The sequence below is a fragment of the Nomascus leucogenys genome, chromosome 9, assembly GCF_006542625.1.
Source record: "Nomascus leucogenys isolate Asia chromosome 9, Asia_NLE_v1, whole genome shotgun sequence".
NCBI classification, from domain to species: domain Eukaryota; kingdom Metazoa; phylum Chordata; class Mammalia; order Primates; family Hylobatidae; genus Nomascus; species Nomascus leucogenys.
In genome coordinates this window covers 106,871,790-107,160,147 of record NC_044389.1, presented here as the reverse complement: position 1 = coordinate 107,160,147, position 288,358 = coordinate 106,871,790, and the positions used below count along the sequence as shown (strand labels likewise).

At 41.6% G+C, this 288,358-nt stretch overlaps 1 pseudogene; it reads left to right on the top strand.

Annotated features, from left to right (window-relative positions):
* Window positions 1-33,337: 33,337 nt before the first annotated feature.
* Window positions 33,338-34,310, top strand: LOC100606950 (annotated as a pseudogene).
* Window positions 34,311-288,358: the final 254,048 nt, after the last annotated feature.

The following is a 288,358-nucleotide window of genomic DNA, read 5'->3' as shown; positions in this document are numbered from 1 at the left end:
GGATGGGGGAATTGGCTAGCCATGTTTGTATGAGGCTGGGAAGCCTTTCTAGAGAAGTCCAGATTTTAGGAGCTTCTTGAATAAACATCCAGTGCACTTTATTTTGATTTCTGATCTGGCGACTGGTTTCCAAGAATTGGGTCAGGTTGTCCTGCCATGTGCTTCTCTCTTTGGACATATTCATTTCTGTTTCCTCACTGGGTTCTTCTGTTGATCAGATGTAAGTCCTCTGTTTTCACTCTAATCACACATCTTGGATTTCTGCTTTCCTTGCACCGTATCCTGTTTTCTGTTTCTACCTTATGATGACCAGTTCTTTATTGCCCAGTGGCCATTCAGGTTTCATGTGTGCCAACGTGTGGCAGTAACGTCGGCTGAAATTTACTTAGTACCCTATCTCAGAAAAGATCAAAGTAGTTTTACAAACGGTGTCTTGCTAATCTTCCATACACCATTGTAGAGTAAATAGGAAACAGCTATTATTATCCTTATTTTACACATGAGGAAATGGGAGCTCAAAATGATAAGATGGTTGGCTTTATGGTACAAGTACACAGCGGGCTAGATGTGGTGCCGTGTGTGTTCATTTGGTAGGTTCTTGTGACTTTCTAGGCAGATAGTCTTTCTTGATAAAGCTATACAGGGAGACAAGAACATCAGAGCTTGTTTTCCTTTTTTCCCATTAGATTCGTACCAATTTTTTTTTGTAGTCTTTGGCCTATTGCCTTAGGTGGTGTTTATTTTTCAGGGGAGCTGTTTACAGTATGAGCTTGGACTCGAATATTGCTGAGATGTAAGCAAGTTGCATGTCAGAATCAAATCCATGGCTAGGACTTATTTTTGGTTTGGGAGATCTCTGAGAAAAGAGTGGTTCTTCATCAGAAAGTGATTCTCTTGAGAGGCAGGAAAGGGAGAAATCGTCTCTCATGGTTCCCCGTATCTTTATGCTTTTTGGACTCGTAATAGCACTTTGGGGTGAATGTCAATGGGTGAATACCCTTGTGACAGAGATATTTAATGGGAAATTGTGATCCTGAGCTTTCTGTTGGCAATGGGCTGTAGCTTATCAAATCACTGGCTTGTTTGTTATGGTTGCTAAATTATGTTTTTGGAGAAATTCAGGACCTGCTTTGCCTGAGGACTTTTAAAACAGTGCTCAGAGTCGAAGGAGCTTTATCTTGAAATGTTTTATTGGATGTTCTGAAACACCCTTATGCAAGAATGATGAAGGCCAGGTATGTGTAGGGTAAGGTGTGGTCTTCGTACGGTTGCCAAGCGAGACTTGCTTTTTTCGTTTTTTAAGTTTTGTTGAGACTTGGGCAATCATGATTTGGTTTTCTTCCAGGTCAATCTGCAACATACTCCCTAAATAATCTTGCAGTCTCTCGGGGCTGTGGCACTTCACTTGGGCTATGTAGATCTGACAACACATTCAGACTGAGCTGTCATTCTCAAGTAAGAGGGCACAGTCACGTATCCCTAAAAGGTCTATGGGGATGTTACTCCACACTGGCTGCTCCAAGAATGGGGAATGCTGAATTTTCCAACTCTGCCATGAGCCATTTATAGGCTGCTTTTACAAATCTGGGATCATGTAAGCTGGATTTCAGATAACTGGATTGATTATCTAGTAAAATAGATAAAAACTGAACTGGGGAGAAAGTGAGTGTGTCAATTGGCTCTGTAGTTGGCTACGAAAGGCTAGCAACAGAATGGAAATACCACAGTGGCTTTAACACTCTCCTGGGCTAGCTGCTTAGGTTCCAAAACCTCAGTTTCTTCTTTCATAAGTGGATATTCCTGTCCTACTTATTGGGCAGGAAATGTGAGGATTAGGTGATACACTACATGTGAAAGTCCCTCGTACACTGATAAAGCCCTGTGGGGATCGCTGATGATATCTGTAAAATAGGAATAAAGATATCCAGTTGGTAGGATTGTTGCAGAGACTAAATGAGGTAACCTATATAACGCTCCTAGCGTATTGCTTTACACATGGCAATGAACAACATGTAGCGTCCCCCACAACTTCTTTTTTTTTTTTCTTTTCAAAACTCTGATGTTCATTACTTTTACCCTCACTTTGACTGTTTTTTGAGCTATAAGAGAAGCTAGAATTTGTAGTTTGGTCTTTGACTTGGGTTGCTCCTTCCATGGGTTCGTTTCCTTTGGTTTCCTGCTTTGGATCAGGCCTTGGTTCTCACATACGGATATTCAGGGCTTCAGTTCCTATGCTCCTGGATCTCCTGGCTCCAGAGTTTCCCGATCAGATACCAATGCCTCCTGGCAGAGCCCTCACTGCTGAGATCAATCACTTTTTCTTCTACGATCTCATGATGCATACAGAGGCTTTTAGAATTTAGCCCTTATTTTATCCTGTCTAATTTTTTTTTTTTGGAGACATGGTCTCACCGTCACCCAGGCTGGAGTTCAGTGGTACAGTCTCAGCTCACTGCAGCCTCGGCCTCCTGAGCTCAAGAAATCCTCCTACTTCAGCCTCCCGAGTAGGTGGGATTACAGATGCACACCGCCACGCTTGGCTAAATTTTTTTGTATTTTTTGTAGAGACAGAGTTTCACCATGTTGTCCAGGCTGGTCTCGAATTCCCGGGCTCCAGTGATCCTCCCACTCCAGCCTCCCAAAGTGCTGAGATTACAGGTGTGAGCCACTGTGCCTGGTCTATCCTGTCTAACTTGTATCTAATCTCTAATTTTCTATTGTAAACTCCATGATGGCAGGGACCATGCTTGTTTATTTTTGAATGCTACACAGCATCTAGCTTAGTTTCTGGCACACAATAGGCATGCAATGCAAAAGAATGGGCAAATGCAGGAGTGAATGAAACTAGCAACTATCAACCCCCTCAGTGTGGTTGCTTATAGATATCACTTTCTGGGATATTCTGCTAAAGCCAGTGACAGGCTCTATTTATGTTTTTCAGTCATGCAATCTGTTGGTGGCTAAGGGAGGGTCTTATCACAATGATCTTTTGACATGGTAATATTCTCATCACCTGCTATTTTGGATAGTGTCCCATAACTTGTGTTCTGGTGACTCATTATGACTTAGTCTCTATCCTGCCAGAAAAGTTAGTTTCATTTGTTGAAAAAAAAATGAGTCCAGTTGGTGACTCAGATCCGTCGGACTAGTTGTTCGGTTGCATGTAGGGTGAAACAAACTGGTCAACTGGGTTTTCCATTTTTCAACTGGTGGTTTTGATCTCGGCATAGGTAGACTCCATGTGACTCAAAGTGGCATTGGAAAGGATAATTCTGGCTGGTGGTCAGAAGACAGGATTAGAAAGAAGCAGGAGGACACTTGAATTACACATCCAACCCAGCCACCACCTGGCCTTAGGCAGGTTACGTAAATTTCCTTGTCAGATATTTCCTGAAATAGAAAGGGGAAGTAGTAGATGGGATAATAGCAATGCTTCTGAGAATCTGTGCCCCACTGTGGGTATAAGGTGTACCTGTTGCTCAGGGACGTGGTAAAATACTCTGAAGTGTGCAGTGCTGTGAAGGGAATGGGTCTCTGTTTCTTATCTCTTTACTTCTTAACTTGCACCTGCCTACTCCCCCTGCTTGCCACTTTCACTGGGTTCCAGGACCGCTAGGCTACTTAAAGTACTTAGAAACTTTATCTGAGGCTGGTCCGAGTGCAGGGTGTTTACAACCAATTGATCACAACCAGCTGCAGATCTCTTTTCTTTCTTTATTCTTTTATTTGGGTTTCAGACAGGATCTTGCTCTGTTGCCCAGGATGGAGTGCAGTGGCACCATCACAGGTCACTGTGGCCTCAAATTCCTGGGATCAAGCTATCCTCCTGTGTCAGCCTCCCGAGTAACTGAGACTACAGGCACATGCCACTATGCTCGGCTAATTTTTTAATTTTTAGTAGAGATGAGGTCTGACTGTGCAGCCCAGGCTGGTCTTGAACTCCTGAGATTAAGGGATCCTCCCACCTTGGCCTCCCCAAGTGCTAGGATTATAGGCTTGAGCCACCACACCCGGCCCATTACAGGTTTCTTTGTTCCTTCTTTAGGCCCACTGTATCACTTGACTAGCCAAAAAAACCCCAAAGAAATGAACTTTATTTGAAAAATAACATGTATGACAGAGTAATATTGTGTCCTTATTTAGGAAAAAAAAAATCTTTATTTGAAAGCTTTTTTTTCTTTTTCTTTTTTTCTTTTTTTGAGACAGAATCTCATTCTGTCGCCCAGGCTGGAGTACAGTGGTGCGATCTCGGCTCACTGCAACCTCTGCCTCCCAGGTTCAAGTGCCTCAGCTTCCCAAGTAGCTGGGACTACAGGAATGTGCCACTGCACCCAGCTAATTTTTGTATTTTTTGTAGAGATGAGGTTTCACCATGTTGGCCAGGCTGGTCTCAAATTCCTGACCTCAGATGATTTGCCTCCCTTGGTCTCCTGAAGTGCTGGGCTTATAGGAGGGAGCCACTGTGCCCAGCTGGAAGCTCTTATTGTCTAATATGCCACCATCATGACAAGTATGCCTGGGTGCTGTGCTTACAAAAGCATTGTTACACATAATGGATTGCTGAAGACCCTGTTTTGAATGCTCACAGATAACTGTCATTTAAAATTTCGTAGTTAGTAGATAGCTTGAGGAAAAAAGGGAGGAAGAGAAACAAAAACGAAAACAAAGATTCACCAGTGCTTCGGTTTTTTAGAGCCTTAAGCTCCGAGCTTTTGTCTCTGAGAATAATCCATTTTGGAGGTTCCCTCCAGCCTTCTTCTCTTCCCTTCCCCAATCTTTTCTTTTTTTCTTCTATTCTACTTCTTCCCTTCATCTTTTTCTTCTCCTGGTATCTTTCTTTTTCCTTCTCTTGGGGGTAATTGGAGAGGGAGGATGTGGTCAGAATTGATGAGGTGAGAACGATTCCAGTTCCCTTTTTCCTCCACCTCAAACCCTTAGCAGATGTGAAGCTTAATCACATCATCTCAGCCCAGACCACGAATGGAAACTCCAGAAACCTCAGTCTAGGGACATTATGGCCACAACCACACTCTCAGTGGTGGAATCATTCTAGAAAGCATTCTGACCATAGATGTCGGTCACATCGGTTAGAAATTCATCTACAGAGCAGTGAAGAAGGCACCACAAGAATTTGTTGGTGTTCCTTGATCACATCAACATGTGAATGAACCATCCTGAGTTGGTAGGGGAGCAGAGTCCTCAAAGCCAAGAATCTTAGCGTGCTGTTATTCACTACTGTTTCCGTCCACTCCTTGCCTTTCTCGTTTGAGTGCCATTGTTTGTGTGGTGACACCAAAAAGGGAAACTGTGTACTCGGGAAGGGACTGGTCTTAGAAATAATGATATTCCTTAGCTCAGCATAACTTGTGTGGTGACTTGGATCCTATAATCTTGAAGAAGATGATCATTGTGTGGTTTTCTAATTGACCAAAAGACAGGAAGACGATGAGGACAGAAGGCCGTGAGATGTGCCTGTGTAATACACCAGCTTATCACTGAGATTTGGGTTCATTTTCACCACTTTTATTCATACCAATTTCCAAGCTCGGGGAGCTCACGCTCATTTCCAAGAGAGAGCATTGCTTCTGCTGTGATCACGTCTAGAACCAAGAAACTGGTCTCATCAACATCCTCACAGGAGATCAGTGGTCTGACAGTGTATTTTGGTATCGGTTGATTTGGGCATTGAACACATGTAGATCTGGGTCAGAGAGCTGTAGTGTAATTCACTCTTGGAGAGACCTCAGGTGACAGATGGAGAAACAATGTCACCAAAGGATACTCTTTATGATGACTTGCTTTTCATTCCTGAAAGGAAGCTTGAGCTTGATGGTAAGGCTCCTAATTTTATAAAACAAGGAATTTGCAATAGATCAGGTCGTTTCCAACCATGATTGGGGAATTCAATTTAATGCAACTAGCATTAAAATACTGCAATAGGAAAGAATATAAAAATGTCAGAGTTCCTCAAATGTAAGAACGGTATATATGCTCTTGAGATTTTTCACTCAGTCACATATATACCCATATGTATGTATTAAATCAATATTAACTCTCTTATGATGGAAAAAGGTTGTGGGTCACCATGACAGGTGATTACTTCATTCTCTCTAGATCATTAGAGCCATGATGAAGACAATTTCAGTTAGAGGAGGATTCTTTGTCCTTGGTTGATTTAGTACAATATGCTCCTTTCTACAGAAGAAGAGAAACAGCACTTAAAAATAACATTCTTTTCTTTTTCTGAAATAAATATACGCCTGTTTTAGAAACCATAGAGAATATAGATAAGCATAAAGAAAAGTAAATTAAAATTTTATCTCGCTACTTGGAGATAACTATGTATAAGCGTGTTTTGATGTGCATCCTCTCACTTTTTTAGGATGTGTGTGTGTGTTAGATGGGATTATAGTACATATAATTTTGTAACCTGTGCTTTTCAAATAACCATGTATTATGAGCATATGAAGTATATGTTTCTAAAATGCCATTTAAAATGGTGGAATTGGCCGGGCACAGTGGCTCACGCCTGTAATCTCAGTACTTTGGGAGGCCGGGGCAGGCGGATCACCTGAGGTCAGGAGTTCAAGACCAGCCTGGCCAACATGGTGAAACCCCGTCTCTACTAAGAATACAAAAATTAGCCGGGCATGGTGGCAGTTGCCTGTAATCTCAGCTACTCGGGAGGCTGAGGCAGGAGAATTGCTTGAACCTGGGAGGTGGAGGTTGCAGTGAGGCGAGATCATGCCATTGCACTCCAGTCTGGGGGACAAGAGCGAGACTCCATCTCAAAAATAAATAAAAAATAAAATAAAATAAAAATAAAATGGGGGAATTGCACTCAGTTTAGGTAATTTTTAAAGGCAATCAATACATGGAGAAGTGAAGTGTGGATTTAGAGGACATTGCCTGCCATCGTGGCACTCGGTGCTTGTGAATGGAAAATGTCAAGATGGGTCCAAAGACAGAGAGAAGCAGCAACACGAGTGCTCTTAGGGAGAGGGAGGTGTTTTGAGAAAACTAAAATCTGAGATACTGTAACAGGAATAAAAGAGATGATACTTCCTATTCTCTCAGACTTTGATGTGGAGGAGCCCATAGATACCAAGAAGTGCCAAAAAGTGTATTTTCTACTTTATTTATCACCCAGGCTGGAGTGCAATCACAGCTCGTCATGGCCTCACACTCCTGGGCTCAAACAATCCTCCCACCTCAGCCTCCTGAGTAGCTGGGACTACAGGCCTGCACCACCACACCTGGCTCATATTTTCTATTATTATTATTATTTTTTGTAGAGATGGGGTCTCACTATGTTGCCCAGGCTGGTCTCAAACTTCTGGGCTCAAGCAATCTTCCTGCCTTGGCCTCCCGAAACGTTGGGATTACAGGCGTAAGACACCGTGTCTAGTCAAGAAATTTATTTTTCATTCAGGTGGACACAAAGTGAACTCCAAGGACATGAACAACTTACTTCAAATGGGGTAAAAGTTGTACCGGATTTTAGAAATTTCTTAGGCAAGTTCTTAGTCAAGAACTTTCTTGAATCATGCTGTGGCCATGAGTTAAGACAGCGCCAGCTGTGCCCACGTGGGAAATCGCCATTCCCCCAAGATTGGTTCACATCTGTGTCCCTGGATGATGCACACCTTTTTAGTTGAACCAGGGCTCTGTTGTAGTCCAATGACTCTGCTTGTCACAAGCACATGACCCATAAGGTTTCATAATTTTTCAAAGCTCTCTCTCTTTTTTTTTTTTGAGACAAAGTCTCATTCTATTACCCAGGCTGGAGTGCAGTGGTATGATCTCAGTTCACTGCAACCTCTGTCTCCCAGGTTCAAGCAAGTCTCCTGCCTCAGCCTCCTGAGTATCTGGGATCACAGGTATTCATCACTGTGCCCAGCTATTGTTTTTGTGTTTTTAGTAGAGACAGGGTTTCATTCACCATGTTGGCCAGGCTGGTCTCGAACTCCCTACTTCAAATGATCCACCCTCCTTGGCCTCCCAAAGTGCTGGGATTACATGTGTGAGCCACCACGCCCATCCAAAGCTCTTCTCAAGAAATGATCTCATTTGGACTTCGTGAGAGCCCTGTATGGAGAAGTAGGGTAGTCATTGTTATCTGTATTTTACAGACAACTGCACTGAGACTGGGCGAGATGAGGTATTGTTCTTCTGCCATCATCGAGATGTGGATAAAGTAATTGAATCTAGACTCCATGGCTTCTGGTTCCTGGTGTGGGTTTCACTGTGTGGCAACAACCATCAAGCCCATTTTCACCATCATCTGTGGATGCCATGTGGCTCTGCATTGGGATTTTTGGCTCTTCAAGGAAAACAATAAGACTTAGTTGAATGAGACCTTGACCTCTTATTTCTAGGATCTTCTAATCTGAGATAAAGAATTGTTGTGATTATCTAGAGAATGACAATAAAGAATTCTTAGACAGCATTTGAAATGGAGCTGAGGGTGAATAACACACGAGTGAAATTTCTTTATAAAACCATGGTGTTTGTGTGCTTTGGGGTTGATGTTTCCTTATAACAACAACGCTGAATGCCTCGTGCAATGCAATGCTCCCCTGATGGGAGGGATTAAGGCTGGGCAGATGTGAGGAGCGCTGCTTTCCAAAGAACAGAGGGCGTTTCCACTGGGGTAGTTTCATAGTTCCCATGAATAGAATCTTCTGCTCATTTAAGGACCTCCCTAACACATCTGTAGAAATGAACAGAATATTGAAACCCCACCAGAAGGGTAACTTCTGCCTTTCTCATGCTTTCAGTGTGCTGACTTGCTTTTTTTTGGGTTCTCAAATGACGCAATCTGATAGTGCAGCAGCTTCCTGTTTGAGGGTTAATTATTTCTTGTCTGTATTTAAGATGCTTAAATTTGTGATTCATTCTTTATAATTAGATCTAATGCTTAGAATATATCCACATATATCACATTAACACTTTTCCTTTAAGGGTGATTATTTTCCCCTCTGAGCCGTTGCCAGTGGACGTAGATCATGAAAACAGGTGGATAAATGCGGCCACCTCAGCGCAACCTGAAATTTGCAGTTGCTGTGGCCATGAGTCAAGACAGCGCCAGCTGTGTCCACGTGGGAAATCGCCATTCCCCCAAGGTCGGTTCACATCTATGTCCCTGGACGATGCACACCTTTTTAGTTGAACCAGGGCTCTGTTGTAGTCCAGTGACTCTGTTTTGGGTAATGTTCCAGCCCCCAAAAGCCCCACCTTTTTGGCTTCTTTGCCTCAAGAGTGAAACCAAGAAATGACTTATAGGGTGGGAGGGAGGAGAGTAGAAAATACAATCACCCCCATGTGAGGGAAGGGCGAGGAAGAGTTTGAAGTTCATTTGAGGTGGTGAAAAACCATCTTCCCCCTTTCTCCTTCCTTGGCTCTGTTCAAATAAGCAGAAGCGTTACCAAGTTCTCAGAACTGAGCCCGTTTCTATTTCGTCAGTGCCTATTGTTCTGGAATCAGCGCATCCTTGCAATGAAGAAAGTCGCACTTTCTATTCCCCAGCAGTGAGACCATGATGAGGGAAGGAAGAGAGTGAGAAGAAAAGGAGAGAAGCAGGAACTAGGAGGAGAAAAAATGAGGAAGTGGCCAGGAGTGGGGAGGAAGGAGGTGAAGAGGCTGAGAGAGGGATGGAGCCGCGTGCCTCGGAGGGAACACCTTGCCTTCTTGGCCTTGCCAGCAGCTTCATGGCTGTCCCTTTCATGCCTGGGACTTCCTCTTCTCCAGACACTGAGTTGCTATCTCACTGGTAACAATAAGTTAATTGAACAGCCTGTCTACAGATGGGCACACAGTGGCTCTCAGCTCTGGACTCTTTGTTATATTTGTAAGTGAGAAAGTCTGAAATAGCACCTGTCTCTTAAGAGAGCATGTGTACTTGCACACACATGTGCATGGACACACACACGTGCATGCACACGCTCATGCATGCAGACATACACAAGTGCACACACACACCACCACCACCACCACCTTTCTTTCTTTCTTTTTTTTTTTTTTAGATGGAGTCTCACTCTGTCACCCAGGCTGGAGTGCAGTGGTGTGGTCTTGGCTCACTGCAATCTCTGCCTCCCAGATTCAAGTGATTCTCCTGCGTCAGCCTCCTGAGTGGGTGGGATTACAGGTGTGCACCACCACACTTGGCTAATAGTTTGTGTTTTTAGTAGAGATGGGCTTTTGCTATGTTGTCCAGGCTGGTCTCGAACTCCTGACCTCGGGTGATCCACCTGCCTCTGCCTCCCAAAGTGCTGGGATTACAGGCCAGAGCCACCGCACCCAGCCTCTGCACCACCTTACACCAGGCCCCTTCTCTGTCCCCTGTGTGAGCCCAGGCTTTCCACAATTCAGCCTTTCTGATGCTTTCAGAATTCATGGTGTATTTCTAAGTAAGGAGTATTTCCATCTGAGCTGTTAGGCTACTTCATTAGGGATAAAGACTCAGAATTTGTGCCACCAAAAATCTGGTTATAAAGGAGGAATGGATGTACTCTACTGCAATGCTGAAATGAATTAATTATGTCCTGAGGCTCAAATCTATCTCTTTTCGTCTATTTTTGTGTATTTCACCCTCTGTACAGAGCTGAAGTATAAACCTGTCTCTCCCTGGACACATATTGCACCCTTACCACTTCTTTGCATTTGCATCACATAGCACCTCCCAGGCAAGTTCCACTATTTTGCAGTTGGACAGAGGATGAGGGCTTTCAGCCACGAGTGGCAGAGACCACTACGCTCGATCTTCATCTCTTTCTTTGTCCTGATGCCCTGTCACAAAGCTGGGCCTGGATGCATTACCTGTTTGACTGATTTGACTGAATGGATGGGTCAACTGCTCTGTGGTTTAAAAAATATAAGCCAAAGCAACTCTCCCAGAGAAAACATGACCATCGAATAGATTAAAATGGAACGAACTCTTCTGTGTCCTATAGTCTCCTTCTCCCTCCCTTTATCCTAACATAGAAGACTGGGGCTGGATGGCCCAGTACACCCCACCCTCCACACACCTGTGGAGCTTGTTTCACCTGGGCAAGGGTTGGGGACTCCACCATTGCCTCGCCCAGGCAAATAACGAGTGGGAGATGTACCAGGAATTGCTGGCCCCCTTGGCCCTGTGTGATCACCATAGGAAGGCTGAATTGACGATCAGGGAGGCCCGGAGGTTATGTGCGAAGAGCTCGGGGCAAGGGCATCTCACCTTAGCAGTTAGTAGGGGGCCATTTGTGTACACGATGTAGTTGCTAAGGGACTTGTAACCACTTCCATATTCCTCCTTCACTCAAAAGTCACCTCCCTTTTACCGAGAAAAGTCTCAAGGCAGTGAAAATAGAGTTGAATTAGTGGCTCAGTAAACGCTGATGCACAGGAGACTCATCTCGGAAGCTTGTTAAAGGATGTAGGTTGGGCCTGGTGGATGATGCCTGTAATCTCAGCACTGTGGGAAGCCAAAGCAGGAGGATTGCTTGGGTCCATGAGCTTGAGACCAGCCTGGGCAACATAGGAAGACTCCATCTCTCTACAAAGGGGGGGAAAAAAAGAAAAGAAAAATGAGCTGGGCATGGTGGGGTGTGCGTATAGTCCCAGCTACTTGGGAGGCTGAGGTGGGAGGATCGCTTGAACCTAGGAGGTTAAGGCTGCAGTGAGCTATGATTGTACCACTGCACTCCAGCCTGTGTAACAGAGCAATGCCCCATCTAAAAAAATAAAAAGTAGTTTTAGGATCTGCCTCACCCTGGTGTGTTCTGAGCCAGCACGTCTTGGGTTCGGCTGAAGAATCTGCATTTTGAGTAAGGGCTCTTGGACATTCTGACGCATGTGGACACAAGACCTCATTTTGGGAACCACTGGAAAGAAGTTTTTTGGCTCTTGGAGCCTGCATTTCCCAAATGCTTCCCTCAGAAGATCAGCAAGACCCCACACAATGAGCCCCAAGGAAGCACTGTACATCGTATTAGGTCCTGATGAGAGAGAGGCAGAGAAATGTGAACTCTGCTCTTTGCCCACTGGGAAGTAGCCCCTTTAAAGTGTCTGTGCAGCCCTCACAGGAGAGTGGAGGACAATGACTGGGTTGAAGGAAGCTCCTAAATCAAGGAGGGGAATGGTGGGAGGGAAGGAGCATGCTTCATTGATCCCATGCTATTGAGATCTGGAGTCGAATCCAGTGCTGACTAAGCCCTGACTTCTTGATACCACTCACACAGTGGAATAATGAGATGGTGGTTTGACTCATCAGCTGTCTAGAAAGCCTTATCACATCCTAAAGTAGAAACACCACTTAGTAAGGTGGGCTTCAAACAAACGGGATCTTCTGGCTTCAGGACACTCCTGGGGAAATGTAGGGTGAGGGAACAGGGCATGGGACCCAGTGCCCTCGGCATCAGTACAGGAATTCAGGGAAGGTGAAAGCCTCGTCCTGTGGGAACTGGTGTGGCCTGGGTTTTCTTCCAGTTGCTTCTGAAGGAAATGCTGGAGCCTCAGGGAAAAGGTCACCCAGGCAGTAGGTCAGTGCTCCCACCTGAGGGAAGACAGGAACTGGGGTGGGGACAGGGAAAGAGTTGTCAGTGGCATTGGAGTCTTTGCTTCTTGAGGCCAAGTTCTCCCTTGGAAGCCAGGGATGGGTGGAAAAGCAGTCACCATTGGCAAGGAGGTGTGGGAGGCCTGGGTGCGTCCCAGGAGGACAGGACACTGGGAGAGCTTGTCCTTGGAGGGGCGAGGCTGAGGCCACTGCCGCTCTTCAGGCTGATGCATGGTGGAGGAAGTCCCTGGAGGAGAAGAAACAAGGCCAAGGCCAGTGAAAGGCAGGCAGGAGCCAAGACCTGTCCTACCTACTTCAGGAAGCTTCCTGGGGAGGAGACTGGGTGCAAGAAGGGGAGACAGGGTACAAAAGTTTGAGCTCATTTCTGTTTCTTGCAACTTAAAAACAAGCTGTGTTTCTACCCACAGTGGAGTCTGGTGTTCCCTTCCCACGTCTGTGCCCATGAGAAGGGACAGAGAGACTGAGGGAGAATGGCCTCCCCTGGAGGGATCCAGGGGCGGGGTGGGGCTGACATCTGCTTCTGGGTCAGAAGTGATCCCAGGCCAGGTGAGAAAGGAATGCAGGTGGCTTCTGGGACTTGTGAGCCAATGTGGCTGGGGAGGTGCCCAGTCTCTCTTTGGGGCTCTGTGGGTCTTTGTAGAGCAATGACTGGCATTTTCCTCATCTCACCCAAAGCTGCCACCAGAGTGATAGAAAGAGTCCTAGCGAGGATCCAGGTATAGGTTCCCTCTCCTTGTACCTGGACAAGGTGAGGACCATCTTTGGAGCAAGAAGCACAATCTTAAAGAACCAGCCACAAACTAGGTCAGTTTCAGGGGTGGAGTGTTGCAATCCTTCCAGTGAGAGGCACATGGGTGTTGCCACCTGGGAGAGGCGAACGGGTTCTGGAAAAATGCCCCCCACCCCACCCCCATCCCCACCCCCACTCTGCTTAACTTTCTTGTTTCATATTAGAGCTAAGCAATGGTTCTATTTTTTATGTAGTTTTTTTTTTTTTTTTTTAATGAGTGAGACTGTTTTTCCCCTTGCACCTCTTTTGATTTGGTTCTCAGGAGTAGTTTGGAGTTCAGCAACAATGGCCTGTAAGCTCTGTGGACTCTGATGCCTGCGAGGCTCCTCAGATGGTGATTTAGAGTCAAGGGAACACGCAGTGTTGGGGCTGGAAAGGGCCTCGCAGATCACCCTTGACTGATGGCAGAGCTGAGACACTGAGGTTTGCCCACTGTCTGGGAACAAAGTCGCTGTCTCTATATTAAGCCGCTTCAGAGAAATGACTATAGACATCTTTCTGAAAACCCTTCAGAGAAGCAGCTCCATCATTTTCTGTGACAGGGTGCTTCAGCGTTAACCATTTCTGAAGCTTAGGAAGTGGTTTTTATTTTATTTTATTTTTCGAAGTGTGTCGGGGCCTGGGGAAGAGGGTTGTTCCAACTTGTTCCAATATAATTGTAGGAAGATTTGACATTGGTATCTTTTTGGCCAAGGAGCTGGGACCTGAGAAGTGTGACAAGGCTATGTTTTTCCAGAGCCTTCCTGTTCCTTTTGGATTTGAGTCTGGTGAGTTTCAGAGCTGGTTGTAAATCAAACTTATAAACAAAATGTCTAGGCATCTCTAGCTTGTAGACGTGTACCAGGCAACCTATCGTCTCTTCCTGATTTGAATGCCCATTACATTTTCCCTGTATCACTTTTGTAGTTTCTTTTTTTGAGATGGGGTCTCACTCTATCACCCCACCTGGAGTACAGTGGTACGATCACATCTCACTGCAGTCTTGACCTGCTGGGCTCAAGCCATCCTCTCACCTCAGCCTCCTGAGTATCTGGGATTGCAGGTTCATGCCACCATGCTGGGCTAGTTTTTGTAGAGGTGGGATTTTGCCAGGCTGCCCAGGCTGGTATTGAACTCCTGGCTCAAGTGATCCGCCCACCTCAGCCTCCCAAAGTGTGAGGATTAGAGGCATGAGCCACGGAGCCTGGCTCTTGTGGTATTTCTAATACTTGTTCCTGTGCTACAGTCATTCGTTTAATACATCATCGCTCCTGTACTGAATGTGAAGAGCTCTGAAGGCGTGAGCTGTGTCCGGTCAATGCCTTGCGCTTGGTAGGTTCTTGAAACACGACGTTGGGTCAATCACGTTCCCCTCTATGGCAGAGGCCATCGTTTGTAACCTGGCACCCACCAGCGATGGATGAACCTCATTTTGGAGGTCAGGATTCTCCATCATTGTTTAGTTTCTTTTATATCTCTCTGCACAGAAAATGCAATTAAAAATACAAATGAATGGGTCACATTTTTAAAAGATTTTTTTTTTGGAGGGAATATTGAAAAAAACATGTTAATAGGTTGGCAGTGTTGAGGTATCAAGATTCCAGCCTAAGAGGACACAGGGATTGACTTACAGAAAACTTGCCCTTACTCCATGCCCCCTGAAGGGGTCCTGAATGTGTGGGGCTGGGTGATGTGGGGACAGGAAGCCTGTCTCAGGTTCAGAGGGTTAATGATGTCATCCTCTAGGAGGCAAATTTCTGTGGGCGGTACTGCCCCGCATTTAGAGAACCTGCCCATGATAGGTTTGAAATCTATTTGGGCTTGGAGGGAGGTGTGACCTGTCAACATCTCCTTTCTATCGTTGTTCATGTGATTTTTTTTTTTTATTGTAAGCCATGAAAAAAGGATGCTTCAATGTTTCCTTTCAGGAAGAAGAACTGGAATTCGATTGTAGGAAGTGAGCCCTTTGAGCTTGCTGGCAGCCTCTGACCACGAGCTGCATTCACAAATGCTTCCCAGGTCTAGGTCTGCATTTTTTAATGACTAAGTGGCCTTTGTCTATTTCCTTCGAGATGGTGCCCAAAGGCTTGGGGGCTTTGAGCTGGGGAGTCAGCATTCCAGCAGACAGATTCCAGATGAGCTGAGCGTGCACACTGTACTGGCCACCTGGAAGGGACTTGAAGAGGACAAAACGTTCAGATGAATTCCCAAAGTTGTAGGTGCTTTTGGCTTCTGGGGTCTGGGTTGGTGCTTAAGGCCTGTCGCTGGCCACACCTGGCCTTACTGAGCCCATGGCTGGCCCCTCAGTGACATGGGCCCCAAGAGTGTATCTGTTTGCTCATTTGTTTGGGGAGAGGAGGTTTGGTATGAGGGGCAGTTGGCGGAAAAAACAGCAAGAAGACAATTTCCATTCAATTCCTCATGGAACAATGAATTATTTGGTAGTGAATTGATGTGGGGGAAATACCAAATATTTTTAACTCTTAAAGCAAAAGGGATTACTGAAAGATCATTAAATCTACCTTTATTCTGCTACACAGAAAAAGATTATGAAGAAATGCCTCTTTGTGGCCATTCACATTTGGAAGTTCCTTGAGGTTGCCTGGAGGTTATCACTGCAGCAAGTCACAGCTGCTATGAGCTTTTTCTGGGAGGTGCGCCTTTCTGCTGAGGCCCCAGCTCTGTATTTTTGAAAGTCCTCTGTTTGTAGACAGATGCTCCATTTGTTCTCTATGCTCCTGTTAAAACTCAGGAAAAACAAAGGGACCTAATTCTTTTTGTAACAAAACACGAGTCGTTCTGATTATGATTGCTTCTATTCCTGCAAACTCATGCTGATTCTTGATAAAATGCTGCAATCACAAGGTATGGTTCATTCTGCTTCTTGAAGGGCTTGCAAACGTCTACGCATGAAAGCCCACCGTGCTCTGGCGGGCTGGGTAGATGGGGAAAAGATCAGAAACAGAAGTTGTTCTGGTTTGTTGGCTGAAATGGAAAAGTCTGTGAAGTTGGATTCTCACATGCAAGATTGTAGAGTAACTTTTCCTTCTCATCAGGCGCCCTCATTATGCAAGACAGCATTTTCTGTAGCAGCGTCAACAAAGGGAACAACATCAGCAGATTATGCTGTTCTGCGATGTTTTCTCAATGCTTGAGCTGGATTTGCTCGTAAGCACCTCCAGCTCTCTCTCCTGCTACAGGAACTAGTAAATCCAACAAACGTTTGTCTGGTTCCAGATTGTACACAGCCAGTGCTGTATAAAGGCACGGGGAGAGACAAAGTGGATTAGATCTAGTCCAAGCCCCCTGGGTGCCTCTTGGGAAGTAAGATTCTCACACGAGAAGACTAAAATGGTCACAGAAAGGACAGAGTCACTATATACACTGAGGACCCAGTGGATGACACAGACAGATTGCTGTCAGAGTTCGGAGAAAGCAAAACCGCAACACTGTAAGGCTGATTGTCCCAGAAGACTTGGTTCCGGAGACAAGAAGCCCACCCTTTAGCTGGAGGTATAATCTTTTCTTTCACTTCTTTCTCTTCTCTGAGTTCATAAACATATGTTAGGATATGGGTTGTAACTTGCCTTTAACTTGCAGTGCGTGCTAGAAAATGGAAGTACTTACCTTGACCACTCTTGAGTAAATGCTGCCTTAGCTAGAAAATAGACGTTTTCTTAGCGATTGCTAGGGATATGTCCAAAATTGCACATGGAAAAAATCAGTGTTCTCAAACATCAAAGTCAGTCAGGAGGGTTATAAAGAAAGAGTATGGAGACTGCAGGCCTCTACTTCTGTCTCTGTCCCAGACTGGCAGTTTCATTTTAAGCAAATGGTCATCTTTGAACAACAAGAATGACAATGATGACAATAATGACAAAAGTCTAAATAAAAGAATATCTTGTCTATTGTTGTAAGGATGGGAAATAACTATGATCCTATTATCCTCAAAGAATTTCTAGGTTCTTTCCTGTTGGGTTCTCCAACTTTACCAGTCGTTTTTTTTCTGTCAATCATTTGTGCTTGTAAAAGGCAGAGGGCTTTGGAATGAGACAGTTTGGGTTTGTAATTTGGCTCTGTCACTTAGTAACTGTGGACTTGGGTGAGTCACTCACCGTCTGGGACCCTCAGTTTCCCCATCCAGACATGATGGTAATATGTCTACTTCTTTTTTTTTTTTTTTTTGAAATGGAATCTCGCTCTGTTGCCCAGGCTGGAGTGCAGTGGCACAATCTCAGCTCACTGCAAGCTCCGCCTCCCGGGTTCACGCCATTCTCCTGCCTCAGCCTGCCGAGTAGCTGGGATTACAGGTGTCCGCCACTGCACCCGGTTAATTTTTTTGGATTTTTAGTAGAGACAGGGTTTCACCGTGTTAGCCAGGATGGTCTCGATCTCCTGACCTCGTGATCCGCCCGCCTTGGCCTCCCAAAGTGCTGGGACTACAGGTGTGAGCCACCGCGCCCGGCCTGGTAATATGCCTACTTTTTAGGATTGCTGGAAAATTAACTGAGACTGATCCTTGTGAAATGCATAGCAGAGAACCGGCATGTGCTAAGGACACAATAATAGCATCTCTTGTTGTGCTTTAAGGATCTGTTTCATGGCTGTGACCAGCTTCACAAGATCCACACAGGTGGTCTGCTGTCCTGAAGAAAAGTGGGAGTGTGCTTCCTCACCTCTGCAAGGTTGGGGCAGCCCTGGCCTGCAAGAGCGGCTCGAGGGGTGCCAGTCCCATCTGCTTTAGATGCCCTCCTTGGTGGTGTTTGGATATTGGTCACACTGATTTCATGCTGCACCTGGGGTGCTTGGTTTATCCCATCTACCAGCTGATGTTTGGCTGCAGAAAGGACACAGCCAGAGCCAGGCACAGCAAAGAATCAGGAGTGATAAATCTGGACTATTGAAGGTGTTGGAATTGGGCAGTTGGGCCTCATCCCATGCTGTCCTACCTCCCTCTTCTTTGAGATATTTGGCTTAGTACTCCCAAGGAAGAAATGGGGAGTGAAGCCTTGCAACTAGGGGTGGAGATGAAATGCCTAAGTGCACACGGGCAATGCGGCTGGAACTTCTGTGCCCCTCCTGGCTCCATCGCTTCCCAGTTAGGCCATCCTGAGCCTGTTATCTCACCTCTTTGTGCCCTGGTTTGTCCATCTCTAAAATGAGAAGAATCATACCTACTTCATTAGGATGCTGTTGGATTAAAGGACTTAATATATACAAAGCAATAAACAGTTCCCGGCATATAATAAATAAATGTTAGCGCATTGATGCTCAATACATGTTAACTATTTTAATTCATTATCCAACTCACTTAGATTCGAGCGGAATTACACTCAGTTCCCCGAGGAAGGCAGGTTGTTTTCTGTCCCTGTGGCCCTTGGTTATTATAAATTTTAATAAGGATACTATTCCCTCCCCTTGTAGTAGATTTTCCTCTGTCATTACAGCTTCCCGTCACTGACATACCTTTGCTGTGATTAGTAGGTGTAGGAAAAATGCTGTGGTCTGGTCTATGTCATGAAAATATTTGCGGGAGGCCCATTTGATTAGCTTTGTTACTGCTTTTAATGCACAGCACATGGGCAGTCACACGTGTTTGGAAAGAGGCCATATTGCTTTTCAAGACAGATGATCAAAAACTAGCTTTCATTCAATTGTGGAGTCAAGGAATTCCAGCGAACGTTCCTAAGAACAGCCACCAGATATTTGCTGGTATTCTCCCTGTGACCACTAACGTTCTTTATAATTTTTCCCTGCTCTAAACATTCTACCCTGGGTCTCTCAAAGATGCAGATATAAAATAACATCTGAATTTTTATATTTTTGATTTTATTTTTATCAAAGTTGCACATGTACATAGTTTAGAGAGTCAGATTATGCAGCTTATTACGAAAAATGGCGACCCCTTGCCCAAAACCCTCCTACACTTTCCTAATCTCCAGAGAATATAACTTTTTTTTTTTTTTTTTTTTTTTAATGAAGTCTCACTATGTTGTCCAGGCTGATCTTGAACTCCGGGGCTCAAGGGAAACTCCTGCCTTAGCCTCCTGAGTAGCTGGGACTGCAGGCATCCTTTTCAACAATTTTAATTGTTCCTTTGGTATTAATCTCCGTTATCTCTAAGTAACATGTTTTGAGTGCTATTTCTTGAATTTCACCATTAGGCAGTTTCTATTTTCTTTCCACTGCTGGAGATGAAACTTTCTTTCTCTTTCACCAAATCTGCCCCTCAGCTACCTCTGATTACCTCTCAACATTCACTCCCTGCTCCCCATTCTCCCACTACAGTTATGTAGTAAATGTGGTCATGCTATTTTACATGAGTATTAATCACAACCAAGACTTTTAAAATACTATGATTACCCTGTTTTCTTACAAAATGTTTTCACTTTCTTGCAGTTAATAATTGTCTTATTTTTATTTAGTTTTAAAAAATAATGATCAGAGCCAGGTGCAGTGGCTCAAGCTTGTAATCCCAGCACTTTGGGAGGCTGGGGTGGGTGGATCACCTGAAGTCAGGAGTTCGAGACCAGCCTGGCCAACACGGTGAAGCCCTGTCTCTACTAAAAATACAAAGATTAGCCAGGCATGGTGGTGCACACCTGTAATCCCAGCTACTCAAGAGGCTGAGGCAGGAGAATTGCTTGAACCTGGGAGGGAGGTGGAGGTTGCGGTGAGCTGAGATAGTACCATTGCACTCCAACCTGGGCGACAGAGGGAAACTCTGTCTCAAAAAATAAATAAAATAAAATAAAGATAAATTAGCCCTGAAACATCTGCTTGTTTTAATCTTTGCTCCATGAGTTCAGATTCATCTGATGTGCAATAAATCTACGTTTTGGAAAGCTCTTTGCTTGTGATTGACAACCTGGTTATTGCTCTGTGGCCTTGACATTTCCCTTCCCTTCATCCTAAAGATACTCTTTGGCCCTTTAGGGGGTTGGAGCCCTGTTTCCTGGTTGCTGTGTCTTCATGTCTTCCCCCTCCTTTCCTCACTTCACTTGCTGGAGAACCTCCTCTGGCTTTCTGTTTTCTCTCCTCAGTATTTTAGTATCTTGTCTTTGTCTCCAGTGATTAAAGCTTCACAAAGCTCTACCGTGGTGTGGGTCTCTTTTCATTCATTCTCTGGGGGCATTCAAGCTTTTATAATCTGGAAACCCATGCACTTAAATTCTGGGAAAATTTCTTGAATAAGGTATTTGATAATCTCACTCCACTTTTCTTTTTTCTTTGTGTTGGAATTCTAAAACTGATCTCTAATTTTTTTTTTTCTGCCCAGGCTGGAGTACAGTGGTGCAATCATAGCTCACTGCAGCCTCGACCTCCTGGGCTCAAGGGAGGCTTTCGTGACCCTTGGGTGCTAAGTGTAGCTGCTATCTAAGCAATCTCTGCAAGCTGACTGGTCTTCAAGAGATGAACATTCCATGTAGTAGAGGGGTGGAAATGGTCCCTCTTCTCTTAACCTTTTGCCTAATTTATCAATTCAAGCTTCTGCTAATTCAACAAGCAGTTGGAGATGGTAGGAGATCCTAGACAATGTTTCTTTTTATAATACCCATATTGCCCAAATCTCTGAAACTTTCCAAAGATAGTACTTACTGAAAGCTGGTTTTCACCTTAAAATCTTAGATCTGGGAGTGTTTATAAAAATGGTTTAGTTCATGTTTATAGATGAATATACAAAGTCCAAAGCTGTGAACTGGCTTGCCCAAGGTCACACAGGCAATATGGGGGACAAGACCTTGATCCTAGCCACAAATGGAAAAGAAGCAGTTTTATCTATTTTTAAGGACAGTTTGGCCAATCATCGACTGTTTGGAATCTTTATGAGTGCACAGGTCCTTCTGTTTCTTTCTATGGCTAGAGAGGTGGAGAGCTGTTTATTTTTAGTTCAAAAAAGTGATGACGTAGGCCGGGCACAGTGGCTCATGCCTGTAATTCCAGCACTTTGGGAGGTCAAGGTGCCAAGGTGGGAGGATTGCTGGAGCCCAGGAGTTCGAGGCCAGCCTGGGCAACATAGTGAGACTCTGTCTCTACTAAAAATCAAAAAAATTAGTGTGGTATGGTGACACATGCCTGTGGTCCCAGCTACTTGGGAGGTTGAAGCAAGAAGATCACTTGAGCCCAGGAGTTTGAGGTTGCAGTGAGCTATGATCTTGCCGCTGCACTTCAGCATGGGTGACAGAGCAAGACCTTGTCTCAAAAAGGTGGAAATAAAAATAAGAAGAGCAAAGATGTGAATAGAATATAAAATCACACATAAAAGTTAAATCCAAGGCCAGGTACGGTGGCTCATACCTGTAATCTCAGCACTTGGGAGGCTGAGATGGGATGATTGCTTGAGCCTGGGAGTTTGAGACCAGCCTAGGCAACAGAGCAAGGCCTCATTTCAATTTTTTAAAAAATGAAAAAAATAAAAAAAATGAAATTTTGTAGCAAAGAAAAAATACATAGAAAATAATGAGAAGTTAATGAGCGAGGGAGAGAGAGAGAGAGAGGCTTTTCTAGCTGACTTTCAGCTTACATCCATATGATCAAGGCACATCTCCTTGGGAGCCAGGTTCAGAGGACAGCAGTTGTACTTAGTATCATGAGTAGCAGTCGCTCAAATGTGGAAACCATAAAGAAGATCCTTAGTTGGAAAACTGATTTTCAGATGAAAACCATCGCTGCCTTCCTTCTGCTTCAGCTAGGTGCCTTAGCGTGCCCGCTGATGTTGAGGAGGGGACAAAAGCTCTCCCTGGCCACCTTCTTAGGCAGCAGAGGTGCCTGCAAGATGGTAGCGTTCCTCTTATGGTTTACAGTCCCCCTTCTTCCTACCTGGGGCCAGCGAGCAGGCTAAAGAACGAAAATGAGCAGAATAGTCAGACGCACGTTGATCCGGCTTCTGAAGCAATCTGCAGCCTCAGAGACACGGCAAAATGCACAACCTTTGACTGAAGTACTTCGTGCAGTTGGTTGACCAAACAACCAACGTGGTTGGGAAAAGAAGCTAAGTTTGATGGACTTGCTCAATTCATAAAACTGTTCGAGCCTGTGGGGGCACAGCTCCCACCTCGCTGTTTCCGGCATCTCTAACTGCACTTATCAGCAGGGATGGCTTTGATTTGCATAATATAAGAAAAAAGCAGCTCAATAAAAATGCACTTGGTTCTGTGTCTTTACATGAGTGACTAACAAATTAGCACAAGGGAAGCTTTTGCAAATGAGAGATTAAATTTCCTTGTTGATGTTGGAAATCTCCCTCCGGCTCTGTCAGCAAATGTGCTCTAACATTCTTTCTGTGCTGGGCAGCTTTCAGTCCGTTTGTTATTTTTGTTTCTTTTGTTCTTGCTATTAGCCTTCAGAGTGACGGTCTCTCTGGGGTAGATAGAAACTCTTGTCTGGGCTTAGGGAAGGCTTCCTGGGGGGCAGAGGGTCGGGGTGGAGTGGAGAGAGGATTGGCAGACAACCTACAGGATGTTCAGTGCCATTTGAATTTCAAATAAACAAGTGGAGTTTATTTTTTTTTTAAGCATAAGTATGTCCCAAACATTGCATGGGATGTACTTATGCTAAAAAAAGTACCCTTGTTTATCTGAAATTCAAATGGGACTGAGTGCCCTGTGTTTTTGTTTGTTAAATTCAGGGAGACACAGAGCCTCTTTGGTGAGGGGAGGAAGGGCCTGTGGGGCTGAGACATTCCCAGGGCTGTAGGGAGGGAGCTGCTCTTCCCACTGTCTTTTTCTTTCCCTAGACAGAAAGAAGACTAGGATTTTTTTTTAAATTAAATTATTTTTTAAAATTTTTTGTGGGGACAGGGTCTTGCTGTTGCTCAGGCTGCTCCCAAACTCTTGGCTTCAGGAGATCCTCTCACCTTGGCCTCCCAAAATTTTAGGATTACAGGCATGAGCCACTGCACCTGGCCTTAGACTAGGTTTTAACTCAGAGCTGGCACTTACTTGTTTTAGAGACCATGGTGAGGACAGTGAGTCATTGCCTTGGGCACAAACCCAGTGACAGAGATAAATAATATTTGAATGCAACATAAGAAAAATTGGAAAATGAACGCTTCTGTCTTTATTTAAAAATTTCATAATTTGTTCATCATTAATCTTTGGTGTGGTGGCATGCACCTGTAATCCTAGCTATTTGTGAGTCTGAGGTGGGAAGATTGCTTGAGTCCAGGAGTTCAAGGTTGTAGTGAGCTATGATCATGCCACTGAACTCCAGACTGGGCAACAGAGTAAGACCTCGACTCAAAAAAAAAAAAAATGCTCCAATGTTACATTAGTCGATTGTTGTATGTGGATGAGGTAAACATTTTTTAGCAATACAAATACTTGGAATCTTTAGTGTGATAGTTTTGTTTGTATTTGTGTTCCATGATATTTAGAAATCCTGGATAGCTATGGTTTATGCATTCAACTCATGGTTGGTGCATGCAAACCCAGTGTTTTAGACTTGCCACATGGAATAAATGGAGCCAAATGTCAGCCAGTTACATCACCCATTTGGCTGAGAAAGACACGCACTGTTCACATAATAATCAGTATACACACACACACACACACACTCTCTCTCTCTCTCTTTCCCTCCAATACATAAAGATTTAAAAGCAGACATTAGGCTACTCTGGGCACTTATCCTAAAAAAGTATAAGTACCACCCTATGGGGTAGTCCTGCTCTGCGAGGACTAAAAAGAAACTTTATTTTTATAAAAAAGAAACCAATAAAAATAAATACAAAATAAAAGTAGGGATTAGAAGAGTAAAAATATGGGAGGGGAGCTTAAAAAAGTGGGCTCGGGATGCTTAAAAAATACAGAAGAAAGAAAGGTTGGGGCAGCACTGGCATTAGTTAAATGAATGAATGAATGAGGGAAGGAAGGAGGAAACAAAGACACCCCTGGGCTCCATGAAGCACATCGCAAGGAATACGACGTGGGGGTAGATCCCAGTGGGGCCAGGCAGTGATCACTCGATAGCCTCTCCTCTGTTGGGTGGTGGCTGAAGCTCTCCCAGCCCCTAGTCCAGTGCTCCGGTAGTGATGAATAACTCGCATTCTAGTTACTGCCTTTATTTTTGCATCAATTAATATCTCCGTGGTATTCTGAAGAAGAGTGATCAACTGCTCCATTTAGAAATTAGAGCTATCTCAAAAATAAATCCGATGTACAGTATTTTAGCAGATTATGTGCATTGAATTTTGGAGTTTGTAAATGAACAAGAGTAGGAGTCTCTTAATGAACAGTTTCACCTACATGAGTTTATCCTAAGAAAATCTTGAATTTGAGCAAAGAGTAACTGACATTGATGTTTTCTGCAGAGCTGTTTCCAACAGCAAAGACTGCACACTACCTGAACACTATGGATGAATTGTTAACTAAATTATGAAACAATTATATAGTGAAACTGTGTGCTGTCATTAAACAGTCACATTGTAAAACAATATTTAACAATGTGGGGAAATGTCCATTTTACACATTGTTAGATAAAGAGATTACACAAGAATGAATGAAGTATGATCATTATAAAACATTATCATGTATCTAATCTATGCATACCATCTATCTAATTATATATAATCTTTATATATGTCTAGTCTATATAGAATTATGTGAAAAGTAAAGGAAAGAAAAACCTAGGTTCTACAACAAAATGTTGACAGCAGCAGTTTCATTGGATGGTGAGATTTTAGATGATTTCATTTTCCTTCTTCACAGTTTTCACTGTTTTTGTTTTTTGTAATGAACATATTACTTTCACAGTTATAGATTAATTAAAACCATTCACTTTTAAAGGAAAAAATCGAGATTATAAGACATGTGGAAAATGGTCTTATCACATGTGTGGCTATGTATGTCTGTCATGCCTGAAAAAATGGATCATAAATAAATGCAACAAAATATATACAGTTTCCATAGGTGATAAAATTGCAGGTGATGAATACTTTTTTTGTATTTTACAATTTTTTTTTAGCCAAAAACATGTAATACTTTGGAAAGCAGAAAGAAAATACAATAAAAGGAATTGGCCAGGCACTGTGACTCATGCTATAATCCCAGCACTTTGGGAGGCCCAGGATGGGTGGATCACCTGAAGTCAGGAGTTTGAGACCAGCCTGACCAACATGGTGAAACCCCGTCTCTACTAAAAATACAAAAATTAACCAGGCTTGGTGGCGGGCGCCTATAATCCCAGTTACTGGGACCCACCCGCCTGGACCTCCCAAAGTGCTGGAATTGCAGGCGTGAGCCACTGTGCCCTGCCTTAAGATGCAATTTCAAAGGAAAGTTACCTATAAGAGATAATGCAAACTCTCAGAGTTATTCTTACACATGGATCACTGTAGACACTTCTGCTTACTGCCTTTCGGCCGGTGTTTCTCCATCTCATAGACAGTGGCGAGATAAATTTTCTGAAGCACACAGATAGAATCATGCCACATCCCTGTTCAAAAACCTATAAATTCCTGTTATGATCAGAATAAACTCCAGCCTTTTTTTGCCCATCATGAAGTTCCTTCACTGTCTTGGGGCAATCTGTTTTCCTGTCTATCCTTCCAGACTCCACAATATTCATGGATTCATCAACCCATATTTAATGAATTCTTATTACGTGTAGGACACCATGCGAGGTGCTGACATACATAGTTTGTTCTCGTCGAACTAGACAATTCAGCTTTCTCATCTGTGATTTGTGGTTAGTCATCTCTGTGTTTTCTCTTGGGCTGTTTTCTTTTTATGAATGTTCTTTCTTCCACTTCTGCTTTTCAAATTCCACCCTTTCTGCGAGTCCCATCCCAGGTGCCACCTACTAGTTCCAGGTGGTGATGACTCTATTTTTCTGAAGAACTCCTTCTTTGTACATTTCTTTTTTTTTTTTTTTTTTTTTCCCGAGACGGAGTCTCACTCTGTCCCCCAGGCTGGAGTGCAGTGGCGTGATCTCGGCTCACTGCAAGCTCCGCCTCCCAGGTTCACGCCATTCTCCTGTCTCAGCCTCCCGAGTAGCTGGGACTACAGGCGATCGCCACCACGCCCTGCTAATTTTTTGTATTTTTAGTAGAGACAGGGTTTCACCGTGTTAGCCAGGATGGTCTCGATCTGCTGACCTCGTGATCTGCCCACCTCGGCCTCCCAAAGTGCTGGGATTACAGGCGTGAACCACCGCGCCTGGCCCCTTCTTTGTACATTTCTTACAGCTCTCCCTCCTCACACACTGTATTTTACTCCAGCAGGCAGAGATTTTGAATCGCACAGGGACCAACCTGCTTGGGCCAGGGCAGGGCTGGGGGAGGGTTGGGTGGAGATGGGGAGCTCCCCAGAGAGGAGCGAATATCAGAGTCGTGGTGGGCAGGACCTGCAGTGGTTTAAAACAGACTATTAAAAATAACCATTACCAGGCCGGGCGTGATGGCTCACGTCTGTAATCCCACCACTTTGGGAGGCTGAGGTGGGTGGATTGCCTGAGGTCAGGAGTTCAAGATCAGCCTGACCAACATGGTGAAACCCCGTCTCTACTAAAAATACAAAAATTAGCCGGGCTTGGTGACAGGTGCCTGTAATCCCAGCTACTCAGGAGGCTGAGGCAGGAGAATTGCTTGAACCCTGGTGTGGAGGTTGCAGTGAGTCAAGATTGTGCCACCGCACTCCAACCTGGGTGGCAGAGCAAGACTCTGTCTCAAAAAAAAAAAAAAATTACGTCCTGTTTATTTTTTAGGTTAGTATGACATTTATTTGGACCCTTTAAATGACAGTATCAAAAGGGGCATGGATTAAAAATGGTGAGCCACACTGCTTGATGGGATTGTGTGAGTGCCTCTATAGCTGCTGGTTGAATGAATGAATATAAAAGAGTACATGAAAATTACTTTTTCCACCAGTCGCGGTGGCTCACGCCTGTAATCCCACCACTTTGGGAGGCCGAAACCAGCGGATCACAAGGTCAGGAGTTTGAGACCAGCCTGGCCAACATGGTAAAACCCTGTCTCTACTAAAAATACAAAAATTAGCCGGACATGGCGGTGTGCGCCTGTAATCCCAGCTACTTGGAAGGCTGAGGCAGGAGAATCGCTTGAACCCGGGAGGCAGAGGTTGCAGTGAGCCGAGATCACACCACTGCATTCCAGCCTGGGTGACAGAGTGAGACTCTGTCTCAAAAACAAACAAACAAACAAACAAGCAAACAACAACAAAAAAACCCCCAGTTCTTCCAGAGTTAACACGAGGCCTCACTCTTGGTGTTGTACATTCCATGGGTTTTTACAAATGCATAATGACATGCATGCATCCACCATCGTAGCATCATACAGAATGGTTTCATTAGCCTAAAAGTCCTGTGTGTGTAGATTATTCACCACTCCCTCTCCCCAAGCCCCTGGCAACCACTGATTTTTTTTTTTTTTTTTGAGACAGGGTCTCACTCTGTTGCCCAGGCTGGAATGCAATGGTGTGATCATAGCTCACTGCAGTCTTGAACTCCTGGGCTCAAGCAATCCTCCTGTTTTAGCTTTTTTGAGTTTCAGTAGAGACGAGGTCTTGCTATGTTGTGCAGGCTGTTCTCAAACTTCTACGCTCCAGCAGTCCTCCTGCCTCGGCCTCCCAAAGTGCTGGGATTACAGGCGTCAGCCACTGCAACTGACCTACCACTGATCATTTCACTGTCTCTACAGCTTTACATTTTCCAGAATGTCATATAATTGGTATCACATAATATGTAGCCTTTTAAAGACTGGCATCCTTCACTAAGTAATATGCATTTAAGTTTCCTCCACGACTTTTGGGGTTTGATAGCTCATTTCTTTTTCAAGCTGAATAACATTCCTTTGTTTGGATGTACCAGAGTATATTTATCCACTCACCTATTGCGGGACATCTTGGCTGCTTGCAGATTTTGGCAATCATGAATAAAGCTGCTGTAAACATCCATCTGTAGGTTTCTGGGTAGATGCCAGTTTTCAACTCCTTTGGACAAATACCAAGGAGCACAATTGCTGGGTCATATGGTAAGAGTAGGTTTAGTTTTGTAAGAGATCGCCAACTGTCTCCCAAAGGGGCTGCACCATTTTGCATTCCCACCAGCCATGGATGGAGAGCTCCTGTTGCTCCACATCGCCTCCTGCATTTCGTGTTATCAGTGTTCTGGATTTTGGCCATCCTAGTAGGTGTAATAGGTGTGCAGTGGGAACTCTCTGTTGTTTAATTTGCATATGCCTGATGATATTTGATGAGGAGTATCTTTCCATATGCTTATTTGACATCTGTAGCTCTTCTTCAGTGATGTGTCTATCCAGATTTTTTGCCCATTTAAAAATTGGACTTTTTGTTTTCTTATTGAAAAAGTATTTTTGACCACAGTTTGCCCATGTGTAATGGGAAGGGAGTTCCAACCAATGCTCCAGCGATCTAAAGATGACACAGTCCAACACCAACTCAGGTAGAGGTGACACTATCCAATGCCAGCTCAGCAATCCAAAGGTGACACAGTCCAACACCGACTCAGGTAGAGGTGACACTATCCAATGCCAGCTCAGCAATCCAAAGGTGACACAGTCCAACACCAACTCAGGTAGAGGTGACACTATCCAATGCCAGCTCAGCAATCCAAAGGTGACACAGTCCAACACCAACTCAGGGTAGAGGTGACAATATCCAATGCCAGCTCAGCAATCCAAAGGTGACACTGTTCAACACCAACTCAGGTAGAGGTGACACTGTCCAACACTGACTCAGGTAGAGGTGACACTATTTAACACAAACTCAGGTAGAGGTTACACTAGTTACACTATACAATACTGACCCTGGTAGAGGTGACACTGTCCAACACCAACCCAGGTAGAGGTGACTCTGTCCAACACTGACCCATGTAGAGGTGATACTGTCCAACACCAATCCAGAGAGAGGTTATACTGTCCAGTGCTGAACTGGTAGAGGTGACACCGTCCATCACGTTACTGAGCCACGTAGAAGTGACACTGTCTGACACTGACCCTGTAGAGGTGATGCTGTCTGTGACTGATTTGCTGAAAATGACACCTTCTTCCAAAGCAGCATTTTGAGAAGTTAATATTAATGATAATTTTTGATTTCCACCACAACTTGGCTCTTTTTTCACTCTCTGTCCTTGGTGTGACTGTGTAGCTGGGTGGAAACCCAAAGGCTGAATGCACCTTCCTCAGAGGTGGGTGTTGAATGATGCCCACATTGAATGACTGTGGTCACAGACTCTCTCTCTCACTGCTCCATTTGCCTGGGCTCCCCTGTACCCTTCTGTCTACCTCACTGGAAAGTCCTTGCAGACACTCTTCCCAACACCAGAATAGGGACCTTCTTCTGAACTTTCCATCCTGTCCTTCTGCTGTCAAAGTGCCTCTCACAGGGTCTTGGTGACTACTATCCTTCCCGTGAGACACAGGTTTAGTAGCCACCAAAAGCAGGTTAGATTCTGGGACTCTGTCTTGTTTACCTTTGTATCCTCAATGTCTAGTAGACATGAAATCAATCTAAATTAAATCTAAATTAAAAGAATATCTGCAACAGATATTTATTGCACATCTGTATGCTTGGAATTGTGCTATTAGGTTTGGAAAGCTTCACAAAAAACTCCAAAGACTCCCACCCACTAGGATTTTACATTCTTACAGGAAATGACTATTTGAACAAATGAGTGTGAATTAAAATTGCAGAGGGAGAAGACAGATTTTTATGTTAATTTATTCACAATATTACCATGAATTTGCAAGAATGAAAATGTACCTACATCTCTATATCTTTTTGTGGCTTGAGAACTCATTCCCTTTTAGCACAGATATATGTTATATATCTATCTAATATCTATATCTATCTATCCTATCTATCTATCTATCTATCTATCTATCTATCTATCTATCTATCATCATCTATCTATCTATCTCTCTATCTTCTATATCTGTCTATCTATCTTCTATATCTGTCTATCATGTCTGTCTGCTTAATTTTTTTGTACTTTCCCACACCATGATCTCTGCCTTGAGGTGGACAGGTGGAAAGAAGCCAGAAGATGCCCTCTCAGCTCCCTTTCCAGCTAGGATTTTATCAGCTGGACACGGCCACTTGTGAGGCTTGGATTTAGATGTGTCTCAGAGGCTGGAGATGGGCACAGATTCCGTTTTGCTGAGGAGGGTGGTAGAGACACGGAGCCTCTCTGGAAAGTGCTGTGGTGGACCCAAGCGTTCTGGGACTGTACCTTCAGCAGTTTGCAGAGGGAGGACAATTTGCGGACTGCTCTTGGCTGGATAGCTTTTGAGCCTAATTCCCTGGCTCTCCAGGAACTTCTCTGAGCTTCCTAATAGTCTTTAATAAATTTTCTGCTTAGGCTAGTTAGAGTGTGTGCAACACAGAGCCCTGGTGAATGCAGACCTCTCTCCTGGGTGTACCCTCAGCCCCGTTCTTTCCTCCAATTCCATGCTGTGTTTAGTCAGGAATGACAGGGCAGAGATGACCTCAGTCAGCCTTGAATCCTGCCAGGGCTGTCTCTCTAGTGGGAATTAGAGATCTCCCAGCCTTGGAAGGCAGCAGCTGCAATCAGAAGGGCAACTTACTGAGTTTGGGATGAAATCCAACTTTTTATATAGGTAATTATGCCAGAATTCAGGTCAACCTCTAGGCTGGGTTGACTCATATTCCGAGATATATAGGAAGTAAAACACAACTTGAGCTCCACTGTAGCATTTCCCGTGGAGCTTTAAAATGTCTTTTAATTATTTGTACATTTCTATTGAACTGCAAATGATTCTGCTCTTCTGAGTACCACGCTTTGCCTGCTTGAAAAATAAATACACCAAATGACTGCAGATGAAGGACTGTAGTTAAAGGATGGAATGTTGTCATGAACACTTTGAGAATGGTGACAGTTGGTATTTTCCCAAAGTAAACTCAAAGGTTCAAATTATTAAAAAGGCTGAGGTGGCCAAATCTGTCTACTGTACTACAAGATCTTCTAGCAAGATCACGACTAAATCCTGGCCAGGAAAACATTGACTTTAGTATTTGTGTTAGTTCGGGTTTTCAGCGTTGAAATCTTCCTTGCCCTGTTCCCTCTCTTTTCCCAATGCCTCTAGAACTATCTGAGATATGGGACTGGTGTGGTGAACACAATTATTTTGTTAGCCTTTGTCAGAAACATGAGGGGAAGACAATGTACATAAAATTAACGTAAAGTCAGGCAGTGGCACTTGGGAGCCAAAATCCCCTCTGTCATCAAATTCCCCCTTTTTGTTGGTGACCTCGCTCATGGTGAATGAAGCTGCTGGAAACTTCTTGGTTTAGCTTTTCTACTCTGGTTTCTTTCACAGGCAATTAAACTTCTGGGTCTCACTTTCCTGAGAGTTCACCTCTGCTGCTTTTACTTGCATTCTTTCCAAATCTGACAGTCAGTCATCCTATCTCTGGCACACCCTCAGTAACATCTAGGAATCCCTAAGTTGCTTTGAGCACACGAACGCACACTTTATAACTTAGTAGCGGGGAAAGAGGAGAAACATCACAGTCAATATTTTACCTTTTCCATGACACCATCTTGTACTCCCTTGTCTTTCTTTCCACGAATCCTTCCTCTCCCATCAATCAAGGGCACTTCCTGTGTCATCCAGATGGCACTTCCTGTGCCATACAGAAGCTCTTGCCAGGGATAAGTTTTCACTGAATTGTCAGCTTGTTGATTATAGCACAGCTTAATTATAGCTGTGTGACATTAGTCATAAAGGGCTCAAGGGCCAGAGAGTGGGCTTGTGTAAGCTTTGAGGGTCCACTTTACAAGTAGGTTTTGAAGAGTAAATACAAAGTAGAGTAAGTTTTGAAGAGTAAATATCAGATACCTCAGCTTTAAGAATAAGTACTTTAGACATGCTTCTGGCCCAGGATGAGGTCAGCTCTGTGGATGACTCAGAAACCTTTACCTTGTAAAGGGCCATGGTTGAGGCATAGAGGTTTGATATAAAATATAAAACTTTGGTGTATTAGTTCATTCTCCCATTGCTATAAAGAAATACCTGAGACTAGGTCATTTATAAAGAAAAAGGTTTTATTGGCTCCTGGCTCCATGGGCTGTACACGAAGCATGGCGGCTTCTGCCTCAGGAAAATTCCAATCATGGCAGAAGGTGAAGGGGGAGCAGGCACTTCTCATAGCCAGAAGAGCAAGAGAGAGACGAGGTGCCACACACTTCTAAACAACCAGGTCTCATGAGAATTCACTATCACGAGAACAATACCAGTGAGATGGTGCTAAACCATTTCTGACAAATCCCACCCCATGATCCAATTATCTCCCACCAGGCTCCATCTCCAACACCTCCAACACTGGGGATCACAATTTGAGATGAAATTTAGGTGGGGACACAGATTCAAACCATAGCATTTGGTAACTTCTGTGAGAACAGCCACTCTAACCTATACTCTTATCCCTGGACATCTGCAACTTCAGACCAATCAAACCATAAGCACATCCAATCAATCAGAACCCAGGAGAGCCCTGATGCCCACCACCGGGTCACTCAGAAGGTTGTTTATGCAACCATCAGAATGCAGTAAGCAGATTGTAGAGCACTGATGTGGCGCAATGTCAACAACACATCTTAGTGCTTATCAGCACTTTCAAGCATCTCCGGCTTTCTTTTGCTGTGTTATTAGTAGTCCATCTTTTCCCCATCTTTGTTACTGTTCCATTGCCTGGATTTTTTCCTACCATCTAAACTTCAGGACAGTGTGTCTAAGCCAAAAGGGCTATCCACATGGTAAAAATGATAGATCACCAGTTAATCGTAATAAAAATACTGTGCCTACTTAAAAAAAAGTAAGTGGAATTTATTTAAGAATTTGAGCGCTGCAGTGTTTCCAGTTTCAAGATGGTCTCCTAAGCTGTTTGATGAAACTTCTTCCACCTTTCTCCATCCCTCCAGGTGTTTTTTGTTTGTTTGTTCGTTTTTTGTTTTTTCTGAACCTGGATGTGACGCATTAAAGGACCCGACGGAAGTAGAATTGAAGGCATTCTAAAATGGCTAACCGTACACTGAAGGATGCGCACAGCGTCCGTGGCACCAACCCTCAATATCTGGTGGAGAAGATCATTCAAACGCTAATCTATGAGTCCAAGTACTGGAAAGAGGAGTGCTTTGGACTTATGGCTGAACTTGTAGTCGATAAAGCCTTGGAGTTATGTTTGTGGGTGGCGTCTATGGTGGCAACATAAAACCAACACCCTTTCTGTGTTTAATCTTAAAGATGCTTCAGATTCAATCCGAGAAAGGTATCATTGTAGAGTGTATTGAAAATGAAGTATGTCCGCGTATTGGGGGCACTTTACATGAGGCTGACGGGCACTGCAATTAATTGCTACAAGTACTTGGAGCCTTTGTACAATGACTATCGAAAAATCTAGAGCCAGAACCGAAATGGGGGTTTGAACTGATGCATGAGATGAGTTTATTGATGAACTAGTGCACAGTGAGAGAGTCTGTGATATCATTCTGCCCCAGCTACAGAAACGCTAGGTATGAGAGGAAGCTGAGCAACTGGAGCCTCGAGTTAGTGCTCTGGAAGAGGACATAGATGACGTGGAGTCCAGTGAAGAGGAAGAAGAGGAGGACAAGAAGTCGGAAAGAGTGCCATCATCTGATCACCGCCGGAGAAGCTACGGAGACTTGGTCAAGCCCCGCCCCTCTCCCACACTGCGCTACAGAAGGAGTAGGAGTCGGTCTCCCAGAAGGAGGAATCGATCTCCCAAAAGGAGAAGCCCCTTCTCCCGCCGAGAAAGGCATCCCAGCAAGAGTCCAAGACGTCACTGCAGCAGATCCCGAGACCGGCAGCACAGATCCCGTCCCAAGTCCCCAGGTCCTCACCGTAGTCACAGATACAGGAGCCACTCAAAGTCTCCCAAAAGGTCTAAGAAGAGCCACAAGAAGAGCTCGAGAGGGAATGAGTATTGGACTCGGTTTGGTTTTAGTCCACAAGGGCTCCTCTGGGTATGAGGATATCTGTCTATGTGGAAGGATTAAGATCTCCCCAGGCAGCTATAAGAATATTTTCGTTTTTTCTTATCAAGTTTCTCAACCTTTATTTTCAATGAAGGAGGTGCTGAGTTTTGTATCTCTTTTTAATCATAATCAACAACAGTTTCTGACCCAACTTACCTTGACTGTATTCAAACTTACGAGGGTAGAAAGGATCTAAAGGTTGGGGATATGAATGACAAGGATAGGATGTGGCCACCTGATGACCCTTTCCTTTTTTATTAAACCGGACACACCTGTAAAAAAAAAAAAAAGAATTTGAAAAGGGCAAAAACCTAATTAGGTCATGCACAAAGGGTAAAGACAGGCGACTTGAAGAATACAGTTTTTCTCCTGTAAGCTTTTGCCTGGAGCCTTACCACCTCTTGATCTGCTTCTGTGGCGTTTTCTTTCCTCCTTAATCTCCAAAGGATGCAGCTTCATTCTCTGGACAGGAGAGGGGCCAGCAATAGGGTGAATGTCAGAGAAAGCCAGAAAGGAGAAGGGGAGTTCTTTCAAGTCAACACATGATGGGCTTACACACGATGGAAATGAAGCTCCCCACTGCCACTAAAAAGATTATTTCTCATTGTGTTTAACCACCAAAGGCGTCTATGCAAAAGCTGGTATTGATGCAGTTCTGAGTGGGTTCTGATTTTATTGACATGACTTCCACGCTTTTCCAAATACTGCATCTTTCTTTTTCTTCCTGCATCCAGGGTTAGCCATCAGGATGCGACTGTGTGGGCAACCTTAATATTTCTCAAAGTGATAAGTTCTTTCTTTTTTTTTTGAGACGGAGTCTCGCTCTGTCACCCAGGCTGGAGCGCAGTGGCGTGATCTCGGCTCACTGCAAGCTCCACCTCCTGGGTTCACGCCATTCTCCTGCCTCAGCCTCTCCAAGTAGCTGGGACTACAGGCGCCCACCACCACGCCCGGCTAATTTTTTGTATTCTTTTTTTTTCTTTTTCTTTCTTTCTTTCTCTTTCTCTTTCCTTCTTTCTTTCTTTCTTTCTTTCTTTCTTTCTTTCTTTCTTTCTTTCTTTCTTTCTTTCTTTCTTCTTTTTCTTTCTTTGTTTCTCTCTCTCTCTCCTTCCTTCCTTCCTTCCTTCCTTCCTTCCTTCCTTCCTTCCTTCCTTTCTCTTTCTCTTTCTCTTTCTCTTTCCTTTTTTTTGAGAGGCAGAGTCTTGCTCTGTAGCTAGGTTACAGTGCAGTGGTGCAATGTCAGCTCACTGCAACCTCTGTCTCCCGGGTTCTGCCTCAGCTTACCAAGTAGCTGGGACTACAGGTGCGTGCCACCATGCCCAGCTAATTTTTGTATTTTTAGTAGAGAAGGGGTTTCACCATGTTGGCCAGGATGGTCTCCATCTCTTGAGCTCGTGATCTGCCTGCCTTGGCCTCCCAAAGAGCTGGGATTACAGGTGTAAGCCACCGCGCCCGGCCTCTGTTTTTGACATAGAAGCAGTGGGGTTGCTGGTGAGGAGAACACAAATGTAGATCGAAAACAGTTGACACTTGCCTATTGGTTTTTCAATACTACCCACCTTTTCTTTTTTGAAAAATCATGGACTTAGATGTTTTCTTGGGGGTCTCTATATCAGTTTTACCCTTTACAGATTCACCAACAAGAGCTTATGAACACACTCAAGTGTGTCCTGTTTTCTCCTACCATGTTATTAACAGTCCATCTCTTCCTCACCTCTGTTACTGTTTCATTGCCTTGATTTTTTTTGGTCCAACTTAAACTCCAGGACAAGCCAAAGGGGTTATCCAAAGGTCTCAGTTTTACTACCTTTTTTGTTTCTTTGTTTTTAAAAGGATTATCCTTGCAGTCAACCAACAAACCAATTGCCTGAACCAATGGGAGGTAAGTGACAAGTGGCACAAAGAGAGCAGAATATTCCAAAGGCTCCCATGCACCTGCAAGTCTGGTGGCCGGATATGACAAGTTAGTGCTTCTTTGTTTGTTAGCTTTCCAGAGAAAGCTGTCCCCACAGCAGTCATTGGGAGCTTACTTGAGAGGATTTTAAGTAAATACCACCATGAGGCCAATGTGTGCGAACTGTCAATTTGTATTTCTATGATGTGTGACTGTGCTGAAGCAGGCATCATGAATCATTCAGGATTGCCCTTATGGAGAGCCTCTAATTCTGCCTGAAGGATTAGGGAAGCAGGGTTCAAATGCCATTCATCAGCCCTGTCTTTCAGGGAGCACTAGTAAAGTCATCCTGTGCCTGACCTACAGTTGAAGCACTCAATTTCTGAGTATCAGAGAAAGGTCACTTAAAGGTAATGGAATATTTCTGTCAAGGTAGCATAGTCCTGCTCCCTAAGCTGGCTTGGGAAAATACTCTCTGGGACAGAAGATGGGGAGGAGGGGAGAAGAGAGACAATGGTTCATTGCTCTGGGCATTTCTGAAAAAGATCTTCCTGAATCATAGGTATTAATGCTGCTTTTAAGAGTATTCCTACTGAAATGCAATGTCAAAATCTTCTCAAAGGAGAGTACATTCACCATCAAGTGAATGCTAAACAGACGAATAGGAGACGTTTTTTCAACAAGTAGTTTGCAATTCCGTTTCTTTTGTGTTTTCTCGGTTCAGGCCTTTGGACAGTATCTGGATCTTTTTTGTGCTTGGCAACCTTAATTATTCTCTGTTAATCACTCTGGGTGTTTGATTGATTTGATTTATATTTAGATACTGAACCAACTTTTACAGAGCAGTGGACTTTATGGAATCATTAAGAATGAGAATAAGAAGTTCAATGTAAAGAATGTATATACCCAAAGGAATATAAATCATTCTATCATAAAGACACAATCACACGTATGTTCATTGCAGCATTATTCACAATAGCAAACTAGATGCCAATCAGTGATAGACTGGATTAAAAAATGTGGTACATATATACCATGGAATACTATGCAGCCACAAAAAAGAATGAGATTATGTCCTTTGCAGGAACATGGATGAAACTGGAGGCCATTATCCTTAGCAAACTAACACAGAAACAGGAAACCAAATACTGCATGTTCTCCCTTATAAGTGGGAGCTAAATGATGAGAACACATGGATGCATAGAGGGGAACAACACACACGGGGTCCTGTTGGAGAGTAGAAGGTGGGAGGAAGGAGAGGATCAGGAAAAATAACTAATGGGTACTAGGCTTAATACCTGGGTGATGAAATAATCTGTGCAACAACCCTCCGAGACACAAGTTTACCTAACAAACCTCTACTTGTACCCCTGAACTTAAACTAAAACTTAAAAAAATGAATGAAATAGCATAGGTTTGGGATTTTAATATTTGGTGTTGGCTTCAATGACTTGCACCAACTATTTTGTAACTGTTGTGAAGATATTTTCATCATGGCTGATAGCTTTTGGCACAGTGGATCACTCCTGGACATGCTTTTACTCTTGGCCTCCCACATGGTGTCCTACTCTGGCTCACCTCCTACCCCACCTCCCTGGCTTCTTCATGTTGGGATGCCCTAAGGCTCTTCTCTTGTGCCCCTTATGTTCTCTCTCTCTCTCTCTTTTTTTTTTTTTTTGAGGTAGAGTCTTGCTTTGTCACCCAGGCTGGGGTGCAACAGCATGATCTCGGCTCACTGAAACCTCCACTTCCCGAGTTCAAGAGATTTTATGCCTCAGCCTCCCGAGTAGCTGGGATTACAGGCACCCACCACCATGCCTGGCTAATTTTTGTATTTTTAGTAGAGAAGAGTTTCACCATGTTGGCCAGGCTGGTCTCGAACTCCTGACCTCAAGTGATTCACTCACCTCAGCCTCCCAAAGTGCTGGGATTACAGGTGTGAGCCACTGTGCCTGGCCCTTTATGTTCTCTATCCATACTTGTGCCTTAGTAATTCATCTTGCTTCATGCACTTAAGCATCATCTAGACACTGGTGACTCTAAAATTTACAACTCCAGACTGGACCTCTCTTTTGAACTCTAAACTCATATTTTGATCTGCTTCCTCAAGATTCCCATTTAGGTTTTCAAATTTAACCAGTCTAAAACTGACATCCAAATGGTCACCTCTCCAAACCTACTCCCACTACAGCCTTCCCCATCTTAGCTCATAGAAATGCTACTATTTTCATATCTTAGGCCAAAATTCATTTATACCCCTAGCACAGATCTGTCTCATGAACTCCAGACTCATATATTCAGTTGCCAACTCGACTTCTCTACCTGAGTGTCTCATGATCATCACAAAGTTCTATCCAAGGCTAACTCCTCCAAGCATACCCCAGCTGTGGCCCCACTCATGGCTCCTTGGTGGATGCTAATTCTACCTTTGCGTAGATCAAAAATCATGGAGTTGTCCTTGACTTTTTTCTTTCTCCCACATCCACATTCAAACTGTCAGCAGATACTGTTGGCTAAGCCTTCAGAGCTTATCTACACCTTCATTGCTTCTCACTCCTCCTCCCTGTTTCTAACCACATCACCTTTCTCATGGTAGTGCATATCACGTTTTTTTTTTCTTTTTTGAGAGAGAATATTTCAGGACACATGGAAATTATGTAAAATTTATTTATTTATTTTATTTATGGAGACAGGGTCTCGCTGTTGCCCAGGCTGGAGTGCAGTGGCATGATCTTGGCTCACTGCAACCTCTGCCTCCCAGGCACAAATTATTCTCCTGAGGAGCTGGGACTACAGGTGTGTACCACCACGCCTGGCTGATTTTTGTAATTTTTGTAGAGATGGGGTTTCATCATGTCGCCTAGGCTGGTCTCAAACACCTGGGCTCAAGTGATCTGCCAGCCTCAGCCTCCCAAAGTGTTGGGATTATAGGCATGAGCCACTGCACCCAGCTGATATTTCAAAGATCTTTATTCTTAGTCTTTTCACTCTTTATGGTGTCTTCTGATGAACTGAAGTTCTTCATTGCAGTGTGGTTGAATTTAACAACCATATTTTTTATGGTTTGTTTTTATATGTCATGTTTTAAAAAGTATTTTCTACCTTGAGGTCATTAAGATATTTGCCTATTTTTCCTTTTGTATAGTTTTGCCTTATAAATTTAGGTATTTTAATCAACCTGGAATTGCCATTTGTGTATAGTATATTCTTAATTTCCAAATACCCAAGAGTTTTCTAGTTAACTTTTCATTTTTGACTTGTAGCTTAATTACATTGTGGTGAGATAATGAGAATCTCTATGATAATCTTTGAAACTTGTTGAAACTTGCTTTATAGCTCAGCATATGGTCAATCTGTGCACAAGCTTGCAAAGAACATGTATTCCATGGTAACTGGGTGAAGCATCCTACATGTGTCTATCAGGTAAGACTTGTTGATTATGTTGTTCAAAACTTTCTTATTCTTTCTTATTTTTATGTGCTAGATATATCAGTTATTGAATGAATTGTGTGAAAAATCTTTCACTACGATTCTAGATTGTTTTTTCTTATAATTTTGTCAGTTTTTGCATTATGTATTTTAAGACTGTGCTATGAGATACAAACAGATATGCAATTGTTATATCTTCTTTGTGATTTTATTTTCTCATATTTATGAAGAGATCTTTTAAAAATTAAATAGTTGAGATTAATATATCTTATACCATATACTTTTCTTTTGGCCAATACTTAAATGCATATTCTTTTCCATCCTTTTATTTTTCACCTCTCTATATCTTGTTTTAGATGTGCTGTTTGCAAACAGCTTATGGTCAAATTTCTTTTCATTTTATCTGCTTGTATTAGTCTGTTCTTATGCTGCTAATAAAGACATATCAGAGACTGGGTAATTTATAAAGAAAGAGGTTTAATTGACTCACAGTTCCACATGGCTGGGAGGCCTCACAATCATGGCGGAAGGCAAAAGGGAAGAAAGACATGTCTTACATGGCAGCAGGCAAGACAGCTTGTGCAGGTGAACTCCCATTTATAAACCCATCAGATCCCATGAGACTTATTAAGTGCCATGGGAACAGTATGGGGCAAATTGGCTCCATGATTCAATTATCTCCACCCGGCCCTGCCCTTGACACGGGGGGATTATTACAATTCAAGGTGAGATTTGAGTGGGGACACAGAGCCAAACCATATCACTGGTATACCAATCTTTTCCTTTTAATGAGAAGCATTTAGTCTATGAATTATAAATGTAATTGCCCATGTATATGTGTTTAAATCTTTTATAGTACTTTTTATTTTCTATTTGTCCCTTCTTTCTCTTATTTCTTGCCTTTTTTCTCATTCTGTTTTTTCTTCTACTTGGAATTTGTATACATTATTTCCATTTTGTCACTAGCCTAGAAATTAAAAAATGCTTATTAGTTTAACAATGCCTAAGTTAAATGATATCTTCATTTTCCTTTCAAAGATACTTAGAACACAGCAACTGCAATTATATTTCTCCTAATTTATCTGATATCATTGTCTTGTATTTTATTTCTATTTTTAAAACCACCCAGGACATTTTAATTGCCTGATGCAGTCTTAGTTTTGATTTCCCACATTATAATATATTCCATCTTGAAGCTTAGAGATTCTTTCTTGCAGTCTGGAATTACTTTTCTTTTTCCTGAAGTACAACCTTTAGATTTTTTTTTTTGTAGGGTCTGTTGGTGGCAGACTCTGTGGTTTTGCATGTCTGAAAATGTCTTTGTTTTGTCCTCATTCTTGGATGATATTTTTGCTGGGTATAGAATTCTAAGTTAATAGTCTTTCCTTTTCCCCCAGCACATCAAGGATGTAATTTCAATGTCTTCTCTTGCTGCAGTTGAGAAGGTAGCTGTTAGTTTGTCACTCCCTTGAGGATTATCTGTCATTTCTTTTTGGCTACTTTAAAAATCTTTTTTCTTTGATATTTTGCATATTCACTATGATATGTCTAGCTGTGGATTTCTTTTTATGTATCTTGCTTTAGATTCACTTGTCTTCTTGAATTGGAGTGATGTCTTTTATCAGTTCTGTAAAGTTCTTCTCAATTATCTCTTTTAAATATTGTGTCTTCTACATTACTTTTCTTTCTTCCTCTAGAACTCCAATTAGACCCTAAAAATTGGGAGCATTGTTAGTCCTCTATCTTATCCCCATCTTTCTTATTCTCTCTTTCTTGTCTCCGTAACTTTATTTCTCTTGCTTCAGTCTGAATAATTTCTTCAGAATCATCCTTCAGTTCATTAATTCTTTCTTCACCTGTGTCTAATCTGTTCTTATACCTGCTTTTGTTTTAATTTTAATTATTCTTATTTTTATTTCTAACAGGTTTATTTAATTATTCAAATCTGTGTAATAATTCTTTATACATTTTTAGGCCCTCCAAATATTTTCAATTTTGTCCTTTGTTAATTAGAGATAGTAAACTTAATTATTTAATATTCTACTTCTGATAATTCCAATATCTGAAAACTTCCATGATCTTTTTCTTCTGACTGCTGTGTCTTCTGTTTCTCCATCAAGTGTTTAGTGACTGTTTCCCTCTGAGCTGCTCATGATCCATGGAATTTTATTTTTGGTAATTCTTTGATGTGGGGGGTGAAGGAGAGTCTCTTCAGAGAGTATTTATATATGCTTACTATACTTTATTGATCTTGGGGTTACTTTAAATACATTCTCAATATGAGGTATTTAAAAACAATTTATTCCTCTCTCTCTCTGTCTCAATATTTCGATACAATAAATTCAAGCTACAAATCCACATTGGGGCTAGCCTGTCATGAGAACTCAGGGTCTGGCATTCTCATTCTTCCTAGACCCTGCTCTGGGGCTGTAGATGAGGAGGTGCCCACCTTGGGCAGGTCCTGGCCTTCATCTCCTATACCCTTTACCCCATACAGATTTGCCAGCTCATTGATTCTTTTAAGGAGATGACATTTCTTTTCATGCAGAATTTTAGTTCTTTTCAGCAAGTGGGTCATTTTAGGAGACCAGCACACCACGTTTCCAGCATGTACCCATTTCATTTTTAAATAGTGGCAATTACAGGACAGAATACCTCTCCAAGAGCTTTTACTGTATTATTTCAAAAAATATTTATTAGCATATCTGTCCCACTCTATATGTATATATATATAACTTTATATATGTATATATAATATGTATATAGGTAACTTTATATATGTATATACTATGTGTGTGTGTGTGTGTGTGTAATTTTGCCCTGGATACAATGAGATGTGATTCTATAGATTTCAACACCTAGTGAGTACTGATGAAAAGTTCAGTTCTGAAAATATTTATTGATACTTAGTCCTTGCGAGTAAAGCACTGTACTTGTGACTGGGGTGTGCTGAAGAGAGATGAATAGCATCATTCCTGCCCTCCAGAAGCTCCAAATCTAGTATTGGAGATAGGCATTAAAACTAAGGCCTCAAACCAACAGCCAGAGAGGAACTTAAAGCCAATGTCATGTGGGGGAGCTTGGAAGACTCTGTTGAACTGTCACATGACTGCATCCTGGTTGATTGTTTGATTTCACCTTCATGAGTGACCCAGCTCAGCCACTCCTGGATTCTAGACCCACAGAGAACTTGTTCATTTAGAGAAAAATCTTTGCTGCTTCAAGCTGCTAAGTTTTGGTAATTCATTATGCATCAATGGATTGCTAGTAGAATGCCACTGGCATTCAGCAAATACCTGCAATCTTGGAATATGCGAGATGCAAGGAGGGAGCAGGGTCTTAGCACTTTATCCTTTTCCAGGTAGAGTTGGTGCATCACGGGGCACAAGTGAAAAGGGACTTCAGATAGGGTGGAGCTTATGAGAAGAGAAATCTGGAAAGAAAAAGAGGAGAGTTAGGGCATGAATATTCTCTGATGACCTTGAGAACATGTGTGTGTGATGCCTGAGACAAGGCTGAGGTAATAAGGCTGTGCCTTTGACACACTGCGAAGGAATGAAGTGGTGGGCTCACGTGCACAGTGCCCCTGGGCAGCACCCCCACCATGACATACATGCACACACACATGCATGCACACACATGCACGCACACACATGCATGCACACACATGCACACACACACACATGCATACACTTTTTTTTTTTTGGATGGAGTCTCGCTCTGTCACCCAGGCTGGAGTGCAGTACTGTGATCTCAGCTCACTGCAACAGCCGCCTCCCAGATTCAAGCGATTCTCCTACCTCAGCCTCCCAAGTAGCTGGGATTGTGGGCGTCCACCATCACGCCCGGCTAATTTTTTTGTAGTTTTATTAGAGACAAGGTTTCACCATGTTGGCCAGGCTGTTTTTGAACTCTGGAACTCAAGTGATCTGCCCGCCTCAGCCTCCAAAGTGTTAGGATTACAGGTGTGAGCCACCACACCTGGCCACATGCACACACTTTGAATGATCATCCCAGGCTTCCACTTGCCTATACTGAACCTGTGTGTGAACTAGAGCAAGGTTCTCCTCTGGACAGTCAATTTAGAACAAGGAGCCACCCCCAGGCATCCTCGGGCCTACAGGCACATGGTTTGGCAAGGAGACTACACCTTTGTATGGGGAAAAGGCAAAAAAGCATCTCTTCTTCCACATGGACAAATGCCAGTGCCAAGGCTCAGGGCTTGGCAAACAAAACACAGGCTGGATTTCAGACTGCACTTTCCCCTGTGTCAGCCGCCTTGTGCAATGCACAAACCGGACAAATGTACTACAGCTTGCAGCCACCTGAATGCTTCTGTAAAAAGCTGCTAGATATTTATATGGATTTGGTTCAGGGAAGGCAGGAGGGCTAGAGGTTTTTAGCATCAGAATTAGTGAAGAGTAATTCTGTTTTGCGGAGCAGTGGCTCATTATGGACTCTGGACGGTGAGGAGTGTCAATACCCTGATGATAACCTGTGTGGGACAACAATGATGATTCTCATGTTTTCCTGTCCCCTGAGGATGGCATGCAAGACACACTGTGGGGCTGCAGGAGGCCTGCCATCCGGGTACATGTAAATAGCAGCCAAGAGTTCACCCCACGCTGCTCCCTTGAAGAAATCCAAGGTGCCTTCCAATTTTTAAAATCAAAATGCCAACTTTCTGTTCTTACCTTTCCTGCAGATTCCTCGGTTATATATAAAGCTTAGACAAAGAAGCTCTTAGTGTCTTTATGGTTTTTGAACCAAACAAACAAACTCATAAATATAAGGGCCAAAGATCATTGTAGGATGCCACTGAGTTGCTCAAAGGTCAGGTATGTCGTTCATGGCTGGTCACATGACATTCAGTGGTGACAGAGCAGGGAATGTTGTTCATGCATCCACCATGGACTAAGGCCAATCACGTGTCATGACTAGTGGTAGAAATAGGTATATAAATAGATATTTCTAATACAAAATCCTCTTATTGAGAAGCTTTCTAATGTGTCTTGGCCACTAGAAAAACATGGTGGGACTAGAGAAAGAAAAATAATTTTCTTCTTTCAAAGGCAATGCATTAACCTCTTTTATATTTGTAATCATTTGGCAGCTGATTTATGTAATCTTACCCTCAGACTGGACAAAAACAACTCTTTCTTTCTCAGCTCTAAATTCTTATTCTGGAAATGGACAACAAATCTGAGATGGTAGCAAACCCAGTGCCCAAAGCCCCATTGGGATTTGTCTTCTGTTTCTAGTCATTCATCTGCCTCGGTCTCACATAGACTCTCCTTTGCTTTGGCTGTTCTATCTAGTTAAGAGACAAGCTTTAGTCGACTTGACTGTTAAGTATCTTCACCCAGGATAAAAATCTATCTTCTTTTGATCTTTTGGTGTCTTCTGTGAAGACGCATGTCAAGTGACAGGGCTCCTTTATATAGCAAGTGCTATATAAAGCCTATTTTGTACTCCTTCCTTCCTGCAGCATTTTTCTGAATTTTTTTTGCAATCAGAAAACTTCCAGCCAGATTTATTCTATACCACTTCACTTTTCTTTCCATGATAATCAATGGATTATAGAGAGAAAGATGTTGATTTAAAAATGGTGAAATCGGCCAGATACAGTGGCTCACACTTGTAATCATAGCATTTTGGGAGGTCAAGGCAGGTGGATCACTTGAGGTCAAGAGTTCAAGACCAGCCTCGCCAACATGACAAAACTCCATCTCTACTAAAAATACAAAAATTAGCCAGGTGTGGTGGTGCACACCTGCAATTCCAGCTACTCAAGAGGCTGAGATACGAGAATTGCTTGAACCGGGAGGCAGAAGCTGCTGTGAGCTGAGATTGCACTACTGTACTCCAACCTGGGCAACAGAGAGAGATTCTATCTCAAAAAAAAAAATGTGGAATTGTGGTATGGAGATGATAACTGAGATTTTTAACTTGTTTTCTGGCTCCTATTAGGGGGCATTTTAAGAAGAAAGAGGCTATAACTTGCTTCGTTTTATGTTCCCTTGAAAACATAACACATTAAACAAACTGTACATACTTTTAAAATATGGCATTCCCCAGACCAGTGTTTTTCAGCACTGACTATACAGAATTATTTGTCTAGGAAGCTTTAAAATACATTGATGCTCAAATCTTACCCCATAGCAATTAATTCATGTGTGGCTTTCTTTATATTTATCCTGCTTGGAATTTGTTGAACTGTTTGACTCTACAGACTGACATCTTTCATCAGTTTTAGAAAATTTTCAGTTGTGATTCTTTCAAATATTGTTTTTTACCCATTTTCTTCTGTTTCTGAGGTTGCAATTATACATTTGTTAGATCATTTGACTATGTTTCATGTGTCCTTTGTTTTCTGCTCTTTTTTTTCCCTCTGTGTACTTTTTAAAAAAATATTTTAAAGTTCACCTGTTTTTGAGTTTGCCAATCCTGGGTTCTAACTTGCCAGTCTGATGTTAAACCTAACCAATGAATTCTTACTTCCAGATATTTTAATTTTTAATTGTAGAGCATCCTTTGATGCTTTTTTATATGGAATAAACTATTATTTTATTTAACATATTAACAGCACATTTAAAATGCTAGTTCCAACATGTGTAACATCTCTGTTGCTTCAAATGGCTGTTTATTTTCTTCCTCTGATAATTAGCCATTTTCTGCTGCTTCTCATGTCGTGTAATTTTTTACTTTATGCTGGACACTGTGCGTAAAGGGACAGTAGAGAATAAAGTTTGTATTTCTTTGGCCCAGAAAGGATTTGCTCTTTGAGGATTTAGTCATGGATAAGGCATTAGTCAAACTGTTTATCTCTGGTTTAAAATGTTTTAGGTCAGATGCTGTGGCTCACACCTGTAATCCCAGCATTTTGGGATGCCAAGGCAGTAGGATCCCTTGAGTACGTGAGTTTGAGAACAGTCTGGGCAATGTAATAAAACCTCACCTCTACAAATAATAAAAAAATTAGCTGGGCATGGTGGTATGTGCCTATAGTCTCCATTACTCAGGAGGCTGAAGTGGGAGGATTGCTTGAGCATGGGAGGTTGAGGCTGCAGTGAGCTGTAATCGTGCCATTGCACTCCATCCTGGATGATAGAGAGAGACCCTGTCTCAAAATAAATAAATGAATAAAATTAAAAAATATAATTTTAAGGTGGAGAAGACCCTGTATGGATTTTGCTACTAGCCTAGCTGATCTTTCTTTGCCTTCCCCATTTCTGCCTGCCAGGACTACAGGGTAACTTGTCTTCCTTTCAGCAGTTTTGAATTTTGCTGTCTAGTCTCCAGCCCCCTGCTTCTCCCAACTTTGACAAATACCTATGAAAGAGACTGGCTGTGTTTTTGCAGCAGATGCTCTTCCTTGACAGCAACTTTGTCTTTCCATTACTGTGACACTACAGTTTGAAGGGACTTCAAATAGTTGATGGAAAAATTGAATGAAAAGGAAAAAATAAAAGCTATAAACTTCATTTCTCAATATAAGCTCCATCAAATTCAAGACATTTTTGTAAGTAATGATACCAGCCATTTAGTCCACCCCTAAAGGACCGAGGGTCCTGGGAATTTGACCAAGTCAATGCACCCTTTTTTTCACCTTATTAGTTGAAGAAAAATAAGTTCCATTTAAAGTTTTTTTAAGATTAAGAAACAAACAAACACACAAAAGTCACAAGGAGCCAAATCAGGACTGTAAGTTGGGTGCCTAATGCTTTTCATTGAAATTCTCACAAAATTCCCCTTGTTTGATGAGAGAAATGAGCAAGAGCATTATTGTGGTGGAGGACCCTCTGGTGGAGTTTTCCTGGGCATTTTTCTGGTTAAGCTTCAGCTAACTTTCTCAAAACACTCTCATAATAAGCAGGTGTTACAATCTTTGGCTCTCCAGAAAGTTAACAAGTGAAATACCTGGAGCATCTCAAAAAACTGTTCCATGATCTTTGGTCTTGGCTGGTCTGCTTTTGCTTTGACTCGGCCACTTCTACTTCTCAGTAGCTGTAGCTTTGGTTGTGCTTTGTCTTCAGGTTGGTACTGGGAAAGCTGTGTTTCACTTCTTGTTACAAATCTTCAAAATGCTTTAGAATCTTGATCCCACTTGTTTAAAATTTCCATTGAAAGCTCCTGCTCCTGTATGCAGGTGAGCTGGATGCAACAATTCTGGCACCCACTAAGTGGAAGTTTGCTCAGCTTTCATTTGTCAGTCAGAATTGTGTAAGCAGAATCAATTAAGAAGTATATGGTGTTGGCTATTGTTTCTGCTTTTAATTGTCAGTCCTCTTCAATGAGAGCACAAAGAAGATGCATTTTTTTCCCCTTGCAAATTGATGTGGATGATCTGATGCTGCTGGTTTCATCTTCAACATTGCTTCTTCCCTTCTTAAAAAATGTTATCCATTTGTGAACTGCTGATTTATTTGGGACACTGTATTCATAATCTGTTTTTAAAGCAGCGATTTCACCATTCTTTTTCCCAAGCTTCATCATCGGTTTGATGTTTGTTCTTGCTTTAATTTTTGCAGAATTCATTTGATAGGGGGTCTTTTCCAACTGATGTCTCATCCTTCTTAGGCCCTGAATCTAGATCCTATTAGATATGGCATAACAAGTTACTATGAGTATATTTTGTTGCAAAATTTTTTTGAAAGTCATGCATAGTTTTTTCATAATATGTGCCTTGCATGAACTTTTTGAGGACCCCTCATGTATTTCTGTCTCTTATTTTAAGGATTTCAAATATTCTATGTGCCCCTCAATCAGCAAGTGAAACACGGGGGAAAGTAGCCTTGTGCATTTAGGGCTTGTGAGGTTTCCAAATTGTCATTTCAGCCCCACACAACCTTCAACAGCTTTCCAGTTTTTCTTTCTCATAGTAACGTCCTTGTATTTAGGCCAAGTTGAGCCTCATCTTGCACTCAGAATTGACAACTATTCCCAGGGTAGAAAGCAGCCAGTGGCTGCCCACTGAACTTGGAAGGGCTCTTCTGTCTTGGGTTGGGTTCATTTAGTCCTCTTTGCTTTCATAGCTTTCTGATGTCTTGGACAATATGGTTTTAGTAATTTATCTGGCTTCTGAAAGTTGTTGCAGCTGGAACAGTGTTCTTTTGTTTCCTACTACATTTTACCTGGAACCACAGTCTAATTAAACCACACTCTCTCATTGCAAACATTAACTTTGTTAGGTAAATCTTATAAAAATAAGGAGGGATAGCATAGGAAAGAAATAAAAGATGTTATGATTTGGGAAATATAATACTTGAAAGAGTAAGCTCTTTTATTGTAAAGTCTTACCCTCTAAAGAAAGGTCTTACTCAGCTATATCCTTACTCTCTGTGGCTATTCATTAGTCCAGTAAAGGGGATGTCTTCGTTGCAAAGTAACTAATTATGCAGCTTAAAGAACTTAGAACCCATAGCTGAAAAGTCATTACTGAAAAGACTACAAGTGAGATCTGTGAAAACATACAACTATATTAAATATACAATAAAAAGTTTCCATGGCATGAACACACATCGTGTGATCTCTTTTCACATGCACTTATTCTTTTTCCCTTCTAAACTCTTGCACTCTGTGTCATAGGTGCATATCATTATGAATAGAATATGTATAATTAAAAAAGGTATTTTATTCCTATATCTTCAAATATATAATAAACCTGTTTGGATATGGACAAAACATGATAGTGCCCAGAGCAGCACTGACAAGATACTTTTTTGATTAATTGATTGGTTGATATTTTCCACTGGCATTTGGTTGATGCATTTAGGCAAAGAGAAAATCCGTATCTGATTTACAGAGCCTAAATACATGTTGTGAATTTAGAGCAATCACATACATAAAAATTAGTTATCTGCCATTCATGGGAAATAACTGTATAAAAGACTCAAATTTGGCAAGGGGTGGTGGCTCACACCTGTAATCCAAGCACTTTGGGAGGCCAAGTGGGGAGGACTGCTTGAGCCCAGGAGTTTAAGACCAGCCTGGGCAATATATTGAGATCCTGTCTCTACAAAAAGTAAAAATAATTTAGCCAGGTATGGTTGTGTGAGCCTGCAGTCCCAATTACTTTGGAGGCTCCCTTAAGCCAAAGAGTTTGAGGCTGTAGTGAGCTATGATTGTGCCACTGTACTCCAGCCTGGGCAACAGAGCAAGACCCTATCTCTAGTAACAACAACAAAGACTCAAATTTGCTACTTTGTCTTATATTATCAAAATTGTTTAAAATTGGACTATGTAGTAAAATATCTTTTCCAGGAGGTGTTTGGATAGTGTCTTAAATTATTTACTGTTCTGTTGGAAGGCTGTACTATCAACTGATTCTTTTTTTTTTTTTTTTTTTTGAGATGGAGTCTTGCTCTTGTCATCCAGGCTGGAGTGCAGTGGTGCTATCTTGGCTCACTGCAACCTCCGCCTCCCGGGTTTAAGCGATTTTCCTGCCTCAGCCACCTGAGTAGCTGTGATTACAGGTGCCTGGCACCATACCTGGCTAATTTTTGTATTTTTATTACAGACAGGGTTTCGCCATGGCCACACTGGTCTTGAACTCCTGACCTCTGGTGATCCACCTGCCTCGGCCTCCCAAAGTGCTGGGATTACAGGTATGAACCACTGCGCCCAGCCCAACTGATTCATTTTACAAAGATTTCTCTCTATCTCATGCCCTTACTTCATCTTCATTTAATGAGTTAAACCAAGGCTTTTTTTCCCCCCAGGCTAGAGTGCAGTGGTGCAATCATGACTCACTGCAGCCTTGACCTCCTGGACTCAAGTGATCTTTCCACCTCAGCCTCCTGAGTAGCTAGGACTACAGATGTGCACTATGATGACTGGCTAGATTGTCTTCATTTTGAGAGACAGAGTGTCACTATGTTACCCAGGCTGGTCTCAAACTCCTGGGCTCAAGCAATTCACCCACCTTGCTTTCCTGAAGTGCTGGGATTATAGGTGTGAACCACTGTGCCTGGCTCACAAAGGATAATGACAGCTAAGAACAGAGCCACACAGAAAATAGGCATGAGCATGGTTTACCCAGCCTTTGAATCAAATTCATACAATAATATACCAACATGAAGAAAAAATGATGGACAGAACTCTAGACCTGAAAAGACTAAGAATCCATAGATTAAGGTCCCCTTGAGTCATTTACATTAAATATATATATTATTACACAGAACATGCCTAAGATTTTGATTAATTCAAACTTAACCTAAGCCTAAAGAGCATAGTCTCTCTTGGGATTTTACACCTGAGTGGCGGATCACTTTTGTGTTGAACTCACAAAACACATCATTATCATTTGAATAAAAGGGTGACATTTTTATTCAGGGGTGAATGTATATAAAGATATGGAAAAGACCTACTGAGTAATTTGAGACTATCTAATTAATTTTTGATTTACTAGATAATCCATCATTTTTGGCTGGTATACTGCAAGGGGAATTTTCTGCTAAAAACGTGTGTATATTTCTTTGATTCTCACTTGCTTCCTATAATCTTAAGTAGTTATCTAATGTAGACAGACTGAACTGAGGAGTCTACATAAGACTATAGATAACTTGGGTGAAATTATGTACCTTGTTACAAATTATGTTAATACAAATTTTGTATTATGTACAGTGTACATAAATGAAAAATTTTACCCAAGGACAGAATATAATGAATCCCAGCATATCCGATTACATCGTGTAAATTAACATGTTAAAAGTGCAATTCCTTATGACTTAACATTCCATTTCATCTTTTGACCAGCATTTTTCTGGAGCCTATGATGTCATTAATTAAAAAAAGCAACTCTGGCCGGGTGCCGTGGTTCATGCCTGTAATCCCAGCACTTTGGGAGGCTGAGGCAGGTGGATCATGAGGTCAGGAGATTGAGACCATCCTGTCCAACATGGTGAAACCCCGTTTCTACTAAAAATGCAAAGATTAGCTGGGCATGGAGGTGTGTGCCTGTAATCCCAGCTACTTGGGAGGCTGAGGCGGGAGAATTACTTGAATTGGGGAGTCGGAGGTTGCAGTGAGCTGAGATCATGCCACTGCACCCCAGAGTCTGGCCACAGAGCAAGCAATTCCTTCTCAGGTGGCTTCACTCTAAGTTACGTCTTTGTGGATACTCTAGGTTTATGTCATTGCTTGGAGCTGTCCTCATGCTGATTCTTCTGCTGGGGGGAGGGGAGTGCTTCATTTTAGACTGTAACTGGCAGTTGGTAGGTGCCGTGCTGTCATCCGATAGTCTTAATGAATGTTACAGACACAGTCCTAGTGTTGATTTAATGGAGGTCCCTCTTTTCACAGATGGTAACACAGACACAGAGATGCAAAGCCACTTGCTCAATGTTTCACAGCTCGTTGGTGTCCAAGTCAAGCTTAGAATTAGGGTGTTGGTGTTCTGGCCATACTATGTTTCTGCAATTTTTCCCCTTCAGCGTCACAATTCTGGCCTAATCTTGTTTTGTAATGTTGAAGCAATTCTTTTTTAAACCAAAAGGTATTCTGTTTATTACTTAAAGTGACATTTGGGTCCCCAGCCTTTAAGAAAATTTTATTTTAAGTTCTGGGGTACATGTGTAGGATGTGCAAGTTTGTTACATAGGTAAACGTGTGCCATGGTGGTTTGCTGCACCTATCAACCCATCACCTAGGTATTAAGCCCGGCATGCATTAGCTACTTTTCCCAATGCTCTCCCTCCCACCACCCCAGACCCAGACAGGCCCCAGTGTATGTTTTTCCCCTCCCTGTGTCCATGTGTTCTCATTGTTCAGCTCCCACTTATAAGTGAGAACATGTGGTGTTTGGTTTTCTGCTCTTGCGTTAGTTTGCTGAGGATAATGGCTTCCAGCTTCATCCATGTCCCTATGAAGGATATGATCTTATTCCTTTTTATGGCTGCATAGTATTCCATGATGTATATGTACCACATTTTCTTTATCCAGTCTATTGTTGATGTCTTTGCTATAGTGAATATATGCATAGATACCTATGCATGCATATATCTTTGTAATAGAGTGATTTATATTCCTTTGGGCATATATCCAGTAAGGGGATTGCTGGATCAAATGGTATTTCTGGTTCTAGATCTTTGAGGAATCACCACATCATCTCCCACAATGGTTGAACTGATTTACATTCCCACCAACAGTGTAAAAGTGAAGCAATTATTAATGCCATTATATCTGAAAATTTTGTGCATGTACATGATAAAAATAAGCACCCTCCTTAAATAAAAAGATCACTTTTTACACAGAATCAGAACAGTTGGGACAGCAAGGCCTTCAATGATTCTCTTCTGTAGACCTTCCATAGGTAAATGACACTCTCCTCATTTTACTTGCTTTGAATTGTTCAGCCGAAATCTTGACCTACAAACATATTATATGTCAAGAGGCTAGAAAAACAGCAGGGGGGAAATCAGCTTTATTGCATTTTCTGTTAGGAGAATATCCTTAAATTATATCGAATTCTTGCCTTGTAAAGCACCATATGGCTCTTTTGCTTTCGTGGTGACTGCTTTACCACCCAGGCTCCTTGGAAAGTAATTAAATTGAACAGACACTGCCCTTGATTTAAAGTCAGAGGGAGAAGCAGTTAATTGAATAGAAATGACAGTTCTTCTTTTTTTTTTTTTTTTTAAAGGCTAGGCCAAGCTTAGAGAAAACAAAAATATCGAAAGGGAATTGCCCTAAACAGTCAAGATGAATGATTTGCTTGGTGAATACGATTTATTCTCTTTCACTCGAACGCTTTCTCTCCAGGCAGGCAACAGTGGGACTTTGCGATTCCTCGTCAGCTTGGTACAGAGGCTCTCAAACCTTTTCTCACTGGATTTTTCTGGTCCGTTTTCAGGTTGGAGGGTGAGGGTGACAGAAGCTGGGAAATGAAAGATGGGATTGTTTTCTTGTCATCCTGTATCCCTGCCACCTGGCGATGGTGTTTCTGGTGAGTGGAGATACATAATGGCTATCTCAATGCAACATGTTCCTTATTTCCTGGGGGTCAGCACCAGGAGGACCAGGAGGGCAGAAGATCTGTTGAAATGTGACCCTATGTGGAATAGGGATGAGAGTCCCTGAGCCTGTAGAGGGGTCTGAGGAAATGACTTCAAGGGAAAGTTCACAGAACTCTGAAATCAATAGCTAAAAGTAAAAATGCTCATTTTCAAGAACGAAGTATCATTTAAATGCTCCCAGGGGGGTGAATGAAGAGAAGGAGCTAATCCTTGTCAAGTGACGGATATAAAATAAAAACCCAAAGTGGAAAAAAAATCAAATTTCAATGCAAAAATCTACCGCCACATACACAGAGAGCTGTAAGCTCCTAGGACATTTGTATTGAATTCTTCATAGCTTTTGCTTTTAAATGACATCCTTTTCATCTCTAGCTAAATCCTTAACCTTATGCACATTGCAGGAGAGTTACCTGGAACTTGATGGATCTGTCCAGAGGAGAATGAGTTGGGGCATCGGCGAAGACAGTGTTTCTCCACGCTCCCGTTATTCTTCTAGAGCTGTCAGGAGTGGAAATCATTTCACCTTTGCACTTAGAATAAAGCAACTCAGCATTAACAGTAAATTGGCTTCTGCATACTTTTAGGTAAGCAAGTGCTTCTGCTGGCTGAGTCCAATTTTCCAGTCTGCAGGTCAGGGAGCAGGTTTGCGTAACTCTGGGGAAGGTGAATGTAGAGGAGAGGGGAGAGGCAGTCAGGAGAGATTCAGGTAAGTCTTGGCTTGGCTACGAATGAACTGTCTTTTAGGGGATGCCAACTTCCCTCTTGAAGCAACAGTTCCCTTATTGCTATAAAGTGAGGGCATCAGGGCTGATGATCCCTAAGCTCCTTTTAGCCTTGACGTGGCTGTGTGCCAGGCCTCTTCACACCTACCCAGTGTGTGTAAATGGCGGAATCACACGCAAGCTCACACAACCAGGCACTGGCTGATTGAAGGGGGTGATCTGAGATGGGCCTAGATTTAAGCTGGGATCACAGGCTTCCAATGTAGGTGAATTATTTTTAAGCAGCTCCTGTATTTTAGGGACAAGTGCACAAAATGAGAGACTTCTTCCCTGCAAAAGGGAATTGATCTGCAATTTTAAAGCATAAAAAAAGTTGATATTTTTGTTCGGGAAGGGTTGATAACTTTTCCATACAAAACGTTTGCAAGTTACAGTCTTTCTAAATTCCTGAACCATAAAATAAAGATATTGGCCTGGGGATTTAAGCACCATCTTCCAATGTGCATTTTGCGGTGAAATTTCAAGAACTAACAAAAAATGTCCGGGGGTGGGGGTGGGGGTGGGGGAAGGACTCTGCTTATAAACTAGGGTATGTGGGGGTCATTACTACTGGACTTCTGAAAAATTTTAATATGCTAATAGTACATTTCAAACTTTTAAAGTGGAAATATAGTATTTACTTAACTCATTTACTTATAATTCCTTTAATTATAGTTAATCTTTCCCCCACAAACTCACTATGATTATTATTTTTTGGGGGGCAGGTTAAAGGCAAAGTTTTATTAAATAGAATGCAAAGACATCAACCATAAAAGAAAATAACATCTTACTAAAATCAAAAATTTTTCGCCAAAAGACGTCTTTGAGAAAATGAAAAGATAAGCTACTGGCTGGGAAAACATATTTTATATAAATAGCATATTTCACTCTGTTCCTATCTTTACCTATCCCTCTGCTTTCTTTTTTTCTTTCCAAGTTTTATTCTGGGTTCAAGGGAATTCATTGTTATTATTATTATCTTAAGTCACTGGTGTTCTGAGGAGGATAGTTAGGGGAACATTGCTTCAGGGAGTCCGTGCTTTTAATCTTCACTTATTCTCTTGAAGGGCTGTCCCCTTGGTGTCTCAGCAAGGGAGTTTCAGCTTGACATATTGAAGAACTTTCCGTTGTGAAATTGTGTCACAGTTGAATGAGGAAGACTCTAGGATTTTTCCTTTCCCAGAATTTTTGTTCCTTTGTCCACGAACCATGGTTTCAGTTCTCATTCAATCAACTTTCCTAAGGTTCTTGTTAAACACTCTGATTTGTGAATGAAAAAAAGTGACCTTTGAAACAAAGAGCAAACAATTAGAAAAAGTGTCATCAACACTCACGTCAAACCAAGCATGGTTTTCTGCAACAATTGGGAGTAATATTTGGAGGTTTTGTTCTTTCCTTTTACTTCACATTGTGGCCAAGAAGTCAGTATTAGCATTTTCATGCAATCTGCGGGCGGTGTTGCTTATCTCTGCTGTTATGTAACCCTCATTACTCATTAGGATGTGGTGTTCTTATTGTGTGGCCTCAAACATTTTTCAGACAACAGAATTGGATGTAATATTTGGTAGTAGAGTGTTCAAGCTTACCAAAAACTTTTCACATTTGTGGATTTTAAAAAAAAAGGTATATGCTACTTTCGCTGGGTTTTGTTAAAATGTTTCTTCAGTTTTGGCAGGTTTTGGTTTGAAGACAATCTAATTGTTTGAAAAATATAGGTTAGCATACCACCTAGGAAAGTCCCTCCCTGAAGCACAGTAGACAGAACAGGAAGTCACAAGTGGCTGGCAGAGATTGCTGCTCCTAGCTTCTCAGTGTTCTCCCAGCATGCACATCTCTTCTGATTGGTGTGAAATCCACAGTGGATAATGAGCAGGGAGAGGCAGCACTGATTTGTTCTCCTTGGGTTTCTAGATTAGGGTAATTTTCATTGAGGCCATTGCTTGCCATTGTACATTTCTGGTAAGCAGAGTTTTGTATATTACCCCATGATTATGACTCTAGGCACTGGGGTGGTGGCCGTTATTTATTTTTGAATGAATGAATAAATGGATTGTACAAAGCTTGGTATCCCGAAAAGATGTGCACGTGAACTCCAGCTCCATCAATAACTAGCTGCCTGCCCCCGGAGAGCACAGCTTTTCTTGGCTGTAGTTTCTCCTCTGGCTTAGATTACAGTCCTCTCCCAGTAAAGTTGACTCCATTTCTCCTAGAATACAGCAGAGTCTTATGGCGGAGTTATGACTCAGTTTCTATACCATCCTTGTCCTTGGATTTGTCAGAATTCCCAGCAGAAAAAGGAACGGAACTCGATCTGGCACCTTCTTTCTGTACCAGTCTTTACTCCAGACTCCAATCTTTCTCTCTTTGGCTACCGTGTAACTCACCCCACCCTCTGCCGGCCATAAAAATATCCCAGAAAACAAAAATATTCCCCAAACATCTAAATACTAAAAAGAATATGTCATTTACTATTAGCTCTATTTCACTGAATCTACACAACAATTGTGTTGTAGTCGTGATTATTCCCATTAAATGACACAACGAGGCTAAAGGGGTTGTCCTGGACACAAAGCCACACAACTAGAAAGTATGGGAGCTAGGATTAGAACCCAAGGATCTACTTTGGAAGGCTGAGGTGTGTGGATTACCTGAGGTCAGGAGTTCGAGACCAGCCTGGCCAACATGGTGAAACCCTGTCTTTACTAAAAACACAAAAATTAGCCAGACGTGGTGGCGCATGCCTGTAATCCCAGCTACTCGGGAGGCTGAGGCAGTAGAATCACTTGAACCCGGGAGGTGGAGGTTGCAGTGAGCCGAAATTCTGCCTCTGCACTCTAGCCTGGGCGACAGAGCAAGACTCTGTCTCAAAAAAAAAAAAAAAAAAAAAAAAAGAACCCAAGACTTTTCCAAGGCTTTTTGTCTTCAAAGCCTGTGCTGTCTCCTTACAAGACAAGTGAGAGCCTTGGACCAGCCCCGAGGTTCCTTTTGGTTCTCTAATTCTCTGTGCCTATGTTGCCGTTGTCTTCCCTACTCTGTATCTTACTCTGTGTATTTCACCATCTCTGATTTCTTTTTAGCACCCCTAATTTTATAGCCCCAAAGCAACAGCAGTCACGTGTTCTGGTGCGGCAAATATTGAGAAATTTATTTGTTAAGTCTCGGTTTGAGCCAGATGTCACCGTGGTGTTTCTGCAGCATCCTGCAAGCTGGGGGCTGTGTTTTATCTTTTCATATCGTCAATAACCTGTGAGGTCAGTTTTATTATTACTGCTACTGTGCAGGCAAAGAAAATGAGGCAAAGAGAGGCCACACAACTACTAAATGACAAAGCCAGTCTTAAATCTAAGTCTTTTGTCTGGAAGTCAAGTGCTATTTTCATTCAATGCTGGCACAGAGTAGGCATTTAATAAATATCTACTGAATCAATAAATGAATGACAGGATCATGTCTTAATTTTTATTTATTTGTTTATTTATTTTTTCAGAGATCGAGGCTATCTCTGTTGCCAAGGCTGGAGTGCAGTGGTGCCATCTCAGCTCACTGCAACCTCTGTCTTGAGTTCAAGCGATTCTCCTGCCTCAGCTTTCTGTGTAAGTGGGACTACAAGTGTGCACGACCATGCCCTGCTAATTTTTGTATTTTTAGTAGAGACAGGGTTTCACCATGTTCGACAGGCTGATCTTGAAGTCCTGACCTCAGGTGATCTGCCTGCCTTAGCCTCCCAAAGTGCTGGGATTACAGGCATGAAATGCTGTGTTTGGCATGATGTCTTAATTCGTTTTCTGTGCTCTTAAAACACAAAATGTAATTCCTACACAAGGTGTAATCTCTTCATGCCTGTAATTTCAGCACTTTGGGAGGCTGACATGGGAGAATTGCTTGAGGTCAGGAGTTCAAGACCAGCCTGGACAACATAGAGAGACCTCTATCTCTACCAAAATTAAAAAAAAATTAGCTAGGCATGGTGGTGTGTGCCTGTAATCTCAGCTACTCGGGAGGCTGAGGTGGGAGGATCGCTCCAACCCAGGAGGTCAAGGCTCCAGTGAGCTGTGATTGTGCCACTGCACTCCAGCCTAGGTGACAGAGCGAGACCCTGTCTCACAAAAAACAAACAAACAAACAGAAAAACAAAGAAAGAAGGATTTGTTTAATCACAATAATGACATGCCTCCTTTCATATGCTTCTCCCAGTGTGGAACTTATTTCCCCATGATTATTCATTTGCCGATTTTTAAATGAGACATCTACTTAGTGATGGTTTTTCTTTTCCTACTGGTCTATACCAATATGAAAACATTGCTTTCTCTTCCTTCTTCAGGGCCTCTATGGAATGATGAGAGAGCTGCCTAATTCTTCTTTGCCTCAACATTCTTCCCCAGAAAACAGAGAAAATAAGAGTAGCTTTCATGTGAGATAATGTGTATAAACTCTAAAGCAAGCACAAATGTTTGTTATTATTTTTTATCCATTGTGCTTTCATAAGAAATGCCTCGAACAGCAGGATATGCATTTGGAGCCGTTTTTTTCCAGCAGAGGATAAAGGGGAAATGTCCTTGCTTCATCTCTCATCGTTGTCAGCATTATCATTACTATTATCAACGAACATTTATTGAGTACTTATCATCAGTGGGGCAAGGTATAAGATCTGCTGAGAAGCATAAGATGTCATCTTTGTAGCAGAGAGATTTATAATTTAATTAGGAAGACCACATATGCTAATGGATTAAATAACAATGTGGAGTATCCTAAGATAAACGCCAAGTGAATACTTTGTTTTATTTTGTTTTGTCTTTTGAGACAGAGTCTGTTGCCCAGGCTGGAGTGCAGTGGCACAATCGTGACTCACTACAGCCTCGACCTCCAAGTGATCCTCCCACTTCAGCCTTTCAAGTAGCTGGGACTACAGGTGTGCACCACCATGCTTGGCTAATTTATCTTATTTTATTTTTTGTAGAGACCCAGTCTCTCTTTGTGGCCCCATCTATTGTCCGATTCCTGGCTTCAAGTGATCCTTCCTCCTCGGCCTCTCAAATTGCTGGGATTACAGGCATCAGCCACTGTGCCCAGCCACCAAGTGAATACTATGGCTGCTAAAGCCTGCAAGAAGTCAGAGGGGAGACCACAGTGAACACAGTATAATGAGATGCTTGAGCTGACCTTGAAGGATGACCAAATAGCATTTGGTAGTCAGTGACCCAGTGGTGCGTCTGTTGGCCAACGATTAGGAAACAGTTAGCTATGTAAAAGAGATGCATTGCAAGGTCCGGGCCTTAGTCACACTGTACTCTGGCCATCTGAACTAGCCAGTGATAGCACTTTATCACTGTGGGTTTTCAATCCATCTGCTTTTTTTTTTTTTTTTTTTTTTTTGGATCCAGGAGACATTGATAGTATAAGGTCTAAGGAAAATTTGTTAAGTAATTGTTTGTCATAATATTTATTGTAGTTACTGAGATTAGGCTAGATACTTGAGATATGTACATCTTTGTATCAACAAGGGCTGAGGGAGAAAATTAGTTTGGGGTTTTGTAATCTTGAAAATGACAGCCAGTAAAAGAAGATTCACATATCATCTCTAGAATTGTTTATATCTGACTTTTATTTCACAATGTGTTCCACGCCCTGTATCTCAACCTACTGGCTCTTCCTCACAACAGACAACTCATTCATTTTACACTTCTGGCCAGTAGCTCTGCTGGCAGCTCTTCTCTAGGTTGCAAGCTGACCATTTGGCACAGATTCTATGGAATGCCACCCTGCCTTTGTAATTAATTAGCTTTGGTACTTGGTGCAAGTCACTTTCTGTTTGCAGGACTCAACCTCCCAATTTAGATCGTGAAATAGCTGGGCTAGACCAATGTATTTCAAATCCCTTTTAGTAGCTAAACCATTTCCTCCTGCATAATATTCTATGGAATCACAATTTATAATGGTAGAGTTTTCTTTTTCCTTTTTTTTTTTTTAAAAAAAAATTGAGCAGCCCCTGAACCAGAATAGGTACAGAGAGGCTCCCTATAACAGTAGAGTTTTCTGATGAAGACAGAGGTGAAACAGGGGTAAAGGAATGCAAAGTCCTGCCGTTGGGCCTTTTCCTTAGTGGCTTTAATCACCAGAGCACTGTGGAAACCAGGTGGGGTACAGTTGAACTGAAGGAACTTCAGGTCTGTTCCAGTGATAATATTTGGTTATTTGAACTCTCTTCATAGAAACAACATAATGGAATTACGTTGTTATCCTGGCATGTCATTGAAATTGAATCCCATGAAAGTTTCATTTCTTTGGAGAAACTCCATGTCACAGAGACTATGGGACTTGATTTAATCTGGGAGATCACATCGTAAAAGCCTTCCCTGAGGAAATATTTGAGCTGTTTTTTGATCTAATGTATTTTGTTTATTATCTGAAGGTCTCTGGTTGTTAGGAAAGGTCTTTGGGAGGGGTAACAGCATAGGTCAAGTCCTGAGGGGAAGCATGCACTTCACAATTAAGAACCCGGGGGAAGGTCAGCGGATGGAAGACAGAAGTTCAGGGCGAGAGTGGGAGGGAACGACATTGCAGGTGGATGTAGAGGCCTAATCCTGCAAACCTAATGGGCCATGCTGAAGATTTAGGTCTTTATTCTCAGAGCAAGGGGCAGACATTGGAGGGCTTTTAAGGGAGGCATATGTATTACAAGGTCAGGGTAGTGTTTTCTGAGTGGAGTGTGGATTGGAGTGGGGAGAGGGCTGGGCAAGAGTGTCAAAACCCCGTCTCTATGGTGGGTGGATAACCTGAGGTCAGGAGTTTGAGACCAGCCTGGCCAACATGGTGAAACCTGATCTCTACTAAAATACAAAAGTTAGCTGGGACGTGGTGGCAGGTACCTGTAATCCCAGCTACTTGGGAGGCTGAGACAGGAGACTCGCTTGAACCCAGGAGGCGGGGGTTGCAGTGAGCCGAGATTGTGCCATTGCACTCCAGCCTGGGCAACAAAGAGTGAAACTCCATCTCAAAAAACAAACAAACAAAAATACAAAAATTAGCTGGACGTGGTGGTGCACCTGCAATCCCAGCTACTTGGGAGGCTGAGGCATGAGACAACTTGAACCCAAGAGGCAGAGGTTGTAGTCAGCTGAGATGCCATCATACTCCAGCCTGGGAGACAGAGCAAGATTCCGTTTCAAAAAAAAAAAGGAGAAAGAGAGAAAGAAACAGTGAGTGTGGAGAGAAGAGTTAGGGTTTAAGGGAGGGGCGGAAAGGGATGTGGGCACACTGGAAGATTTTCAGAAAGTGATATTGATGGGGCTTTGTGAATGACTTGAAATGCATGGGAGTGGAGAGAGGGAACAAAGGCGATTCCCAGGTTTCTGGCTCCTGCAACTGGACAGATTGTCTTTCTGTTTCCTGAAACAAGAGAGGAAGACCATGTCCAGAGCGGAGAATCTGGCATTTTGGGGGAGGTTTCAGAAACAGGAAGGTTGAAGGGTGCCGTCATTGGATGGGTACTTTGATAGATGGATCCAGAACGCCCAGAAGAGTTCTGGGCTGGAGATGTAATTTGGGAAGTCTCTGATCTAATGATATTCATCTGGCAAACAGACCACGGGCATGGCTGAGATTGCCGAGGGAAAGAGTATAGGATGCGAAGAGAAGAGAGTCTTTTCAGGATCTCTACCATTTAATCACCTAGTCAAGCAGAATAAACTGGCAAGGCGGATGGGTCGGGTGGCCGCAGAGAGAAGGATGGCTGGAGATGGTGGGGTCACTGTGTGGAAGGCTTGACCATTAAAGTAACTACCAGGGGATTTTGTAACGTGAAATCCACGTAGCTCTGGTGGCTGTTGAGAACCCCTGCAGTTGGAGAGTGGGAATGGAGGCTGGGCTGGGCGGGAAACGGAGGCGGAAGGTCTGGAAGGGGTAAAGGGAAAAGCGGCAGTCTCTGGAGGATGTGTGTAATTGAAGGTCAGTTTCTTTAAAATCTCCAAATCCATGTGATCCCTAGAGATGATGTAGAGGCTTGAACATGTTAATGCTAATGGAAGGATCTGGAAGAAGAGGAACAGTTGACTTGAAAAGAGAGAGACGAACTAATCAAGAATAGATGCTTCCCAAGAAGGCAGGAGAGAGTGGGATCCAAGCCACAAATGGAGAATGGGCTGACGGGCGCGCCTTTGACTCCCGGAGGTTTTAGCAGAGCATCTTGCTCTGTACTTCATTAGGGCAGTCAGTTCAGTGGGCACTATATCTCAATTAGTCAACCATGGCCGGGTTCAGGGGCCCACGCCTGTAATCACAGCACTTCGGGAGGATTGCTTGAGCCTAGGAGTTCAAGACCAGCCAGGGCAACATGGAGAGACCCCATCTCTACAAAAAAAAAAAAAAAAAAAAAAAGCCAGGTGTGATGGCATGTACCTGCAGTTCCAGCTACTCAGGAGGCTGAGGTGGAAGGATTGCTTGAGCCCAGGAGGTCAAGGCTACAATGAGCCCAGATCATGCCACTGCACTCCAGCCTGGGTGACAGAGTAAGATTCTGTCTGAAAGAAAGAAAGAAAGGAAGGAAGAAAGCAAGCCAGCCCAAACAAATCAAAATCTGTCATCTTCTCAAAGAGACATAACTTTGGGTATATACATTTTCTGTGTGTGTGTACTGTATAACTCATGTAATATTCCCCAGAGAACTAGCATTTGAAATACTAGTCAATTTATGTAAAACTCCAGGCACATCACATAGCGCATGGTAGATTCTCAACAAACATCTTTCGACGGTAGGAGGATTGCTTGAGCCCAAGAGTTTTAAGCTGCAGTGAGCTATGATCGCACTACTGCACTCCAGCCTGGGTGACAGAGCCAGACACTATTTCTAAAAATAATTTTTAAAAAATCAATTATTCAACCACTGATTAAGCACCTACTGTGTACCCAGTATGTGTTAGCAACAGGGGCTGCAAAAATGAATTACAGTGGAAGTACAACCAAGCTAGTGGGAGAGGTGTGCCCCAGAGACGACCGTGACACAGGGGTGTCGGAGTACCACTGTGTTTAATGGCCTCGTGTGTCCAGTGCTTAGCTTGGTGAGATCTGCTGAAACTCAGGAGTTCTAGGCTCTTCTATGCAGTGACTCAACTCCTTACCTGAAACAAATTATTTAAATTTTCTGTGCCTCAGTTTCTTTGTTTACCAAGTTAGGATAATAATAGTGGCTTACCTTAGAGGAGTGCATTGAGAAAAGTCTAACTGATAGGGTTTGGCTTTCTGTCCCCACCTAAATCTCATCTTAAATTGTAATTCCCCCGTGTTGACCGAGGGAGGTGATTGGATCATGGAGATAGTTTCCCCATGCTGTTCTCTTGATAGGGAGTGCGTTCTCACGAGATTGGATGGTTTTATAAGACAGTTTTTCTCTGCTCTTGATCCTCTCTCTCTCTCCTGTTGCCATGGAAGACGTGACTGCTTCTCCTTCTGCCATGATTGTAAGGTTCCTGAGGCCTCGCCAGCCATGCAGAACTGTGAGCCAGTTAAACCTCTTTCCTTTATAAATTACCCAGTCTCGGGTAGTATCTTTAAAGCAGTGTGAAAATGGACTAATACACTAATAAAACAACTGAACAGTGAACGGTAAAGGGTTTATTAGCAATTAGTGCTACATGAATGCTGAATTATGAACTGAGATGACATCTTCATGAAAGGTAAAAGCCAGTTGGGCAATGTTCTAGTATCAAATCTCAGAACAATAACTTACTTTCACAAGTTACCTAGGATAAAAACTTGTCCCCTTAATAATAGGAACATGTATTGAAAAAGTGCACAGTAGAAAGTCCAAAAGGAAACGTCATTTAAGCCTTTTTAATTGTTTTATGTGGATAAAGATTTTTTTTCTTGAAGATATTGAGGAAAAGGAGGAGATTTCCTCATTCCCTCATTCACTCATTAAATCATCAAATATTATTTGTTGAACCTGACAACCTGACAGTGTTTAACAAATCTCTGATAATTCTTGGACCTCTCTGGCAATTGACACACTGGCTTTCAGTTTTCATAAGTGAGAAATAGGCCAGGGGCAGTGGCTCCTGCTGGTAATCCTAGCACTTTGGGAGTCTGAGGTAGAAGGATTTCTTGGGGCCAGGAGTTTGAGACCAGCCTGGGCAACATAGCGAGACCCCATCTCTAAAATAAAATATGAAAATTAGCCAAATGTGGTGGCATGCACCTGTAGTCTTAGCTTCTCAGGAGGCTGAGCTATGAGGATTGTTTGAGTCTGAGAGGTTGAGACTACAGCAAGCTATGATGGTGCCACTGTACTCCAGACTGGGTGACAGAGCAAGACCTTGTCTCTAAAAAATGAGTTAAAAGCAAGTAAACAAAAAACATAAGTGAGAATAGACCTTTTAGTTATTTTAAAGCATTGTGTGTACAACTCAGAGAACAATGAGCCTTAAAGTACATATCCAATTAGTTAATTAAAGCTAATAAATCTCGTCGAACAAATATTAGTAACTCAATCTTTCAAAAGTGTCTGAGAGAAAAAGAGCTGCTGTTTTTTGAATGTTGACTTGTGCTGGGCTCTGTATCCTTATGTATCTAATCTCACTTAGCCCTCCTAGTAGGTCTGCTAATAGGCATCATTATCTCCATTTTACAGATAAGCAAAGTGAGGCTTTGAGAGATTGAGAAATTTGCTTGTGTTTACACAGCTATTAACTCAACTCTGCTTCATTCGAGAATTCTTTCTCCTTCCATTCTCTACTCTCTTTCAATAAGTAAGAATCTAGGCCTCCTCCCCAGCCCTCCATGCAAATAAAACGTGTGGGTGTTTTTATAAATGCTAAGTATTTGCTTTTTTTTTTTTGAGATAGGGCCTCACTCTGTCACCCAGGCTGGAGTGCAGTGATATAATCACAGCCCACTGCAGCCTCCACCTCCCCTGGCTCAGACGATTCTCCCACCTTAGCCTCCCAAGTAGTTGGGACCAAAGGTGCGTGCCACCATGCCTGGTTAATTTTTGTATTTTTTTGGAGAGACAGGGTTTCACCACGTTGCTCAGGCTGATCTCAAACTCCTGAGCTCAAGTAATCCACTGGCCTTGACCTCCCAAAGTGCTGGGATTATAGGCCTGAACCACCGTGCCTGGCCACTATTTGTTGAATGAATAAAGCAGTGAAGCAGTATTTATCAAATTGTAGTAGTATGTCACAATTCTAAGGCCAAGGATAATTTATGTAAATTTAAGAAATCTATTTAAATTAAGGAGTTATTGTTAAATTTTTATGAGTGATAATGGTATTATGGTGATGCTTAAAAAAAGAATCCTTATCTTTTGGAGATAGACTCTGAAATGTTTACAGATGAAATGACAAGAATGTCTGATATCCACTTCAAAAATAATGAGATGGAGAGGAGAGTTTAGATTAAACAAGATTGGTCGTGGTTTGATAAGTGATGACCCTTGATGTGTACCCAAGGTCTCACTTGACCATTTTCTGTTATTGTATACATTTAAGATTTTTCATAATAAGACATTTAAAAATTAAGTTTCAGTGGGACAATAAATAAATAAAGGGAGTAAACATTCACTGTGGGGAAGTCTCCTAGTTTTTCGTTTTTAAATAATTGCTTTATTTTCACCAAATTATTAAACATAACTCTCTATGAAACCAATTTGGGGGAGGGGATTTTCGATATCATTTATCTTTTAAAAGTTCACGCTCTTGATGCAGAGAGAAGGATTGATTTCCTAATGTATTGTGTGAATTTGAGTCAGTCATAGCCTTTGTAGATGGGTTTCTTACCTGGAAATGACAGAATCAGTCTAGATAAATATCTGGAATTCTTTCCATTTCTAAAATTCTATAACTCCGACTAACCAGGAAAATACTACGCACGTCATTCCTTTGCTGTTTAGTCCTTAGCCCTTAGCACCCATATTCATGGACAAACAGCATAAGAATCACAACACACCTTGAATTCAGGGGATTAGGCCCCCTACATCACGCCTTGAATTCAGGGGATAAGCCCACATTTAAAGCCTACATTTAAAGTCTACATTTAAAACTGCCTTTAGGGCAGAGCGCATTCCTAGTAGTTCTCCCTAATTCTAGCTGACCGAGTAGGGTTTGTCACAGAGGGCAGGAGATTTAGGACGCAAACAATATTGGTTATCTTGAAGAAGACTCCTTATTTCCTGAGAGATAGAATTAATCCAGAATAGGGCCGGGCGCGGTGGCTCACGCTTGTAATCCCAGCACTTTGGGAGGCCGAGGCGGGCGGATCACGAGGTCAGGGGATCGAGACCACAGTGAAACCCCGTCTCTACTAAAAACACACACAAAAAAATTAGCCGGGCGTGGTGGCGGGCGCCTGTAGTCCCTGAGGTAGGAGAATGGCGTGAACCTGGGAGGCGGAGCTTGCAGTGAGCCGAGATCGCGCCACTGCACTCCAGCCTCGGTGACACAGCGAGACTCCGTCTCACAAAAAAAAAAAAAAAAAAAAAAAAAAAGAATTAATCCAGAATACGACAGAAATGAAAAGCCTTCTTTCAGAACACTCCAAGTAAATGTTGAGTAGATACATCTTTTACTTAGATACAATCCAATTAAAGCCAAACTGGTTTAAGGAAGACGCAAGGGTACAGGGTTGAGCAATGATGTTCTCATGTGAACTCAACAGGTAACAGACCCACCTAGGAGCTGATGTGAGTTGACAAGCGTCCTCAGGTGTACCGTATTTGCGCATGTAGCAACTATGTCTCCACCCACAGAGCAGTGCCAAGGGCCTGAAAAGACTCATCTAAGAAAATGGTAACAAATCAGAAACATGCTTAAGAGGCTGTCTTGTAGCACTGAAAAAATTTGTACCCAGAGCTTGTATTTGTAGAATCAGGATTTCCTATTTTCCTATACTTCAAATCTATCTGAGGGAGTGAGCTTTTACCATTATTATAATTTACCATATATTTAGTATTAAAAAACATATTATTAATATGTGGCTCATACCTGTAATCCCAGCACTTTGGGAAGTCAAGGCAGGCAGACTGCTTGAGCCCAGGAGTTTGAGACCAGCCTGGGTAACATCGCAAGATCCCATCTCTTTAAAAAAAAAAAAAAAAAAAGCTAGGCATGGTGGTGCACATCTGTAGTTCCAGCTACTTAGGAGGCTGAGGTAAGATAGCTTGAGCCCAGAAGTTCGAGGCTGCAGTGAGCTGAGATCGTGCCCACTGTACTCCAGCCTGAGAGACAGAGTGAGACTCTGTCTCAAAAAACAAAACAAAACAAAACAAAGCAAAAACCAAAAGCAATTTGGAACCCTCCTATGGAGACATAACCCTTGGGCATATATTTTGTGTATGTGTACTGTACAACTCATGTAATGTTCCCTGGAGAACCAGCATTTGAAATACTAGTCAATTTATGTAAAACCCCATATCCATTACATAGCACATGGTAGATTTTCAAGGAACTTCTTTTCTTTTTTACGTTTCAGATGTTCTCTCTCAGCCTTCACCTCACTGAGTTTTCTTACTCATCATCTCTAACTTCTGAGTCCACTGCTATGCCACATGTGATGGCTAATTTACTTCAAGAAAACTCATTGCTTACTTTTTTTGTGGCCCTATTTAAAAACTTACAAATAGAGAATGTTTCTATTGGATGTATGGTCAACCTCTGCTTCTTTTCTTTCTTTTTTTCTTTTTTTTTTTTTTGAGGCAGAGTCTCGCTTTGCAGCCCAGGCTGGAGTGCAGTGTCTGAATCTTGGCTCACTGCATCCTCTACCTCCTGGGCTCAGGCAATCCTCCCATCTTAGCCTCTTGAGTAGTTGGGACTACAGGTGTGTGTCACCATGCCTGGCTAATTTTTTTTTTTTTCTGAGACAGTGTCTTGCTCTGTCACCCAGGCTGGAGTGCAGTGGCGTGATCTCGGCACACTGCAACCTCTGCCTCCCAGGTTCAAGCGATTCTCTTCCTCAGCCTCCAGAATAGCTGGGATTACACGTGGGCACCACCATCCCCAGCTAATTTTTGTATTTTTAGTGGAGACGGGGTTTCACCATGTTGGCCAGGTTGGTCTCAAACTCCTGACCTCAGGTGATCCACCCATCTGGGTCTCCCAAAGTGCTGGGATTATAGGCATTCAACTTCTGTTTTTTATACTTATAGGCCAAAAAGTGAAAATAAAGGCATTAGTAAATCCTCAGGCAAATGGTCGTGGGAGCCCTCTTCACCCTAGAGAACATAAGGAGCTTCTTGGGATTAACTTGGATCACATTTACAAAGATACAAAGCTCTCATTTTTGAATTACGGTGGTAAAGTGCAGAAGAGAAGCAGAATGCAGATTTTAAGAAATGCAGTGTAAATCTCGAAGATTCTTTCCTTTTTTTTTTTTTTTTTTTTGAGACAGAGTCTCACTCTGTTGCCCAGCAGGCTGGAATGCAGTGGCACGATCTCGGCTGACTGTAACCTCCTTCCCCCGGGTTCAAGTGGTTCTCCTGCCTCAGCCTCCTGAGTAAGTGGGATTGCAGGCACATGCCACCATGCCCAGCTAATTTTGTATCTTATTTTTTAATTTTTAAAGTAGAGATGGGGTTTCACCATGTTGGCCAGGCTGGTCTTGAACTCCTGACCTCAAATGATCCGCCTGCCTTGACCTCCCAAAGTGCTGGGATTACAGGCATGAGCCACCGCCCTTAGCCAAAGATTCAGGTTTTAAACTTTCTCCCTCCCTCCCTCCCTCCCTCCTTCCCTCCTTCCCTCTCTCCCTCCCTCTCTCTCTCCTTCCCTCCTCTCTCTCTCTTTCTCTTTTTGTTTTTTTTTTTCTTTTTGTAGAGACAGTGTCTCACTATGTTACCCAGGCTGGTTTTGAACTCCTGGACTCAAGCGATCCTCCCACCTTGGCTTCCAAAGTGCTGCGATTAGAGGTGTGAGCCACTACACCCTGCAGGATTCACTTTTTAGCTGCACATAAAATGTAATCCTCCTGGAAAAGAATGAACAAATTGTAATGGTGCAAATTAGAGCTATCACTGTAATGACAGTGGTTTGAAGGCAAGGTTGCCATTATTGTTTATGATTAAATTCTTGCATCTGCCATGTTGCTCCTCTGATATTAGCATATGTTAGGGGTGTTTGTGAGACTAGCATGAAGATACCCATTAAAACACCAGCAAAGACCTAAGAAAATGGCCTTTAATTGAACTATAAAAGATCCGAAGGATGAAGTTGCATTTAATACAGATCTCTATCTCTATCTATATAATCTATATTCATGTTTACATACACATCCATAACATGAATTTAATTATTTACAATCTGTAGTTATACTATCTAAATTATTTCTCACTCTGTCGCTCAGGCTGGAGTGCAGTGGCACAGTCACAGTTCACTGTAGCCTCAACCTCCTGGGCTCAAGCAATCCTCCCACCTCAGCTTTCTAAGTAGTTGGGACTACAGGCGCATGCCACCTAGCCCAGCTATTTTTTTTTTTTTTTGTATTTTTTTGTAGAGACCAGGTTTTTTCATGTTGTCCAGGCTGGCCTCTAACACCTGGGCTCGTGTGATCAGCCTACCTTGGCCTCCCAATGTGTTGGGATTACAGGTGTGAGCCACAGCACCTGGCTCTGATTCTTTTAAAATTTATTTTTATTTATTACTTATTATCATTTTTTGTAGAGATGGGGTCTTGTTATGTTGCCCAGGCTGGTCTCAACATCCTGGGCTTAAGTGATCCTCCTGCCTTAGCTTCCCAAAGTGCTGGATTATAGGAGTAAGCCATCGCAGCTAGCCTTTCTGATCTTAATGATACCTATAATAAACATTATTTATATGCTTCTTTCTGATAAATGAAATGTTGATTTTCTTGTTTTAAGCTTTAAATAGTCTCCTTTGGAGGCTTATTAACTCTAAAATACTCTCAACAATTTACCTATATCAACTTCTACCATAATCAAATGAATGTAAATAGAAATAAAAATATGATAGCATTGCACCCCTACAAAATTGGCAAAGCCCAAAGAAATAATCACACTATATTGGGCAACAATGTGAGAAATCAAGGAGTTTCATTTACCGCTGGCAAGAGTGTAAATTTGTGCAACTTTCTGGTACAGCAGGTTGACTCTAAGATTTCAGTCTTAAAAGTGCTCATAACACAAACCTAACAATTCTGCTTCTCTTCTAATAATTTACTCTTAGGAAACAGAGACAGAAAAAGGATAAATATATGAAATATACATTTTAAATTGTGAAGCCCTAGAAGCAATCCAAATGTCTAGCAAAGAGTACTGATGAAATGAATTCTGATGTATCCATATGACAGCCTACTATGCAGCTAATAGAAATACTTCCGTGGGAGAATGTTTCCAAATAGCTAAAAGATTCAGGATATGTTGCTTAGTGAAGACAGCAGATTACAATGCATTATTTACTATATGATTATAATTCTATGCCAGAAATGTATAGAAAAATGGAAAATAGTAACTGTTAGTTTCCCATTAGGATATTACAAGTGATTTTTACTTTTTTTTGTTTTTTTTATTTTTTTCAAAATTCCCATAATTTCTCCAGTAAAAAATATGATTTTAGGCCAGGTGCGGAGGTACATGCCTGTAATCCCAGCACTTTGGGAGGCCAAGGTGGGAGGATCACTTGAGGTCAAGAGTTCGAGACCAGCCTGGCCAACATGGTAAAACCACCTCTCTACTAAAAATACAAAAATTAGCCGGGCATGGTAGTGCACATCTGTAATCCCAGCTACTCAAAGAGGCTGAGGCATGAGAATCACTGGAACCTGGGAGGCGGAGGTTGTAGTGAGCCAAGATAGTACCACTGCATTCCACCCTGGGCGACAGAGTGAGACTGTCTAAAAAAAAAGGTTTTAAAGGAAGGAGAATGCAATACAATTGTAACAATAAAAGTTTATCAGACATTGAAATTTATTACTATTTTTGAAGGCTGGGCACAGTGGCTCACGCCTGTAATCCCAGCACTTTGGGAGGCTGAGGCAGGCGGATCACCTGAGGTCAGGAGTTAGAGACCAGCCTGATCAACATGGAGAAACCCGGTCTCTACTAAAAATACAAAATTAGCCTGGCGTGGTGGTGCACACCTGTAATCCCAGCTACTTGGGAGGCTGAGGCAGGAGAATCGCTTGAACCTGGGAGGTGGAGGTTGCAGTGAGCCGAGATTGTGCCATTGCACTCCAGCCTGGGCAACAAGAGTGAAACTCCAACTCAAAAAAAAAAAAAAAAGAAAAAGAAAAAGAAATATGTTACTGTTTTTATAAACTTCATTAATTATATTGATCTTTGGGGATATGATTAATACGTGCCATGTAAATATTAACAGTAAGCAAACCTTAATATAATTATACATGCTTCTAATATTATGTATCGATTTTGTGTAACTATATACAATGTCTCTCTGTGTATGATACACTATATCACAGCTATCATATAGATATGACATGATGCCTTAATGCTTTGCAGCTTATAAAGTGCCTTTTCAGAGATGATCTTATTTAGCTCTTAGATAATGTGTAAAAGGTATTATCTCCATTTTACGGAAGCAATAAGAGAGGCTAAAAACTTTAAATACCTGCTCAAAAATCTCTCTACTGGTCAGGCAGACTCCCTGATGTCTGTACCTCCAGAGCTACTTCTGCATCACCCAGGTGGGTTTGCTCTATGAGGCTGTGTTCAGGAACATGACTTGGCTGGCAGGGTATCTGAGATGGCCACATGGCATGCCACATTGGAATTCTAGGATACCAGAATTGCTTCTTTTTCAGAAAGGACATGGAGTAGGACAGTCATTCTCTTTGGTTAAAGTTAACTGCAGGATAATCAGCTGCTCTGCAGATTTCACTGTGGTTTGTTTCCTATTCTTTCTTCCTTTTTAAGCCTTTGCTTTTCTTTGCATTTGGAAAAGTCTGAAAATCGTGGCTTGTGATAGCTAAACTAACGGGAATGAAGAATACACACCATCCTCCTTTGTTGATGGTCAGAGTTTTCAAGGAAAAGCCATGTGATGGCAGCAAGTGGGGTCAGAGTGACAGAATCCCAAGGACAAGATTAATGTCCAGGGAAAAGGGCTGAGAATCCTCGCATCAGCTGCATTTCCCCACCTGGGAAATTTTCTTTCACAGATAAAGCCCTGATTTTGGCATGCATTAGAATGATCTGGAGAGCTGATTACAACCCACCTTGCTGTCCCTTCCTCACTGTTCCCCAACCCCCACCAGAGTTTCTTTATTTTGAGACAGAGTCTCATTCTGTTGCACAGGCTGGAGTGCAATGGCACGATCTCGGCTCACTGCAACTTCCGCCTCCCAGGTTCCAGTGATTCCTGTGCCTCAGCCTCCTGAGCTGAGACTACAGGCATGCCACCATGCCCAGCTAATTTTTGTATTTTTAGTAGAGACGGGGTTTCACTATGCTGGCCAGGCTGGTCTCAAACTCCTGACCTCAGGTGATCAGCCCGCCTTGGCCTCCCAAGGTGCTGGGATTACAGGCTCACGCGTCAGGCCTCCCACCAGAGTTTCTGATTCAAGTAGTTTCAGGGTGGAGCCTGGAAATGTGCATTTATAATGCGTTCCCAGGTGATACAGAGAATCAGATGGTGCTGTTGGTCCCAGGACCACACTTGCAGAGCTGCTGCTTTAGGAGTTTCAGGGGATATTTCTCTTGCAGAGGAACTTAAGGATAGAAAGATGAGTAAGAGATCATAATTACAGAACTATGTGGTAAGGACTGCAGTGAATCTGTGTGCTCAGAGGAGTTTGTGCTTAGCACTGTCTTGGCGGAATCCAAGAATGCTTTATGGTAGTCATATTCAAAGGAGGAGGGGTCTCACTGGGCTTGAAAAAGAATTCCAAGCAGACAAAACAAGAAACCAAAGGCATAGGTAAAATAGATTATTGTGATATAAGCTCTGAAGCAGTCTTCAGAAGTAAATATTCTTTATGTAACCTATTTCTGTTGCTTTCTATAAATAGCATATTGGCACTTTATAATAATAATTAAATATGCAGTGACTTATCTCTTAAATGTTAAAATGACTTACTTACCTGAGTAAAAAAACTGATTTTAGTTGGTTTCTTGTGTAGTCAACTGATAGAAGATATGATGGCTTTCTGAGGAGTGACACTAGGTGGGAGTTGGAGATTTTGGCAGGGCACTGCTCGGAAAAGACGAGCTTGCTTCCAAGAAAATCCAATAGGAGTAATTCAATCTGTGCTTCCTGGCTAACGAGTTTATGTACAAATTTTAAAATATGAGATTCAAGGACTTAGAAACTCACTTGACAGATATTTCCATAGGTCAGTTATAATTGATTTTATAATTGCCAAATGGCCTTTATAAAAGTATAGTATTGTCATCTGTGAAAATCATTAGGTAATTTTACTGTGTTAAAAGAGTAGGTTGCATGACGTTTAACGTCCATTTCAACTCTAAGATTTTTATCACATTATGACGAATACATGATTTTGAATTTAAAGATTTATTTAAAAAAGAAGGTTTGGTGCGGTGGTTCACACTTGTCATCCCAGCACTTTGGGAGGCCGAGGCAAGCGGATCACCTGAGGTCAGGAGTTCGAGACCAGCCTGGCCAACATGGTGAAACTCCATCTCGACTAAAAATACAAAAATTAGCTGGGCGTGGTGGTGGTCGCCTGTAATCCCAGCTACGAGGGAGGCTGAGGCAGGAGAATTGCTTGAACCCAGGAGGCAGAGGTTGTAGTGAGCTGAGACTGCGCCATTGCACTCCAGCCTAGGTGACAAGAACAAAACTCCGTCTAAAAAAAAAAAAAAAAGGATGGTGATTTTAGCAAAGGAGCAATGAACTGTAGGCAAAGTTCTAAGCGTGTTCTATGCACCATTCTGTTTAATACCACGGACGACACATAATAGGTGTTTAAATATTTAAAGTGTGGTTGTTTGATACAGGATTTATTTTTTCACAGCATACTTGTGATATTGTTTCTGAAGACATAAACAACAAAAAATTTCAGAGATGTTCCTATATGAGCCAAAAAAAAAAAAAAAGTAAAAAATCGAATCCCTCATTTAAATCATTTGGAAAGTAAATGACTTTGGCACATTACGTCCAGATATTTCAGGTCTTAACATTATTTTCTTCCTGAACTCTTTAGAAAATTGCTTCAAATCTCCTTTTTGTGAAAAAGGTTCAAAAAACAAGTGTCAGCTATTACTTATAGAAAAGTTTTCTTTTGGAAGTGGTTGGAGTTCCAGGCTTGACTTAGTATGTCTGTGTCTCAGTGCATTGTATAAGCTGAAAGGGGGTCAATCTATTGCTTTTGACGTGACTTTTTTTAGATTTAATTCCGTGTTTCCATTGCCTCCATAGAGAGAGTTTAAAGAGCTCTGCCAATTCTGGCCTATGAAAGTGCATAGTGAATTATTTTATGTTTTATTGTGTAAATTTAAGGGGTATAAGTGTAGTTTTGTTACATGGACATATTGTGTGGTGGTGAAGCGTGGGCTTTTGGTGTATCCATCACCTGAATAATGTACATTATAGCCATTATGTAATTTCTCATCTCCCACCTCCTCTCACCCTCCCACCTTTCCTAGCCTACAGTGTCTGTCATTCCAGACTATTTCCATGTGTATACATTATTTAGCTCCAACTTATACATAAGAACATGCAGTTTTGTTTTGTTTTTTTTTTTTTGAGACAGGTCTTGCTCTGACACCCATGCTGGAGTATAGTGGCACGATCTCAGTTTACTGCAACCTCCGCCTCTGGGGTTCAAGCAATTCTCCTGCCTTAGCCTCCCAAGTAGCTGGGTTTACAGGCACGTGCCACCATGCTTGGCTAATTTTTTGTATTTTTAGTAGAGATGAGGTTTCACCAAGTTAGCCAGGATGGTCTTGATCTCCTGACCTCATGATCGGCCCGCCTCTGCCCCTCAGAGTGCTGGGATTACAGGCATAAGCCACCGCGCCCAGCCGAGAACATGCGATATTTATCTTTCTTTTTTCTGAGTTGCTTTACTTAAGAAAACAGCTTCCAGTTCCATCCACGTTGCTGCAAAAGACGTGATTTCATTCTTTTTCGTGGCTGAATAGTATTCCATGGTGTATATATACCACATTTTCTTCATCTAATCATCTGTTGATGGACCTACAGGTTGGTTCTATAGCTTTGCTTTTGTGACTAGTGCAGAAATAAGCATATTAGTGCAGGTATCTTTTTGATATCTTGATTTCTGTTCCTTTGGGTAGATATCCAGTAGTGGAGTTGCTGGATTGACTGGTGATTTCATTTTTAGTTTTTTAATTCTCCACACTGTTTTCCATAGAGGTTGTATAAATTTACATGCCCACCAACTGTGCATAAATATTCCTTTTTTTTTCTGCAACCTTGCCAACATCTGTTATTTTTTTGACTTTTTAATAATAGCCATTCTGGCTATAAAATGATATCTCAGGCCGGGCGCGGTGGCTCACGCTTGTAATCCCAGCACTTTGGGAGGCCGAGGCAGGCGGATCACGAGGTCAGGAGATCGAGACCATCTTGGCTAACACGGTGAAACCCCGTCTGTACTAAAAATACAAAAAATTAGCCGGGCGTGGTGGCGGGCGCCTGTAGTCCCAGCTACTCGGAGAGGCTGAGGCAGGAGAATGGCGTGAACCCGGGAGGCGGAGCTTGCAGTGAGCCGAGATTGCACCACTGCACTCCAGCCTGGGCGACAGAGCGAGACTCCGTCTCAAAAAAAAAAACAAAAAAACAAAAAAACAAAACAAAAAAACAAAACAAAAAAACAAAACAAAACAAAAAATGATATCTCATTCTGGTTGTAATTTGCATTTCCCTGATGATTAGTGATGTTGAGCATCACTGAGCTTTTAGAAACATGACAGAAATCCCAGTATTTTGAGATTTGAGGAGAAGCTCTCAAACAATGGAAAAGTTTGTGCTCTTCTGATCGGCTCAGCAGGTGTAATCTGGCCTTCTGCTGGTAGCATTCCAGAGCTGAAAAAATCATCTGACCTTAAGTCTTTGATGGCATTCGCCATCAATGGCATGAGATGTTTATGAGGTCCCACTAATTTCGAAGAGTTGCAAAAAAGTATAATTTGATACAAGAAGTGATTTTTGCTTATGTGCCAGTCTTTGGCCAAGATTTAGCCTAAGAGCTTATCTTCTCACTGCGAATGTGGCACAGGGACCAATTGCCAACCAGGTAAGCACATGGAATAGTTTCGAGGCTTTATAATGTGGCAAAGGGCACACATAAATATTATTTAATGATGAACTGAGAGAAGAGAAAAGGAGACATAGAAAAAGAGAAGTTGAAGGAAAGAGGGAGAGGAAGTTAAGGAAAAGAAGAGGAGGAAGAAGGAGATTTAACTGAATTTCATCCTATATTCCCAAGACTGATCATTATTTCCATGGAAAATCTCTTAAAATAACAAGAGTTACCTTGTTCAGAAGATATGAATGGGCTTATTGTCTGACTATAATTTCTTAACAATTGTGCCATTAAAATTTAGTTAATAAACAAGGAAGTTACCAGTACATTTTTACCACCAAGCCAAATATTGCACCCAATATGTGGAAAGCATTTATCACCTAATTGATTATGTTTATTAAACAGCTATATTTAATAAACAATAACTTATTTTTACTAAAAAATCAAGAGGCACAAGCTGCTTTTTCCTTAATTCTGTCCATACCAAATTATCTGAAATGATTTCAAATTGTATAATTATCCTAGAGTACTGTGAAGTTTCTAGAAATCATCCACAAATTGTTTCTTTAATAAAATAAAATACAAATCTGTAAAGAAGCATGGACAGGACTTATTCCTCTAACAATACAAAATAAAATGTAAGTTACAACTAACTGGTTAGAATTTACTAATTGCCCATAATTTGTTTGAAAAATGATTAACCGCCATGAGCAGTGCCTCATACCTATAATCCCAACATTTTGGGAGGCTGGGGCAGGAGGATCGCTTGAGCCCAGGAGTTCAAGATCAGTCTGGGCAACATAATGAGACTCTTGTCTCTGGAAAAACAAGACAAAAATTAGCCAGTTGAGGTGGCATGCACCTGTAGTCCCAGCTACTTGAGAGGCTGGGGCGAGAGGATGGCTTAAGCTTATGAGGTTGAGGTTGAAGTGAGCCAAGGTCATGGCACTGCACTCCAGCCTGGGGGACAGAAAAATACCCCATCTGTAAATAAAAAAGAAAAAAATTATTAACCATCTTTTACACATTTAAAGAAATTCATAGGACATATTTGCAAGGTGTGAGGCGTATAAAGGTTTTTTGGGTAGGTCACCTTTATGTAATATTTTTGCTGTCATGGTAATGAACGGGAAAGTGTAGACTATGTTTTAGGTGGATTTTGTGAAATCTCTCAAACTGGATTCAAGTGGGACATAATTCTATAGACATTTGACAACATGATTTGAAAGACCCCAGCAATGAAATTTTGTTCCCAGACTGTTATTCTTTGTATTTCCTGTTTGTTTTATGCATAGTTACTTTCTGATCTTCCAATACCCTTGAAGTAAGACAACTGGTCACTCCTTAAGCATCATGTGCAATAAGAGGTTACGTCACAGCCACTTGCAATGGGCGCATCTATGGGAAGTGTGCTGGTGTTATTTGAAATTAGGGATCTGTGTTTCGGCTTGTCCTTTTACGATTAAAAAGAGCATCCATCAACATGGTAGAGAAGAGCCACACACTTTACGAAGCCCTGGAAAGAAATAATCAGGTTCCTGTTTTAGGTGACAGAATTAATTGTTCTAAGAAATTCTGGCATTTCTCTTGGATGTGCTCAGACGTGAACCCTTCCACCTGGTTGATCTGAATCCAGGAAAATGTTGTATGGATTACATACTGTAAATTTACTACAGAGCAAACATCTCCAGGAAAGGACTTGGCACATAGATATCTGCCTTGGTCTTTGTGTACCTATGTAATACTTTGCACATAGTAGGCTCTCAACCCTGTTTATTTACTGTGACTTAATCTGCCGAATTGGTAAGATTCCTGTATTGGCTTACTATTTAGTGAACTGATGAAACATAAAATTAAGAAGAAATTAGAGTGGGAGGGACATGGTGGCTCACACCTGTAATCCCAGCACTTTGGGAGGCTGAGGTGTGTCAGCTTGAGGCTGGGAGTTCGAGAGCAGCCTGGCCAACATGGTGAAACACTGTCTCTACCGAAAATACAAAAAATTAGCGGGGTGTGGTGTCACGTGCCTGTAATCCCAGCTACTCAGGAGACTGAGGCATGAGAATCGCTTTAAGCCTGGAGGCAGAGGTTGCAGTGAGCCCGGATAACGCCACCCGCACTACAGCCTGGGCGACAGAGTGGGATCCTGTTTAAAAGAAGAAGAAGAAGAAGAAGAAGAAGAAGAAGAAGAAGAAGAAGAAGAAGAAGAAGAAGAGAAGAAGAAGAAGAAGAAGAAGAAGAAGAAGAAGAAGAAGAAGAAGAAGAAGAAAAAAAAAAGAAGAAAAAAAAAAAAAAAAAAAAAAAAAAAAAAAAAAAAAAAAAAAAAAAGAAGAAGAAGAAGAAGAAGGAAGAAGAAGAAGAAGAGGAGGAGGAGGAAGAGGAGGAAGAGGAGGAAGAAGAGGAAGAAGAGGAAGAAGAGGAAGAAGAAGAAGAAGAAATCAGAGCAGATGGTGATTCTGAAAACAAACATACAAGCAAAAAATAAATAAGAAAAAATTAAAGAATAAAGAAAATAGGCTTAAGAAAACAGGCTTGCCCCTTGTTCTCAAGAGCCACGTCTTTTCCATGAATGAAGATTAATTATGATAGGATGGAGATTTGCTATCTGTTTTGTTGCTGCTCCTGCTGCTTTTTATTCATGTTGAAGTGTGGAGGTTGCATCACCCTATGTTAACTTCCATTTTTTTGGGCTCATTTCTTATTTTGAGTACTTTTGCTGTTTCAAGGTTGTGTTTTCTTTATGGTGACCTGTGCTAATGGCTCTCTTACGCGTTTTGAAACTGGTAAGGCAGTATCTTTAAAGACATCAAAGGCCAGGTGCAGTGGCTCACACTTGTAATTCCAACACTTTACGAAGCTGAGCTTGGAGGATCGCTTGAGCCATTACACTGGAGTTCAAGAACAGCCTGGGCCATATAGCAAGACCCCATCTCTACTTAAAAAAAGAAAAAAGAAGAGACATCAAACTATTTGGAACAATACTGAAAAATTTAACTAGAATGTATATTTCAGTAGTTCTCAAGCTTCTTGATGTTAGGATCCTTTTACCCTCTTAGAAATTACTAAGGACCACAGTTGCTTTTGTTTATGTGTGTTATATCTATGCTTTTACTCTATCAGAGTTTTAAATAGAATGCTTTAAAAATGCTAATTTTAAAATTTATTTAAATGTCACTGTAATAAATTAAAACATATGAAGTAACATAAATAATATATTTTTTTGAGAAATAATTGTGTTTTCCAAAGTAAAACGAAATTAGTGAGAAGAGTGGCCTTGTTTTCCATTTTACACATCCCTTTACTGTCTGGATTAAGTGGAAACAGCTGGATTCTCGTGTCTGCATTCTGTCTGTGGGGGCCTCCCATGTCTGTGTAGTTGGAAAAGAGAGGCTTTTCATTCCCCTGAGCCTATTTTGGGGACCCATAGGGCTTATTCGACCACACTTTGGGAACTGCTGGCACATTTAACAACAGAATTACAACTATAAATTCTCTGTTGAGAAAACATTCAAAACTTGTTGTACTGGTCCACAGGAAAATAGGATTTTATACGAGTTTCCAGGACAGCTCCTGAGGGGTTTTGTTTTAGAGTTGCATTCATTTCGCTTGGGTTAATTTTGATAATCACGTGTCCTCTGGCTGAAGGAGCTAGTGATCTTTATAATCTATTACTATCTGTACTTACCATTGTGTTAATGGTCACCCTGCGATCACCAGAAATGTTTGTTAGTCTGTCATTTAAAAAAATGACACAACTATGGTCCCCATAGGGTTTTCCTCTCCTCTAAGACACCTTTGCCCTGATGAAATACTCCAGATCTGTGCCACTCTCACCCAGATGTAGTGATAGATAATGATGAGTGGGTTGATAAGCAGATGAATCTGGTTACATGAACAGCATAGTGAAATCCTGGAGATAACTATCTGGTTTTATGGACAGTTTTATGAAGATACTTTTCAGACTTCTGCTATTGCCCTGAAATGGCAGCAGTTAAAACATGCCAGTTGTACTTCATGGGCTAAAAATCTTAGGGCTCACCACAGACTTCACAGGTTGCAAACCTTATGGTGAGTTTTGTCAACTTTGGTGGATGCAAATTAACTTCCTTAATTTGCCTACTTCTAGACTTCTGATAATGCAAAATCAGAGAATAGCCACACACAGTTTTTACAGTGTTGAAAATTCTAAAAGAATTTGGAAGATCTAAAAGCATCAAAGAAAGAAAATAGAAGTATTGATCTGCATGTATCTCATTTTCTTTTTTCTTTTCTCTTTTTGAGATGGAGTCTCACTTTGTCACCAGGCTGGAGTGCAGTGGCACCATCTCAGCTCACTGCAACCTCTGCCTCCTGGGTTCAAGTGATTCTCCTGCTTCAGCCTCTCGAGTAGCTGGGACTACAGGCATGTACCACCACTCCTAGCTAATTTTTGTGTTTTTAGTAGAGACGGGGTGTTACCCTGTTAGCCAGGATGGTCTCGATCTCTTGACCTCATGATCTGCCCACCTTGGCATCCCAAAGTGCTGGGATTAGAGGCATGAGCCACCGTGCCCGGCCTGTATCCCATTTTGTAAACCTAGTTTCCTTCATCCAATGGCATGATGGAATAAGTTCAATTTTGGATGGCTGACATAAATAGTGACAATCTCACTTTTGAATTTATAGAGTTTAATATTGAGTATTCAATATATATATTTGTTGAGCAAATAGAAACATTAATTAAAAATTAGCTGTAAATCATATTTCCTTATTCTTACAGAGTCGACGGAGGTGGAAAGAAAATAGGTTCATAACTTTTATAGTTCACCAGGGAGATGTTTGTATTTAACCTATCATTTTAAAATCAGAAGATATTATTTAGTGGCAGTTCTATAGAGAGCTATTTCTTTGTCTGAATATCTCATATTGGCAAGTTCTTTGGCTTTCATTTAACAAACATTACTTGGTGGACTTCTACTGAATATCTGTTATGTGCCACGCACAGCTTTGGACCTAAGGATGTAAAAAGGAGGGTGAATCAGTCTTTCCAGAGGCTTATGGTTTAAAGGGAGAGACTGACCAGGAGAGAAGGGCTGGAAAGAGGCAGGCACAGGGCCTTCTGGGAAAATGGGAGAATATGCTTGTCTTTCCCTGGAAGGTCAAAGAAGGCTTTCTAGAGGAGGAAACATGGTAGGTGTGTCTTGGCTCAGAGAAGTTGAGCGGGTAGTATGCATATATCTGCCAGAGTAAGCCATAGGCTTAGAGTGGAGAAATATACAAGGACCCTCAAACAGAACTCATGTGATTGTAAGTGACAGAAACTCAACGCCACCTAGTTTAAGCCAAGAGGCAATATAGTGGCTCACACGTTGGCTGGGAAGTCTGGCTTTAGAAACAACTCCATTCAGAAACTCATGTAAGGTCATCAGCTTGCTCTTTCTTTCTTGGGTTTGTTTGTTACTTGGAGTTGCCCTCCTCCTCTTCTCCTTCAGAGAGACTTTTGGTTCAAATAGGGAAGAGAGCCACTATGGTTCCCTGTGCACATCCATCTGCCTCTTTACCCAAGAGGCTTCAGTTCAAACAATCTCAGTGACAGCCCCTGACTGCCATTGGTCCATTCCTCTGCTGGGGGCTTGAACATCTGATTAGTAGCTTGACCTAGGTTCAACTGGAGTGGAGAAGGAGCAGTTCCCCAAACAAATGGCTGGGCACATGTGGTGGTGGTGGCAGAATCCAGGTGGCTAAACACACAGAGAGAATGGTTGTCTGCAAGAGTAGACAAATTTGACACAATTGCCATGAATTTGACAAAGATCTTTCTTAGCATTAGGATTGATTTTTTTTCAAAGCTCATTTAGGTATTTACCTAAGTAGTTTTATACTTTCCTGGATTTTTTTAAAAGGGGATTTTGTTTTATTTCAGAAAATACAGCCTCCTCAAGGAGGGTAATAGCTAAGGGCTTTCTTTAGAACTTGCACATATCATAGCTTATCCTTTTTCTATCATAAACATTTTTATGTAGCCAAGTTCGGTCAAGCAAATATCAAGGGAGTAATGAAATCCTAGCAGGGCAGAATCTGTGGATGGAGGAGAGAGTAGTCTGACCTTGGCACCTTGGTGGCTATGGGAAGGTTACTATGGACCATTGACCATCAGTGACTCTCTGGTTTCATGCAAAGGCTAGAACAAGGACTTTACCCAAGTGGTAGGGACATTTAGAGAAAAGTAGAGAAAGAGAGAGATCAGGAGCAGGCCGGGCTGGATCCAACTAAAAGAGGAACTTGACAATCACTGGAAATGTGATAAGATGGAGAGAACTTTATTTTATGGAATTTACCTCAGGGATAATACTCTATTGGTTAGAAGCTGCTTGAGGCAAGGGCCAGGCTTAAGTGGTAGATAAACTACCTTCAAAGGGACAGGTCTGGTTAACCCTACAACTTTGCATTTGCTGAGTGGGTATGTGAGTTTGGCAGCAGAGGATTCCACAGCTCAGCTTCTTACCTGAATAAATACTGAACAAATGTTTACAGGATATTGGTTTGTGGCATCTGATCATGAAATTTTTGGAGCCAGTCAACATGGCTTATACAAACAGCATGCAATTCTTGTCCAGGGCCACTTCCTGTTTGGGTGCTATGTGTAAAACGGTTAGTACCAGGTTACTGGTGATGGAGTCCTGGCTTACGGGGCATTCATTCCCATGGTAAATTCTGGAAAAAAAATTAGGTCCACCATATCAGGCATTTTCATGAAACGTTCCTGACAGTGTTCTTTAACTCATGACTTTAGAAAACAACAGAAGTAATTACTTGCAAAGAGTAAAAACAACACAATGCAGTAACTGTTAATTTACAGATAGAAACACAACTAATTACCTAGGACTCCTGCAAGCACAGTCTTGTTTAACTGCTGATCTTTTCTCTCTAGGTAGCAACTCTCATAGATGGCTGGTTAGAATTGCAGTCTTCCTGCTTTTCTAAAGTCCTTTCAGACTGGTGTCTTTTTTCTTCTTGGATGCCATGGTTCCTTGTTCGGCATTGTCATATCTTCTCTTATTCACCATGAATGAAGATAAATTGTGATAGGATAAAGATTTGCCATCCTTTCTATTGCTATTCCTACTACTTTTTATTCGTGCTGAGGTGTGGAGGTTGCATTACCCTATGTTGACTTCCATTTTCTTGGGCTCATTTCTTGTTTTGAGTTTTTATACTGTTTTCAGAGCTGTGTTTTCTTTTTGGTGACCTGTGCTAATGGCTCTCTTACTTGTCCTGAAACTGCAAAGGCAGTGGCTTCTCTTTACTATTATTACTTCTTAGAGAGAGTCTTACTCTGTCACCCAGGCTGGAGTACAATGGTGAAATCATAGCTCACTGCAGCCTTGCATTCCTGGGCTTAAGTGATCCTCCCGCCTTGGCCTCCCAAAGTGCTGGGAATACAGAGGTGAGCCACCACACCCGGTCAGCAGTGGCTTTGCAAACATTTTTGACCATGGCTCACAGAAATACATTCATGTTACATGGTGCCCAGTACACACAGACATACATAATTGACATGGAATGTTCTTGGAGTGATACCATCCTTACTGCACATGATGGACTCCACTCTATTCTATTATTCTATTCAATTCTATTTCTTTTAAAAAATATTCATTTCACAATTCACATGAGTCAAGAGCCATGGTTTGAAAAACACTGCTCTAAGACTTGTCCCCCTTGCAAGGTTTTCAAAAAAATAGAAATCCCTCAAATCACATTCCTGGTCTTCTAAAGACATGCCTCATAGAGCCCCAGGATCAATGGCCAGAATGGCGACGTCATTTCCTCCTGGTAGGCTCAAAATATTTGTGGTATCTCAGTGATTCAACTGACACCATTCTAATCACCAGACTGGAAGGGACTATTTATATATTCCTTGGGGGCAAATGCTTAAACATTTGTTAGAGAGGCTGCTTGAAAGACAGGATTCCAAGAAAACTAGGACTCAACACGTTATTTTCCTTTAGTCTCTTCCCTCACGAATTGTTTTCTTGGCCATTAAACTCATAGATGCCCTTTTAGAATCCAATGCTATTTGTTCAATATTATTCTGATAATCATCAGATGAGCTCATTATTATTCAAATTTAGTCATACCAATTGTTCATAAAATCATCATTAAATCAACAAAAATCTGATTTCAAGTGCTTAGTCCCCAAATAGCTCTCAGGCTTATTTACCTCTCCCCAGATATATAAAGCTGATGGGTGCTTGGAAGTTTGTATACTTTTCTTCGTCCACGTTTTCATACTTGTCAGAGGTCAGTGTTATTAGATGTTTGAGGTTCACTGTGTCTAAGGTGATTGAATAAACTTTCCAGATCTTCCTGTGGCAGGAACTGCTATTGCCCACCCAAGAGCATCCTCCTCTTCCTTACCAGCTTGGGCAACATGGTGACACCTCATCTCTACAAAAATAAAACTACAAAAATTAGCCAGGTGTGGTGGCACATGCCTGCAGTCCCATCTACTAGGGAGGCTGAGGTGGGAGGATCGCTTGAGCTCAGGAATTCAAGCCTGCAGTGAGCTATGATCACACCACTGCACTCCAGCCTGGGGGACAGAGGCCAGCCCAGCAAAAAACACTTGTTTATTCAACCTCTCTTCCCTCAGGACAGGTCATGTGACATAGTTCTGACTAATGAATGCCCAGATAGTGGTATTTCCTGTTTCAGCAAAGCAAAAGCCCTCCCAGAAACCCTTAGCTCATGTCTGAGGGTTCCTGGGAGGGATTTTGCTTTCCTGAAACAGAAAATACCCCTATCTGGATATCCAGCAGCCATCTTACAACTACAAGGTAACAAGTGTGACAACGAGGATGTACTAGCTAAATGTCATTGAGCAGATATGTAGAAAGAGCCCAGGATGGGCGTGATGGCTCACTCCTGTGATCCTAGCACTTTGAGAGGCTGAGGTGGGAAAATTGCTTGAGCCCAGGAGTTTGAGACCAGCCTGAGCAACAGAGCAAGACCCCATCTCTACAAAAAATAAAAGAAAATTATCTGAACATGGTGGTGTGCTCCTGTAGTCCCACCTACTTGTAAGGCTGAGGTGGTAGGATTGCTTGAGCTCAGGAGATTGAGGGTGCAGTGAGCCATAACTATGCCACTGCACTTCAGCCTGGGCAACAGAGCAAGACTCCATTACAAAGCAAAAAAAGAGCCTGGATCCCTGATGGCAGCCCAGAGCAGCAACATCAGCTATGGATGGCCCACTTGCAGATCTCTGATTATGTGAAGAAAATATTAAGCCCTTAACTTCTTTTCTTCCTCCTCTTCCTCTTCCTCTTTCTCTTCCCTCTTCCTCCTCCTCCTCCTCTTCTTCTTCTTCTTCCTCCTCCTCCTCCTCCTTCTTTCTTCTTCTTCTTCTTCTTCTTCTTCTTCTTCTTCTTCTTCTTCTTCTTCTTCTTCTCTTCTTCTTCTTCTTCTTCATCTTCTTCTTCTTCTTCTTCATCTTCTCTTCTTCCCTTCTTCTTCTTCCTTCTTCTTCTTCCTTCTTCTTCTTCTTCTTCTTCTTCTTCTTCTTCTTCTTCTTCTTCTTCTTCTTCTTCTTCTTCTTCTTCTTCTTCTTCTTCTTCTTCTTCTTCTTCCTTCTCTCACTCTGTTGCCCAGGCTGGAGTACAGTGGTGCAATCTGGGTTCATTGCGACCTCTGCCTCCCTGGTTCAAGTGAGTCTCCTGCTTCAGCCTTCTGAGTAGCTGGGACTACAGGCACACACCACCTCACCCAGCTAATTTTTGTATTTTTAAGTAGAGGCAGTGTTTCACCATGTTGGCCAGGCTGGTCTCGAACTCCTGACCTCAAATGGTCTACCCGCTTTGGCCTCCCAAAGTGCTGGGATTACAAGTGTGAGTCACTGTGCCCAGCCATTAATACCAGATTTTTTTTGTGACCTATAATGAAACAAATGACAGAACTGATTCATTCCATTTTTAAAATTTCTGCATCTGTCTTACTCTTTGATGAAAATTTGATAACTACAGATTACTATGATGAGCACTTCAAGTGTCACTAATTAGACCCAAAGCTATTTTAGAGTAATTACTAATGAAAGTGCATTGATGTTCTTCCATATGGCGTCCAAGTGTGAGAAGCTCTTTCCCCAAACTATCTCAACAGGATTAAAATGCTTTGAGAATGACTGTTCTTTCATTTTTTCACATGGTCCAAGGTTTAAATACTCCTAGCCACATAAAGCATAGGGCTGAACCCTGATCTAGAAATGGCGTTTTCAAACTTTAATTGTTCATTTTAGATTGGCTCATCACCTTCAAGTTTAGATAGTTGTTGGAATGTTATGGTTCTAAGAAGGTAAGGCTCTCTAGAGTTGAGGTTTTCTTGATTTGGAGGCTCTTTCTGATCTTATTTAGGACACTGTAAAGGAAACTATTGTGACAACAGCTTTTCCTTTCTTTCTTTTTTTTTTTTTTTAAGACAGGGTCTTACTCTGTTGCCCAGGCTAGAGTGCAGTGGTGTGATCATAGCTCACTGCAGGCTTGAATTTCTGGGCTTAAGGGATCCTCCCACCTCAGCTTCCCTAGTAGTTGGGAATACAGGCATGCACCACCACACCTGGCTGATTATTTTTATTTTTGTAGAGATGGGGTCTTGCTATGTTGCCCAGGCTATCCTCGAACTGCTGGATTCATGTGATCCTCCTGCCTTGGCTTCCCAAAGTGCTGGGATTAAGGGCATGAGCCACCATGCCTGTCCCAATAATGCTCTTCTTAGAGCATTTAAGAGGCCATTTCCACTTGGGAGGAAGAGAAAGATTGGATGAGAGTGAAGGCAAGTCCCCTTAATCAAACCTTTGTTTCTTTCTTTTGCCCTTTGGGATCTCTCAGCCAAGACAGAATGCTTCAGAGTAATGTGTCTATTTTCTGATCCTCAGATGCGTTTGTTGTTTTAGATAGGGATAAAACAAGCTAGACAGTCAATAACAGTTCTGTCTGATAGAAATATAATGTGAGTCATGTATGTAATTTCAATTTTCTAATAGATTAAAAAGTGAAATGAAACAGGTGAGATTAATTCTAGTAATGTACTTTAGCACGAGATAACCAACATCTCATTTAAACTGTAATCTGGCGGTGGCTCATGCCTGTAATCCCAGCGCTTTTGGATGCCAAAGTGGGTGGATCATTTGAGGTCAGGAGTTTGAGGCCAGCCTGGCCAACATAGTGAAACCCTATCTCCACTAAAAATACAAAAATTAAACAGGCAGTAGTGGCGCACGCCTGTAATCCTCGCTACTTGGGAAACTGAGGCAGGAGGCTCACTTGAGCCTGGAAGGAGGAGGTTGCGGTGAGCTGAGATTGCGCCACTGCACTCCAGTCTGGGTGAGAGAGTGAGACCCTGTCTCAAAAACAAACAAACAAACAAACAAAAACATGTAATCAATACAAAATTTATTACAGAGATATTTGCATTCTTTGTTTTCTTTGAATATGAAATCTTGTGTATATTTTTTACTTACAGCACATCAACTTTGGATTAACCAAATTTTTTTATTTTTTATTTTTAGATGGAGCCTCGCTCTGTGGCCAGGCTGGAATGCAGTGGCACAATCTTGGCCCACTGCAACCTCCACCTCCCAGGTTCAAGTGATTCTCCTGTGTCAGCCTCCTGAGCAGCTGGGATTACAGGAGCACACCACCACACCCTGCTAATTTTTGTATTTTTAGTAGAGACGGGGTTTTGCCACGTTGGCCAGGCTGGTCATGAACTCCTAACCTCAAATGATCCACCCGCCTGGGCCTCCCAAAGTGCTGGGATTACAGGAATGAGTCAACAAGCCTGGCCGGATTAACCACATTTTGAATGCTCCACCTAGCCACATGTGGCAAGTGGCTGCCATATTGGACAGTGCTTAACTTTCCCTCTACCTCTTCACGTGGCAGTCACCATTCCACTGCAGCCTGGCTATTTTTGCGCTCCTTGCCCATTCCAACCTTGTAGCTACCCTCCAAAGAACAGTGCCCTTAGTAACTGTCTCTTCTGTTTTGATCTAGGCCTGGCTCCCATGGCAGGAGACATATCAACACAATATCAAGATGTTCTAAAGGTCTCTTTAGATGACATTTTACTGCATTGACTCCATTCTTTTGTTTTTATCTGTATCAGAGAAATTACAACGGAAACGAGAAATGTTATGAACCAGATGCTGAAAAAGTCCCGGTGGCAAGAATCAGAAGAGGGCACAAAGATACTCTTGTAAGAGTTCCCCCCTTACAAGTATAAGAGAAAATAAAGGCAACAAGAATGGCACAAAAAACACGTGCAAAACTGATGAGCGTGGCTTTTTCAAGAAGGATTTGCACATAATCATTAGGCTATGCAACTAATGCCATATCCTAGGCTGAGCATGCTTGGGAGTTCCTGAGTTATGAAAACAATTATTATATCTTAGAAATTCTTCTTATTTAGTGTGCTCCTGTGACTGATTGGCTTATAGAACACAGAGGTTTCTTTCCTGTTCATGTAATGCTATCTTTATTTTCCTTGCAGTACAATTAAGATGTTGCCTTAATAGGCATAATGTCTTCCTCAAATTAATGAGATGCTTCCTTTATGTCCTTGATTAGGCAAGAATCTTTCTTTGGCAAATCATATTTTTTTATGCTGATAAAATAGTAAGCTTCTTTACGAAGCCTTTTAAAAATAAATGAAATTATTTTTGAGCATACGACAATGTTTATCATATTTACTCTTGAAGAGTAAATATTTGGAAGTCTCATGAAAGAGATGTTTGAAAGTCAGATAATATCCACTGCGTATTAAAATCTACATAGATGAGGCAGCAAAAACTCCACTTACCATTTTAAAACATTTTCCTCCAGTTTGCACCACACAAAAACCTTGAAGAAACTCCTGGCACTAGGCCGGGCGCGGTGGCTCACGCTTGTAATCCCAGCACTTTGGGAGACCGAGGCGGGCGGATCACGAGGTCAGAAGATTGAGACCACGGTGAAACCCCGTCTCTACTAAAAATACAAAAAAAATTAGCTGGGCGTGGTGGCGGGCGCCTGTAGTCCCAGCTACTCTGAGAGGCTGAGGCAGGAGAATGGCGTGAACCCCGGAGGCGGAGCTTGCAGTGAGCCGAGATTGCGCCACTGCACTCCAGCCTGGGCGACAGAGCGAGACTCCGTCTCAAAAAAAAAAAAAAAAAAAAAAAAGAAACTCCTGGCACTTTACACATGGGTTATAGCTTATATTGCAGTAGGCCTGAGATTAAACTCAGGGCATATATGGGACAAATGTCTTTTTCAGAAGGAACTCTAGTTACGCTGAATCCTCATTAATTTCCAACCAATTTCTAGTGTTGACTACATGAGGAAGATTTCTATCAGTGAGAGTCAGAGAAAGTCCTTCCATTGGGAGAGCACGCACAGGCAGCCTTGTAGAAAGAAATGAACAAAGTACTTAGTGAAGAAAGACTTCAATTTTAACTCCAGCTTGGGCCCTTTCTTTCTTTTTTCTGGCTTTCTTTCTTTCTTTCTTTCTTTCTCTTCTTTCTTTTGAGATGATGTTTCGTTCTTGTTGCTCAAGCTGGAGTGCAGTGGCGTGATCTTGGCTCATGGCAGCCTCCACTTCCTGGGTTCAAGCAATTCTCCTGCCTCAGCCTCCCAAGTAGCTGGGATTACAGACATCTGCCACCACATCCGGCTAATTTTTTGTATTTTTACTAGAGACGGGGTTTTACCGTGTTGGCCAAGCTGGTCTCGAACTCCTGACTTCATGTGATCCACCGCCTCGGCCTCCCAAAGTGCTGGGATTACAGGCATGAGCCACTGTGCCCAGCCCAGCTTGGCCTTTTTCTAGTTATGTGACTTTAGGCACGTCCCTTAATCTCCTTCACCCAAAATGGATAGACTAATAATATCCTATCTGTCTCAAGGGTGGACTGTGAATATTTTGGGGACTGGGATCCCCTTTGCTTTGCAGATCTGGTGCCTCCCACTTGTACTTGAATAGCAGTGACTGAGTCGATCTTTATTGAATAATATATCAAACAAAATGATTGATGTAACATTACTTGTAAGCCTCATAATGTTATACCAATGTAAAATTTTTTTTAATATTCTGTTTCTTGCTAAGGTTATAGTTCTATGTTGCAAGTTTAAAACTTCAAATAGAAGTTCTAAGAACTAACTTTCAAGGGAGAAGCATAGAGAAAAATAACATGGTTTTGAAGTTGAGGTTATTTTGTCACATAAGCCTTTGATAGTGATGGTGTGGAGAGTGATCTGGGGTGAAGAATATAGTTTGTGGTCACATTTCAAAAAGTGGGGCAAAAGTGTTTTCTTTCTTTTTTTTTTTTCGTAGGTGTGCTTTTATTAAAAAACTAAACGAGAAACAGACTTATTGGAAGAAATGCCTTTTTTTATTACACCCTCTTAACAGCCAAGCTGGTAATCCAACTCAAGTTGGCAATATGGCCTGCTAGAAGTCCTTGGGGGACCTGCACTAATGGGCAGATGAGTGACTTGTTGACACCTTCATTGTTTTCATCCTACACTGGACATCAGTCATTTGGCCCATTTTTCAAAGACCCACTTGAACTGTCTGAACCTATGAACTTCTTGAAAGTCTAGCCACCAAACTCCATTAGGAGAGTCATGGCTGCACAACCAAAGGGCATTCATTTTATTCCCTGCCTTGGTGCAAGGTCTCCCCAAACCAAGATGGACACATGTACTTCCTTTCAAGAGGCCACAAATGAGAACATTTCATGCCATTCTGAGATAATGATCCTAATTGGTTAAAATCACTTCAGAATTTGCTTGTCTTCTTATTAGTACAGAGACCAGAGTGGAGCTTTATTAAGAAAAATGTGATTTTGATACCCCATTCTCCATGATGTGCTTATTTCACATTGCATGCCTATATCAAAACATTGCATGTACCCCATAAATATATACACCTACTAAGTACCCACAAAAATGAAAAATAAAAAATAGAGAATAAGCTACAAAAATTTTAAAAAGAAAAATGTGTTTTTATTTATTTTATTTTTATTTTACTTTAAGTTCTGGGATACATGTGCAGAATGTGCAGACATGTTACGTAGGTATGCATGTGCCATGGTGGTTTGCCGCACCCATCAACCTGTCATCTAGGTTTTAACCCCTGCATGCCTTAAGTATTTGTCCTAATTCTCTCCCTCCCCTTGCCCCCTACCCCCCTACAGGCCCTGGTATGTGATGTTGTTACACTCCCTGTGTCCATGTTTTCTCATTGTTCACCTCCCACTTATGTGGTGTTTGGTTTTCTGTTCCTGTGTTTGCTGAGAATGATGGCTTCTAGCTTCATCCATGTCCCTGCAAAGGACATGAACTCATTATTTTTATAGTTGCATAGTATTCCGCGGTGTATATGTGCCACATTTTCTTTATTCAGTGTTTTTTTATACAGGGATAACTATGTGAGATGTTGGACGTGTTAATTAGCTTGATTGTGTTATTCACATTTCATGATATATATGTGTATCAAATCACAATATTGTACACCTTAAATATATACAATTTTTATTTGCAATCATACCTCAATAGAGCTGAAAAAAATTTAAAAACGTGTTAAAATTCAGACAGGCATCAAGATGAACTGTGTCTTTATACAGCAAACTCTGCACAGATCATGGACATCAACACTGTGAATGAGAAGACAAGCTTGTTTTCTGTACCTAAAGCCTTGTGAAAGTGGACCCATAGAGAGAGAAGCAATTGTCAGGTTCACTATGCATCTCTCCCATTTGTTGGTTAAAACAGGTTGCCTAAGGACTGCTAGCAGAAATCACCCCAGCTTAGTTTGATTGCCTTATGAACTTGAAATTAATAAAATCACTCTTCAAGAAAATCATTCATAGGACATGTTCATTATTAATGACTATTTCTTGACATAGAATTTATTCAAATTGAACCTTTATTGGGATCTTTTGGTTATGAGATGCGAGAGACATAGGCCAGAGATAAAAAGATCATCTTAACGTATGTGTGCATACAGATCTGTTCTACAGAGGTTACCATCAGAGACTTCTCATTGTGTAGACAGAATAGCAATAGCTGCAAGCTAGTGGTTATTTTCTGCCCACTGGAAAGTTTCCTTGGAGTTTCCTGTGACTGATGATGATGAGGATGATAGTTGCCACATATTGAGTATCAGTATCTCACTGAATGCTTCAATAGCCACCTAGGATAGCAAACTATTTTTCCCATTTTACAGATGAAGAAAGAGGCTTGGGAAATAATTCACTGTCCAAGATCAATATCTAGTAAATGGTAGAACTGGATTTTGAATCAAGGTTAACTCCAAGACTTGCTACTACCTTGCAGGCATGTCACACCAGTAAGGTTTATTCTTTCTCTGAACTTATAATTAGTATACAATTTAGATGTAACCACAGTTCTTCATCTTCTAATCCTCATTTTGAAGTGATCTTGAGTTCAACTTGAAACTGATGCTGTATTTACTACAATACAGAGCACCTGAAACAAGGCCTGGCCCACAGCAGATGTGCAAAAAAATTCTTGTTAAATAAATATTCTAGAGGTGACTCATGCTTGTAATCTCAGCGCATTGGGAAGCCAAGGCGAGTGGATTGCTTGAGGCCGAGAGTTCGAGACCGGTCTAGGCAACATAGTGAGACCCTTTCTCTACAAAACGTTAAAAAAAAATTAGCTGGGCATGATGGTGCATGCCTGTAGTCCCAGCTACTTGAGAGGCTGAGGGAGGAGGATTGCTTGAACGCAGGAGGTCAAGGCTGCAGTGAACCGTGATCATGTCACTGCACTGGGCAACAGAGTAAGGCCCTGTCTCAATAAATAAATAAGTAATAAAAAAGTAAAAAATATATATTCTAGCTTGTTTTGGGGTAGTTGACAGCCCCTGGTGGGAAGAAGGCAGATTGGAGACAGCCAAGAACGTGTATTAAAATTAAAAGTAAACATTTTTCACTATTTTAAATAATTCATGGCATGGCCTGTTTAAGCAAAGGGGGCAAATTGCAAATAGCACTAGGAAAATGTTTATCATGAGCAAATGAATATACTTAAGAAATGAGCACGGCTGTGTGTTTTCCCATTTGGTGATAGACGGAAATCAGTATTTAGTCTTCTCATTTAAAATTCACTGAAACGAAAACATAATCCCAGTTAATTACTGTTCCCTAAGGTACCTGGTTGCACAATGTTTTATAAAATTAAAAACTGCTAAGCGTCCATGAAAAAAAAAAAAACACACTTTTGATGCAAAACATTGAAAAAAAAAAAAGAAAACCAAGAGAAAAGGAAATAACAGAAGCCCAGTGAGCACCTTTAATTCTTGTCATGTCTGTATGAATAACCCGGGACAAGGGAGCTGATGAGAGTTTTGGGCTTTTACAAAATTTCTTAGGACTGATTTCTACCTAAAGAACTAAAGAACAGGAAGATCCAAGGAGCGACACTTGAAGGGGAGCTCATCATTGTGACCTGTCACCTCACTCATCCTCAGGCCGATTTTAAAATTAGGAGGAGACTGGCCAGATGCCATGGTTCACACCTGTCATTCCAGTGCTTTGGGAGGCCGAGGTGGGAGGACTGCTTGAGGCCAGGAGTTTGGGATCAGGCTGGACAACACAGTGAGACCCTATCTCTGCAAGATATAAAAAAGTTAGCTGGGTGTGGTGGTGCATCTGTAGTCCCAGCTACTTGGGAGCCTGAGGTGGGAGGATCACGTAAGTCCAGGACAGAGGCTGCAGTGAGCTGTGATTGTACCACTGTACTCAGCCTGGGCAAGACAGTGAGATCCAGTCTCAAAAAAAAAAAAAAAAAAAAAGAAAGAAATTAGGAAGAGACACAACAGAGTCACAGTTACAATTTCAATCCCAGCAGACAAGGCTTCTAAGTCTTCTTCTTTCAAGGCTATTTCTCCAAGGAGGGAAAATATGAATGTGAGATACGTAAGAATTGCGTTATGGATCCTAAAAAGAATGACCTCATAACCCTTGGGAAACCAAACACACAGTTCAGCGTGTATGTCTGCACACCAATCTTTCTTATTTTTGTTCAGTCTAAATTAAGATATACTCATAATGGTTGGGTGTGGTGGCTCACACCTGTAATCTCAGCACTTTGGGAGGCCCAGGTGGACAGATCGCTTGAGGCCAGGAGTTTGAGACTAGCCTGGCCAACATGGAGAAACCCCCATCTCTACTAAAAATACAAAAATTAGCCAGGTATGGTGGCGGGTGCCTGTAGTCCCAGCTACTCAGGAGGCTGAGGCAGGAGAATCGCTTGAACCTGGGAGGTGGAGGTTGCAGTGAGCTGAGATCATGCCACTGCACTCCAGCCTGGGTGACAAGAACAAGACTGTCTCAAAAAAAAAAAAAAAAAAGAAGAAAGAAAGTAAACTCCATCTCAAAAAAAAAAATACTCAATGCTGTTAAATATATTAAAAAAATAAAAATCCCTTTCATATATACATAATAGGCCATACTCAATTGCCTTATAAACAGGGTCCTCAGTGAATACTTATGAGGGTACTCGAGTGACACTATTCACCTCCCTGAGCATATATTGGGGAAAAACGAAACCAAAATCCAGCTTCAACTTTCCTGGCAGAGTAAAAACATGAAGTAGAGTCCATAAAGAGACAAATGAAGCGTAAGAAGAGGTCGGTTGTGTTTTCCCTTAAAATCCATGTGACCCTCAGGAAGTTAGTTATTCACTAAACTCCAGTTTCCTTACTTGTAAATATTGAGATAATAATAACAGTACTCTTGAAGTGTCATTCGGGACACAGACCAATCAGAACTGATATCTGGCCAATTGTACCGGACGTCAGCCAGGACTTTGTATTGGAGCAGACCAGCTGAATATCAGCCCTGGTTTGGGGATTAAATACAAGTGAAAATGCCTTGTACGGTGTGTAGCACATAGAAGATTCTGGATAAATGTTAATCATCTCCCATCGCTGAGAAGCTGAGATTGTTGTGACATGTGATAGGAATTATCTACAACTTCCCGTGGGATTCAGAATCAGTTTGAATAGCTATGACAATATTATTCTTAGTCCTGTTAGTTTAGGTTCAGTTGGTCTTTAATGGTTATTCTGAAAACATGTTTATTTCCCTACAGTGCTCATTGGCTTTGAGCATATAGGACAACAAAAGAATGCACAATTCTGAGACTATCCTTCTGTTGAAAGTAGGCAACTGTTTCCCTTCATATTCCTGATTCTCCAGATTCATCTACGGAGAGAATTAAGGTAAAATAGTTCATTTTAGGGGGGAGAATTGTACCAAATTAATAGAGAAGAACATTAAGAAGGGACTGTTTTATTACAACTTTTTTTTTTTTTTTGAGACAGAGTCTTGCTCTGTTGCCCAGGCTGGAGTGCAGTGGTGCAATCATGGCTCACTGCAGCCTCCAACTCCTGGGCTCAAGTGATCCTCCCTCCTTAGCCTCCAAAGTAGCTAGGACTTCAGGTGCATGCCATCGCACCTGACTAATTTTTTAATTTTTTTGTAGAGACTGGGTCTTGTTTTCCCACGCTGGTCTCGAACTCCTGACCTCAAGCCATCCTCCTACCTTGGCCTCCCATACAGCTATTTTCTGGACACAATTTTTATGTTGAGTATAGTTGTTGGGCATTACACTGTCAGTCCTCTGCTGATTAGTACCGATGGTGTACCTATTTTCCACATTATAGAGGATTGGAATCCACACCTATGACAGAACTAGCTTGGGAATATTAGTTCTTCCAGGATGCTATTACATTTTCCTTAGTCATCTAGGTCACTTCCTTTCCTTAATCAAAGAAAGTGAATTCATTTGAAGGCAGAATACATTCAATGTACTGTAATGCTGTTATCAGTCAAGCTATAGCTTTTTAGGACTCAAATTCATGATTTGCTTTCATGGGAGGCTGAGATGGGGAGAGAAACTGCAGTGCCACGCCAAGGGCGATGCCGGTAAGGCATCTGACTCTTTTCTATCCAGGAACTCATTTCCTGCCTTTCTTTCTTTTTCTTCTTTTCCTTTGAGACAGAGTCTCGCTCTGTTGCCCAGGCTGGAGTGCGGTGGCATGATCTTGGCTCACTGCAACCTCTGCCTCCCGGGTTCAAGTGATTCTCGTGTCTCAGCCTCCCAAGTAGCTGAGACTACAGGTGTGAGCCACTATGCCTGGCTAATTTTTTTTGTATTTTAAATAGAGATGGGGATTCACCATGTTGGCCATGCTTGTCTTGAACTCCTGGCCTCAAGAGATCTGTCCACCTCAGCTTCCCAAAGTGCTGGGATTACAGGCATGAGTCACTGCACCCAGCCTATTTCTTGCCTTTCAACAGCCCCAATGAAATCCTGCTATTCCCCAATGTTCCCTTTAAGTTGTACCTATTTTTTTTAAAGCTTCAACCTATTGGTAAAAGTGAGAAATTTAGGTCTTTTCTTTACAAATGCAATATTATTTAAGTTAGAGAAACGCACCTGGCAAAATCCAGAAAGTAGCTTTACAAATAATTATATAATGTCTAGTCCCAACTAGTTTTGCTCTGGCCTGCCTAGGAGTATTAACCAGGTACTAAAATTCAGAAAATAATCATTATTATTTTTTAAAAGCTGGCATGCATTTTGCTCCTCCAAATGAACAAGGGAGAAATGACTTTCCATGCTATTTTAATCCTCAGCGATAAGCCACTTCAGAGACATGCTCAATCTTTGCATGTTAGGTCACCTTCCAGTGGCCTGGGAGCTGGGACTTGAGGTGCTCTTTTTCTGGTACTGTAGTTCTTGCAGAATTCATCTTCAAGGATGTAAAAAGGCCATCTTTTAAATGTTTGTGAAACTCTGATGGAATTGCTGAGAGATACAATCAGCTACCTTTCTCTCATGACCCTAAAATTCATGTGATCGGTTACTCTAATTTTTGTAGGCCCATTGCCCCATTCCTTCTGTGTATGAAATCATGGATCCTGGCATGAGAACCACTGCGAAAGCTACATCTGATCCAAAGTTGTTGTCAGCAGGTTAGTGCTAACACTTTAAAACCACACACGCACACACACACACGCCCTTTTTTCTTCTTATCTTCCAAATACTGCACAGAGAGACTCTTTAATAAATCAATGCTTTAGGGACACATTCCTTAAAGGCCTTCGTAAGAGCTTTGATTCTGCTTGTTGTGATGGTGTGTGAATGGCCTGGACAGAATCAATGGTATCTCATCACAAATCATGCCGTCTCACAAGGGCTTGGTGGTGTAAGCCAAATGCATTGGTTTTTTTTATCATCCACACTGATTGCCATTCTCATAGAAAACTGGGACGGATTACAAACGAGCTAGCAGATATTCTACTGTGGGTCCATGAAGGGATTTCTCTATGAAGGAGTGTGCACATTAAGATTTAACAGAAGCCATAGGCTTCCAGTGGAGCAGGCAGGATTCACACATGGTACACAACACTTTGTCAGACTTGTTAGATGCTGTGATGAGGAAGAACCAAGGATCTAAGCCCCTCGCTCTGTGTGAAAGACGCCCTGAACAAGCACACGTTTTTGAGACCAACTCATCGGAATTGTCAAATCCAGGGGAAGAGCTCCAAGGTCCTGCTCAGATCTGCCAGCCCTTGGATCTCCTGGTTTCCTAAAGTGTCGCAGAGTCAAAGATCAAAGCTGGTGGCTGTTCTCATGAAATCCTTGGCAAAAGACTCAGGGATGTCCCACAGTCACCTTGTTTACGGATTGCCACTAACGCGGGGGAAATTGACTGTGAGCTGGTTCACTTGGATTCCTGCTCTTTGTGTGTCAGCCATTGACACAGCTGTTCAGATTCCAGTTCAAAGGTGTTGGAAGGCGGGTGTGGGTCCCTGCTGGAGCGGCCCGCAGTGCCGATGAATCATGCAGGTGCAACGTGGTGTCTCCTCCCTCCCAAGCATTTTCTCTTAGGAAATATCTGTGATGACAAACTGTTTATTGTATCCTATTTTCCATCACCTTGAGTTCCTTGCAAGGCCATTTACCTATTAATATAACGCATCTGCCTATTTATCACTATCCACCAGGCTGTTTCCAGAGGGCCTGTCAGATAGCACCTAGGCACTCTGAACGTGTACCCAGCAGGCATGCTAGAACTTGAACTGGGCTGGGAGTCCTACTTCTTGATCTAGTTTTATGGAGAGCAATTAGCAAAAAGGGAACAGGTTTATAGGTAGCACTGAAACTTTAAAATGTTTCATATGCGTCGTAATCAAGCTCTTAAAAAAAAAACAACTCTGGAGGAAGCTGATTAAATCTCTCCTCTCTCTTCCTCAGCCTACCTGTGTTTGAAGTATGGGAGCTACTCACTCTGGGAGCATTAGATTCCTCTTCTAACGGTTTATGTACTATACCTACCACTGCCCCACTTAACAATTCGTGCTTTTCCCCCCAAAACCTTGGATGTGTGCTGAGTGGACCCATAATGTGATTTTAAGCCATAGCAATGATGCAGTTGCAGCCAACATGGCTCTGGGGCCAGTCCAACTGCATACATTATGTATCTTGTGCCTTTTGCAGCTTGTGGCCGGCAGAGGAGAGAGCGGGAGTGAGGGGGAGTCTGGGATAAGACAAACAACAGCGAGGGCCAACTTTTCCAAGCAGGACCCAGCATGTTTGCCGCTAAAAGCATAGGAATTAATTTCACTCATTGTCACCTATGCTAAACCCTCTGGGGACACACTTACCATCAAATAAGACAGTACCATCAAGAATTGCCAACTGAAGGTGGCACTTAGGAGAAGTGGTTCGGTAATAGCTGCAGATTTGTCTGTAGCTTAAAATATAATCAGACAGGGTACAGAGCAACGCTGCTGCTTTAGCTTGCTTAGTTTCACAGGAAGGGCAGCCTCATGTGTCTTCCTCCTTCCCAAGGTCCCTTGTCCACACCTGGATCACACACTCTCTTGCAGAGCTTAATTTCCCCTAACTCTGCACCCTTCCTGATCTCATCCTTTCTTTGTGGCTATGATGAGAACACACACTCACCCAGAATTTTTCTTTTTTCTCTTTTTATTTATTTTTATTTTTTAGAGCCGAGGTCTCTCTCTGTTGCCCAAGCTAGAATGCAATTGCACAATCACATCTCATTGTAACCTTGAACTCTCAGGCTCAATGGATCCTCTCTCGCCTCAGCTTCCCAAATAGCTGGGACTACAGACGCATGCTACCATGCCTGGCTAATTTTTAAATTTTTGTTAGAGACGGGGTCTCGCTATGTTGCCCAGGCTGGTCTCAAACTCCTTGCTTCAAGTGATCTTCCCGCCTTAGCCTTCCAAAGTGCTGGGATTGCAGGTGTGAGCCACCATGCCTGGCCCCCAGAAATTTTTGCAGAGCTCTTTTCCCTGCATGGATTTCCCTTAGCAGCAGCATGGACTTATTCTCCCATTTCCCATTCTTTCATTCCTTCAGCTACCATCTGCCTTTCCTACATACGCCTTTCAGATGAGTCTCAGGTTGTTTCTTGAATTTTTGGTGTTATCTCCCAGCTACCTGCTAACTAATCTGAAACAGGAGGCCACATGGTCTTGGTCTTCCTGGCTTTATCATAATATTTTCTTCTAACAGGTTTCAGAAATGTGGCTGAGATTAATTTTACTCTCATTTTCTAAAGGCCAACGACACCCAAAATTTCATTTTGTATCTCTTGTCCTCTTCTTGGACTTGAAATTCTGAATGTGTAATGTCCATGGGCCACTGATTATTAAACAAGAATAAGCCCAGAGTTTGCTGGGCTTATGTTCACTGTTATGGTCTAGAATCTGTTCTGTTTTGAGAAAGTGAAGAATGTAGACAATCGACATTTTTTTTTGGTAATTGAATGTTAGAAACCCAAGATGGGTACCTGTAGATTTCCTCCTTCTTCTACTTTAGATTTTCTCCTTCTAAATTATACCTTACAATAATTTGAAAGTATTTTTTCTTTGTATGGAATATTTTAGGTTACTCTTCAAAGATCTAAATTAAAAATGTGATCATTCTTCAGTGTTTAAACCCCTTAACATGAAATTGACGTAAACCTCTATTTAAATTTTATTACAACATTTTGGTAATAGGCTCTAGTATTATATTAATTGAGTTATAATAACTAAGGGAAATTGAGGCAAGAATGGGAGATGCTATTTTATACACATTAAATCACAGGTTAGGCCTGGTCATATTGGTTCAACTTCTACCACTAAAATGAAATTATTAATTTAGTTTAGAAAATTGCTCCTATAATTCTGGCAGAGAGATGGACAAGACAGCACAGGCAAGCAGTAATTTTTGACACTTAGGTTAATTTTATTATGTGCTTTATGTATTTTCAATAAAATATATAGGTAATTAAAAATTGAACTGTGGTGCTCTTTTGGATTTATAATAATTAGCACATACATTGGACTTTATAGTTTCAAAAGCTTTATATGTCGTTAATTAACTATGAATGAGGTAGTGAGTATGATTATACCCATTTTACAGGTGAGCAAGCTGAGCCATGGGGTGCTTAAGTCAATTGCTTAAGGGTTCCCAGCATACCAGGGGAGAAGATGGTTGAAATACAGAGCCGGTGGCACCAGTCCTGGGGCTTCTTCTTGCCTTTAGCCATTAATAGTTGTAAGGTACTCAGGAGTAACAGACAAGTGCGGCCACGAACTCTTATCTTGTTTTTTTTTTTTTTTTTTTTTTCCATTTTAGGGGGATTCTTGTTAATACTTTAATACAAGAACCTTAAAAGTTCTTAATTATATTAGGCAGCCAGGTCCTTTGGAGGAAGGTAGAGTAGGTATTATTACTTGTCCTTCACAGGTGAGTAACCAGAAACCCAGAGTGGCAGCCCAAAAGGCAAGTGAACCAGTGACAGACCCTAAATAGGTGGGTACCAGAAGCACCATCCACAAACCCTGAGGTTCTGACAGCCATGCTTCCACTATCAGACCCCTGAGGGCCATGAAGCTGGTAAAATGGTGCCTAACGACAGCACCAAAAAGAACCTAGCATTTACTTCTTTGACCTTTTCAGAGTGTGTGCATTTAAATTTCAGCACCCTACGGATCACCATCATGAAGGCTTTCAGAATGCAAAGACAGGCGGAGCACTATGGCTTATGCTTGTAATCCTAGCACTTTGGGAGACTGAGGCAGGTGGATCACTTGAGGTCAGGAGTTCAAGACCAGCCTGGCCAACATGATGAAACCCCAGCTCTACTAAAAATACAAAAATTAGCTGGGCATGGTGGTGCACACCTGCAATCCCAGCTACTCAGGAGGCTGAGACAGGAGAATTGCTTGAACCTGGGAGGCAGAGACTGCAGTGAGCTGAGATCAAACCACTGCACTCCAGCTTGGGTGACAAAGCGAGACTGCCTCAAAAAGAAAAAAAAAAAGCAAAGAGAATCCTAGCCCTCTCCATGATTCTTCCTTTGCCAGGAAGAATGAAGAAATATTCCTCAAAAATACATTCTATTCACCGTCACCCACTCACCTTCAAATATTGGAGCTACTCTGTGTACTAGTTTTATTTTCTGTCTCTCTCTTTCTCTCTTATATTTTTTTTAAGAGATGAGGTCTTTCTATGTTGCCCAGGCTGGTCTTGAACTCCATGGCTCAAGTGATCTTCCTGCCTCAATCTCTCAAGTAGCTGGGATTACAGGTGTGCACCTCCATGCCTGGCTTTGTTCTCTTTTTAAACACAATATATTCAGAAAGTAGTTCATCCTGATTCCAGTGCTCAAAAAAGATCAAGAATGAACTTTCATAGAAACCACATTTTCCTATGCTTGCTCCTCTGTGTATGGGTACCTGATGGGAGCATTAAATGATAGAAAACTCACTGTTCCACAGGCCAATAGTTTCACCTTCCCTTGCTTCCAGGAAATGGTTTTAGGTGCAGGCACAATTCTAGAGAGAACCAAGTTGCCAGCATGATGATTCCAACCTTGCTTGGTGCAATTAATTGTATCTGTTCCCTGGAGGATGGGGCCACAAAAATCTTAGAGGAATCAGGGGTTGTAGTCCAAGGCTGATGTTTGTATTGCAGGGGCTGAAGTCCCCTTTTTATTTTAATATTTATAAATAGAAAATGCAGTGCCTTATATGCTGTTTTCTTATGGTGGAGGTAATTCTTCATTGGATTTAGAGAACCTGGAAATTTTAAAAGCGAAATTGAAAATAGGAAAACAGCAGTGTCATCAGGCTCAATGGTAATTGTGTGGAAAGGCACTGTGGAAGGCCAGATCTTGGCACTGGAATAATCAGGAGGTCATGTTGGCAATAAGGTTTTAATACCATCACCTCGTGAAGACAGGCAGAGCAATTCTTGCCCCTTCACTCTGTTATAAGGCTACGGGGATAAACATCCATATCTCAGCAGATCTAGGGAGTGGGATGATGACACAGAGCAGCGTGAGCTGTGGCTGCACAGAGAGCCAAGGCAGCTACAGCAGGAAACACCTGAACTGAACTTGAGCTTGCGAGAGACGTGCCATCCTTAGCCTTCTCTTTCACTTTTCTGGAAAGTGCAGGGGCTTGTTTATCTTTGACAGAAGCATGGTTTTGTCCAACCTGGACAGATTGTTGCACAAAGAGCAAGACCCTGGGAGGGACACACATGAAGGAGGAAAGCGATACCTTTGCAGCGAGGCACAGAAACTGAACTCTCTGGCAATCAATGGCGGGATGCTTATACTCGCTAATGTGCATTTTTCCTCATGAAAAATATTATGTTTGATATTTTCAAAAGATATTGCACTTTCAGTGTCAATTTACTTTCTAAGCATAAATCAAACATAACTAAAAGGGCAGGGTGCAGTGGCTTATGCCTGTAATCCCAGGACTTTGGGAGGCAGAGGTGGGAAGATGGCTTGAGTCCGGGAGTTCAAGACCAGCCTGGGCAACATAGAGAGACCCTGTCTCTACAAAAAAAAATTAAAAAGTTAGCTGGGCATGGTGGTATGCGCCTGTAGTCATAGCTACTTGGGAGGCTAAGGTGGGAGGATCACTTGAACCTAGTAGGCAGAAGTTGCAGTGAGCTGTGATCTAGCCACAGCGCTCCAGCCAGGGCAGCAGAGCAAGACACCGTCTCAAACAAACAAACAAACAATAAGAACAAAAAACAAAAACCCCAAAACCTAAAAATAAAATAATTGGCCAGACATGGGGTTTCACGCCTGTGATCACAGCACTTTGGGAGGCCAAGGCAGGCAGATCACTTGAAGTCAGGACTTCCAGACCAGCCTGGCCAACATGATAAAACCTCATCTCTACTAAATTACAAAAAAATTAGCCAGGTGTGGTGGTGGACACCTGTGATCCCAACTATCTGGGACGCTGAGGCAGGAGAATCACTTGAACCTGGGAGATGGAGGTTGCAGCGAGCCGAGATTGCACCATTGCATTCTAGCCTGTGTGACAGAGTGAAACTCTGTCTTTAAAAAAAAAAGAAATCATAATAATAAATAAAATTAAAAGTAAACAGTGCTTATGATATGCTTAGTGCTCTATGTACATCAGCTGGCTCAATCCTTGCAAGAGCCCTGTGAGGCATGCAGCATTACTGTCTCAGTTTTCAGATAAGGAAACTGAGGTCTACAAAGGTTAGTTGCCCAACATCGCATGCCTGCTAAGAGAAAGAGCTTTAACTGGATTCCCAGTTCATTCCATACTGATTCTTTTTATGACTTCACTTGCAAAGGTTGGGGGGAGGATGAAATTAGACAACTCATCCTAACACCATAGTATCTGATACTTAGCAAATACTCAATCACTGTGAGTTATAATTTGTAGTAACTGTCAACCACTATGCTTATAATAACCAGTTTCTGTTGAGTTTGCTGCATTGATTAAGGCCAATAATATCATAGGGTCAGGTGATGTCATTTTTTTCTTTAAATTTTTTTTTTTTCATTTATAATTAAAAAAATAGAGATAGGGTCTTGCTATGTTGCCCAAGCTGGTCTCAAACTCTTGGGCTCAAGTGATTCTCTCACCTCAGCCTCTCAGAGTGCTAGGATTACAGGTGTGAGCCACCAGTGCCTGGCCTCATTTTCTTTTCTATTTAGAATGAGCCACGCTGGGTGTTAACCATCCATGTCAGGCTGATGTACCCTTCTCTAATGATTTATGCCATACACACAAGCTGTGATTTCCTTACACCCACAGGCTTGTTCAACCAGTCCCATGCCCACCATCTATCTTGAATCAGCAGCACAGGAAGGAAGCAAGAGATCCTGTCTTGTGCTAACATTTCCAGCTTCTTCACCAAGACTTCCTCTGGCTTCTCTTTGAAAGGTTTGGCTGGTGCAGGTGACAGGGGCAGCATTTGCCACTAAAACGCTGGTGTTCTTCATGCCCAAAGGCAGCCTGTACCAAATGATATAAACAATGCAATCTTAAATTACTCATTTTGGAAATGCATATGCAAACAAACACAGATTTTAGGCCTCATCTGGGAGACAAGAACATTGGGATTCATGTTCCCTTTGATTTTATCAGTAATTTATCAGATTGAGAAAATTAATGGGATTTATTTAGCAATGGATGAGGAAAGATGCAGCTGGCAGTTCTTTATTCTGGCCTATGCTGAATAAATCATTTCACATCTTTCTGCCTGATTTTTTTGTATCTGTAAAGCTAGGCTGCCTTAGGGCATAATTCACAAGACTTATTTTTAAGTACTTTGCAGATACAATACAGTGGGGTTAAGAAAACCCTGCTTTAGGAATAAGTGAAACGAATACTGTTAAACTTTTGGACTAGTCGTTCTTGTGGTCCTTAGTAAGCTGGTAATGCTGCCTCTGCTCTCTTTCAGTTTATAGGATCTTGAGCCCATGGATAGAACACTATAGTAGCAAAAGAGACTTCACATACATAATAAATAAGGAAACCATTAAAAAAGTGAAAAGTTAATTGTACTTATTGAAGAGATGTGCCACATCAGCATAAGCATTGTTTGTTTTAATGTAGGCCTTGGCTAGGGTCCCATGAACCATTAATTAATATTATGGTTTAGTTGTCAGCAGGTCAACATGGGTGCTAAATTTCATGATTCCTCTGTAAAGTTAAAACATAGACTTGAAATCATGACTGTGAAGTTAAACTATGGATTTAAGATCATGGGCTTTCTTGTGAAAGATATGTGTCCTTCTTCTGGGCACAAATAGCCATCTAGGGTACGTTGATGTCTAGACTATTTCTCTAACTCTGAATGAATCTAGGTCCCTGTAAAGAAGAGTCCTGAGTTTTGGTCTCTCCTTGAACTGTCCACTTGCTGGGTGTTTTATTGAGGCTTTCCTAGGCTCTTGTCTTTTAGTTTCTGGTGCTAAATTTACTGTCTCCTACCTTTAAGAGCTGCTTTAAGGCTTGTTTGGACCATCTAGGCCAACTCCATTGAGAAATCAGCAGTTTCTTCTCATAAAGTCTTTATGAGTCTCTTGAAATCATCTGGTAGTGGAGAATGTAAAAAGACTTGATGATTTTTTTCCCCCGATGGAATTTAAAAGCCAAAGCACCAAAATTACTCTTAAATCAGAATTTACATCCTAAATTCTTTCAGAGATGCATTTCACTGCCTGGTGCAAAACCTGGGCGTAATTTCAGATTTGGGGCAAAGAAGGGTCCACCTCATTAAATTTTACCACTGCAATCTCTATTGTTCCCTCCAGCGCTCCCGTTTATGGGGCTGACATCACCCAGAGATGAGGGCGAAGTTTTTGTGGCACCGTTTCAAAAGCTAAACACCTCTCAGTTAGTCACTAAGTTAATAGCAACACAAGAACTGTTAAAGATGCACCAAGCTCGCTAGAACAGGAATTACAACAGAGTAACTTCTTGCTGTGCCGAAGGGGGAAAGCTGAACAAACAAGCACTTCCAGCCGGATCAGAAATGGGTAGAACGACATCTGAGACAGCTGAAAGTGGCTTCATGGAAACCCAGATCCAAGGGTGGCTAGTGGCTAGGATGGCGGGTGTTGAAATGTTATCTTGAGGGCTTAACAGATCTCTTCTCTACCCATCACTGGCTTGGTTCAATGTCAAGACGACATGAGACATTCTTCTTGTACCTGGCTTTGACTAGTCACAGTTTCCTCTTAATATTCTCCCTTATTTTCATCTGTGCCAATGGCAAAGTTTCAGCCTGGAATCAGGCTGGATACTAAGCAAGAAAAAGTTCAACTTAATTTCAACCCATTCGCTTCCTCTTCTCCGGCCCTGATCACAAACACTTCTCTCCTTCTATGTAAACTTCTAGTCTTTGTATATCTTTTTAGTCGATTTTGCAAAAAGAAAGAAAATACACAAAATAAAACGGCAAAGACCGTCTTTTGTTTTTTTTTTACTATAAAAACTTCAAAAAAAATCATTCTACTTTAGACTGCCTATGGGCTTTTTTTCTTCTTCTGAAGCTGTTGCTTTTAAAATCTGAGAGATGTTTTATGTTTTTGCAGCTGTATGGCTTTAAGACAGGCTCAGAATCATTTATTGGCATTTCTGACCGACCTTCTTGTTTTTGTAGGTGTGTAAATGTGTTATCGAAGATATTCTGGCGTTTACCAAAGATTCAAGTTTGCAGGCTTTCACTAAGGAGAACTGCTACTTTTCTCTCTTTCTCTCTCCTGCTTTCTTGAAAGAGAAGAAACGGTGTACTTGACAGATGTCCTGGTGTTGTGCACTGTCTTCGACTAAATTTATTTTGCTTGAGGTTATTTGCGCTACAAATCTAAAATTCCAGCACTCAAGACAAGATTTTTTCCCCTTTCCCCTCCCCTCTGGCCATGGCTTGTCAAGCGTTTTATGTGAATGTTGCTGTTTCATTTCCATTTCTCCAGAAACATCATTTTTACATCATTTCAGATTTATCTCACCGAACTTTACCAATGATTCCAAAACCTGTCTCTGTATCAGAATTATGTGGGGAAAGATTTTTCAAATCTCCACGTGGGGGCCTAGAAATCTGTATCTGAAACTCTCCCAGATGCCCCTGGTGATGGGCGAGTGTGGGAGGCCCCGATGGAGAGGTGTGTGTGCAAGAAGGCAGACAGAAACGGAAAAAGGGGCCTGGTCGTTGCCACCTCGGTAGAAGGCAGGGTCCAATCAATTGTTCGCTTATGTTTGGATTAAACAAACATTTATTGAATACCTACTATGTGCTGGCAGCATGCCAGGCACGAGAATGTTGAAATGAGCAAGAGCCAGCTACAACCCTGATGTTCCCCTAGTCTAGCGAGAGGGACTGACGCGGAACAGACACTTTCCATTGAACGCGGTTGTGTCAAGACAGAGTTCGAGGGGGACGCTTAGCTGAGCTCTGGTGTTGAGAGAAGGCTCCTGAAGAAGGCACCTAAGGTGAACCTTGACAGGCAGTGATGGCTGCCGTGTGGAGGAGGCTGCAGGAACAGTTCACACAAGTGTGGTGAACCAGGAGGGCGGGGGAATGGGGCGGTGGGAAGGGGGGGCGGGAGCCGGGAGGCAAGCTGGGTGGGGTGGGGCTATATGGGGCTAGACGAGATTGGGCGGAGCTATGCAGGGTGGGTGGGGCTAGGCTGGGCGGGGTTGAGCAGAGTGGGGCAGGGCTAAGTGGGGGGGGGCAGGGCTAAGTGGGGGGGGCAGGGCTAAGTGGGGAGGGCAGGGCCGGGGCACAAGGGGCCTTGTTTTCCGAGTTTACCATACAGAATCAAGGCTGATCCTGATATTTCTCACCGGGAGAATGGCACTCACCCCCAACCCCACATTCCCAGAGACCAAGCAATAGACAACTCCAATGCAGGAGAAGAAAAGAAAGAGTGTGCTGCATTAAAGGGGAATTAGTAAGCATACGGCACTTATTTTTATACTGAAGCAAGTGTCTCCCACTATTCTTTAGAATCAAGGCTGTGATTATTTCCTGGGCATGACTGGGGATCTATAAGGGCAGAAGGTAAGTCTGGCACGAGGTGATCACTCGCAGTCCAATTTTAGTTGAAGTCTAGCATATAAAAAACCAGGCACAAATAATTAATATTAATAGTATTATATTCGTATGTACTATTAATGTTTATAATGTTAATAATAGCTAACGTTTAATAATACTTTTTAAGTGCCCGGCAGTATCCTATATACTTTACATGCGTCAATTTGTTGAATCATTGCAACATTTTTATGAGGAAACCGTTATGATAGAGTAGACAAAACTACCCGTCAAAAGTTGGGTCTCTGTAGTTTTTTTTTTAAGAGATGGGTTTTTTCTCTGTCACCTAGGCTGGAGTGCAGTGGCACAATCTTGGCTCACTGCGGCCTTGAACTCCTGTGCTCAAGCTATCCTTCCACCTCAGCCTCCACAGTAGCTGGGACTACCGGCATGCACCACCATGCCTGGCTAATTTTTTTTTTTTTTTTGAGACAGAGTCTCACCATGTTGCCCAGGCTGGTCTCGAACTCCTGGGCTCAAACGATCTTCCCGTCTCAGACTCTCAAAGCACTAGGATTACAGGTATGAGCCACTGTGCCAGGCCCACAGCTGTAGGTCCTAACTTCTGGCCTGCCTCCTTTGTGCTATTGTTCTCCTGTAAGATGGCTCTGTCATCTTGTTTGGTGCTTGCCTTTGCTGCTTTATGAGGCACAAGCACCTCCAAAGGACAAATTTTCACAGCCTTTATTAGTTGCAAACGTTTATACACTGCTTGGGGTGAATATGGGCCTTTGGCTCTCAGAATCCATTTCCATCCCTTTCTGGTGTGTTTTCCTGAACTGCAGAGATTAGGAAGCTGAAGAACACGTTATTTGACTCCCTTGCAGCCAGGGTTCTGGATGCAAATTAGATTTCACTACTCAGGTGATTTGACATGACATTTGGTGATTTTTTCCACCACAGATATGGCGGTGAAGACATGGAGTTTTTCCACTGCCATCTTTTCGTATCCATTAGCTGGCTTTGTGGATTCCGAGTGGCATCTGCATCAGGAGTGGCAGCAGCACCAGATCCAAGCTTCCTGGTCCCCAGGTCACAGGAGTGGTGCCCGATCACTGTGGTAATTATTTCTGTGCTATTATTTTCTTTCTAGTTTTAGCACCCAAAAGGGTGTCCCACATCACCAACCTAAAGTTTAACTTTGCCTGTTTCAAGAGAGTTTTTACATATGTCTTTTAAAGTGTATGGCATTTTAAAAGCTCATTGAGACAACTTTACATGAACCCAAGAAGAGAGTACCGCTGGTGAACAGACAGGCTCAGGAATGGTGCTGATGGGTTCGCGCAGCAGGAAAAGCTTAAGCTGGGGTGCAGGATTGAAAGAGGATTTGTGGGGGGCTCCTACCTGGCAGGAGCAGGGTGTGGGGGAGCTGACCCGGTGCCTTCACCCCATCCCCTCTGCCTTCCCTATCTACCATCAGTGGGCGATTGAAGGAAGAGGAGACAGTGCTCACCACTGCAAGGACAGGTGCAAGAGGAGTCCCCTAAAGCCCAGGAAGACATTGGTGATGGGCTCAAAAGCAGCTGTGGGCCCTGGGACATCGTGATGTGACACTGGTGCTTCCAGCCTGTCTCAGCCCCTTAACTACCAACCTTGGGGCCTTTAACCTGAACAAGGGGAGACTTAGTGCCAGCACTCACCTTTCCTGTTGAAGATGTGAAAGCGGAAGGGAAAATGAGAGAAAATTAGGCAAAATACAAGGAGCAAACAAAAAACCCACATAGGTTTTTCTGGTGGGGCTGGCAGCTTCGAGAAAAGTTCAGGGGAATGGGAATGGAAGAGAATATAGGATTTGTAAAAGGGTAAAGAAGGCAAAGTTCTGCTCTTCTGGCCAAGCCTGCTGAGTTTCAATGTTCATTTTATTTTCCTTAAATAATAAAAATAAGTTTCTGGCTTCAGCTTAGTGACATGGCACAGAAATGGGGTGCTATGAACGTGCGAGGGGGGAAGAAAAGCACCATTCCAAACACCAGGCTCAGATTCTCTTTGTGTGGGCAGAAAGTTTTATTATTATTATTTTATTTCATACATCATTAAAATGCTTTGGCATTTTCCCCAAGTCAGCATGTTTTTAAAAAGTTAATGAGGAAGGAAAACACTAAAGAAAAATAAAATTCTGATTATTTGTAAAAAGGTGCTATGGAAAGCAGGGACTAAGATTTCTCCATCAGTCTCTCCTCCTTTTTTTTTCAGAGACGCTCTCTGCTAATGGACTTCACTTTTCCTTGGCCATGAGAGCTTTTCAGTGTGTAATTGAAGTGAAAGAATGCCTGTGATTCTAGACCCCTCTCCTTTCTGTGGCTTTGGGCAAGGTGCTTAACCGCTGGGTGCCTCAGTTTCTCCCTCTGTAAAATGGGGATAATCATACTTAATTGCTTCACCATGCTGAGGTAAGGATTAATTAGTTGATGTTTGTAAATGGCTTTGAAGCCAGAAAATGCTACAACAGAGCTGGGCATTATTCTTAATAATACATTTCAACTGAGTTAATAATTGCATTTGCTGTCTCAAATTTCCCTGGCAGTTTCAGCTGGTGAACTTATTTTTCAACTTCACTCATTAAAAAGAAATAAAAAGCAGCTCTGCTGGCAGAGAATGGCTCTGGTCTTCATTGCAAGGATGAGCTCAGATTTGCCATGGGTGAGCGTATATCTGCTCCATAGGAATTCAGTAAGAGGCTCTGTAAAATATCAAATGGGATGCAAGGTGGCCTTTATGCCTAAATAGCTTTTTTAAAAAGGAAGAAAATGCTCGTCACAAATGTGCAAGGTGAGAATCAAGCAGATCTGGGAGGAAACCACTTTCCAGAATTGATTCAATTCCTATACTCTGGACCTAACCGCAAAGTGGTTTATCTGTTGTCTGCCGTGAGTTGTTTTCTCTCTTTGGTCCCTTTTTCTGGCCTCCACCCCTTCCTGTGCTAGGTCACTTCAGGGTGCGTGGTGTGTGTGTGTCTCAAATCTCATGCAAGATCCATGTCTATCCCCCGCTTCCCTTTGTGTCAACTCAAAGAAGCATTTTTGCACAGTTTAGCTCAGACCCATCGAAATGAGATGAACATTGCAGTGGAATGATATCACAGCAAAGCCCTTGTTCCATGGCAGGGGTTCAAGAAATATTTGTTTAGTGGGGCCAGGTCTTTGAGACTTCCTGAGTTCCTGATGCTGAACACCTAGTTAAATGATGTAATAGAACTGCCTAGGCTAGAAGGTGCAGCTTCAGCAAGGACCGATGCTCCCAACAGGCCTTGGTTTAGATGTGCATTTTGCATAATTTTCCTGAAAGGGGCATCGTACTTTGCTTTTATTTACCCACACTCTCATTTAGTGATTCTCAAAGTGAAGTCTCCAGGCTCACACCAGGGAACAGGTTAAAAATGCAGAATCTCAGACCTCAGGTTTGAGAACCATGGGTCTAGTTCAGTCCTCGCTTGATCAATAACAAATTCCGGGGGGCCTGGGCTATGGGCTGCTGTCAGTAGCTTCTCGGCTGAATAAGGAAACCAAACAACCCATGCCAGAACTCAGGGCCTTTCACCCGGTAACGTCTTGCCTGGAAAACCTGAATGATCTTCTTGCAATTGGCCTAGAGCTGAAGAGGAAGGCTTGGGTGACTCTTTTAGCTTTCCCAGAACTCCTACCTATACTTTCCAACCCTAGGAAGCCTGCCCAAACCATTCCAAGTCCTTTTCTCTGAATTTGTCATCAGCGGTGCCACTCAAATGAACACTTAACACATATCTGCCATATGAAGTTTCTGTAATTTGATGCCAGCATTTACTTCTTGGGTCAGTCGGATGCTCCATGAGGACAGTTACCATGTCTTCGTATATATGTATATATTTTGAGACAGAGTCTGGCTCCGTTTCCCAGGCCGGAGTGATGTGGTGCAATCATCGCTCACTGCAGCCTCAACCTCCCAGGCTCAAGCCATCCTCCTGCATCAGCCTCCTGAGTAGGTGGTACCACAGGTGTGTGACACCATGCCTGGCTAATTTTTAAATGTTTTCGTAGAGACAGGGTCCCATTATGTTGCCTGAGCTGGTCTCAAACTCCTGGCCTCAAGCGATCCTCCCAACTCGGCCTCCCCAAAGTCCTGGGATTACAGGCGTGAGCCACTGTGCCCCATCGTGTCTTCATATTTTTGAAGTCCCACTGTGGTTTTCACAGCAGTGTGTGCTCAGTGGAGTTTTGCAGGTTGATTCCTACAGGACTGTGACCTAGAGACTTCCATCCTTTCCAGATAGAGAGGTGTCCAGGATCCGGATGGTGTCATGAGCAGGGAAGATAGCTGTAGAGCTTGTCAGTTGTGGAACTCATCTTTGCTTTAGGTAAGTATTTGGCGTGAACACCGGGCTATCCCCTGCTTGGTGAGAACTTTGTGAAGGCACAACTTTGCAATCATCCAGCCGACATTGAATTACAAACTATTTTTTTTTTTTTAAATTGCAGTGCTTACACTATTGGGAGGCACAGGAAAGATTTCTTGGTGTATCAAATCCTAATGGCAACTTTGAATCTTAGGTACCCCCAGTTTTATCATATTAACACATTTTATTGGAATTATGCATCAAGCAGTCAATCAACAAAGATTCGTGACATATTCCCCATATGCTAAGATTTTCTGAATCTCACTTGCTGGTTAAGGGAAACCCTCAGCTGAAGTCCTCAGTCCCTGACTTTGGAAAAGACTGTGATCTAATTGTGAGAACCCTGGGTTGCCTTCAGCAGATGCTAGAGTTGATTTGAGTAATTCAACTTTGAGTAATTCAGGCCTAAGGGCTTGATACTGCCCTTTGAGAACGATAAATGGTACAACAAGGACAGGGCTGGCTCCTTTTAAGCTCAGTATCTCCCATCTGCAGGACTCCTGGGTGCCCTACAATCTTGAACTGATATCCTAGGGATAACAGTAATTAGAGTCTTCAACGTAGTTGGCAACTATTCATTAGCAGCTCTCAGGGAAGGAGAGAGAGAAGAGGAACAAAGGACCGAGAATCTTTCCCATTTTGCAGACATGGGAAACCGAGGCAGGACAAATCAGATGCCTTGCCTAAAACTGCATTCTGAAAACTGAACTTAAAACAGAGGTGGCTTACTTTCCCGTAAATTTTGGACGTCTATGGAAAGACACAACTTTTCATTGCATATCAACGTTTCTCAACCTTCGTACCACTGACACTCTGGACCAGATAATTCTTTTGTGTGTATGTGTGTGTGCATACATGTGTGTGCATGTTGTATTATGCACTGTAGCATGTTTAGCTGTATCCCTGTCCTTGACCCACTATATGCCAGGAGCACTCCTCCACTCCCAGTTGTGACAACCCAAAACATCTCCGGATATTACCAAATGTCCCCTGAGAAGCAAATTGATTCAGATTGTGAACCATTCTTTTATACTGAAGATGTGGAATTAATGTTCTGTGTGGTAAGCTGCTTATGGTCCCTCCAATTTACTAAGCATTGACATTGACTGAACAAATAGCAGCATCACTTTTCTGGCCATCTGGGCGTGGTGGTGCAAGCCTGCAATCCCAGCTATGTGGAAGGCTGAAGGCGGAGGATCACTTGAGCCCAGGAGTTCGAGACCAGCCTGGGCAACACAGGGACACCGCTGTCTCAAAAAACCCCAACAATCCCCGAACAAAGTTCTTTCTCTGTGAGATGCTGAAGCACACACACAGTGGCCAGGAGAATGTTTCAAACAGAAGAGTTGATGGCGTCTCCAGTGGTGGTGCTTAGACTCAGGACAGAGAACCATGCACTGTCTGGCTCTCCATTAGAAGGTAGCCCCATGATTTTGGAGACCTGAGTCTAGATGACAGGCATCACAAATCTTTGTTGTTTCAGCATGAATCCATGATGTTGACATTGGAGCTTGCTTTGGAACCTGTGTTCTGAGAAGGCAGAACATCCTAGACACGAAGGCTGCCTCCTTCATCTGGGATAAGACCTCATCAGAAAGCCTCATCACCTCATGAGAGCCGATTCGGATGTGAGTAACCGGGGCTTGTCTGGGGCTAGCCTGGGATGGGAGCCATAGATTATTCAGTGGTGGAAGGAGGCTACTGCTGTAACCACAGTGGGTGGGAAGGACTGTGTGGCCCCCAGGTGGGAGAGTTAGCACAGATGCAGGTGAGACAGCCTGCTGCTTGGTGTCACTAGCAAACCCTAAAGCTGGGAGTGTGAGTGGAGTAACTCACCTGCTGCTTGGCATAGAGTGGCATCTTCCCGGTGAGCCAGTGTGTGGGTAACAGGCAGCTTTGCAAAGCAGGAGGCTTTCTGGCGAGGTCAGAAAGACAAGAATCTCCCCCAGGACGGGGCCCGAGGGTGTCTCTCTCTTCTCTCATGCTATGGGCTCCTGTGATGAGTCTGCAGTCTAGCCTGAACCCACTCCAAAGGCCCCGTTACTCAGTTCAAGGTAAATTCCTGCTGAAGACTGGCTGCTGTGGTGTGCATGGGGGGGCGGGTCGTGGGCATTTCTGACTCCTGACCTTTGTGTTGGGTTTGTCCCTTTTGTTAACTTCACAGAAAGGAGAGGAAGATTTGCTCTCATGCTCTTCTCTTCCCCTGGTGGTGTCATAGGAGTCTGAAGCCCTGGTGCTCAACCGGGTGTGGGGGTGAGGATGGGGAATGCAGAATGAGAGAGATGAGATTTCTCAGCACAGAACAATTCGGAGTGCTAAAAGTAGTACCTTTTAAAAAATATGTATATTTAAAAAACCTATGTGTATATTTAAAAAAATGTATGCTTTTATGTATGTTTTAAAAAATACATGTTTATTTAAAATATATGTGTATATATACATATATTAAAATACATATATATGTATTTTTAAAATATGTTTATGGTTTTAAATATATATGTTTTAAAATATATATGTGTGTATATATATGTGTGTGTGTATATATATATGTGTGTGTGTATATATATATATATATATATATATATATATATATATAGTAGAGACTGGGTCTTGCTATGTTACCCAGGCTGGTCTGAAACTCCTGGCCACAAAGTGGTCCTCCTGCCTCAACCTCCTAAAGTGCTGGGATTACAGGCAGGAGTCACTGCATCGGCCTAAAAGTGACATCTAACCTGCACTTTCCAAAGTCAGCTTAGTGAATACATCACACATTTCCAGTTGGCAGATTTTGACTCTTCAATAATAAGGCAAGAATAACACCTTTTAAAAAAGTGTCTATTAAGATTTAATTGACATGCAATAAATTGTACATATTTACATGTACAATCTGATGAGTTTTGACAAACCTGTGCACCCACAATCAAGATAGTGAATATATTCATTCCCCCAAATTTCCTCTTGCCCCTTTGTAATCTCCCACACTTTCTGTCCTCACCTTTCCACCCACCCTAGCCTCAGGCAGCCAGCAATGTTTTTCTGTCACTAGAGGTCAGTTTCGGGAGCTTCGTGTCAATAGAGCTGCACGGTATTGTATTTTTTTTTATCTGGCTATTTGCACTCAGTGTGATGGTTTGGGGATACATCAGCGTGGTGTGCACCAATAGTTTATTCCTTTTGATCACTGATGGTGTTTCATTGTGTAGATACACCGCTAGTTTTTAATCTATTCTGCTGCTGATGGACATTTGAGTTGTCTCCAGTTTTTGGCTATTATAAATAAAGTCACTATGAACATTCACATACAGGTCTTTATATGGACATAGGCTTGCATTTGGGTAAACATTTTTATTTAGATAAATATCTAAACATAGACTAGGTGGATCAGAAGGTAGGTGTAATTTAACTTTGCAAGAATTGCCAAACTGCTTTCCAAAGTGAGTGTACCATTTTATATTCAGGAATGGCTTCTGAATCTCTTTTGAGAGGAAAGCATCAGGGAACCTAAGATCGTTGACTACATACCAGGTAACCAAAAACACTGGCTGAATCGGTGCAAGTGCCCATATGAACGTCTATCTAGGAGTTCCCGCATAGCATCTATTTGTAGCAACGACATCATTTGTCAGGCTTCCTGCTTGCTTCTCATTTCTGCCAGAAGACATGGTCCTGATAATTAGTGAATACTCCTAAAACTTCTGTAGAGCAAGCAATCTCTCCTAGACAGGCAGATTCGAGAAAAGAAAAATGACAATTGGTTCCTTCTTTGAGATGGGGAAGTGGACCTGATTGACCCTTCAGGCCCAGGTCAGTAAATTAGTTAATCCCCTCTATTCCATATAGAGCATTAGAACTTTGACATCCGAAAAAACAGGCAAATAGAAACTAAAATAGAAGTGTATTTTCCCAAACTGCACGGTGTGAGTCTCTTTATATTCCCAAGTGAGCAGATAATTGCAAAATCTTGATTTTTGTGTTGTATAATTCAGGCCTAAAAGTAAAATGCTACCATGCTATTGGTTACATCTAATTTTTTTGTTTTGTTTTGTTTTTTTCATTTTCGAGATGGAGTATTTGCTCTGTCGCCCAGGCTGGAGTTCAGTGGTGTGGTCTTGGCTCACTGCAACCTCTGCCTCTTGGGCTCAAGTGATTCTCCTGCCTCAGCCCCCAGAGTAGCATGCACCATCATGTCCAGCTAATTTTTGTATTTTTAGTAGAGACAGCGTTTCAGCATGTTGCCCAGGCTGGTCTCAGAATCCTGACCTCAAGTGATCTACCTGCCTTGGCCTCCCAAAGTGCTGGGATTACAGGTGTGAGCCACGATGACCAGCATGTCTTATTGGTTTCTGACTATGTTGGAGTAAAACTAAGTGTCTTAGAAGGTTGAGGAAGGGCAGCAGGATTGGGTCTGAATGCAGGACATGAAATCACTGCTCACGAGCCAGCATTTTTGGTGGAGATTCCAGTTGTCACAAGGGCCAAGCAAGGTCATCTTGGAAGAGTGAGCCACGCTGGGGAGGGGGCAGGGGCTCTACTCTTCCATTAATGGAACACTATGGAACATTTATGCCTCCTCCTTTCTCAGGCATAAAGAAGAGAAAAAGGGAAACTCAGCTGTAGTTCTGTGCTTTTCAAGGAAAAGAAGAAAGAGCGAATTCTGCCAACCCTGAACCAACGTTTTGGCTTAGCTCTTGATTCTGAGTGGCACAGGAACCGGATTTTAGATAAAGAAGAGACGTTTCTGTTACCTTGTAAGGCAGGAAATGGTTTTCTGGTCCTGGGATTCCTCTTCTGAGTGTGTGGGTGTCATGATTTCCTGTTTCTTTTTTCTTTCTTTCTTTTTTTCTTTAAGCTTTTACATTTAGAAAATATATTGAATGCCCTAATTTTGTTGCGGTAAATTTCCAATATATAAATCAAAATTAGACTGTATTTTCTGGGTCTTAGATCATTTTGAGTCTGATTTTTGTTTAGCATGTCAAGTATACAATGGAAAATGCCTTTTTTTTTTTTCTTGGAGGAGATTAACATTGTCAGGCTCTTCAACTTGGAGGACAGTTCTAACTGGCTGCTAAAATCAACACACAGTTTGACAGCTGTGGTTTTTTTTTTTAAACTAATTCCACAAAAAGAGATGAATGATAGAGATCAAACCATCATATGATGATGCTGCTGCTGATGATTTAATATAATTTTCCCAAGAAGTACTGGATCGTGTCCCTTAAAATGCTCTTATCTTGGGTCAGTTAGTGGGAGGGAAGCACTATTCTGCTCTGGTCCTGTCCTCTTTTTTTTTTTTTTTTTTTTAAGAGCAAAATAATTCTCACCTAGTTTGGTGTGTAGCAGTGTGAGTTGGGAGATTCATAGAGGGCCATGGTTCCCATCAGTGCATGGAAGCCTTGTGAAAACACAAATTGCTGGGCCACACCACCACAGTTTCTGATTTAGTACATCTGGGGTAGGGCCTGATTATCTGTATTTCCAGGAAGTTCTCAGGTAATATGCTGCTACTGGTCCAGGGATCACCTTTTGAGAATCACTGGTCTAACGTAAAGGCTGTCATACTGGATGTCAGGGTCCTAGGTTCTAGAGTCCTGGGACTGTAAGATTTTAAAACTAGATGATTCCTTGGAGACTGCCTAGTCCGGGGGTTGGCAGGCTAACTTTTTCTGTCAACAGCCAGATAATAAATATTATAGGCTTTGCTGGCCATCTGGTCTCTGTTGCAACTACTCAACTCCACTGTTGTATAAAAGCAGCTGTAGATAGACACATGCAAACAAATGAGCATGGCTGTGTTCCAGTAAAACTTTATGTTTCCATAGACAGGCAACAAGCCAAGCATGGCCCATGTAGTTTGCCAACCCTGGTCTAGTCTAAGCTTTCATTTTACAGATGAGGAGATTGATTTTCAGGCAGGTTAGTTGACAATGACAATCACACAGGTGGCTGAATGCATGCCACTTGACTACTAACCAGCTAGTTGACTTGAGGTAAGATGCTTTGCCATACCACCTATAAAATAAGAAGATGTGTTAGTTATCTGTGTTAGTTTTCTAGGGCTGCCATAACAAGATACCACAGATTGGGTGGCTTAAACAATAGAAATATATTGTCTCACAGTGCTGGAGGCTGGAAGTCCACAATCAAGGTGTCAGCAGGGTTGGTTCTTCCTGAGGCCTCCCTCCCTGGCTTGCAGATGGCAGCCTTCTTGCTGTGTCCTCACATGGCCTTATCTCTGCATATACATTCCTAGTGTCTCTTCCCCTTATAAGGACATCAGTAAGATTGGATTAGGGCTCACCATAATGGTCTCATTTTAACTTAACAGCCTCTTTAAAGGCTCTGTCTCCAAATACAGTCCTATTCCAAGGAATATAGGGCGTTAGGACTTCAACATATGAATTCTTAAAGAGGGAGGTGAAACTCAGCCCATAACATTATCTGTTGCTATATAACAAATTACTCCAAAATTTAGTGGCTTTAAACAAGAAAAATTTATTATGTCACAGTTTCTGTGCGTGACAAGTCCAGGAGAAGCTCTGGCTCAAATGCTCCCATGTGCTTGCAGTAAAACTCTCTATCAGGGCTGTGGTATCATCCAAAGGCTCAAGTGGAGAAGGGTCCAGGTTTATTCTCATGGTTCCTGGGAGGCTTCTGTTCCTTGTGGGATGTTGGACTGCAGGTCTCAGGTCCCTGTTGGTTGACGATGGGTCCCCCCTCAGTTCCTTACAACCAGGGCCTCTCCCTAGGGCTGCTCACTGGGTCAGCTGTTCCCTTAGAGAGAGCAAGTGAGTGAGATAGGAGGAGCATGTCATTCTGTAACCTAACCTCAGAAGTGATGTTCCACCATTTGTGCCACATACAAGCAAGCCACAAGTCCAGTGTGCACTCCATGAGAGGGGAACACCCAAGGGTATGAATACCAAGCAGCAGGGGTCCCTGGGGGCCACTGAGAGGCTGGCTATGGGAGAAAGCTAGCCACATGATCCAATGCTTCCCATTTTAAAATTCTTCGATGTTAATCCTTTCTCAACTTCTTTCTAGTCTTTTGATATCTTGCTTTTTCCCTTATTAGTTTTTTTTTTGGCTGTTTTGTTTAAATTTAGGGAACTTTGGTATTTTCATAATATCTGAAGGGTCTGTGAAACATGGAGAACATGTCAGGTATAATGTATATTATTTGGGTGATGGTTACACTAAAAGCTCAGGATTTACTGCTATACAATGTATTTTGTAACAAAACTGCACTTGTACCCCTTAAATCAAGTAGATTGAAGATTTGGCAATTATAGATTCATGGCCTTCACCAATTTGGATATAAATCTGAATGAACTTAAACACATTTCTTTGTAAGTTAGATTATTAGCTAGATCAACTTTTTTTTTTTTTTATTATTTAGTTTAGGTACATGTCCATTCAGTTTTACTATGTATTGCATGTCAATTTTTAAGAGCAGTCCTTATTTACATGTAAACAATGCATTTGCTGATCACATATGTCCTTATTAAAGCGGATCTCTTTATAACTAGTTGGCAAAACCTCCTTAATCTTGCAGCAATCTCAGTATTTTTTTTAAGTTGAAAGCCTTTATTTCTTTAAAAATTCTATTAATCAAACTTTCTGCTTATTTGGATTAAACTCTGCCAGACTGGCTAGATTTGCATGGTGTGACTACAGGTTTTTTTTGAAAATGGAACTACAGAATTCTTTGCTTAGTTCTTGGTAGCTTCCTGATAGAAGAGATCTGTAGAGTTAGTGAATGTGCTTGGTTCTGGAGATCATGCCTGAAGCCGTTTATTTAGTCATCATGTGCATAACAGACTTTAATCCATCTCTTAAATGATCTGAAAAAGACTTTTTTTTTTTTTTTTACTTTTTAAACATAATTGAAAAGCTAATAACTATGGAGGTTTTGCTTTTTATTAGTTTATAGAAGTGGTTCTCAACTAGGGGAGATTTTGTCCCCTGGGGAACATTTGGTAATGTCTGGAGACATTTTGTTTTTCACACCTGGAGTGGGAGGGGGACTGCTACTGGTGTCTAGTGGGTAGAAGCCAGGGATACACAGGGCAGTTCTCCACAACAAAAAATTACCCAGACCAGAATGTCAATGGTGCTGAGACTGAGAAACCCTGGTTAGAGGAGTACAATCCCAAAGTGTTTTTGGCTGGTAGTTGCTACAAGATTGGGGCTCAAATGTCAAATGGGATAATAGTGCCTTAATAGCAGCCTATTTCAGAGCCTTTAAAATGCTCACATGCATATTGTCTCCCTCAGAGATAAGATCGAGTATTAAGGACTCTCAAACATGTTGAATCATGGAGCCTTTTTTCTGGGGGGTTTTTGGGCACCACATATTCTTTATATGAGGCATTCCTTCGAGAATGCTAGCTTGGAGTGCACAACAAATGACATATACTCCTGAGTGAGAGAATCTTGGGGAACTGAAATATACTCGTATTACAGGAAAAGTTACTGCATTTCCATCCCATTCCCCACTCCCACCAGATATGCCGTAGAGAAATGATTATGAGAATAAAATATGCTGATCATTGAAATTTTGGACAATAGTTGGGAAGAAAATAAAGGCAGCCCATTATTACAGTACTCAAGGAGAATCACTGTTAACATTACGTTATGTTTACATCAGTATCTTTTTCTATGTGTGACAGAGTATGATCCAAAGATGGCCTCTCAATATATATCCCATCCTACATGCTCTTTTTACAAGATGACTTTAACACTCATCCAACAACAAATCTCTGCTTCCTCCCCTTGAATCTGGGCATGCCTGGGACTCTGGTAGAAGTGATGTTGTGTGACTTATGAGGTTAGATTAGAAAATACATCACCTCCTTCCTGGCTTTCTCTCTCTTGAATGCATGTCATTCATTATGGCCACCATGTTGTTAGGAACCCCAAGCTAATCTTTACAAAACAACTGCATGGAGACACCCACATGGACAGGAACCGAGACTCTTAGTCAACCGCCAGCGTCCACCACCCAGCTTCTGACTGGGTGAGACTTCGGATGATTCCAGGCCCAGCCTTTGAGCTGTCCCAGCTGGCATTGGGTGGAGAAGAGGTTGGTTGTTTCCTTTGAGCCCTGACCAAATTATGGTTTCATGAGCAAAATAAATTTGTTGTGTTGACCCACCACATGTTGGAGAAGTTTGCTATGTGGTATTAGATAACTAGAACACAATATATAAACACTTTGTTTTTACATAATTGGGATCACAAAGTTCTTCCGTAACATTAAATGTCTTTCAAATCTTGATTTTTAATCACAATGTCACCTTTTTTTTTGTTTACATCAGCTCATGTTGCCAAATATCTAATAGGTCTTAAGAGGTCATGTCATGGACAACCCAGAGTCCTAATATAATTTATAACAGTAGCACATTTTCTTTAAGAACTCCCTTGAAGCTTCAGACAGCTCCCTTGAGCCTTGCACTGCACATTGGGTGGCTTGGCTCCATGAGCTAGCTGACTTCTTCTACTTGTTTTATGTTAATTTTGGCCAAACTCCCAAGGTTCTCTGAACAGTGGTCCTTAATTCTCAGAAATGTAAATTGACCTCGATGTTTTATTTGAAGTTGGTTAATTTGACTCTCTCTATCTCACCTTCCCTTTCTTTCTGTCATTTAAGAAAAGATAAATTTTGAGCAAGAAAATGAAAAGTCATGCACTCATGAAACTCATGACAAGAGAAATGGTTATGTCAGTGGTAGGCAAATGTGAATTTTAAAGCCGACCTGAAAGAAAGAGAGAAGTTACCTTGCCTAGTTTAAGACGTTCTATTTCTTTCTTAACAAGGCCATCAACTTTCAAATCAACAAGGTGTGGTCTGGCGTTATCATTCCAAGAATAAATGTCAGCAACTCCCCTTCATTTTTGTAAATATTGAAACCTTCAGGGAAGAGCTTTGTTGAGTGTCTATGACATATTCATATGATTATTACTCCTATTCAGTGTTGTTTTGAAGATTGACATAGAGTGAAAAGTTCACTCATTCAGCACACAGAGCTTTTTTGAGTGTCTACTGTCAGGCATTGCTAAATCCTGGATAAAAATGAATCACATAATTCCTGTCTTCAAGGAGTTAAAGCTTTTTAGGGGATTATGTTTCTCCCAGGGTTCTTGCATATTTCCTATCATCTGACAGTTCATTGCATGATTTTCACCAACCAGCTCCAACATTCCCAATTTGTTTTAGGAGACTGTGATTTTTCATGTGCAATGTATCTGTTGATATAAAAGCAATTCCATTGTAAATTAGTTTTAGACAATTCAAGTAGTATTTACTAATGCTCACCATTAAGATGTTGGCATCCCTATCTCCTGTTCCACTTAAGAGTATGATAGACTTGAAGGAATAAGGAGATCTAGAATATAGTTCTGGCTTCACCAGTTCCTCACTGCGCCATTTTGGGCAGGTTACTTTGGTCTCTGATTCCTCATCTGTATAATGAGGCTGTTGTAAGTAACACTTCCAGCTCAAGATTTTATGTTTTTAGGTCTGATATCTAAAAAAAAAATTCACAGTACTAGAAGTACATGACTAGGTGTGTATGCAACACCCTCTATTACAAACATCAACCTGCTATGAGAATGTCCTCGAATCATTTGGGATGTCACCTTCTGTATCATGTGAAAATGGTTTCCTGCTGGGCCTTACTCTCTGTAAAGACTGGGATCCTGTAAAAGTTGGCCCTTTATGTGGCTGAGAAGGGGCTTCTTATTGACTGCAGAATATGAAGTTATTAATCAGGGAGAGACACCATGTAGCTCTAAGTAAGTGTACTGGTGAATGTGTGTATGATGGCCAACTCTGATATTAAATCATTCTCAGGTCAAAGTTTTGTCGAGAGGAAAAATAATTACATAATACATATATTACATATATGTATGTACTACTTATTACATATATGTAATATAATACATTACATATATAAATATATACACATATACACATACAGCTGTGTACATATACATACTTATATATAATAGTGTATCTCAATGTAGCTTAGTACATAATAATTACTCATCAGTATATACACAGCTGAGTAAAAAAATTGCAGCATCAAAGTATTGTTATAGATTTTGGCAACAGTTTTTGATCTAACATCTTTGGCATTTAAAAATACATTTAAATGATAAGACAATACACTGAACATGGTAGCAGGTAGAATAAGGCTGATACCAGGTAATTTAAATTGTTCACTCATCATGTATCTGATATTTTCTCCATAACTTTATGAAATAGAGAAGGATATTTACAAATACACTTACAAAAAAAGATGTTACAAGGAATCTAACATATGTGTTAACATATATTACATGCGAGTAATTATTATATATATACCAAACTCCATTGAGATATATAATTATATATATGTATATACATATACAGCTGTGTATATATATATAAAAATTAAATGAATTAACAAACAACTGCATTCTAGTTGTTCATTTGTAAACTATCTGTTGAAATACAAAGTGTAACTTATTTGACAAATATTTGTTGAATACCTACCGTATTGACACACTGCTGAAAGTCTATACTCTGCGGTTAATGATCATGATGTGTAATTTCACCTGAAGTCCATATCACGGTATCATTCATGGCTGGGAAGTCAGTAAAAATCACAACGGTTTAATCTCTCATATTAAAAGGGTCAAATTTGCGGATTGAGTGTATGGGATGCAGCTTTCTGGTAGCGGTGTCCTGCTTTTTCCCAAAGCCAGCTCGCTGTCTGGAAAGCAGAGAATGTCCCTGACCCGCGTTCCGTTTCGTTCCCTGGTCCACAGGGAGCACCAAGTTATGAATAGGCTATTGGCTTTTTCAGCCACTGGCATTTTCTTGACTTCAGAATAGAAAATTGGGTGGAATTTGGGGGAATCTATTGCTTTTATGTATTTAAAATATTTCACTATTTTTTTAAAAATTGCAACATCAAGTAAGGTTATAGATTTTGGAAACAGTTTTGGATCTAACATCTTTGGCATTTACAAAATACATTTAAGTGATATGACAATACACTGAATATAGTAGCAGGTAGAATAAGGCTGATATCAAGTGATTTAAGTTGTTCACTCATCATATATCTGATATTTTCTCCATAATTTTATGAAATAGGGATGAAATGGAGAGAGATATTTCCAAATACACTTATGAAAAAAGATGGTACGAGGAATCTAAACCTTGTGTTAGGGTAGGAGCTTTTTACCTGTGATAGCTAATTTTGTGTTAACTTGGCTGGGCCACGAGATGCCCAGGTATTTGATCAAACATTATTCTAGGTGTTTTTTGTGAGGGCATTTTTGGATGGGATTAATATTTAAATTGGTGGACTTTGAGTAAAGCAGGCTGCCATCCCTAGTGTGGGGAGGCACTGTCCAATCAGTTGAAGGCCTGAATAGAACAATAAACTGACCGTTTCCCAAGCCAGAGAGGATTCTTCAGCAGATGGCCTTTGAACTTGAACTGGCACCTTGGCTTTCTTGGGTCTGCAGCCTGCCAGCCTTTGGACTGGAACTGGAGCTTTGGATCTCCTGGGTCTCCAGCCTGTGCTGTACGCTGCAGCTTTCAGACTTGCTAGCCTCTGTAATCATGGGAGCAAATTCCTTATAATAAATCTTTTTACATTCCTATATGAATTATAGTATATTATACTATGCTATTGGTTTTGGTTTTCTGGAGAACCCTATTAACTTAATGTATCTGTCTTCAATACTCAAGAGATTATTTCTGTGAGTTCCAACACCCCTTGTGTGGAAAATAGAAGGGCAGCAAGGATACAGGAAATAACAGAGATTAAGGAGATTTTGTCTATAAGGTGGATTGGAGGTTATGGACATAGTTAAATGAAAAAAAAAAAGGTCCTAAGACATCCAGCAAAGGAATGTACCCTATAAAGAACAGATAGCATCAACCCAACTTAATTTCATTGAACTGTTTTCCTCCTCATGCCGCTTTGTTGTTTATACATCCCTGACCAAAAATATCTCTATAAGATAAGACCTAAAGACATTCCTATCCCTCCTACTGTGCAAATAGTTTATGCGGCCACCCTCAGTGCTTACAATGTGGTGGTTACCTGTTGGCCTCATCCTCATATCTCTAAGTTCCTTGAAGCCAGGGACAAGCACAGTGTTTGTCACTTATAGAGAACTCCATAAATATGTGTTAAATCAACGAATAAATGCATGTAGGTTTTGGCCTCACCAAGCTGTTTTCCAGCTTGAGAACGTTGTGAAGGAATTCTGCAAAATCTTTCTTGAGATCACATCAAACGAATTTTGTAAATATGGTACTGCTGTCCATTTACTCAAGATGAATGACATTTGAGAGGCTTAAAAGAGCTTTCGGGTTGCATGTAGTTGATTCTTTGTGAACTGATTACGGGAAAGATGATGGGGTTCGGTAAAGGCTTTGAGTGATTATTTTAAGAACTTACTATAAAGGGTTACCTCCCTGATCTCAGAAGCACCATTACATCGGTGCTCTCCCTGAGTTTCAGGATCATGCCAGCTCTGGGTAGATCCACTGATACAGGGGCTAGAGAAGGCAGGCCAGGGCTGTGGCTCTCAGGAGGGATAGGAGTTGGATGTTTGCAGAGGTGGCTTTTTATGTCCTAAAACCATTAGTTTCATGACACTTTATTATTTCATTCTCAGTTTTCATTATTTGTTGACTATATTGTCTTCTAATGTAGCCTGATCATTTGCTCACAAGTAAATATATATATATGAGAGTATATATATGAGTATGTATATATAGAGTATATATATATATGTGTGTGTGTGTGTATATGTATATGGAGAGAGAAAAAGAAAGAAAAAGAGTGAGCAAGTGAGTGAGCGAGAGAGAGAGCAATAACGACTAGTCACAGAGGAAACTAACTCTTAGCAACTTGATGTTTCTCATGCCCCAGAGGAGGAGTTTGCCACATAGGCTGAGAGGGAGTCACATTTAATAGTAATAATTTCCACCTGCTGTCATGGAGTCTCAGATTATGCATACAGGTGGTGGTTTTATTTTTTTCCATCCAAGAATCTTGAGGCACCTTAGGAACATTAATTAGACGCTGGACCTCTTTGAAGTTGAGCCTCTACCCATGTACACATGATGAAATGCAGAAGGGGAGAGGCTAATTGAGTAAAATCAGGACCACACAGAATTCCATGAAAGAGCCAGGGAGATGACGGCTTCCCTATCTGAGGCCAAAACAAGGAAACACTGAGAAGAGATGCCTGTTTGCCAGGTGCTTGAAATTCACCTGGAATTTCCACCCCCCCAACCCCGTTTCATTTACAAACCATCTTCCCTCTCCCCTCTTTGCTGCAGCACCATATACAAAGAAAATCTAAATCACCATGTGATAATTACCATCACTCTCAGGGTTTGCTACCCCGCAGCCTACAGAGCTGAAGCATTCTCTGAGAACTGCTGTAATGGATGCACCTGCCTTTCAGTTCTCGGTGAGAGTATGTTTTCTTGTTTAGAACTGTTTCTCTCTCTTTACCACCTACTCCTGTCTTTCTTTCTTTCTTTTCTTTTTCTTTCTTTCTTTCTTTCTTTCTTTCTTTCTTTCTTTCTTTCTTTCTTTCTTTCTTTTTCTTTCTTTCTTTCTTCTTTCTTTCTTTTCTTTCTTTCTTTCTTTTCTTTTCTTTCTTTCTTTCTCTCTCTCTTTCTTTCTTTCTTTCTTTTTCTTCCTTTCTTCCTTTCTTCTTTTTTTTTGAATGGAGATCTACCAGTAATCTTCCCACAATTAAATCCAGATAGGAGAATATAAAGTTCACGAAAATGACTCAAGGCAAGGGTTGCAGCTCCCACCCACTCAAATTGTACAAAGCTTAGTCACTCTGAGAAAGTAAAAATACTAGTATCTGGGTGAAGAAAGGGAGAAATGGAGGGTTTAGGGGCAAGAAACCCCAGTGAGCATGAGGGACAGACAACTCAATAGAAATACAATGTTTTCTATGCTTGAATTTCTATTGAACTTTTCAGTCATGTCTCTTTTCTCCAAACCATTCTGATAAGGTCATTAAAGGAGGAACATGGGAAGAAAATCTCTATCAGCCTGGTCATTTCTTACAGCTCCTTTTGGGAGGATTTTTTTTTTTTCGCCTTAACAAGAAGCTGTTCAAAGGATGCTCTTGCAGGTATTAGTGAGAAACATGGATTGATCTCTGAGAGAGATGGACAGAGCTATCCACAAATGATAGGAGACTTAATAAGTAATGATTGGAAGACATTAATCAAGGGCACAGCCACCTGGACACACAGAAGGAAATGCTATGGTTTTGCATGTGTGGAAGCACCGAGAGCCTAGGACAGTTCTCTCTAGGATGCTGTAAGAGACAGTGGTTGGATGAAACGCCAAGCTGCAACAGATCATTTTTAGAATGAGGAAGCATTTACACGCATAAATAATAGGAAGGAAAAATGGAAGAAAGCAGACTAGATTGAGGACAAAGACATAGAAGAATGTTTTTTGTTTGTTTTAATAGAGCAAGAGAAAGAGGCAGTGTAAGCAGATGAAAAGGTTTCCTTCTTAAAGAACAGCTCCCAGGGGTGCAGGTATCTGGCAAAGGCCTAATAATGTGTTTATTTGTAGACTGATTTCGATGAGAAGAACCAACAAAGACCCTAAAATATATCAGGCTCAGACATGGTAGATCATTTAGCACTCCTTTTGCCCTGTGTGGAATCTTCCTTCCTTCTGGGAGTTTAAAGCTGCCTCCCCTAGCGAGAGGTAGCCTCTCCTGGGCTCCAGGCCTCCAGTTCTTTGCACACAAAGACAAGCACAGCTGCCCAGCAGCCACACAACTGCCAGGCTGCTTAGGGAGGGACAGAATGCCATTCTGTCTGGAGGTGGGTGAAATTGCTGCCAATTTCCTCTAAGTTTGCCCTGTCTTTCAAAATTCCAAATAAGAGCACACAAACAATCCCAGGCCCTCCTGGCTGCCGTCCCTTTCTGGAGTAATTAGTTGAAATGCACATGATGTTCTCACCTCATTCTGAGTTTCCACGGAGTCGCCACTGTCTCCCTTAACCAGAACCTGCCATGAGCTGCTTTCAGGGGACCTGGTTCCTGGCTCTCTGAGGGAGGGAGTTTGACTGTCCTGGCAAGCATACGGAGGACTGGAGAGGTCACTGGTTCCCAGCCTGGATCTGCCAAAAGCTTTGACCTGACCAAGCCTCTCTGGGTGCTCTTAGCCTTCTTAGTTATAAAAGGAAATCATCTTTGGTTCCTCTTTATAGGGATGACTCGAGGAGTGGTGGCTTGCAGTAAGAAGGGAAAAAGAAAAGCATACATGTGGGGAGCCTGAGAGTTCTGCAGAGGGACTTGGAATTAATTTAACAAACAGTAGGAAGCTCTTATGGCTTTGGGGCAGAAATATGACATCATGAAAGCAAAACTGATTAGGTGAGAGGGTGGCCAGGGGAAATCAGTAACCAGGACTGGAGAAAAGGTGGCTGGCTAGGATGCTGCTGTGATATTCCAAGTTATGTGGTCATGAAGGCTGGACTTTGGTTACAGATCTGGAAATGGAAGACAAGTAGTTATCAGAAGTTGGGCCAACAATAGTGTAGACTGGTATTTTCAGAGTGTTTTCATCCCTTGATCCCATCCAGACCTGCTGACTCAGAAGCAGTAGAGCCCAGCAGTCTGTTTTCATAAGCCCTCCTGATGATTCTAGTGCATGCTAAAGCTTGAGAACCCCTGTTGTATGCCACTGGGCAGATCATCAGCAGAGGTGCAGAGACTTGGATTCTACTTCACATTCCAAATAAATAGTTGAATGGAATGAAAGATATCACTTAACCTTTTTTTCTCCATCCCCTAGGCTGCAGTGCAGTGGCACAATCTTGGCTTACTGCATCCTTGACCTTCTGGGTTCAAGAGATCCTCTCACCGTAGCCTCTAGAGTAGCTGGGACTGAAAGGCATACACCACCACACCCATCTAATTTTTGTATTTTTGGTAGAGATGGGGTTTCACCATGTTGCCCAGGCTGGTCTCAAATTCCTCAGCTCAAGCAGTCCATTTGCCTTGGCCTCCCAAAGTGCTGGGATTACAGGTGTGAGCCACTGTGCCCAGTCTCACTCAACAGTTAGGGGTCTCAGTTTCTTATCTATCTTTCATATATAGCTCTAAAATATTGTGCATCAATTAGGAATTGTGTTTTTGTTGCATATAAAAGAAAACCCCAAGTAACAGTATCTTAAACACTGCAGGCATTATTCTCTCACACAGAAGAAGCCTAGAGTGGGGTGATCCAGGGCAAGTCTGGCAGCTCCCGTGTTGTCAGGGGCACACCCTCCTTTTGTCTTTTTGCTCTGCCAACCTCAGCACTGGTGTTGCAGCTTCCTGTCACTGCTATAGCAAAGGACCACATATTTACTGGACTAAGACAACAGAAATTTATTGATGGTCCAGTTCTGGAAGTCAGGACTCTGAAATGGTTCTTGCGGGGCTGCAATTGAGGGCTCTGCCTTCCTTTTCCATTTCCTTGCCTTTTGCAGCTTCTAGGGCTGCCCGCACTCCTTGGATTGTGGCTCCATTTCTCCATCTTCATAGCCAGCCGTGTGGGGTCCTTCTCACTCTGCCATCTCTCTGGGTTTTTCTGTCTCACTCTTCCCTTTTTAAGGACTCTTGTGATCAATTTGGGCCCACCTGGATAATCCATGGTCATCTCTCAATCTTCAGGTCGGCTGATTAGTAACATTTATGCCATCTGCAAACTTGACTTCTCTTTGCTGCATAGTGTGACTTACAGGTTGCAGGGATTTGGGTGTGGGCATCTTTGCAAGGAATCAGGGGGCGTTCTCCTGCCTCCCATCCTCAAGACTAACTCATGGTCCTTCCTAGTGCCTGCAGTTCCTCCTGTCACATCAGATTGCCAGGTGGCATACAAGTAGAAGTGAGGAGGATGAGGGTGCACCTGCCAGCTAAGTTAGTGCCCACAGCACTTTCCTGCCAGCCTCTCCTGGGCCAGGACCGAGTTACTTGACCACACCTAGCTGCAAAGGAGACTGAGAAGTGTGCACCTCACTTCCTGGTGGCAAAGTGTTCAGCTAAGATGAAGATTCTGCTCCTGTGGAAGAAGGAAGAATGGCTCTTGGATAGGCAGCCAGCAGCCTCTGCCACAGACAGGCAGAGAGAGGGCCTTGATGTTCTCCAAAACTCTTTCATCCCCAACGATCCAATGACTCTCTAGAACTAAGGTGTAGGACCGAATGGGAGTTTTAATTTGAAATAAATGAATAACTAGAGCAGAGGGAAGAAGGAAGTCTTTGTTTTCCACTTTCTTTTTTTCTTCTGGGATGATTGGATTCATTTATGTATTATCGAGCATCCGTTTTTTTCTTTTTTTTTGAGACAGGGTATTGCTCTCTACCCTAGGCTGATATACACGTGGCATGATCACTGCTCACTGCAGCCTCAACTTCCTGGACTCAAGTGATCACCCCACACTAGCCTCCCAAGTAGCTGGGACTACAGGCATACACTAGGTTAATTTTCAAATTTCTTGTAGAGACAGGGTCTTGCTATGTTGTCCAGGCTGGTCTTGAAGTCCTGGGCTCAAGCGATCCTCCCACCTTGGCCTCCCAAAGCACTGGGATTACAGGCGTGAGCCACCATGCCTGGTCTTATTGAGCACCTTAAAAGAACCAGACACATTACACACGTTTGTCTTTACACAGGCACCATGTCAAAAGGGCCTTTTTGGTGGTTCATTCTGCTTTTAGCCCTACCCAAAAACATTTCATTATTGAGAAAATGAGTTGTCATTTCTATTTGCAGCTACAGATCAAGGCTAGAGACTCTCCTAGGGAACGTGTTATTCCTGGCTTTGCAGAGGTACAGCTGTAACTGTGACAGTGCTCTACCCTCCCAACCAGAACATACTTAGAAGATTAACACGCTATCCTTCAAGAAGCATCTTCTGTAAGATAGGGACCTTGCTTGGTTCAATAAATATTGGTACAGGCCCCAGCACAGAAGAGAAGCAGGTTTGCAATACTTTTCTTAAAACAAAACAAAACAAAATGAATCAATGAATGTTAAATAGCAATCTGTGGATCTATTATCTTTATGTGTCTTTGATTTTAAACTATTCAAATCTCTTCTATAAGCCTTGTTTATAAATTAGCTGAGCGCTTTCTCTACCTATTTTCTGATCGTATCTGCGGATTTGTGGGCAGACACTCTATTTTGGAAGATATTTACACTGTCAATATATTTTCCATTTAACGCTGCCTACCTTCTTCCTTGCATCCTTATGGTTCAGCTGGAGGAGGGAACCAAGTTTTATGGACACAGTGGGGACATGGGCTGCTGCGGGCAGTGATTCTGCTGGTTCTTTCTGTTTTTTGCTTTCTTAAAGTGGGGAAGTCCCGCCCGCTGTGACGGCTCCTAGAGCCAGTGGCCTGTTCATTAGAGAAGTGGCTGAACTTTGTGAGGGGACAGGTCGTGAAGGGGGCCCTTCCACAGGAACAGTCTAATATAAACAATAATAACCATAATAATAATAATCTGGGCTTTCACGGGAGCTTTCATCGAGGAACCAAAAACACATTATGAACATTGACTCATTAATCTTCACAACGCCCCTGTGAGGGTGAATTAAGTGTAACTCATCATAATTATTACTGTCATTATCCTACAAACAATTCCCAGATGTGCTGTGGCTGAACTGGCATACTTTGGGGATTTTATGTTTTACAGGGACCCTGGGCTTTTGGCAGGAGTTCACATCTCTCTTTTTTTTTTCTGCTTCCTTGCTCACTCTATCTTACTGAATAAATATGGAATTTTTTTGGTGTATGGGGGTTTGGATGACATGAATGGGAAGTAATTTCCAATGCATGGTGATCCCCTCTTCTCTGCTTTTGCCTATTGGAAAGGTTAGATGTTCTGCACCGGATCCAGACCCAGGCCCCTGGAACCGATCACAGGTTTTGCTTAAAAGCAAAATCATACATTTACAAACCACGTATGATGTTTATGACTTCAGCCTTATCTCTTCAGGTGAGGGCTTGGGAAGTTTCATTCTACATGTAGCATCGTGTTTACTCTGATACCATTTAAATTAGTACAGTGTCCTCAGCACCAAGCGTCAGAGACCTCCGCGCAATTGGCAGCATCTTCTGCGTGTAGCTACAGGTCCCTGAGAGAGACCGGCGCGCCTATCCCACAGGTGCGATCCTCCCTCCGCACCCTTGCAACCACCTCGGTGCCCTGTTCTTGGGAAAACAGGTTGCCTCGGAGTTCCAGAAGAATCACAAGGAAAATCAACTGCAGAGAAAGATCACTCAATTATTTAAGAGTGAAGACGGTAAATCCCCAGATGAGAAGTGCCAAAGGGTTGGATGTACATATAGTTTTGTATCTTCTGGGTGCTTTTAAAAATGTGCATTATTTTATGATTATACAAGCAGTGTGCATGATAGGAAACCCAGAAAACATTGGAAAGTATGAAGAGAAAAATAAAAGTCACCCATAGACCAGTACTAGGAGTTAGGTACGGTAACATTTTCCTGTATTTCTTTTGATACTTTTGGTGTCGATGTTCAAGTTTATATTACAAAATTTGGGTTCTGTATGAATTTTGATATTTGTAAATAGATGGGGACATGCACACTGGGAAATGGGAGAGGGAAAGAAGGCTGTGAGGAAATAGGGAAGGACAAAGAATCGTGCAGAATCTCCGAGTGCTGGGAGGGCACAAGGATCAGAAGCCTCACGTAATGCCTGGCAGATAGTAGATGACCTAGAAATGCTTGCTTAGGAAATCACGGAAAAATCCAGCAGCCGGTAAATCAGGCAGGAAGGGCTTCTGTAGCACCCTAGTAGCTCCTGTGAATTCACCAGGAGTTTCCCACATGCTGTTTTTCATCCTCATAACAACCTGCCTAAGCGGATATTGATGCCTACAGTTGACGGGAGAAGAAACTGAAACTCGGGGATGTGAAACTGACTTTGCCAAGATCACACGTCTATGAAGCGGCAGAGCTGGAATTCAAACTCGGGCTGGTTTCGCCTCTAAATCCCATGCTTTCTTTCCCAGTCCCCTGAAATTCCACAGAGCCTTTCCACAGTTACCCACTCCACGAGGAGGCTGTGAAGGATGAGAAGTAAGAAAGGGCTTTAGGGCTTATTCATTAGATGGTCACTGGGCGGGAAATTTCTGCGGGTTAGAAGGCAGAAGCTGGCCTGGTGGTGTTAAAGAGGGAATCAATGGGAGCAAGAGTGGAGCATGTCAGGAAGGCGGGCATCAAAGAACCGTGGGTGACAGAAGAGTTCAGGGGTTCATAATTGTTGCAGCAGAAAGCTGTTTTGAAGGAAATGTGGGCATATTAATAAGCTTATCATTTTCATAGATTAAAAAGCGAGTAGGGAAGGAGTGAATGAGACAGAAGAGAGAGAAGAGGGTGTATTGATGGAATTAAGTCTTGGCGAGGATGTGAGGGCAAGCCTGCATGGAGAAAGGATGAGATGACTCACTCATTCAGAAAATGCACACAGTCCTCGCCTTCTGGAAAACATTAAGCCCGAGGCTTCAGAGAAGAGGGAGCACTTACACACTGCTGGTGGGAGTGGACGTTAGCTCAGCCAGTGTGGAAAGCAGTGTGGAAATTTCCCAAAGAACTTTAAACACAACTACTATTCAACCCAGCAATCCCATTCCTGGGTGTATACCCCAAGGAAAATAAATCGTTCTGCCAAAAAGACACTCATATGTTCATCACAACACTACTCACAATAGCAGAGACATGGAATCCACCCAGGTGCCCATCAGCAGTGGACTGAAGAAAGAAAATGTGGTACATATGCACCATGGAATACTATGCAGCCATAAAGAAGAATGAAATGTCCTTTGCAGCAACATGGATGCAGCTTAGCCATTATCCAAAGCAAATTAACACAGGAACGGGAAACCAAATACCACATGTTCTCACTTATAAGTGGGAGCTAAACATTGGGTACTCATGGACATAAAGATGGGAACAGCAGATGCTGGGAACAACTAGACTATTAGAGCGGGGAGAGAGGGAGGGAGGGCAGCAGAGGCTGGAACGCTGCCTACTGGGTACTATGCTCACTGCCTGGGTGGTGGAATTATTCGTAGCCCAAGGCTCACCATCACACAATAAACCCATGTAAAAAAGCTGCATATGCACTCCCTGAATTTAAAATAAAAATTGAAATTATGTACACATTTACACACATACATGTATATATGTATATGCATGAGTATATATAAATATATATAAAATTTTATATAAATATAAATATATAAATATATAAATTATGTATATATACACACATATATGTATATATGTATATATGTGTGTGTATGTATATGTGTGTGTGTATATATATATATATGTATAATTCAGACCAGTAAAAAAAGAGAATATGTTATAAAAACAAGTTAATGGCACTGCCAAGACAGAAAAGTCTCCTTGAAGTTCTTTGCAATAATTAAATAAATAACAATGCGCCAGAAAAAGTTAAAAATGATACCACCACCAACTCTGAGCCCTCTGAAATTAGACTGAGGAGAGGATCTAGATGAAGCCAGAGATGTTTTGAGGGGAAATGGCCAAGATCGAGTTAGAGGCATAGTTCTTCTCTAAAACGTGGTGGAGCTGAGCTAGGAAATGGGATTTAGGGAGAGTAGCAAAGGCTAGGGCAGTATCTGTGAGAACAGGACAGGAAGTCTAGAATACATTGGTTGGGGGGGACTTGCTGAAGAACAGTGAGACCTTCATCAAACATAAAATGTATGGAGCCAGTGCTTGGGAGCTTCATGCTGAGATTTCTTTAGTATAATTTTGTGGCTTGAGATGCACACGTGACTGAAGAAATTGGTAGTGGGATAACTAAGAATTGGAGGTTGGCTTGGAGGCCTTGGTTGAGTCAATGGAGCAAGGAAGTCCAGGCTTAGCTGTGGCTGACAGCAGCTTTCTGGCCAGTGGGGGAGACAAGTACAGCCAGAGACAACTGGTGTATGACAGAAAAGGGAGAAAGGCTCATGCCTGTAATCCCAACACTTTGGAAGGCCGAGGCGGGTGGATCACCTGAGGTTGGGAGTTCGAGACCAGCCTTGCCAACATGGAAATATGTTGTCTCTACTAAAAATACAAAAATTAGCCAGGCCTGGTGGTGCACGCCTGTAATCCCAGCTGCTCGGGAGGCTGAGGCAGGAGAATCGCTTGAACCTAGGAGGCAGAAGTTGCAGTGAGCCAAGATTGCGCCATTGCACTCCAGTCTGGGCAACAAGAGCAAAATTTCATTAAAAAAAAAAAAAAAGGAGACAAAGGAGTTGGGACCAGCCCAAGGGAACATAGAGCAGGTGCAATGAATATGAGGCAGAAGAAGGGATGGAAGAGAAGGAGATTTGGTTCCACGTGGGGTGCTCTGAGATCAGTCTCTTGGAAGTGGGATGGTTTCAGATGACAGAGACCCAAGCTGTGCCTATATTGGTGGGTGACTAAACTGACACAGTTGAAAGCCCTGAAGTCGAGGAGATGGAAGGACCAGCTTCTCGGTGCCATGCTTTTCATCTGTGACACTAAGACAGATGAGTGCCTGCTAGAGAAGGACACTGACATTTTGCTCCAGTGGTTGGTGGATGTCAGGAAAAAGAATATGCCTTGATTTTCATTTTCTGGGATTGGATATCACATGGGATGTGTTTATTGAGGTTTGGAAATACTCAGCTTTGAACCTGGGATGGACCTTGTTTAGGCTTGGGAAGCCTGAACTCAATAAACGCAAAGAGGCAGAGCTGCAGTGCCACTGAACTCTGTAGGTGGCAGGTGCCTGGCACTGTCTACCTCTTGGCTTTCACAGCACACCCTCCACCAGGGGCTCACTAAACTCTGGCAATACTGGCTTTAGTTCCTTGAATACACTAAGCTTGTTTCTGACGCAGGAACTTGGAATTTACCATTCTTACTTTGGGGATACTCTTCCTCCAGGGCCTCCCATGGCTTTCAGTTCCCATGGCTGACTCCTTCCCATTATCGGGGTTTTGCCTTTAAAGGCCACTTCCTCAGATAAGTCACCCCTGCACAGTCTATCTGGAGCAGCTGCCCTCCTCTCTGGTCACTTTCTAGTACAAGACCCGGTTCGATTTCTTTCTTGGAATGTGTTACACCCTTTACTTACTGTTATTGCTATTTTACTTACTGTTATTAACATTTTACTTATGTGTTTTGTGTTGTCTGTCTCTCCCCATTTGCTAGCTCTGTGAGGGTAGGGACCCTGACTATGCTGTCCTTCCCTCTAGCCTCAGAATCTAGAATGGTGCCTGGCACATTGTAGATGTTCAATAAACATTGCTATATGGGAATGGAGAGAAGGCACAAAAAGATGAAGTGCTGAGACAGATGTAGAAATAGATCTCTGAAGATATCAGCCAATACTGCAAGGCAGGAAAATATAGTAAGAGAAGATGTAACTCAAGGACTTGATTATGAAATACTAATTTCAGCATCAGAGGGTAGAGGCTAGATCCCATTTTAAGGGAGAAAAATGACAGTCATGAAGGCACAATATATTTTTGGAGCTTGTCTATACAGCCCAAAGAAAGAGATGAAACATTGCAAATACGGATTGGAGCCAGGGAAGGTAAATTTAGGATTGGATTTTAAAAAATGCTTCTGAAAGCTAGGAATGGCAGCATAATACCAACAGCAAAATACAAAGGAGGCATGGAAAAAAGATAACAGAGATCACTCATGAAGGCACTCAATGGAAATTGTATAAAATTGTATAAAATTATACAGCTAGTGCTTTAGATGTTCAGAGCTTTGAGGGAGCGACAGGGAATGGGGCGAAGGTCATGGGTTGGTCAGGAGAGAAGCTAGGGAGGGGCGAGAACTCTCACCATAAAGTGCCAACCTTCTCTTTGAAGGTATTGACAAGATCTTGAATAAAGATGGAGAAGAAGCGAAGCGGATAAGAAGGACTTTCCAGGTCTAACGCAGAAAGAGTCATCCTGGGTTGTAGGCGTAGAATTCAATCAGACAGGCTATTTAGCAAGGAGAATGGCAGAATTAAAGAGAGAAATTCATTGAGGTTTGGTAATTATAGTACAAACAGGAGAAGATAAATATCTTCTCCATAGATTACATCATTGTTAAATCTCAATAATTTTAAATATAATTAACCTTTAATAACGCTTTGGATTTAATAATATAGCTATTGCATGGGAATTGTTCACAAACCATTATAAATCTATTTGTTTAGGTTTAACCAACCAAGTAATAAAGTCTGTGTGTAGCTTAGGCCCACAGTGTGCTTATTAAGTGTCTCACTCAATGTAATTGATTGTAAAATCCACCTCAAATCACACCAAATAAAGAGTATTTTACAAGTTAATGAAAATGAAATTTTTCCTTTCAGCTGTTATTTCCTGATTTTTCTCCTTCTTCCCTCTAAATGTCTACCCTGGGGACTCCCCCCACCCCCCACTTCTAGTATATCAGGAATTATAAAATGTTATCTGCTTTAGTAATCTTGTTTTCACTCTAGAACCCAAGACACTGCTTTACAATTAATGAGCAAGACAAAAATTGTTCATCTTAAAGGAAAAGCTCATTTTCCCTGTGTCTACCTTTTTTTTTTTTAGAGGGGATGGAGAGAAGAGGGCTCCTCAAATATCAAAATAAGTCATGTCCTGAATATATGTTTGAACCAAACACCTGCCAACTGCAAAAAGCATATTTAGGTGTCAGTATAGGTAGATTTAAACTCTTACTCTCTGTTGCCAATTATTATGTCTTAACAAAACAAGTCAAAACATCTTTTTCCCCTTTGGATAAAAATATTTCCACATTGCACAAATAAAATGCCCAAGCTGAGAGATCTTTAAAGATTGAAAAAGAAGAGGAAAAGAGCATTGGAAGATATCTTTAGGTGATAATGTGCTGATTTCTCTTCAGAAGGCTTTGGTACATTATTGCAAGCATTGAACTTGAAGACTGAAAAATAAAACCTACTCTGAAGGGCTTGGAAGAAATGACCAGAATTATCTTCTTACTTTAGTGTCATGGACGGGGCTTCAGTTCTGGAAATGACAAAAATGAAGTTTATGTCAATGCCAAATTTTTTATTTTATTAAAGCTGTAAGAGTTTGCACTTGCCCAATTTCAATGCTGAATTTTTTATTTTATTAAAGTTGTTTAAGAGCTTTCACTTGCCCAAATTTCAGAAATGGCACAGGGAATCTATTCTTTAGAAACTGCATTCTACATGTTCATGTTAGTGGTCCCCTGGACTCTTGCATTAGCACTAGATATTTAGTAATTAGATAGATTATTAATAATAATTGCATTATTATATATTTATCTAATAATAGTATCTAATTACTAAATATCTAACACTAAATTATCCTTGGTGCATGACCTTAGTTCTGAAAATGTAAGGCAAATGCCCTGAAGTTATTGTTCTGGTGGTCCCTACCAAGTTTTCTATATAGAGATGCTTCTCAACTTAGGATGGGATTATAGCTGGATAAACTCAATGTAAGTTGGAAATGTACTGAATATATGTAACCTATTAAACAGAATAGCTTGCCTTAACCATACTCAGAACACTTACATTAGCCTACAGTTGGGCAACATAATCTAACACAAAGCTTATTTATAATAAATTGTTGACTAGCTCATGCAATTTATTGAAGACTGTACTGAAAATGAAAAACAGAATGGTTGTATGGATACTCCCAGTACGGGTTCTACTGGATGTGTATCATTTTGCAACACTGTAATGTTGAAAAATCTGAAGTCAAACCATGGAAAGTCAAAGAATCTCTGTATTGGGGAAATTTTGAAGCGGCCTAGGTCTTAGCATTTGTAGTTTGATATGTGCCCAGCTGAGGGATGAGCTGTGGCCTGCCATTAATATTTGATATATGGTGGTGTTCCATAAGTATTTAACAAATGAATGAGTGAACAAATAACAATAGTCTTAGAAGCAACGTTTGGTAATCCAGTTGAGACATAGTTCTGTCATCAAAAATATGTATTGAAGGCTGTGTGCAGTGGCTTATGCCTGTAATCCCAGCTGTCTGGGAGACCGAGGCAGGCGGATCACTTGAGCCCAGGAATTCCAGACCAGCCTGGCCAACACGGCAAAACCCTGTCTCTACTAAACACACAACAATTAGCCGAGTGTGATGGCGCATGCCTGTAGTCCCAGCTACTCAGGAGGCTCAGGCATGAGAATCGCTTGACTCCGGGAGGCAGAGGTTGCAGTGAGCCAGAATTGCACCACTGCACTCCAGCCTAGGCTACAGACAGAGCGAGACTGTCTCCAAAAAAAAAGTATTGAACAGCAGTTGAAAAGTTTAGATTGAGTTCTCTTTCTCTGTCTCTCTTAATGACACATACAATAAAGCTTCAAAATAAACCAAGAACAAGAACAACTGAAACAAAACCGACAACAACAATAAACAGCTCTTAATGCTGACAACAGCCCGTGGGCCACTCTCTCTCCTGCTCCCCGTGTCGGGGACGCCGCAGCACTCAGCAGAGGTCCTTGAGTCCTGAGATTTACCAGCAAGGTTCATCCTGATGATGCCCCTATTTAAAATTACAGCCATCCCTCCTCGCTCCTGACAATCTCAGTCTCCCAACTCCACAGCACCTGTCACCCTCTAAAGCACAATATCATGACACATTTTTATTTGAATGGATGCCCCTTGAGGACAGAATATTTGATGTCATTAGATCAGTGCTCTATTCTCATTGCCTGGAATAGTGCCTGACACCGATTAAGTACTCAAATATATATTTATATATTAAATATTTACATATGTTATAGATAATATATTTTATATAAATATTTACATATATTATATATAATATATTTTATATATTATATTATATATAGATATTTATATATAATATATAATATATATATCTATATTTTTTTTGAGACAGCGTCTGGCTCTGTTGCACAGGCTGGAGTACAGTGGCATGATCAAGGCTCACTGCAACCCCCTCCTTCCAGGCTCAAGTGAGCCTCCCACCTCAGCCTCTTGAGTAGCTGGGATTACAGGCATGCACCACCACACCCCTGCTAATTTTTGTATTTTTTGTAGAGACAGGGTCTCATTATGTTGCCTGGGTTGGTCTCGATCTCCTGAGCTCAAGCAATCCACCCTCCTCGGCCTCCCAAAGTGTACAGGTGTGAGTCACCACATCCAGCCTCTCAAATATTTTTTGAATAAATAAATGAAAATCAGTTTCTTGGGAACAAATGAACAAATTCATTTATGACACTGTGTAAATGTTGAGGACAGTAAATTTTTTTCTTGAACTATGAGTAAGTGGAAAGGTAGAATGGACTCATCAACACTAATATCTGTGTGATACTGACATAGTGCCAGCCACTGGTAAATTATAGCAGAAGTAAATTTGCCTTGGAAGAGTAAAAAAAAGTTCAAATGATAGGACTATCGCAATGTGACTGAATCCTTAATTTTTGGACAAAAACTTGCAACTTCATAATGTGATGTGAATGAATTTAGACCAGTAATGAAATACAAATTTTGGACCTTCAGAGACTTCAGAGCTGGACTTGGGATGTGCACAGCTTGTTTCAGAATGTTTCCTTGCCTCTTTTATTTTCTATCTTCAAATAATTTGGAAAATAATGCATGTGAGAAAACATGAGAACCTGTGTTTTGGTTTTTAGTTGTGGAAGAAATTATCAACCTTGAATAAATAGCTTTAAAGTAGAATTGTATTTAAAGTAGGTAGAAAGTTTCAAAATATAAGTTATCACCCTTGTATTAAAAAAAGGGAACTTTTCATATAGATTTGCCAAATATTAAACTTATTTAGTATTAATATTTAACATTAATATTTAATGCATACTAAGCCGACTTAAAGGTGAATGTAATAGTGTTGCTTGGTATATTTATTAATTTGGTATATTTAGTATATTTGTATTTATTACATATGTTTCTTTGTTTTGTGTATGTGTTTCATGTCTTGTTCTAAAAAGATTTTAGGTGTTGTGCCCCACTGAGTGTTTTGGTTTAGGGCACTTTGATAAATACTGTATTCAATGAATATGAGTATTGAGTTTTTATGGTAATTTTTATTGTGATTTAAAATATTAAGAGGTGCCTTTACTGTGGTTCTGCATTGTCACTTGTTTCTGGGATAGTAGGTAGAGATTTGGAAGCTTAAATGTCATTAATTTTGTCTGTCCATCAGGTAGAGTGCTTCCCTGTTGAATTGCACAAGGTGGTTTTATGCCAAAAACCATTGACTTCCTTATTTATTCAGCCATACCCATTGGCTTTCAAACCTGTGAAAATTTAATCAAATGTATTCTCCAGGTACCTACGAGTTTCTATTTACTGCTGAGTTTATGCAAAACAAACAAATATGTCTTTTGAATCTTTTAAAATAACAAGAAAAAATGGTCATTGTAGGTATTCATGTTTTTGCTGAGTTGCCTCCAAGAAAGAAAAATATTTATTCCTTTTAAATAGAGTTTCATGGCTGGGCATAGTGGTTCATGCCTGTAATCCCAGCACTTTTGGGAGGCCGAGGCAGGCGGATTGCTTGAGCCCAGGAGTTTGAGACCAGCCTGGGCAACATGGGGAACCCTTGTCTCTACCAAAAAAATCAAAAAACAAAAATTAGCCAGGCAAGGTGACGTGTGCCTGTAGTTCCAGCTATCAGGAGGCTGAGGTGGGAGGATTGCTTAAGCCCTGGAGTTTGAGGCTGCAGTGAGCTGTGTTTATACTACTACCCTTTAGCCTGGGTGACAGAGTGAGACCCTGTCACAAAAATAAGATAAAATAAAATAAAATAAATAAAATAAAATAAATAGAGTTGCACTTTGAGAAAACAGTGATGCTTATTATATGCTTTATGACATGACCCTCTCCAGGCAAAAGGGTTCAACAAATTGTGTTAATGTGGTTGGTCCTGGGTTACTCTCACGGGAGATTTGCTGTGTGAAAATCTGTTTTGGAAGTCATGTTGATGTTATCCCCTGCTGTGAACCACTTACTACCATCTCCATTTACTCTCTTCCCTGCGTGGAGCCTCCAAGGCCAGCAGGAACTGTAAAAGGAAAGTATTCTGAATCAAAACAAATAATTACCATCCTGATCCCTAGGGAAGAAAGCCAAAAAAGCATAGCGGCATTTTTTTTTTTTTTTCTGAGGCAGAGTCTCACTTACTCTGTCACCCAGGCTGGAGTGCAGTGCAATCTTAGCTCACTGTAACCTCCGCCTCCTAAGTTCAAGTGATTCTCCTGCCTCAGCCTCCTGAAAAACTGGGATTACAGGAATGTGCCGCCACACTTGGCTAATTTTTTATATTTATAGAAGAGAGAGGGTTTCACCATGTTGGCCAGGCTGGTCTTGAACTCCTAACCTCAAGTGATCTGCTCGCCTGAGCCTTCCAAAGTGATGGGATTACAGGCGTGAACCACCGCGCCTGGCCCAAAATTTTTGTATTAGAGTTAAAAAAAAACCCAAAAAACCGAAAACAAAAGACTGAACCTCATGGCACCATGGAAACCCCCTGGGTTTGGAATCAGGTACCCCTTCTTCCAAACAGCCAGGAGACATTCATTGGGCAAGGTGCCTTCCTTCCCTGGGTCTCATTTGCATAATCTCAGGACTAGACCAGATGGTTTCTTGATGTTTTTACATCTGCAGGATTTTGTTTTGTTTTTTTCAGGTGTCCACTTTTTTCTTTCACAAAACGTTGCTTCTCAGTCCCTCCGCCTGGCTCGGTTTTGGAGTGTGGGCCTCTAATGATCTCATTATGTGTTTTCTTCATTATGCCTCATCTCCTGTTCTTCTGTTCCTCTTCCTGGAAGGACAGGGAATTTGACGTTTGTTTTGGGCTATTTCCCAGCTTCCTTAAGCTATTCCCTTCCTTATTCAGCGATAAAGTAGAGATGACTCCGTGTGAATAAATTCTGTCACTGACGATTGTTTTCTTAGTCAATTTCAGGAGTTACCGAATCAAAATTGGATGGTAAGCGTCAGCGAGTCCAACCACTCACCTGCTATCTGAATCACCTCTGTACTATCTCTATCTCTAAGGGTTTGATCATCCTGTCACCGATACCTGGAATGCCCTTCCCACTTTCCTCATCTGCCTAATCCCTCCTCCCTCTCCGAGACTCGATTCAGGTGAGCTCTCTACCGGAAGCCTCACTTTCCACCCTTACTCCCATCCTTCAAGCTGAGATGGCAGACCCTCTTTTGTGTTCCCCCAACACCTGTCTAGATCCTTATTATCTCAGCTTACCACACTGCATTCTTATTGTATGCCAATATTTATCTAGGTCATCTTATTACTAAGTACTGGTAAAGTACTTAGCACTTAATTTATCTTGTGGGTAAGTATTATTTCATACAATTCAGTTCCTTTGGTGACATGAGCTCTCTTCTCAAGGAAGTTCATTCTGCTCACAGCTACAAAATTTTATGCTGGACTGAAATCTCCCTGTCTACTTTGGCCATACAAAACAAACACTATCCCTTCTCTGCATGACAGTTGGAAAGACACTTTAAGGCACTGTCCGACTTCCCTGGAGTCAGGCCAGACGTCCTCATTTCCTTTTAACTATACTTTGTTAGAGTTTAAAGTCTTTTTACCTCGTAATAACTCCAAGCAAATTAATGTGTGGTCCCAGAGCAACTTAGGATAGGGATGGATGGACATTTGATGTTTTGATGGATGTGAATGAATTACACTGGTTCTATTAACTCATCAACATTCTATAGAAGACTAGTTTTATTGTGAGGGTTAAATGATGTAATACATGTGCCTAGCATAAAGGGGGTGGTCCATAAATGTTACCAGGGTTATATCATATTTTCTCTTCTTCTTGGTCTGTATTTCATCACGAGAGCTGACAGCAGGCATTGACTTGTAAGTCAGTGAGTAATTGTAAAGTCCTCTCAGTTGCTATCTTTCCAGTTTTTGAATCTGTGGAGCTTTAGATAACTCATTGTAATTAGAGATACCATGCTGTGAAGTAATTTGTTGTCTGAAATAAGTTTCATGGGTTAACTTTCACTTAGAAAAGATATAGCATATGGAAGGATATGTGGCCTGAAGTGGCTCATTTCTCTTAATGATTGCAAGACCTCTGATGATCTTTTGATTCTTTCTCTACTTGTAACTAAAGGACACACAGTTTTATACTGCTTTCTGGAATTACTGGTTCAATTTGTGAATGGGAAACAAAAACATTTCTCTATAGAAAGGTAACTACTTTCTGATTGCAGCCTCATTGGCTCCTGCTATTAGTGGAGTCAACTGGCTTAGTCAGACATTCTTTTGAATATAGATTAACTTTTGACCTATGGAAACTTAATTCTGCATTCAATTTAAAAATATTATACACTGTTCTTATCTAACAATTGCTATAAGAAAACCTGAGAAGACAAACAAGTTTAAAAGCAACACTTGAATAAAAAGTTGAGGCTTTGGAGACCATGCATTGGAGTTAAAGCATTTGAGTTGATGCATTGGAGATGACTCATTGAAGTTGATGCACTGGAGATGATGCATTAGAGTTGCATTGGAGTTAATGCTTGGAGATGGTGAACTGGAGTTGATGGATTGGAGTTGATGCATTGGAGTTGATGTGTTGGAGATAATAAATTGGAGTTGATACTTTGGAGATGATGAATTGGAATTGATACACTGGAGATGATGCATTGGAGATGATGCATTGGAGTTGATCCTTTAGAGGGTGAGCTTACTAGCGATGAAATAACAGGGAGCAATTAAGAGGGTCAAAGCCAAAGGAAGCCATGAGAAAAAGACAACTATATCTCTTAAAAGAGAAACAGTGAAGGCCTGGACTGAAATTCGAGCATGGGCCAAGGCTTTATGATGAAGAGAAGACACACATGAACAACTTATTGGGAACAAGAGAGGAAGAAATGGGCAACTGGTTGCTGTCTTTGATAGCAGGAGGGAAGTAGACAGGATTAACTTTGCCGCTTGTTCTTCTAAAGGAGGGGACCCCATAGCAAGGTTCCAATAGTAGAGCTTGCTCCTGGACTTATGTGTGATCAGGACGCACCCAGGAAAAGACAAAGGGATAAAACATGGTTCAGGAAATTGAAATGGAAAAGCAAAAATAAGAGTTGTACTGAGCTTCAGCTGAGTAGATTTTAGTAAACACTCATTTATATGTTTTAAAAAATTCTACTTACAGAGAAGCTGTCAGAATTGCCCTCAATTTTCTGCAAGGAATTGTGGCATGGCTGTAGGTAAGTGTGTGGAAATGTTTACTGAAATGTTCAAAGCAGCGAAAGTTTGAATCTTGCATAATTCAATTAAAATGTGTAATTTGGTGATAACTGAATCAGAAACAAATACAAAGAGAACAGGAGAAGGAATGTGGGAGAATGAAACAAAGTAGCTGTATCAACACCCTATGTATCAACCAACAAATTCGTTCACAGCTGCACACAGTATAGATCCTTTGTTTCTGGTGGATCTCTTTTGAGTGGCCATCTGTCATTAACCTGGTATGGGTGTCAAGTGTCAATGATCTGTGGAAGGACAGCCGTGGTGTTACTGAAGCAGCACCGTTGTCTGGGGTAAATACCTGGGGTTTGTCGTCATGTGCCAAGAAGATTAAAGACATGGACACACATCAGGAGTGAGTTTAGGAGCAGAGGTTTAATAGGCAAAAGAAAGAGGAAGGACAACAGCTCTCTCCCTTCCAAAAGAGAGGGGCTTCAGAAGGGGAAATCTGACCTGTGGTGGCGAACACCAGGTTTTATGGGCAGGCTTGAGGAGGTGGTGTCTGATTTACGTAGGGCCCACAAATTGGTTGGGCCAGGTGTGACATTTATATAGCACAGGGAAGGCTGGCCACCCCACCCTTATCTTATGAGGCAAATAGGCTTTCCACTTGGCCAGCGCCATCTTGTCTGCTCTTTACTGCACACAAAGCTGGCAAAGAGAAGGGAAGGTGGAGCCGCCATTTTGAATATGCCTAGTCCCAGGTAGCCTTTTCCTGTTGGCACAACCGCCGGCATTCACCTGTGCAAACTTCCAGCTTGCTTTTCTATGTCTGCAGCTCGATTTTACAGGCTGCGCTTTGTTAGAAAAGAAAATAATTTGGGGGCTGCTTTTCATTAAACGCAAAACCTTAACGAGGACTCCCATACCCTCATTATCTGCCTAAATGATTTCTTCTTAACTCTGATATCATTTCTCCTCACTTGTCCCAGAGGAAACATTTCATGTTGGGGGTGCTTTTGTTCTGATAACGACTGGTGCAGATGAGGTGTGGATGGCTTCAGGCAGCCCCTGTATTATGCTTTCTGGAGATTAGCTATTTCTCTCTCTAGTTAGTAGCTTTCTTGATCTTTCCTGATTTCCTAGTTTGGGGTTCCTTCACAACAGCTTTAACTCAAAATTTGTTTTCTTGTTTTTAGCAGCAAAACTGTCATTCTATTGGGAAACAGTGAGATCCTGGCATCTGATGAATCCTATTTGAAGATCAGGGTCTCCTGCCATTTAAACTGTTTCTCCCAGAAAGTAATCAATGACATGACAAAGCCATCTGAAAAGAGCTCTTGGGTTTTATTTAGCAACTAAAATCTCAGGGGAACGTGAAAAAATGTGAGCTCCGGAGGCTCCCTATGATGGGCAACTTTTATGGTTAAATTCAATCAAATTTGATCTCCTAGCCTTTTCTTATCCATCTTTAGATAGAAGTTATAATAGTATGGGACTTAGGAAGTGCTGTGAGTATTTGAAAAGCTCTTTGAAGATAAGTGAATTTTTTAAATTAAAATGAAGATACTATCATCTTCAATTATGTTTCTTTGATCTCTGTGGACCATTGCATGCTGGAACTTGTAGTTTTGGGCAGTTGCTTTTCTCTCTCATAAGCCAAGAGGGGATCCCTAGCTTCTGGCAAATACAGAGGCAAATGACAACCTGCTCCACTATGGACTGTCAACCTGGGACCATTTCACTGGTTTTTAAAAAGTTTCTTTTATTAATTGCTTATCTTGTTTTTATACTATCTTGAGTGGGTGGATGGTGGAGGAACCTGAAAATTAAGACTGTGATCAAAGGAATTACTTACACTCGCATAGGTGACAATTAGTTCATGAACCTGGCCTTCCATTCCTCTGCCAAAGTGTGGCCTCTCCAAAGAAATCATATTTTGCTTGAGATCCTGCATTCGTTAATGTGCAAAAAAGCTGCCTCTTAAAGTGTAGGACAATAAGAAGAATAATATTTTATGAAAAAAGCACTGAAATTAAAAAAGTCAATGATTTCTTTGGTTTATGATTTACCTGTGAAGATAAAGTGAAGGAAAACCATATTGGATAGGATAGAATATCTACTGAGTAGATAAAATGTTTGGGGAGAGGCACTCAGCTCCCAGAACTCACCTTTCTAATTATTTAGGATGATATTTATAGTTTCTTCAGCTTAAGAATTTGGTTTGGCTCCTCTTGAAATGCAGAAAGAAATCCATGCAAAAATGAAACCAAATCCTTTACTTCTTAATACATAATAAGGGATCCAGTTGGAAATTCTGCAGTGTGCACATGGGAGTCACTGGCCCCACCAAGAGACGGGAAGGTTCGTACCAGTGAGGAAGCCATGGGAAGGCGTAGAACCAAGCAGAAGAGAACTGGAACTTTGTTCCTATTTTTTTTTTTAATGCCATTTGGTGTTTGGATGCTCTGCTTTATTTTATCTGTCTCAATTCACCAAAAATTCTCCACCAGAATAAAAAAGCACCTGTTTGAAATTCTGTTTGTACTAAATCTCGCCATGAAAATGATGGATTCTTGAAGGGACCTGAGAGATCATCTAGTTTTAACTCCTTCGCTTTATAAAGAAGAAAACGATGTGCTCAATGTAAAAATGCGTGTGGCTGAGCTCAAATGAAAAATGCAGTTCTTCTGCTTCCCAGGCCCGTCTTCTGCCTGCAGAAGGGCCTCACTGGTATAGCTGTGGGCTCCCCTGACATCGCTGTGAGTGAAGGCAGCGTGGTTGTGCTCAATGCTTGGAGATGACTGATGAGGTACAAGATCTTCCAGAAAACACAGGAAGAGAGGAGCAGAGCTGCTGGTTGCCCAGTCATCTCCCTGGTTTCTCTTCTCCTCTGAGAGGCTATGAGGTTAGTGCAAATTTAGTTGCAGTTTTTGCCAGTACTTTCAATGGTAAAACTGCAGTTACTTTTGTAGCAACCCAACAGATCTACCAGTTGGTAGTGAGAGAATGTGGTTGAAAAGTCAGTGGACCTTCAGACAAGACACCATTTATTTATTTAGAGATGGAGTTTCACTCTTGTCGCCCAGGCTGGAGTGCAATGGCACGATCTCGGCTCACTGCAACCTCCGCCTCTTGGGTTCAAGCGATTCTCCTGCCTCAGTCTCCCAAGTAGCTGGGATTACAGGCGCCCACTACCACACCCAGCTAATTCTTGTATTTTTAGTAGAGATGGGGTTTCACCACATTGGCCAGGCTGGTCTCAAACTCCTGACCTCAAGTGATCCACCTGCCTTGGCCTCCCAAAGTGCTGGGATTACAGGTGTGAGCCACTGCACCCACCCCAATATACTATTTAATTTCACAGTTTCAGCGTGGAAGGAGAAGCAGAGGAGTTTGTATCCCTGTGCAGCAAGAAGGTGCATACCTCAAAACTCTCTGGAAGCATTAGCTATCACCTTGAATTTATTCCCATGGAGTGGGGATTTTTGAAAAAAGCATTTCAAAAATGGATTGTCCTTTAATTCTTATATTTATTTCTATAATGTATCACATATGCTTTTGAAGCTAATTCTCTATTTGAATTTGACCGAGTGAAAAGCTAGCCATAGGTTTTCAGTACACACGTAGATCATTACCATATGATTCTGTATTGATTCTCTGCCCTCAGTCCTATTTCTTTAAATTAAACATTATTATGAGAACAATATCAGGAATTTTAAGATTCTGCATAAGGAGTTGAACTGAAAGTAGGAGGGTTTGGTGGGGGATAAATAATAAGGAAGACTTTTCTCTGCTTAGAAAATACTCCTAGGCATCAAAACAGAGCAGCATTTGACAGATAATAGGCCTCCACATCAGCATCAAGAGCAGGTAGGGCCATTTTTTTTTCTTACTCTCACTTTTTCATGTTAAGGATTAATATTAAAAACAACGGTCAATCCACACTGAGCACTCACTAGGGCCTGGGCACCGAGCCTTGCGTGTGATAGTCTAGCATTTAATCCCCACGTCAACAGTGTGAGCCATTCACGATTGTTATTTCTATATTTACCAAAGAGGAAACAGGCTTACAACACTAAAATGACTAGTTCAAGGGCACTATAGCTAGCAGGTGGTGGTGGTGGGGTTTGAAGTCAGACAGGCTGACTTTAGGCTCAGAGAAAAGCTTTTACTGAGACAAGTTTCAAACCTTGTAACTAGCAGCCATCTAGCACTGTCCAGTGGAACTCTGTGCAGGAATGCACGTGTCCTATGTCTGCATTCTCCAATATATGAGTCAGTAGCCACTGGGGGCTGTTGAACACAAGCACTCCAAATGTAGCTCGTGCAATGGAAAAACCAGACTTTTAATTTTATTTAATTTTAATTAATTTAAATTGAAATGTAAAGCCCACACGTGGCTACTGGCTACCATATGTGGATAGTGCTGGAGGCAGTGAAATCTCACGTTGATTCCAGATGGTTTTTATCTCTGATTATTTGCCTACATGAGCTTGTGACCTGAAAAACACTAACGTTAAAGCAAAAAGAAAAAAAAAAAGCAAAAAGAGAGGAAAAAAGTAAACAGAGGGAAAGGGAGAGAAGGAAGGAAGAAAGGATAGAAGGAGGGAGAAGGAAGGGAGGAAGGAAGGAAGAAGAAAGGGTGGAAGGAAGGGAAGAGGAGAGGGAGAGAAGAAGAGGATCTTTATTCTCATAGAACATAGAACTTGAGAACGCTGACCTATCAGGGCTACTGGCCTGAAGGCCTAGTTATGTTCTTTTGGGGGCTTTTCAAATTTTTACTCCAATGTTCTATTTATTGGCATTATACTATAAATATTCTGGTCCACAGAAAACTCATCAAACACAATTCCTCAGCCTAGTGTGGATTTTATCAAAAAGAACATCATCCCTGGCTGAGCACGGTGGCTCACGTTTGTAATCCCAGCACTTTGGGAGGCCGAGGCGGGTGGATCGCTTGGGGTCAGGAGTTCAAGACCAGCCTGGCCAACGTGGTGAAACCCCGTTTCTACTAAAAATACAAAAATTAGCTGGGCGTGGTGGTGCGCACGTGTAATCCCAGCTACTCCAGAGGCTGAGGCAGGAGAATTGCTCGAATCTGGGAGGCGGAGGTTGCAGTGAGCTGAGATCATGCCACTGCACTACAGCCTGGGCAACAGAGTGAGACTCTGTCTCAACAATAATAAATAAATAAATAAATAAATAAATAAATAAAACATTGTCCCAGTTTATGATCTGATGACTCTGACTTAAAAAAATCATTTAAAAATTATCTGATATTGTTGCTCAATCATTTTTAAAATTGCCCGGAGAGAATGAAAAGTCCTCTGAAATGGATTATCTAGGTTCCACTTATGAATCTCTTGTTCTATATATATCTTATTAATAACTTAGACTATTTTTGTGCTGGAAAAGATCTCGCTGCTCATCTGCTTCAATATTTTTATAGGAAGGAAGGTAGAGGTCAGAGAGATCAAATGACTTGCCCGAGGTTGTTTCGCCCTGAGATGGTGGAGGCAGGCACTGTCTCCTGGTGCCCTGGGCCAGCATTTGCTGGGCTTCTCAAAACAACTGTTGATAATAATTACCTGGTGATCCCCAGGTGAAGCATACCTGGAAGTCTTTCCATCGGTAATCTTCCCAAATAGCTGAAGTTCTTTTCGCTGCGTCTCTGTACTCCATTACTCAACTGAGCTCTGATAAGCAAAGACCAAAAAGGAAAGTTGAGATTTCCCGATACAATCTCTAGGATGAAATCATGGTTTCTAAAATCTGCATGCAGAGATGTGGCAACAGCTCTTTGTAGTCTTCCGTACAGCATGGAAAAATAACAACAACAATTTTTTTGGAGACCTGATGTGGCAGTGTGTGACCAATGCTGGCTGTTACTGAGGATCCACAGAGATAGGAAAGGACATTCTCTGAGAACTTGTTTATAGTGAGGTAAAATGTCCTTCGATAATCATGTAAGTGCAAGCCAATGGTGAGTTTTAAATAGACAAGACCATTGCTATGTAGGCAGTTTGGGAGCCTTACATTACAAGTTCTGGGTGATACAATGCACCAAGGAGAAACATAAAATTAGAGTAATTTAGGGAGATTAAGAAAAACCCAGGGATTGTATAATTTAAGGATTTAAAACTGCTTTAACAACATTACCTAATTACTCTGTGAATTTCTCTGTGAGAAAGAAGATTTGTAAGCTGCATGTACCCTGAAATGAGGGTTACTTTAGAGTTTGGATACGTTAGTGCAGGAAGAAGGGGAGAACCAGACAGAATCAGGCAGAATCTTTTATGATTTTTGTGGGGAGAGGTGGGTAGGGGTTGGGGGGCTAAAGTTAGGGCAACTGGAGGATGTCAGATTATGCAATATTTCTTGGATGTTTAATGCTGTGCTTGGAAGGGCTGTATTGGAAGAAGTAAGTAGGGGCAGCTGGAATGTGAATTGTGGTCATCAAGGGGCCAGAGAGCTCAGATGTGCTATTCTCCTAAAATCCATAGTTACTTTTTGTGTTTTATCCCCCAACTAAATTCCCCAAGGCATCTGTCTTGACTATACCCCTCTTGTATTTCCTTCAGCACTATACCTGGGACGACACAATAATCATTTGCTAGGTGACTGATCTGTTAAGGAACTGCAATTACAAGACAATTTTAGGTTATAACTTACCAAGGAAATGGGAATTTTGAGATAAAAAGTTTCAAATAAAAAAAGAGAAAAGAAAGGAAGAAGGAGACAGGGAGGGCAGAGGGTGGGAATGATCGTCTGAAGAATGCAGGGATTATGATCAGGAGACGAGGACATTCAAAATTCAAAATGAAGGATGTCTAGGTGCTTTACATGAATTAAAAGTCAACTATTAATTCAGAGACAAGGTCTGAAATTGGGGCATGTGAGATTTGGGCAGATGCAGTAGCATTTGACCTGGGGATGATTCACAGATGGTCTGTTGGTCTAGATGAGAATCCAGTTGGTGGAAGCATTAAGAAGATCAGTGCAAGTGAACTTGGAGGAAGCCCCCAGGAAGCATGCAGTTGCCTTCCTGGCCCCGTGTCGATATCAACTGTCCCCAATCTGACCCCCAACCCCTCCCCATTCCTGTCGCCATCTCTGCTTGGCAGCCGAGGTCAGTGCCTACCCTCATCTTCTACTTTCTCTTTAGTTCACATTGTTTTCTTCTGCCCCTGGGTGAAAATCAAGCTCAGTCTTCCTCTTCTCTACTGTAGCTTTCCTGCTTATTTCTCTTCTCTAAGTTGCTGTGTTTCTTGGGGTCATTTTTCTCCAGGGAAGGAGAATATGGGGGAACTGTTTTGTTTTTTATTGTAAACCCATCACTCAAACTAAAGTCTGTCAACGCATTACAATTTTAAATAAAGGTTTGTCTAACACAGAAGTTAGGAGATCGAATGCAGAAGGAAGACCTGGGTATGAATGCCAACTCTCCCAATTTCTGACCCCAGCCTCTTTGGCTTTAGCCAACGTTAATAATAATGTCTCCTTCCTGCAGTAGTTGTGATGATTAGGTGAGATACCTGATATTAAGCACTGAGCACAATGCTTGCTGCTTTATTGTTACTGTGCATTACATAAACCATGGGCTCGAAGTATGACAAGGGTATTCCAGTCCCAGACCTACCTATGGCTAAACATCTGAACTGTTTAATCTAATTGTTCTATCTTAAAAATAAGAAAAACTAATGATTTCTTCTCTGCTTTGCAAGAATATTGTGAGAATCCCTGCTATCATATGTATTAGGATTCTGAATCTTTGGAAGGATGATGTAATTGATTTTGGAATCTATTGTTCTTAATACATTAGGGTTTGAACTACTTTTACGTGAAGAAGAATGTTCCTTCCACCAGCATCAGAAAAAAGGTAAAAATGTAACCCTTAAATCATTTGACCAAAGGTAGCATCCAGAGAGGAGCTGAGCCTCAGGCCAAGCTTCCCTTACATGGCATTCCATGCCTGGCTGTGTCTGCAGGTCCAGGTACTTTAGGAGATAAATAAGGAATTTAGGGATGCAATTAGTGAAAGTAGGTACAAAAGTGTTCAGCTTATAAAAGTAACCATTGCTAAAAGTTTATATTAATAGACAGTAAGGAAAGTAAAAAGATTCTTAGAAAAGAGCAATGCTATCATTAATTGGAATAATTCAGTTATCATCAAATAGGAGAGACTAGATAGAGTTTCTGTGCTTGAGATGCCTGCTGCAATCTAGCAGTGAGCATGGGTAGTACTTGCTGCAACCTGATGTCAAGGAAGCCACCACCATGATTGCAGAACGAGTTGGTGTGAATGATGGCGTGTACTATGATACAGATGGAGAAACAGACTGTGGGGCTTCATGGGGTGTTGATGGGTTTCTGCCTTGAATTCCTTTCCCTTTCCTTGCCACCGTTTCTGTTCTCTGCTGCACAGAGGCAATGAACTCATTCCTTTCAGCCCCACCTACAACGGTTGGATGCATTTGGGAGGGAACATAATTTTCTTCCCTCCTCTTTCTACAAAACCCAAGATTTTAAAAAATGGTCCTTTCTTGAAAATCACCCTCTTACTTCGCTGTGGTGTCTCTTCCCCACAATAGCTGAGACTCAGGCTGTTATTTAAGGTACTCGAATTTACTGACAGAAGTGCACGTGTATCAATCCTAAGCACAGTTTCAGGATGATTCAGACATGCAGCAAGCAAAGACGCTGTGCCTCATCCCTCGGTTGGAAGGCTGGCTCCCTTTGTCCTGGTCCTGGGATTCCAAGTCATTCCTCTCTTATCGACCTCGACCCTGCCCTCTTAGTCAGGCCCCAGATGGAAGCAGCCATCGGAGCCAGGAATTTGTGGTTGCGTCTTCCCCAGGGTTCTTGCCCAACATCTTGTATCAAATCTTTCCTATGCAGAAGGCTTTTTCTTTTTTTTTGGTTGTTTGGAAAAAAATTCCCCTTCACGTATTGCTTGTTCTCTTCGAATTGTCTTGCTTTCGGTCAGTTTCGCATTCCTTTTTTCATCCCTGTAATCAGTCTCTCTATCTCGATGGAGTCATCGGCTGTCCCCTCTTGCTTTTTCAGGATCTCCTCATAGCCGGTCGTTTTCCTTCATTGCTTTCAGTCAGACTGAATGAAGCATGAGCTTAGGAGCATCTGTGATCACCTTGCACTCCAGGTCTCCATAAAGGAAGGGGCCAATTCTCCTCAGGGTCTCTGCACTTTCTCCATTCTGTCATAGGTCCTGCCCAGATGAGGACTTGATTTATAGTTTCTGAGTGGAAGAACACATATTTGATTCCATCTTTCCTTGACTTCATCTTCCTTTTTATGTCTGAGAGCAAGGACTTTTGCTTGCCTTGTTTCCTTCTCTATTCTCAGGGCCTGAATCAGCACCTGTCAATAGTAGGCACTTGATAAGTGTTTACTGAATGAATGAACACATGAATAACTTGTCTCAGGTCCTCAGACCTCAGGGACTGGCCCTGAAGGTCATTCACAAGTCTTGCGTGTCCTCTCTCTAGAAACTTTAGCATCTGTAAGACCTACCTTTACATTTCAGGCTTTTGATCTACTGGAAGACAGGGCACGATGGGCAGATTGGGAGTAGTTTGTCCCCCATATTCCCAGCTCCACTGTCCCAGTGCAAACATGCCCTGAGATCTGTTGAGGGCATGCTCACGATTATCCCTTCCTTGTGCACATGGTTTGTATCTCAGGTAATGCTGCAGCCAGTGGCTGAGCATCTCTGAATGAGGATGGAACGAATATCCTGTGATGATGGATGGCCCTTCTGAGGCTGGCTGATGCTGATTTGCTGTGATGAATTTGTTTCAGTTGTTGGGAAGCGAGTAATCACAGACTTGCCATGGTATCGTGGGATCACCCTTCTCTGTCCCTGAAAAGGGGGTTCATTGTTCACATGTAAGTCCTTTATGCAGCTTGCTGTACCTCTCTCCTGATGGGTAGCCGCTCCCGGGGGTGGTGGTGGGCAGGGGAACCATCTTCCAGGAATCCTCAGACCAATTGCCTTCCGTTCGCTCCCTTGCCTTCACCGTTCCCATTGTACAAGAGGCTTTAAAAATGGTTTACAAATGCTATGGAGTTAGTCAATCATTCTTTGCCTCCAACAGGATGCCAGGGTGCTGGAGTGACAAGATTCTGACCTATAATTACTAATGGAGCATATGAAATTTATAATAGCACCTTGGTATTCATCAGGATGAAAGGTGCTTCATAAATGTAAGCCGTGATTATTTCTCGACAGCTAAATACAAAATTTCCACTAAATACTACTTAACATTGTGCTTTAAAGATATTAATTGGGCCTTTCAACTATACAATGCAATTATCAGTCTAATTGAAAATAATTGGTCAGCACGGAGGAGGAAAAATACCTGAAATCGTCAGCAGGAAAAACATTTAGAAAGTTAAGACTCCACGAATAGGAACACTTTTACACTGTTGATGGGACTGTAAACTAGTTCAACCATTGTGGAAGTCAGTGTGGCGATTTCTCAGGGATCTAGAACTAGAAATACCATTTGACCCAGCCATGCCATTACTGGGTATATACCCAAAGGACTATACATCATGCTGCTATAAAGACACATGCACACGTATGTTTATTGTGGCACCATTCACAATAGCAAAGACTTGGAACCAACCCAAATGTCCAACAATGATAGACTGGATTAAGAAAATGTGGCACATATACACCATGGAATACTATGCAGCCATAAAAAATGATGAGTTCATGTCCTTTGTAGGGACATGGATGAAGCTGGAAACCATCATTCTCAGCAAACTATCACAAGGACAAAAAATCAAACACCACATGTTCTCACTCATAGGTGGGAATTGAACAGTGAGAACACTTGGACACAGGAAGGGGAACATCACACACTGGGGCCTGTTGTGGGGTCGGGGGAGAGGGGAGGGATAGCATTAGGAGATATAGCTAATGTAAATGATGAGTTAATGGGTGCGGCACACCAACATGGCACATGTATGCATATGTAAAAAACCTGCATGTTGTGCACATGTACCCTAGAACTTAAAGTATAATTTTTAAAAAAAAAGAAAAGAAAGTTCAGACTCCACTAAGTTAATAGTTTACTTTGGTGGAAAAGAGCCAATCAGCCCCTGTTGTCTTGGTAAACATGCCGGTGAAGTCTGAGGATCAAGCCAACCTATAATTAATCCTGAATACAATGGTTGATAAGGCCCAGAAACTTTGTGAGTTCACTTACACATCCCTACCAGAACTTTCCATCAAACATCTTTTCTCCAGCATTGCAAATGCTATTTTTTGACATTATTTCCACAGAAGAAATCAAATATATCAACCACCTGGCCCCCTTGTTGTGGGGGCAAAAGAGGTTGCAGTTTTAGAAAACACTTTTGTTGTTTTTGTTGTTGTCGTCATTGTTGGCTTTCAGAGTAATGAAGCTCAGTGAATTTGTTTTTTTTCAAGAAAGACGAAAATGGGGAAAAGCATGAAGCGCAGATTATGGCGAGCTTCACACATTGGCATAGCCTTATCAACAGCATTTCATGGTTTTCTGGAATCCTTTCAAAAGAGACTCTCCTTTGTAAGGGACTGTTTAAGCTTTCTGTTATTCAAAGCTATATTTGAGAGTTTATGAAAATTGCTTTTGAGTTTCTCAGACTCTTAAACCATCGATACTGATGTTTACTTCCTGTGAATTTATCTGCTTGCTGATGCAACGTGCTGTGGGTTTTAGCTTCACGTTTTACATTCCTCCAACACTGCTTTCCTTCTTTCTGTTCCTGCTGCATTCAAGGATGGTTGGCTGCATCGTTCAGGGCTCTACCAACCTTCCCTCTCCACTTAAGAAGGAACTGGGCTGGGCGCAGTGGCTCACGCCTGTAATCTCAGCACTTTGGGAGGCTGAGGCGGGGGGAATCACCTAAGGTCATCAGGAGTTTGAAACCAGCCTGGCCAACATGATGAAACCCCGTCTCTACTAAAAAATATAAAAATTAGCCAGGCCTGGTGGCACGCACCTGTAACCCCAGCTACTCAGGAGGCTGAGGCAGGAGAATAGCTTGAATCCCAGAGGTGGAGGTTGCAGTGAGCCGAGATTGCACCACTGCACTCCAGCCTGGGCAACAGAGTGAGACTCCATCTGAAAAAAAAAAAAAAAAAAAAAAAAAAAGGAAGGAACTGAATGCCAGCCCCGATTCTGTTCCGTGAGGTGACTGTCACCCACCAGAGATAAGGGATTCTATATTCTTTTGAATTTCTGGGAAGCTATGCAAAACCCTCAACACTTCTCTTTCCTGGATGCTCTTTGAGGACAAGGACCATGTCTCTCATGTTTATTTTCAGCCCTGGACACACTGGGACAGGTGCTATGATGTTAATACCCACATGACCGATCCTGTGAGAGAATATAAATAAAATAAACAATCTTTCTAATCGAAAAGAACAAAACAAAATATCAGAAGCCCTAGCCAATGACTCACTTATTAAAAAGATATTTGGCGATGCAGTATTCTGTGACCAAGGAATTTAGAAACCTTTGGAGTTCTTAGTGTAGGGTTTTACCTGCAGAGTCACGGATTATATACTCTTGTCCCTGAAGATAGGAAGTTAGCAAGAATGCTAAATTTTAAAACATTTGTTTGGTTTTAAGGTTTACTGTGGTGCTGAAAGGGCTCTAAGTGGGTAGATGAGAGTTGTCTTTTACTGAAGTCTTTAAAAGAACAGGGTATATAGTAGAAAAACAAGCTATTTTAGGATTAAAGGATTGTGGTAAGCGCTCTGCCTTGAATAAGCTGGGAGACCTTGTGTAAGTGAGGTAATCTGGGTAAAATTTAATTTTCCCTAATCTATAAAATATCACCCCACTGAGCTAATCAATATATCTGTTGTACTAGTTATTGCTCTAGTCCCCAAAACAATCTATTTAAAATTTATGAAGATGACATAATTTAGGTACAAGTGCAATAACGCTACAGGTACAAAGGAACGAGTGAAAGGGGAACCGTTTTAGGATGCACTGAAGTGCAGTGGCTCAAAGAGAGATTGGAAGATTGAGCTAAAAACCCAAAGGGAGGAAAGTCTTCCATAAATTGCAGCAATACCATTCTTGGTAGGAGACAGTCTGTTGCATTGGAAGTGATATTTTTTAAAAAATGAAAGTAGTTGCTAAATATGGCATTAGGATGGATGTGTGTGCCAATGAGCAAACTTTTTTTAATTATAAGAGAAATTAGTTACTGTTTTAATTACTTAGAAAGTGATTACATTGAAGCGTTGCCCGATGGCCCCCCTTCCCCCTTTGGGTTGCTTGAGCAATTTACTGTGATCAAGAACACATCCAGAGAATAGTTTCTTTAAAAACAAAACTCAGCTTGAGGAAAGCGAAATTCCTGCTCTTCTCTTGCGTGACAAATACCCATTTCAGTCCACGAGAGGGTTGCCTGAACCTCATCTTAAATGTTGTGATGAAAAGGGAATTTCAATATTTGTGTAAAGCTCTGCAGAAGGCCAAGAAAATGATCGATAAGGACGATGATTTATTTCAGCTATGGTTTGAACTTCTAAAAGCAGGGACATTTGAGACATCTACTGACTTAATTGAAACCCAAGATGCTAGACAAACTTGTCAGCGATCATGGAAATGCCGAATGTGTACTGTGAAGCTTTTTCCTGTGACTTTCAAACAAGGACAGGAACATCAGCCCTTTAGTGATACTTGTCTGTACCATGTAGGCAAATTATTTTAAGCATGTGGTAGTGTACACTGCCTGAACTCCCATTGCTAGCAATCTTCGCTTATCTGTCTTGAGGCTTATCTACTTTTTCCTTCTTCACAGCTTCCTCCCATAAACTGTCATACCTGTGGCCTACAATTGATCCTTAAAGTCAAGACCCACCCATTGCCCCAGAGTTGCCTGGGGTGTCTTTACCATAGGATGATGTGCTAATAAAATTGCAAAAGCAATTCCTTGAAAATTCCAATGGAGGCTCCTCATTTGGATGAAATAGGAATGTAGGAACGGACGGAGCATGTAAATCAGAGATCACCCAATGAGCTCGTTAAATATTTGGCAACTGAGTCTTGACCCCTGAAGAGTCACTGACCACAATGGAGGTATTTTGGCCGTTTGATATTCATGAGACTGGGAAGGTTTAAGATGAGCAGCTAAGGACTAAATACAAGGGGTTTGGCTTTCTAATGTAAACACCATTATCATTTGGAAATCAATTAGCTCCTTGCACAGAGGGAATGAGAAGACCAGGGCCTTCTGAACTACTATTGTGAGCGGGAGCTATTTGCTTTAATTAAGAGGAGACACAGTGGATTATTGTCTCAAACTAAGTAGTTGGGAAGAGTCAGAAAATTACACTTTACCCTGGTGAACAACAAAGCCCAAGCAAGAGACAGGCTCTGCATCAGGCTAGGCTAAAGCAAATTAGCTTTTAATCTGCAAACTCTCTGAATAAGGATGCCCGCACCACGCAATTAGAAAAAATGCAAAGCAGTGGTTCTGCTAAAGCTTTAGGCTCTCCTCGAGAGTCTTCCCTGTCTCCATATGAGGAAGATTTGTGTGATAAGTGTCCTTTTGCCATGTACTTGTCAGAGATTTAGAACCTATGGGAAAAATGATTTAAAATTAGATCTTCAATGCAAAACTATTAATAGCATTAATGTGAATTCATTGCAGTAAAACTTGAATGAAAATGTAATACATTGCTTGATTGATTAAAAAATGTTTTGTAAAATAGCAATCTACAAGGTCATCTGACTGGGTGTCCACAATTCTTTCTCTTGTTGGGGCTCTTTTATGTTAATCCAAGCCATTGAAAAGAGTTACAGTTACCTTTCTCATTTATCCGTCCGTCCATCTGTCCATCCATCCATCCATCCATCCATCCATCCATCCATCCATCCAATAAATAAACATTAAGGGCCAACTCTGTGTTATAGTCCTAGGTTCTGGGAGATCCCTGGGAATGAGATGTAGCATTTCCTTGGGGAGAGAGAGAAATAAACTGAAGCTACTCTGAGCACCGTGTTTTGGGAAGTCAGGGAAGGCTCTGGACCCTGAAGGAGAGAAAGAAATGGCTAGACCTGGGGTCTTCCCAGAAGAGGAAAATAAAGACAAAGGCAAAAGTGAGAGAGATTGGAGCCCTGGGAGCTGACAATGGAGAGGTGGAGGAAGAGAGAAGCAGGGGGCAGGAGAAGTGGGCAGGAGCCACTTTGGGAGGGTTTAACTGGCAGGAGACCTCCTGCCTTCCTGAGGGAAAGGGGAACCATGGGAGCAAGTGAGGGGAGTGATTATGTTTTAGAAAGGTTATTCTGGTAGAAAACGGTTTGGAGAGGGCAAGATTGGAGGCAGATTCCAGGCCTATTCTGATAATTTAGGACAGATGTTGGTGGCCTTGATTGGGGTATTAGATGATGAAGAAGATAGAGCTGGTATTAAGAAGGGGAAGTTGAGGTAACTTTGTTGTTAATTAGAAGGGGGTGGGGCACTGGTGAAGAAGATGCGGGTGTTTCTGGCTGGATGGAGTGGATGGAGTTACCTACAATTTCCTGGGAAAGAACATTCCAGAAGAGAAGCAGATGTACTTGGCTGGGGTTAGATGCTCAATAGGACATGTTTTTAGTCTACTGGAGGTAGCATGCGTGTGTGTGTGTGTGGTTTAATTTTGCAGGTGGATAGAATGAGAGCAACTTCAGGGTAATACAAGAAACTGATGTATTATTCTAATGTCACTACAACCACAGACAGTCCCTTTTTTGACTGTTTGAGATTTTACATGTATGTATTACCATTTAGTATTAATTGAGAGAATAAGAGTAGCCCTGAAGGACTTCTTTAGTTTAGAGCATTATTAGGTAGAGCATATTTACTAAACACGAACAAAAAGAATCCCCAAGGGGCTATTTGGTTCTTAAAAGAATTAAATAATTTTTCTTTAAGTCTTTTGCCCATTTATTAATATATTAGATTTAATTAAAATTTCATACACATGTATTTAGCTATCACGTTTTGAGCACTGTTTCAGTGTTTTATATGTATTGATTCATTTAATCCTTCCAACAGCTACAGGAGATAGTACTGTTATTATACCCATTTTACAGATAAGGATATCGAGGCACTGAAAGTTTAAGAAACATGCCAAATATCATAAACCTGTTGATGAAGAAGCTAGGATTCAGGCTCAGGCAGTGTGGTTTCAGAGTCAACGCTCTTATCTACCGCACTATACTAGCTATCACCCTATATCAACATTAATGGAAACTTAAAAAGGAATCATTATGTACAATCCTGATACCCTGACATATTAAATTGCTCTACTCTTCCTTGTTTTCACATAGTCCCACTGTTTTTACCTTCAGTATTTATATATTTACTCTATTAGGTTGTAATTCTTCATTAGTCAGTTTAAAAAAAAGGTTTTGTTTTTGTTTGTTTTTGTTTTTTAGCTCTATCAATATTTCCTACACTCTGCTATGTGCTAATGTGTTCGGTTTACTATTTAATTATATCACTTCCCAATTATGTTATAAATACCTCAGAAACTGGAATTGTGTTCCCTAATTTCTTCATGATTCCCCAAAAATTCCTACTCTCAGAGAATGTTGCAAAGTCCTGGTAGGGAAGAGTCAACCCTTGACTGATGAGAAGTGTACAGTCTGAGGTAGAGATTTGTAAATATTAAAACAATTTAATGTTTATGGAGCACTTGTTCCAGTTCAGGCAATGTGGTATTTCATTTCACCCTCCTACCACACCTTCAACTGGGGTTGTAGATAATATTATGAGCCCCACGTTACAGATGAAAAACTGAGGCATAAAAAGTTAAAGAGTTTGTCCAAGGTCACCCGGCTAGTAAGTGGTGCAGTTGGAATTTAAACCCAGATCTGTATGACTTACGATCAGGCTGTGCTTTTTACCATCTGCATTACACCAAATATGGGATATAGGCGGCTTCAGTTTAGAGGCGTTTGTGAGGACTGGTTTTCAGGTGTGATCTGAAAAATGCCTTCACCGCTCACGGTTGTGCCTGAGTTGCCATTTTCCTATCCAGTGTTGACCATTCAGGGCAAACAAGGTTTTTTCAATCCTCCTAGGGTTACTGGCTAGATCTGAAATAAAACTGACAAAGACAGATGAACAAGAGAAACATGTAACAGATTTATTTAATCCAAGTTTTATGGGACACAGGAGCCTTTGGACATGAAGACCCAAAGACCCAGGGAAAACTGTCTATTTTTATGCTTAGGTTCAGTGAAGAATGGACAGGCATGTAAAAAGGTATCGGACAAAAAGGGAATGACCTGATGTCATAGACCGAGGGGGACACCCAGAAAGGCCTGTCCATCCAGATTCTTCCTGGCCTCTCCGTGCTGCATTTCTTCCTCCAGGGTATAGGGCAGAACCCCTCCGGAATGAGGGTCTTATGACCCACAGTCAGATAAGTTAGGTCAGAGACTTGCTTTATGGCCAGCGCTTACACAGAAAGGCTGGGGAAAGTTCGAGTGCTAGTTCTAGATTTTATGGTTGGCTTTGGGAAATAGGGGTTCTTTAGTTACTATGATCCACCTTGGGGGAAGAGGAGTTCTGGTTTTTATGGGCTGCCTTGGGAGAGAAAAGGGAGCAGGAGAAAGAGGAGTGGGAGAAGGTCAGAAAGACCTTGTTTCTGAGTTCCTGTCCTTCAGTTCAAAGCATTCAGCATGCAAGCCACCTTACTTTTGGGTATCATGTTCTGAGCCCTGACAACACAAAACAAAATCTATTTAAAACAAAGATTACAGCATCATCTGGAGGGACATGCATTTGTCTGTTCCTTACTGTTAACTTGTTGTGGAATCTTGTCTTTCTATTCTTGACCAAAACGAGCCCCTACAAATACAAACCCCTGACCATGGTCCCTGTTATCGCTCATAGATGAGCAGGCCTATGAGTGACATCTCGTCACTCTGCACTAAACTTTACATTTCTCGCCTCTGAATAATTGCATCTGCCCTGTTAGCCATCTTTAGTGCCCTATCATGAAAACACAGGACTGAATTGATGCTTAATCCATGTTACTGAGCAGCTGATAGTATTAAACAAAGAGATTTTAGTCCCCTTTATAGCATCCAATTCCTCAACAGACACATTTTAGCAAATGAGCATAACTTTTCCTAATTTGTTAAGGTGAATCATTCAATATTTATCTTTATGGTCATCTTGGAGTATAAAAAACCTCAGAAAGAGAGACTTCACTTGCAGAAAGGTATTGATTATTGTAAATATTATTATAAATACTGATTATTATAAATATATGTTAATATATTAAGAATTCAAATAGGTAACAATGAACAATGTACACTAGAGTTATAGCATACATTGTTCATTGTTACCTATTTTTTTGAATTCTTGATATATTAATATATAAAATAATTCCAGTCAACAGCCATAGGCAAATTCAAAGTCCTTGTCCAATTTGGGCTTTTGTAGACTGACAATACTTTCCTAACTATCCCTGGTGAAGAATTTATTCCCCCAATCCATTGTAGGTGTATACTTCTCTAAAGTACAATGAAACGGTTGCTGCAGGGTCAGATTGCTACCAAAGTTTCTAAAAACTTAAACAATTCATGGATGGGCCACACTTTGAAAGGCCCGGGCTAGAAGATCTCTCAATGTCTCTTTAATTTATACACCTGGGTCTTTGGCTATTGTTTGAGATTGTCTTCTAAGAGAGTGACAGAAACTTTGTTATTATATACCCTTTTTCAGATTTGGGTATTCCCAGAGATCTACCCAATGTCACCGGCAAGAATGGGGACATTTCCTGCTAGAAAGACCCTCTTCATCTCAAATTTGCCTCAGGTTTTCTGTTGTTTCCCAGAAACAAAGATGAAGTTTCATTTTCCTTTAAGACAAACACTAAACTCAAAATTATTCTAGTCGTATCCAAGAGAAGTCAGCCATCCTTTGCAAAGTTAATCACAGCCTTTCCTCTGGGATCTCACAGTTCTCAGCAAAGATTTTGCTACTGCTGTTGCTGCAACATCAAAATGAAGATTTTGTAAAAGTGCTGGAAGTTCTCTTATTTGTGTTTAGAAATGTGGGCTTGGGTCCTGAGATGCCTGTACCTTTTGGCCTTCATTTTGTTTTGTTAGTAGGAAGACGTGCAGACAAGCAATACAGTCATAACGCTAGTCTAAAAGAAGATGCCCCAAAATATGTATCAGTTGATATAAAAATGTTGATATTCTTTAGTTCAATAACGATCACCTCTAAGAATTTGCCCTAAGAGCATGTGTAAGAAGAAAAAGCTAAACAACAAAGATATTAGTGGAATTGTCACTTGAAAATAAAAACAATGATGATGAGAAAGTGGAAGAACCTAAAGATATAAATCGATGGAAATGATTAAGCCAAGTAGAGGTCATATACATAATAGGATGATGATACCGATTTATGATAATAATTACAGAAACGACAAAGAACGCAAAAATATTTACATAAATGGTAAGTGGAAAAAATGCAATTCAGCACAATGCTTTGGCCTAAAGAGGGGTGCCTTTTCTTTTCCCTGCTCTACTCTGAATGGTGTGGGGTGCTAACCCCTGCCAGCTGGCTTCCATCCATGGGGGCTTGGCAGGAGGCTGGGGAGTGGAAAGAAGAGGGAAGCTGGGATTTTCTCTTTCCCTTTCTCTCCAGTTCTGGTCTTCATGGTTCCTGCTCCTACCCACAGCACCCAATGGTTGCATTGGGCCTTAGCTTCTACAAGGTGACCATGGCTTTTCCTGTGGCCACAGTGCTCCTCCCTTGTTCTTTCAACCTAAGGATGGGAGCAGTTACCTCTACTTCGTCTGTCTGACTTCTCAGTGCTGCTGTCATTGGTGTAGCCAATTCGCTATATTATTTTCACTACATTTTAAACATGTGTGGGTGACTTTCTCCCTTCCTCACTCCCTCCCTCCCTTTCTTCCTCCCTTTCTTCCTTCTTTCCTTTTCTTTTTTTCTTTCTTTCTCCTCCCTTTTTTCTTTCCTTCTTTCTTTCTCTTTTTTCTCTCTTTCCCTTCCCTTCCCTTTTCCTTCCTTCCTTCCCTCCTTCCTTCTTTTTTCCTTCCTTCCTGTCTTTCCCCTTCCTCTCCTCCTCCTTCCCTCCTTCCTTTCTTCCTCTTTCTCCCTTTCCTCTCCTCCTCCTTCCCTCCTTCCTTTCTTCTTTCTTTCTCTTTTATTTGGACTCTGGTAAGTCTACATGTGGTTTGGAGCCTAGTAGGGCCATTTGGGAAAGGTTTCCTAGGGGACAGAGTGGCACAGTGAGGGACTGCAGTGTGAGAGAGTGAGCACACAGGGAGACCAGGGTTTGGGAGTGGTGGGTGCAGTGGGAAGACCCTTCTGAGCTTTGGACATGGGGAAGAATGAAACACATTTAATGACATATATCCCCTGTTTCTCACCTGGGGAAGAAGATGGGTGAGGCTGTGATGGGAATGGGAGCGGTGGTGTGGGATGTTTGAGCCCAGGAGACGAGCAAATCTATGTAATTGGATAGATAACACGTGTGTGGTGGCTATTCCTGGTATTCATGTCCTTCTATGGCCCCCTCCCACATTAGGCAGGGCTGTCCTGCGTAGTCTGGAAGATGGCGTGGACATGTCAGTGTGTGCCTTCCGAGGCCAGGCACGGAGGCTACTGTGGCTCCTTCCTGCCTCGCCCTCCCTTGAATTGCTTGTTCTGGGTAAAGGCAGCTGCCGTGTCACGAGGACATTCAAGCAGCCCTAGAAAGAGATCCTCGTGACAGAAACCGAGACCTCCTGCTAACAAACAACCAGCACGAATTGACCAGGCATGTGAGGGAGCCACCTGGGAAGTGGATGATGCCTGCGGGGGTCAGATGACCGCCGTGGGGGCGGAGCAGTGCAATCCCTTCCCTCACCCATCATAGGAGTCACAGCCAGCATTCCTGTAACAAAGACAGGTTAGCAAGAGAAAAGCATGGCAGATTTCTTTAATCAGAGTTTTATGTGACATGAGAGACTTCCAAAATGAAGACCCCCAAACCCAGGGAAATCTGCCCATTTTTATGCTTGGATTCTCAGCCGTGTAGAAATACGACGGGACAAGAGACTATGACGCAATGGTAATAGACCGAGGGGCACCCAGCAACGCCTGTCTGTTCAGATTCTTCCCAGCCTCTCTGTGCAGCATTCCTTCCTCCCGGGTATAGCGTATAGGGCAGGAACCCTATGGAATAAAGGCCTATGACCCACCATCAGACAAAGTATGTCAGAGAAATCCTTCCTTCCTTCTTCCCTCCCTTCCTTCCTCTTCCTTTCCTTCCTTTCCTTCCCTTCCCCTTCCTTCCCCCCTCCTCTCCCCTCCCCTTCTCTCCCCTCCCCTTCCTTTCCCTTCCCTCCTTTTCTGTCATCCAGGCTGGAGTGCAGTGGTGTCCCTCTGAAATAAAGGCCTTAGACCTACAATAAGACAAACTATGTCAGAGAATTTCTTTTCTTTTCTTTCCTCTTCTTTTCTTTTCCCCTCCCTCCCTCCCTTCTTTCCTTCCTTCCTTCCTTCCTTCCTTCCTTCCTTCCTTCCTTCCTTCTTTCCTCTCTCTCTCTCTCTCCCCACTGCTCTTTCTTTCTTTCTGGAGTGCAGTGGTGTCCCTCTGGAATAAAGGCCTTAGACCTACAATCAGACAAACTATGTCAGAGAATTTCTTCTCTTTTCTTTTCTTTTCTTTTCTTTTCTTTTCTTTTCTTTTCTTTTCTTTTCTTTTCCTTCCTTCCTTCCTTCCTTCCTTCCTTCCTTCCTTCCACTCTCTCTCTCTCCCCCCTGCCACACTTTTCTTCCTTCCTTCCTTCCTTCCTTCCTTCCTTCCTTCCTTCCTTCCTTCTTTCCTTCCTTCCTTCCTTCCTTCCTTCCTCCCTCCTCCCTCCTCCTCCCTTCCTTCCTTCCTTCCTTCCTTCCTTCCTTCCTCCCTCCTCCCTCCCCCTTCCTTCCTTCCTTCCTTCCTTCCTTCCTTCCTTCCTTCCTTCCTTCCTCTCTCTCTCTCTGTCTCTCTCTCCCTCACCACTCTTTCTTTCTTTCTTGACAGGGTCTCACTGTGTCACCCAGGCTGGAGCACAGTGGTGTGATCATGGCTCACTGCAGCCTCAACCTCCTGCACTCAGGAGATCCTCTGACTTTGGTTTCCCGAGTAGCTGAGATTTCAGGCGTGCACCCCCATGCCCGGCTAATTTTTGTGGAGATGGGATTTTGCCACATTGCCCAGGCTAGTCTTGAACTCCTGGCTTCAAGCGATCCACCTGCCTCAGCGTTCCAAAATGCTGGGATTACAGGCATGAGCCACCATGCCTGGACAGAGAATTTCTTTGTAGCCAGCTCTTACACAGATAGGTGGGTGTAAGTTAGAGCAATATTTCAGGTTTTATGGCTTGCTTTGGGAAAGAAGGGTTCTAGTCCTATGATCTATCTTGTAGAAGAGGAATTCTAGTTTCTATGACTTCCTTTGGAGGAGCAGGTGCAGACAGGACAGCAGGGAGAGTCGGAGAGAGTCTTTGCTTCTGACGCCTTCCAATCTCCTTTAGTTCAATGCACTCAGCCTGCCAAAGTGCCAGGCTTTGAGGTATCATTTTCTGAGCCCCAACTCTGCAACAGCTTGACTGAAACATTGTGAGAAAATCTGACTCAGAACTACCCGGTTAAGATGCTCCTGGATTCTTGAACCAAGATATTGTGCAATATGATAAATGTTCATGGCTGGATTAAGCTGCTACATCTTGGACAGCTATAGATCTGTGGCTGTTTATACTCTGTAGATTTGGTGCATAATTATTTAGTAGGTCAGATATTGCAGTTCAGTTATCTCATAAACAGCTGGTTTTTTATTCTTTTCCCCTGTGTAACTTATGCTGCTGCCTTCATTTCAATCTATATACTTTCTTTTCTTTCTTTTTTTTTTTTTTTGAGGCTGGAGGCTGGAGTGCAGTGATGCGATCTTGGCTTACTGAAACCTCCGCCTCCAGGGTTCAAGCGATTCTCCTGCCTCAGCCTCATGAGTAGCTGGGCTGGGATTACGGAGGTGCGTCACCACGCCCGGCTGTTTAATCTGCACACTTTCTGTGTGGCTTAAATCCATACTGTCTTAGGGTAGTTCCTTTCTCATCCCCCAATTTCCTCCTCTAACGCATATCATGGGGGTAGCCATAATCTAAGATTAGTTGCTTATATTAATTATTCAAAGCTTCTTCAACCTTTCCGTAGATGAAGGTTAAACTAGTCTTTAGATTTTTTCGAAGATATTAGTGATTCAATTCGGCTACCACTCTAATTTCAATCAGCACATCATTAGGACACCAGTGAAGCAGCACTGATCCTGAATCAGGAAAGAACTCCTGGCATTCACAGAAACCATTCAAAGGTATGGGAAATGCTGCTCAGAGCTGACAAGCCAGCGTCCTCTCATGCCCCTTCAACGCCGGGTTTCTTTTGATTAACTACTGATATATTTCCTCTTAATGCCAACAGCAGCCTCCTCTGCTCATCTCTCCCGCTGCCCCCATCAGAAAATCCACAACCACAACCTTTCCCAGCCTTTAAGCTGCCTCTGGAGAGTCAGGGAAGCCAATGGCATCATTGTTCACGCGGCAACTGTGCTGCCCCTCGTTGTGCAGAAGCTTGGTGGGCGTTGGTGACTTCAGGAGCCCCTGAGAAGGGGAAGCCATCGGTATTGTGCCTCTTGCCAAAGGTTAGCGGCTGCCCCTCCCTGGGGAGGCTCGGTTTGGGAACATTTCTGTTTGCAGTGCTATGTGCAACCTTGGCATGCAATCAGCAGAGAAAATATTCATTATTGCCTGACTGTCTGCTGAAGACAATTTCAATTATTCTGGCATTTCAATGGATGAAGAAGCCCTTTAGGCTGGCCCAGGAGATTAGACTTAAAGGCTCTGTAAATTAGGAAAGTTACAATCGGTATATTATCTGGCAGGCAGCTGCGGGAGACACCACAGCAGGCAAAGAGAGACAAATTGCTATATTCCGGTTGTGGTTTTGATATATCAATTTACAAGTTTAACATACACATTTGTGAAAGAATGATTTTGCCTTTCTTAAATCACTTTTAACTGCCTGCACTCGAAGTTTCTGAACCTGTAACTGGAATCGTCAGCTTGCATTGCTGACGTTTTGTTTTAAAGCCCAATTTCAGCCACGAAAAAATACTACCGGGGACAGAGCTTGGAAATTAATCTTTCCTAAAGTTATTCAAATAATATAATATATGGCAGTTAATCAGAAAATTCCATTTGCAGAAATGTGAATAATGTCCCATATAAAGGCTTTTTCTTTAATGGGATGTTTTTCGTGTCTTTTTTTTTTCTAGATTCTCTCTGTTACGATATCTCTGTCTACGTATTTAATATATATTATTTCACCATGCTTGTCTGATGTGATAAGTATGAAAATAAAAATAATTACTGTAATAACATACTTTACAAATATTTGCATAAATGAGGTCTATCGATAAATAAGTTTTTAATGATTCTTTCAAGTTCTTTCTAAATGTTTCTGATTTCTTAGAACTCAGATTTCATTTAAACAATAGGTTTTTTAAAAACCTGTTAAGAAATGCCTTGAAAAATGTCTTTTGATGTTGATTAATACTTGTAGCTATGCCTGAAATAAAGTTCACATTTCCTGAGTGAGTTTAGGCTATTTTTCTTTCCTGGATTTTAGGAAAAATTGTTTAGCATTTGCTTAATAGGAAAAACATTCTGTTTTTGAACTAGATCGAATGAAAAAAAGTTTTAAGTTTGTCATTGGCTTCAGCTTTTTATGAAGCAGATAGAGACAAAAGTAAATATTAAAATATAGATATTTTCAAGGAAGCTTTGTAAATGGCATGTAGCTTTGTTATCCTCCCAATACTCAAGATGATTTTCCACTGCCTGTGTATGAAATTCAAAAGCAGGTATCTCAAACTCCAGAGGACACTTCTTTGCTTCGGAAATATTTATATTCCTATGGACTGAGTGAAGCCAATGGACTGGTTTGTATATATCCTCATTCCCAGTTTATTTTTAAAGGTTTTTTTTTTTTTTTTTTGAGATGGAGCCTCGCTCTGTTGCCCAGGCTGGAGTGCAGTGGCAGAATCTCCGCTCACTGCAAGCTCCACCTCCCGGGTTCACGCCATTCTCCTGCCTCAGCCTCCCGAGTAGCTGGGACTACAGGTGCCCGCCACCACACCCGGCTAATTTTTTGTATTTTTAGTAGAGACGGGGTTTCACCGTGTTAGCCAGGATGGTCTTGATCTCCTGACCTCGTGATCCACCCGCCTCGGCCTCCCAAAGTTCTGGGATTACAGGTGTGAGCCACCGTGCCCGTCTTTAAAGATTTTTCGAATTTTCATGTAATACATGCTATTGAGTAATTATTTGAAGGTCGAGGATTACAATTCAAGTAACGCATGTACAAATAGCATTTGACCGGGGCCCTGGCTGTAAGTGTTGAATTTAACAGCACTCTATCAGGCTGTCCCCATAGACCTTGCCAGAAAGGTGTTTATCAATCAATAACATGGAATTCATTTTTTTCTTTCTTGTTTACAGAACTGGACTACCCACCAGGGACAGTTACTTGTCTTTTACAATACCCAGGAAGTGCCCTTCATCACAGATGCTGAAGTTTGACTGTGGCCTTATGTGGTACATTGTGCTGACATATTTTCTCATGGGAACTGTTGGGCTAGTTCAGGCAAGTATCTGCAGTGCTTAAACAGACAGTTTCAGGCTGGAGAATTTAAGAGACAACCAAATAGAGTTTTAATGCCCTGTAAGATAATAACGAAAGACATTTATGAAAAAAAAAGATTCCAGTTAGTTTGAAAGCCAGGGCCCGCACTCCATATTTTGACAGCAGATGGATGGCTAGCTTGACTGATCCTGGTTTACTTTCTGACTTGAATTTGTCCCCTAGTCCAGTGAAATCATAAGGCCTCCCTTCAATCTGGTTAATGTTCAGAACCAATGTTTGAGTTTTAGACTAATTAAGGGGCCACCACTGACATTTTTTCTATAATGTGAAGACTGGTGCCAGTAGTAACTCACTGAGATTTAACATAAAAGCCAGATAAAACAATTAAAGTGGAAGAATATTTGATTAAGTGGATCACTGATTTATAGTGAGGTAAATTGAAATTGAAAGGAGAGTGAACTTTTTATGGCAATCATATATTACGTTCATTATCAGAGACTCTGGATCCTTTGTGCTTTTGTGATTTAAAAAGAAATAAACCAGTTTAAGGAGAGTCATCCTGGCAGGCATTGTTTGTGTCTTGTCTTGAGTTATGGTTTCTTTTCATTGCAAAGGTTAAATAAATAATATTCAAGAAAACTCATTGCAAAACATGCAATCAACGTTTGAGTAGACGAAAAAGTGTAATAGGGCCACGCATGGCAAAATACACCCCGGCACTTTTGTTTCGGTGACAAAGCTTGACATACACTTCAATCAGCATTTATTTGGTATTTGCAGAAACTGTAGCTGTGGCAACATCCCTTAAGGGGTCTTGGGCCTGTTGTCTAGAAGAGCCATAGATTTGGTATCAGACCTGGGGAAATTGTGAAACAGCCGTGTTGCACATGCCTCCTCTTGTTCTGTGACTGGCTCTGCTGCAACAGAAGTTAAATTGCTTCTGAAGCTTGCTTTAGCAGGTGCTTGGCTTGCAGTGTGCTCCTGAAACCCCATCCACAAAATATCTGGCACTTTCCTTACATAAACCAAAATGGCTTTTGCAGTGGCCTTGTTGTATTTGCATTAGAAAGTGAGCATCACAGTCTAGCAGCAAACAGAGAGTGGCAAGGTCAGCACAGGCGAAAGGAAGAGCAGAGACACAGGTGATTTGGGTAACTCAAAGAGCCTTTCAAAGAAAAAAATTAAAACAGCTAATATTTGTTCCCTCCCTGGCTTGGGGGATTCTGGAGGGGGACTGGGGAGATGCCAGTGAGAAAGGATGGCCGTAGAGGTATAGATTGACTACATGAAGCAACTATGGAAGGCTCCACTCCCTGGGTGAGACTTTCGTACAGAACTCTGAGGAACAGAGGAAATCAAAAGAGAAAGTGTGGACCACATTGAGAGAATAGACAGCTCATCAAATTGTTCAATTATAATCTTGATCCTTTGATGGCACATCTTAATTGCATTCATTAATTTTTACCAAAATGCTATTTGATTGCTATTGTGAAAACTTTTGTATAAGGAGAAGCCATTAAATCAACTAATGACTCAAACAAAAACTCTGAGCTGAGCTCTGGTCCTGACCTGCCCCTCTCCAGGTGCGTGGCCCTGGGCGAGTCTCACATCTCTCAGGTCCCTGGCTTTCTTGTGCGCGGGAGGTGGATGCATATCCAGTGACAGCTGAGGTCCTTCCAGGCTCTAGTAGGCAATGACTCTGTGATTGTTATGGAAAATAGGAAAAAGAGGGCTTATACTGTCAGCTACAGCTAAGTTTTAAGTATCTACATCCCCCGAGAAGGTTAGATTGAGTAACCATGCTGGGTGCTGATGGTCATTAGTCGAAGATAGGAAAGGTATTTTCCACTTTTCAAAGGAAGCAGTTGTTAAAATTCTTGTAATCAAGGCAGAAACAATACACAATGGAGACCTTGTTTTCGTTGTTGTCAGAGGAGAGAGCAACAACATGGAATCGTGTTTTGTCACCATGCTTTTCATTGCCAAGGGTCTTTGCCATGGAGTGGAGGGAGACTCGGTGCCATCTGTTCATCCATTCAGGACTCCGTGACATTTCTTCCCCGTGGTACCTTTGCTTAGGACACCTGCTTTGAAGTCATTCTAAGCCAAAGCGTTGATTCAGAGATGCAAAACCAGAGGCAGTGAGGCAGAAGTGAGGGGCTCTGTGGGAGCAGGGGCTGTGAGGGAAGAGGATTGGCATAGACAGTGGCTGTGTACTGATCATTTCATAATTTGCTCACAAAACTGTCTTTTCTGAAACAATTCTGACTCAATACTGTTAGGCCATGAAAACTTTTAAGTTTATAATATCCAGTCCTTAATAACACACCCTTAGGTTGTTGAAGGTCCTATAAAGAGATATGCAATATGTTTATAAGCAGGTGCATGCCTCATTAATTTATTAAAGTCATCCACTCCATTAGCACACACAGGTTGCAAACCTCTTTGTGTTTTTCTGTTCACTTCACAGAGGTAGAGGCAGAGACTGCTTGTCCACACATCCCGTGGAGGCTTGTGCCTTGGGCTAGTCATTTCACTTCTTATGGCAGGTAGAACTGGGTGGTTCAATTGTATGAAGCTATAGGTAAGATGGAATAGGAGTGGACTTTCTTTCCTCCTCCTCCTCCTCCTCCTCTTCCTCCTCCTCCTCCTCCTCCCTCTTCTTCTTCTTCTTCTTCTTCTTCTTCTTCTCTTCTTCTTCTTCTTCTTCCTCTTCCTCTTCTTCCTCTTCTTCTTCTTTTTCTAAGATAGGGTCTCACTCTGTCAACCAGATTGGCATGGCATGTAGTGGTGCAATCATACTTCACTGCAATCTTGAACTCCTGGGCTCAAGCGATCCTCCCACCTCAGCCTCCTGAGTAGCTGGGACCACAGGTGTGTCCCACCATGTCTGGTTAATTAAAAAAATTTTTTTGTAGAGATGGGGGTCTCACCATGTTGCCCAGGCTGATCTCAAACTCCTGGCCTTTAGCCATCCTCCTGCCTCAGCCTCCCAAATAGAGGAGGGGACATTCTACATTGTAAACTGTGACATACACATGGTGTAAACATATTTTCAGACAGGCAAGTTCTCAAAACTGTTTCCTTCCATGGTGCAACTGGGAGAGGTGCCCTGCCAAGCAAAGTGAGGAAACCAGGAGAGAAGAAGGCCTGGGAATGAGGAAACAGGGACCGGCCAGAGACAGACAGGTGACAGGATGCCCCAGGATGATGGCGAAGGAAAGGCCAGCCGTGGAGTAGCCGAGAGAACCCCCAACCAGATTGTATCAGGCAGGCCGAGGGCCCTAGGAGGAGTGGCCAGGAGAAAATGGAACTTGCACTTGAAGATTGTGAGATACATTTTAGGATTCCCTGGGACAGTTTAGGTTTAAAGTGGTGATAGTTCATAGAAAGCAAAACAATTGAAAAAAATGCAACCATTAACCCCAGGAACAATGAAAACTTAAATATGAAAGGAAATGCATCGTATGGCTCAGCTTTGGAAATTTTTGCATAAGTTAAGAATAAGACAGACACTAAATTCTGATGTAACCAAAATTATAGTGTGACTTCACTGGAAGGGTAGGGAATGAAGTGGAGCAGGCTGGAATGGGAAAAGCTTTTCAGAATACAAAATCAAAACAGATAACTAAAAAAGAAAAATCAAGAAATAGCAATTGGCTGGAAGCAGTGGCTCATGTGTGCAATCCCAGCACTTTGGGAAGCTGAGGTGGAAGGATCTCTTGAGTCCAGGAGTTTGAGACCACCCTGGGCAACATAGTGAGACCTCCGCCTCTACAAAAACAAAACAAAACAATATATTATTACAAACATAAAGATCAATAAGTACTAGAAAAGACCACAAAAAGAATTGCAAAGCTTTAAGTGACTCTGAGGAGTGGAATTCAGACATTGAAGGGTTGGGACAAAGACTGCTGTTTATTTTTCTAGGTTTTATGGTAATACCTAACTTTTGAAACAATGTGTATTTACTGCTTTGATAAAACGTACATTTTTGATACCTGTTCGGTGTAAGGAGAGTGCGCTAGGGAAATGAGTTGGTTTCTGCGAGTGTGAATACATGGAGACAGTGATGCCAGAGTGCCTCGGAGAGTTCAGAAATTTAAGGGCCACTGCTCTCGATTTTATTTTGAGATTCCTCTCTTGGAAGGGAACACAGGATATCAGCGCAATATTCATGCTTGCCTGGAATTTTACCTCTACCTTTCCTATTTATGTCACATAAAATCCCTCTTCACCTGTGAGCCTAGGCCTCAGAAAAGGATGTTGGATCTGGGAAACCCACCCATCTCTTCTGTCTTCTGTCCCAATAATTTTGTATCTATACAATTGTGATACAAGGAACATTCTTTAAATTAAACTATCATGCTGAGATTGTGTTTGCTTTTGTTCACAGACCTACTACAATGTCTGGTACATAATAAGTGCTCAATAAAATACATAGAATGAATAAATGCATCAAGGGGACACACAAAGCAAAGGAAGTCCCCAAAGCTTCCTAAAACAAATGCACCACCACCTATTCTTCCCTCCACCCTCTCCTTCTTATTCTTTTTCATCTTGGAGCCAGAACAATCTTTGCCAAACCTAATTTGGATCAGGTTGCCTCTTTGCTCAAAATTTTCAAGGGTTTGCCTTATATAAAGGACACATACATACATACAATGTGTCCTTATGTAAAGGACACATTTCTCGACATGCCCATTGGCCAAACGTGGTCAGCACTAGCCTCTCCAAGTTCCTCTCCTACTTCTTTCCCCCTTTTCTCTCTGACCTGTTCACACAACACGCTCCAGGCTTGGGGGTCTTTCAAGTGGTCTTCTCTGTGCTTGACATCATCTTCCTTTCTTCCTTATTTAACTCCTACTCATCTTTCCGGTGAGCATCCCATCCTCAGGGGAACGGCCACCCACCTTCCTCAGCCTTCCTTTTAGGTTTCCATAGCAACATCTCCCTCTGCTTCATTTTGTCCTAGTTGCAGTGTTATACTTATTTGTGTGATAATTTGATTAATATCTGTCTCCCCCAGCAGGGACCATGCCTGAGCAACCACCTCCATCCCCTACCCTATTACCCAACGTAAGGTAGTTGCTCAATAAGAAATAGACCAGTGAATGAAAAGGACAATGGACATTCTTGGAGATGGGAACAATGGCCGGTAATAGTGGCGATGGTGGTTTGTGGGCTGATTATGTGTACAGAATACCCAGATGTTTTTAGAGCAAGCTGGTAAGCCGCTGTTTCTCCTCTCAGCCTCTCTGAGTCACTGCCCACTATAAGCAGCTGGGGGGTGGATAAAACACACATGCGTGCACATACACATGCACGCACATACACATGCACACACACATGCACACACATGCACACACAGATGCACACACATGCAGGCACACATACCCCTACACATTCCAAAGCTCCAGGCTGCAGCAGACTTTGGTGATGACTCAGCATCCCATCATTTCAAGCATTCCTGTCAATTTCAGTTTTCTGTGAACATTGATGAGTAGAAATTCGCCAGAGGAGGAGGTGGGTGGGAGTTTGGGGTGGGTGGAAAGGAAAGAGAGAGGTGGCCCAGAGACCCAGTAAACACTTCGGAAGCTTCTTACATGTTCAAATATTTAAATGCCTATTTCAGGCTCTTGCAATAATCAGCCGTAAGCTTACAAAGGTGGTCGGTCCTGAACATTTGACTGCTGGACTATTCAATTTCTGGCTGCTCCTTAAAAGCTGCAGGCTAGTTTTGAAACGTGGGTATTGTGAGTAAAATACTGACTCATAGGTTTAACATCACAAAAGCCATTCCATGTGAGCAGCTGTGAGAGCAACTGACTTCCTCCTAAGAAGGGACACAGCAATCTATGAAAAATCAAGTGACTGAATGGGCTTGTCTATAGATATGGACCATTCCTCTTTCTTGGCATTGGGCAGAAATTCTCCACCAGGTTTAGAGTAAAATGATTTCCTATGGCATTGCTTTTACTACCATTTGCAGTTAAGATGTGTGCTTACATGTTTACTAGCTTGATGTGATTAATACAGAAACTAAGTAATTCATCCACATTGAAAATGTGTAATTATAGTTTTCTCAAAGTTATATTTAGAAATCCAGAGACTCAATCCAGAGACTCAAACCAGGAGGTTTGGGTGTAGATGAAAACAGAACAAGAGAATATCATAGCAACTCCCTCCTCCTCTTGCCCCCAGCACAAAACTGACTGTGAGACCTTTATCTAAGATGAATTTTGAAACCTTATGTTCTTTGCTTGTAATGGTATTCTTATGTCAGTGCAGGAGGCTCCATCTCTGCAAACCCAGTTCTGTCAAACTTTTTTTTTGGCCATTCCTCCATCATCAAAGAATCACGGTTCAAGAGATGCTCCCCTCTCATTAGCAATGGCACTTTCTTCCTTTGGGCATGCTGGAATTACATCATCAATGATAATGATAATCATAAAGGTGGCCCCAAATCACTGGGTCCTTGTCCTACTTTGGACAGTTAAGCAACCTATAAAGTAGAGACTATTGTCCCATTTTACAGATAAGAAAAATGAGGCTTAGAAAGATTGTACAACTTGGTAGTAAGTGAAAGTGGGACTCAAATGCCTCAAACTTTTTGATAGCATTCAGCACCATCCTAATCATCACTACACTGTCTTTTACATTTTTCATCATTGTTCCCTGAACACTGAGGGTCAGAATTCTGTTTTGGACTCACATAGAACCTCTCCTAGTTTGGAACGAGCACCTTGAGGATAGGAAGTGTGTCTAGGCCGGGCGCAGTGGCTCACGCCTGCAATCTCAGCACTTTGGGAGGCCGAGGTGGGCAGATCTCACTTGAGGTCAGAAGTTTGAGATCAGCCTGGCCAACTTGGTGAAATCCCATCTCTACTAAAAATACAAAAATTAGCCAGGTGTGGTTGTACTTGCCTTTAATCCCAGCTATTCGGGAGGCTAGGGCAGGAGAACCACTTGAGCCTGGGAGGTTGGAGGCTGCAGTGAGCCGAGATCGCGCTACTGCACTCCAGCTAGGATGACAGAGGGAGACTGTGTCTCCAAAAAAAAAAAAAAAAAGGAAGTATGTCTAATTCATTTTTATATCTTCAATCTTAGCTGAGCCTCCAGCATAATGTAGGTGCTTAATAAATATTTAATAAGTAGATGAATAAAAAAAGTGATAGAAAAGATGAGGTCTACTAGTTACTGATTCCCATTTGAAATTGCTATGCCTTCTTCTTTTTATGAAGGGATGCTTATGTTCCACTCTTCTTGTTTGGCATAAGTGTAGAGAATGTGACAAAAATCATCATGAAAATGCAGAAAGTGAGCTTTCCAACTCAAGGAACAGTGATAGCAGAGAAAATCTTTAAAAAATTAAAAAGAAACAAACATATCCTGGTACCTGGTGTTTGCTTTGTGGACGAACTCTCTTTGGCCCACAATAGGCATTCCACACATGGAGATGGGTTGATTGGTTGATGGGCTTCAAATACATTTGTCTTTGATAATCAGATCCTGCCTTAACTTATTTCCAAATTCTTGACTGTTTTATCTGCATCTTCGATTTAGGGGCTTAAACATGCCATCAACTTTTAGAAAGAAACCAATAGGACCATGTGTTCAATTTTAACGCAGTAAATAGAGGAGTCTCTGATCCTGTGATTATTTTAATTTGAGTTGAAATTACGGTAAAGGTAGTCATTGGAATTTTCACTAGGCCATTACTTGGATTACACATTATAAATTAAAATCCATGACCTTTGATATAAAGGAAAAGGCATTGGTTTGAACATCTTCCTGCTTTAAAAGAAACTTTTAAGTTATTAGCATAGAAATAATTTCAACAAGGTCATGTCCTAAAGCCTCTTGGGCAACGTGACGAACTCTCCCCTTCCCCCTTTTGTGTTTTCCATTCTGCCTTGTTTTGCAGCTTCTTGTTTTGCCACTGCTACTTTTTTCTACCCTCTTTTGCCTCCATCCAGTTCCATAGCCTGGGCTTTGTACTCTCTCAGGCACACTTTATCCAGCCTAGTAATCAGGGACTCAGGCACCATCCTACTCCAACACATATTCTCATTTCATGCACAATGAAACAGGATCAGAGTAGGCTGAATGACTTGTCTAAAGTCACAGAGCAAGTAAGCGGCAGGGCTATGGCTAGAAACCGGGTCAGACTCAAGTCCACAATCCTTTCTCTATTCAACCTCCTTCACTGCTTACTAAGTCTGCCTCCCGTTTTATTTTACATTTGTTTTAGCTTCTGATTATTTCAAACTCTTAAAATGAAAGACTAATGCAGATGGGAGAGTTTTATTTGATTTAAATCCTTAACTGCAATAATTGGATAAGAATATGCCACAGTGACACCAAATCATAACTAATTTATTTACATATTATTATTTATATATGTATACATTATTTGAATTAATTATTTGAATTAATTAATTATTTGAATTAAGACTAGAACTCTAAATATTGTGAGTAAAAGAGGGCATTCTTACTTCTTTGTCATGGAATCTACGACTAATAACAGTTATAGTAACAAACCACACAGCTAATAGTCTATTTACGTAATGACTAGTTAGAGGGATATTAAAATTTTAATGTTCCAACCAAATCCCTATCTCAATTATTTCTAGTTATCACTTGTATGTTTATGTTATTTATACACTAATTTTCCCTGACATTAACTTTGAAATAAACAGGCCTTTAAAATTTTAAGAAAATAAGAATTTTTAGCTGGGCCCGGTGGCTCATGCCTGTAATCCCAGCACTTTGGGAGGCTGAGGTTGGTGGATCACTTGAGGTCAGGAGTTCAAGACCAGCCTGGCCAATATGGTGAAACCCCTGTCTGTACTAAAAATACAAAAATTAGCCAGGTGTGGTGGTGGGTGTCTGTAATCCCAGCTACTCAGGAGGCTGAGGCGGGAGAATTGCTTGAACCTGGTAGGTGGAGGCTGCAGTGAGCCAAGATCATGCCACTCCTCTCTAGCCTGAATGACAGAGTGAGACTCAGTATGTGTATAACTGAATGTATGTATATAACCATCCACATTCTAATATATATATTAAAATATATGTATAAAGACTATATTTTCCAGCCTCCTTTGCAACTTGTTGTAGCTGTATGTCAAAGTTCTAGTTAATGATCCCTGACAGGAAGTGTCAGAGACTCTTCTCCTTCTTCCTCATTCTTTCTGGCTGAAATGCAAATGTAATGGCTGGTGCTTGGCAGCCATATTAGACCATATTGTCAACTGAAGATGGAAAGAGCAGCAAGATAGAGGCTTGGGACGTTGATGTTTGGGAAGCCATAGAACCAGCATTGTCAGCCTACTTCCAGATTTATTTTTATGTGAGAGAAAAATAAACTTCTGTCTCTCTAAAATTACTACTATTTATTAATTAACATTATATGCAGCCTAACCAAATATAACTGATACAATATTTTATATGGCTTTAGAAGTATTGACTCAGAATTAGAAGGTATTGGGGAGTTCATTAATGAACTACTTTCCAGGTGAGCAAACTGATCTCCCAAAAATGTCAGTACCTAGACTTTATTAATTTCTGAAAATTCTAAACACATTATATGATGGTTTTAGTGAATAAGCAGAAGACAAAATCCTTCAAATAAAACGTAGAAAGTATTCTTAATTGCCTTAAGTTTATTTCCCAAAGAAAGTATCTGTTAGAGAAGACAAAAAAAAATATGAGGTGGTCCTTGTGCTCTTTTTGGAAGTTTGAATTAAGACTAGGACTCTAAATATTGTGAGTAAAAGAGGGCATTCTTACTTTTTTGTCATGGAATCTACGACTAATACAGTTATGGTAACAAGCCACACATCTAATATTCTATCTATATAATGACTAGTTAGAGGGATATTAAAATTTTAATGTTCTAACCATATCCCCATCTCAGTTATTTCTAGTTTCACATTTTGCTTCTTTATGCTAGCAGTTCCTTAAGCATTGCCAGTGGAGATGAAAACTTAACTGAAACAGGCGATCCTCACTTAGCTTCTGAGCCATAGAAATTCTACTCACCAACATCAAATCTTGAAAATTACATTACACTTTGAGGTCAGTCTCTAATTTTGGAATTTGGTGGGGGAGGATACTTTGGGTGCATCCATGAATTGCCTCAATGGTGTTGCACTGAGCCAGTGAAAGTAGACCTTAAGCAATGGGGATAGTAGTATTTCTATGGTCTTTTGCAAGATTAGGGGCTCCTGCAGACTCTTTAACTGCAAGGCAAAGCCTGGAGCAATGAGCTGTCCTGAAAAGATCAACGGAGCACAGATAATCCTAAGGGTGCTAAGGGTGTGATGTGGATTTTCCTCAAGCACCATGGACCCCATGAAGTGCTACGCCACTTCTCAAGTGTGTATGGTGGCATTTACCATCATCACCGCTTGCTTTCAACATTAACATCTAAGCAAAATTACATCTTGCTAGATTGGTGACCTAGTTTTCCAAGTCTCTTCTGTGAATTATTTAGAAGACTATGAACTCTGAGTTGATGTTCTGAGCAGACCAATTAAATCTTTCTCCTGAATGACCTACTCCTAGACTCTTCGTGGAGTGTGAGTGTGTGTGTGTGTGTGTGTGTACTCTTGGATGGAACTAAAAGATCTTGAGTAGCTTTAAAAGAATGGAAAGAATTTTGCTAACATCTGAATATTTGCTTTTTACCTTTTAGTAGTTCATCTACAAGGTCTGACTTTTTGGAGACGTCATTAGAAACACATTAACCTTGGAACTGATGTGGAAATTCCTTTCCTCCCTTGGACTGATGTGAGTGGTTTTAGTTTAATTGACCTTAAGAGTGAAGGTAAAACCCCCACTTCCTTTCCTGGCTTATCAAAATGGAAAACAATAAGGTTTTCTGGAAAAATTTCATGCAACATGTGATGCCTACCTGCAATGGTCAAATCTTTTTCGGATGTCATGCAGGAGGAATGGAGGAGGCTCTTTTGAATGCTTCAGAGTTTCTTAATTTTTCAAAGCAGGGAGGAAACTAAATCTGGTAAACAACCATCAGAGTGCTCCAGTATATTATTTTAACCCTCATCACGGTGTGCTTTCAGAAACTGCATTGTTAGTCATTGAGGAGAAGCGATTCATGCACTAGAAGCATTAATCACCCAACAACTGAGTCTGCATAACCAACCCACACCCTCCAGTTAACCATGTAAGACTGGGGGAGTATAGCATTTCACCTGTGGCAGATAAGCCCGACATGACCCCAGGATGTTTTGACAGCCACCAGCACTCACTATTCCAAACCAAATTCTTCCAAGTCATTTCTTGACTGTTTACAAGAGTGCAACTATTTTTGTTAAAGGGTTATAAAGATTGACATCTTTGGCATTCTTCTTTCTGCTGGGAGAGATTTTACTTTCAGCTTTCCTGGATTTGCTTGATTTAATGATCAGCTGCGTTCAATGGGGTTGCCAGCTGGAGGTAGTGGTGGTAAGAGGGACCCCAGGAGTACAATGTGGTCACCCAGGCTCTGATCAGTCCTGAACAGCTGTGACCAAATGGGTGAAATCCCATTATTCTTTTGGAGGCACAGTGAGGAGTTCTTTTTATTCCCCTTGTCTCTGCATCAAAGGGCAGGCTTGTAATGTGCTTGTGATCCGGCCATAATGGGCGGACTTATGCATGCAGCTTCGTGTGGAGGTGCGGGGCTTCCCATGGGTGCCCCATCAGCTGCTTTCACACAAAGTGCGTCGGAAAACTGGCAGCCAGCACCAAGGCAGTTTCCATGTTGTTGCTAGGGATGCCGCATTAAGTACCTCAATGCTCTGTGCTCGAAAGAAGGAAAAAGTGACATTCTGACTTCCCATGTGAGAGTGGAATACGTGATTCACAGTCCTTCTGCAGCATTAATCCGGCCCTGTTTACATGGAAAAAAGCCAGAAGGGCTAGAGCCAGAGAGGTGCATTTGGAAAGCCAAGTGATGATGTCATCTGTGCGGAGCAGCCCCGGCAAGCCACTTAACTGGCTTAGATGCCTTGTATTTTGCCGTGGAGCAAATCTCAGTTAAGTGTCACAGGAACACCACGGTGTCTGGCCCTGTTCTTGGGATTTAACATGGTTTTATTATGGTTTGTTTGTTAAATAGTGTAACATCCCCATTTGTTATTAACACAAGTCAGAAACAGTCCAATCTACTGGTACATGGCAGTAAGTAAGCTCTAAATCCTTGCAGGGAGATAGTACACATGCACACACACACACACACACACACACACACACACACACACACACACATGCAGAGTCTCAAAACATAAAGGAAAAAATGCTATTGGTCCTGGCAAGATGATGTTTTGTGAGTTTTACCAATTGAGTTTCATCTTTAGGGGTATGTGTTCACATAGCCACATGCTCACCCCCAGATGGAATTATGCACTTCGACAGTGGAATTCAAACATCATGAATAGACTATCATTGCCCACTGCATCTTCTCAGAGGTTTTAACCCAATGTGATACTGAACGTGATGATTCAAGAGTACCCATCCTTTTGATTACTTAACTTCCTTATTTCAAAATAACGTAACAAGAAATAATTGTTTTCTTTCCAGTGGAGAGGTTCAGCAGGTATCTTTAAACACAACTGAGGAGAAATTTGGTTTGGGATGCCAACTGAATGCAACAAATATTTATGTTTTAAAAAAGTTCAGGTGCTACCTTTGCCTGTGCTGCTCCCCAGCCTCTGATGATTAAATATTAGGAACCCTCTTAATTAGCTTCACCTCTGGAATTATGATTGTTTGTCCTTAGGTCAATGGAAGGCCCTGTTATGTGTCAAGTACTGAACTAAGTGAGATGTTGAAGCCCTATGGGTGGACGTGATGGGGATGGTTCTTATCTTGATGGAGCTTAGTCATACCAATCAGCCAGTACGGCAGAGTTTCTCTGAGACATAAAATGTAATGTGGCCATTTTAGTGTCATTGTGTCAAAGCCTGAATTACAGTCATTGCCTTTTGGGGAGGCTCTTCACATTAACTACTCTGAATGAAAATCAAATACTTCCGAATTAGAGTTTTTGTTCATTTTTAAAGGAATTATAAAATAATCAAAATGACAATTGTTTTTTGAAAAAGCAAACAGCAACAACAACCAAACAAAGGGCCAAGTTAATTTAGACACCGACAAATCAACCTTTGTATAATTTGTTAATTTTACTCTATTTTGAACACAAACCCTTGGAATATTTTGTGTAAATCGAGCAAAGGGAGCGATTTAAATTTATTTAGCCAATAACTCAATCCGAAGTGGAAATTGTACTGCTCTTATCTTGAGTGATATATAAAGAGTTTGGCGAATTTCCCATGGTGCTGTTGGGTCAAGGCTGGGGTTCTCAGTAAGGTAAGGAGTCAAATAAAATAATGAAATAGTCTCCTGGGAATTACAGGAGTACCAGGGGTCCTTATAAGACAATTCTTGGAAAAAAGTTTGCTTTCAGAGTTAGACAAATGACAAGGTAATGGCGGCAGGCTTGAAATAACCTGACTTCTTGGAAGCTGAGATTCTACTTTCTGATAGGAACTGACACAACACTTAATCTTCTGAGGCAGAAAAAATGGAGTTTCAAGCAATTTAGGAGACTTTCAGAACACTCTTTTAAAACTAAGGCCGTCTTGCTCTGGCTTTAGATGTCAAGCCATGGTTGGCTTGTGCAGTTTTTCGGTCTCCCCAGGCCAGAATTTAATCTTAGCTTCTTCCTACATGTATTGGGAGATTTCATAGCATTACATGCTGATCCACCGAACTTCTGGGTTACATAGCATGGGGATTTAGCCTTATTTCTTTAGGAAGAGAATGGGCAACTTCCACACATCTTGAAAATATGTTTGTCAACTACCTACCCAAGAGGAAATCTGGTGTTTTGGTAGGGAAAGCAGTGATTGGTTGAAGGACCTTGACAATGAAGCTGCTTCATAAATGCCTTATCACTGTATAAGAACATAATTTCTATTGCCCTCTTTTGTCACAGAATGTCAATTGTAAACCACTGTAGACCAGGAGAGTCATGAACTGTGCTTGCTAACCACTCAAGCCTCAGGCACTTTTTTTGTTTCAAGTACTGTATATTTCATGCTCCCCCTATTGACATTAAAAATGAGTCTACATTGCCCAAATTGAAGTGGAGATTTAGTAATTAGCCAGATACATTAATCAATGAAGATGGTAGGACCATTAACAATTAGAATGCAAAAAGAAGCATTTTAATGTCTGTATTCATAAAATTAAAGGAAAAATTGCTAAATATTTTTCACACTGGGCTACAGTATGCATGACCATATAAAATTCTTTTCAGGAAAATGTTGTTTTCATTTTTGGAACAACATATGATATTATGATATAATCAGTAATCAGAAATGCCAAATTCATCTGTAGAGTTGTAAATGAAAGGAAAAGAGTCTCCCTTTCTTAGACATAATTATGTAGTAGGCAGTTTACATAATGTTGAAATCCTTTTAATGTCACCAGGGAAATGTTTGAATGACTGTTGTGGAGTCTTTCAAACTGGATCATGTGAATTCTTCAAAGAGCTATATGAATAGTGCATGCTTTAAATCACACACCCTTAAAATGCTGGGTTCATGTAGTTGGGACAAAGCATTGGTGTTTGTGATAGTTTAGGAATTTCTCAGGTTTGGCAATCTACAAAAGACTTACAGAGTCAAAATAATCCTGAACTGAATTAGAATTTCCCCAGGTATCTCCGCCCTTCACTGCTAACTGCCAGCCCTGTCATCTTCCTTTTTCAAGATTACATTGCACCTGTGATCACTTCTCACATCACCAAGCAGAAGAGAAAGGTGTCGGCCAGCAGCAGAGGCAGCCCCACACCCAGCCACAAATTGCCATGAAAACTTAACCCAGATTCCTTTCCATCCACAGACTTTTTTGAAAAACATTTTCTCCCAGGTCCTTGCTAGCTGACTTGGGTTGGCTTACAGGTGCCAGTGTGGGGGTATGTGAGGACAGACAGGGTTTAGGGCCAACTGTTTTAACCCTGTTGTCCTGTGGAGTGAGGGTGACAATGTTATTTATCAACTGAAAGCCTCAAATGAACAGATCCGAAACAAAATAATTAGAAGTGCTATGTCTAGGCATAACAAATACTTGGAATCTGAATAGCTAAGGGGAAAGTCGTTTCTCTTGTGAGTTTTTTGGGACCATTCAGATACAACTCATCTTTCAGTTATAAGAAACTATTGTGAAAGCATGAAGTAGCGAGTCCAGTTCTTCCCTCTTCTTGTTGTCGGTGGCAGGAACAGGCTGCATTGAAGGTCTGTGCTGTGTTAGTCCATACTCACACTGCTGTAAAGAACTACCTGAGACTGGGTAATTTTCAAAGAAAAGAGGTTTAATTGACTCACAGTTACACAGGCTTAACAAGTAGCATGACTGGGAGGCCTCAGGAAACTTACAATCATGATAGAAGGTGAAAGGGAAGCAGGCACATCTTACATGGCAGAGCAGGAGGGAGAGAGGGCAAGGGGGAAAGTGCCACGCTTTTGAACCATTAGACCTCATGAGAACTCACTATCACGAGAACAGCATGGGGGAAATCTGCCCCCATGATTCAATCACCTCCCTCCAGGGCCCCCCTTCAACACATGAGGATTACAATTTCACATGAGATTTGGGTGGGGACACATAGCCAAACCGTATCATATACTATCTTGTGTCTCATTTAGTTTTACAAGTTTCCCCTGTTTTGTCTTTTTATGTCCTTTTGTCTTGGGGAGTCAAGTGGGAGTATTACCCTTGTCATGCCTATTCTATTGCTGCATTGCAATTAGGTGGACTCTGACCTGATGTCTCTGGAACATAAAGGCTCAAGAACAGGTAGAAAAGGGTAGACTGCTTTGGGGAGGGTAGGGGCCTTTCATAGAACCCAAAATGGCACCACACCAGCAGCAGAAAGTATGTGTGGGACTCACCACTGGAAAGCTGTTCATTTGGAAATTCTAGGTCGGGGATCTATTTCTTGGTGTTTATTTTTGAATCCTGCAAATTTATTTATTTACATTTATTTATTTATTTGAGACAGGGTCTCGCTCTGTCACACAACCGGGGTGCATTGGTGCAATCATAGCTCATTGTATCCTCAAACTCCTTGAAACATCTCCACAAATCTTTCTGGTCACCCTGGCCCTCAGCTGGCTCTGCCTCTTGAATTTCTGTAGCACGTTTGGCCAACATCATTGCTTGGCACTTAGCATGCACTACCTTTGGCTCCGGTAATCATCACATCATGATTATTGATGTGGCTGTCTTACATTTTAGATAAAAGGCTCCCTGTGAGCCATAATGACGTCTTTCACACTATTGTATCCTCAGTGACTTAGCATTTTGTATACAGCAAATTCAATAAATATTTGTTGATTGATTAATTGTCCAGGCTGGAGAATAAACTGTAGTCCTATGAAGTCTAACCATTTAATTGATTCCATATATATATATATATATATATATGTACACTAATACATTTATATTCTCACTTTAGTGGCTTGATCAATTTATATGTACTTAATTGGTACATATTATGTAAGCTGTATATGAATAAATATGCAAGTGGAAGTTTGCAAGCAATATCTTCTCTAAATTGTTCTCTCGTATCCATACCGAATTAATGCACAATGATCATTCTGGATTAAAATGGAGCTTTTATTTTTAAAGTAAATATGTCATTAACAACAGTCTACAGTTGGCCAAATTAGAATGTGTTACACTCTATGCTTGTGTCTTTACTGAGCACATTGCCTGTGTTTGAAGATGATACCAATGGGGTGAGTCTTTTATGCAGGTGAGACTGAAAAGCCTTGCACAGTTCCCAGCTGTTGTTTTCGCTCTATGCCCATGTGAGGACTTTCCTTTGGTTTGTGGTTATAACCAAAGAGCATGGGGACTGTTGGTGGTGATTTGCCTTATGGACTGCGTGCTGCCTGAGCTCTAAATAGCCATCCCATGTCCAATCGCTGCTTGTGAGCTTGGCCAGTCACTTGCATCTATCATTTCTTAATATTCTACAGCTCAGCCCTATGGCTTGCAGTCAGGAGGTGGTGTCCTTAGGCCCCTCTTCTTAAAGATATTTAGACTAACATTTAGTGACTGCTTACGCCATGCCAGGTAATTTTATAAAATATCATTTCATGACTTCCCCATTTTGCAGATAAGAAAATTAAGGCTCAAAGGGTCTAAATAGCTAAGATAGAAAATTAAGGAGCCAGGATCCCCTCCAGACTCAGTGACTCCCACATTCTGCGTTTTTCCTGCTGACCAACACTGACTCGCACTGTACTGGCGTTTCCACCTCCGTTTGATATGAAGGAAGCATTAAAGAAACACAGAATTCATTTTATACACCTAGCTTTTATTTGATGGCATCTATTTAGTGACCAAGTCCAAAATCCAACTTCATGGCAGTCTTTCCTCTCCAGCTCCTTCCAGCCCTGGGCTGACAGCTTCATCTTAGGCTCTTGTGACTACTAACCTGAACCACGGCAAAGGCCCCAACCCATCTTCCTCTGACACTTGTGGGACCCTCTCATACCAAGTTTTTTGTTATTGTTGTTGTTGTTTTTTGTTGTTGTTGTTCGTTTGTTTTGTTTTGTTGAGATGGAGTCTCCCTCTATTGCCCAGGCTGGAGTGCAGTGGCACCATATTGGCTCACTGCAACCTCAGCTCAAGTGACTCTTGTGCCTCAGCCTCCTGAATAGCTGGGATTACAGGTGCTCCCCACCACTCCTGGCTGGTTTTTGCACTTTTAGTAGAGACAGGGTTTTGCCATGTTGGCCAGGCTGGTCTTAAACTCCTGAACTCAAGTGATCCGCCTGCCTCTGCCTCCCAAAGTGCTGGGTTTACAGGCATGAGCCACCGGGCCTGGCCCCAAATCAAGTCTTTTAATGGCTCTCCATTGACTGCTGGAAGAAGCCTAGATTTCTTAGGGAAGCACACCAAGCCCTTTACAATCTCTCTAGTCTTATCCCTGCTGTGGCCTCTTTCATACCTACATTACCACCCATCAGGGCTCACTGTGCAATTTCAAATCTCTGTGTCTTCCTCTACCCTTCCCCTCCACACAGTGACTCCTGTATAACCCACAGGATCAATCTCAAGTGTCACCACTTTGTTTTAAAAACTTTTACTAAAATTCGGGGGTACACATGCAAGTTTGTTATTTAGGTCAACTTGTGTCATGGGAATTTGTTGTGCAGATTATTTGTTACCCAGGTATTAAGCCGAGCAGTCAATAGTTATTCCTGATCCTCTCCCTCCTCCTACTCTCCACCTTCTGAGAGGCCCCAGTGTCCTTGTGTTCTCATCATTTAGCTCCCATTTATAAGTGAGAACATGTGGTACTTGATCCAGCTCCATACATGTCCCTGCAAAGAACATGAGCTCGTTCTTTTTTAAGCTTTCGAAGTAGTTCATGGTGTATATGTACCACATTTTCTTTATCCAGTCCATTGATGGGCATTTAGATTGATTCTATGCCTTTGCTATTGTGAATAGTGCTGCAGTGAACATACAGGTGCATGTGTCTTTATGATAGAATGATTTATATCTAGTCTTCTAATAGCCCTGTGAGAATTAATTGCCCCCTCCTTTATGACTCTACTCCATCGTGTTTAGAATTCTATCACAGTACCTGTGATATTTAGGTACACGTTCTTTATTTACTCTGTGTAAATATCAGAGTCTCTCTCCTGTTTCTTGGGCTTCAAGCTCCTTGAGCACATAAATGATGTACGTGTCTTCATGTAGTCAGTGCCTAGTGGAATACCTGCACATTAGCTTTTTAATAAATGCTTGCTGGAATATTTAATTAACTTTTCAAAAGACTTTACAAGACAGAAAACAATTCTTCATATCCTAGAGAAAATGCTTTTTGGTGAGATAAATAAAGCAAAGGCAAAGAAAAAAAACAGCATTATTGCATATTTGATATTTTAAAATTTAGTATTTTTAATTTATCTGAGGTGAAAACAGAGAAGGTAAAAAGAAATGTGGGTTGAATGAAGCTTAATTGAGGGGGATGGGAAGCTCAGGACGATTGAGTTTTCAAGGAAAGGGGAAGAAAAATTTAAGGATGAGAGAAGAATATATGATTTGGCAACCATGACTGATTTAACACAAGAGACATATCATAAAAAGCAGTTACTTTTTTATTAATATTTTTGATCATTTCTTCTGTACAGCAAGAAGATACAAAGCTGTCAGCGTTAGGCTTGGCAAGTCCCAGGGAGTGGGCTGGGAAGACTGAGTGGGGAAGAAAGAAAGAGAGTAAAGGAAGGATATGGAATTAGTGAAATCATTTGAAAATTGATTTTAGAATGTCCTAGAACATCAGGATTATCCAGAAATTTTTTTTTTCTCTTTCTAGGTAGGTTTTAAACAAGCAAGAATAAAAGTAAACCTTTCAGCAACACTTTCAATCCTTTTTTTCTAATATAGTCAATATTTTAGTTAATTTACTATTCACTTTGTAGAAAATCCAGTAACATTTCTACTGCTTTCTAGACTTTCATCTGTTGCATCTGGCTTTCATGAAATATTCTGCAAATTCACTACAATTAACTTAATTAATTGTATTTTATGACTTTGGGTCAGAATGCCAGAATTGCTGTGCCAATTTCATTGTACTCATGGAAATCTCAAGAGTATATTTCAGACATTGGCTTTCAGAGTTTTCTTTCTGAATATGTTGCTATTTACTTACTATGTGCCAAAGCCACCATGTCAATGTAATTGAAAACAAGCAAGAAGGAGACTGGATGGCTCAGATGAATGGAAATGTGATACAGACCCTTCCAGCCACAACCCACTGGCTGGGATCCAGCCGAGGCTGATGGGGACTAAAAGTAATTACCATCTGATGGCCGGACAATGGTCTGTGTGAAATGAGCTGGTTATCTCAAGTCTAGTTCCTCATGGACAGGTGTTCATATTGCAGTTTCCACCTTCAGTGACAGGAGCCCAGGAACTGAGTGAGTCAAAGAGGCCCAAACTACCTTTTCTCTTATTTGAGATTGATGCCTATTTGTGATACAAGGAAACTTAGGCTCCTGCCTTACGCTTAAAAATAGATAAGCAGAGAATGCAAATGCGAATGTCCAACCAAGCTCATTATTTTTATTCTATGGATGTAGAAATTATGCATAAAACAAAAACAAATGGTAGGGTTTTTTTTTTTTGCTTGCTATTTAATTAAAATGTTCTTTATATTACCAAAGGAAAAAGGCAATATTGGGAAAATGAGAATAAACGACTACTTTTAAGCACTTTAATAATTTCCCCACAATCTTTAAAATTCCAATCTTGCCTTAAAAACCACTGAAGAATAATAATGGGATCTGGCTCCCCACATCTGTTATAAAAATCATAGGAAACAACCAAATTCAGTATCAATATTATTATCCATTCTGCCAAAGCTAAAGATTATTTCCCTCGTTCATTTAGCAAAAGATTTTCCAAACTTTATAAATATTGTTATGTCTCTCGAATGCATTACCTCACAGGTCTCTTCTGAAAGGTATCCAAATTCTGCATTAAGGCACTTGTGGGAAAAGTAGAAAAAATAAATGGTTTACTTTAAATGGGATTTGGAAAGGGTATGATTACGGTCTGAAATGTATCGCACTGACACTGAAATGTATCGCACTTCCTAATGGATTCTTAAATTTTGAGTAAGCATTAAATCCATTTATTGAACTCCTTTCTGTATGTCTAAAAGTTACGATAAATATATATATATTTTTTCCCTGATGGACTTTCTGCAGTGAAGGACGTCATACATTAGTCGTACAGGCTGTGCTTGAAGAATGTTGAGAGCCCGTAGCTGGATACTAAACCCGAGTGTTAGGAGAGAGTCAAAATATTTTTCTGATTGAACAAACAAGTTTGTGAATAGAGAGAGATTTGCCTAGCACCATAAAGAAGAATTGTTAAAACACACAGAGCAAAATGTCCTTCAATAGCCTCACAAATGGATGCTGCCTCTTCACGCAGTGTTTTTATGTGATCAGGTAACCAGAGCTGAACAGTGTCCAGAAGCACATTAGATCTTGCTCTTGCACTTTGGTGGTGCCAGGCAGACAGATATACAGAAGAACACACAATGGCAAAATTCAAACATGAATAGAGAGCTGGATTTTCATTGTTTGTTCACAATACCTCTTGGGTGAAAGGAAGGAAGTAGGCTGTATTGCCTAATAACTCGAAATGCCCCAGAGAAAGAAAAACAGACAGATTCCCATTTTGGTGGTGCAGTAGCTTGTGTGGCCAGCAGTTCCTGGTGATAAGTTTGTCAAGGGCTATTTTGCAGATCCTATTCAAAGTCTCATGCCATAAACCATCCATGTAGTCAGTGAATCTGTCTAGCTGTGAGGTATCCAAGAGTATGATTTACAATCTCTGCCAAGAAGACGTCTACATGGGAAAATTTGTTAATTGGCAGCATATGAAAAAGTCCAAGGATGGAAGAATAGTGACAAGCCATTGTTTCTCTGCTTGATGAGTTAAATAGGAAAATACAGCTCTGAGCTTATAAAAGTTACGTTTGTGCTCTTGGCACAAATTCTGATAGGGATAAATTTACGTTTTGGCATTTGGTCAACAAAAGCAATAAAACCAGAGCTTTAAGATAAAGAAGAGTAGAAGTCATGTAACCCAAAAGCATGCAGACATGCAGATAAAGGCTAACTGATGCTAAAAATGTTAACTGCTGCCTCAGAAGACTTCATCCTGGACTGGATGACAGACCGAGCAAAGACCATGTGTAAAGATCTTTCAGTAATTGTGGCAACTGTGTTATTTTCCAGTGTTATATTATAGCCAGTTGTATTTATATCTAAGTAGCAAAGTTAATTAGTGCTCAAAGGATAACCCCAATCCTAAATTTTATAGTTTGGATTTTCCCCTTCTTCTCCCTCTACAGTGGTTTTGTGTGACAGAGAGTCTAGGCTACTTTCATCATCTTTTCAGATGTTTTATTGCTTTAGAGGGTGAGCTAATATGCAGTGTAAACAGGGGTACTGATGTTTCTTTGACCCACAATTGAAATTAGTCATCTGAAAATGAATTGCATGCTAATACTGTCTTTATATTCAATTAAGCACATAGTTTTTGGGTAAATGATACCGGCTGAATAATGTGCTAGGTGATAATACACACATATTAAGATATGTAATATATACAAATATAAACCACATCCAGATCTTTCTAGAATCCTTTTTCAATTTTTAAATATTAACCTCTTAATAAGAGAGAGGAAAAAAAATAAGGGAAACTATTAGTATCTTTGGATTTCTGCCATGCAGCAGCACTTTCTAGGAATGACCTCTGAATTATTTTCTTGCAACCAATAGAGGTTTTATTTTGTTAACTGTATGTATTTCCTTCACCATAAAATCAGAAATAAGAGCAATAGCTTGCATACTATTTGTAAGGAGTTGTTTTAAAAATCATTAGTTTGCAGACTTTGTATCCTAATTATATCTTAAGCAACTAAATCTTTTACATGTTCAAGGGCTCTATGGAGATCATTTATATCAATGTTTTGAACTGTGTATACACCTAAAATACAAGTGTAAAGACAACAGCTGACACACAAGCAATCAGAATGTGTGTTGTGTGTGTGCGTGTGTGTACACATAGGATATTGATTTATTGGGCGCTAAAAGAAACACCATTAATTTGATGGTAGACCCCAGAAAAATCAATTGACTCTACTGTTTCACCTGCTAAAAGAAATCTGTTTATTTGCTCACTTTCTTCCATCATTTCTATCCTCCTTAAAAATTCTGCCTTTAAAAAAAAAAGAGAAGAAAAACAGCCTTAAGGTGATACTTTGAACAGGAAAAATGAGTGATTCAGTGCCCTGATCATTCTCAGGCAGAAGTCAAATTGAGCTCTTCTGAGGAAAGACATTTCCTTCTAAGGAAAGACATTGTATTATTTTCAAAATGAGTAGGAGTCTTGAATTATTCTTTTAAATTAGCTGTCTTTTAGATATGCCCTCAAAAATACCTTACTTTCCACACACACACACACACACACACACCATATTTCCAGCTTGAATTTGATTTCTTCAATTTGTGAACATTTATAAAAATTGTAAGATATTCTAGAATGAAAAAAACTGAGAAATCACTGTTTCTCCATCTTGCACAAGTCCTAGAATGTAAACACTAACTTCAGTCCCTCCCTGTGAACCTTGGGTGTTCCACCCTCGGAAGCAGGCCTAAAACGTTCGTGTAGTTGAGGAGGATGCATCACCCTGATCGTATCTTACGGCTTTTGGAAGAACCACCAAATTGATTCAAAATAGATAAAATGAGTCAAAGAGATTCACACACTATCTGAGGAAATCATTGAAGTATGCTGACATTTCAAACACCTTCACACTCAGAATGGAAAAGCCTCTAATAGTATATGTCTTACTAAAGTGACATCCACGACCATATAAATGTCCCCAGGCATAGCTCTTCCATGAAATTATAACACTTTTTTGATGTAATCAAGAAGGGAAGCATAGAGTGTCTAGTGTAAAACACTGACCCTTTCATAACCTCGCAAAAATAGGGGTCTACTTCTAGTTGGAAACAGAAGTTATGGTGGTATAGTTTCCATATGCTTTTTAAAAAAATCCTATTTTTTAAGGTTTTACCTGTGAACAAGATTCCCTCTCCCTGACCCACTTGGCGACCTTCATTCATTTTCCCCTTGACACCCACTGCTCCTAGAGTAGGAGGAGCAGGTTTGCTTAACACACAGGATCCGGCGTGAAGACTCTGAGGGGTTCTTGGTGGATGACGTGGGGAGTGTTTTGCAGGGGAGAGAGCTGTGTGGCTCCTAAGACCAATCAGGAAAGGGATGAGGTATGGGCATCCAGTGTTCCTGAAGGGCAATTCGTTTCAGGTACATAGAACCCGTGATGGTCTTAACTGTGGAGAAGCTGGGAGTATGGCTTCAGGCAGTTTCTGAATCATTCTTGGGTGTAGACTGCTACAAAATGCAATGCCAAGGGGAGAAACTGGCGCTTCCAAGAGCCAGCAGGCTACCCTCTCTCCTAGGTACCGCAAAGAGTACGTAGCCCACTTTCTTAGAAGTCTGATTTAATTGCTGTTGTGATCCTGTCTTAAATTTGCCTTGCGATTTGTTCACCTGTGCCCACCCTCGCCCTCCTCTCTTGTCCCCTCCGTGTTTCACGTTCCCCTCCCCACCCCCCTTTAGAGGAAACCCATGGAGGATAAGAATCTAGCCTGGTGTTCATAAGCTCTTCTTCTATTGGTGCCAATCTTGAAAAACGAGAACCAGAAAAGGCTAGATGAGAACCCAGTGCTCTAGTGAGGAGAGAAGTGGGAGCTGGGAGGGAAGGGAAGCCAGATGAAAGTCACACTGCTCAGATGTCTCCCATTTTTCCATATTCAGGAGGGAGCTTTTTGGGCAGAGCAGAAAAGGGGCGATATTGTGATTAGGAAAAAAACCAACAGACAATACCTCCTCATTGAAAGCAGCTTCGTTGTTAGGTGTCATTTAAAAAGCAATCAAACAAATGAATTTACAGTGGAATTTCCCCACCTGTTAAGTTGTGTGGATAGATACAGGGGATGGAAACAGGCCAGCAGGCTGGAGTGAGTAGCACCGCATGACAATTAGTGGCTGTGATAGTGTTAAATGAAAATATAACAGAGGCCAGCAAAAATAATAGAAAATGCAATCACTCACTTCATCAAAAGTTGCATAATAAATAAATGAAATGAGACGTGATTAAGGGCGATACCACCAGAGGCTGTCTCTCAGCTGCTGTATCTTGTAAAAGACATAGTCATCCTGTAGAAGTTGTAATGTTTATCTTATCATGATTTATTATAAAGCAATATATAGCTCTACTTGTTCCATCTTATGTCTGGCCACTGCAAACTTGTTTACAAACCAAGAGGCCCAGGTCCATACCTACTAACTAGCAATCTTTGCAAAGGCAGTCTTTTGGGTTTGCTGTATTCTTCTCTTTCTTTCTCTTTTTTCTTTTTTTTTTTGGAGATGGGGTCTCACCCTCTCACCCAGGCTGGAGTGCAGTGGTGTGGTTAGAGCTCACTACAGTCTCGACCTCCTGGGCTCAAATCATCCTCCCACCTCAGCCTTACAAGTAAGTGGCTGGGACCACAGGCATGGGCCACCATGCTCGGCTAATTTTGTTATTTTTTTTGTAGAGATGGGGTCTTCTCATATTGTCCAGGCTGTTCTTGAGTTCCTGGGCTCCAGTGATTCTCCCGCTTTGGCCTCCCAAAGTGCTGGTATTATAGGTGTGAGCCACTGAGCCTGGCCATGTTTGCCATATTCTTATTGGTTCTATTTCAATTTATAGGAAAGGCAGTAAAGGCAGATGCCCACACAACTGAGAGAATGTATTCAAAACCCAGTTAGGCACCGCTGTGGGAGCTGTTGGCTACTCTGGTCTAATTTTCTCATTATGAATCTGCGTCATTTTCCAGAAGGATGTTAGACTAAGAAAGATGGAACCAACAAGGCTCAACTTAAACCTTCTGGAAAACTCAATAGTTTACCAATGATGATAACTTCTGGGGAAAAAAAAAACAGAACAAGAAAAAGACTAGTTAAAAAATTTGTTTTTGATGTGGACCTTTTCTGATAAATCCATTTCATAGCACTTAAGATTTTAATTTTTAAGATGCTTTTCTCTTACGTTGATCAAATTGTGCAAAGCAGTATTATTATATTTCTGACTGTGACTAGTACTTGGGATGATTCTGCCTGTTCACCTGAAAGGTGGCTCAATGTCTTTTTCTTCTTATTTGTGCATTCAGCTTCTCTGTTTGCTGCTGCTGCATCCTAGCAGTCCTCACATTAAAAAAAAAAAATTCACTCCTTATCTTTCAGCGGTAAGGAGATACATATTGCAATTGACTTCATGGGCCTATGCAGGTACTAAATGGCTTCTAAGCAAAAGGAGAACTTGCCTACAAATTTTTGAAGGCTACTTGAAGCACAGTTCCAAACAACAGGCAGGAGAATAATGTGCTATCATCACGGGGCAATTCTGCATTGTGTTTGTGTTGAGATGGCCGATTGGACTCTTATGCTTGACTTCCCATTTTGGAGGACATTTATCTGCCAGAAGATTAGGATAATGTCTACAAAAGACATAGGCTTCTTATTTCTAAGCATATTCACAAGCAACACATAAAATTGAACAATGCATTCTTTTACTGAACAGGTATCTTTCTACATTGTATTAAGCAATCATTTGTTCTGTTATTGTTTCATTGGAGCAATTACTTCCTACAGCAACTATATTGTACTATAAGGCGTCTTGAACAGGACTACGCATCAGCTTTATTTAAGGAGTGCAGGAGTAAGCACAATGTGGGAATAACATGGAAAAACACTGAGAATGGAATGTAAAATACAAAAGGATAGGAAGCCATACATCATCACACAAAGTCACGTTATGATGTGGTGGCCTTAGCAGGGACTCCTACAGTGCTATAAGCTGCAGCCAAAAATACTGCAAGAGCTTGAACTTAGAAGCTGACTGTAAAGTTGCCTTGAATGGCCCCAGACACTTTGGTCTTTGTTTACATAAGTCTTTGTTTTCCTCTGACAGTACCAGGAACCTAATATTTTCCTACTTGCATGTATTTCTGTATTCATTGTATTTGCAATGCCACATTACGTTGACTGGTTGACAGGTTGGCTGTGTGAATGAAAGATTCTTTATTGACGATCTTCCTTGTCCTTTTTCTCTGCCTATTAAGTTGAATTAAATTCTATTTTTTCTGGCCAACCCTGTCCAAGGCTACTCCCTCTAAGAAGTAGCAGAGAATTGAACTTGGTCTAGGCAACCAGACTGAATTTGTGGTGAATCAGGAATATTCCTTTAGAACCAGAGTTGCAATGGTTTGGCTTGAGACAGGGTTCATTGCTACCAACCCCAGCTCTTTTGCAAGCTTGCTGTGTGACTTTTGGGTAAGTCATAACCTTTCTGTTTTTAGTTTCCTGAAAAGTGGAGATAAAGCTGCAGGGCTTTTCATCCATATACCTCAGAGGAGTTTTGTGAAGGTTAGTTAATTAATTGTCAAGATGTCTGTGCATGGGATGTGTCAAGGAAATGTCCAAAAAAAGGAACAAACCAGGCAAGGGAGGAAGTGGGGGTGACTATGGAATAATTGCTACTTTTTCAACATCTTCAAATTTCTAGGGCAGTTGTCAGGTAAAGTTCCCAAATTTGATCACTCTAAAAATTTAGACCTCAGGTTGGCTATTTCTGGCTTTGCTTTGTTCTGTAGGATTCTTTGAAGAGTCTCCTGGTTCAGTAATTGTCTTTGAATTAGGAAAGTACAGAAAACTTTGGAAGGACTTTTTTGGGCAAATAGGAGCTTCATTTTTTACCGTATCTTTAAGGATATATTCAATCAATATTCATGCAAATTCATGAAAGATGAAATTGTTTTCTTTGGGATTCTGATTGCCTCTGGCCAGGCTAGCAAAGATTGGCAGGCTTGCTGAATTTGGGACAATAAAACCTACCACTTCTTGATCAATTAATATACTCCCTCTGGGAACTTCACTTACAAAGGTGGTGAATGGTGGTTTCTGGTCTCTGACTCCCCTCTCACTGTATTTCCTTGCTGATCAATTTATATCTCTCCAAGAGAGAAGTCATAGCTAGTAATGAGTATGATCATGGACCCAAGAGACATAAACTGGCTCTTAGGGATTCAAACCTGTGAACAGTTCTGACCATATTAGTCTTAGGTTGTGAGCAACTGCAACTGACAATGGACCTGTGAAACATAATTAAGCATTGAAGGTTGATATAAATGACTAAAATGTCAGCCAACCTGATGATTCCTGAAACTCATTATTAGAAGAGAGCAGGGAGTTCCCCGTATGTTTTAGTTTTGAGCACCTAAATATTCATCGAACTGGAGACATACTGGAAGGAGGGAGGAGAGTAGGATAATAGAACTGCCAGAGCAACTGCTTTCTGATTTTTACACAGGTTTGGTGGAATTAGGAAAAAAAAGAGAAGGAAAAAATGTGTGCGTGTGTGTGTGTGTGTGTGTGTTAGTGTCCTCTTTGCTTATTTATTTTGCTCACATTTGGACAAATTGGAGGAAAGCATGGACCAGAAATCTGTCATCTTTCTAATATGTAAAAAAATCAAGGACCTCATGTGGTTCACAGTCGCTACATTGCTCAATGCCCTGAGAACTGGGTTGGAGGGATCGTTTCATCTGATGGCCTGGGAGAGGGAGATTTTAGGTGGCTTCATACCCACAGTGGGCTAATGGCTTAGCTGTAAATAGAAACTGACTTCTCTTGATACCCAGATTTCCATTTACTAAAAGTGAAAATAGGCTGGGCGCGGTGGCTCATGCCTGTAATCCCAGCACTTTGGGAGGCTGAAGCGGGCAGATCACGAGGTCAGGAGACTGAGATCATCCTGGCCAACATGGTGAAACTCCGGCTCTACTAAAAGTACAAAAATTAGCTGCGTGTGTTGGCGCACACCTGTAATCTCAGTGACTGGGGAGGCTGAGGCAGGAGAATCGCTTGAACCCGGGAGGCGGAGGTTTCAGTAAGCCGAGATCGCTCCACTGCACACCAGCCTGGCAACAGAGCAATACTCCCTCTCAAAACAAACAAACAAACAACAACAACAACAACAACAAAAAGTGAAAATAATTTTCTTTACCAAATAGTTGGGGAGAGTAAAGGCAATTTGTACAAAACGCAGCCTCGTAGATAAACACTGTACATCATCATGTAAGAGCGGCTGATGGACTAGTATTGAATAGTTGTGAAACATAAAAGTTAGTGTATTTTTGGATACAAGGGGAGCAAAAATAACCAAGAGCAATGTTTTCTTCCTTCAACAAATATCGAGGACCTCTTCGAGACATTTAGAAAGCGTTGCTTCCAGAGTTGGCGGTGTGGGCGGAAGACATCTAGAACTCAACGCTAAAACAAAAATAACAACAACACACACATACACACCGTGCTGAGACGCACTTCTTCATGTCACACACATGTTGTGGAAAATGACTGCGGGGGCAGTGAGCTGCGAATGTTGATGTGGGAGTTAGAGACGCCTGGATCGTGAGGTCCCAGGCAAGAAAGTGGAGGTAACTCAGCGAGAAAGCCACACAGCCTCATCTATTTATAGGTCCCGGTGGTGAAAAAGTAAAACCAGAGTGCAGCTTCTTCTACCTGCTGCTCCCAACTGAAGCTCACAGAAAACGGATAAGACCTCCTTTTGGTTGCCTTTGTAGTTTTAACCGACACACATAAAAAAGTGATGACTTAGCGGCAACCCCCCTTCCCGACCCCCTCGAACAGGTGAGGAAGTCAGACGGGCAGCCCCCCTCCAACGTTCAGTCTTCTCCTCCTTGGTCCAGAAATGCATCTGTGCAATCCTTGGTCATGTGAAATGCATTGGATTTTTTTTTTTCTTGAAGAAAATTCATCGTACTCCTTTTCTTGGGGAGAGTTTATTATTTACAGTCAAGAACTTTCAAGTTAATCCCAAATTTATACCAAAATATTGTGAAAAGCATTTATATTTCAGATCTTTTTATCCCTTTTTCCCTTCTCTGGATTGTATGCAAGGTACACACACACACACACACACACACACACACACACGATTGCAAAATCTTCACCCAAAGACCACAAACAAAACAAAACTAGTACCAGGGCAGAATCGTGCCTTATACACAAGATCTAACTGTTTAGCAGAGGATGCAGCCAGCCCCTTTCTGAGCTCCATGTGCTTCCTAGCCTCCCTGGATCCGGGGATCTGGACTTCTAAATGTTGCCCGAGAATTCTCTTATGAGAATCACAGGCACTAAGCGGTGTGTTCTTCAGGATGTCTACAGTGACAGCTTATCATGAACTGTCAGGAACAGTTGAGAAGGGCTTACGATGATCTTTGTAAAAAGAAAAATCTCATAAGAGTCAGGAATCTGGGCGGCAGCGGCAGAAGGAGGTGCTGGGGGCGGTGGCATCGCGCCCACACCGCGTGGTCCCAGCGCGCGGCCCGGCTGGCAGCGCCCCAGGCAGCGCGCACGGTAAGCAGGAAGCTGCGGCCGAGCTGAGTCGCTCAAAAGCTACTGGAGCTAATAGATTGTGGTCATGAGGAGAGCGGCAGCATCTCGGTAGTGATGGGAACACTCAAAAGCATCATCAAAACAGTTGCAGAAACATGCTGAGCTCTGCACTCCCGAGCCCGTGCCTGCTGCAGCCGGCTTGGAGTTTGCTGGTAGCCACTGCAGCCCGGGCCCCCCGCGTCCAGCCTGGGGTGCGATGAGCAAGAGAAATGAGGTGCAAAAATGTTGCATCCGCGGAGCTGCTTGCAAAAGGGCAAACCTGTTTCTGAAGCCCCTCGCCAGTTCCCTGGCGGTTGGGCAATGCTTGTTTCTCTTCCTGCTGCACCCACCCCCATCTCCATTAGAATTTTTTTCCTTACTTCCTTTCTTTCTCTGTTCTTTTCTTTTCTTTCTCCCTTTCTCTTTCTTTCTTTCTTTCTTTCTTTCTTTCTTTCTTTCTTTCTTTCTTTCTTCTTTCTTTCTTTCTTTCTTTCTTTCTTTCTTCTTTCTTCTTTCTTTCTCTTTCTTTCTCTCTTTCTTTCTTTCTTCTCTCATCTCCTCTCCTCCCTTCCCCTCCCCTCCTCTCCCCTCCCCTCCCCTCCCCTTCCCTCGCCTTCCCTTCCCTTCTCCTCTCTTCTCTTCTCTGATGTAAAGGCATCGGGTTGTAACTTCAGATTTCTGAAACATCGAAGTATAACGTCCACTAGGGACATGGCCTCTTCCCGGTGATGGTGTGGCAGGTGCCAGTGGAATTAGGATGGCACAGGGAAAGGGGCAGGAGTTGATTTACCCCTCCAGGAATCTGCATTTCTGATTTTTCTCCAGAGTCCAGCTGAGAATTAGGGAGACCAGAACCCCTGTTACCTATTGGTTCTGAGGTATGCCTCAGTGCTCTTGGGGGTTGGCTAAGCCCTTCTTAGTATCACACTGCTTTTACATCTTTTATTATTTTTATTATTTATTATTTTATCTTTTAACTGTGAAAATAACACGTTTTACCATTTAACCCATTTTAAGTGTGTGGCTCAGTGGCCTTAAGTATATTCCAATTGTGCAGGGATCTCTTTTTAAATATTAGGTTAATGCAAAATAATTGTGGTTTTTGCCATTAAAAGTTAATAAAAAGTGTTCAGGTTTTTTTGAAAGACCATAATTCCACTAGAAAATAACCATTATGTAGAATACACATCATTCTGGTGTATATTTTTCTAAGCTTTGTTCTGTGCTTCTTACTACCACCCCTTCCCCAAATTGGGATCATTTAGCTTTGCAAACTGTTTCCCCCTCCCTTAGATTTTGAACTTGCTCTGTAATGGGGTCTCAATGAAGCCACTTCATGTACTTTGTGAACAGGATGGCCAGGGAATATGCCTTTCTGCCAATATCTTGTCACTTTCAGACCCTGGCCATTTGTTGAGTCAACAACTTCAGTGTGCCCTGCTCTTGTGTATCAGGGAAGGAAATAATAATAATAATAATTATTATTATTTTTATTATTATTCCAATCCTTGACTATACTATGAAGCACATTAGAGCTCAGAAAAGCAGCAGAACTTCTCTCCTCTGTTCCTGTTCTGCCCTTGATCACAGCCCTGAAGATTCTCCAGCAGAAATAAAGAAGTAATTGTTCCTGCAGATTACAGCTCTGCTATTCAGTAAGGGAGAGTCTATTTCCACCCTCATCCCCTGGGGACAGAGGAATACAGAAAGTAAAGTAGGGAGATTTTAAACCTTTTTTTGAAAAGAGAAAAAAGACACCCAGCAAAGTTTGAAGGTGTATGAATGTGAATTCTTTCATAAAATTTATTATTTTTTTAAAGAGAGTCTCACTCTGTCACCCAGGCTGGAGTGTAGTGGCATGATCTCACCTCACTGCAACCTCCACCTCCCGGGCTCAAGTGATTTTCCCACCTCAGCCTCTGCAGTAGCTGGAACTGCAGGCACCTGCCATGACGCCTGGCTAATTTTTGTATTTTTAGTAGAGATGGGGTTTCGCCATGTTGGCCAAGCTGGTCTTGAACTCCCAACCTCAAGTGATCCACCCACCTTGGCCTCCCAAAGTGCTGGGATTACAGATGTAAGCCACTGCACCTGGCCTGAGATTTTAAAATATAGTTAAAATTACTCGAGTCTTTCAAACTCCAGAGGGCCTTGGGGACTCTTGAGTCCAAACTGCTTCAATTTATAAAAAATGGTTGCTGAGGCTCTGAGAGGCCACACAAAGTCGAGAAGGACAGAGTTGAGTTCACTCCTACTGCAAGGGAATCTTCTTGCTTTCCAAATTCTTTCTGTTAATGACTGTTCACTGAGCGCTTACTACATGGTGTCAGTCATTCTATGGTTCTATGTCCTGTGTCCTCAGTGGTGGAAAATCCAGGCAAAATCCCTGTCCTAACATAGCTTATCAAGTGCCAGACTCTGTTCTAAGTACCTGATGTGTGTTAACGCATTTTCCCCTATCAACAGCCCTATCCACATTTTACAAACGGGGAGACTGGGCCCAGGAAGGAAGTGGCAAAGCTTGGATTCAAATGTGAGAATCTGGCTCAGGGGCTCACACCCTTAATGATGAATATTGCCTATGTGCATGTGCATATAGATATGTATTTATTTATTCTTACAGTGATCTTCTAATACAGTCCTCTTGAAACTGAACCCCCAGACCCTTCATATTGTATTACACTACCTTGGAAAAGACGATCAGCCTCGATAGGGGCAGATGCCTTCTGGTGGTCACCTCATATTAGAAATCTTCTTCTTGCAGTCCACATCTTTCACTAAACAGTTGCATTCTAGCTTTCAGTTCTATCATCAGAGTTCTAGAAAGCACTTTCATCTATTTTCTTTGAGCCTCAGCACAATACTTTGAAGCAAATAACATGACCTGTGCTTCACAGATGAACATCTAGGGGCTCAGAAATGTTAGGTGACTTCCTCATGTCATTCAGCATAGCTGGAATTCATGCCTGGCACTCTGTCCCCAAGGCTGGAGGCTTGCCTTCTGTTAGGATCAGAGGATCAGTTGATTCAAAGAGAAATAAGTTGTCCCTTCCTGGATGAAAGCAAGGTATTATTGACCAGGATGGAGGCTGTCAAAGGTTTAAGCAGGCAAGGACAGTGGATCACTATCCCATGCGCCAGTTAAGAACAGATTTCCCAAAGCTTTTTCTTATTCCCATTAATTTTTTTAATGTATCCAATTGGAGAAACAGGAAGATTCCCTGACTAGTAATAGTAACTGGACCGTATGAGACATGAATGAAATAAAGCATTCTTCTCAGGGAATGTCTGATTTTCCTACTTTATTCTTTGTTCCTACACAGAAGTAGAGCTTTAGAGAAATGATTGAGTGTGTCTGGTTGTGCTATCCTACATTAAGCAAATTTGCAGGAAAAATGTGGTAGGTGGCTGAGGCAGGAGGATTGCTTGAGGCCAGGAGTTCGAGATCAGCCTCTGGGCAATGCAGCAAGACCCCGTCTTACAAAAAGAAAAAAAGAAAGAATAACATGTTAGCTGGGTGTGGTGTTGCACGCCTGTGGTCCCAGCTACATCAGAGGCTGAGGTGGGATGATCCCTTGAGCCCAGGAGTTGGAGACTGCAGTGAGCTGTGATTGTGCCACTGCACTTCAGCCTGGGTGACAGACTGCCTACCTCTCCAAAAACCAATGTGGTAGGAAAGTGATGAGATTTGGCTCCAAGTTAACACTTGATTAGGGTAAGGTATAGGCAGCCATTGACTTCCTGGAAACATATTTGTTGGCTTCTGTAAAAACCAGGTGTGAACAACTTTTACCCTCTCCTTCCCTCTCTCCCCCTCTGTCTTCTTTTCTTTTTTCATATATGTATATATATGCATATATGAGATATGATACAAATTGTAAATATATATGAAATACATATACATTTACAATGATATATGTGTGTGTATATATACATATGTAGAATATATATACATGTGTATATATATGCATATAGATCCTTGTAAACTATTTTATTGAGTAAGAAACTATAATTGAGAAATTTGCATAGCTTTTTGGTCACTGAACTATTTCTCTCTCTTGCATGTATGAAAAATGACAAAATGGAGTCACAAATCTTTTATCCTAAAATTATATCACAGCCTGTTTGGGGAGGCTGAGAGGGCCTTTTTTTTATTTTTATTTTTTAATCATTGGTGGAACTGCTCCAGAAATGATGTGTAGCTGACGTATAACCTCATTCCAGCAATGGGGAGGGGAGACACAAGGGAAAAACAAAGCTTCGGTCTCCAGGCTGATGTGGTCTGCATTCTCTTATTTCTGTAGGGTGCTTCCCAGTGTTGACCTTTACTTACAGTGCACATGTAGCAATAGTTCCACCTGTGATCTCGCGGCAGAAAAGCATACCTCTTTGAGAACCATCTAGAACACTCCACAGCAACAACAGCTATGACCTTTGACATTAAATAAACAGGACTAAACAAACCTCTCCTTGAGAGGGTATGACCTCAGATTTCTTTCTGTACCCTTCAAACGAATCTGAGCCAAGTTCTCAAAGCATGAATGCCCCATAGATACCTTCAAACAGTCTTTGTTGTTTTGTTTATTGCACTCATTACTAGCGTAAGTAATTATTTTTTACTTTGAAAAAATGTTGGTAAAAAAACACCTAACATGAGATCGACCCCCTGATAGATTTTTAAATGTACACTGCAGTATTGTTCACAGTAAGCACTGCATTGCACAGCAGATCTCTAGAACTTTCTCATCTTGCATAACTGAAACTTTACACCCATTAAATAACAACTCCCCTTTCGCCCGCCCCTGAACCCTGGCAGCCACCACTCCATTCTCTGCTTCTATGAGTTTGACTGCTTTAGATACCTCATGGAAAGCAACATGAAGGTTCCTCAAAAAATTAAAAATAGAACCACGAGATCATCCAGCAGTCCCACTTCTGCATATTTATCCAGCACAAGTAATTTAATGTCTGTGTTAACAGTCCCCTGAAAGAGCCTGTTCACTTTCAGCAGATTTGGAATGACCTTTGGGCGGGGCCATGAGTCCATTTGCAGGGAGGTAAACAATTTCACTGCTTGAACTCTAAGAAGTGAAACCTCGTTTAAATTATTTTATGGGCATTTTCCCTTAATGGAAAGGGAAAGTGCTATTTCAACATGAACACTTTAAAACTCAACAAATTAAAGAGGGGAAAATAATGAAACAATGGTGGGGGCATGAGTTCTCATTTGGGAAAAATAAACTAGAAATCACATTTTATAGACATGTAATATTTTCAGTACCATTCAACAATGATTTCAATAGGCCCTCTATGGGTTTATAAGAAATACCAGCTGAGTGCCAGGCACGGTGGCTCACACCTGTAATCCCAGCACTTTGGGAGGCCGAGGCGGGCAGATCACGAGGTCAGGAGATCGAGACCACCCTGGCTAACACAGTGAAACCCTGTCTCTACTAAAAATACAAAAAATTAGCCGGGCGTGGTGGCGGGCACCTGTAGTCCCAGCTACTCAGGAGGCTGAGGCAGGAGAATGGTGTGAACCCGCGAAGCGGAGCTTGCAGTGAGCCGAGGTTGCGCCACTGCACTCCAGCCTGGGCAACAGCGCGAGACTCCGTCTCAAAAAAAAAAAAAAAAGAAATACAGGCTGAGATACTATCAATATGTTAAGAATAATACAATACATCTATTTTTAGGAGTAAATGGTCCACAGCTTGATCACTACAAGGTGTGAGAGGTGCATTCCTGTCTCAGCTTTAAAAATTTATCTAACAACAACAACAACAACAACAATAACAAATACTCCTTCTTCCTTTGAAGAGAAAAAGGTCTGACTTCCATTTGTGAAAGTAGAAGAGAAAGGCATTCTGTTTTCCCTTCTTTGACTGTTTTCCTCAGATGAAAACATAATACACACCTTAACCTAAACACCTGTGCGGCCACCATCACATTTATGTTCGTTGCTTTTACTTCTTTGCCTCTTAGGGGTGTTGTGTCAGAAAGAGAGACTTGACTTTTACTGGTGTTTTCCATTTGTAAGTTTTCTCTTTAATTTCCTTAGAGTCATTTTCAGAGTCATGAATTACTATTCGACCCTTTCATGTTCATCTGCCACCCTCTGTTTAGAACATACATCTTCTCAGTAGCACATCACAGTTTCTGGCCTGAGTTTTAGTCCAAGTCTTCTGCTAACTAGCTGTGTGGCTTTAGACAAGTGACTTCATCTTTCTGGGTCTCTGTTTTCTCATCTCTGAACTACAGGCGTTAGGCTAGAAAGACAACGCCTAAGTTCCTTTGAAATCTAAAAATTGTTATGATGTTGAGAGGCCTGGTGTCCATTGCAGGCTGGGGACTGGCCCTGGTACCACGGACGCGGCATTACAAGATTTTATTTCAACAACTGGACCTCATGGGTAAGTTTGCTAGAGAAAAAGGGAGAGGGCGAGATGGATGCATTTCTGGAGAGAAGAATTCAATTTTAACCCAATGTTGTAGAAAGTGTTTTCACATGGTTACTTAAGGCAAGTGCTCTCCATATATATGGCAAACATATATATATATATATATGGCAGAATATATATATATATATTTGAGATGGAGTTGCACTCTTGTTGCCCAGGCTGGAGTGCAACGGCATGATCTCAGCGCACTGCCATCTCTGCCCCCCAGGTTCAAGCGATTCTCCTGCCTCAGTCTCCCGAGTAGCTGGGATTACAGGCATGCACCACCACACCTGGCTAATTTTGTATTTTTAGTAGAGAAGCTGTTTCTCCATGTCGGTCAGGCTGGTCTCGAACTCCCAACCTCAGGTGATCTGCCTGCCTCGGTCTCCCAAAGTGCTGGGATTACAGGCATAAGCCATCACGCCCGGCCAATTGCTATAATTTTATAAAGGTAGCAATCAATCTCGTTCAACTCTAGATCTGTACAAAAGTATGTTGAAGAAGAAATCCCTCAGTGTTAGAGAGCATTTGAAATTTCTCTCCTTAATTAGAAGGTGCTCACAGATATGGCAAATGCTAAATATCCATCTGGAGATGTTCCTCCATAATTTCTGAGCCCCATAGTGGCCATCGTCACTCTTTAATGGTAAGAATGGGGAGTTTAAATGATTGTTGGTAATTTTTGACTTGTATCAATACAGTCTCAGCTGTTCTCCTTAAAAACTCACAGAAGACCTGTAGTTCACCTTCTGTGGAGGTGAGGGAGAGAGTGTAGCAATGGGAGGAGGATGACAATTCATTTTCATTATTAGGTTTTAGTTTATTAAAATGTCATATCAATTGTTTAATAATCTGTGAAAGTGAATGCCAGGTGTTACGCATTGGGTAGAGTCAGGTTAGTATTTGGGAGATGATTGGCCAGAATTCAGTTCATAGGCTCTTCCGTTAAAAAGTAGATAATGTCAAGGGGTACAATGAAGTTTGATTAATTCCTGAGTCCTAAGCAGAGCCTGCCTGTTAGCACATTATTAAAATGGAAGCTTAGAGGGCTTCTAGATGCCGCTGGTTTGACATTTCTTTGGGATGGGAAGATGTGATTAGATTCACATAATATAACCCTGTTTGAAAGGTGTAGCAACATGGCATAGTGGAAAAAACATGGGCTCTTGCTCTGATTTTAGGATATAATGAATGAATCCCATCTTCTATCTTCTCTTTGTAAAATGAATATACTGTTTACCATACAAGGTGTCAGAATTAAATTATTAATGTATGTAACTGCTCAAAATATGTTATACCCTTTCACTCTCCTTTTAAGAGGGAAGGTGGATTGGGTAAAAATCTATAGACTAGAAATTGGCAATTAGATATTCTAATTTTGTCTTTGCTAATCAATTTATTTGAAACCCCCATTCTCCAGTGTTGCAGTAGAAAGTCAGATAAGAAGGCAGACTGGTATCACTCTAATATTTATAAATTAATATCACTGGCCTCAAATGGGCTGTTACAGCTCTGTCATCCCTTTATGTTTCTTGGGTCAGCTCATTCTCCCACTTTTCATAGTGCTATTTCAAATACTTTCTACTCTTAGAACCTCTGATCAATCTTCCTCCCTCTGCCCCATCCCATCCTGGTTCTTCTATGCAAATGAATGACCTTGACTCTATCCCAACAAATGACCTTGATATGATAAATAAAAACAAACAGATGGGAACTTCTTCATCTTCTCAGTATCCAAACATGAAATTTTTTTTTTTTATCTACATCTATTATTTCTTCCTTCTCTTCTGGAGAATAGAGATTTCCTTTCTCCCAGCTAAAACCAGGCTCTTCATCTTTGGTTTACATCCCATCCACTCCCACTTTCTTAAGAAACTTACATTATTGATGATCTCTTCTTTTCCCTACATTTCAACATCCCTCTCTTTAACAAGATCTTCCTGTTGGCATTTAATTATACTTACTTCTCTCAAGGTTTCAAAGGCCTCCTCCTGAAACTCTCTCCTTCATTTCTCTCCTTCTCTTCCAGTTACTGTCTTTAAAGTGTTCTTTATATTCAGTGTCCGATTTTCCTCACCTCCTACTCACTCAGCCAAATCCCGTGGCTCTGCTGAGTTAGCTTTCTTAGAGTTACCAGAGATTTCCATATTGCTAAAGCCAATAGTCATTTTTTTTTCCGTTCTCTCTTCTTGAATATTGTAAAGACACTTCTGGCTCAACATGTCTAAAACTGAACCCAAAATCTTCTCCTTGAATCCTGATTTTCTTTTGCCCAAAACTGCTTCTTGCTCTTAGAATATGGTATCTTTGTTAGGCTGCTCCTGCATTGCTATAAAGAAATACCTGAGACTGGGTAATTTATAAAGAAAGGAAGTTTAATTGGCCCATGGTTCTGCAGGATGTAGAGGAAGCATGGCGCTGACATCTGCTAGGCTTCTGGGGAGGCCTCAGGGAGCTTTCAACCATGGCAGAAGGTGAAGGGGGAGCAGACACTTCACATGACCAGAGTAGGAGCAAGAGAGAGAGACAGGGAGGTGCTACACACTTTTAAACAACCAGATCTCATACGAACTCTTTTAAACAACCAGATCTCATAAGAACTCACTCACTATTGCAAAGACATCACCAAGCCATGAGGGATCCACCTCCCACTAGGTTTCATCTCCAACATTGGGGATTACAACTCAACATGAGATTTAGGTGGGGACAAATATCCAGACTACGTCAGCACCAGTTGCTCTTAATTCTTCTCTTTTTCTGACCTTTCCACGTGTAGTGCAATGTCGTGTCCTCTTGATTTCACCTTCCATATATCTCGTGGATCCATCCACTCCTTCCCATGTCTACAGCCTTCTTATTATCCAATCTTCTTTATCACAGACTATTGCAGAGTTTCCCTAAGTGATCTCCATGTACTTTCCAAGCTACTCTCCACAGTGGAGCCAAAGTGATCTTTCTGAAATATAAATTCCATCATGATGCCCTCTTGCTGAAAATACAATAGCTTTTCATTGCTCTTAGGATACAGGATAGTGCTGTTTCTGATGTCTGAAATGCTCTTGTCTCTTTAGGCAACTTTAAATGGATTCTTTTAAGATATGACTTCACATATGACTTTGCTGAGCCACTCTGGACTCCCCAAATCAAAGTTGGTAAAAACTGCTCTTATCACTAAGGTAATTTCATGTCTTTGTGATTATCAGATTTCTTTAGAAAGATGTCATTCCTTGCCAGCATGCTTCATGTGTCTTTGGCTTATCACTGAATCCCTCCATGAGAAAATAAAGAAATGAATGAATAACATATTTTATGAAAACTATATATGTTCTTAGGATAAAGACAGAAAAAAAGAGATTAGAAGCAACTTCTTAGGACTGTTTGATCAAAATGCAGACATTTTCCTCTCCATTGGTAGAGAAAACTAGCTGTCTACTACACATTCATGTCCCTCTTTGATAATTTGGAGGCATTGCTGAGAAGCTGTTGCCTTGCAAGAGACCACATCTCCCAACTCCCTAGCACTGAAGCGTGCCACATGATTAGCTATTGCCAATGAGATGTGAGTGGAAGTTCACATGTTTAATTTCTAGGACAAAGATTTTAGGAAGCAGCTGTGTCTTTTTCTCTGTTAACAGCTGGAAGTAGAGGACTCTGAGACCCTAGAGGATGGTAGAGGCACAAAATGCAAGCAATGCAAACCTCTGAATTACCACAAGGAAGAGAGATGACCACTAACCAGTGATTCTCACACTGACTATTACATGAATGAGAGTTGATCAGCAATGACAGGGAGAGAGGTGGCAAATATGGCCCTCCACATATTTTTATAAATAGCTTGTTATATGTGGCTGATTTTGCTCCGTAACAGCAGAGTTGAGTAGTTGCAACAGAGACTGCACAGCCCTCAGTGATGAAAATATGTACTGTCTTGTCCTTTACCAAAAAACGTTTGTCAACACCTTGTCTATTATGCAAGGAACTGTAATTCTTAGCATAATTGGCGCTTAATTATTGTAGTAATGAGCAATACCCTAACTAGTATACCTCCTTAAGTATAAGTATTATACTTAGCTGTATCTATTCTAATCGATGTGTTCTCTCAGCATGTGTTTACTGAAAATTTAATATGTTTTTGGTATTGGGAATATCAAGGTGAATGAGACATGGTCCCTGCTTTTAAGAAACTTAGAGTTTTGATAGGGAGCTCAATGTATCTATTGGCAATTAAAATAGTGGCACAATGGTCGTAAATATTAGATGCTAATAACACATGCAGGACGTGTACTTATCCCAGACTTGGGAAAGGTAGGTGCTACAGGTCAAATACCCTAAGAAGCAGACACTGAGATGGAGGTTAGTATGCAAGAGAATCCTGGTAGAGTGCTCTCGGGACCAAAATCTGCAGGGGATGACAAGAAAGCAGGATTAGGCAGAGGGAGAAGTTGGGCAGCCATATCTTCACAACAAAAGCCTCAGCCAAACCCACTGGCAGCCATGAGCCTGAAGTGATCCTTCAGAGTTGGAGCAAGGGGCTAGGATCTTCCTGCATCAAGCAGTCATTGGCTGCAGGCTGCCCTTTCCAAGGCAGGAGTGAGACTTTGTGTCAGGAGCTGCTGTTTAGCTGTGTTCTTCCTGAAGAGAAGGCTGACAACAGGACTCTCAGCAGCTGGGAAGTAAGTTTTTCCATCCTGAAGGGGCCATCTGCATGGTGCACATTGAGGCTACCCTGGAAGTGTTCTGGGGTAAATCCATGGGGAAAGTGACATCTAAGCTTAAATCTCAACTCTGAGCAGGAATTTTCACCTTGCAAAAGGCGGGGGCAGGAATGGGCTGTGGAGAATGTTCTAGGAAGAGAGAATATTATATTCACATCACTAAAAATGAAAGAGAATATAGGAAGATTGGAAACAGAAATTCCACACCATTGACCAGTATGGCTTTCCATGAGGGTTCTTTCTCACCTCGATCAGATTCGGATGGAGGGAGACAGGGAAGCTGGCAATGGGTGTGACTCTTGTTAATTTGCAATTGCAGAATACCTACATTTCAGAGAGCTCCAGGTCATAATTAAAATGATCTTAGTATTCACTCTATTGGTACAATTTAACTAAGCCTGCTGTCTGGGAGCAGCTTTTACAAGATCTGTATTAGAAATGTGATATCTTATTCTCACATAGTTTGAGTTAATTATCTCGAGCCAGCGGTTCCTCATCCAAATCATGATTTCTCTATTCCCTGGAATTCTCCATTCTGCTTAGAAACCTATCTGCTACTTACCAAGCAACCTTGATTGACTGGTGCACATGTGAGTGGAATAGTCAAATCCTCCACCCAAGAGAAAACAGCCATTCTATGATTTTTAAAACACAAACATAGGACATATTTGAACAATTAGGCAGGGTAAATGGTAAAGTGATTGGGCTTACAGTTCAAAACAACTGAATGTTGTTCAGTAACCTAAAACAGATGAGTGATTTGCCTCTGCAGCAGACGTGCTTTGCAAAATGTGTTTGTTGTAAATGTCCAGGAAGGATCTTTGTACATATTTTAAATCCTACATTTAAATTCTATACTCCCTATACAGGTCAAGTGCTGTATTAGTCTGTTTTGACACTGCTATAAGGAAATACCTGAGACTGGGTAATTTATAAAGGAAAGAAGTTTAATTGACTCACAGTTCTGCACGGCTGGGGAGGCCTCAGGAAACTTACAATCATGGTGGAAGGGGAAGAGGCACATCTTACAAGGTGGCAGGCAAGAGAAATATATCACTTATCAGATTCCTTGAGCTGACCAATTGTGAATCTGTGTCTAAACTTCTGGCTGTCATCTTTTTTTTTTAAATTATTGCATCGACTCTGTTGTATTCTATTTTATTTTACTATATTGTATTGTAGTTTACGATGTTCAATTTACATCAAGATTGAAATTTAGAAATCATATATGTGTTAGAATGTTTTATGAACAAAATATTTAATACTGTGTAATAAATATATGAGTAGCTATATTTTTCAAAAATGCTGATTACATGCTATTTGTTTGTAGAGTAACATAAATGCAAGTATGAAGACAAAAACAAACATCCTCTAACCTTTCACTCGCCTCAAGGCTAGAATATTAGAAATTTGAGCTGGCCTGTATGCCTCTACCTGATCTAATTGTTTCTCTAACAACTATAGCAATAGCAATCTTGTATTATTTGTATTATAGAAGTTGGTTTTATGGTATTTCTTTTAAAGGCAGACATTTTGTAGATACAGTTATGAATACTCAAGGTACTAAGCGTTTTCCCAAGTCACATAAATGGTTAGAGCCAAAATAAAAAATGTCACGTACATAGAGCCAGATTTCTGACTCCCACTTTGTTTATTTATTTTTAATAACTAATACTGATGTCTTTCTTTTTTTTATTCTCTCTCTTTCTTTTTTTTTTTTTTTTTTTTGAGATGGAGCATCACTCTGTCATCGAGGCTGGAATGCAGTGGTGTGATCTCAGCTCACTGCAACCTCCGCCTCCGAGGTTCAAGTGATTCTCCTGCCTCAGCCTCCTGAGTAGCTGGGACTACAGCATGCACCACCACGCCCAGCTAATTTTTGTATTTTTAGTAGAGAAAGGGTTTCGCTATGTTGGCCAGGCTGGTCTCAAACCCCTGGCCTCAAGCCATCTACCTGCCTTGGCCTCCCAAAGTGCTGGGATTACAGGCATGAGCCACCAAGTCCGGCCCAATGCTGACCTCTTTTCATAAACTGAAATATAGTTTTGGGGGCTGAAGAAGAAGAGCTCTTGTAGTTTCTGAATATGACAAAACTAGAATAATTGTTTCAAAAGACTCCCAGAGAGAAACATGTCAAAAGTTCCTTCAGGAAGTTATTTCAGGACCTAATAATTCTTCCATAAGTACTTCCTTTACTCCATTTAGTTTCTTCCTGCTGAAGTTTACGCGCATTTCCTCTAATTTCCTTCTGTCCGAAATGAGGAGCGTTCGCCATTCTCTACCTTACATTTCCTTCTTTTTGTGATAATCACTTCCGAGCTCACTCAGTGTCACTTCATACACACTGATTCCATGAAAAAAGATGTGGTCTTTTTATACTACATGCCTTAATGATTTCATCTTCAGGCTGAAGATGTGCTCTGTTTATCTGCCATTGAAGATAATATTATTTAAACTTATGAGCTATCTTTATTATATTTTCCTGGTTATTCGCTAGTATTTTTACATTTCTTGTAAGTCAAGAAAAAGAAATCATTTTAGGTTACTGAGAAATCAAGACTTTCTTGGCCATAGCTTTTCTTATTCCAAGCCTGGAAAAAACCTCCTGACCACCCCATCTCTGGGCTAGCCATTCTTTTCTATACTAGGTGTCTAATGATGAGGCTGGTGGTTAATTGTTCCTTTCTAGTTTGTTTTGAGTTATAATTTTGAATAACTTCTGCTCTTCTTTTAAAATGGAATAGACATTTAATCTGTCTTGATTGATAGAGCCTATCAAAAGAAGGTCAATGATTACAATATTTATAAATATTTAGCACTTTAAAGGAACACGATAAAGATATTCAAGCAAATTCTGGTTTATGCACTAACATTTAGTAAATATATTATCAGAAAGCGATGATAACAACAGTAACAAGAAAAGCAGCAGCAGCAACAACAGAAACCTACTCAAACCAGCAACCTTGAATAGCTTGTCAAATACTCTTTGATTCAGGTGAAAAAAAAAGCGTGAAGAAATTTTCCCATCTACCCTTCTACCATTGCTTCTCATGATAATGTCTGGTTTTGATGTATTTGTCAAATTCCACCATACATTGAGTTTTTCTAACTAGTTACACAAGGTATTATGTCTGAGTTGAACTGAATCTTGTTTTTTTTTTTTGCCTTAAAAATCAGTTTGCTACAGTATTACTGGAATCAACTGAACTGTTCCTATTTCGAAAAAAAACACTCTTTGGGGCAATTTGAGCTTTGGTTAGATTGCTTACTACTTCCTGCATTTCTAGACAGATTTTCAAATTTCTCCCACCCCCTGCTGACTGGCATAACAATAGGTTTTATTGTCAAGTGTGCTGGGGTGTCAGACTACTAATTCCAGGGCTGGAGACTCTGCGGATCTGTTTCTGAAGACATGGGTGCTCTCCCTGAATCCAGTCTGCCTCCTCCCTGCCCACCTCCAGACTTGCAGGTGTCTGTAAAGCACTGTACAAACATCATCAAGCCAATCATTAGTCAAGTGTCACTCAGTACAAATGAGCTGATGGTCATCTCATTTAATTATGTAGAATACGTCCTGTTAGTAGTTTTAGCACCCCCAAATAAAAAAAATAAATTTCAGCCACTTTTTGAAGGTGTGATAGCAAACCATTCAGCTGCAAATAACACAGAGAAGAATGTAAAAATGAAATAGAGATGGACATATATACAAAGGATTCAATCTATTGGAGAAGATTCTTCTGGGGGAACAAGAGAAGGTAACTCAAATTCATCTCATTTAAAGACAAAGGTTTTCTTTTTCTTTTTCTTTTTTTTTATTATACTTTAAGTTCTAGGGTACAGGTGCACAATGTGCAGGTTTGTTACATATGTATACATGTGCCATGTTGGTGTGTTGCACCCATTAACTCGTCATTTACATTAGGTATATCTCCTAATGCTATCCCTTCACCCTCCCCCCACCCCACAACAGGCCCCGGTGTGTGATGTTCACCACCCTGTGTCTAAGTGTTCTCATTGTTCAATTCCCACCTATGAGTGAGAACATGTGGTGTTTGGTTTTCTGTCCTTGCGATAGTTTGCTGAGAATGATGGTTTCCAGGTTCATCCATGTCCCCACAAACGACATGAACTCATCCTTTTTTATGGCTGCATAGTATTCCATGGTGTATATGTGCCACATTTTCTTAATCCAGTCTATCACTGATGGACATTTGGGTTGGTTCCAAGTCTTTGCTATTGTGAATAGTGCTGCAATAAACATACGTGTGCATGTGTCTTTATAGCATTATGATTCATAATCCTTTGGGTATATACCCAGCAATGGGATGGCTGGGTCAAATGGTATTTCTAGTTCTAGATCCTTGAGGAATTGCCACACTGTAAAGACAAAGGTTTTCTTAGATGCAATGTCAGTGTATAAACTTTCTTCAGCATGCTGGGGCACACCAACAGATGGTGCTCTTAAAAAGTGTGGCCCATTGAATGGAGTATTGGTGGAGAGATAGAATCTGGGAGGGCTTTTCTAGGAGGTGATATCTGAGAAAGCCTTGCAGGGCAGGTAGATTTGAAATGTGAAGGGGTAGAGCTCGGAAGGGAGGTGGCAAGGACACTCCAGGGAGAGGAGGTAGCACATGCACTGGCATAGACTCAGACTCAGACACCATGGGGCACACGCAGGGTTCAGAGAGCAAGCACATTAGAAAGTAGGATGTATGTCTGGCAGAGGTCAGAGGCTGATGCTAGCTCCCAGATTACCTAGACTTGATTTGGTAGGCAGTAGGGGAACATTGAAGGGTTATGACAAGGGAGTGAGATGACCAGAGCTTGGCTTCAGAAAGACTAGGATCATCCAGGTTTTGGCACACAGACTTACTAACTTTTGTAAAGACAAACCTGGCCAGGCACTGTGACACAATCCTAATATTTTGGGAGGTCGAGGTGGGAGGATTGCTTTAGCCCAGGAGCTAGAGACCAGCCTGGGCAGCATAGTGAATCTCTGTCTCTATTTTTTTTTTAAAAAAAGACAAACCTTAGGACCACTAGGGAGTTGGCATTCTTCCTTTTAGTCTTGAACACTAGAGAGGAATGTCAGGGCTGGGCTGGTGAGACCTGGGTGTTGATGGTGGATGCCAAGTGAACTGGGTAAAAGAACTTCCTGATCCTGTCTAGAGTAGGACCTGGTCTGTTCACCTCTGGTCCTTACCCCCTAAAGCAGATGTTATGCTGAGGCTACTGTCAGCTCTTCGTGTAAAGATCAGAGAACCTAGCTTCCCTTTTGCCCCCGAGTTCTACCTGGCCTTCTTAATGTGACCCTTTAAAATATTTTTAACTGTGGTTTTGAATTCTTGTCCTAGTTTGGCTGTGTTTGTGGTTCATGGCATTTAGGAGCCCATCTTCAAGCTCAAATTCTGCTGTCTCAGATCCCGAGAGCCATTGCTTGCTTTTGGGTTATGGCTCTTTATTCTGGGTTCCCTTTTGAGCATTTCTTTCTTTTTGGTGCAGAGAAAAAGATCTCCGACAAAAAGCCATCCACTGTTTACGGAGTATATTCCTCTAAAAGAGAATTGGGAGTTTTCTCAGGTGATGTTTTTTCACTGATACATTATTTATGTTAACTTTAAACTTATTCTACATCTATTAAAAATGCTTACTTTGACTTTTAGCATATAGCCAGTTGGCATCATATAATCCCGGGGGGAAATAATTATATACATACAAGAAATTTTAAAAGACCTTATGTATTAAATTTTGCTTATTACCATAGTCGCCTAGGAAACAGTAAAGGGTTATATGTTCACTTCCGAAGTTTATGAGTGAAAAATGAACAAATTACTTTCAACCCCCCATTTATGCATTAGTTAAAATAAAAGCACTTCGAAGGAAGGGTTATAGATTCTAGGGATGAGCCCTCAGTCCTTCTGTTGCCACGTCTGGAAACCCAAGTATTTGGCATTTACCTTCGAGATGGGTGATTAAAATCCTGACTTAGATATAATCACTTTATTGAAGATGTTTACATTGACTTATTCTTTGTGGGGTTTTCCTCCGTGTTTCCATGTAAGTTACATATCTGTACCTCCTCCTTTGACCTCTATACACTGGAAAGAAGTAAAACATCTTGCATTAGCATAACTTCCAAACCTGACAGGTGGTATTTAGCCATCGATTTATGGCCTCTAAGCTACATTAGTTCCCATCCCTTTCCACACAGTATGGAGACCCTGTGTGCTCTGTCGACGTGCAATGTTTTTAATGGATGTGAACTTAACCATTAATGTAACATCTCTGGTTTAATGCAGATGCTTTTGTTAAATGACAATATAATTACTAGTCATCGGCAAACCTCAAAAAGGTTGGGAGGTTTGGTTCAGTTAAACACCCGAGAGCTCAGATCCTTATCTGAAGTTTACCCCTTGAGTTTAGCAAGTCCAGGCTGGAAAACTCCCCATCTATCTAAGACATGAGCGCTCAGTCAGCAATTCTGTTCTTCTGTTTCTCAATATCGGCACCTCTATTTTTCAGTCTTGGCCTGCTGAGTACAGTGAAAGGCAACATAAAAAGATAAAAGAAACGTCATCCGTATCAAACTGAGCTGAATAAAGTGTCCCTAAGATGGGAAAAACAAGTGGATAAATATTTTATGTTTGAGGAGAAGTGCTCTCTTCTTGGAGTGTTAGGAAACCTTTTGCCTCCATGCCCGGATTCTTGTTTAAAATGTTTCCTGCTATGAAGTTTTCTAGCAATTTCCCCCTGACATCAGATTGGGGGTGGGGGGAATTGCTGACGATGACTCAGATTAATCCTATTTGAAAACAAGTCTTTTTTCCTAGAAAAAGGTGGACGTTTAAACTTCTTTCAGTATGCTGGGGCAAGCCAGCACGCTGTGTACTTAAAAAAAATAATTAAAATACTTTCAACACTGTGTGTGTTTTGTGTTTAGTTTAGCAGGTACATTGCATCAGTGGTGGTTTTTCCAGTTTTATGTTTCTTTAAATGACCTTTTTTGTCCTTCTCTTGTCTTCTGTTTCATAAGGTTTGAAATGAGACAGGACTTTAGTTATATAAAGTCATCTAGCACTGGCTTAGAGGAATGACTACTGTCAGCTGTTGCAGTATGGGGATTATTTGGTCCTGTCTGAAAGCAAGATTTTGGAGTCACTATCTGGCACAGAACTATGAGGAGCCATGTATCATTTGATCCTCTGCATGCAAATCACAGCCTTGCAATGAAAATATTGCGTCTTGAGATGCTAGTATGATGCTTTAAAATAAAAGTTAAACAATTTTGGCTGGGTGCGGTGGCTCACACCTGTAATCCCAGCATTATGGGAGGCCGAGGCCAGCGGATCACGAGGTCAGGAGATCGAGACCATCCTGGCTAACACGGTGAAACATCGTTTCTACCAAAAATACAAAAAATTAGCCGGGCGTGGTGGCGGGCACCTGTAGTCCCAGCTACTCGGAAGGAGAATGGCATGAACCGGGGAGGCGGAGCTTGCAGTGAGCCGAGATCGCACCACTACATTCCAGCCTGGGTGACAGAGTGAGTCTCCGTCTCAAAAAAAAAAAAAAAAAGTTAAACAATTTTTTAAAAAATGACTTAGGAATGCTGCCATCACCTTAGAGAAGTTTTAGCCTTATACTGAATTCTGGTGTCAGTGAGTCTAAGAAGCCTGTCTTGGTTAGACATCTGTTTTTAGCCCAGGGACAATTTATCCTGCTTTTATTTTGAGCAATATTTTTGAAGTCTCTTTTGGCAAGTTTATAGATAAAATAATTTTTCAAGGCAATAGTGTCCCCTTGAAACCCAAACATTGATATGAACTTAAAGCCCAGTGGTATACGTTTGACCTCAACAGAAAAGCTTAGGCCGGGTGCAGTGGCTCACTCCTGTAATTCCAGCACTTTGGGAGGTCGAGGCGGGTGGATCACCTGAGGTCAGGAGTTTGAGATCAGCCTGGCCAACATGGGAAAACCCCGTCTCTACTGAAAATACAAAAATTAGCTGGGTGTGGTTGTGCCTGCCTGTAATCCCAGCTACTCGAGAGGCTGAGGCAGGGGAATCTCTTGAACCCAGGAGGAAGAGGTGGCAGTGAGCTGAGATCATACCACTGCACTCCAGCCTGGGCCAGAGAGCGAGACTCCATCTCAAAAAAGAAAAGAAAAGGAAAAAAAGAAAAAGAAAAAAGAAAAAAAGAAAAGTTTGAGGAAATTCTTAGATAAACACAGGTATTAATCTCCTAACATAGAGTCCAGCACATGAAATTATTATTTTTAAGCCATTATTTTCTATTCCCACTGCTTGATTTCTGGTAGTTAGAACTCCATTTTATTTTTATAGCTTTGGTTGAGGCGGAATGTGCTGGCCTCTGTCTATCCTTATGGATGGCTGATTCCTTCCCTGCAAACTCTCAGGGTAACATTGGCTAAAGGGTTTTCCACTTGCCTTGCTGAATCCGGAGTTCATAAAGTCACTGAAAGTAGCTTAATTGGTTATGCATTTCAACAAATGCTACACACCATATCTCCTGAGGGTTGCCATGCATAAGCCACTGGGTACATAAAATCTGTATTATCAGAAGATAAACACCAGACTCCTTCAGACTTCAAGCACTCTCTACCAGTTTAGTTAATGGGGATTCTTGCCACCAAAGACAGGACAAACCAGAGCACAGGCCGTTAGGCTCATTTGTGATGTTATGATGTCTAAGCATCATTCTCTTATGTTAGGCCATAAATTAGGACAAGGTGGGCCTATTTTTTGTTTTGTTTTTTCTTCTGTGTGTGTGTGTGTTTCTGTTTGAGCATCTTTGTTTTCTGTGGCAGGCTTTAAAAGGGTATTCAGTAAGGCAACGAAGGAGGGTTTTTCCATTCTTTAAAAAGAGCTCATTAGACTCTGCAAATTGATGCAGTACAAACAACATTGAGAGGGTCTGGGTTCCCACATAAATTAGCTCAGTTTGTGCAAGATGAAAAATGCTTTGGCCATAACAGCCAGCACTACAAACACACCCCGGCTTAGAAAAAAACAAGGTGTGCCCACCATGTCTCTTACGTCACCTGCAGTCATAAAAGTGCTGTAATTAAAACTGAGCTGACAATTTACTTAATGATCTGCGAGGCAGAGGAGAATCCAAGGAGGGCCCCCACATGTGGTTGGCTGGAGCTTCTGCCATGCCAACAGCGGTGGCCGCAGAAAAACTCTTCTTCACTTGAGAAAATGGTGACTCATCCAAGAAGACAGTGAGGTGGATGGTGAAGCCAAGCCAGCTGCCTTTAAATCATCAACACCATTTTCACAGTAATGAGTCTGTGTGAGTGAGAAGGTGCTTAAGGTGCTTTGGAACCATCCGTTTATAATTAGCCAGGTCAAATTTAAGAAAATTAAACTATTCCCAGCAATACAACTTAGACCAATTAACGACTTAATTGGTTCACCATAATAATATGAGGTAGGGTTTCTAGTTCAGTTTTCTTACTTCAGAATTACTATTATATTATTATATAAGAAAAGAATCTTTTTATTTGTGAGACATTGAGTCTCAATTGGAGCTGACACAATGCTGCTAGTCCAGGTTTTGCATAAGCTCTGGAATCCAGTTCCTCCACAGATTCATCATTGACCCTTAAAGAGGCACTTGACCTCATCCTTTCCTGACCCGTGAAATTAGAAGCCCAACTGCCACAGAGACATAATTTAGATTTGATTCCTGATATGCACTCTATGTATGGGAAATTTGGAAACTTTCCAAGTAGATCCAGTGTATATCTAGATGCTTAATTACAGGGATAAAAATAATACTCAATATTTCCTGAGTTATTCTTTAATAATTTAAAGATGCATTGCCTTTAAGTACCACCATGCTAAAAAAACAAAAAGCAACAACAAAAAAACATTGAACAGTAAATTTTGGGCGACATTTTCCTAACACAATATGTTATACATTTAAACTAGTAAGTGTATCCTCATGCCGTTTCTGAAGGCCATCCCACCACTCCTGACGGCCAGTCCACCATTTATCAATTGAAAAACATTCAGTTTATATATTTGTAAATATTGAAATCAAAGATCTACTTCCATTAACACTGCTTTCCAGCTCAATTTTCCAGAAAGTCAGGGGATCTTTAATGCAAACGTGATCTCCACTTTATGAGGGAAGCCTTAATAGTTAAAACCAATGTTGAATAATATGAAGAGATAAACAGAAGGCAATTTTTAGAACCTGCTATTCTTAGCCTCTTTTCCCCCTAGAAGATTCTAAATAATCGCAAAGTATTTGCTTACCAAAACACGCCTCTTTTTCAGTCAAAACTTCAGGAGCGCTTTTTCAGTGTCATCATGTGGATTTCTTAGGGACATTCATTTGACATTGAAAGCTCATGAACATGGAAAATCTTTGTTCAGGTGCCTTCTGAGATATTACACATCCCTTTGAACCATGCCATGCACTGGGTTCCCACTGTCAAGTGGGTGGTTGAGTATAACACTAAGACAGTTAACCTAATTCCTTCCCAGAAAACCAGGTCTATAGTAAGTAAGGAAATAAACTGAAGTTTTGTTCAACCCAAGAATGAGAATCATCTCTGTTGATAAGAAGAATCTTTTTAAAGTTTATGAGACATTGAGGCTCACAAAACAGCTATGTGCAAAGATCAAACAGTTCTAAAAATTGCTCTATGCAACCATTGTCAGAACTTTCTTTTGCATCTTGAAAATACATAGTAATACATGCTACAATTAACGTAAAATTACATCATATCTGAGAATACTAGAAATGGTGCATATTTTACTCATTCCTTTATATAATACATTATTTTAATGCTATTTCTGTTGAATTGCTACTTTCTTAACCCACTTAATGTTTATCTTGAATTTTTAAGTCTTTTATTATTAATACTAGGGCAAATAATAAATACTCTTAATAGAACAAATATATCACACTATGATTCCAGATGGTGCTGACTGGTTGAGAGTATAGCAAAGAAAATAGAAGGATAAATTTTGGAGTCAGAAAATCTTAAATTTAAATCCTAGTTCTGCTCTTTCTCAGCAGAAGGACTTAGATAAGTTATTTAACCTCTGTGAGCTTTAATCTTCTCATCTATAAAGTAGAAATCGTAAAATGCCTAGCTCCTGATGGTTGTTGAGAATTAAATAATGTATGATAAATGTAACTTGCTTAGTATTTGGTATGTCACAAATGAGGTGCTAGCCATATTGTGACATATTATTAAGCTGTAAGAAATTCAATGATCTACCTTTTTCTTTCTTTCTTTCTTTTTCTTTCTTTCTTTCTTTCTTTTCTCTTTCTTTCTTTCTTTCTTCTTTCTTTCTTTCTTTTTTCTTTCTTTCTTTATCTTTCTTTCTTTCTTCTTTTTCTGTCTTTCTTCTCTTTCTTTTCTTTCTTTCTTTCCCTCTCTCTTGCTTTTTTCTCTTTCTTTCTTTCTCTCTCTCTCTCTCTCTCTCTCTCTCTCAACGGTGTCTTGCTCTGTCGCCCAGGCTGGATTGCAATGGTGTAATCTCAGCTCACTGCAGCCTTGACCTCCTAGGCTCAAACGATCCTCCCATCTCAGCCTTCCAAGTAGCTGGGACTATAGGTATGGGGCACCATGCCTAGCTAATTTTTCTATTTTTAGTAGAGACAGTGCCTTGCCTTGTTGCCCAGGCTGGTCTCGAACTCCTGGGCTCCAGCAATCTGCCCACCTTGGCCTCCAAAAGTGCTGGGATTATAGGTGTGAGCTACCATGGTTGGCCATTTCTTATTCAACTTTGTATATCCAATGGCTGGCTTCTTGCCTAGTAGGCATTACAAAATGTTTAATGAAAGATTGAATAAATAATGCCATATTTTTATATAGCTCTTCACTGTTTAGAGAGAACTGTTACATGTAAAATCTCACGTAACAAAAAGATATTAGAAATATAGGAAAATGTCCAACACAATTCCAAATCAATAAATCTGAGTTAAAGATATTAGCAGGTTTTCTAAAAGAAGACTCTTGACTGCAATCCTAAAAGTTAACCGAGTTCATTTTCTTATTAATAGGGATTGTTCAAATTGAACCATTTCTTCATATAACTTCTTTTAAGTGATCAATAAAAATTACGTATAGATTGAGAGTTTTAAGACATATACCCAAGTGCACCTCTGCTAGAACTTTCCTTCTTGGACTGTGGGATCTTAATCCAGTAGCCACTCAAGTGCTTTTATCATTTTCCCTGCCTTACAGTCCAACGGTCTACTTAGACCCTCATTCAGTTTCCCAGACGCACTTCTAAAAATAAATTGATGAAAAAGAAAGCTTTTCTTGGCAAGGTATTTAATGTGTTGTCTTCTTGAAGGCCCCTCCTGATGTATTTACTGAGAAACAGCATCAGCAGAGCCTGCCTCAGGATGCTTCTCTCTCCTCACTAGCGTCCCATGCCGGAGGTATCTATTATTTAATTTAAGCAGGGGATCATAAAAGAAGCAGGGGCCATGTCTTAGCAGGGAAAGAAACACATTTATTTCTATTATGATTGTTGAGAGTATTTTGAGAGATAATTAGAAACCAATTGATTTTCTTTACTGTTTTATTATATAGCTTATAAAGGTAAACCAGTAAACCATAGATTTGGTCTGGATTTTGTAATTTGCGGGGATTTGTTGATGAAATCAAGGGGCCCTAGAAATGAAATATGTGGCTTTTCCACCTTGTTATTCCTTTAAAGAAGGAAAAACAGATTTGTAAATCTAGAGTCAATTTCTGCTCAAATAGACACAGGCAGAATCTCTCTATGTCTCTGTCTTTGCCTCCCTCCCTCCTTCCCTTCCACCTCCCTTCCCTCCTTCATTCTTTCCCTCCTTCCCTCCCTCCTTCCTTCCCTCCCTCCTTCCTTCCTTCTCTCCTTCCTTCCCTGCTTCCTTCCTTAACTTCTTCCTTCCCTCCCTCCTTCCTTCCCTGCTTTCTTCCTTACATCTCTTCCTTCCTCCCTCCCTCCTTTCCTTCCTTCCTTCCTTCCTTCTTTCCTTCCTTCCTTCTTCCTTCTTTCCTTCCTCCTCCCTCCCTCCCTCCCTCCCTCCCTCTCTCCCTTCCTTCCTTCCTTCTTAATTTATTTTCTGCCCCCTCTTCCTCAGTATTTGACATCCTTTTTCTTCTTTTTCCCATCTTCCCCTCCCTCCCTCCTTTCCTCTCCTCTCTCTCTCCCTTGCTTTCTTTCCTTCATTGTCTCCACCTCTTCTTCCTAACTCCTTCTCCTTTACCATTCAACACTCTTTCATTCAAACTTCAAGTATTTATTTCTACCTACCATGGGTCAGTTACTATTCTAGTCTTCTAATCAATCTCCTTTAAAATAATCTTATCAAGCCGTCATTCCATCTGTGTGTCAACAGCTCACTGGACTCCACTTAGTCCATCTAAGTGTGTTTCTCAGTGGTTTTCTCTGAAGTTACACTCTTTCCCCCTAATGCAACTGCACATTTAAGTTTCAGAGGCAAACAATAACCTGAATTGGCTGGTATTTGCCTAGGCATGGAGGGGAAATCATTTTTTTCACATTTGGAAAATCAGTCAGAAATTGTAAATATTTTTCATGCATTGCTTCATCCTGAGTTTTTCAAAGGAAAAGAAAAACTTTCACGACGCTCACATAATTTTCATTCACTCTCCGATTGTCTCAGAGGATATACAGGTGAAGGGCTAGTGGGACTGGATCCTGCCTTTCTTTTGGGGGCTGGTGAGGTCATAAACCAAGGGGGGATATTTTGGAAGAGATGTGTTGAGGCATTCTTTATATACTCCTTAGAAACATTAACTAGCTCATCAAGTGAGAAACATCAGACATAGGACACGGGCAATGAGTCAGAATGAAAAATTGACTTTGCAGGCCAAGTAAGAGATGGGGTTAAAGCCCTCAGCATCCCACAGGGTAAAGAGACTATAAGTAGAACACCACCCCAGGAGTTCCTGAATTAGAGTGTACGAGTAGAAATGGGGCTTGGGACCTCTCCACTGGAGGATCTCCCATTTGAGAATTATAGGTCAGGGGACCAATTCTGCCATGGGGCAGGGGGGCTCTAAATTTAATTGTTAAATACCACTTGGAAAGATTCTTATATATGAAGGAGAATATCTTTTACTTAGTAGTAGTCCAGGAAGGTTTTCAAAGGTGAGTGGGAAAGGATTACTGTTGAATTAGTGATGTTCCACTTGCTCATCTCTTTGACAGTACTTTTTTTGAGGAGCCCATTTAAATGAGTGTGTGTGTGTGTGTGTGTGTATACGTGTGTATACATGGGTGTGTGCTTTGTGTGAGAAGTTTTTAATGATTTAAGTTAAATTTAAAATGCTTCATCTTTCTGTGTTTCACTTGGGTATTGAGCGTGGAGACTATTGCGTGTGGAGACTAAACTGCACCTAATGACAGAAGTAAGCTTTACTTCTGGAGCTTTTCATGAGCAGTCTATCAAAAAGTCAAGGGGAAAATGTGATTAACTATGAACTTCCTAAATGGAAGGAAACTTTTCGTGCTTAAAAGTTAAAAAAAAAAAAAAACTTGCTGCAGAGAAAAAGGCTTTGACCAAGGAAGATTTAACTAAATAAGATTCTGATTATCACAATCTCTTTAGATAAACAAAATCAAAGGATAAACAACAAACCGTAAAAATATTTACACCCAGCTCCATAGTCAAATAGTTTGCATCCTAATATATAATATTCCATGCACAAATTGATGTGGAGAACTGTAAGTTCTCCACAGATAAATGGGTAAGTGATATAAATTTAAAAATAGCAATAGTTTATAAACATGAAGACCTTAATAAAAACGTAAACTAACAGAAGAATGAAATACCCTCCTCCCTTGTTTCTTTATAGTTGTTAATGATTAAGAAAATATTCTGGTAGAATATTTGTAGATGGAACCTTAAAAACTTTACCTTGTATTGGAAAGTCAACTTAAACTTTTTACCCTATTGATGCTGAATCTGCACATTATCTAGATAAAAGGAAAAAACATTTTTGTGATAAGGGATATTGTCGAGACAATATCTGGGACCAGAGATATCTCCAGGGAGAAGTAGTTTGTTTCTCTTTGGTTGTTAGAGTAAAGTGTACTTGGATGCAAGGGTTTAATTTCCTCCCCTTTATATGTCTACATTTTGGAGTCAACAGTTATCTTTTTAAAAAAGCAGCAAAATCAGAAGTCCCTTTCTTTTTTAAAAAATCATTATTTGCTTCTTTTTCTCCAATATCAGTCTCAAGTATACATTTTTGAGTGATTTACATGTGAACGTTTGGTTTTCATCCAACACTGAACATTAGCTTCTCTTAGTGTTTATTGGATAGAAGCTGATTGGTTTCATCTGTGAAGCTGTAATTGAATATTCTTAGATTCTATACAGGCATTCGTCAACCACCCTATCCCAGTAGCTGCAGTGTGTGTCAGGGGGCCACATCCAGAGCTGCGAGAATGATATGGTTTGAATATATGTCCCTGCCAAATCTCATGTTGAATTGTAATCCCCAGTATGGGAGATAGGGCCCAGTGGGAGGTGAATGGATCATGGAGTTAGATTTCTCATGAATGGTTTGGCATCATCCCTAATGGCTTGATGCTGTCCTTGCCATAGTTGAGTGAGTTTTTATTAGGTCTGATTGTTGTAAAGGGTGGCCTCTTCCCCACCATTCTCCACCTTGCTCCTGCCGTCACCATGTGAAATGCCTGTTTCCCCTTCACCTTCCGTCATGATTGAAAGCTCCCTGAGGCTTCACCAGAAGCCCAGCAGATGCCAGCACCATGCTGCCCGTAAAGCCTGCAGAATCATGAGCCCATTAAGCCTCATTTCTTTATAAATTACCCTGTCTCAGGTATTTCTTTATAGCAATGTGAGAATGGCCTACTTCACGGAACAACTCAGTCCTTAACTTTTTCTGTGACCAAGACCCCATCTCTTACTTTTTACGTTTCTGGATTCTTATCTAAAAAATAAGAATAATAGGCCGGCTGCAGTGGCTCACGCCTGTAATCCCAGCACTTTGGGAGGCCGAGGCGGCCAGATCACGAGGTCAGGAGTTCGAGACCAGCCTAAACAATATGGTGAAACTCTGTCTCTACTAAAAATACAAAAATTAGCTGGGTGTGGTGGCAGTGGGCCAAGATTGCGCCATTGCACTCCAGCCTGGGTGAGAGAGGGAAACTCTGTCTCAAAAGAAATAAATAATACTTACCCACTATGAAAACATATTACTAAAAATGACCAAATGAATTGACTGCATGGAACTTAAGAAAGAACATAGTACTCTAAAAAAGGTTTCATACCAGAAAACAAATGGGATAAAGAATTTCACTCCACGGTTGTTAATCCAACACCTTTCATAAGTATGAAATTTATTTAAGCTAAATAAAAATAGCACAGGACAGGTGGCATTTGTAAGGGAAATCGCAGAGAACACAGCAAAGATATCGGAAAGTTGCAATTTTTTCCCAGATAATTAAAGGTCCTACTATTTAGCCAAACAATAATTCATCACAAAGAGTGAGGCAGGCATTGATTATTGCTCTGGCCACATTCGTTTTTAATTCCATTAGTGAAATAAATGACAGCTGTTGAATATGCCACTTTCTTGATACACAGCAATCAGAATGGTAAATAACTCTAGAATCCAGAACAGCTGAATAGATAAGCTTCTTTCTCCCTCTTTGGCATCCTGAATGCCAAAGTTTTAAGTAGCAATAAATGTAATATCCATCTTCTACAATGTGCTGTCATAGCAGCTCTTTGGTGATCACAGTGTGTTCCAAATAAAGCTATTCTCACTATTTACCCAGTGGTGAGCTGCAGAGATGGACCACGTGGCACAGGCCTACCGTCTTCATTTATCCCTGGCAGAAGTTGGTTTCCTCCAGAGCCCTGAAGCTAACGGTTCTCATTCAAACGACAATGCGAGTGTACTGAAAACCGACTAAATTATATTTCTAGGTACATGTGTCGTAATGGCTGTCAAAGAGAAGCACACTAGCAGGTTATCTGGCTTCCCCATCTTCTTCAGGTGTAATGTAGTCATTCATTTTGTTAACTCTCTCTTTGTATTTCAACCCAGAGGAGACCACAAACTGAAAGATACACACTAGTCTATTTTTGCCTTCTGTTGGTCTGTTTGTGGGAGTAATTGTTTCACACTCAGTGAACCACAAATGAGCTGATACTTGTATAAGCACTTTTAAGAGAACAGAGGGGCATTATTCTTACATTGTATGTTAAGGGATGTGAGGTCTTTATATACGTAGAATGATATATGTTTGAATGCATTTGCCAAATTCTTTGTGAATAATTTCATTCTTGCAGGGTAGTGTCAATGGTGGCAGAGAGGGGGTAGTTTTGCTGGATTTACTTTAAGACAATTACTAGTAGGCCTATTTTGTGGTTGACCTGGACCTCCTTTAGGTATTGACAGTACTAATTTGCAAAATTAATTTTCTCTTCCCACTTGCCCAACACACACACACACACACACACTCACACACACACACAGACACCACACAACCCCCACACAAAACCATATAAACACCAAAATATCCAAAGCATTGGCATGTAAACTTTCTGGTACAGCCCACACATTTGTATGATTGCAGTTTTTTTTTCCTTTGAGAAGCTGTAAAGCTCAAAATACAATTTTTGTATGTATTTAATGATTGAAATCTTCTTTTTTAACCGTTCTTTTATAGCAGACGAATAGGTTTCCCATGAGGTAGCTATGAGAGGTGCCTTGCCATAGAGGTCAGAGGTATCTGACTGTAAATGAGGTCTCAAGAAAAATATTCTATTGCAGAATCAAACCTGAATTATTGGCACAAGCCTTTTCTATGTGGTTAACCAGGGCATGTAATATTTTGAGAGCATGAAAAAAATTGCTGACTCATCACTGATAACGAGTGTAGCTTGGTAAACTGAGATAATGAAAAGGGGTAATCACATTTCATGCTTTAGGGCATACGTTGATCACTTGCAGGAGTCAGGAAGGAATTTCTCCCTCCCAGCAGAACAACCTGATGCTGAGTTCCTGAAGGCATCTGGAAGCCTCTAAGGTCTTGCCTGGAGCAGGAATACTTGCATGGGACAGTCTGATTCTAGCCTGAGGACCCACTGTTCCTCTGCACATTCTGAGCATGCAGGCAGATTTCTATCTTGTTCTTTGTGCTGGGAAGGGCTGTCTCATTGTTTCCTGGTTTGGCTGCTGATTGGTCTTACTCAAAAGTTGATGAAAGTGGTGATGCCATGTGCTGCAACACGCATACTCTTGCTTTCAACCCTGATGTTATGTTACATGAAATACAATTCTCAGAACAAAGGTAGACACTATATAGCATTTTCCCAGTTATTCTTGGACAGAAAAAGAGAAGAGATATTGAGCTGTCTAAACTGCTAGTATCCTCTTCCATTTTCCACTTTCTTCCATAAAGTAAGGGCTGAATAGTCTTGTAGATTCAATTCTTATTCTTCATTCTGTCCATCTTAAACCAGCCTTTCTCAGCTAAGGTTTCTCATCTGAACTGCAGAAGTATTGTTTGAGTGACTAAATTTTCCTAAAGATGGTATGTAATTAAGACCTTTCTGTATGTATTGGAGAGAAGTTAATTCATTACATAAAAGGATGCCTCTTTGCAGTGGGATAGTCAGATAGCATACAGAGTTGCCCTGGGAAGGTTTTGTCCTTCATGCCCCCTGTAGGCTATGTTCCTGTCATCTATGGAAGCATTAAAGCATTTAGTATGCAGGCTTGCGTTTGTCCCTGGTTAGCCAGGGTCTTCAGTTTAGAGTTTGTCTTCCCCTAGCAACTGCACATCCTCTAGTCCAAACCATTCCCTTCCTATTCGCCTGTATTGAAACTCACTGGTCTCATTTTCTGGGGATCCTTGCTCTTTGAGAGGGAGCAGGGGATACTAACAGAACGTTTTCAGTAAAGGGAGATTAGATTAATTAAATAATGCCTCTGCAGCAGGTTTCTCAATGCCTAACCTAGTGACATAATCTCAATGCTTACTCTAGTGAGATATATATATATATATATATATATATATATATATATATATATGTATATATATTCAGAATTCTTCTAAGGAATGATTAAATAGTAGGAGATTTCGGTAACCTTAGACTGGTGGAAATAAAAATCACCTACTGTGTATTTAATATAAGGTAGCATGCTAAGCACTGAAATATAGAGATGAATGGAACAAGACTTATGTTTCCACATTTTTCACAGTCAAGTTAGGGAGACAAATGAGCAGACAAATACAAGCAAAGAATTGGCAAACCATGAAATGTAAACTTTTCCTAAAGTCCATGAAGAATCATGGAAGAACGGTTTAGTAGAGACGTGCCCTGACCTCATCAGTCCGATGGCTTTGTGCAAAATGGCTGCGTGGGGGCACCTAACACCAGAGACAGGCAGACTGTTGGGGAAGTTTTTGAAATCATCTAGGTAAGAAAAACAATGAGGGGTTGACCCAGGCTGTGATAAGAAGGAAGGGAAAAATTGGAACATATGTAGATTAATTTCAGATATAAATGGATGGATGTGTGATTGGATGTGGGTATTAAAAAACAGGAAGAATAAAGATGACTCATAGATTGGTGGTCTAGCAAGGCCCAAAAGGATGGTGGAGGCATTGGTGAGAAGGGACACCCGGGAGCACGAGGCTCTGGGGAGAGAGGGAAAGTTCAATTTTGAGTATATGGACTTTGAGGGGCCCATATAACCTTCTGGTGGAGCTAAAAGGTCAAAAGGGCTATAACGCTCTGACACTCAGAAAGGAGGTTTGTGCTGGGGATAGAGATTTGGGAATCTCAGTGTTGATGAGAGAGTCAAGGGAGAGTAGAGAGAAGATAGGAGATGTGAAGGAAATCCTGAGATGTGCAGCATGGGGGAGTGGAAAGGATATAGGCTTTGCAATCAGAACATCAGCACTTGTGTCTGACAGTTCGTGAGCTCTCAAAAAATCACAAACCCCAACGCCATAATTCCCATCAGGGTGAGGCTCTGTCTTCTTCATCTTTGTATCGCAACATCTAGCACCGTTTCCTGCACATAGTAGGTGTCCAATCATGCACTTACTGGATGAAAGAGGGCCCCACGAAGCAACAGTGGCCTGATGGGGAAACCAGAAGCAGGGAAACGGTTTCAAAGAAGAGGGTGCGGTCGTAGTGCCACTTGCAGTCAAAGGTTAAGTAAGACTGAGAAGGGTCCAGTAGATCTGGCAATCAGTGGGTCATTCGTGACCGTGGGGAGAGCCATGGTGGAATGCAGGGAGTTGAGGGGTGAGCGGCAGGTAAAATGGGGTGGCAGTGAGTTGCTCCATTACTTTTCTATGAAGTTAAGCAGTGAGGGGGAAAAGAGACACTCGCTGCCAGCATGTGGTTAGTACCCTGTAAATTACAGAGGTTATTAGTGTTCAACAGAGGCATCCTCAACAGGTCACTTGGCTCCTACCCTCTATCCTTAGCCAGCCTGGGAACATCCCTTTGGCAGCCCAGGCCTGAGCAGAAGCTGGTTGCCCCCAGTCTCTCAGGCAGCAGTTTCCATAAAGCTCTTATTAATGGAACCCCCAAATCCATCTGCCTTATAACTCCCATTCATTGGTTCTCCTCCAGTTTGGCCTTCTCCAGCCACAAGGTACATCCGTTGTAACCGCTCCATTTTCATAAGCCATGAGGAAAACAAAGGAAAGAACAAACGCTGCTCTTGGAAGCACCTGATTCCCAGGTAGTTTTATCCCATTGTCTTTGCCTTTCTTGAAACTTTGATATATGCCATCAACCAAAATTATGGTCTCATAATTTCCACCAGTTGATAAAAACTTAGGAGGTGGGAGCCTTTTCAGATAACATGAAATTGGATCCCAAAACATGCTTTAACTGTGGGCTGTTAGGAGTGCAGCAGGAAAATCACAAAATTGTGCTTATTGAAACTAATTTAGGCTGGGTGAGGGGGCTTACATCTGTAAATCCCAGCACTCTGGGAGGCCGAGGTGGGAGAATCACTTGAGCACAGGAGTTCAAGACCACAAGCCTGGGCAACATAGTGAGATCCCCACATCTCTACAAGATAAAAAAAAATTAGCTGGGCATGGTGGCATGTACCTGTAGCTCCAGCTACTTGGGAGGCTGAGGCTGGAGGATCACCTGAGCCCTGGAGGTCAAGGCTGCAGTGAGCTGTGATTGTTCTACTGCACTCAGCCTGGGCAACAAAGGGAGACTCTGTTTCCAAAAAAAAAAAAAAAAAAAGGAACTAATTTATGTAAGTAAACTATTAAGAAAAAAAGGCAAAGTAGTTTCATAAGCAAAATAAAATAATATTTTTTCCCTTTTCCTTTCAACTTTTTTTTTCTCATTTGGGAAGAGAAACAAATAAATTTGGGCCCAGGAAAAGTTTTGATTTCCTTACTTAAAATTTTAAAAGCATAATGGAGATAGCTAATCTGTCAACCACAGACATTTACTTAATTAACTCTTAAAAATGTAAAAACATTGGTTTATTTGATTTACTATTATATATCCATTACTGCCATAATTTTAACAGTGGATAATTTATGGTTTCTCTATAAATCAAGGCTTGGAGAATTATTTTAAATTTAGCTTTCGGTATTTATTCACTGTCTAGGCTCATCTAATGGAAGATCCTTTGGTGCCTTCAACTTTAGAAGCAGAAATTACAAGCTGATCCATTTCCATCTGAAAATATATCAGTTTTTCATGCTACAGTGAAATATCTGTAGCATGGACTTAAAGCAAATTGTTTAAAAAAGTTAGTCTGGTTGTTGACATGATTTAAAACGGCAGCTGTATATATATATATATATAAAATATATACATATAAAATAAAATCCAGTCTTCATTGCCCTAGAAACAGGTACATTAACATGTGGTTAAGTTCTAACCACAAGTCTTACAAGGCCCAACTTCCCAGGCCTGTTCCATTTTACTTTTTCTTTTTTTCTTTTTTTTTCTTTTTTGTTGCAGTTTCTTGTTTGTGGCCACGAAACTGCATTGGCATTAATGCACCTCATCAGAGTTATAGGTGCCATGAGAAGTCTTTAAAAAACTGGGTGAGAGGCTGCAGCCCCTTCCAGCTGCAGTAGAGGCATGATTCACCCGAGGACCGGGTACTTTCCACAGACTGAGGGCGGGGGGACTGTCCTTACATGCTTCAGGCCCTGACGCAGGCCTGAAAGCCAAACTCCTCCCGGCCCACCCATTTAGCCATAGGCTTCAGAAACCTGTTTCTGTGTGGTTGGGAAAGAGCAGAGGGTGGGATTCCTTGAGGATGGCTCACTGCTTTCCCCTGTGACCCTTGAATACTTTTCTCCTAGGTTTAAACTGGTCAAACCTTTCTTCCTTAACCCATGAAGGGAAAGCCAGGCCTTATCTCTTCTAAGTTGGGAAAGTAACATTGATGCGATCTGTCCACATTCACTGAGATATCTCCTCTGCACAGCCAAGGAATGAGACTGAAATGCATTTTGTGATTCACCGTACAAATATTGAACATCTGTTCTGTGTCAGGAATGTGGTGGTCACTGCCGATACCAAGGTGGGAAAACAACATCTACTCTCCAGCTGTTCATAGCTTAGCCTAGAAAACAAAATTGCTCAAAACCACGAAGACAAGGCTGAAACTTATGTGTCATAAAAGTGACATAGGTAAGGTGCTGTGGGAGTGAGACGAGGTGTACTTGGTTAAGAAGGCTGAGAGTGAGGAATGAGAGAAGGCTTCACGGAGGTGGTGACCTTTGAGCTGGTACTTGGAGGATGTCTAGAGCTTCACTGTCAGAGAATCAGTGACCTGGCTTTTCAAGTTTTCTGAGAAAACAGAAAGTGTCACTAAAGCACAGAGTGTGAAGAGAGGAGATAGCTAGGTGAATTTAATGGAGTCACCATCTTAAGAATTTTGGCTAGACATATGCAGAAAATTGAAACTGGGCCCTTCCTTACACCATATACAAAAATTAACTAGAGATGAATTAAAGACTTACATGTAAAACCTCAGACATAAAATCCCTGGAAGACAATCTAGGCAGTACCATTCAGGATATAGGCATGGGCAAAGATTTCATGACAAAGACACCAAAAGCAATTGCAACAAAAGCAAAAATTGACAAATGGGATCTAATTAAACTAAAGAGCTTCTGCTCAGCAAAAGAAACTATCAACCAGAGTGAACAGAGAGTCTACAGAATGGGAGAAAATTTTTGCAAACTATGCTTCTGACAAAGGTCTAATATCCAGGATCTATAATAAACAAATTTACAGGAAAAAAACCCCATTAAAAAGTGGGCAAAGAACATGAACAGATACTTCTCAAAAGAAAACATATATGTGGCCAACAAGCATATGAAAAAAGCTCAACACTACTGATGATTAGAGAAATGAAAATCAAAACCACAATGAGATACCATCTCACACCAGTCAGAATGGCTATTGCCACAATGTCAAAAAAATAACAGATGCTGGTGAAGTATTGGAGAAAAAGGAACACTATACACTGTTGGCCGGAGTGTAAATTAGTTCAACCATTGTGGAAGACAGTGTGGCAATTCTTCACAGACCTAAAGACAGAAACACAGCAATCCCATTACTGAGTATATGCCCAAATGAATGTAAATCATTCTATTGTAAAGACACATGCATGTGTATGTTCATTGCAGCACTATTCACAATAGCAAAGACATAGAATCAACGCAAATGCCCATCAGTGATAGACTGGATACAGAAAATGTGGTACATAGATACCATGGAATACTATGCAGCCATAAAAAAGAACAAGAGCATGTCCTTTGCAGGGACATGCATGGAGCTGGAAGCCATTATTTTTAGCAAACTGTTGCAGGAACAGAAAACCAAACATCACATGTTCTCACTTATAAGTGGGACCTAAATGATGAGAACACATGGACACATAGAGGGGAAGAACACACACTAGGGCCTATTGGAAGGTGGAAGGTGGGAGGAGAGAGAGGATCAGGAAAAATAACTAATGGGTACTAGGCTTAATACCTGGGTGATGAAATAATCTGTACAACAAACCTCCATGACACACATTTACCTGTGTAACAAATCTGCACAACCTGCACGTGCACCCCCAAACTTAAACTAAAAATTTTTTTTAAAAGAATTTTGACTAGCAATTGATGTCTAGAGCAAAATGCTCTTCCTTTCTACCATCAAACATCATTTTCCTATATTAAATGACGTCACCACGAGATCATTCTTTATGTTTAAAACCTAATTTTTTATTTTTTTCTCCTTAGTCTTCAAAAGGGATTAAAGATAGCCAGCCATCTTTGACCGTATCATAAAGTTGTTGTTGTTCAAAAGCTACCTTATATTGGGTTAGCCACTTAAAAAGGAATCTATAGAATAGAGAATAGAGAAGTTGCTAATTACTAAGTGTGTTTGAATTGATATGCCTAGGGCTATGTCAAAAACACAAAGTGAGCTCAAGTCTGTACCCCAAGGTCTGTCATAAAGCACATACTTGGAAATTAAAAAGAAAATCCCCGGCCGGGTGCGGTGGCTCACGCCTGTAATCCCAGCACTTTGGGAGGCCAAGGTGGGCGGATCACGAGGTCAGGAGATCGAGACCATCCTGGCTAACATGGTGAAACCCCGTCTCTACTAAAAATACAAAAAATTAGCTGGGTATGGTGGCAGGCGCCTGTAGTCCCAGCTACTCGGGAGGCTGAGGCAGGAGAATGGTGTGAACCTGGGAGGCGGAGCTTGCAGTGAGCCAAGATCTCACCATTGCACTCCAGCCTGGGCGACAGAGCGAGACTCCATCTTGAAAAAAAAAAAATCCCCAAGTGAACATTCAATATTTTATCCATTGCATATGCATCCTTGGTTGCAATGACAGAATTTCTGATTTTGAGGAGGTCAGAATGCCGTCTATTTGTCCTTCATTGCTGATCTTCTAGCCCAAATATAGACCACAGCTACCATAGGCAACACACTGCGTATTCATTATTCTGGGCATAATAAAAAGAAGATCCTTCCAGTGAATGCAATGTAGCCCTGGGTATGGTTTCCAAAGCAGGCTGTGAGGGCCAGCCATGGTGGCTCACAGCCTATAATCCCAGCACTTTGGGAGGCTGAGGCAGGAGGATCACCTGAGCTCAGGAGTTCAAGACTAGCCTGGGCAACATAGTGAGACCTCATCTCTAAAAATAAAAATAACAAACAAACAAAAACCCCCAAGGCAGGCTGTGGGATCTCACGCTTGGAAATCTTGAAGATGGGATTGACGGTCACCTTGGTCAGTGTGGTCCTGCCTGGGGCCAGGTGTTCAGTGAGGCGACCCCTGTGGCTCTTTCTCCTCTCATGTTCCCAGGAGCCTTCTGAGTCACCAGTGTTTCGGTTTGATTACTAAACCAAGTCCATTCTCTTGAGAATGCTTTTCAACAATAGTTCAGAGATGGCATGAGCCAAAAATCAAGTTAAAAGTGACCTCACTTCCTCAACAGCTATTGACTTGTGTCCTCTAAAGAGGGTGAGGGAAGTGGAAGAGGAAACCTTTATTCAGCTTCTTTCCTCAGATAGACCAGAAACCACCAAGGAAAGCAGCAAATCATCACAGCCCAGGGGTTGGAGCCAGTCGAGGTTTTGATTCTCATTTCTGATATTTACTTGAACTATGGCACATCTCCCCAAACCAGTGCTTCCTCCTCTGTTCAATAGGGATAAAAGTAATAGTGATCTGTCCATCACAGTGGTTGTGAGGAGTAACTGAGATGTCAAATCTAACATACATGGTGTACAATACGTGCTCAATAAATAGTGGTTCAAAGGGGAAAAGCAGACCCAGCTACTGCTACTGCCACATCTCAGATCCCCATACTCTGTATATCCCCGGTTTGCTAAATGTCTAATGTGACACGGGAGATGCAAAAGGAGAAATAATTTGGTCTTAATACTGCCTTTCAGGAAACTGGAAGCCTTGGAGGTGAGCCCAGTGGGAAGGCAGAGCTCAGAGGAACTGGAGTTAGCAGCGCCATGGAGAGAAACTGGATGCCCAGCAGGTCTGTCTGTTCTATAAATGCTAGATGCATTGGTAAGTGCATTATTGTAGGGGGGATTTGAACTGGGTCTTGACTGATGGAACCAAACATGAGTGAAACTGCAAGGGAAGTGGAAGATGGGCATGTGTGTGGGGCACTGACACTCTCACCGGACTGGAGTGAAGATGAATAGCTGGGAAATAGTGAAAAATAAACTTTAGATAAACAGTCTTTTAAATGTTATATTTCTAGTAACTTCAACTTCCAGAAGAGGGGTGTATTAGTGTCCCAGGGCTGCTATAACAAATTACTACAAACTGGGTGGCTTAAAACAACAGGAATTTATTTTCTCACTGTCGCTCAGGCTGGAGTGCAGTGGCACGATCTCAGCTCACTGCACCCCCCGCCTCCTGGGTTCAAGTGATTCTTGTGCCTTAGCCTCCTGAGTAGCTGGGATTGCAGGTTCCCACCACCACGGCTATTTCGTTTATTTATTTATTTTTATTTTCAGTGGAGATGGGGTTTCACCATGTTGGCCAGGCTAGTCTTGAACTGCTGGCCTCAAGTGATTCACCTGCCTCGGCTTCCCACAGTGCTGGGATTGCAGGTGTGAGCCACCACTCCCAGCCTATTCTCTCACGGTTCTTGAGCCTAAAAGACTAAAATTGAGGTACTGTCAGAGTTGATTCCTTCTGAAGCCTCCAGGGGAGAACACTTAAGGAAGTGTTCTGGTTTCTGGTAGACCCAGGAGTGCCTTGGCTGGTGGCTGCCTCACTCCAGTCTCTACGTCTGTGTTCAGATGGCCTCTTCCCTCTGTGTTGTGTCTTCACATGACATTCTCCCTGTGTGTCTGTGTCCAATTCTTCTTACAGGGACACCCGCCGTATTGGATTTGGGCCCACCCTAATGACCTCATCTTAACTTGATTGCATTTGCAAAGACCCTGTTTCTAAATAAGGTCATTTGCATAGGTACCAGCAATTAGGATGTCAACATATCCTCTGGGGGAGCACAGCTCAACCCATACCACAGCAGTTTATCCCATAAGCAGTGGGAGTGGTTGAATATATTTGACAGGAGATGAATGTGAGTTGGACATCCATATGGTTGGACACAGGAAATCAAGAGACAGTTCTAGGATAGAGATCGGCTTCCAAGAAGCAATGACAACCGTGAGAAGGAGCATGATTGCCTGTATCATCGTATAGAGTGGAGGAAAGAGGGCCAGGAACAGAATTTTGGGACTCCACCTGGGAAACGAGGAGCTAATTATTAAGTGTGTCTGACAGTGAGTCAGGGGCCCCTGCTGGTGCTGGTGGTACAGTGGCAAACACAATGGGAAAGGTTCCTGACCTCATGGGGCTCACACGCCAGGGCAGGAGGCAGGGGATCTGGGAAAGAGGGGCCAGGAGGAAGGAAGAACACCAGCGGAGAGTGGTTCACATGCAAAATGCTGAGCAGAGAGATCCAGAGAGGCCATTAGAATTGGTAACACAGGAAACAGGGTGACCTTCATTAACTGTGAATTTTTTTTTTTTTTTCTGAGATGGAGTCTCACTCTGTGGCCCAGGCTGGAGTGCAGTGGCGCCATCTTGGCTCACTGCAAGCTCCACCTCCTGGATTCACACCATTCTCCTGCCTCAGCCTCCTGAGTAGCTGGGACTACAGGTGCCCACCAACACGTCCGGCGAAATTTTTTGTATTTTTAGTAGAGACGGAGTTTCACCATGTTAGCCAGGATGGTCTCGATCTCCTGACCTCATGTTCTCCCATCTCGGCCTCCCAAAGTGTTGGGATTACAGGCATGAGCCACTGCGCCTGGCCCGTAAGTGTGATTTTACATGGACGTCTACAGTGCGATGTTGGGATGGGAGCCAGGGCACCATTGGCTGAGAAGTGTGTCTGCACTGCTAGAGGAAGAAGAGGGTGGGCTTAGGATCCAGGAAGACTGCTGTAAGATGAAACACCCATGACCATTTGTATTTATAGAGTTGAAACATTCTGAAGGAGAGAGACGTTGAAGATGAGAGAGAGAGAAGGGGAAGGGGAAGAGAGAGAGAGCTGATCAGTGATGGAGAGAGGTCCCTGCACAGGAGTTCAGGGGGTGTAGGAAAGAACTTTAGACCGAAGGAGGAGCTCAGATCCACAGGAGGAGCTGTGATGGAGGTGGCTGCACACAGTGAAGCATCGGAGGTGGAGCAGAGACCACAGGCAGGAAGTTCTTCACATCCTCAGGTCAGCATTCAAGGCTGTTTCTGGGTTGGACATGATGGCTCACGCCTGTAATCCCAACAATTTGGGAGGCTGAGACAGGAGGATTGCTTGACCCCAGGAGTTCGAAACCACCCTGGGCAACAAAGCTAGCTGCTGTTTCTACAAAAAAATACATAAAAATTAGCTGGGTATAGTGGCAAGTGCCTGTAGTCCCAGCTACTCTGGAGGCTGAGGAAAGAGGATTACTCAAACCCAGGAGGTCAAGGATGCAGTGAACTGTGATCATGCCATTGCACTGCAGCCTGGGCAACAGAGCGAGACCCTGATGTAAAAAACAATTAAAACTGGTTTTGCACAAAGCCTCGTCTGAAGGCTGACTGGGAAGTACTGCTGGCCTCAACCCTTCTGCCTCATCCATGTCCTCTGCTTCTCCTCTCTGCCCCACAGCCCTCATCAGGGTCCAAATCACCCATGGCCCCTCTCCATTCCCTCCCCAGCCACAGATGGCCATGCACTGCCTGGAATGTCAGCAGTATCTCATTGTGAGGGGGTGAGAAATGCATCCACTGGGTGCTGGTCCTAGGTTTGCCTCATATCAGCTGGGGGATGTTGGGCAAGCCGTTTGACTTTCTTTTGTCTTTGGTTTGCTTCACCTGTAAGATTCAATAGCTAAACTAACTGCTCTAAGCCAGAGGTCTGCAACCTGTGGCCTGAAGGCCAAATCCAGCACATTGCCTGTTTTTATTGGGCGTTATGGCTTGAATAGTATTCCCTACAAATTCACATGGTGAAGGCCTAACCAATTATTGGAGAACTGAAAAGGCAAAAAGAAAAAAAAAAAGCAACTGAGATTTCACTGAGGTAACTGCAGGTAACACCTAAGGGTGTGTTATGAACTGAAGTTTGTCCGCCACCAAATTCAGACATTGAAGCCCTAACCCTAGTACCTCAGAGTGTGACTGTATTTGGAGATCAGGCTTTTAAGGAGGGGATTAAGGCCGGACACGGTGGCTCACACCTGTAATCCCAGCACTTTGGGAGGCCGAAGTGGACGGGTCACCTGAGATCAGGAATTTGAGACCAGCCTGGCCAACATGGCAAAATCCTGTCTCTACGGAAAATACAAAAATTAGCTGGGAGTGGTGGCGCAGTACTATAGTCCAAGGTACTTGGGAGGCTGAAGCACGAGAATCACTTGAACTGGCTCCCCAGTTCAAGTGGAGGTGGAGGTTGCAGTGAGCTGAGAACACGCCACTGGACTCCAGCCTGGGCGACAGAGTGAGACTCCGTCTCAAAAAAAAATAAAATAAAATAAAAAGAGGAATAAGTTAAATTGAGACCCTTAGGGTGAGCCCTAATCCACTATAACTGGTGTCTTTATAAGAAGAGGAAATTGGAACACAAAACGCGACACCAGGAGGTAGAGCTTGCAGTGAGCCGAGATTGCGCCACTGCACTCCAGCCTGGGTGACGGGCGAGACTCCATCTCAAAAAAAAAAAAAGGGGGGGGACACCAGGGGCACCCATGCACAGAGGAAAGACCACGTGAGGACACTGAGTAAGAAGGTGGCCGCCTGCAAGCCAAGGAGTGAGGCCTCGGAGGAACCAGCCATGCCAGCACCTTGATCTTGGACTTCAGCCTCTAGAACTGTGAAACAATACATTTTGTTGTTTAAGCCACCCAGTCGGTGGCATTTTGTTATGGCAGCCCAAGCAGGCTACAACATTGGAACACAGCCCCATCTGGGTCAAATACTATGGCTTCTTTTGAACCAGTGGCAGAGTTGAGAATTTGCAAGAAAGTCCATCTGCCTAGCAAAGCCCAAAGAGAAAAACTTTTCTGACCACCACTCTGAAGCATCCCAGAGCTATTCTGTGAATAAATAGTAGTTGTAAGAAGGTACTATAAGTGTATTTTATTTTATTTTTTATTTTTATTTTGAGATGGAGTCTCACTCTGTTGCCCAGGCTGGAGTGCAGTATTGCAATCTCGGCTCACTGCAGCCTCCGCCTCCTGGGTTCAAGCCATTCTTCTGCCTCAGTCTCCCGAGTAGCTGGGAATACAGGCGTGCACTGCCACACCCAGCTAACTTGTAGTTTTAGTAGAGGCCGGGTTTCACCATGTTGGCCAGGATGGTCTTCATCTCCTGACCTTGTGATTTGCCCATCTCAGCTTCCCAAAGTGCTGGGATTACAGGCGTGAGCCACCGCACCCAGCCAAGTATATTTTATTTTTATGCTTCCATCTCCCAAGTTAGAGGCCAATCTTTGGAGATTGAGGACCACATAATTTACAGAAAAATGCTGTTTTCTGAGCACCTGCTGTATGCCAAGAATTGTATATGCACCTGCTCTCAATTGGTCCTTATGACAACTTTGTGAAGTGGATAATTTCTATCCACACTTTCCAGATTAAGAAAACAAGACTGCTGCATGAAATGAAATGATTTCTCAGGTCACAGAGCCGGTAAAGGTCAAGGCAGAGAAAGTGACCAGCTCTAGCTTCAAAGTCCTTGCTCTTGTCATCATGCCATGCTACTTGCAATTTAGGTATTTTTTGTATTTGCGTCTCTTGCAATTTTTAGTACCTCACCACTAATAGATACTCAGATAATCTTTCTTTTTATCATGAGAACACTTAAGATCTACTCTCTTAGCAAGTTTCAAGTATGCAATATATTATGATTAACCATAGCTACCAGTACATTAGATGTCTATGACTTATTCATATTATAACTCAAATTTTATACCCCTTGACCAATATCTCCCCATTTTCCCTACCCCTGAGCTCCTGGCAACTACTATTCTACTCTGTTCCTCTAAGTTCAACTGTTTTTTAAATTCTGCATATAAGTAGGATCATGCATGTTCATTTTTCTGTGTCTGGCTTATTCCATTCAGCATAATATTCTCCAGGTTCATCCACATGATCACAAATGGTAGGATTTCCTTCTTTTTATGGCTGAATAATATTCTATTATAGACATAAATGTCACATTTTCCTTATTCATTTATCCATTGATGGACCCTTAGGTTATTTCCCTGTCTTAGCTATTGTGAATAATGCTGCAATAACCATGGGAGAACAGACATCTCTTCGAGATTCTGATTTTATCTGCTTTGGATATGCAGACAGTAATGGGATGGCTGGATCTTATGGTCATTCTATTTTTGATTTTTTGAGGAACCTCTATACTGTTTTGCATAATGGCTGTACCAATTTGCATTCCCACCAACAGTACACAAGGGTTACCTTATCTCCACATCTTCAGGGAGTATTTCTTGAATAAATCTCTAGCTTGGTGCTTCTCCCAATATGGTAACCTTTCTGTGGACAAATAGATTGTAAGCATCAACTACAGACCAGGCTCTGTCCTAGGCTCTAGAAATACAGCAAACAGACAACATTCCTGCTCTTGCAGAGTTTACTAGTCGAGAAGTGGTTTTGTATCTTTCAACAGCTTTAGACCAACTGTACAGCTTGCCCTGGCCTGATCCTGCACTCTCATGGTGGCAGAGGCTCAGCTGAATGGCAGCCAGCTCAGTGCCTCAGGAGCTGCACCTGAAGACCAGTCATTTCCAGAAGCTCTTTTTGTATCACCTGGGAAGTTCCTCCAGGTCTACTCACCCTCTGTCGTTCCCTCCCTTTTATTGCTGTACAGTAGGCCAGCTTTGTTCCCTCACATTTCTCTCTCTTGCACAGATAGCGTATCTATCTGAATGGCACTGAAATCCACACGCTACAAAACTGAGTCTTTGGTGGAAGATGTGAGCTCCAATAGTCCTTAGGAAAAACGAAAAGCCCCAAACCTAACCAAATCTGATTTTTCTTTTTTTATTATTTTATTTTTATTTATTCATTTTTAAAAAACCTTTTAGGTTCAGGGGTACATGTGCAGGTTTGTCATATAGGTAAACTCGTGTCACGGAGGCTGTGTTTGTTGTAGAGATTATTTCACCACCCAGGTACTAAGCGTAGAAACCAGTAGATATTTTTTCGGCTCCTCTCCTTCCTCCTGGCCTCCACCCTCAAGTAAGACCCAGTGTCTGTTCCTTTCTTTGTGTCCACAAGTTCTCCTCATTTAACTCCCACTTATGAGTGGGAACATGTGATATTTGGTTTTCTGTTCCTGCGTTAGTTTGCTAAGGATAATAACCTCCAGCTCCATCCATGTTTTGATCTGGTTTTTCAAAGCAAAGATTTCCTTATTAAAAGTTTAAATAAAAAGAGAGAGCAAGAAAAGTTTTGGGCTTCCTAAAACTTCGGTATTTTCTCTGACATCAAATTAGACATTTTGGCCCAACTGAACGCCTAGGTTTGGTCTCGGATGTGGGGGCCGATGACAACATCTTGTGGCTTGCTGCCATTCGGCAATGGGGTGTTACACTCAGCTGTGAAACTTGTCACTGGAACTTATCTGACCTTTAGCAGGTAAGCCCGAATTGCTTCACATCTCACCTCCACTAGACTAATAGCACTTCTGAGTGCAGCTTACGTTATCACTTGACATCCCTGTAATCCATTTCTAAGGTAAAATGGAAGTCTAATTGGAAAAATCAATTTTTAATGAAAGAAGCCTTCAAAAAAAGAGAAAAAATCAGTTGTCAGATTTTACTATGCCATCCCCATTCACCTGTTAACACTGGGGCTAAGCCACTTCAATGAAATAAAAAATGTATATGGCTTCTCTATTTTGAGTTCTCTAGAGATAATTGAATAAAGAATTGTGGAAGGAGTAACAAAAGGGCTCTGCTATATACTGGTGATTTCTTTTGACCTCTACTTTTTTAACCTATAAAGTTGAGGCATTAAGCTAGATAATAAATAAGCTCTCTAAAAACTCAATAATTTCTGTATTAACCCCAAACTGAAGGAAGCCCCCTACCCGCCACCTTTTTTTTTTTTTTTTTTGAGATACGGTCTTACTCTGTCACGAGGCTGGAGTGCAATGATGCAATCACAGCTCACTGCAGCCTCAAACACCTGGGATCAAGTGATCCCCCTGCCTCAGTCTCCCATGTAGTTAGGACTATAGGCTGAGGGCCCCAGTGCCAGACAGGATATATGTTTATATCTCTAGGTACTTCAGTGCAGATAATTTACATACTTTCAAAATTGGATTCTGCCACACAGGCCTCCTGACAGCTGTCATAGTACCAGTAAGTCCTGCCAAGTTATCCTTAGCCTGGGAAAGTTACCCAGTGAGCAGAGGCCCCCAAACTAGACTTTTGGTGGAAGAATACCAAGGCTCAGAGTCTAGGTAGGATTATGCCATTAGGGTATAGTTACACCCTTTTTCATGTTTTGCAAAATGATGGGGAGACTAAGCTCTTTAAAGTCCCCTTAATTTCTGCCCTTATCACCAACAATCTGTGACCCTACAGTCCTAAGGGTTTTGTGGACCAACTGAATCCTCAGTAAGCCTCCCTGAGGTCAGTCAGCTTAGTGGTTGCATGGCATTGGTAATGGTGGAGAGGTGCGGGAAAATATTTTGCTGCTTGATGGTTTAAAAGGATGAACAAACAAGACACTCGACGATTTCCAAACCGAAATAGCATCACACATCCCTAAAGTTCTGATTCATAACTAAAAATAAAATGATGCGTACTTTTTCTCTTTTGCAGAGCAGTCTTATGGAAGTCAGTGGAATGGAGTCAAACCATTCCCTGGGCACCAGCAATGGTCCCCAGCACATATAGCAAACAGTCTGAAAACACTCCCACTTGTATCTAATGATTAGCATAGCATTTACCCAAAAGATAGAAAAAGCTAAGCAAAGTGGCATTTCTGAAATATGTGCTGCACCATCTTTCAAAATAACCTCAAAAGATTTTGAAGATAAAATGAGTTTTTCTTATGTAAATCTGCATTTCAGCTCTGGCTCTTATTAAAAACAACAAAACAAAATGACACAAACAACAACTGGGAGCTTTGGAGGAGACCCATAAAAACGATTTGCGCTTACTGAGTAAATAAAGACTAGACAGTTCAAAATTCTCTGTAGGGATAATTGAGAAAGAGACTCAAAGAAATTACATATGAAAAAGGATTGTTTTATTACATCTCTTCAGGGGATGCATTTCTTGGGTTCTTTCCTTCTGGATTAAAAGGTCAAATAACAATAACACTAATAATACATTCTATAGCTCAATGCCTTCTTTTAAGCTTTCTAATAGCCCAGTGAGCTATGGAGTCATGTAGTGTTCATGTTGAATGTGGCTCCTGTTGGTATTACGACTTCCTCAGAGCCACCAGATATATCTGATGGGGAAACTCAAGATGCAGATTATGACACTTCACTGAGTAGAGAGAGTGTAGTCCCGTGATGTGTCCAGAAAGCAGGTTCTCTTAATCTGGCCCAAGAGGAGGCTTGAAGGGAAAATCACATCTTTGGGGGGAAGGTGGGGAGGGAAATAGCAAAGTCATTTTGCATTTTGGAAATTACGTAGTTGAATGGAATAAATTATATCTATTATCTACTATAAAATTATATATTATATATGTATGATATCTATCTATCCATCTATCTATCTTTTTTTTTTTTTGAGACAGAGTCTTGCTGTGTCGCCCGGGCTGTAGTGCGGTGGTGTGATCTCTGCTTACTGCAATCTCTGCCTCCTGGGTTCAAATGATTGTCATGCCTCAGCCTCCTGAGTAGCTGGGATTACAGGCATGTGCCACAATACTAGGCTAACTTATTTTGTATTTTTAGTAGAGACGGGGTTTCCCATGTTGGCTAGGTTGGTCTTGAACTCCTGGCCTCAAGTGATCCGCCCACCTCGGCCTCCCAAAGTGCTGGGATTACAAGTGTGGGCCATTGTGCTTATCCTGTCTGTCTTTTATCTGAACCCCTTATTCTATGGGTTATCCTTCCCAACATTGATGTGAGTGATCTCCTTGGAGAGGACTGGAGGATCAAGGATGAAATTATGCCAAGGAACAGATCTGCTAGCTCTCCAGTTTTTAGACCACAGGCATCAGCCATCACTTCTTCTATTAACCTAATTCCTTTTAGGATTCAGATGGGATATTTCCCACATGGTCCCAACTCTGTGACATGTCACTAGTTTGTGAGATTATGCTGCAGGGAACCCAGGACAAAGACCCATTTCCAACGGCAAAGGTGGCAAATGGAGGTTTTTAGTGGCAAAACATAGGTATGGGCAAGAAAAAGGCTGGCTGTAGATGAATCCCTCTGAAAAGGCTATGAAGGAAGTTATCCACTTTAAATACGTGAATGTAAAAAAATCAACCAAACAAAACAGAACAGGAGCATTTAGATAATTCACTCTCCTAATCTTATGGTAAATAAATAGTGTTAAAGCATGTATATTGCCACAGGAGTTCTGTTTTTACTTATTTTACAACCTGCCTTTCACCCTCTGGGTAGTACCAGGAGGAAATAAAATCCACTTTCTTTTTCACTCTTCCATTATGGCGGCTTTGTTTCTCTTGGGTATTTGGGCTTCTGTGTATTTGCAAGGCTTATTTTTCAATAGAGCGGGCAGGGTTTACAAAGTCAAGGAATTTCCATCTCCAGCGCTGTTAAATCACGCTAAAATGGCTAGATCATTTGTTTGTCGTAAAAGGGGGAAAAACACATTGGTTATTACAGAAGTGGCTGTTTCCAGCCCATCCGAACAGGAAGACTGCAGCCTCTGGCAATGACTGAATTCAGGGGACTCAGGACATCTTGGTGTCATTTAATTATCTCAAGACCCAAGCCCCTTATTCTGCTACATTCTGTGCTTCTCCACATGGGGACTTCCTCTGGGTCTTGGCTAACGCACAGGAATTTGATGTTTAGAAAGTCACTTTCCTGTCCTTATAAACAGTCCCACCATAATAACCTGGCTTCTGGCACCAGAGGTTCATTTAAATTTCGCTCAGCTTGCTTTACAATTAAGATTTAATTAGTAAACTCATTACAAAGGCAGGAAATCTCTGACTTTCCCCTAATTCTCTTTTAGGCCTCAGCCATGACCCAGCCTGTCCCTCTGTCTTTTAGACATTTGCCGAAAGTTTTCTCTAAACATTGTTATTTATGTTACTGTAAGTCCAAGATAAAATATTGTTCTTTGCTTTTGAAAATAGATGGAAGTAACCTAGTCACTTAGCATTTAGGGTTTCGAGTTCTTTATTTAGAAAATATTCCTCATTCTTATTTTTAAACTTTCTAGACTGAGAGTTTGTTTGGATCCTCCCAGGTTTTCTCAGACAGTAGAAATAGGGATTAAGGTTGGGGGGTGGGGAAGGAATAACAACAGGACAAGGAGCTTAGCTAGGAGTATAATTACCCCATGGTATCGCCCCCAAAATGACTCAGGACACTGGGCTATTTTACTGTTACACCTGGACCAAGAACACAGGAAAGGCAGAACTCTGTCTCTGCAAACCTAGGCAAAAAATTCATATTTTGCTAATAAAGAACAGCAGAAAAGCATTTGCCAGAAAGCTCAGAAAAGTGGGGGTGGGGTTGTGAAATAAATGCACGCTCAGTTGAGACAGAGCTTTGCAATGTGAGAAGCCCAGGACTAAAACGTTTTAGCTGATATATCTATATATCTATATATCTATATCTATATATAGATAGATAGATATGATATATATATATATGACAAAAGCTAGATAAATTCATGCAGAGAAAATGGAGTCCCTGAAGGAAAATGATAGAAATTTCTAAATCAGAGCTTAAATGTTATTGATATCCTTGATGAAATAAGACATTAAAACATTTACTTTTACCCCACAAAATGGCGAGCATAGGACTTTTAAAAGAAAAATTTCCTTTTCCTTTCAAATGTCTTCTTTATTTTAGCTTGCCTCCTGCAAGCTAAAATAGCTTCAGCAAAAAGCTGAAGCCCTTCATGCGCTCTTTGGTCCTGAAGGCAAGTTTTACATGGTTAGATGACTGATTCCTTTTTAGAAAGTCAGTTTTTAAAAATTGACTCATTAGCAGTAACTGTAAGTTGTCTCTGATTTTAAAGATCTATTTGAAGTGAAGAATTAAATACTTTTAAATGAATTTAATTGTTATGACAGGGCTTATTTTCTAGTGATTTATATGATCTTGCTATATTTTTGGACTAACAAGGGAAGAAAATATGGATCAGAAAGGCTAAGCAACTTTCCTAAGGTCACACAGCAAACTTGTTGGCAAGGCAGAACTAAGCTTTGTTTGTTTGTTTGTTTCAATTCTGTGCAGAGCTCTGGGAGAAGTTATTAGTAGCTGTAAAAATCAAGCCCTGACAGTTAGTGGGTGTTTCTCTTGGACAGTCCCTGTATTTGATGTTCTAACAGCTTTTATGAGGCTTTGGAATGTGTCAATAGATAACACTGTGACCCCGAGGAGGGAGCAAACCAAACCCTTTCCTCTGGGAGTCCTCCTCCACTGTGCTGCTGAAAATTTGCAGGCACAAGAGGAAATTCAAAATTGACTTTCAAAATGGTTCAGAAGAGCTTGGAGAACACGAGGCTCCAAAGGGAACTGGTCAAAGTCAGAAGAGTGGAAAAGAGTCAGATAACTGAACTGCACAGTTTCCAATTACCTGGAAGCTAAAAATAAAGGCCTCCTCTTCCTGTCTCCTTGGCCCCAGGTTCAGAAGAGTCAGGAATCAATGTGGGAACACAGGACTTTTGCCCTGGTGAGATTTCAGTCGTCCCTGGAGATGCTGCGTGCCGGACCTGATGTCCTCAGGAGCGTCGAGGGAGTGCTTTGATCAGGCAGGGAACTGTAGGCTGGGTGCGGTGATTCACGTCTGTAATCCCAGCACTTTGGAAGGCCTAGGTGGGCGGATCACTTCAGGTCAGGAGTTCGAGATCAGCTTGGGCAACATGGTGAAACTCCGTCTCCACTACAATTACAAAAATTAGCCAAGTGTGATGGTGCATGCCTGTAGTCCCAGCTACTCAAGAGGCTGAGGCAGGAGAATCACTTCAACCTGGAAGGCATAGGCTGCAGTGAGTTGAGATCACACCACAGCACTCCAGCCTGTGCAACAAAGTGAGACTGTCACTGCACCCACCCCTCCTCAAAAAAGAGACGGTTGCTGTGCAGATGGCCAGCGCAGTCCCTCAGGAAAAGGAGGCAAAGAACCTGGAAAGGAGAGCGGGGACTAGGAAGATGCAGCAAGGAGTTCTAAAATAATGGTAATAATAATAATAAAAAGCAGAAATAACGAGGGCACAAAGGAATCTACAACTCCCAGGAAAGCTTCAGCCCCAAGAAAGGTATAACTGCTCTCCAGCGATGACTGTTTTCAATTGAGGTTTCATTCAATGGAAGCACAACCAATAGAAACCACAGCAGATGTCCCTCCAAGCTGCCTGAAGTGCAGCAGCAGTAAATAGAAGGAGAGCTGAGCCAGAGTTTCCTAATTTCTCTGAATAAGGAATTCTACTTGGGAAGGTACATGCAAAAAAATTTTTTGCTGGAGAGGGCATCCTTAGCAGTTGTTGTCAGAGTCATAATAACCAAATTCACTGTATGAAGCTTGACTAAATCCTGTCTGGAAAATAACAGCTGTATATATATATATATGTGTGTGTGTGTGTGTGTATATCTATATAAAATATAATGTATATAATATATAAATATATAATATATAAATCTAATGCATAAATATATATTTATATATAAATATTAAATTAATATATAATTATGTATACAATTATATTATATGATACATTGTATATTTATAATTTATAATTATATATTTAATATTAATATCAATTAAATATATTTATATATTCACATATTAAATATAGTATATAATAAATTTATAGATATATAAAATTCTGGTACCTTCAGAGACAATTAAATATGGAGTATATATTTTAATAGATTATATTATGGAATTATAAATTTTCCTGGGTATCATTATACTATTGTGGTTAAGTAGAAGATTATCTTTATTCTTAGACAATGCATGCCAAAATTAGGTTGAAGTACAATGATGTCTGAAAGTTAGAAAAAAGTGTGTGTGTGTACACATACACATATATAAATATATGTTTATGTATGTGTGTATACGCACACACCTATTTAAGCATTTGCCATGCAGATGATGGTTGAAAGAATAATGAAATCACTAGGTTTCTATGTAGAAAATTAGTTAATTCCTTTGTTATTTGACATTACTAATAGATTAAATAAGAATAGCAAACACTTACACTATATGCTATAAGCATATTGCTATATACTGGTCCTCAGTTAAGAGCTTAGTATGTATGAGTATAATATACATTCTTTTTGTTTTGTTTTGTTTTGTTTTTAGAGATGGAGTCTTGCTATGTTGCCCAGGCTGGTCTTGAACTCCTGGCCTCAAGTGATCCTCCTGCCTCGGCCTCCCAAAATGTTGGGATTGCAGGTGTGAGTTGCTGTGCCAGCCCTGATACACATTCTCTCACTAAGCCATAGACAGATAAGCTACCCAAGGTCCTACAATGCCCACACTCTTGGAGTTGGGATCCAAAATCCCAACGATCTGATGTCTGAGTTTTGCTTTTACCTTCTATATCATACTTCTCTATCCTTACACATATAGGCAACTAAAGAGCAAATGTTATGTTTATTGGATCAAATTCTAGAATTTACCTTAGTCGGAAGTCCCAATTTAGAACCAAGGAGGGGACCTGTGTTCAGAAGTGATTGTAGAAATGAAGTGGGACATACACTTAGAGCAGAGTGTGGTTCCTTCAGGTGCATGGTTTCAGCACCTTCCAGCCAAAGCTGGGAATAGTCAAACTATCATTGCCCTTAGGAAAAAAAAAAGACAGAATAGATCTCCAAAGACCTGAACTAGGATTAAAAGTGTTTTGTCAAAACTTGCATTTCAAATCAAGTCAGTGGGCATCATTTTTGCAATATTCTTTGTGTGTGTGTGAAGGGAGAAAGAGAGATTGAGAGAAGAGTGATGGCTAAACTGGAAAAATGCAAGTTCATTAAAAAAAACTGTATCAACTGCTTAAAAATCTGCCCAGAGTCCGAGGAGACAATCCTTCACTTTTCTCTTAGAACATGCGCAGTCCATGGTTTATGTAAGCTGGAAGAGCTTTGTCTCTGGGTTCTGTCTGGATTTGTACATCATTGTATTGACTTCCTTTGTTTTGCATGTCCAAACATACAAACCCCTCAACTCTTGACCTTTTTCTTTCTTTTCTTTCCTCTTTATGTTTTGAGTAGAGTAGAGATGTAGGAAGCTTTGCCACGCTTTTTGTTTTGTTTGAACCCCAGAGTTAGGAGCCACTCAAACATTGAGACTCATAGAAGAACATAAAATTCTAGGATTTTAGCCAGGAGCAAAATTTTGGAAAAGTCCTTCCTTTATCTGCTCAGATTCCACCTCATTGAGCAGACTGGCAGTGTGGGCTCCTTCTAGGATTGGCTTCAATGTGTAAGCTCTTCAACAACTAGCTTGAGGCCATGCACATGGTGAGTTCTCTGCACACATATCACCTGAACTGTGGTAGTCAAATAAAAACTACTTGATTCATCTTACGCATTGACCCAACATGAACAATTAATAATTCTGTAGAGCTTTGAAGTTCGATATCTGCTTGGATGCACAAAACAATTCAATGAGGTAGCTATATGTGTTAGTCCATCCTCACACTGCTATCAGGAACCATCTGAGATTGGGTAACTTATGAAGAAAAGAGTTTTAATTGACTCAGTTCCGAGGCTTAACCGGAAGCATGGCTGGGAAGCCTCAGGAAACTTACAATCATGGCAGAAGGTGAAGGGGAAGCAAGCACATCTTACTATGGTGGAGCAGGAGAGAGAGAGTGAGGGGGGAAGTGTCACATGCTTCTAAACAACCAGATCTCGTGAGAACTCACTCACCATCATGAGAACAGCAAGGTGGAAATCCACCCCATGATCCAATCACCTCCCACCAGGTCCCTCCTTGAAACTGGTAATTACAATTTGACATGAGATTTGAGTGAGAACACAGAGCCAAACCATATTGCTGTAAATATTCCTTTTTACAGATTATGATTCTGTTTTATTTCCACAGGTTTGGGAAGGACACAGGAAACTTTATAGCAGTTGAGCTACCCATAAGTTTCTATTACCTATTTAACTAGAATAGTATCAGTGGTTTTGTCAATCCGTTAGTTTAGCACATATTTATTTAATGTTCTTTATGAATGTGACATAAAGTACTACGGAGGATTAAAAAGTAAAAAATAAACAGTCCCTGCCTCCAAGGAGCTTATGGTATAGTTAGAAAATAAAGGCAACACATCTAGTCTTTAAAAGATGATGAATAAAATAAAACATATAAGGCAAGTGACAAATAAGTGCTATATATTTAACAAACCTTTTCAGTATTTACTATATTCCAGGCATTATTCCAAGGGCTAGGAATTCAATAGTGAACAAAAGAGACAAAAATCCTGCTTGCTTAGCACTGGTGTTCTAGATGGGAAGAAAGACAATAAACAAGTAAGTTGTCCAGCCACAGTGGCTCATGCCTGTAATCTGAGTACTTTGGGAGGCTGAGGTGAGCTGATCACCTGAGGTCAGGCGCTCAAGACCAGCCTGGCCAACAGGGTGAAATCCCATCTCTACTAAAAATATAAAAATTAGCCAGGTATGGTGGCACTCACCTGTAGTCCCAGCTACTTGGGAGGCTGAAGCAGGAGAATTGCTTGAACCCGGGAGGCAGAGGTTGCAGTGAGCCGAGATCGTGCCACTGCACTCCAGTCTGGGCAAGAGTAAGACTCTGTCAAAAAACAAAAACAAAAACAAAAGACAATTAACAAATAAGTAAACATATAGTATGTTATTGAAAAGCACAACTAAAGAAATTAATAAAGCAGGAGAGGATAGTAACTGCTGAGGTTTGCAGTGGTTAAAAATTTAATTAGGATTTCTTAGACAAGCCTCATTTAACAGTCATTTGAGTAAAGGCCCAAAGAAGTGAGGAGTGAGTTACACAGCAACCAAGGGAAGAGCATTTCAGGCAGAGGAACAGTCAGTGCAGTGGCCACAGAGGGAGATCTTCAGATGAGCTGAGGAGAAAGACAGAGGCCGATGTAGCCGGGGTGGGTGAGGGAGGGAATAAGAAGAGAAGAAATCAGAGGAACAGCTGGAAACCAGATCCTGTAGGGCCTTGATTATGGCAAGGACTCTGGGGTTTACTCTGAGTGACATGGGGAGTCCCTAGATGCCTCTAAGCAGGGAAGTAACATAACATGACTGAGAAAGTGGCAAGGATAGAGCAGGGGAACCATTGGAAAACGACTGTCTAATAATCCAGGCCAAAAACAATGGCGGCTTGCAGCAGAGTGGGAACATGGAGGTGGTGAGAGGTGGCCAGGCAGGACTTGGAGGGATTAGAAGCAGGTGGAAGAGAAAGGGAGGAGGCAATGAGCATGACAAGTTTTGGGGTCTGAGTAATTGTAAGAGTGGGGCTGCAGAAGGCAAGACTGTCAAACAGGTTTCAGGGGATGATGTCAAGAGCTCAGTTCTGAACATGTTAAGTCTGAAAAGCCTATTCAAAGGCCAGTCCTGGTGGTTCGCACCTATATTCCCAGCACTTGGGGAGGCTGAGGCAGGAGAATTGCTTGAGGTGAGGAGTTTGAGACCAGCCTAAGCAACATAGTGAGCCTCCCATCTCTACAAAAAAATACAGATATTAGCTGGGCGTGGTCACACACACCTCTAGTCCCAGCTACTCAGGAGGCTGATGATGGAGGATCACTTGAGCCTGGGCAACAGAGCGAGACCCTGTCCAAAAAAAAAAAAAAACACAAGAAACAAAAAAACAGCATATTCAACCTATGAGTGGGAATATCAACCAGGAAGTTGGATGTGTGAGTCTGGATTCAGAGGAGAGGTCTGGACTGGAGTTATAAAGTTGTAGGCACCAGAATATAGATGTCATTTAAAGTCATACAACTTAAGTTAAATTCACATGGGGAATGGATATAAATAGACAAGAGAAAAAGTCAAAGGACTGAGCCCTGAGGTTCTCCACTATTTAGAGGTTAGGAAAATGGGGTGGGGGACAAAGGAGCTTGAGAAACAAGGGCGAAACACACAGCAGTGGCTGCCCAGTGAAGAAACTGGTTCCAGAGGAGAGTGATCAACTGTGCCAAATGCTACTGATAAGTCAAAAAGAATGAGGACTGAAGACTGGTGATAGGATTAGCAACACGGAAGTCATTGGTGACTTTGATGAAGTAATCTCAGTGGAGAGTGATGAGGTGAAGATGGACCTGAAGTACTTCAAGAGGAAAATGATAGAGGGAAATTGTAGACAGCAAGCACAGAATTCCAAGGAGTTTTTTTCACAAAGGGAAAGCTAAAAATGGGGAGAGGGCTGGAGGTAGAAGTTGGGTCAGAAGCACTTTTATGTTGTTGCTATTGTCTTTCTTTATGAAGGCAAGAGAGATAGGATGTTTGAATACTGATTTAATTATGAAGGGAATTTATTTATTTATTTATTTATTTATTTATTTATTTTTTGAGACGGAGTCTCAACCTGTTGTCCAGGCTGGAGTGCAGTGGTGTGATCTTGGCTCACTGCAACCTCCACCTCCCAGGTTCAAGTGATTCTCCTGCCTCAGCCTCCTGAGTAGCTGGGACTATAGGTGTGTGCCACCACACCTAGCTAATTTTTAAAATATTTTTAGTAGAGACAGGGTTTCGCCATGTTGGCCAAGCTGGTCTCGAACTCCCGGCCTCAAGCCACCTGCCTGCCACGGCCTCCCAAAATGCTGGGATTATAGCCGTGAGCCACCATGCCTGGCCTATGCAGGGAATTTTAATGATGCAAGGAAAAGAGGGGAGATCTGACGCAGCAACATTCTTGAGCAGTGAGAGGCTGGAATCTACTGCCCAGGTGGAGGGTTTTCTTTGTCAGGAGGATGGAGGGTTCGGCTCTCACCGCAGCGGAGAGGGTGGATTTGAGAGGAGTTAGGTGCCCATCTCAATAGATACACAGGACAAGAGGCTGTGCCAGGGGCAGCATTAGGTCGCATCCAATATTATTCATCATTGATTTTAAATCAATGAGAGAACAGTTCGTTTAACTGTGTGCCTTTCTCTAGCTGCGCTCAGATGCGTGGGTGCAGTGGTGAGAGAGTTGGGTCTTATGAGGGCTGGGATTTTGCCAGGTGAGCTGGAGGTGAGGGAGTTGAGGAATATGGAAGGGACTGATTTTAGTGAGTGTCTATAGAATTAAAATGGGTAAGAAGGTAATTAGAATGAGAAGGGGATACGCGAAATAAATAAATAGGGATAAACAGAGTCTACAACATGGAGGTTCCCGTGAGATTCAAAGTGGCTTTTTTTTTTCTTTTTTTTGAGTTTCGCTCTTCTTGCCCAGGCTGGAGGGTAATGGCGCGATCTCGGCTCACTGCAACCTCTGCCTCCCGGGTTCAAGCGATTCTCCTGCCTCAGCCTCCTGAGTAGCTGAGATTACAGGCGTGTGCCATCACACCTGGCTAATTTTGGATTTGTAGTAGAGACGGGGTTTCTCTGTGTTGGTCAGGCTGGTCTCGAACTCCTGACCTCAGGTGATCCACCAGCCTCGGCCTCCCAAAGTGCTGGGATTACAGGTGTGAGCCACTGCACTTGGCCCTTTTTTTTTTTTTTTGAGACAGGGCCTCACTTTGTCACCCAGGCTACAGTGCAGTGGCATGATCTTGGCTCACTGCAGCCTTGACCTCCTAGCCTCAAGATATTCTTCCACTTCAGTCCCCCAAGTAGCTGGGACAACAGGTGCAGGTCACTTTGCCTGGCTAAATTTTTGTATTTTTTGTAGAGATGGAGTTTCTCTGTATTGCTCAGGTTGGTCTCGAACTCCTGAGCTCAAGCAAGGAGCCCATCCACCTAGGCCTCCCTAAGTGCTAGTATTACGGGCATGAGCCACCGTGCCCAGCCTGAGTTATTAGAAGGGGCAGATTGGAAAGAAAGACAGTTGTGACTAAAGAATGGGGTTTTTGTAATGAAAATACTGGTGAAGGGATTTCAGTTATTGGTTATGATGTGATTAAGGGAGTGCCTGTGGTTAAGGGGTGAGAGCACTAGCTGCCTGGCATAGAGGGTGTCACGGAACTGAGAGTGGATATTGAAATCATGAAGAATTATAATGGGAGTTTGTTGGAGAGAGTGGCTTTCGACCAGAAGGGAAACTCTTTAAGGAATTAAGGGGAATGACTGGGGAGAGGGAGCAGGATTGAGTATTGTTTGCAACAAAGAGGGGTAATTGGTGGTAAGGTTCAATGACATAGGATTCGAAGCTTGGATTTTTAATTGGTGGTAAGGTTCAATGACATAGGATTCGAAGCTTGGATTTTTAGGCAGGAGGGCAGGAGAATAGCCTAGAAACAGCACTGAAGAGGGGAGGGAGATGTGTCCCACCACATCTCCCAGCCCAGGGCTAGAAAGAAGTGAGTTGGCTGCAGCTTCAGCAAGGTGTCCAGGAAAACCAGGTTCCTGCTGGAGCAGGAGCTTGGGCATATGAGGGAGTTTCCAGATAGTTGAATGTGAATCCCAGAAGGCACAGGGAAAGGGTTTCAAAGGATGGGGAGGTGGCTGGGGGCGGTGGCTCATTCCTGTAATCCCAGCACTTTGGGAGTCCGAGGCGGGTGGATCACGAGGTCAGAAGATCGAGACCATCCTGGCCAACATGGTGAACCCTCGTCTCTACTAAAAATACAAAAATTAGCTGGGTGAGGTGGCATATGCCTATAGTCCCAGCTACTTGGGAGGCTGAGGCAGGAGAATTGCTTGACTCCGGGAGGCGGAGGTTGCAGTGAGCCGAGATCACGCCACTGCACTCTAGCCTGAGTGACAAAGTGAGACTCTGTCTCAAAAAAAAAAAAAAAAAAAAAAAAGGGAAGGGGCGGGGATAGGAAATAGATGTGCTTAGAGAAGGCCATGCAGCCATGCATGAGTGGAGTGGGAATTAGAGTCTAGGAATAAGGGAGAGCTTGGCAGTGCTGAACTTCCAACATGACCTGGGGTCAAGGGTGTGGTAAGGATAGCCTTGGTGATCCCAAGTCAGATAGGGAAGACGTGTTGTGGGTGTGGAGGTCAGGGAGAGTGAAGGGAGAGTTTCCAGGAGCATGGAGCCATCTGAGGTTCCCACTTGGCTCCCCTTGATTCCTTCAGATGGGAGACCTGGAATCCTAAAGATAGTCTTGGCCTTAGGTTGAGAGCTCTCTCTTGGATCCAGCCAAGAGTGGACTGCCTCGGGATTCTGTTACTCTCATCTTCTGGGCAAATGCTTGCACTTTCATGGTAGAGGCATCCATAAGCCTGCCATAGGTCAATCATCCCTTCAAATTTGAGCCTGCACCAGGCTCCAAGGTGCAAGTGGGTACTGGATGTACTAAGACAAAGAAGGTTAGCTGGTTCCTGGCCAGTTCCCACTATTAGTATCACAAATGGCTGCAGACGAGTTTTTCTACCTTTTCATGACAAGCATTGTTTAGGTGATTGACCTCTTAATGCAAACTTCCAACCCAGCTCCAATTTTTGAAAGAATTTTATTATCCAATTAAATAGACAACATTTTTTTTGCCCCATCAAACTCCAGAGCTGAATCATCTGACCTGACAGACTGGGACTGGTTTAGGATGTGAAGAATCACTTTCCTCCCTTACCTCCTCAATGGTATTGCCCCTAAGGCTTGGCCATAGAGAACCAAGTTCCCAGGGACAAGAGGACCATTCTTTGTTCAAGGATATCTAAGTGGCTGAATCATCGTGTAAGCTCTTAAAATCCATTTGCAGGAAGTAATCATTCATTTCCTCATTTTTATTATTCAAAGCAAATAAAATGGAATGTGCAATAATGAGTCCAAACAGCATTTGGCAAACAGCAAATGACAGTAAGAAATAGTAAACTAATTCATTTAATAATATGGTGAATGGCTTTAGTTACATCATGTGTCTTCTTCAAAAGCAAAACTAAGTTCTTAGAGGCTCTTTGAACTACTGAATAGAGTCATCAGACTCCCATTAAGATTTGGGGATTCAAAGACCCCAGCTAAAGGTTCCCTGTGGCATAATTAAAATGTATAAATAAATGCCCCCAGGCTTTCTCCCATTACCAAAGATTATATCCTCAGATTCTTAGCTGCCCTTAAGGGTTTAGGGAACTTGAGGTTTAACAAAGATGCAGAGTTATGCATATTTGGGGAATTGGAAGAGAAAGGAACATCATGAGAACATTAAGTCATTAAGGACAGGCTTAAGATGCTAGGCTACTGCGATAAGAGCTCTGCTAAGGAGATCAACTACTAAAAGCTAAGACATGAACAAAATTCACCCACTTTCTTCTGTTGCTGAGTAAAGCTTTTTTTGTGTAGGCCTGGAAAAACTAACAAAGCAACCAACAGAAAAACAGCTCAATTTCCCGCAGATTGTCAGCAAAATCATAGTTTTCGCTTCCTAGCAATGAGCCGTGAATTTGAATATTTAGGAAGTATGATTGGAGTCTCCAAGATCATCCTGATCAAGTATGGGTGTCTTTTGAACAGCAGTAACCCAAGGAGAATTTCCCAACTTCGACTGGGTATTGGAGTGGGCACTGGATTGGCTGTTGGAGCGAACTGTTTACTCTTTTTTAAAAACCATCTTCAATGATATTTTTAAAAACAGCACATGTTTAACATACACAGTTTGATGAGTTTGGACATATGCATACACCGAGAATACTATTCTAACAATCAAGTTAATAAACATATCCATCACCTCCAAAAGTTCTCGGTGTTTTGTTTTGTTTTATTTTATTTTATTTTATTTTATTTTATTTTATTTTTTGTGGTAGGAATGTTTAATATGAGCACTACTCTCTTTAAAAAAAACTCTTAGCACTGTATTAACTATAGGCTCTGTGTTGTACAGCAGCTCTATAGAACTCATTCATTTCGTATAACTAAAACTTATATCCATTGAATAACTCCCCACCTTCCCCCAGCCTCTGACAACCACCATTCTATTCTGTACTTCTTTGAGTTTGACTATTTTAGAGACCTCATGCAAGCAGAATCAGGCGTATTTCACTTAGCATGTCTTCCAGGTTCATCCACGTTGTCACAAAAGGTAGGAGTTTCTTCTTTTTTAGACTAGATGCTATTCCACTCTATGTACATACCACATGTTCTTTATCTATTCATTTGTTGGTAGACATTTGGGTTGTTTCCACATCTTGGCTATTGTGAAAAATGCTGCAGTAAGCACAAGAATGCAGATACCTTTTTGAGATGGTAATTTTAGTTCCTTTGGATATATACCCAGAAGTGAGATTGCTGGATCATATGGTAGTTCTATTTTGAATTTTTTGAGGAACCCTCATACCATTTTCTGTAGCAGCTGCATCATTTTACATACCCAGCAACAGTGAACAAGCATTCTGATTTCTCCATGTCCTCACCAGTACTTGTTATGTTTTGGAGAAACATCTATTCTGAATGTATAATACCTTATTTGAAAAAAGTATTTTGCGTGGTGGCTCATGCCTGTAATACCAACACTTTGGGAGACTGAGGCAGGTGGATCATGAGATCAGGGGATCAAGACTGTCCTGGCCAACATGGTGAAACCCCATCTCTACTAAAAATACAAAAATTAGCCAGGTGTGGTAGTGGGTGCCTGTAGTCCCAGCTACTCAGGAGGCTGAGGCAGGAGAATCACTTGAACTCGGGAGGTGGAGGTTGCAGTGAGCCAAGATTGTGCCACTGCACTCTAGCCTGGACAACAGAGCAAGACTCCGGCTCAAAAATAAATACATAAATAAATAAATAAAATATTATTTTCATTGTAAAAATAATGCAAAATAATTTTTTACAAAGTTGGCTTGTCTTGAATAAGTGATTCTCCCCCTTAAAGACGTAATCTCAATAGAGCAAAGGAATCTGTATGGGGATCTTAGCAGATGAAAGCATGGGATTTTTATCCTCACAGAAAGAGGGCAGTGTTAAAAAAAAAAAAAAAGAGTTGAATAAAACGGATCTAAGGCATAACAAAGCTGCCCAACAGAATATTTAAGAATCTGTTTTTAAAAAAATAACAGTAGCTTGTCTTGCTTACTAACAAGGTGAAATAGGAGCAGACCAGTTTGTAGTATGCAGAAAATCACCGTATCTACGTCCAAGCATTTTCTTAAGTAAAATAAGTCATTGCATCTGACATACTTTGTCAGTTTGTCAACAGCTTTGAAGCCACTGAACTCTTCTGAATCATAAGATTTGGTCCACAGGCCAGTAGGGAAAAAATTTTTCAAATGAGTAACACATTTCTGCCTTTTCCTTGAATTCTGTATTTTTTGTTGCAGTACTCACCAGTGATTCAAGTGTGTCTAACCTGAAATGAAACTCTTCATTTTTCAAATTGCATATGCTTGTGTCATAGAAAGTTCTGGAAAGGACTGTACTAGCTTTTCAGTCCACTCATGTTTAGAACAAAGAGAGCGTTCTTTGTTTTATCCCCTTGCCTGTTTATTTGTTTTACTTTACATTTGCTTTCAGGAACCAAAAGGGTATGCTTTCAAAAACTGCTTCTGATCAACATTTAAAACATTTTAAATGAAATTCCTGGATTAAATGGAACTCTCTTGACACTGATTACTAGTAACTCTGTGAACATGCAGTTTTGATGATACTCTCAGTTCATAATAAGTAAGATTTGTTCCAAAGAGAAATAAATCACCATCTAAAATATTGGGATGGGGGAAATCTACATTTCTTAAAAATAGTGGCTAATAGAATTATTATTCTACTCTTCTATTCTATTATTTTAGGGGCATTTGGCTCCCCTTATGATGTGGGGCTAACCCTCAAGAAAAACAACTCCATGACTAGAGTTTCACAGCAAACAATGACTGCCAACCAGTCTCCTGATGACTTTTGTCTTTCTAAATCTAATCCCGTGATAAACCTCTGGCTTCCTACACTTGACGTGCCCCTCTTTTACTAGTCCCAAATCCATCAGGCACATTGTGGTTGGCTCATTGTGAACAAACACAACTGACAGTTTCCTTCCTCAAGGTAAACAGTACTGGTACTTAGACACAGTTCAAAGGGTTTATCACCCCAATGTGGCTGTTCTTTTTTGGTGGACAAGTGGGGCTACCTCTAACTTCTAATTAAACTACTTTATTCTCTCTACTGACATTCCTAATTTTTACTAGTAGTAAAATACTACATAATTACTCAATCAGTGACCTGTTTTCACAACTCCCATTTTTTTCCTGTTTTTCTTTTTCCTCTGTTCACTGCCATAACCATTAACCCCTCATCCTCACTGAATTTTGTTACCACTTGTGAAGGCAGCATTGCACAGTTAATAGCAGGGGTGGCACCGCCGATGCCATTTTGGTGTTAGATTTCTCTCTGCTTTAACCCTGGATAAATGACTCCCAATCTGGGCAACCTGGTCTTTCTTTGGCCTTTCTTCTGGTCATTTTCATAGTTATCATCACGTCAATTTGCTGGAGGAAAGATGGAGAAATGCAAGGGCCTCCCCCAGTAGAGCGGAACCTGGAGGTGTGTGATGTCATGCCAAGTCCCTGGAAAGCATGAGCTCCCTGAAAACAATGCCCTGCTGGCCAGCAGGATTCCACAACTGCCAAATGAGGATGCCTTCTCCAGCTCCCCAGAAGACAGACCCTTCATATTTCCTATTGTTTCTTCAGGCACTTGCTTCCTTCTGTTTATTCCAGTTTCATAAACCAATGAGTCATGCTACTTACTTCTGAGTCCAAGTAACTTCCCTCCTCAGGTTCATTATAGAACAAGCCCCATCAGAGATTGAAGTGGTCCCTGGGGAAGGAGTTTTGTTTTGGGTTTTCCCTACAAGCTGGGCATGGTGTTACCATTTCGTAGAGGAAAGTGTCTGAAGGAAAGGCCCCCAAGGGCCTTTTTTGCGTCTTTGATAGCAAACTTCTGAGAACCACTGAAGCAAACCCCCTCTTGGCTTCAGGACACTAAGCCTCAGGTTTGGGGTATCATTAGCTGATCATTAGTTTATGTGCTGGGGGGATTTTCCTAACACAACATTCATTATCAAAAATGGCCCTTCCCATCCTTTAGGTAAGGGCTGTAAACAGCCAGGAAGGCAGGGTGGGGGTGTTGTTTAGGAAGCTTCCCTCAGAATGTGTGACTCCCCATTGTCCCCATTCCTGAGAGGCAGTGGGGGTTGAACAAAGACCCTGCAGACAGAGTGACTGGAGGTCCAAGAGGTTGTGCTGCTGCTGCTACACGAGGGAGAGCCAGCTCACACCTGCTGGCTGGGAGATGACCTCTGGCTGTCCTAGAAGCTCTTCTGCTTTGTTGGTTAAGGAGGGATTCTTCCATGCAGGTGGAAGGAAATGAGAAAATGGACATTTTATAGGCATTGTAATCTGTAAAAATAGGAGATATATTTCACTTTCAGAAAGGCATAGTTTTTCATGGCCAGGTGCAGTGGCTCATGCCTGTAATCCCAGTACTTTGGGAGGCTGAGGCGGGTGGATCTCCTGAGCTCAGGAGTTCGAGACCAGCCTGGGCAACATGGTGAAATCTCATCTCTACCAAAAATGCAAAAAATTAGCCAGGCATATGCCCATGGTCTCAGCTACTGTGGAGGCTGGGGTGGGAGGATCACTTGAACCCAGGAGGCAGAGGTTGCAGTGAGCCAAGATCGCACCACTGCACTCCAGCCTGGGTGACAGAATGAGTGAGACCCCATTAAAGAAAAGGCATAGTTTTTCGTTTTTGTTTTTCAAGGGTACAAAAGATTTATCATCCAGGTTTACGTGTAACCACCCATCAATGGTAAGGATAAATGGCTAATGACCTTGCCTCCTGATGGGCTTGAGCTTTGAGCTAGAGTTCAGAAGAGGTGGGAGCAGATAGCTCTGGCTTGGGGGATTCCGATTTTAAAACCCTTCCTTATCCCCATACCACATCCCACCCCACAACCCCTCCGCCAACATAAAAACCTTATTCAGGTATAGAGATTCTGTAAAGAACTTTCTATTCCATTTCAGGAAATCTGGGTTTTGGTCCTCTCTGTCACTAACTTTGGGGAAAACTTTAACTTCTGTCTGTACACAGCACTATCTTCCATCTGAGAAGTAGGAAAAAAATCTATTGGGGAAACTTAAGATTGTTACTGGGAAGCAGAGAGTGCCATTTAAGCAGGCCTTGAAGGTGGAGTCAATATTAGCCAAGGGAAGTGGGTCGGATGAGAGGTGAGGACAAGGAGAGGGTAGTCCAGACAGACTCCATGGCACAGGCAAAGGCTCTGGACAGACAGAATTTCTGAGAAGTCAAGGGAGGAAAGGACAGGCACGTGGCCAGAGCTCAGGTGGGCTCTGGGGGTGGGAGACCAGGGAAGACGGAAGTAGACAAGGGAGATAGAAACCAGAACAGAAGCTGCTTGAAAAGTATTTTAAAAACTGATCTTAACCCAGTAACAATGGGAAGTCAATGAAGTGTTTTAGCAGGGAACTGGCTAAATGACAACATAACACAACTTTATTCTCAACTCACTGACATCAAAGAGGTTGACTGAGGCTCAGAGAACTGTGAACTTCATGGATCTAACACAATTCTTTGAATTGAAGAGGTAACCATAATATTGCAAATTGTTCATTTTGCCACAAGAGGACATTAACTAAAACAACAAAAAAAGCCCATCATCATCAACACCATTATCATCTTTTCATTTTTTTTTTTAAAAGACATGTAAACAAAAATGAAACAAGGAAAGACAATGTCAGCATAATGTATTATTTAAATTTAATTAGTTTGGCTTTGTGAAGAAAAACTACATTGTTGTTTTATCATTATTTAGTCTTGGCCCTGGGAAAACTTTTTCACAACTTGACCTTCATTAGTGTGCTGGCATTTGAAAATCACTGGTCAAGGTAGTCAGTGCTCTGGATGATGACAGCAATAACAACAACAACAACAGCAAAACACTAGGCAGATGTAGATGTCTTTATGGGAGAAGAGACACCGTGCTGAGGTTGGGGTGGTTAGGGATGAAGGGAATGGAAGTCCCTGAAAATGATTACAAAATAATAGGCTCTCAAGAAATGCCAGTTGAAGGAGGATTGCTTGAACCTGAGTTCGAGACTGCAGTGAGTCGTGATTGTGCCACTGTAATCCCGCCTGGATTGAGACTCTGTCTCAGAATAATAATACTAATAATAAAAATAATAATAGGACATGAGAGTTTAAGCTTAAGTTGAATTTGGTGATAACAGTAATAGCTAATCTTTATATAGTGAACAATTATGCTTCCATTGTTTAACTGATGGCTGCCTAGAGGTAGATAAGAGAGGTATTAGTCCCATTTTACAGATGAAAAAGCTATTTGTGAGGTTACATGACTTTCTCAAGCTTACCAGTAATTATATAAACTGTGAACTCTGATCTGTTGACTTGCAAGGAAGAAGAAGGAGAAATGTCACAGTGAGAGATGAGTAGGTACAAATGTAAAAGGTAAAGGGATTTAAGCAAGAGATTTAGGCTAGAGTGGAGTGGAGAGAGAAAGGGAAGTGGAAAGTAAGAGAGTGGTTTGTGTCCTTATTTCCCCACTGCTTTTTCAGGACAGAAATGGCTGAGTTTTGATTGGCAGAGTAACATCTGTCAGCATCATGAATGGATTCCAAAAACATATACATGAGATTGAGCAAAATCTGCTGTGTTTCAACTATCTGTTACACATCCTGCCCTCAACTGACGTTCAAAGCAAGACTGACTTTCTTGCTCCACCCGACACGCATTCCAACTGCCTCTCTCATGCTCTCTGCATAAGTTGGTATGTATTTGGAGGATGAAAACTAATTTCAATACAAGTATAAATACATATATGCAGAGTGGCTCATCTACTATCAACACATTATATGATGAATTCCAAAGTAAGACACAATTTTTGTTGACATTTGATTGTAGTGTGGCACCGTAAAGAGAGCACTGATTTTGGAGTCACACAGTTCTGAGATCAAATCATGACTCTGTCACTATTAGCTGTGTAACCCTGGGTAATGTACTTAGCTTATCTGAGTCCTTTTAACTCATAATGTTGCTAAAATCATTACAGAAAATTCAACAAATTTGCTTATCAACAAATATTCATTGCATGCTTACGGTGTGCCAGGAATATTCTAACATTGAAGATGCTAATAGTGAACAAAGCAGATGAAGTGCCTACCCTCAGAGAGTTTGCACTCTGCAGTTATAACTGATGTGGGCCATGTACTGTGCCTGACACATCTCAGATACCTAACCAACATTCTTATCCTCTCAGGACTCTACCTCGTAAACACTGCTAAGAGAAGACTGATAGTATTATGCTTTGCTTCACTGGATGGAATGGCTTCAACTTCTAGACTTGTGCTGTCCAGTATGGTACCAGTAGCCACATGCGGCATTTGAGCACTTGAAAAGTGACTAGTGTGATTGAGAAACAAACTTTTTCATTGCATTTGATTTTAATGACTTTAAATTTAGATTTCAAACCTAGGGCAGTGTAAAATATTTTTATGATAAACACACCATTTTTGTTTTGGCAGGGCTATATTTTATTTTGACCATTGGAAATTTAGCTTCTGAATTTGTTTGTGCTGCAAGTGTAACATACACACCTAATTTTGAAGACTAGTATGGAAAAGGATGTAAAATATCTTGATAATCTTTTATATGGACTACAGACTGAAATAATATTTTAGATGTATTGGCTTAAATGAAGCATATTACTGACATAGGTTTTACTAGTTTGCTTTTTTCATGTGGCTATTAGAAAATTAAAATTTGCATATAAGGCTCACATTATATTTCCATTGGGTAGCACTGCTATAGACCATGCTGAAAAATTTTCTTTTCTATTATTAGAATGGTCTTTTAGAGTGTGCTTATATGAGAGGTAAAAAGCAATGTAACTATGGGTCACACCCACAGTTGCTTTAAATACTTCGAAGCCATGTAAGATAATTCAGTTTGTCTGATGCATTTTTAAAATGAAATTGGCATAAAATAATGTCTTAATTATGTATTAAACCTCTCTTGCCAGCATTCGTTGAAACAACACAGAAGAAGAAAAGTAACAACATCACAATGTCAAAAAGGGAAATGGAAGAATTAAATAATCATTGCTGTTTTAGTAATTACACCTGGAACCAGGGATATTGGAGAAAGTGACGGATGAGCTCTGTCTTTTCATGTGGAGGAGTTGGTTGATACTGCATTCTAATTAATTCTCTATGTTTGAGATACTGGCTAGAAATTAATACATTTCTTTTGTGACCTTTATATTTGATAAATAACAAATTACTTTGTCAATTAAAAGAAACGAAGTTGACATATGCATTAGTCCCCTATCTAATTTATCATGGTGTTGGAAATAAGTAATCCATCCATTTAATTATTTATTCATTAAGAAAGCTCAAGAAACTTAATACACAAGTTTATTTCTTTTTACATGATAACCCTATTCAGAAATGGTATGGGAAAAGAAGTCCATCATTTGTGACTAGTTAGACCTTAAGCACCCAAATTCTTCTGAAGGTCTAGACCCCACCCAGGCAGGAAATAAATGCATGGATCCTTCCTTTGTTTTTGATGGGAAGACAGAACATAATGAGGAGAAAGAGGATTAAAAATCAAGTTTTTGATGGAAGTTTGAAGTTCTAAGGAATTAACTTTCTAACTAAATGAACATTTTAACTTTCTCGCTGAACTCTAGATGAACTTAGGTCCAGTTATCTCTGGGATTCTTGGGGTTCATTCTGGGCTGAATTCTGTTTCTCAACTTTATTCTGATATAACTCACTTCCTTTAGGGCTCCTCATGATAAAGCCAGGGCAGGTTCTATTCAGCTGTCAATCTCAAGGAAGTCCATGTAGGTTTCAGATTTAGCGTGTGCATGTGTGTCCTTCATATGCATTACATTATTGTACATGCACTGTTTAACCATATTTATCACAAATATTTAATCCCAGCAAAAGTTTTAGATTAAGGTTTAGAATACAGAAGTAGTTTTCATGGTCATATAGCTAGTAAATTGCAGAGCTGGGTTGAAACTCAGGTCCTTCTGACTCTACCCAAGTCTCTCTAACTGCTATCCCAGTATGAGCTTTTAGATAAAACTGCTTGCAAAAATCCACCTTGAAAATAATTGGCCGGGCAATATGATCACGCACTTTGGGAGGCTGAGGCAGAAGGATTGTTTGAGGCCCGCAGTTCGAGACCAATCTGGGCAATATAATGAGATCTTATCTCTACAAAAAATCAAAAACATTAGCCAGGTGCGGGTGGTGATGCGTCCCTGTGGTCCTAGCTACTTGGAAGGCTGAGGTGGGAGGGTCACCTGAGCCCAGGAGGTGGAGGCTGCAATGAGCTGTGATGGCACCAAAGCCTGAGTAACAGAGTGAGACCCTGACTCAAACAAAACAAAACATAAAACAAACAAGCAAATCAAAAAAAGCAAAGAAAAGAAAAGAAAAGAAAGAAAATCTGCTTCATAGATGCTATTTTTTTCTTCTTTCTTCCTTTTACCTGTAAATGGAGATAGTAGGATAGTAGAAGCGACCATCAGCAGGATGTATTGCCACAGATAAATCGATGTTGTGCTAGACTTCATATCAGGAAGCTGAGTACAGATGGACTGACTCTCATCAATAAACGCCATGGGAACACAAACCAGGTATTCCATTTTATTTCATTTTTTGCTCTGAATCAAACCCAATGAACAAATATTGACTCTCTGTAAGACTTTTATGCCATTAAGCCACAATTGAAATTATCTTTGCCATCTTCTCTATTTCCTTCTTCCTAGTCCCTGGGCTGTCACCCCTGACATCCTTTCTGTGCCTGTTTTCTTATTCTGTTTATCTTGATGAGAATATCTGATGGAAATCTGCTTTGGTGGGAATAAAAATTGGTCAAAAACTATGGGCGTGGGTCCCCTGTTTGGTTCGGCTGGGTGTGTGAGGTGCGGCAGAAGGGTATATAGGAAGGGCTTGGGAGTGGGCAGGAATGGGGAAAGGAGGGGCTCCGAGACAAAGGCATTTGGGGTGGGTCACTTTGCCGTGCCTGGACCTCCTTTGTCTGGGACTGTGGAGAAGATAAATACCAGAGTTCCTGGGATGAATTACCCAGCTCCTCAGGAAAACACATGCCCTTTGCTCTGTCATCTTCGGGGCAATGACCAACTTCCCTCTTTTGTGCTTCCTAAGGGCTTCGGTTAGAGGTAAATAACTTACTTAGCTAATGTACCCTCTGGTGGAAAAAAAGGACGGAGTCTAAAAACACATTCCAAATGAGCCAGCCGGTGGCTGGAGGTAAGAGGAAGGTGAACAACTGCCCCTCATTCTTGCCAATTTGTTTTGGTTTCTATTGAATTTTGAATGACTGGAATCTGTTACTATAAACATATTTTGTTATGTAAATGCATCATCAGCCCCCAACTCCCCACACACCCCTTCCAATCCCCTCCAAAATTCCTAAATTAGAGAGCAGGTAAACAGTAGTTAGAAAACGCCTAAAGCAATCGACCTGTATTAATCTCACCCAGAGAACAAAATCATGGCATATGTGATTATTTTAGAGTAAAAATGAGGCGTTTTCATGAATCAGTGCTTGGGAAAGCCGTTTTGGGATTTTCTGATTGCATAGTTGAATCACTTGTTATTGACCAGCATGCTTTCTTACCTGAGTATGGGGAACAAAAAGAATCAGGGGGACTTCTACACTCGAAGAGTTTTCAGACTGAAGAGTTACGCTGTCTACAGACTCCAAGACAGGGTATGTGTTGATGTGTCTTTGTATTGCCAGCACCTCACAAGGCCCGGCACCTGCTATGCATTTCAGTATACAGGGATTGAGTGAATAAATAGCATACTTAGTAGGAGAATAAGTCTATGCTAAGTGCCAAGTGATGGATGACTCCCAGAGATACTCTAGAAGACAGAAGCAGTCCCTATGGAGTGATCAGAGAAGGTTGCTTAGAATATTTGAACTAGCTCTTTCAAAGGGAATAAATAAAAAGAGTGAATGAGGGCATGTTCCTTGGAGCTAGAAAATAATCGGTAAATTGAGAATCTACTAGTCTGAGCTTGAAAGAGTTTATGCTGGAAGTAAGGACAGGGGGAGGATTAATAAAAATCAGAAAACACCCTGAAGAGGGCCACGTGAGTCAGGAGCATTGTAATTATGATTTTTCTTTTTGTTGCAGGTCAAAAAAAAGTGAGATCAACGAATGCTGCTGTTGTTATTTACGATTTGGAGCTGGTGTGACTCTAGGTCTGCCTGAACTCTTACCTCTAGTCTGGAGGGTATAGAGGTCATGCATGATTTAATGCAGGTCATGGCCGTTTCCAGGGAGAAGAGCAGCCCACGAACCACTGGGGGTATGAATGACAACGTCTTTGCCTTGAAGGACGGTACATTTATTCCTTTGAAGTGCTTTACTGAATATTTAAGCCTCTTCTCTTCTGCTTGACTTCTTGTTTTTTTCTTTTATTTCTTTTCCTGTTGAATGGTTGACTCAGTTGAAGGGTTCATTTGGTCAGTAATTGCGATAGGATGTGGGTATTTTCCACATTCTTAACTTGTAAAACCATCTTGGAGCAGCATTCGCCTCCTGTGTAAAATGTGCAAATTTGCAACACAGAGAGACGTAACATAAAGGGCAAACCTAATGCCCTCCCTGGTGCCCACTGTAACCCTAGGGTTGACACCAGGAGCTCAGTATGTCCAAAAAGCATCACTGGTGAGTCTCATCATCCCAGACCTAAATCTCCAAAAAGAGAGAGAATCTTTTAAGAAGAATACAATAAAATAGACAGATAGAAACGATAAACCAAAAATCAGGGCACAGTGGCTCACACTTGTAATCCCAGCACTTTGAGAGGCCAAGGCAGGAGGATTGCTTGAGTCCAGGAGTTTGAAACCAGCCTGGGAAACATAGTGAAACCTGTCTCTACAAAAAATTAGCCTGGTATGGTTGTGCACGCCTGTAATCCCAGCTATCTGGGAGGCTGAGGTGGGAGGATCACCTGAGGCTGGGAGATCAAGGCTGCAGTGAGCTGTGATTGCACCAATGCACTCTAGCCTGGGTGACAGAGCAAGATCCTGTCTCAGAGAAAAAAGGAGAAAAAAATCAGGATCAAGGGAAAGTCCCAAGTCAATTCCGCTTCCAAGGAGCTTATAATTAATTGGGAACCAGTATAACTCTTACACAAAGGGAAAAATATCCATATTCCTAATGGAGCAATATTCAAATACGTACAAATCAATGAGATGCAAATGAAGGGACACAGGGCGAAAGAGAGAAAACATGTGTTCACGGGGAGAACATCCAAACATAAAATGGCTTGAGTTGATATATTTTTGTCGGTACATTTGGAGACCAAAAGGTTCTGTCTGACTCAGAGTGGAAAATGAATAATTTTTGTATGAGTGAGGATAAGTTACAGCCACATAACCAGATAGGGCCCTGAGCTGCAGGGAGGGCAGGAAGTAGGTTGTACACTTTGCTCAGCATGAACTCATGTGCAGAAACACAGAAGGATTTGCATTAAGCTTTTCTTTTCCATTTTGTTGGTTGCTTTCAGTAATGTTAGATGAATCAGTCATGCCAACCTTTAAAAGTTAGGGAGAAAAAGATTTGAAGAGAGAACGGAGGTACTTAACAGCTCCACTGAAGCTCACTGGATTAGATGAGCTTCAATGATAATAGTATTTCTTACTTAGCTTCTGTGACACCTTCCAACGAGCTCAAAGCATTGTATAGACACTATCTCATTAATTCTGTCGACATCCTAGTGAGGGACGTGGTGCCAAGGGTAATTTGTGATCACTTTATGGATTTAGACATGGGATGAAGGGAGTTTTTACAAAAACGATTATGAAATTTGGCTGTTTCAAGAAAGCAACCCAAGTTTTTTGAGTCAATTTCTAGAGCCTTCATGATGATTTCTCACCTTCTTCTTCTGTCCCTTTGATCAGATGTCTGAAACACCAAAAAGAAAAAGAAGAGACACATTTTTTTGACAGATTATGATCTTCTTAGGTTTTCAGCTTTGGGCTTACTTTGTACTTGAACACTTGAATAGAAAATCTGTAACCTTCAAAAATCATCGATATCATTCTGAAACTCCCGTGTTCGTGATCTAATCTTTTCGTGAGTTTCTGCATCTAGATTTCACATTTCCATCAAGGGTCCTTTCTTCCCATTATGCCCCTCTCTCTCTTCTTGACTATATTGTAAGCTCCAGGGGCTGCAGAAATTGTGGGGTTTTACTTTTCTATCTCCTAGTACCCAGCATAGTGTCTTTCCTAAAGTAGCAGTGAGTATTAGTTGGATGCCTGAGAGGGTGTTTGCCAACACGGTGGGCACAGCTGCAGAAACCCCTAAGCTAGTTTTATCTAACTTCTCTCTTTAATTGTGTCCCAGCAAAGGCTTGGGGACGTAGGTCTAGAAAAAGATATTGCCCTGTTGATGCTGTTATAGCTTAGGTGAGTTTTTGGAGGCCTATACTTAGAGGTAAATGTTTAAAGAGTTGGAGGCCTGGGCCTCTTTGAAAACGGGTTTAATTTCTGATTTGAACTGAGGTATCTTAGGCTTCACCAAATTGGTCCTGTAATAAATATGTGATCAGACAGAGCATGCAAACTTTCCTGGAATCCCCCGCAACCACTTCCCCAGCCTCCCCAGTCCACTATCAGGCTCTCTAATTCAGCCAGCACCAAGCTGCAATTCACCATATACTTCCAGCTGCCAGCCTGCCCCTGGGACGCTGTCACTCTGGAGTTAGCTTTTCTTATTTTTTTCCTGAATGTGAATGGCTAAAAAAACTTTGGTTTTTCTCTGGTTTCTCTAAAACGCTGGCTCTAAGGCAGTGACGAGAAATAAAATGGGCTTTTTACTACCAAATCTGCAGGCAGAAAAATTCCTTATAGGCACTTCTGCTCAGATCACAGATGACCCTTGGCCTGGTGAGACCTTCAGGAGCCTGCAGGGGGCAGGAGGACAGGAGGCACCTGCACTCCATCAGAGAGTGGGAGGCGGGGAAGGGGCCGCACTGCCTCTCCAGGATCCTTGGGGCTTCAGCCTTGGGTGGCTACCTCTTTCCTTGTCTCTCCCAATCCTTTAAAGGACACGCAAACTCAATTTACTTTCTAGGCCAGGAATCCTGAACTTTGGGTGAGCAATAGAATTAATTTAAATAGGTGAAAAAAAGAAAAAGAGTGACAGGAGAAGTACTCCCTGTTTTAAAATTTCTGAATGCTCCTGGCTTCCTGAAGACACTTCCAAAGCTTTAAAGAAACTCCAGTGATGTTAAAATGCAGCAGCAGAAGGACTTGCCTGCCATTTTTTTTTTTTTTCCCCTCAACTGGACATGCGAGATTCACAGGGTATGGAGAAGTTGGTTGGTTTCAGGTTGTCCCTCCAGGAAACTCAATTAAATTGTACTAGGCAGTTTTTTTTTCTTCCTCCTCTATTTTGTCGACAATTTCATTCCTGGGTTTGTAGTCGAGGGATTGGCCCTATAGCTAATATAGATTCTAGAAGAAACTTTGGCTTCATTTGAAGTTAAAAACTTTTTTAAAAAAATGACATTCTTTTTTATCTGTGCTATGGCCTTCCCCCTTTCTAGTGTACTTTTTAAACATTTTAGTTTCACTTTGAAATCTACCTTTTGGGCTACGTTCGTTTCCCTTGGTTTCTTGTGGTTTTGTGGCTGGGAAGTCTCTCTGGTCACCTTGGCAATGTGAAATATTTGCACAAAATAAACAACCTTCTTACTTTCCTTTTGCACCTTCTTAGAAAAAATACTAATCTACTAGGTACCTGTCAAAAACAGAGACTGATTCTTTCTCCCATCCTGTCAATGGGGAATTGTTCTGTGCAGGCTTTTACTCTCTCAAAATAGCAGTAATGACTGCTTTAATCACTTTGTTTTAATCTAAGCCAAACAATGCCTCCTTCTTACCTTCATCTCTCCTTTTCCCTCTCCCCGCCAACCCCTCTCTCAAAGAAATTGTTTTCATCCAAGCTCAGCCAGAATTGGCAAAGGAATGGGTTATTTTCTTGATTTGATTAGTGAGGATATATATATACTATATACAATAGTATAATAGGGTGGTCAAGAGTCAAGAGTATGAATTCTGGAGTCAAAATGACTTGAATTCTGATTCTGCGACTTGCTGGCTGTGTGACTTTAGACTTGCTATTTAGCCTGTCGGAGCCTCTGTTTCCTCTTCTGTAAAATGAGGATATAGTAGGACCTATGGATGAGGGTCATTGGAAAGGTTAAATGAGATACAACGTGAAGTGCTTTGTACAATGCCTGGTTTAGAGTAGGAGCTGAGACATGGTCATCATCATCATCATTATTACTTTCAATCTGAAGAGCATTAGGCCCATGAGATACTCCTTAAAAAAGAAACCCATGACCAACAAAGTTGGAGAAATGGTGTACACAGAGCTACTTTGTGGTGATTCATAATGACCTTAACATAATAAGGCTCTTCGAGTACTTATGAAATCTATTTATTTTATTTAATCTAGTTATTTCCCGAGTTATTTGACTAAGGAGTCCCTCTCTTCTCTTTGCCTGTGTTCCTTGGGACACACTTGGAGGGAGGCTGCACCAGAGTGCTATTTAAGCCCCCTGCACTTTCCCCAATAGTTACAGAAATCTGTACTGGTCCTCTGAGGGATTGATGACATAAGTGTGTAATAGATACATTCCATAATTTAAACAAAAACATGTCAACCTGAGAAACACAAGGGAGCACGCGTTCAAGACCACCTGGTAATATGATGTGTTCATTGGTCCTAAATGCTTTAACCTCTTTTTTCCTCCTCTTCCTTGTAAAATTAAGTAGTTTATTTCAAACCAGATATATCTAAAGTGAATATCCAATTCTCATCCAGTTTTAGTACGTTGATATAACCTATTACCACATTTTGTACTCCAGAAATAAAAATGCAAAATGTAGAAATGAGGTGCCTTTCATAGAAGATACAGAGGTATGTAGATACCTAGTGAGCTAATAAAATATGTAGACCTCTTTATGAATGCTGTGTACGAATCAGGTGAAAATGCTACAAAGCATTACAGTTATAATGATGGAACCGTTGTCTGCTCTGAGTCAAGCATCCAATGTGGTAAGCAGAGTTTATAGACACACATGTGCAGTAATGTCTTCCTTGCTAATAGCTTTTTTTTCCGTGTTCTTGGGGAAAATGGGTTCAATAATAAGACAGACATTCACAGAAACACCGGAAGTACCTTTGTAATCCTGCAGTTAGAAAACTGCTAACTGCTTCATCTGGAAAGGTTTGGGATGAAAACTGTGACCTCGGGAGAAAAGCAAGCCATGAAGGCTCATCGGCTCTGAACCAAGGTGAGATTTTGGATGGCTGTGTAGCGGAGGAGTTGGGTGGGCTGCAGGGCGAGAAATCTAGCACAGGATGCCATCATGCCTGATCGGTGAGAGAATGAGATTCCTCAAGGTGATTTCTGCTCCAAGCTTGGCTCCAGTTACCTAGGTCTAATTTTGGTGACCTAGGATTTCTGGGACAGTCCTGATTTCAAATGTTGTGTGTCACCATCTCTGGACTCTTGAATGTACTAGAATCACGCTCTGATCTTAAGTTAAGGTCATCATCACTCACAGCCCCTAGGAAGGAGCCAGGAAACCCACTCACCTACTGTGCATGGCATGTCACATTTCTTTTTCTTTTCTTTTCTTTCTCTCTTTTTTTTTTTAGATGGGGTGTCACTCTGTCAGCCAGGCTGGAGTGCAGTAGTACAATCATAGCTCACTGCTCACTGCAGTCTCGAACTCCTAGGGTCAAGCGATCCTCCCATCTCAACCTCCCAAGTAGCCAGGACTACAGGTGTGTGCCACCATGCCTGGCTAATATATAAATATATTTTTGTAGAGTAGGGGTCTCACTGTGTTGCCCAGTCTAGTCTTAAACTCCTGGGCTTAAGGGATCCTCCTGCCTTGGCCTCCCAAAGTGCTGGGGTTACAGGAGTGAGCTACCATGCCCAGCTTATTTTTCTCTCTGATAATCAGTTTATTCGTTTATAAAATGAGCACTTGAAAACGATAATTTCTATGTTCTCTTCTAGAACAAAGATTTGGGTTCTGTGTGACTTGGTGCAAAGCATTAGATTATTTACTCTATTTTCAGTTCACTCACTTGGAGGAAAGGTTATGACTTGTTAAGTCTTTGCTATTTTCTCTGAGGTGATTTTTAATTTTCAGAATGGCATGTATTAATTAAAAGCTCACAGCTCCACCCCTCACTGTGATAGGTGCAACTGGCTGATTGGATGATTTTTAACAATTTATACTGGAAGTTGCTACAGTAATTACTCCTTGTTTAGTCAATAGCAGAGTTAGTAGTAAAAATGTCAAAAATTTAACAACTCACCAGGTATTTTTTCTAAGCTGCCCTAGAGGCAGACACAGCTCAGATTAGATCTGCTATCTAAACCCAATCCCTGTGTTAGAACACAGCTTGTGTTTGCCTCTGACTATAGGAGACAGGGTAGGAGGATGCAACCTTTTGTCAAAATGGGGAGGACCTTGAGAGATAATATGAGGAGCTTTCTTTTTTTTAACCCCCCTTCTTTCTCTGTGTGATGTTTTGTTTGTCCTGCAGTCTTGCAAATAAATGCTGGGCAAAGGCTCATGTAAATAGAGACTGTGAGTTGCTCCAAGGGAGTTTACAAACAGAATCCTTAAGACAAAACCAGCATTCAGGAGCCATTATGGGAGGGTGCCTGTGAATTCCACCTGAGAGTACCTTGGGACCTAGGAGTTAATGCCTGCAGGGTTTATCTTTTAATGCAAGAAGCCAGAGATTTCTTATCTCTGGTCAAACAGACATAATTGAGTTAAATATTCTACTTCCCAAAGCCTGGGTACAACTGATCTCCTTTGAGAGACAGTCCTAAAGGAGAGACTTACAGCTGAGCTGGGGTGAATGGAGACTTACTTGAACAGTGGCAGTAAGTCTGACTTTTTTTTTTTTTTTTGAAACCATGCTTTCCAAGACTTTAAGAAAGTCATTCCCATTAGAAAAGCCAGATATATTTTGTTATATTCCTCAGAAAAAAATAGAGTTTAGAAAAAAATGAAATAGTTGTTGAATGAATCTATGAATAAAGGAACTGATGAAAAAAGAGATTAATAAACGAATACCTATGAATGAGATCAGCCTTGCAAAAGGTATTCCAGAACCCCAAGTCTTGAAGGGTTGATTTTGCCCAGAATCTCTTCAACATAGCATTTGACCCATTTCTACTCTGTTAGCATTATTATTACTATTATTATTTTCATTGAGACAGGGTCTCACTCTGTCACTCAGGCTGGAGTGCAGTGGCACAATCATAGCGCAATGTAATCTCAAACTCCTGGGCTCAGATGATCCTCCCACCTCGGCTTCCCAAGTAGTTAGGATTATAGGCATGTGCCACCACATTGGGCTAATTAAATAACAATTTTTATTTTTTTGTAGAGATGGGGTCTTCCTACGTTGCTCAGCTGGTCTTGAGCTCCTGGACTCAAGGGACCCTCCTGCCTTGCATCCCTAAGTACTGAGATCAAAGGTGTGAGCCACTGTGCCAGCCCATTCACATTGTTGATTAGGAGTAGTTTAACCTCCTATAATCACTGAGGGGACTCAAGCATTTCCTTCTTATTTTTCCCAATTATCGAAATAATGCTTGTAAAACATGAACCAGAATGGGACAGAAGAGATACCCATGGGTCATATTTTATTTCTCTTAGCCTTTCTGTTTTGACTTTCCCTAGGTAGAAAAGTTACCCCTGGCCATAGGATTCAGTGAATTATGTCATCATGGAACTCAAAAATGTCTTCTTTACACCTAGATTCTCTTACTGTGATTCCAATTATTCTCCAAAATAGGAGTGGTCAACCAATCACCAGAGCAGTAGGGAGTAATATTTAATTTCATGTCTATCTTGAAATCTTCATTTTAATTAGGAAATTGCTCATGTCACCCCTACAGCATGAAAGACACCAGGAAAGAAAGAAAAACGTCTTCTGGATAGGATTGTGTGCTCAAGTTATATATATGTACTGAAAGAGAATCTCATGGCCAGGCGCGGTGTCTCCTGCCTGCAATATCCCAGCACTTTGGGAGGCCGAGGCAGGTGGATTACTTGAGGTCAGGGGTTCAAGACCAGCCTGGCCAACATGGTGAAACCCCATCTCTACTAAAAATACAAAAAATTAGCTGGGCATTGTGCACACCTGTAATCCCAGGTACCTGGGAGGCGGAAGCACAGAATCGCTTGAACCCAGGAGGCAGAAGTTGCAGTGAGCCAAGATTGCACCACTGCACTCCAGCCTGGGTGACAGAGTGAGACTGTCTCAAAAATAAAAATAAAAACAGAAAGAGAATCTCATGAGAAAGTAAATGAAAGCTTTTAGAGAACAGGTATCAGACCCACGATAGGTACTCGGTTTTTTAAAATAGGTTTTTGTGTGTGTGTGGTTTTTGTTTGTTTGTTTGTTTTTCTTATTTTAAGAGACAGGGTCTCACTTTGTTGCCCAGGCTAGTCTTGAACTCCTGGTTTCAAGTGATCCTTCTGCCTTGGCCTCCCAAATTGCTGGGATTATAGGCAAGAGCCACTTTATTTATGCCTTTTGCATAAATAAAACAATAATACAATTTTAGGTAAGTCCTTTCAGTGGGTTTATCACAGCTCATCTAGACTCCTTAATAATTAAACATTAAATATTTTATTTAAAATTTATTTTTAAAGTTAAACAACTTTTAACCTCACTCAACAAACATTTCTCTAAGCATATGCTGCATGCTGCGTTCTGTGGCTGGCACTGGGTCTATGGTGGAGAACCTGGTAGATGGGTCCCTTGACCTTCATATTGCTACAGTTGAGTGACAGATATTGGCATTAAGTTGTATCTGAATATATCATTAAAAACTGTGGAATGTCCCATGAAGAAAGAGAGCAGGGTGTTAGGAGAGAAGAGAATAGGGTTGGGGAGGGAAGGAGCATGTTCAGATGAGACTCCAGAGGAATTCCCTGGGGAAGCGATGTTTCAGCTGAGGCCTCAAGGAGTGCAACCAGAGGAGAAGGGGCATCCCGGGGATAGGACAGGATCAGGCATAGTGCACAGGAGGCCCAAAGGAGGAGGAGAGGGCTTGGGCTTTAGGGAAGCTGAGCACAAGTGTGGCTGGGTGGTGGGAAATATAGGGGTGGAACTGTGTGATCCTTTCCCTCACCCATCATAAAGGTCACAGCCAGCACTCCTGAAACAAAAGACAGGTTAGCAAGAGAAAAGCGTAACAGATTTATTTAATCAGAATTTTACAAGACACAGGAGACCTCAGAAATGAAGACCCCCAAAGACTCAGGGAAAACTGTCCATTTTTATGCTTGGGTTCGATGAAGAATGAACAGCCGTGTAGAAATACGACTAGACCAAAGGGAATGACCTGATGTCATAGACCGAGGGGGACACCCAGCAAGGCCCGTCTGTTCAGATTCTTCCTGGCCTCTCTTAGCAGCATTCCTTCCTCCTGAGTACAGGGCAAGACCCCTCTGGAATGAGGGTCTCATGACCCACAATCAGACAAGGTAGGTCAGAGACTTTCTTTATGGCCAGCTCCTACACTGAAAGGCGGGAAAGTTTAGATTTATATTTCTAGGCCTTATGGCTGGCTTGGGGTAGAGGGGTTCCAGTTTCTGGGACCCACTCTGGAGAGGAAAGAGGAGTGAGAGACAGGAGGGCAGGAGAAGGTCAGAGAGAGACATTACTTCTGAGGCCTTCCAATCTCCTTAGTTCAAAGCTCTCAGCTTGCCAAAGCATCATACTTTGGGGTATCGTTTTCTGAGCTCCAACAAAAATAAGGGGTGGGGGAGGTAGTGCAAAATGAAGCAGGAATAGCAAACCAGAGCACCCAGGTGGGGTCTTGTGAGCCAGATGAATGAGGGCACAATGGGAAGTCAGTGGAGGGCTCTGAGCCATGTGATCCAATTCATATTCAAATGTTAGCCAGGTGCTGCTGCTCCCACCTGTAATCCGAGCACTTTGGGAAGCCAAGGTCAATCGCTTGAGCCCAGGAGCTTGAGACCAGCCTGGGCAACATAATGAGACCGTGTCTCTACAAAAAGTACAAAAATTAGCTGAGTGTGGTAGCATGCACCATAGGTACTTGGGAGGCTGAGGTAGGAGGATCAATTGAGCCTGGGGTGTTGAGGCTGCAGTGAGCTGTGCTTGCACCACTGCACTCCAGCCTGGGCCACAGAGTGAAACCTTGTCTCAAAAAAAAAAAAAAGTTAAATGCATTTCATGGCTGCTGTGTGGAGGATGAATTGGAGATGAGCAAGAATAGGAGGCTGAAGAGGAGGCTGTGGCAGGGTACCTGCTCCCAGGCTGCTCATATGAGCAATGAATCAATGTGGGGCCAAGTGTGAGTGGCAGTGAACAGGGTGACAAGGACACACACTGGAAATGATGCCTGAAGCATTGAATGGGAGTCCAGACTTTACTTTTGGTTATTTTTAGATGCCGAGGCACATTGCCTACACTAGAAACTTGACTAGAACCCCATTTAAGAATAATAAAAACAATCATGGTTTGCATGGAGATTTAATTGCAAAAATATGTGTATTCTGTTTCGTATGGTGCCTGTCAGAGCAGGTATGTCTTTTCTTTCTTTTTTCCTTTTTAAAAAATCCTTATAGAAACAGGGTCTTGCTATGTTGCCCAGGCTGATCTTGAAATTGTGGCCTCAAGCAATTCACCCCACTCAGCCTCTGAAAGTGCTGAGATTACAGGCCTAAGCCACTGCATCCAGCCCAGAGCACATGTTTCTTTAGGATATCTTTCTGCTCTTTTCCACATGACAAAACTCCTAACTATCCTTGAACGTTAGCTCATGATACTCTGCAATACATTTCCTGATATTTAGAGGTGTCACCAAGTCATTCCCAGCACTGAGAAAAATGAAAGAATTAAAAAAAAATTGCTTTGCTGATTTTTTGTTGTTGCTAATTTTGTAACCCAAACTGTATTTACTCCATAGAGAACATTGTTTAGAAATTGTTGCAATGAAAAAGTCTTACAAATTTATTTCTATATATTAATGATTATGTTATAAGCACTTGAACTATTGTTAAATTTCCTTCATATATCCATGATTATTCCAAGGGAAATTATGGTTCTGTGCCTATGTAACATTATTTTAAAGGTCTACAATATGATTTTGAGGGGGGAACAATGTTCTATCATTTTTTTTCTTCCGAATTTGTTTAAAAAGAAGGCACAGATGAAAATAAGTAGGATCTTTGGTAGCAGCCAAGGCAGAAGCTGGGACTTCACTGTTTATACTTATGACACTTTCTAGCTTTCTATTCTGATCTTAGGCATCCCTCAATGCCTACATGAAGTCCTATGTTTTTCACAAAGCTTTATTTGGCTTATAGTCCACTAACATTTGCTGAGCTGTAGAGCTGTGTCTGGGGTTGTGGCTGCCTAGTGCCTAGACGCCAGTGAAGGTAGGTTTGGGCCATGTGACGAAGTTCTGGTCAGTGTGAGTCAACTGGAAATGATGTGTGGAACTCTCAGGATCAGACCTTAAAATATTACACATGTCCTTTTCTTGCTCTTTTTCCCGTGAACTGGAACACTGATAAGCTGATGACCAGCTTTGACCACACAGGTGAAGACAACACCCTCTGGAATGCAGAAAAACGATTGAGAAGGGCTTGGACCATTAGTGATCACATTTAGTAGAACAACTTCGCCTCTCTGCCTCTGGGCTGTGACATGAGGGGGACATATGCCTCTCTGTTATTTAAGCCACTGAATTATTGGTTGTTTTTTTAGAGTAGCTAAGGCTTTTATTTTCTTGTTATAAAAGTTGGTACCTGAAGCAAAATGCTGCTGTAATAAAAATCTAAAATATATGTCATTGAGTCTGGGAATGGTATAACAGATTTGCAGCCTGTAAAAACAATACACAAGTGGCATGAATTATTATTAGGGGATACTAAGAACTCCTTCAAAGTCCTGACTAATCAGATAAAGGACTAAGTAAGATTCAAACAAAAATTAGACCAGGCACAGTGGCTCACACCTGTAATCCTGGCATTTTGGGAGGCTGAGGAAGGAGGATCATTTGAGTCCAAAAGTTTGAGAACAGCTTGGGCAACAAGTGAGACTCCTGCCATACAATAAAACCAAAAAACCTAAAAAACAAAACAAAAATTAGCTGGGCGTGCTGGCACACATTTGTAGTCCCAGCTCCTGGGGAAGCTGAGGTGGGAGGATTACTTGAGCCCAGGAGGCAGAGGTTGTAACGAGCCAAGATTATACCATTGCACTCCAGCTTTGGTGACAGAGTGAGACTTTGTCTCAAAAAAAAAAAAATAGTAATAATAGAAAGCAAAACAAACAAACAAACAGACAAACAAAAATTTTATAGAAGCTCAGAAGAGGCAAATATGATTAAAATTGGGACTAGAACATGTGCTATCTCACAGAAAAGCTTAATCTTCCAGAAAAATGCTTTCCGAACTGCAATATCTGTTATGCCACCCTCAGACTCAATGACATACATTTTAGATTTTTGTTACAACAGCATTCTATTTGCATGTTGTTTTGTAGTTTGCATAGTGTTTTTACATTTCTTATTGCACCTAATCTTCACAAAAATAACGAGATGTTGAGACTCATTTATCTGGTCAAGGTTTATTGTACACCCATTATGTGCCCTGGACTGGGCTGGGTTTGCAGGACACTTATCACACTGAGCCTTTGTTTTGGAAGTGATTTCACTTTAGGACCAATTGTGAAGATGAGCAGAAGTCTCTGGTGAAGATATTGCCATCATGATTTTGTGCATTTACTCTCTAGGATCTGGGACAGCAAATGATAGGTCCAAGGTTGCGCAGCTAGTTTTTTATTAAATTTTTTTTTTTTTGTAGAGATGTAGTCTCCCTATGTCGCTCAGGCTGGTCTTGAACTCCTGTCTTCAAGTGATCCTCCTGCACTGGCCCCCAAAAGTGCTGGGATTCCAGGTGTGAGCCACCACATCTGGCCTGCACAGCTAGTTAATGCACTATTCATTGACCAGTGCTACTCAACTCAAACAGCAAAATATGTAACATGTAATCCCAGTACTTTGGGAAGCTGAGGCAGGCGAATCACCTTACATCAGGAGTTTGAGACCAGCCTGACCAACATGACAAAACCCCATCTCTACTAAAAATACAAAAATTAGCCAGGCGTGGTGGTGGGTGCCTATAATCCCAGCTACTTGGGAGGCTGAGGCAGGAGAATCACTTGAACCTGGGAGGTGGAGGTTGCAGTGAGCCGAGATCATGCCATTGCACTCCAGCCTGGGCAACAGAGTGAGACTCTGTCTCAAAACACAAAAACAAAAAACAAAACAAAACAAAAATGTAGATATGAAGTAGTTCAAATAATATTTTTACTTATGTGTTTTTATTTGTTTATTGTAATGGAGGAGTTAAGAATAAATCATATTGATTACATCAACTGAGACTGAAGCTGTAACTCAATCTATCCAGACTGAATTTATTAAATTATTAGAGCATAAGAAGTAAGTGCTTTTGGTAGTAAAGTGTTGTTGACCAGCTAAAATCTAACACAAACTGGAATCAAGCCCCTGAACCCGGGTTGGGTTTACATTGCTTCTTAGTGTACCTCCACATAGCACTTCACATTATATCATGACTGAAAGGCTGATTGAAGATTTGATTTGATTTTAAGTTCTGGGGTACATGTGCAGAACGTGCAGGTTTGTTACATAGGTAATCATGTGCCATGGTGGTTTGCTGCACCTATCAACCCATCACCTAGGTATTAAGTCCCACATGCATTAGCTTTTTATCCTGATGCTCTCCCGTGACCCCACCTCCTGACAGGCCCCAGTGTGTGTTGTTCCCCTCCCTGTGTCCATGTGTTCTCATTGTTCAGCCCCCTCTTATAAATGAGGACATGTGGTGTTTGGTTTTCTGTTCCTGTGTTAGTTTGCTGAGGATAATGGCTTCCAGCTCCATCCATGTCCCTGCAAAGGACACAATCTTATTCTTTTTTATGGCTGCATAGTATTCCACAGTGTCTATGTATCACATTTTCTTTACCCAGTCTATCATTGATGGGCATTTGGATTGATTCCACATCTTTGCTATTGTGAATAGTGCTGGAATGAACATATGTGTACATTTATCTTTATAATAGAATTATTTTTATTCCTTTGGGTATATACCCAGTAATGGGATTGCTGGGTCGAATGATATTTCGGGTTCTAGGTCACTGAGGAATCGCCACACTGTCTTCCACAATGGTTGAACTAATTTACACTCCCACCAACAGTGCAAAAGCATTCCTATTTCTCCACAGCCTTATTTCTACACAGGTCGTCTTGGAAGACAAAGATGTGGGAGCATGAAAAGAGGCAAGGCAGGTGAGAGTGATATAAAATACAAGGCAGAGGAGGAAGCATCACCAGGAAAGAGCATGGTGGGGCTTGAAGAGGGAAAATGTCTAACTAAAAGGACTGAGGGCTTGTGAAAAAAAAAATGATGGGGTGGGGGAAGAAAAGTAGAACTAGCGAGGCTAGGTTTAGCCAAAATGAAATGATGTGGAAAGTAAACATGAGAAGAAAATAAGAGATTCCTCTGGGTCTATTCTTCTTGTTAACTGATTTGAAAGGTACGAGGACATTGAGACACTGAAAATTTAAGAGACAGAGAATCCATTCCAGAAATAGCTATTGAGTTTGGATTATGTGCCAAACCCTGGAAATTGAATAATGATGAAAATAAAGGTGTGGTCATTATCCGCTTGGCACATACAGTGGAAGAGATAAATGCATAGTAATACCCTGACCTTGTTTATTGCTCTCTTGCCTTGAGTAAATAGTAGCTCTGAAGAAGTGTGCTACCTCTTTCCACCTAAGGGATTGGAATAGATTCAGCAGAGAGGATTAAGGGCTGGATATCATAGGGTTTTCTAGCTTTTGTTTCCAACCTCTCTCAAATTTAATTGCCTGCTGAAGGAGGTACTAGAATGGCACCCACAACTGGCTTTGAGAGAGGAAAAATGAAGTGGTCGCTTCAGATAAATGTTTACCCCTGTCAGCTCAGTACACAAGAGCCCTTAAGCATGAAGGTCGGGGCTTGACTTCTATCTGGAAAGTGGCCCCGAGATCATCACTTTGGTTTCAATTGGTTTTGAAGTGTCGCTGAAAGAATTCTTTTGTTTTTACTTTAGGCTCGTGGGTTTGCACTGTAACCATATCTGCTTTTCTACATCTCTGTTTGACACTAGTTTGACCTCTGCTTACCTCATACTTGCTAAAAAGAAACATATCTAATACCATCCACCTTAGTGATAAGAGCAAGAGAAAACAAACAGTGGAAAGACCCTTCAGAAGTGGATGACCCACTATTAGCTGTGGGAGCCACATGACCAGGGGGGAGGCTGACGAAGTCCACCCTGGGCTTGTATCAGTAGGGAGGGTATGGTGTTTGGGTTTAGAACTTTGGAGCAGAGTTCTAGGCTTGATTCTGACCACAGTTTGCCATTGTGTGATGTTTAATGGACATTTAAGATGAGATGTAATGTCTTAGCTTGTGAGTCAGTTTCAAACCATAATTTCTGTGTTCTTTCTAGGATCAAACGACCTCAGCTGCATAGGTTAAGTCATTAGAAGGTATCTTCAGGCCAGGCACAGTGGCTCACGCTTGTAATCTCAGCATTTTGGGAGGCTGAAGAGGGAGGATTGCCTGAGACCAGTCTGGCCAGCATGGTGAAACCCCCATCTCTACAAAAAATGCAAAAATTAGCCAGGCGTGATGGCACATGCCTCTGGTCCCAGCTACTCAGGAAGCTGAGGTGGAAGGATTGCTTGAGCTTGTGAGGTTGAGGCTGCAATGAGCCAAGGTGGCACCACTGCACTCCAGCCTGGGTGACAGAGCAAGACCCTGTCTTAGAAAAAAAAAAATCTTCAGAAGTATCCTCAGTTAATAATTCCATATTTCACCTGGAGTCATTTACCTTCTCCTCCACCTCCATCTTCCTTTCCTTGATGTAAAACAAGCTACTTGGAGGTCACCACAACACTGCTTGCCTGTTCTAAGGATCGGATTTTGGACCAACTCCCTGAAATGAGATTAAAGTAGGGTGACAGAGAAATAGCAATCACCCAGAACATTTCTGAAAAACGTTAACTGGGAATGATTTTTTTCTTGTCTCTCACCTGCACAAAGACCATTGTATGCATTTTGAAGAGAAAAGGAGATTAAAAAATAAATTAGAGTTGGAAATAAAACTTATTTTAGTTTACATAATTGCTTCTGTGTATGTGTTTTAACAATGAGTTAACTGACAAATTGACTGAGTTGAAGGACTGCTGGAAATAGCTTCAGGTTTGGAAAGCCAAGGCCGAGGATCCGCAAATGCTTTGGAGGAAATAATGGTGAGGGGCGGAAATGCACAGTGCCTGCGAATATCCAAAAGGAGGCTGAGAAAGGCAAATTTCTGAACACAAGGGAAACTCCAAGAGTTTGAGGAGTGGGGAGGAGGGAAGCCTTTTGGACAATGTCGTTTCCTTTCATGTCTTCAGTTCTGGGCTCCCTCTGCTTCTCTTTTCCTTGTTGTGTACATTTAGTGACCTCATCTAGACACATGACTGTACACACCACCCATGTGCTGAGGAGTCTATTTTTATCTCCCCTTTGACCTCTCCCCTGTACAGCAGGCTGCTTCAATCACCTTCTTATATTTCTACTTGGATATCTAACAGGCAACTCAAAATTAACATCTTTACTTATTTATTTATTTATTTTTCAAGACGTGGTCTTGCTCTG